The following is a 288358-nucleotide window of genomic DNA, read 5'->3' on the forward strand; positions in this document are numbered from 1 at the left end:
CCTCATCACATACTGCATGTGTACTAATTTTGAGTTGTTCCAGTTCTGTAAGCTCAAACTGACTTTTTTATGCTTAATACTTTTGACAAAATGTCTTTTTGGCTCAAATCTCCACATTCAAAATTAAGAGCCTAAAGCTGTTCTATACACTACAAAAATATCAGACACTTAAAAGCTTCAGAGCATCCTCAGGTACTCTGGCTGCTTAACTGTGACAACAGGAGAAAAGCTCAGCAACCACTGTGAGATCAAAAATCCACCATGCTAAATTTAACTGGCTGATATGAGTGCCCCTCGCAATGCCTGATGCAACGGTGTGCATCGGCTCACCTTACTCCGACTGGCTCATTAGCATGCTGCTGGGCACATGCTGTCTGTGATCTCTCTTTGTGTTATAACACAGAGGCAGCTGAGCTGGATAAAGGCTGGGCTGATCAGTGGGTATGTCTGACGCCAACCCCTACCCACCACTCTGCTTATCGTCAGGATATCAAGGCTCAGGATGTCAGGTGCTTCACTTCTACAGTACATAAAATGATTCTGGGAACCTGAAGATACTCGAAATTGACTCAGTATATTGTAAATCTTCATCATTTGTTCAGTCGGTGATCTCATTTGCTTTTCAGTACAGGCTTTTAATGTATTTTTGGCAGCAATACAGTAGGCACTGAAAAAGTACTCATCAAACAGCTGAGACACTCATTTCGCCTCATCTTAATGGTCTTATTCTGTCTCTGGATATTTGTGTCTCATCTGTGGTTATTGTCACTTCGGAAAGCTCCTGCGAGTGTGACTGTAGCAAAAAGTGTTCTCATGCTACAGCGACACTATGAAAAACAACTGTCATTGATTTTGAAATGGTTGCTAAAAAAGATGCAGAAGACGTCTGTGACCATTAGGTTGTTGCAGTTTTCAAAGTCACTTCGAGTCAAGGCAGCAAATGTGACAACAAAATGATTAGTCTGCTACCAGTCTGCTGTCAGTTTGTGACTTCAAGCTGGCAACTACCAGTTTTTTTTATAATCAGATGGTGATAAAATGTGACAAATAAGCAAAAATCGTCATCTGTGGCAAATTTGGCATTCACATAAAACATTGAAAGTCCAGCCAAAATGTCACTGTCACGGTCTGCGGGTTAGGGTGGGTTAGGGTTAGCAAAACTCAATACATTGACAAAGGACATTGACAAAGGACATGGACTTTCAAAGTAAAACAGGAAACAATGACGCAGACTTAACGCAAGACTTAAGCTATACTAAAAACACGAGTGTACAAGAACAAAACCCTTAACTGAAACATAGACTAAGAATAATAATAATCAACAAGACACAACCAGAGATTAAGAATAGCCCATAATACAAAATCAAACCAAAAGATAAGAACTCAAAATGCTGGGTCGATATGACCCAGAACCTTGACAGTCATAGAAACTCAGGAAAGGAAATCCTGAAATTCCTCCATAAATAGTGAACTAGTTGCTTCAGGATGATGATTTAACTGCAAAATGACATGGCTTGGCAACCATGCTTTTATAGAAAGTAGGAATATAACCATATTACAACCAGTTGGCAAGCAGCTGTGTCACGGTCCTGGGGCAGTGACCCAGTGTTTTGAGTTTCTTGTGTCTGAGTTTTTGTATTATGATCTTAGTTCTCTTTGTTGCCCCAGTTTATTCTTTAGTCTAGTGTCTTAGTTTGGCTTTCTTGTATTCGAGTATTTCGTAGCTGCCCTCTGTGTTTCTTCGTTGCTCTGTCTCCCCTAGTCAAGTCTGCGTCTATGTTACATTTCCTGTTTTACTTTGAAGGTCTGTGTCCTACGTGAATGTATTGAGCTTCGCTTCCCTTGGGTCTCGTTATGTCTGATTTCTCCCAGCTGTGCTCCCCGTCTGTGTCTCATTCCTCTCGTTATTTCCCGGTGTATTTGAGCCCTGTGTTTCTGTGTCAGTGTTGTGATCTCCCTCATGCTGTGTGTGAGTCTCCCTGTGGTTCCTGGTGAGCTTTATGTTTAGTTTTCCCAGTTTAGTTTTTTATAACTTGTGATGTTTTTCCAGCAATAAAGCTGTGCTTTTTAGTTTATCACCCGTGTCCCCGTGAGTTTGCGTTTGGGTCCAATTCCTGCCTGCCACACAGCCGAATCATGAAAGCTGAGTTGAGTCATCTGTTGCAAAGAAACTGGGATGGACCGCAACCAATCTGTCTGAGAAAGATTCCAGTTCGCCCAATGCAGGACTCTGATTTTTTGCCACCAGGTGACCTACGCTATCACCTCACAGAGTGGTTGCAACAGCTAATAGCAATACTAATGTTTCTTGGACAGCTTTTCTAGTGTGCCTGACCCATGACACCGACAAACCACACACTACATTGTCTTTAAAGACTGTAACTTTAAACATCTGCATTTCTATTTACACTAAGAAGTATAAAAAAACACATCAAAATAAGGCAGCCTCAACAATGTAGAGCTTGATAGGAACATTTCAAAAGCTTTGAAAGGTGAGAGAACCAAACAACAGCTTATTTCACAAAGTCAAACGCTTTGTTTTTCTTCCATCAGACATAGTGGTCAGCTCTGGTCAGTTTAACCCTCAGGGCCCAGAGGGGATAGTTCGTTTTAGAAGTGGTATGCTGAGACAGTGGCTCTCATTGTCTGTGTCACAAACAAGGCCTCAAAAACCTCTTTCAGTTCCCATAAGTGTTGATGAAAATGTTAATGGGAACAGAACAAGAATCAGGAGGACAGGTGTTTCGCAGTGTGCAGTTCCTGCTAGAACGTCCCGTGTTTCGAACACCTGTTTCACATTCAAACATTGATTTCCTCTAGATGTTCCCATTGTATTCAGACAGACACGTGAGACGTTGCTGTGACGCTTTACACTATTTAGTAATACAGATGAAGAAGCAGGATGGCATTAACGTCAACGTAAATCTATCTAGTATCCATCCCTCTCTGGGGATCATTTACCTGCCACAGGGTGACCTCTGACCTCTCTGTGAAAAGAGAGACAATTCTATGTAGGAAATTAATAAAATTAATAACAGCAAAACAACCACAACAATGATGATGATAATAACATACTAATTATTATTATTATTATTATTATTATTATTATTATTATTATTATTAACAACAACAACAACAACAACAACAATAATAATAATAATAATAATAATAATAATAATAATAATAAAGCCTTGAAGTGATGAGAAATACTTTCTTTGTTATTTTGTATCTACACCATTCTCCTGGTGTGCTCAGGGATCATTAAAGTCCTGCAAACCTTCACAAAGCAGTACATAAACAAATATTATGAAACCGATTTAATGTAGCTGAAGAGAACATTTGCACTGCCATGACTCCCTCTTCCTGCAGCTAAATAAAGGATGAAAACTCTAAACTATGGAGGAGTACACATTGGTAACCCACATACTTACAGTCATGAAGTGGTGCGCAGGATCGCTCAAGGGCCGCTTCCCTGCGAAGCTGATGTGTGGACTCATTTCCTGCTGCAGCTGGAGTGTCTTTGCAGTTTGAAGTTCCTCTCATTTCTGCGGTGTATTTCTTTCTATCTTAATTGTTAACTTTCTGTCATCTCCCAAAACTGATGCTGGTATTTAGAGCCCTAGCAGGTCCTAACACTTAGCGCAGGCCACTACATGCTGCCCTTCTGGTTTTCAGTGAGGGTCTCCATGTCAGTATGTGAGTCATTTACAGTGTCCCTGTGGCTTTTTGAGTATTTACCTATAACAAAGCCTGTAAACGGAGCCCCTACTCTACTCCCTGACTCACTCTGCCCTGGACGACTACGCCAGTCTCAGTACATGGTACTTATCAGGATTTAAATGCCACACTGCCGCTGTGTAGCAGCTCCAGGACCTAGCATCTTGCTTGCATTTCAGCAGTGTGTATAAATATACAAAGGGTCATGATTACAACAGTCATTGTCAGGTACCTTTTATCATGACACTTACCAGGGGAATCCTTTCTTAGCAATTAACCTTATTTCTTACCTTTCTTTTCCCCAGTCAAGTCTGCCCCGTATTTAGCAAGTCAAAATAAAATAAAATAAACAATAAAAGGTGAATCAAATAGACCATTAAGGTAAGGCTGGGATGGTCAGTTTGGTAAAGTAAATCCGTTGGGCATCTTTCTTCGCCTTTAGACAACAATTCTGATGGCAAAAGAGCCAAACGGGACAGGCAAAAAAAAGAAAGAAATTAACCTTATTTATTTTTGTCAGTTTATTTTAATGCAACCGCTGCAGTTCTATGGATTGTAAATGCTTGGGGCTGATTGGTTGTTATGTGATATTTTCTGTTGATTTTAATGACACTTCGTGGATGAACTTCAGCTATTCTAGTTCCATTCCTCATCATGTAAAGTATACCATGTGAAGTCTTTAAGAAGAGATGTAGATTTGAAGGGTGGCAATCAATGATTGAGGCAGTGCAGGACGATAGTGTTGCTGCCCCTACAACGCTGAAGTGGACGAGCAGGAGAACATGGATGGCGTGTCATTTTTGTGTACTGGACATCTTTCTTTCTTACCTGAAATATATTTACTATATTATGTGTTGTCATCCATGTATAATCTATGCAGTGAGGGAGGGTCCTCTACACTCCTGTGTGAATCCAATGTATTCATATGTGTTATTCTCTAAGACTTCCTGATGCTTTTATTAATCATCTATCATGACCATGGTATTAAACTCCTGCTTGTTAGAGAGAAGCTCCCACAGGTGTTTCCGGGTAGTCATTACTATTCTTTAAGTGTGTTTGAAAAGGTTATTAACTGGTTAGTAATGTGTTGATTAATAGAAACAAGCACTTATTACACAGAAACTACCCGAGGTAATTGAGTGTTACCCTACTATTACCCCTTTATTACCGGGTTGTAACTAACATACAAAATGCGCATAAACATGCCTACTTATTCCCAATATTGTCACAGTTACCTGTTTGCAGGAGAGTAGACGTGCAGTCTCTCGTCTCTGAACAGCTGGCAAGAGCTGGCTAAACAACAGCAGCTGGTTTATGACGTGACATTGTGCCAGCTAATGTTAGGCTTGAGTGTCCTAAAAAATTACACTTTCACTCTGATAAACAATTACTTTCTCATACCATATGAGTTTATTCACTAAGACTCCAGCAATGTTACATCCACTTCAAAGAAAGTTTCACTTCTGGCAAACGACAGCTAACAGATGCTAACAGTAGCTAACAGTGCCAGAAATGCTTAACGACAGTTGAGGATGTCCTCAACAACTCACAGTTTTATGTCTGTTATCAGTCAGAAGTGACGAACTCTGACTCATAGACCGATCTCAATTGGGATCCAGTCCGAACTGTAGTAGAAACAGGCGAGACATTTAATTTTAATGTGCAACACATCTTGCTTACAAGAAATACAAAAGGGATCAGTGGTTCAAGTGGCCAATGGAAAGGCTTGTTGCAGTAGTAGTCATCAGTACTAAGCATATCATACAATTAAAATTAAAGTAATCGTACAATGCAATGACAGTAGACCAGTAAAAATGTAGAGGTTACTTTGGTAAAATAAGAATTTTCAGGGTGCCGGTTTAGCTCAGAGTGCAATGAGCGGGCGCCTACATGCATTATGGCTGAGAGCAGCCGTCCCGGGTTCGAGTCCAACCTGCCGCATGTCTTCCACCTTCTCTCTCTGCCACTGATCTATCTAATAAAGTTGCCCCCCCCCTTCCAAAGATGTTTAAAACAGCCCATGATGCAATATTCCTGCCACGAATTTGGTATTTTGGATTTCAGCAGCGTCCCCCACCCCCACCGTGCCAAGGTTGAGGCAGGGTTGGTGGGTGGAGGAGAAGAAGGGAAACGCAGAGTTCCTGTCCTGAAAAACACACTCCCAGCTTTGGGTGTTTACATCTCCTTGGCATGTCTGTGGCTGTTTCCATAGCGACTGGAGTAAAGGAAGTTGGGATGTCTCAGAGATATGGTGTGCCGAGTGCTGTTGACTGTTGAACCCGAAGTGGGAAATGATCAGGGAAAACAGGAAGTGGGAGAGGAAGGTGCTGACTCACCATTATCTCAGCCTGAACCTGTGGGAGTAATCAGAGCTGGTCTCCATACAAAGACCAGCTGCTTTGTTTGTCTGTTACTCTCATTCACAGCTGCACTGGCTTGGCTTTAAACACACCTGTGTTATAAGAGTAAATGGGAAAGTGCAGCTACAACAATCAGCTTCCCATCAAACTGGAGTACTGCACATTTTACTGAATGACAGTTTGACCTGAGGCAATACATTAGACATATTTTGCTTGAACCACATCAGTGAAATATGATCACATACATAACGTTTTTAAAGATATGAGTAAATTTTCTCTCCAAAAAATCTCCCAAAAGCTTTATCCCAATAAACTTTTACATTTTTGGGGATCTAGTTTCCATTCTTTCTGCAGTATATACTTGCCATATAATAATTACTGGACTTGATTTTTTTATTTTTTTTATTTGCAGAATGCAAAAAAACTCAAAAAACAAAATGTGATGAAGCTCTGCACAGCTGGATAAAGACCCCTCTGCTGAGAGAGGAGAGACTCATTTTGGAGGAACGTCTTCAGGTCTTCTTTCAAGAAGATGTCCAATTGTTTTCTACATAAAGATCTTTCCTGACAGTTATCGCTGAAGTCCATGACTGAATCTGTTTGGTAAATGTGTGTTCTGCTCATCTTGGCAACCTTTCTGACGTTTTTCAAACATTATGAGCAAAACTCTGGAAACCAGACTAAGTGCAGTCTGTGGTTCTAAATGTTTAGACAACAGAACTATTTTTAGATGCTAATTCCAAGTTCATCTCTGATGCATCCATCAGATTGCTGTGGAGCACTCAGAGTAGAGCACTATATAGCAATATCAGAACCAGTCTATACCATTAATCTAAAGGAATAAAGTGATGGAACACAAACTTGCCTCCTGGCTTTAATTCAAGGTTAGAGTATACACCAGTACACCTCCAGCGTTGGTCACACGTGTAGTCAGTGACGTCATTACATTGCCACCTCTATTTATGCTTCATGTATGCAGAAATGGGACTAGCGATGTTACAATTTTACATCATCTTTGTCGGCCAGCGCTGTTGGTGTGTTCACGGCAAGTGTCAAATGACCCTTACACCCCCGCCATCGCTCAAATGTCCTCATAAGGAATGTCACACTAAGGACAACAGCAGTCAGCATGGTCACCACGACACAACCGAAATTACGGGGGGACCAGGTGTGTGACCACTCACAGCCAGCTGCCATCTTCACATCCACTTTGTGTTGAGGCGTCAATAAATGAGCGATTAGATGGATCAGTCTGGTTTCAGTAGTTAACTGAATAGGAGCAAGTTGGCTACTAACTGTAATAAACTTGCAGAAATATCAAATCTATAAATGATGAAAATCATATATCATGGCAAAAAAATGCAGTCAGTTTAAGTCGGGCAGGTTGGCTCAGGTTGGACGGCTGATTCAATGTTGGGGGTGTTTCACACAAACTCCCTGAGCGGACACTTGGACCACTGTGAGCAACAGCAGATGTGTGCACTGTGGTCACGCCAGCATCCAATCCATCCAAGTCACATGTTTATTAAAATAATCAAATTACAGTATTTACATTTATGTTAGACGACTTTTAATTAACTGCTTTATCCCACTTACAATGAAAATCAAAAAAAACCTTGTTCATGTGCAGCATGTTAACGCTATTGGAAGTAAAAATAACTTCAACTCCAATTTTGAAAACACAACTTTCTTTTTTTTTTTTTTTCTTTTTTTTTATAAAGCTCTGACTGCATTATGAGTCTGTGGTTTTTTGCAGCTGTTTACCTGAAAATGCAGCCAAGGCGTTTTTTTAAATAAACATTTCAAAGTATTTACAGAACAATCAGCTGTTCTGCATCAAATCTGATGCCACACAAATTATTTGTGCTGCTCCAAAAAATAATTTCTGTCCACTATGAGATGAAGGAGAACAACAGCCTGATACCTGCAGGCCTGACAGCAGCAGATGTGTCACTGCTGTAACACCTGTAACACTCAGCAGGCGCCTCATTGTTGTGACACACAACACTATTGACTACACTACACACTGACTACACACTAACTACACACTGACTACACACTAACTACACACTAACTGCACACTGACTGCACACTGACTACACACTGACTACACACTGACTACACACTGACTGCACACTGACTACACACTGACTACACACTGACTACACACTAACTACACACTGACTACACACTGACTACACACTAACTACACACTAACTACACACTAACTACACACTGACTACACACTAACTGCACACTGACTACACACTAACTGCACACTGACTACACACTGACTACACACTGACTACACACTAACTACACACTAACTGCACACTGACTACACACTAACTACACACTAACTACACACTAACTACACACTGACTACACACTAACTACACACTAACTACACACTAACTACACACTGACTACACACTAACTACACACTAACTACACACTAACTACACACTGACTACACACTGACTACACACTAACTACACACTAACTACACACTAACTACACACTGACTACACACTAACTGCACACTGACTACACACTAACTGCACACTGACTACACACTGACTACACACTGACTACACACTAACTACACACTAACTGCACACTGACTACACACTAACTACACACTAACTGCACACTGACTACACACTGACTACACACTGACTACACACTAACTACACACTAACTGCACACTGACTACACACTAACTACACACTAACTACACACTAACTACACACTGACTACACACTAACTACACACTGACTACACACTAACTACACACTAACTACACACTAACTGCACACTAACTACACACTAACTACACACTGACTGCACACTAACTGCACACTGACTACACACTGACTACACACTAACTACACACTAACTGCACACTAACTACACACTGACTACACACTAACTACACACTAACTACACACTGACTACACACTAACTGCACACTGACTACACACTGACTACACACTAACTACACACTGACTACACACTAACTACACACTAACTACACACTGACTACACACTAACTACACACTAACTACACACTAACTGCACACTGACTACACACTGACTACACACTGACTACACACTGACTACACACTGACTACACACTGACTACACACTAACTACACACTAACTACACACTAACTACACACTGACTACACACTAACTGCACACTAACTACACACTGACTACACACTAACTACACACTGACTACACACTAACTACACACTAACTACACACTGACTACACACTGACTGCACACTGACTACACACTGACTACACACTAACTGCACACTAACTACACACTAACTACACACTAACTACACACTGACTACACACTAACTACACACTGACTACACACTGACTACACACTGACTACACACTAACTACACACTAACTACACACTAACTACACACTGACTACACACTGACTGCACACTGACTACACACTGACTACACACTGACTACACACTAACTGCACACTAACTACACACTGACTACACACTGACTACACACTGACTGCACACTGACTACACACTGACTACACACTAACTGCACACTAACTACACACTGACTACACACTGACTACACACTAACTACACACTAACTACACACTGACTACACACTGACTACACACTAACTGCACACTGACTACACACTGACTACACACTGACTACACACTAACTACACACTAACTACACACTGACTACACACTAACTACACACTAACTACACACTAACTACACACTGACTACACACTAACTGCACACTGACTACACACTAACTACACACTAACTGCACACTGACTACACACTAACTACACACTGACTACACACTGACTACACACTAACTACACACTAACTACACACTGACTACACACTAACTACACACTAACTACACACTGACTACACACTGACTACACACTAACTGCACACTGACTACACACTGACTACACACTAACTACACACTAACTGCACACTAACTACACACTAACTACACACTGACTACACACTAACTGCACACTAACTGCACACTAACTACACACTAACTACACACTAACTACACACTGACTACACACTAACTGCACACTAACTACACAAGACAACACACTATGTTCAGACTCCAAACACGCTAAATGTCGCAAATCTCCGCCGTCACTCCTAAAACTCCCCCCTTCCTAAACAACTAAATGCCATGTTGCCATATCATTTTTTGATTGGTCGACCAGGTTTCATTTTTCCACCAATAGGAAAGGCTGGGGGTTTTTTTTTGGCGTTGTTTTTGCTCACAGGCTTTCGAGCGTTTTCCTTATAAAACGCCGTTTTTACCGTTTCTTCCTGCAGTAAATATAAACAACGACAGTATTCAGGAAGAAAAACAAACATTGCAGATATTTTATCATAACTCTGGTTTTACGTGGCCGATCAACACAATTTAAAATCTGGTATAAAGTCCACACTTTGTCCGTCAGTTGTTCCGTCTGTCCTGCTCACATCTCCAATGGTTGTACACGTTGTCATTAACCTGGCTTCACTCCACATCAGCCGCTTTGCTCGCTAAAACTCCGGCACATGAGGACGCTGTCAGAGCCTGTCAACCACGTTGATTAGCTGCGTATATACGAATGTGAATCGCATCATTGGCTGGACTGTGGGATAAGGTGGCATCGTTCTGATCCCATACAGGAGCAGCCAGTCACTGACTCACACTGTGGAACAGGATTGTTAAAGTTTTAATTTTAATTTCAATTCAGGTTAGATTTTTTTTTTTTTTCTGTGCGCAGAGACCTGAGTCACTAATGTAAAGGGGAAAGTTTGAAGGTGGTTTAATAGGTGAAGTTAAGCATTATCAAAAGAAATAAGTCGATTTTCTATTTAGAAAAGTGGAGACGATTGACTCCTATATGAAAAGTGAGGGTTTGTGTGGTGTGCGTGAAGGTTAAACACACATTTGTGTTTTTCTGACAACCAAGAAGAAAATAGGTGAAATTAAGCAAAGACAGAGACCATCTGTTAAAAGATAAATAGTTTATGTGAGTCTCTCACATAGTATTTACCTTTACTCTATACACATTGTTTTGAACGTGATATACAATATGTCATCTTATTTTATTTTTTTTTACAATTTGACATAATGATTTTTCTTTTCAGCATGCACTTGCCAACAAAAGGCTCCACAAATACAGAATTACAAAAACTAGAATTATGCTCACAGTAAAACATACGAAACATGAACTTGGATCAAAAGCCTGACAGTTGGAGGACACGATGTAGAAGCACAGCATCAGACTACCAGGACTTTACAGGAAAGAGCAAAGTACTCCACAGTAAGACACAAAAATACATGTTCTGGTTTCAAAAAAATAAACACCTTTTTTTTCAAGTTATAACATCATCCTAGAAATACACGAAGAACGGTACCCCTTTGTCAATTCAAAGAGTGAAGCAGCGTGTGTACTACATGAGGAGGATGGTGGGTTCAGGGCGACACTGGAACAGCTAGCCTACAACTGTGCCGGTTGTGCCACTTTCAGATCTCGCCTGGCAGCTTCTCCAGCTGCTTTTTCACTCGTTTTCCTTCACCTTCCTGTTTTAACAGGCTCCTGAAATCACAGTGTGGATCGGTGCTTTTGTTTTTCGGGTGCTTATTGCGAATCCAATCTGATTGTGTGGGTATGTGGGATTGCTACGGTGCAGATGTAGCCATTCTAGAAGTCCCGCTGTATAACTTGGCAAACTTCTGCTACACGTTTGCTTCACCCCCACAAGGGGAAAGATCTGGAAGAATCAAGTTATTTTTGTTAGCCACCAGGAGTCATGAGGAATAGTCTGGTCAGAACAATTTGGTTTGTATAGAGATGAACGTCTGCAGCACTAACGCAGGGTAGAGAGGGGACTTCTACAACGGCACTGCATCACAGGGGAGCTCTGTCTCATTTCTGTTTGTGCTAAATGTACAAGAGTGACAGCATCGAGTCCACTCGCTGGTCTTCTCTGACCGGGCCTTTCAAGCTATAGACCTTACCCTGGATTGTTAGGACACGCACACACGCACGCACACACACAGTTACACACAGCAGCAATTAACCTACTGAAATTACAGAGAGAATCAAAAGCAGAGATGATCGTAATGTCACATTTGTTCAACGTTGCCTCTCTACACTGTATATACTCGGTGTGGAATTTCATATATGAACACACTCCTTGTTTTGAACACAAAGTGCCTCGACTGATGCGTCTCAATACATTTATTGCAAGGAGGGATATCACAGCAAGAAATATGATCGACTCAGAGTGTCAACGGCGCAACGTAGCAGCGAGCCGCCTCGTACCTGACTCGCTATATCAAAAGACAGATGTGTGGACAGAGCCACATGGCCCAGATGTGCTGTGTTGTTTTGTATTTACAGGAGCAGAATCTACACACTAGATAGTCTCTTTTAAGGACGAGCCCAGTTTGCTTTCCTCTCCTTTTCAAAATAAGAATTTTTTGTGAGTCGTCCAGTCTGCTCACCGACAGCCTGTCAGTCAGTGGCTCTCGGGTGCGTCCTCATCCTTATTGTCCTGTAGGCGTGGCCTTATGGCTCCAAATGAGGTCTTCCCACTGCAATAGGTCCTCATACTGATGACAATTTATCCCACTGTTATTCAAATAGGAAATGAATTGTCTAAATAAAATATAAACACATGTCTGGATGAAAGAAATGCATCAGATCTCACCATGCACACGCTGTCTGTTTAAAAATATATGCACAAAAATCAAAACAGTACAAAATTTTATTTCTAAAGGCTCGTCTGTGTGCTGGGGTCGTTCATGTAAGGCGTGAATCAATAACTAGGTGCAAAGACAAAGACAAGCTCCTCTTTCTGATAGTTTGACTTTTTGCCGAGCTACGTGGAAGATGCATCTAGTTGTGAGCCAGTTGCTTAGCAACCTCCTGCTACTTCTATAGACACACTGTAGTGATGGGCGAGGCACACTGCTGCATGGTTACGTCTGCTTCCCCACACCTGTTGGTACGCAGAGGCAGTTTATGCCTGTCATTGTCAAAAAGACTGATTAGCTTCAATTTCAACTGTGTAGTCTGGGGACGTACATCTATTTATTTTTTGTGGACATTGTCTCATGAATAAAATGCTACCTGTCTATGCCCCCCCCCCCCCCACACACACACACACACACTGAAAAATAGCCAAGAAAAGGGTGAGATGGCACCGCACCCTCATTCCTTTACCTTTCCACTATGGCGGTGCCTTTCTTCAAGCCATTAAGATAGAACGCTGCTCTCTGCTTGTGTAAAACCAGTAAAGACAACCTCTTTGCAGTTATCTGTGAGTAAACAACCAGAAACACAACAGATTTGGTGGCACTACGTCAGAGGAAAAAGAAAATTAGACACAGAGGAGGAGAAAGTTATTCAGAAATAGCAGCAAATGAGCAGAAAGCAACGCCCAGCTGGGCTTCTGTGTTTTCAGTCTCCTCGTGGATTGTTGCTGAAGCCAATGGCAAAATGAGACATGGTACGAGTCGGGTACGCCCTCCCTCGCCTAAATCCCAACATAACAACATTTTCTAGAAACAACTCCAAGTCTGTTCTACAGATCCTCGAGCTCTCCTCCCCTCCTCTGTGCACGCTGCTTGAAGACGATGGTTACAGGATGATCCATGCAAAAACATGAGCAGGCCCAACAGCGGGTGAAAAGCGACTTGCCCCTCCTCTCCAACTCCAACCCAATTATAACACAGTTTACCATCAACAAAGTCACAGTTTGTGTGAGGTTAAAACAAAGTGACATCTCTCTTTCTTTTTCTGGAAGCACATCTATTTCAAGGTATCTAAATATAACAACATCTAATATCCCTGATTATTTAATGTCCTTTATTACATGTTATGGCTGCTACCTCTGAAGCCACCAGTAACAGTTTTTTTATTGCAAGACTCACATTATGATAATATCGAGCTAAAAGGTACATCAGGAGATGAATGTGAGCTAAGCAGATGTACCTCGAAGGAAAAGCGCAGAACTTGCTCAGGTTACTCGAGACATTTACACGATTCTTGGCTACGATGGTGGAGTACTTCTCCACTAGTCACAAGAACTAAACAGAGTTCGGATTTGATGCCAGAGGGATGTGGTTTGTTAGTGGAACGGATATGGGTTGGTTGGGGCCAAAGCGGTCCAGAGGTGGACATCTCACAGGATGGAAGGGATAGGGGAGCGAGAGCGGCGTAGCGGGCAGGGCGATCCATAGGGCGAGGTCACAGGAGACAGCCTCAGAGTGTTACCAGCCATGCCAGTCATGCCCGCTATGTTGTTTAAGCTCCGGGATTTCTCATAGCCTTCAGATGAGGGGGGCGACAAAGGTGGTGGTGGTGGTGGTGGAGGTGGTTGTGCAGGAACAGGACATGAACACACACAGGCAGGCAGGCAGGCAGGCAGGCAGGCAACGATCCAAATCCGAGCCAGCCGAGTGAACCGAGACAAGACAGGAGACAGGAGTGAGACATAGCAACAGTAGCATACTGTATGGTGAGTGCATGTACAGCACATTTCATGACACTGGCCATAAAGCATATTGAAATTCTTAGGCCTGGAGCTGCTTGAGAGGAAGAAACAACCTGACTGGCTCAAAAGTGCTTCTTAAGATTGCTTTAAGTGCAAACTATCTATATTGTTGCTGAAGTAACTGAAATATGAAATCCATTACATCTACAACAAATACAAACAACACTGGATACACCGATAGCTGTTCACATCTTTAGTTCCTGCAGTAAATCGATGCATAATTAAATTAAATTCTCTTTATTTAAATCTTTGCCTACTCTGAAACAAAATAAGTTTGTGTGGCGACATTTTAAACCCGAGCTGTTCTTTATGCTGCATTCATGCTATGCTAGCAGGGAGTTACTGGTAGCCTTGTCGTCACAGCAGATGTTGAAAAAAAGGCTACTTTTATTGTTGAACAATGCACTACTATATCAATTTATTGCCCAATAATATTATATTTTCAGATGGCAAGAGAATCTCTATGCCACATCAAATCGTCTAAATGTTTTAAAATTGAGCGATGAAAAAGTGGAAGACTTTAAAGCCCCACCATGCACAGTATTCATGTTTTTCTCTTTAGGGTCCAAAAATGTAACAATGCCAGCAGTTTAGCATGTCAGAGTTGAATCTCACTTGTGTTTGCTGTTTGGCCAGCTGTGCTATTTATTTAAAACTTTTAAGATGAAATATTGAATTTCAACAGTACGAAATGCTGTCATTTAAAAAGATCAATATTCCTTTAAGTAGATTCTTAAGAAAACATTCTGCTTTAATGAACTTGTTCCTGCTTTGACCCACATCTGCAGATCTTGATACAGAAAAGAAAGCTCTGTGATTTGTTCTGCAGCATCTTGGACCACAGGTTTGCTAACTCGTGGATGGTCAGTGAACAAGTGAATTAGTCATGGTAAAGGTTATCTGTTTCTACTGGCGTGTGGCTGCTCCTCTCTATCAGCGGCAGCGACATGTCCATAATTTCATCAGAGATGCCCCTCATAGCTGCACGACGTCACAGATGGCAGCTTTGGTGAAATTAAGTTGAAGAAAGAAGCTGCACAGCTATCTTTGGTTAGGGAGTCTGAGGTCAGTGATCAGGCCAGTGTTGGACGCACAACAGGAACATTCGTGGGATTTGTAGTCAGTCCTCTGATGCTGGGAATCTACTTCATTTCTCTTTCACTTTACTGACAATCTTTCCTCTGAAAAAGTGGTGCTTAGTTACTTAATGAAAAGTTGATATGGGACGGAAGAGTCAGCTTTTGATTTTGTTTATATTGTAGACAGTGTTTCTGTTTCTTGGTGCTTGTAATGAAAACTTAAACTAATAATAGAGCAGTCGTGCTACCCTGTAGTTAGCTAGGTAATTAGTAAGTAGCATATCTATTATATGTGTTGCCATTTGAAGCTGTATGTATCTTGAAGTTCTTTGAACTTTGCAAGCCAGCGGAGCTCCTTCGTAATTGTATTTCTGTAACTTGCACAGCAAGCTCCACCCCTGAGAAATACCTCTGTGAACTCTGTCAGAGTTTTAGCTAAATGAGAGATATTATAATTCTTTAACTTTAGGGCTGAAGAAAAAAAAAAGTCGTTCATGTTGTGGCACCAGTGACAGCATCATTAGTATTTTCTCCCATTAGAAATGGATAAAATTTCCAAGGAACGGTTAAAGTTAACAAGTGCACATATAAACCACCAATTCATATATTGAGCCACAATATGTAGCTTAAAATGAACAACATGCATGTGTCTTAGATTATGTATCAAATGTTACTGTGTGTGTATGAATCCAGACACATACTGATGATGATGATAATCGACACACCGTAATTCAATCATCTTAACAACAACAGCTCAAACTTCTGAAAATGCTGCATGTGATGCACATCAGTAAATCTGCATTGGGTTCAAAATAACCAAACAAGCCACAGCAGCCAGCGCAGTGATGGAGCATGCCAATCGGCTGATGAGGAACAGCAAATGGAAATGTTGCCTCATTACCACTCTGCATACACCACCATTTGATTCACTGAGAGCATGGGTGCAAATTAAACTGGGGCTCTTTCAGAATGAGCCAAGCGAGCAGAACAAAAGAGAGCCTGGGTCTGAGCCAACAGGTAGCGGGAACAAGAAAGGAACCCATGTTTTATGCATTACCGTCAGTGTGGCGGCAACTGCAACCATGATGGATAAAAGGGACAGCTGCTCACCTGACTTCACTGAAAATCATGATGCGCTGTCGCTGAAGATGTGGACAGGTTAACCTGTTAGACTACTCCAGTAATCACCTCAAAGCCATCAGCAGTTGTTTTTTGTTGTTGTTGTTGTTTCTTTTGCTTAATGCAATGAAAAATAAGGCTCTGTTAGCAAGCCTAATGAATGATTTGCATTCATTAGAATTCTTGTATAATGGGTGCTTTAGCAAAATAATCAGTGGAACAGAAGCACTGATTTGCCTGCCATCCAATGAGTGCTAGGTGGCTTTACAGCAATAACATTAGGAGCCGGATATTCAGCTAGGCTCCTGGAGATGCAGCTACCTTCCCATACAAGGCAGTTAGCCAAGGCTTAACACTTCCACTTTACTTTGCAGATTAACACAAGATTCATGTCTCTGCAGGTAAATAGAAGAAGCAATCTGAATGACATATGTTTCACATAGCATCCAAATGACATTTTGGTATGTTCTCTATTTAGCAGAGATAATCTGCATCTATCAAAAAAACTGCAGTCTGAACTAATCTCTGCTCTGCGAGCTGCTTGATTTATGTGCTTTGTTTCCTGTAGTGATGTGTCGGTCGCGAATGAAATGGCTCTTAGAGCCAGATCTTTGACGTGAACGACGCGAGCCGGCTCCTTATCGCGAGCCGTGGTTTTTTTTTTTCTTTCTCTCACTCTCTCTCTCGCACTTTTTTCGCTTCACTCCGCACGCGAGCCTTGTGCTTTGCTGGGCAGAGGAGGGAGGGGCGATAGTTAAACTCGCAGTAGCACAGGAACAGAGCGGGAGGGAGAGAGAGAGAAAGAGAGCCAGGGACAACAACCTCCCATCAGAAAGGTATTGTATCCACAACTATTTTCAGCTGTGGATGATAAAGGATTCAGAAAGTTTATTCATGCAGGTCCATATGACAGAGAATATGCATCTTCTTTTTGTTTTCATATTTTAATTTATATTTAATTGTGTTGTGGTTTGCAGTGTTTTGTGTTGTTTCACTTGAAATTTGTTTAGAAGGAAAAAGCTGAAAATTTAAATAGTTAAAAGTTGAACTGTGACTAGTTGGTTTTTGTATTATATGATTTATTTATTACATTTTATGTGGAGTGAATAAATAAAAGTATATTTACGGTGGCCCCTACAGACAAAGCACATAAAAACTCAAAACACGTACAAAACACAACAGAGGTGCTCCAGGATGCTAGGGGGCAGTGTTGAGCTTTTGTTACCTAGTGGCTACACAAGCCAGCAAGTACCAACGACCGGATTTGGTGTGTGGTAGTAACAGGTAAATGAACATTTTTTTGACTTATTTGAATATATATGAGTGCCTGTGTATAAATACACAAACACATTGCGTTCAATTGTGTAATTTAAGTGATGTAGGCAGCTCTGTTTTGGAAGTTCAGTTAACGCTAGAAATGTGTTTTGGAGTTTGTACGTGCTTTGTCTCTAGGGGCCACCGCATATGTTTATATGTAAACATGTATAAATAAAACCACTCTTTTTTTTACATTAGTAATTACTTTTGTGCATAATTTCATATTATTGTTAATAATAAATTAATTAAAGCAACAAAACAACCTGAAGAGCCGGTTCAGGGGGCGAAAGAGCTGGCTCTTTTTAGTGAGCCGAGCCGAAAGAGCCGGTTCTCTAAAAAGAGCCGGAAATCCCATCACTAGTTTCCTGACCTTTTCTGCCTTTGATATCATATAGAACAGCAACAACACTTTTAGGAAATTCAGCAGGTGCAAACTTAACAATAACCTTTAGGCTGGGTCAAAGTGTTAGCAAGCCCTTTCTGAGTCTGACCTTTTCACAATGTACTGGCACAAGGTGAAATGTGCTATGCAATTCAGGAGGGCAAGTCTGACAGCAAATAAAGATGAATTTTATTCCTGTAGTTTTATGAAAAACATTATTTCAGTCATGCAATCAGAGCTATTTCCAACTCATAATATTTGGGAAAGTGACTTCTTCATTTTTCTGCAAACTCAAATTTAAAGAACTGCTTTATTGGAACTGATGGTTTGCTAAATAATGTAAAAACCAAAGGTACAAGGGAAAAAGTTTAAGAAACTGATAAATAGTGTATTTATCAATTCTAACAGGAGCTGATAATGTAAGCTTCTCTTCCTAGCTAGCTTCAGTCTTTAGAAATAAATATTAGCTTTATGGCCAAGAGTTACAAACAGAAACTAAAACCTCGTCTCTTTCCTGCAGATCCTCTGATGATGATGTTTGGTAGGGCTCAGCCAGTACAGGATTTGTAAGAACGGTAGCCAGAGCTATAAGACTGATATCCATTGGTGATTTATACCCTACCCTATAAATATGTTTATGAGTTGACTAAAGACACTGGGTCAGAAATGTATTCAACTGTTTCCAGGCAACCAGAAAACAGGAATAAATTGTGAAGAAAGCAACAGTTCTGAGTCAGCTGCCGGGATGCGTTTGCCCCTTAGAAAGGCCAAAAATGTTATGCAGTGTGTCTGTGGAGAGTCGCGACAGCACGTCAACAGGTTACGTTACCTGAGCTGACTAGGGCTGAACATAAAGCCTCCTCCCTTCCTGGGATGTTGGTGTGCCACTCACTAAGGACATGGATCAGCTGATGAGCATTTGGACAAGTATCTGTGATTTTAATAGTACCTTCTAAAATGATAGGCGGTTTATTCAGACCGGTGGTTCCAGGAAACTGAACTTTACTAATGATGACTGATGATTCAAGCAACTAATCAGTAGCAGTGCACAACAGCAAGCGTGGATTTGACAATGATTTCCCAATAAACAACAGATCTGCATGCTTTTTAGAATACTTTATAAAATCACATCACAATGTTCTAATTCGATGTTGAATTAAATGACATTAAAAAAGTGAAATTTTACATATCAGTTAAACTACCTGTCTTTCGTATCCCTCCGTCTGCAGGGCAGGTGTAATCACTGGCAGCAAGCAGGAAACAGGTCCCCCCACTCCGGCGGTCCTGTTCTCGGGTGCTGGACCTACGCATGGGAACCCTCTCCTCAGGAGACATGGTGAGGTCGCTGCCCCCGCTGCAGTCTACAGACAGAACTGAGAGAAAAATCCATTTGCACATCCATATTTGCTTTTGTTCATTCATGCAATTTACACCAAGCTGATGATTTTGTGGTACTTTTCCCTCATAGACATGACAACAGAAGAAGTTACCAAGCAATGAAACTACAATCCTCACGTCTGCCTTCAACAGAAAGAAACTACGATCTGAATCCATGGAATAACGACACTCTGTGGATTTCAAAGATTTCAAGAAATCTGTTTTTACTTTAACCTTGTGAAAAGATACAGGTGAGACTGATGTTTCCATTCTTACCCAAAAAGGAAAACCCTGCCAAACAGCATAATTCATAGAGCCAAAACCTGATGTCGTTTTTGCCTTGTCTATATAAAAGAGCTATGACTGTGTATTTGAGTGACATTTTCCATCCATTATTAGGAAGGAGATCAGGCTAATACATTCTTCTTAACGTGTAACTACATGCTCTGGCAGTCATAGAGCTCCTCTTTGGGGACTAAAGACACGTACTGACAGTTTCACAATTGGCCATGTCAATTTTTATGATTAAATATGTAATAAAATTGAAGGGCTGGTACATTTACGTGGTTCTAATAGTTTGTGGATGACAGTGGAGGTCCTTGGTATAGCAGTGTTTCCCTTTGCAGGAGAATCATATCAATTTTTGGGGGGGATGGTGAAGATGAAAAAGTATCAAGATTAAATAACACCAGTGTGGAGCATTAGCAATTACCATAGCTACACAGATTTATACATCTGTGCCCTCAAACGTATTAGATTTTAAATCAAACAGTGAAGACGTGATTGGTGCAGACTTTAACTGAACGGGTGCAAAAACTGTATTATCTGTTCAGGAATTAGAGTCAATTGTTTGACATAGTCTTAATTTCAGATGCACCTTCATGGCTCCAATGAATTAACTCGCATATATGTTACCTGGACAGGTGAATTCTCTATATTTGATCCAAAGAGACATCAGTGCAAGGAGCCCCTCCCCCAAAAAAGCAAAACCAAAAACTGAAGGCACAACTTACAAACGAGTGGCAATTAAATAAAGACCTAGCAGAGCATCTCAGTGGCGGAAATATACATGTAATGAGATCCATGGGCTCCAGACTTGAAAGGACTGTTTTGAATCCTTTCATTTAAAATTATGTTAGTTTGTCCAATTACTTTGAGCCTCTGACAATGGGAACTATGGCTGTGATTCATAAACAGTAAATGCAAACATTATTGTAAAACTCTTTGAATTAAAAGCTACAATTCTGTACTTTGATTACACTGTGATTGTTTGATTTAAAAACTGCAAAAATATGTAATTGTTCAGAACAAGTTGTATGATTTGGAAAAGAAATATGTGTGCCATTACCAACAACAGTTAAAACAACAACATATTCTGATGTCATAGGGTTGGGGGTTGTATGAACTATCAGACTCAGTACAAAGCTGGTATCTATATGTCCTATCTAAAGGACACATGAGAGGAAAGTATCTTTGCAGCCTTAAATTCTAAATGACCTTTGAGAAAATCCGAGAGGTGACTACGGCAGAATGATTCTGTTTGTGCATCCAGTCAATGAATCATGAAATATTCTGCGGTTATTAAATGTAAGTTTCAGGGACTTAATAAACAGATAGTAGGGAGCACCAACCCTGAGGAATGTCTGTATTAGAATTGAAAGAAAGCGAGTATACAGAGGTCAACATTAATTTCCATCAATATAAGATGTGTCAGAGTCAATTACTGATATGGTACTGGAGGGAAAAACAGCCACCTACGGTCTGAGCACCAAATGAGCAATCCTTACAGGAAGAAACACTTGGAAACAAGGAGTCTGAATGCTTATCTCTCACTCTCTGTACCTTTGGCATTGGTGCTGTAAAAACAGCTCAGTCATCTGTAGGGAAACTGCTTTGGAGCTTATGGGTCACATGGGGAAATCAGTAGAATCTGTCAGATGGCCACGGCTTTCTAACTGAAAGGAAGTCCCTCATGAATTCTCTTCATTGTCACTACATAAACAACCCCCTTCAGTGTAATCTGAATTAACTGTTAAACAAAGCGTCTTAGTTCTGTTTTCCATATGACCTTTGTCTAAACATATGGTCTTACCTGAACGGTTGCGTTCTAGTACCCTGCTCCCTTTGACGTGGCACAGGTCACCTTGAGTACTGTTGCAGGTGGTGTTGAGATCAGCTTTGCAGTAGGTGGGGGACCCTCCCTGCACTGCTTGAGGGATATGTTTCTTCCTCTTTTTGGGTAACTTCTGCTTGGCCATAGCCAGAGAATAGTACATCCCAAAGTTATTGACGATAACGGGCACAGGCATGGCTATCGTCAGCACACCAGCTAAAGCACATAATGCGCCCACGACCATACCTGACCAGGTCTCTGGATACATATCACCATATCCCAGTGTTGTCATGGTTACCACGGCCCACCAGAAGCCGATGGGGATGTTCTTGAACTTAGTGTGGAGGGTAGCCGTGGGATCATTGGGCTTGGCGCCGATTCTTTCGGCATAGTATATCATTGTGGCAAAAATTAACACTCCCAATGCCAGGAAGATGATGAGCAGCAGGAATTCATTGGTGCTAGCCCGTAACGTGTGGCCCAGTACTCTAAGTCCCACAAAGTGTCGTGTTAACTTGAAGATACGCAGAATACGAACAAAACGAACCACCCTGAGGAAACCCAACACATCCTTGGCAGCCTTTGAAGAAAGGCCGCTCAGCCCAACCTCCAAGTAGAAAGGCAAGATAGCCACGAAGTCGATGATGTTAAGAAGACTCTTAAAAAACTCCAACTTGACTGGGCAGAAGGTCACACGCACCAGGAACTCAATGGTGAACCAGAAGACACAAACACCTTCCACATACGTAAGAGCAGGATCCGTTTCGATCTCATACTGTGGACCTGAGTCGGTCACGTTGCTGTCTCGCGCCACATCAGTCTTGTTGATGATTTTGTTGAAAGCCTCATGAGTCTCCAAACAGAAGGTGGTAATGGAAACCAGGATGAAGAACAAAGACACGAAGGCAATAAACTAAGAGAAAGAAGACAAAATAGAGAAAAACACATTATCGCCATTACATTTCATTTCAACCATGGCTTCCTATACTATTTAGGATAGATTTGACACCAAAATCCTTCATTAAGTGTTCTCATGAGAAAGGGACAAACTACAACAGGTTTATTACATTTGCATCATTTTGAAGAGCGGAGACTCAATCTGGGAATGCAGATCCAGTCTAGTAAAGCAAGAAAGGCCCAGTAGACTTCAAACCCAGTGGAGAAAGGTGACGGGGAATCTCTTCATTTGGTTTTGCATATTGAGTTACACACCCGCTCTCAAAAACATACTTCATTCTGACCTCATAGTTTAGCTGCTGTTACTATATTAGTCTAGAGCCAATAGCTCAAAGCTTACAGGGCAAATTAAAAAGGCTATTCTGCTGTAGGATGTTCAAACCCTGATCTCTAATACATCTGGGCATGTCTATTAGCAACACGTTATAAAAAATGATCATCTTAATTATAGATCGACTGACTTTGGCCTTATTTCTGTCACTTATGTTAGTGCTAAGCAATCGTCTTTGGAGTAAGATGTGACGTATGGCAACTGGGAAAATGCCATACCTTATCAAACCCTGTAAGATGCAGTATTATTTGAAAGGTCAATAGTAAATTGCTATGCTATAATAGGTTAACTGGCACCCAGTTGCAGACTTGTTCTTAACTCATTCACTGGTAGCGTACCTTACTGGACATCCTTGAGCAGATAGAAATTTGTTGCACAGTGGTAAAGTCTAAATCTATAGATCTACGATAAAAATATCATTGACATCAGTTTGGGATTAGCAATCTATTCATTTTCCCAGAGGGAGTCTGCATGTTATTAAAGTAACATCGATAATTTCCCAAGCTATTTTACTTCATGTTTTTGACATATTTTGCAAATCCTTAATGGAAACAGCTTCCTGAGCTCAAATCCAGACATTGAGCTGCTGTGGAAGAAGACATGCTCAACCCTCTCTAAGAGCTAGATGGAGCAGATTTACAGCCTGGTATGCTGCTTCTCCACCATCCTCCCACAGTCCCTCCACTGGTGTGCTCTACCTACTGTGCTCTAAAGAAGTCGTTTCACACTCTGCCTTGTTTTGGATTGCATGACTCACACGCTCTCATAAATATCATTGCCACTATTTGGGTTACTGTGATCCTGAACTGTGTGTGTGCATTCACTCAAGTGCCTCTCTTTATGTAAAAGAGTCCCCAAAAAAGGTTGGGGACCGCTGGTTTACAGGGTTTACAAGTGTGCTTATCAGCCACAACCACAACAGGCAACATGACAAATACTGATCACGTTATTAGAATGCAATGTATTGCTAGAAATCTAAGACTACTGCTGTACGTGTAGATATTATTTTTACATTTAACCCTACCAAAGACAGGCACCAACCCATGGTAGCAGCCTGTGCCTGCAAGACACTGCACCCCGCCAAGGTGTTGACCCAGCTTTGAAACTGCAGATTTGAATCTGATGGAGCATATGTGGCATGCACTGTAACATGCTAACCAGCAGGACCAAACAATCCTTTGCCAGCACCACAGGATGCCACCATAGCTCCAGTTTGCATGCCCCGATAGGTCAGAGCTCCTGTGGAAGCTCTTTTAAATTTTCACAGTGTTTGTTTGTTTTGTTTGTTTTGTAGTCGCTTCTTTGTGTACATTAAACAGAAAAATGGAAAAATTCACTACTTCAAAATTCATTCTTTTTTCCTGTGTTTCTTTTATGATGTCTTTATTTCACCATCTCTGTCTTATCATGACATTGGCTGAAACGAGCAGCCTGAGCTGTTTCCTGTAGCTGTGTGGATGCTGCGCCAACTAATGACTAGTTCTGTCTCATGCTGGGATGTAATTCTGATGTGTTCACGTCTGTAGAGAAAGGATGTAGCATACAGCAGCCTTTAAAAGCTGGATCACGTCACAGTACAGCAGCTGGACCTGAACTCACACTCACATGCTGGTGTAGCACTGATGCCCCTGTTTACACACAGCCTCACAAGGTTATTTATGGTAGGTGTTAAAAATGCAAAAGTGCTAACTTATCATGTGATTGCAGCACATGCACTCTGCATGATGAAGAAGTCCTGTGCTTCTATGAGTCGCTGTTTAAAGCCAGCACAGGGAGCATCACACACACACACACACACACACACACACACACACTGTTCAGTCGATTTCTGAACAATGCAGATCTAATTTAGCCAGAGGACGAGCTCCCTTTGTGTGGCATGCTTCTTCAGAGAGTTTTTCAGACACAGTGATAACGGCTGCTGAGGAGCTACGACCTGTGACCTTCATGTACGGCTGCCACGTCACGTGCACATGGGGTAGAGACTGTAGATTTGACAGTAGAAAAAGTATGTCCACCAATACTGCTGACAAAAACTATTTGCTTATTTGTCACTATAACAAGGCAGCCCTTAGCAGCTGGATTTACAGTGAGAAACGGGACAATTTTAGTGGAACAAACTTATATTTATTTGCCATACAGCTCTCCTTAAAAACAATTCACTCTTGAGCTTCTTCACAGCACAATCAACCCTCTCTAATGAGAGCTGGCAGCCTTAAATACCTTCAGCTGTCACAGACTAAACCATTATTCCACTCACAGGTGAATTCTTAAATCCCAACCTTCCACCACAGTATACAATATACCAATTTGAATAAATAAATAAATACATACATTTCACATTTAATAAATATTATAGACTTTAATCCTACACCAAACCCAATATTATAAAACCCCAAAAACCCAAGCACAAAGGATTCCCCACACTCCCTTAACCCATGGTCTCTCCCGGAACCTTTAAATGGTGTCTGGACCCCGGGGAAACATTTGCCCAAACACCTTGGAGAGAACACAGGTTTCCTTACTGGTAAAAGCTTATGTTCTCTCAATCACCATTCCTTTCTCCTCACAGACACCACCACGTTCCTAGATGAAGAGCAGCTGTGCAGGATCTGAAACAAGGCTAGCAACTGATTTTGAAATTCCCAGTAAATATTCAATTAAACTTCTTGTGTGCAAATGTTTAACTGTGCAAATCCATGCTGAAAGTGCGATGCTAAATGAAGTGCTTGATAAGGTGCCTTTAATAAAGTGCAAGGTGTTCTCTAAAGTGCTATACAGATTATAATATAAATAATAGTAAGGCAGTCCTCTTCCTTACAGTCACACGTCGATGTTTCAGTTCATTAAACACATTATAAAATTAGACAAAGTAAAAAAAGAACCCAAGTAAATACAACATGCAGTTTTTCAAAGCTGTTCCCTTAATAAAGTAGTTTGAATAACTTTTCACTTAAGCTGGATTTTGATTTTCCTCGGGTTATCTTTGTCTAATTATATTTTTTGTCTAATTCTTGTGCTGATCAATTAAAAAACATTAAGTATGAAACATTCTTCATTATGTGTGAAGAGAGAATGGGGGGACAGTGGCTCCTTTTCTGCCATCATGTTGGATAAGTGTGAGAAAATGGATCGATAGATTATTTAGATTTTATTTTACCAGTTTACCAGTCCAGTTAATCAGGAGGGCTCTACTACAGAACACTGTATGAAAAACAAATTAGGAATATGGCCTTTTTTTAATCTCCTGCATTGAAAAATTCCCCTCAAAAAGGAAACATCCATCAGTTCTACTAAAGGACCAGAGCTGTTGTATCAGTGAACTCTAACATGGTCTCTATGATTGAATGCACTCTTGGTCTAAACACGATGAATCTCAAAGGTGCCTCTGAAGCTGATTTGGTGTTTTTAACACACTAACAAAAAAAACAAAACATCATCACTGTGTTGTTTGCTCTGTTTGTCCAGTGGATTTATTCTGCAGACTGAATTGAGCATCTTGGTCTCCAAGGGCAACTAGCACAGCAATAACCTTTGGCATTGCTTTAAGCATGACTGAAATCTCAAGCATATCTTTCTCTCCCCTTACAATATATATGCAGCCGTTTGTTCTTACTGAATATCAACAAGTGGCTTGGAAAAAGATGAGACCTTCATGTTGCTCAGGCGCTGATTTTGTGTTATTTTATTGTGTCTGAGCTGAATGCTTTCATATCACTGCTGCATCACGTTAGGCTTGGTTCCCTATCTGCCACTCAGAGGAAGAACTGTCTCCTTCAGGAAAGACTTTATTTTATTATTTTATGATGTAGTGTTAACTAGGGATGGGTACCGGTGTCCGGTGCCATGATGGCACCGGTTCTGACATAAACGGTAGTAACCAGACCGAAAAGCAGCGCACATTTCGGTGCTTTATTTCGGTGCTTTTTTTTCCTGAGCTGTGATACACTTCTAGCCAATCACTTTACGTTTCCGAGGATAGTAGGCGGGGCCAGGTACGTACGTTCTGTTAGAGCAGAGCTACAGATTAAAAATGTCCAAGGCGAAGCGGTCAAAGTCTGGCTGTACTTCACAGCAAAAGATGCAAACTCAGCAGCAACAAGTGCTTTAAGCTGATACTGTGATACTGTCAAAGGAGGTAACACCTCAAATCCGATGAAACACCTGGCGACGCATAGTGTTTTTTTTAAAAGCCCAGAAATGCGCCGTATTTGATAGCTTGCTGCGAGACCTCACACCGAGCACATCTACTGCAGGTGGGTTGCCTGTTATGCAACATCCCCCAAAAACCCGAAGAGGAGAGTCCTGGCCCCTAGCCCTGCCAGTGTAGCAGAATGATGAGGATGATGATGCAGCAGCAGCCGTTCTTCTCTGCGTGAGTAGCTTCATGTTGTTCGTGTGTAATTTACTTTGAGTAGGCTAACCACGTTATTACATTAATGCATGTAAGGTGAACTAGCAAACACCATCATAGCTACATGCGGCTGTCTTCTTGTTTGATGGCAGATACTCCCTTCACCCTGGCCACAAAGGCTAAAATGACCAAAGAAAAAGTGGAAAACAGTTAAACATGAGAGGTTTTTGGACAAAGTTTGTGTTTTTTCCATTGTTTAAGCACTGCTTCCAGCCAAGAGTGATACCATATATGCCCCATAGATGCAGAAAAGGCTAACATTGTTATCTTTTTACAAAAAACAGCTGAACATGAGAGGTTTTTGGACCAATTTTGTGTTCTCCATTCTTTAAGCACCGGTTTGAGCACCGTTTAAGCACCGGCACCGTTTCAAAAGTACCGATTTGGCACCGGTATCGGATGAAACCTAAACGATACCCATCCCTAGTGTTAACTCTGATTATTCAGAAAAACCATAAGCAGCATCATGAAACCAGGATTTCATAATGACTGAGAAATGAAAAGCAGGAGATGTCAAGTCATCCATGTAGTACCTCTGTTAGACGCACTGTACAAACAGAGTGATTCATTAGGAGTTTCTGTCAGCAGCCCCATCACCTCCCCAAACCCTGATGGGGTCTGATAGTTGTCAGACTTGAACCGTGGAAGCCATCCACATAATCACACAATTTTTCACCTGACATTTCTGCCTCGTGTCTCTTCTCGCTGTCCACAGCCAGGAGAAGAGACACGAGGAAAATGCCAGATCAAACTGCTGCAAACACACCAGCTTCCAGTGCATCACAACTGCCTTTGGCCTAGTAGCACAACAGATGTCACATTCAACACCAGTGTGTGTGGACTCCACAGCTTTCTGCAGTCAGGGTTGATACATGAAAGAAAGCCTTGTCCTGATTTAAACATGAAGTCAAGGCTTCGTCTACTCTGCACATCACATCTGCTGTGTTCTCGCTCGAGTACATGGTTTTAAAAAACAGAAACACTTTGGACTGTGTTTGATTCACCACCTCCATCTATGCATACTGGGTCAGGTGCTTCCATTTGTAATAGTGATCAGACAGCAGTTGGATTTATTATAGCGGAAATGTAGTAAATACCACAGAGACAAAACTACATCCTCTACAGTGCAAGAGCTCAACGTGTGTCAGAGGTTGCAGTACTGCTGAACTGTCATGGAGAGATCCATGATTATTAGCTGCCAGTCTGGAAAGACATTTACAGTCCGTTGTGACGATAAATGTCTTAAACCCCACGATTTGAGATATTCTCTGTAAATCCCGGTAGCTTTGGGTCTCAGTCATAGAGCTAAAAACAGAACGACTCTAATGGACAATACATTTGTTTGTATACTGGCACAGCAACACGTAGGATGGACAAATCTTGGCAGTCTCCCAGTGAAAAATCCCCCACATTCACATGCACAGACACAACCAGCTCACCGCGCTGCTCAGGCTCTGTTTCAGAAACTGCCCTGCTGGCTTGGCCAATCAGCACGCTTGCTGTCCTCACGTCCACCATCTGTTTGACACTATGAGTGGAAGCTCTGTGTTCGGTCCTTGGACCCGAGACCACCATCCACCACTGTGATGGTGAAGGCCCCTGTAAAGCTGTTATGACATGATGAAGCTAAGGGGACCCTGGAGGTGCTAACACAGTCTGAGAGGAAGTCAGACACATGCACACACGCGTGTGCACACTAACATGATGAAACCTGTGGGGTTTGAGCCTGTATGTGAGCTGTCTTGTGTTTCTCTTCTGATTGTCTGGTTATAATTTCAGTTTCAGGGCTTTTCCATGTCTCAGCTTAAACTGCACATCCACATAGTCGCAGCCCTAACTCCCAGTATGCAAAGATAGCATGTACTGGGAGGGTGCATTCACCTCGAGACACCTGATCCCTCTGGCTCTGCTGCTACTCCACTAGCTCTTTAGTCCAATCCAACATTACATGAGGTTTATGACATTGTAACACAAAATGGGCAGTTACCAAGTCAATGAACTTTATCCCAGTGGTGAACAGCTGTGCTGGTGTAGTTCTTCTTCCCACCAGCAAGAGTCACTACAGTTCTTTCATGCCAAGATTTGTTTGTTATTAGCTGTAGAGTTAGTAATGCAGCATACTTTGAGAAAAGACTGACTCAGCATGTTGTTCTGATAAACATCTACATCCATCCTCTTCGTTGTTTTACAGAAAGCATCGCTTATGAGTATTTAAGTTGAACAAGAGTTAATGCAACTATATTTGCTATTATTTATGCACTCTTATGGTTAAAGGTGTACTGTATTCAGATTTACTTTCTTTCCAATGTTAGCTAGTTCAGTCAACTGATTTGCATTATCGTGTGAATATATAGACTGAATATTGCTTATTTCTTCTGTTTGTAGTTTCACTCTGTTGATAATTGAAGGCAGCGTCAATAAAAGGGACGATACACCTGTCAGTGTTCGGGGAGTTTATCTATCTGCATAACTGTATGGAGTGTAGCAGTGAGGGCAGAATAACAGCTACCACTGGGAGTGAGCACCACAGTCCTCTGGTGACCAACTGTAATGAAGAAAAAGGGATAAATATGCAGTTCGTCTAATGGCCACTTGGCTTCAGGTGAGTCAGTCGCCTGCTGCATAAATGGTTTCAGACTTCAGACCAGCTGTAGGGTTGGTCTTTTTTAAAATTCATGATTCATCCATTTCACACCAGCAGCTGTAACTAATGTCTGCCAGGCTCCGCCCCCACCAACTGGAGTAACTGAACTGGACCTATCAGCATTTGGAGAACGTTTGAATGAATGCTACGACTATCATATGGCTGTCTGTGTGATGCAGACTGTGCAAGAAGTCTGTTCTTCAGTTTGGGTGAAAGTCACACGGAAACACGGATCTATGTGCTGCACCTGCTTGCACTGACCTGCTGCAGTCATTAGATTCATTTAGAGTCAGATTTCAAAAGCTCTGATGAACTCAATTTATACTTCATTTATAATACTCATAACAACACAGCATCCAGAAGTAGATGCTGAGCACACTGAAGGTTTCGCAGCTGAAAGAGCCAGACATTTCTCAAAGAGAGCCAAAAACACGACTCCAAAATAAATACTAGAACTGCTCCGTGTGTTCGAGCTCGGTGAGCTGGTGATGGTTAAATATTTTGTTATTTCTGAAGTGAGCAAAACAACAACAACAACAACATTTTCATTTCAGTGTTGAAAAAAATGTAAAAATAAAAGCATTTTTCCATTAAACACAAATTTAATTGATCAAAGTTCAAACAGATCCTCTCAGTGTAAATATGTTGCTACCTTGCATTACTCTAGCTGGATCAGGCAGAGATCAGCGTGCAGACATCCAAAGCTTTCTGCTCCTTCAGTCGCTGAGCTTAGCTCCAGCTGGAAGCAGAGACCCCCGGGCAGAGACATCCCTCCGTCTGTCACTCAGTAGTGTTGTGTCTCTTCAAAGCAACTCCCCCTCCTTGCTTTCACATCACTACAACCCACTTTTCTGACAACACACCAGGGAGCGACACTGATCACCTACATAATGACGAGAGCGTCTAGCGCTGTATCTAACCCTGTCTTCTTCCTCTCTTTGCGCTGCCTAGTAACCAATGAAGTGAGTCTCGTAAACATAAATCAAACCGATTCCACAGCTGCTTGTTTTCTGACTTTTGGAAGTCTGTAATCCGAGCAGATTAGGGATTTTTGCAGCTAGCGAGAGAGACGGACAAAACAGATGGACCACATATTCCAGATGAACCGTTAGCTGTCTCCATATCTAGAAAACCTCCATGTATCTATGCCACAAATCACTTTTAAGTGTCTTTTATGGACAGAGAATTAAATTATAAAGAGTTGTTCACATTTGACATTTTAACTGTCATTGTTTTTTTTGTTTTTTTTATTCATTTGTTTATTTAACAAAAACATATTTGGATAAAAGTTTGGTTAGCTTGATCAGCGAGACACATTGATGCTCTGCATGTGTGGACAGGTCTACACTGATGCCTGCAAAGAGGTGCAAACAAGTGAACAATTAACACTAGGATTTTATTCGTAGGACTAGCAGACCGCTAGCAGCTACTGTCAGTAGCCTTACTGAAACTTAAACTAGTGAGCTATAAACACTTTTCATAAAGTTTGGAAGAAGCTTGTAAACGTGTTTGCAATGAGCTTCCAGTTACATGATCCCATTAGAGTCAGATTTGCGTCACTTCTTGTGTCCACACACATTTAAAAAAACAAAAAACAGAAATTCTGTTTCATCCCAAATGTATTTGGGTCAAATCTTGATAATAAACTAATGTTTTAGTGTTGACATCAGACAATCAGACGAGGAAAAACAACCCTTGCAAATCACAAACAGGCTCTATTTCAGCTTTTTCTGCTTTCATGTGAAAATTCCCACATGGAAAAGATATTTATAAATCGTATAAAGTTTGTATCTGTCTTGTGTGAAACTTGTATGAAAAGCATATAAGAGTGAAAACAGATATAAGATCCCTTGAAAAATTATATAATGAAACTTGTATGTTTTGGATACTTACTGGAACGATGTATGAAAGTAATGAGAAAGTGGCCACTTTCATGAGTAATCACCTAAGTTTTTACTATTTCTTTTCCATATGGGTTGATTTGAATTGAAACATCAAGTTTGATGGCAGCCCTTTCTTTAAGGACAGGCTCAGTCTACATGAAGATATTCTTCACTTGTTTGACCTTTCAAGTGTGAATAAGAGGCCAAGTGACTGACACAATCCTCCAATGATGCTGTTTTCAAACGCTGAACATGCTGCTGTCCACTCTGTGTAGTCAGTCTGCTGAATACTAACACTGAAAGCTAAGTGAACTGAGTAGACAAGGAGAGAGTATAGAAAACTGGCACCGATATAGAAGATTTTGAAATCTTGAAGTAGTTTAAAGCTAAAGTTCTGTAAAGCTCACTCGCCCTGTGGGGATCGAGAACCTTTGGATGACTGCATCCGGAGAGTCCAGCCCGTTAGCTGTATACACAGTTCGTGTATGTTCTTAGGCTTGCTGTTTGCTAGCTGGGCCACCCTGTAGGAGCACTGTGCATGCTGTCGCATTCAGCTCCCAATCTAAAATCAAACAGCAGCTAAATCAACTTTAATCAGTGTAGTTAACTGAATGGACCATTTAAAGATCATCGTACCACATACATAATTAAACCGCCAAGTAACTGATTTCCATCTCAGCCTTTATTTAATAAAAGAAAGCCCTGTGTCTATAAAATAAGCAGGGGAAAAATAGAGCAAGGGGCTGCGAGGACAGTGATGAGTCCTGGGGAATATCAGAGATGGCAAAAATAGAGTCTATTAATCTTACATTACAGTAAAGTCCTCCCCAAACGCATGTTTTTGTCAGACACAGGACTGCACTTTTCTTCATCCATGTCAGCTGCCACCATGGAAACAGCACCGTTCCTTTTTTCCTTTTTGTGATCGCTCACGATGGTGAATCGCAAATGAGGAGAGAGAAAGGGAAGAAGAATGGGAGGCGGAGGAGGCAGCAGAGGGGTAAATGAATGCTCATGTTCTTTAGCAGGGAGAGGGTTTCACCTCACTGTCACTTCCTGCCTCGGTCTCCCTGAACTAAAAACATGTTTTTGTTGTTGTTAGCACAGACTAATGACAATGCAACATTAGCTGCTGTCTCTCAGCCTAAGAGACTGGTTTCAGCGCTTACTGAGAACCAACAGATGATGCAGGACAGATGTTAGCAAGCAACATCCAACCCCACACTGCAAACCGAAAACCACAGAATGTTCTCTCTGGCATTAGCTCCCTCATTATACTGCTCGCTGTGACATGACAGCCAGCTCACAGAGGGAACCCTTCTAAATCCACAGATTTTGGCAACCAGCCACTTGTTGGGGCTAAAAATAGCCTATCAACATTTTTTCCAGGCATGCTAATTTGAATAATTCGTTGTCACTTTAAGTGGATGAAGTCAGCGTTGGAGGAAATGTTGGGGAGCTGAGGTAGAGACAAATGAATCCTTGCCAGCCCCTGCTGTTGACTCAAAGGGTCAAGACAAATGTAGAGAGATTCAGCTTTAATGAGCACAAGGCCTAATTTATGCTCATATGATTTCTTTGGTATTGTGCAATACATCCATTCACTTCCGCTCATCCTTTTCAGGGTTGTGGGGGGCGCTGGAGCCTATCTCAGCTGTCATAGGGCGAGAGGCGGGGTACACCGTGGACAGGTCGCCAGTCTGTCGCAGGGCCAACACACAGGGACAGACAACCATTCACACTCACATTCACACCTAGTGACAATTTGGATTAAACAATTGACCTATCCCCACAAGCTGCATGTCTTTGGACGGTGGGAGGAAGCCGGAGTACCGGAGGGAACGCACGCAAACACGGGGAGAACATGCAAACTCCACACAGAAAGACCTGATGTTGGAATTGAACTCAGGAACTTCTTGCTGTGCGGCAACAGTGCTAACCACCGTGCCACCGTGCTGCCAATTGTGCAATAAAAAGTACGATGTGACAAAGCTAGGTTCATGGAGCATTTAAGATAGATTATGTTGATAGGATTCAGCCTGTGTTTGCCATTAAACCACATCTAGTTCAAACCAGGCAGCATCTCGAGAGAACTGCTGATCAACAGGGTCACAACAGTGGCTGTATTTTTGGAAAATCACAGCCTGTTAGAGCCTTTACATGGACATTTTTATTTTAATACAAACAGAATAGCTTGCTACTTCCAGTCACCTGCCTGCATTTTGTAGGGCTTGCCCTGTTTCCAAGCCTTTTCATTGCACTGTGTGACAAACCATCTGATGTGAAAAGTTAAAATAACAAAAGCTGAAGTAATAGTTCCATTTAAGGAATCAGAACAGCTAAAACCAAAGAAACTGGCCGGTGTTACATACAGAAAGGGTTTTTTTTGCATATTTTTGTATACGTGGATCACCACAGTGGATCACAAATAATCAAGATATAACTGAAGTGCAGACTTAATTCAACTTATTGAGCATAACACTATATTAATCTGTTTATTTAGATACAAAGTATTTATATAAGTAACTGGAAAAACTAATATAATTTTATACATAAGGACTGTTTGAAGTCTTGGATCCGTCACAGTCAAAATCAATGGCTGAAGTCTAGAACCAAAAGAAATCACCAAATAATGCGTACCTTCATTTACTGCAACAGCTTTTACTTGTTGCGTGTTTGTGAGTCTCTGCCTAGAGATGGACCGATCCGATATTACGTATCGGTATCGGTCTGATACTGACCTAAATTACTGGATCAGATATCGGAGAGAAATAAAAAATGTAATCTGATCCATTCAATATCACAAAACCTGCAACGTAGTGTAACCCAGCTCATAACCTTAGCGCGCCAGAGGAGTATGCGTCTCGTGATAGAGCAGTTGTGGCATGCGAGACCTGTCGGCGGTCTGGTTGAGCATTTGGAGCCTCACTACTTGCTTCCAAACCGGCATTTCATCTCCGAGACAGTTATCCCAGAGAAGTAAAGCAAGTGTGTAAGTTCATCTCTGAATGTTTGTAAAGCATTCCCAGCGACTGCCTCTCTCCCTCCCTCTCCTGTTGCTACTTCAATCATGAAACTGATCAATGATCAGCTGATTGGCTTTTCTCTCTTGTTTATTTATCGCCCACTTTGCACCAGAAAGAGGAAACCAGGCGCTAAACAACAGCAGCACGTTTAAGCTTGATCAGCTGTTGGTAGAATTTATTTAATGTTACTTTCTACACCGGCTGGTAACTGTGCAGGGGCGGGTCTAGCAAAGTTTTGCCAGGGGGGCCGATAGGGCATTAACAGGGAAAGGGGGGCACAAAGAAATACTTTTCTTTCTTATTGTCATTTAAAATATCTAGCTTTTAATAAATAATTATCTGAATCTTTCACCCAAAGTTTTAATCTGATGTAAAATATATAGAAGTCCATTACTGTATATGAACTATTAAGTCAAATTTATACCCTAGTAAGCTATAGTACTTTTTCCTTTGGGAAGGTACCATCTGTGCAGTCTGCAATTCTGTTGAAGAAGATTTTGAATCTATTTAATATTGTAGAAAAACAATTGATTTCTGTGCATTTTTATTTATTTATTTATTTTTTTACACATGCATTAAATTAAAGTTGATTACGTCAATTAAGCATCACGAGGCGGAGAGTGGGGGTGGTTCCCTTTTTTTTTTTTTTTTGCTGGGAGTTTGTAACCCTATTCAGGGCTCTAGACTAACTTTTTGCCATGGGCGTACCAGTACGCCTAACTTTAAAAAGTTGTGTTTACGTCTTTGTGTAGAATCCGTGTACCTGCTCTCATTTGCTGTTTGGTTGTTGTTGAAATGGTTTTGTGAGCTTTAATCTGAGAATCTGGCGTTTCTGGCAAAACACAGTTATGTTTAAAAGTCGATTCAGGATTTAATGAATTGATATCGCTTTATTCAAGCTACTCACCTCCCACTTCCACCTGCACTTTCAACTGGACCACGGCCAATCAGAGAGGTCCCGCCCCTGACTATCTCTGATTGGTTTAGTCCACGATAGGGGCACAATGTGTGTCTGTTGTTGACCACAGGGAAGGTTGCAGATTTTTTATTTTTTTTGTTACCTGAACAGTTGGTCGCACAGGTGCAACCAAATATTTTTTTTAGTCGCACCACTGAAAAATTTGGTCGCATTTGCGACCAAATTGGTCGCACTCTAGAGCCCTGCTATTAGTTAGGTTGTTTAACCCTTTACAGCCGATCGGAGCGGGCACGCTCTGTTTTGCGTAACTATTTTTAAATCCCAGTAGCACTGCAACCACGTAAGCTAGCGCAAAAAAATTTTTTGCATATGAAACCGGAGGAGTTGTACTCACATCTTATGCCATCAGCTTGTCCTAGGTCACGGTTTCCTTCCACATAAAGCTTTGCAAAAACTGCATAAAAAGCGCTTGCAGGAACAAAAACATAACATTCCAGAAACACGCTGTGCCGGTCCGATCAGCTGTTCATAACACTTCCTACGTTGGAATAGACGTCAGCGCGAACTTTTGCATTTCCGCCATTACCTGCCCAAAACCGGAAGTGACGTCATTTTCGCGGAAATGTAGTCTTTTTTACTATCAGGCCCTCAGAGCCTATACTCGTCTTTTTAAAAGTTATCTTTGACTTTATGACTTTCTGTGTCGTTTCTGGGATGCTTAGGACTCATATTGCACTGCTGGAAATAGTTTATTTTGATGCATATGCTGCTTTTTTGCAAATTTGCAGTATAATATTTATTTTCGTTTTTCCTGCAGTGTATAAAAATTGGTGTATTTCAAAAATAAAACTATGAAGACACTCAAAATAAATTTCCTGTGGTGGGAAACTATTTTGTGCAACTTTTTTGTATTTACAGTTTTGAGGGATAAGCCTCTTAAATTTCTCTAACTAGAAATATATGTTAAAAAAACAAAAACGATTTTCAATTTTTTTTGTAGTTTATTGCACTTTTTTGCAATTTATGTAATTACTATGCACTTAATGAACACATATTATTAAAATCTGGGCTATAATGGTTGTATTGATGTATAGCAACTTGAAATGCTCCCAAAAATGGCTCCACAGCAGGTAAAAATATGATATAAGCTCTGGCGGACTTGGTTCTATGGTAGGTCTTAAAGGGTTAATATTTCCACTAAGTACTCTTTAAAATACCAGAATAGGAAGGATGGAGCAGGTTTAAGTTTATTAGATTTTGCTGATCTATGAAATATTTTGGGTGCAGTGTATTTTTTGCATACAGGTATAACAGAATAGCTTTAGTTTTGTTTTGTTTTTTAAACTTGAGTATGAACTTATACAAAATGCAGCAAGATATTAAAAAAAACATTTTACTGATTATAAAATTCGCTATATCGGATTTATATCAGTATCGGCAGATATCCAAATTTATGATATTGGTGTCGGTATCGGACATATAAAAAAAAGTGGTAACGTGCCATCTCTTCACTGTACCCGGACAAATATCTAAACAGTCCAAGTTGCATCCTTTTAACTCATTTCTTTAAAGCCTATAGGCTCCATAGGTTGTGCAGTATGGATTAGGGAGGTGTGTAACCTGTTAAGAATGAAGCACTGGTGCTGAAATGCCCGTATACATCCCTTACATGAACAATGAGCAAACCAGCTAATAAAACTGTGTGTCACCACAATGTTCCTTGTATCTTAAACTAAGCACATTTCTCAGCTGTTGTTTCCTGTCAAAGCTGGCCCAAATAATGCCTGGTAAAAAAAAAAGAAAAACAAAGAATTGAAGACAAAGATTAAAGTGAACAGCAGGCAGACAGCATGTGAACGCTTATCGTAACATCACTCAAAAACCTACAACAAAAGCTGTATTCAACCTCTCCAGTCAGACAAAAATACTCCTGCTTGAAGATCCCAGTGAGAATGTGCTTCTAAATATAACCAACAAGCCTCTCTTACTGCTTTGCTCTTTCATCTGTTCATCTAACCATCAATATTTCAGCTCTTTGCCTCAGACAAATCACTGACTCATGAATGTTGATACTTATTTGAGCACGTTTACAGTACAGTGGCATGAACAGTAGACATAATGGTGCTGATGTATTTAAGAACCCGTATGTCACAAAAAAAGGTTCAGCTGGGGAAAACATGATTTGAATCCCTGCTGGTTTTATACGTTTGCTCGCTAACAAAGAAACGATCAGTCCATGATTTCAATGGTTGAACAGTGAGAGGCAGAACAAGCACCAATAATGCATTTCAAGAAAGTGATAAATTTAGTTATAAGTTATACAAAGTTATACATTTTCATGAATGAAATAAGTATTTGATCCCTTTGCAAACTGTGCTTTAATACTTGGTGGCAAAACCTTTGTTGGCAATCACAGAGGTCTGGCGTGGATCGTAGTCGGCTATAAATTTTGCCCACACCTCAGGGGGGATGCTGTCCCACTGCTCTTTGCAGAGGATGTCATTAATGTTTCGTGGCTGATGTTTGGCAGCTCGAACCTTCACCTCCCTCCACAGATTTTCTTTGGGATTAAGGAGACTGACTCAGCCACTCCAAGACCTTAATATTCTTCTTCAGCCAATCCTTTATTGCCTTAACGATGTGTTTTGGATCACTGTCATGCTGGAATACCCATCCACGACCCATTTTCAATACCCTGGCCTAGGGAAGGAGGTTCTCACCCAAGATTTGATGGTACATGGCCCCATCCACCCTCCTTTGATGCGGTGCAGTTGTCCCATCCTCTTGGCAGAAAAACTACCCCAAAACTTAATGTTTCCACCTCCATGTTTGACGGTGGGGGCAGCATTCTTAGGCAGGTCTTATCTGACCACAACACTTTCACCTCTGAATCGTTGAGATGTTCAGGGGCAAACTTGTGCTTTCTTCAGCAGGGGGACATTGCGGGCACTGCAGAGTTTCAGTCCTTCACGACATGGTGTGTTACCAGTGGTTTTCTTGGTGACTGTGATCCCAGCTGCCTTGACATCACCTCCCGAGTAGTGCTGGGCTGGTTCCACAGCGTTCTCATTTTCATTGAAACTCCACCAGGTGAGATCTTGCGTGGAATTCCAGACTGAGGGGGATATTTTATGGTTCCTCCATTTGCAAATCACACCAGCTGTTGACACCATCCCACTGCTTGACGATGGTCTTGTAGCCCATTCCAGCCTTGTGTAGGTGCAAAATCCTGTGGATTCAAATGATTCTCTTACTGTGCTGTGTTTGGAATCTTGACAAAATAAATAAATAACAGTTAAAAAAATAGAAACTTACAAAAAGTAAAAATGTATACTTTTCCTTTAACTTAAAAGCAGCAGTAACAACATTTCATTGCTTGGACAAGTCCTACACGATCATGTGAAACAGACCAGGATCAGAGACGAGGCTCCAGTGGAAGACGAATAGCCTCATTTGACTTAACATCCTTGATGTTTCGTGGTCCACAACACATCTGATTCAGGATGGCACAGAGCGCTCTGGGCCTGGCTGTCTGGTAAGTTGAGGAGCCTCAATTTGACAACAGGATTGTCGTGTGAGCCACAGTGGAAAAAGGCAGACATACAAGCCAGTGTTTCTTTTGTTTTGTTTTTGCCTTTCCCGTTTGGATCTTTAGCCATCAGAATTGTTGTCTGAAAGCCAAGAAAGATGCCAAGCGGATTTACTTTACCAATTGGATCATTGTGCAGCAAGCTAGATCGACAACGCACAATGTGCTTTGAGCAGCAGCCAAGAAAGGTGTAGTTTGTGTCTGTGTACACCTGTGTGGATCAGCACGCTTGGATTCCAAAGGTTTCTCCATGTAACAATCTGCTAGGGAGTGTGGGGAGCCATAGTCTCGTCCCCCAGGGCATGAAGCAGGTATGGAGGAGATCCAGGCCCCAGACATCCAGAGGCCTCAGAATACGAAGACCCGAGGAGGACCACCAGGGGGGCAACCATGCCACCCTCCTGGGAAGAGCTGAGTAGAGCCCCAAACGAGAGGTCACCCAGCAGACACGGAGCAGAGGCCAGAGGGGGTTGCAGTGGCGTGCCCGCGGGCTCTGCCGGCAGCCAGCTGTGCCAAAGAGGACCGGGCCTCATGCCCAGAGGCCAGAGGCCTGAGGACACCCCACCCCCCGGAAGGGGCCCAGCCAGGCCCCAGGCCCCGCCAATTGGCCACCAGAAATGAGCCGGTACATGCATGAGCGCCCAGCCCCAGACACCAAGGACCACCAACACACCAACGTCTGAGGGCGTCAGCCACCGGCATGGAGTGTGGTGAGGGGAGTTAGGCCTCCGTACTTTGGAGGGCCTGAGATGTTCCCAGAGAGGTCGAGTCTAAGACCCAACCTGACATATAGACACAGACGAACAGGCGCACGCGGACACAAACGTGCATTCCCACCCCCATATACACAAAAAAATACTCGGCACTCACCCGACGTGGAGACAGACACAAATAGACACTGTGCACACATTCACACTCCCCAAACATACTCTATATCCCAGGTCCAGGTACCCCCGTCCCCAGAGGGGCAAACCGTACCCAGACCCAGGAGATGTAACCCTTCTCTCTGGGGTAGAAAGCAGGCCGCCTCCTTATCTGCAGTAGCAGGGAGGCCCCGCATCTCAGACCCCAATCCAACGGCCAGCACCTCCTCCCAGCCCCCCAGCTGGAACTCACCCCCGTTCTGGTTAACAGAAAGGGGGTGAGTGAAGACCACAAGACCCCAAACCTCCTTCCGCCCGCTGATATGTAGTGTTGCTGTGTGCTGTTCTAAAGTGCATTTAAAACACAGGAGGGCATGGTACTAGCTTCCTCTCAGAGAGCAGCACGGCTCCTCCCGAAAACCCTCAGTGTCTATATGCATTTAAAATTGAGGGTAGGGCACCAGCGCCAGAGGTGGGTTTGAATACACAGAACATCCTCTGGATGCTGTAGAACGTGCCCACCCCCAAGGCCCTATATGTATGTGTTATGTGAGAGTGTGAGTAATGTGGATGTCTAGGTTGCAGAATAAAATTGAGGCACAGGCGGCCAGAAGGGGACAGAGGGGGAGTGCCTCGCCTGCACCCTGGTGACACACCTGCACCCCAAGCCCTGCGTGTGTGTAGGTGTGGTGGAGAGGGAGGCAGCTGAGGGTGGGGAGGGAAGAAAGGGAGGGGGAAGCGGCCCCTCCCTGGGGCCAGCTCCCCCGCTGACCCCAGGAAGCACCCCCACACTCTGGAATCCACCAGGGCAAGAGGGCCCAGGCCCATCCGGATCGGGGCCCACAGCAGCAGCACCACCCCACCCCACAGAGTCCGGGGCAGCCCACCCGACCCCACCGCAAAGAAAACTGCACCCACCCCATCATCCAATCTTCTCCCAGACTACACAAGACAATAGACACCCAGGTTGGGTCATTCTCCACCTCTCCTATATCTCTCCCCCACCCACAGAGTGAACTCCTGTTTTTGCTGAAAAGGAAGCAGATTTTTTTGATGTGTGTTATTCCAGGTTTATTCAACACTACCTGCTTCTGTCAGGAGAAATACTGACAAGTTGGCAAAGTCAGAGCTGGAAAAGTCAGAGCTGGAAGGGAATCGTTTTTGGCAGAAAAACTAATTTCACACTCCTTTGACTACCTTGGAACAGCAAGACAAATAAAAATACCACTGACAGACTTTAAGAAATGCTTCCAAAATCATAGGAAGCAAGAAATAGGTCAGACAGCAAAAGTAGTGTCCGTCTATCCTGGATATTCAAATGGGGCTTTTATGAATTAACTAATGGAGCTGTTATTGACACAACGTGTTTACTCTAAAGTCTAGCGGGGTGTTGCAGTACTCATTATTTAAACGTGTTCTGATTCCCTTAAGATCTGACCCAAGTGTAGAGATGTCCAGTAGCAACAAATTTGATTCTTAAAGGAAAACTTGTCTTCACTGATTTGAGACTCTATATTTCTTGGACTTGCCAGACTTGAAAATTAACTTGGAGTCTGCTCACCTGACTTAAGACATGAGACCATCATCCTGATGAATCTGTCACTTGACTTTAACTGGAGAAAAACCCCAGCAAACAGTGAAGCACATTTCCTTACACACCACTGTGAGAGCTCATGGTATTCATTCAATAAGCAGCGCTGGAAGTGGGCTGCATTTAAACTTGACTAAATCTTCATATTTTGGGACTAATTTGCTTGCACTGACTGAGGACTTGCAATGACCAAGGTTAGACTTTGTTTCCTTCACACTGTGAGACTGTGTTGTTCAGTGTAATAGGATTTTCAAACACATTGAATAGCAATGTAATAAATATGGATTATGTGCCTTTTTCCTGTTGTCAGTTTATAGATGAGCGAAAAGGAACATATGATTTGTGTGTTTGTCTTTGTGATAGAATGTTAAAAATTCATGTCAGTATCTGCCCTCTTTTCTGTTGTGATTAAAAGCCTAGCTGGCATTTACTCGTCCCTCCCAAGATTTCATGAATACATTATTGTCTTTTAAAAGAAACAAACATGCAATTATGTGGAGGATAAGAATAAAGAAGAGAAACAGGCCTATTCAAATGGCTCTACATACCCTCTTTGAGTGTGACTGAACACACACACACATACAGACAGTACCCACTGCTGACTTCTGCACCACTTCCTGTCAATCTCATTTTGCTAAAAACAGCCTTTACGTCACATACATACTTTTATCTGTCACTTTGCTATTATTTATGCTGTGACAAGTTTCCTGCTCCAGATTTCATCAGCTTAATTTAGACAAAAACTACACTGAAGTGGATCACAAACACACAAATAGCCCAGCTGGCAGTGTCCAAAACAGAGCAGCCTGAGTACAGATTTCTGTCACTCCATCATGGAACAGCTAATACCACACTATGGAAAATTCATAACCCCAAGCATCCTAACTGTGGCCTCCCAAAACTAGAATATTCTTCATTTTCAGGCTTTGATAAAATCCTAAAATGTGAGACAACTGCAGCCTGAAATTATGATATACTGCACACGTAGGGCACCATGAAGGACAGGGAGGAAGACTGGGAGGGGGCGATTCATCCAGTGAATACCAAAACTGCAGGTTAGTTAAGACTTTAGAGGTGCACTAACAGAAAAACTGCAGAAAGAGGTGCTGTTTGTCACTCATCATATTTTGTTCCCTTCTGTGTTAACTCTGACATCATGGCTTCTAGTGATCATTTATTCACTAACAAGGTACTCAGGAGTTTCTATAGTACACGTTCACATACTTGTATACATGCAAAGGACACCAGTGTTGTGAGGAATGCTCCTAATGAGACCATGAATGATGTCCTGGGTGATCTCCTCCCAGACCTGAACCAGGGCGTCTTTGAGTTCCTGGACAATCTGAGGTCCAAGATGGAACGACCATCTTTGAACAGAGGGTGGGGCTTACGACACCAACTGTCTGCCATCTATAATCCAGTGATGAGATCCCTTCCCAGACGCCTTAACGCCCACTCACATCCTGGGCCTTTTGACCTCAGGAAATCACATGATAGGGTGGGGCCAGGTTTCACAATGAGTTCACCTGAAACCCTGGCTGATTGTGACCCTCAGTCGGGAGGAGTGTGAAGTCAGTCAACGGTATCGATTCCGTCATCCTCCAGGAACTGCCTGCATACTTGTGTCACATGAAGTCCAGGCCTTGTGTTGCACCAGAAGGAATCCAGGATCCACGTGGATCCAGGCAATGAATCCAAGGAATGCACACTTAGGGTGTCAAGGAATATTAAAAGTCTTAAATATGAAGGTCCAGATAAAATAGACGGACAAATCCTTAAGAACGGTGTTGAGCAGTTGGCTGGGATTTTTCTTTCGTCTTTTCTCAAAGTCTCTTGACGGTTGACGCTAAATGATTTTCAGCCTGTTGCTTTGACTTCCCTTGTGATGAAAACTTGAAACTAGCAAAAACGTAACTTTTGCATGGCACTCAGGAAAACCTAGACGTCCTCCAATTTGCTAGAGAACAGAACAGGTAGAACAGGTAGAGGGGTAGACGATGCTGTGTGCACCTTGCTCTAGATGGTTCTGAAGCACCTGGATGGCATGCAAAACTTTTCCTGCTTACTTTTTTGGATTTTCCATGTACTTTTAATGACACCCAGATCTATCTGTCCATGAAGCCAGATAACACACACCAATTAGTTAAACTGCAGGAATGTCTTAGGCCCTGAAAATCTTAGAAATATGGTATCTAACCAGATTCTTACTGTCATGATCCTGGGTCCTTTTGACCCAGCGTTTTGTGTTTTCTCTTCGCGATTTTGGTTCTGTTCTCTAATTGGTGTTTACCCTGTTCCCCCCGTGTGTTCCTGTTTTATTGTGAAGGTCTGCGTCTTATGTGAGTGTTTTCAGTTTGCCTCCCTGGTCTCGTCATGTTCATCACTCCCAGCTGTGTCTCCCACCTGTGTGTAATCTCCCTGTGTTCTCTGAGTGTATTTAAGTTGTATTTTCTGTCTTGGTAATCGCTGGTTCGTCTGTGTTGTTTCCCCTTGGTCTCCCTGCGTCTTCCTGTATGTATTTCTCCGGACCTCCCTGCATCCTCATTCTGGTTTGTCTTCTTAGTTTACCCAGTTTAGGTCTCCAGTTTCATGTTTTGTCGCCACCGCTGATTGTACTTACCCACCACTGTAAATAAACACTCACCTGCACCAGAGCTGCTGCCTTTTTGGTCCTTTCCTACAATCCCACACGGCTTGCCTCGGCAATCCGTGACAGTACGAACCAGCCACCATGGACCCTGCAGCAGTAAATCCGTCCGAGGAGCTCCGGGACGACGTTACATATAACGTGGAGATTCTCCTCGGGCTGTGGCTTGAAAACCCTCCAGAGGAGCTTCGCCGCGCCGTGGAAAGTCGGCTACAACGGCTCTTTTCCGGCCTGCCATGGCTTCTAACTTCGCTTCCTCCGACCATGCAGGCTTTTCTCCGGCTCACACCCCACCTTCTCTCAGCCACTCCTGCCTCGCTGCCCGACTCGCCGGATGTGGTCTTGCCCGGCCCGTCGGAGCCATCTGCGGGGAAGAAACACCGATCGCGCCGCGGGCGCGCCACCCCACAGCCGGACGTTCGGACTTCTAATTCGCTGGCTGTGGTGAGTGAGGACTCTGTGTCGGTTCCAGACTTTGTGACTGTTCATTCAGGGTCTGTGTTTTGTGTGGCGGATGTCAACGCGAGCTGCTTATCGCCTGTGCAGCTACCGGCAGCTCAGTTAGCTCAGTTAGCTCCCCCGCAGCCTCTCTCAGCTCAGTTAGCTCCCCCGCAGCCTCTTTCAGCTCAGTTAGCTCCCCCGCAGCCTCTTTCAGCTCAGTTAGCTCCCCCGCAGCCACCCTCAGCTCAGTTAGCTCCCCCACAGCCTCCCTCAGTTCAGTTTCCAGAGCCTCCCTCAGTTCAGTTTCCAGAGCCTCCCTCAGTTCAGTTTCCAGAGCCTCCCCCAGTAGCTCCAGTGCCGCCTGTAGCGCAGGCCCCAGTAGCTCCAGTGCCGCCTGTAGCGCAGGCCCCAGTAGCTCCAGTGCCGCCTGTAGCGCAGGCCCCAGTAGCTCCAGTGCCGCCTGTAGCGCAGGCCCCAGTAGCTCCAGTGCCCCCGCTACCCGTAGCTCTGGCTCCAGTATCATCGGCTTCACTCATTCACTCCGTGCAGGGAGAAAGTTTAATTTCACCTCAAGGTGCTTTTCATGGTTCAGCCGCCATTGGCACAGTTTGCCGCTCCAGGGCCTCCCCAGAGGCTAGGTCTCAGTCCCCAGCTGATTCTGGACCCCTGAAGTCTAAGCAGCTACATGAGAACTGCGCCATATCAGCATTGCCTGTGCAGAGCCCGTGCTCAGTGCATTGCCAGTTGCCTTCGTGTTTGCCAGAGGACTCCATGACTGCTGGCTTAGTGATGACTTCTGCTGGAGGGTCCGAGGGGCCGCTCCGGCCTTCGTCTCGTGTCTCCGCTGGAGGGTCCGATGGACTGCTCCGGCCTTTGTTTCCTGTTTCCGCTGGAGGGTCCAAGGGACCGCTCCGGCCTTTGTCTCTCCTGCTTCAGCTGGGGGGCCCGAGGTGCCCGTCCAGCAGCCTTCCTCGTCAGCTGGTGGTTCCGGAGAACCACACCAGCCTCATGCCACGTCAGCTGGAGGGCCCGAGGAGTGGCCGCCGTTGCCTTCCGCACGGCCGGCCCCCGGACCGCCGTCGCCTGAGTGGCCGCCGTTGCCTTCCGCACGGCCGGCCCCCCGAACTGTTTTGGACTCCTGTGCTGTCGGCCCCCTGAGCTCTTCTGTTTTGAACTCTGTTTTTTCCTGTGTTCTGGTGTGCTTCGTTTCTTTTGGTTTTGGACTCGTTTTTTGTTTTTGTCTTTTTGCCTTCTGGTGCTCCGGTTTTGTTTTGCTTCGAGCCCTCCTTCCTGGGCCCCCGCCGCCCGCCCTGGTCGGGTTGTTTTCTGTTTTTTCTGGCTGTTTTTTTTCTTGTTGGGCTGTCTGGGGCCAGCCTTTGAGGGGGGGGGGGGGGGGTACTGTCATGATCCTGGGTCCTTTTGACCCAGCGTTTTGTGTTTTCTCTTCGCGATTTTGGTTCTGTTCTCTAATTGGTGTTTACCCTGTTCCCCCCGTGTGTTCCTGTTTTATTGTGAAGGTCTGCGTCTTATGTGAGTGTTTTCAGTTTGCCTCCCTGGTCTCGTCATGTTCATCACTCCCAGCTGTGTCTCCCACCTGTGTGTAATCTCCCTGTGTTCTCTGAGTGTATTTAAGTTGTATTTTCTGTCTTGGTAATCGCTGGTTCGTCTGTGTTGTTTCCCCTTGGTCTCCCTGCGTCTTCCCGTATATATTTCTCCGGACCTCCCTGCATCCTCATTCTGGTTTGTCTTCTTAGTTTACCCAGTTTAGGTCTCCAGTTTCATGTTTTGTCGCCACCGCTGTTTGTACTTACCCACCACTGTAAATAAACACTCACCTGCACCAGAGCTGCTGCCTTTTTGGTCCTTTCCTACAATCCCACACGGCTTGCCTCGGCAATCCGTGACACTTACTCTGGATGGCATTACCTTGGCCTCCAGTAACGCTGTGAGGAACCTTGGAGTCATTTTTGACCAGGACATGTCCTTCAACGCACATATTAAACAAATATGTAAGACTGCTTTCTTCCATTTGTACAACATCTCTAAAGTTAGAAATATCCTGTCTCAGAGTGACGCTGAAAAACTAGTTCATGCATTTATTACTTCCAGGCTGGACGACTGCAATTCATTATTATCAGAAAGTCCTAAAAACTCACTGAAAAGCCTTCAGCTGATCCAAAATGCTGCAGCAAGAGTCCTGACAGGGACTAGAAAGAGAGAGCAGATTTCTCCTGTTTTGGCTTCCCTTCATTGGCTTCCTGTTAAATCCAGAATTGAATTCAAAATCCTGCTCCTCACATACAAGGTCTTAAATAATCAGGCCCCATCTTATCTTAATGACCTCGTAGGACCATATCACCCTATTAGAGCACTTCGCTCTCGCTCTGCAGGCCTACTTGTTGTTCCTAGAGTATTTAAAAGTAGAATGGGAGGCAGAGCCTTCAGTTTTCAGGCCCCTCTTCTGTGGAACCAGCTTCCAGTTTGGATTCAGGAGACAGACACTATCTCTACTTTCAAGATTAGGCTTCAAACTTTCCTTTTTGCTAAAGCATATAGTTAGGGCTGGACCAGGTGACCCTGAATCCTCCCTTAGTTATGCTGCAATAGACGTAGGCTGCCGGGGGATTCCCATGATGCATTGAGTTTTTCCTTTCCAGTCACCTTTCTCACTCACTATGTATTAATAGACCTCTCTGCATTGAATCATATCTGTTATTAACCTCTGTCTCTCTTCCACAGCATGTCTTTATCCTGTCTTCCTTCTCTCACCCCAACCAATCACAGCAGATGGTCCCGCCCCTCCCTGAGCCCGAATTGAATAAAGTGTTTATGAAAATGTTTTAAACTTTCCTTTAATCTGCTGGTTTGGGTTTCTTAGTTTGAGGAATAGAAAGACGTTGGAGCATATTGTTAAATTTTGTTTCAAAGTGTGAGGCATAACGCTAAATGATCTTGCCTTCTGTATAGAGGGAGGGTGACCCTGAAGGCAGAAAGGAGTTGGGGTGAGAGCAAACATCCTGTGTGAGTATGAGCAGTTGCCTTCAGGGAGGAGTTATTCTTTGTCTTGTTGTAAAACAAATAGATTTAAATTCACATTTGTTCCTACCACTATTAATGTTTTAAATTCTATAATGTGATTTGTGGGTTTTTGGGTGTATGTGTTATGTGTGATATTTATGCTGCTGGCTACAAATCAGATTGCCCCTCGTGGATAATCTTGATCTTGATCTTTCCTATCTCCTGGAATTTCCTCCATGCTCTTGAGACCGTGCTGGGAGACAGGAAACATGCTGGCAATGGCATGTATTGATCTGGCATCCTGGAGGAGTTGCAGTGCCTGTGCAAACTCTATAATATCCATGTATTACAGTAGCAGTCAATGTGATTGCAGCCAAATGCAAAACCAGTGAAAAAACATAAGAAGGGAAAAGTGTCCTCCACCCATAAACCATTCTTGTTTTGGGGGCTGTATCATTGTTGCCCCTCTAGTGTCCCTGTTGAAGCAGTTGAAACTGATTAACAAGTGACCAGATCAACACCCCTGAAGTGTAAAACCCCTTTTCCATTAGGACCTACTCGGATCGACGGTTCACTATGGTTTTCAGGGTTTTCCGTTAGTTAATAGTACCAGGTACTAAAATAGTACCTGCTCAGCCTGCTCAGCTGAGGTTCCCAGCGATATGAGCAGGTAGTAAAATGTGACATTGTCAGACTGCATGTCTCAGATAGGCTGGTCAGTAGCGTCACTCGATGAGAGCATCTCATTTCTGGAAATAAAAACAAGACAATGAGGGAAATGGCTAAAAGAAACCCGACGCTGTGGTCCCCGAGTCTGACGAAAAGACACAAACCAAGCAGCAGGTATTTTCTTGCCTCGGTGTCCACCTTTGTTATAGTGTTCATGTTACATATTAATTACGTCACCATGCACGTTTGGAGGTATTGTAATGGGAAACCAGTCCATCCAAGTTGAGTCGTGGTGAACCGTGGCAAGACGATCCAAGTAGTACTAATGGAAACGGAAACTGACTTTATGCTACAGCTGATTAAAAAGTGTTCCTTTCCTTTTTTTCACTAGTGTATAAAACCTTAAGATTGAAAGAGCGTGTGCACACAGCTAATGGAAGGAATGTTTAAACAATGTTTTGTGCAATTCTGTCATATTTGAAGCTCGTCTGATTTAACTTGTGATGCCATACATGCAGTTTTATGTCTCAGAACGACTATTGAAACTTGGTTCTGACTTGTTGATTTGTTTTGTGTTTTCCACTGACACACAAAGGTAATGTGCAATTCTGAATACCAGGAGTAATGATGACTTTATGACATCATCGTCTGAGTCACATCCTACCAGTCATGAAGGAAGTCTGAATTGTTGGATATGTAAGACAAAGTCATCACATCTGCCCCATTCACTGATTCCCACAGCAGATCAGCAACATTCAACATCTTTAGGGTCATGGCTCTAACTGAGAGATGAGGTAGGGAAAGGCACTGTTGCTATGGCGATGAGGAATGTGAACACGGTGGCTCAGGAGCACTCTGACAAAAGACGAGGCGAAATCCAACAACGACTGCACTGAATGCTAATGTGTTTTTACACGTCACCGTGTTGAACTAACATCCAACTGGAGTGCCATACCTCGGGTTCTTTACTCTCATGGCATATGCTCTAAATCAGCAGATATTTAGACATTTACACACTGATTGCATGTCATTATGTCAGACTGCAGTAAAATAATCTCAGAAAAAATACCTAAACCACAGTGTACACCGACTGACATCATACGGTGTAGACTGCTGTATTGCCATAGCTCGTTTTGTTGTCAGGCTGCAGATGTTGCTTAACAATGTTTAATTCAATAATAACACAATAGAGACTTATCACAAACACAGTGAAGCTGGCATTGCTCGATTTGCTGTTATAAAAGAAAACACAACAAGAGTTTATTTTAATAAAAAAAATTCAAATCACTCATCAGAAAAGCAAATGTTGACATTTTGCTTATGAACGACAAACTCAGACTTGGTTCCTTTGAAGGCCGGCCGTGTGATCTGATCTGTGCTGAGGTTTCTGCAAAGACTTCAGAAATAACTATCAGCACAAATCTGTTGCTGAGCATCAGCAGCTTATTTCACATCAAAATCTACTTTACCAGGACACAAACACACTCACACAATTCAGAATCACACTTTAACCCCACTAACCGCACGTCTTTGGACTTTGGAGGAAGCCAGAATACAGAATACCAGTTTAGGACAGGAGTTCCAGTCAGGCTGTACAGGTATAATTCTACCAATGGACAGAGGCTTAATTACAAAACACAATGGCCTGTATGAAACTTATTTAGATTTAATAACTCATTTGGCAGTGATGTCACAAATCCTTTGTCATAAGATGATTTTATGACTGAAGTGTGTCTGCATACACTTAACTCATTCACTGCCATTGACGTCTATAGCCGTCAATTGCAGTGAATGAGTCAATGGGTTTAACTCATTCACTGCCAATGGCTGGCAGTGAATGAGTTAAAAATGATCCTTCGGCAGTCACATAGAGGGAACCACCCTGCAGCTTATCATTTCTTATCTGTCTACAGCTGGAGAGCAGGGAGGCCCCTGATCGAGTCTGGTTGCTGCCTCACGTGTTACCTCTCTCCCCCACCCCAGGAAAGTTGAAATTGCAGGTCCCACATTGCCATCGTGCTGTGCAGGATGAATGCCCACATACTAACAGTCAGTGACTATAGCTACTTGCCATATACAGGGAGTGCAGAATTATTAGGCAAATGAGTATTTTGTCCACATCATCCTCTTCATGCATGTTGTCTTACTCCAAGCTGTATAGGCTCGAAAGCCTACTACCAATTAAGCATATTAGGTGATGTGCATCTCTGTAATGAGAAGGGGTGTGGTCTAATGACATCAACACCCTATATCAGGTGTGCATAATTATTAGGCAACGTCCTTTCCTTTGGCAAAATGGGTCAAAAGAAGGACTTGACAGGCTCAGAAAAGTCAAAAATAGTGAGATATCTTGCAGAGGGATGCAGCAGTCTCAAAATTGCAAAGCTTCTGAAGCGTGATCATCGAACAATCAAGCGTTTCATTCAAAATAGTCAACAGGGTCGCAAGAAGCGTGTGGAAAAACCAAGGCGCAAAATAACTGCCCATGAACTGAGAAAAGTCAAGCGTGCAGCTGCCAACATGCCACTTGCCACCAGTTTGGCCATATTTCAGAGCTGCAACATCACTGGAGTGCCCAAAAGCACAAGGTGTGCAATACTCAGAGACATGGCCAAGGTAAGAAAGGCTGAAAGACGACCACCACTGAACAAGACACACAAGCTGAAACGTCAAGACTGGGCCAAGAAATATCTCAAGACTGGTTTTTCTAAGGTTTTATGGACTGATGAAATGAGAGTGAGTCTTGATGGGCCAGATGGATGGGCCCGTGGCTGGATTGGTAAAGGGCAGAGAGCTCCAGTCCCACTCAGACGCCAGCAAGGTGGAGGTGGAGTACTGGTTTGGGCTGGTATCATCAAAGATGAGCTTGTGGGGCCTTTTCGGGTTGAGGATGGAGTCAAGCTCAACTCCCAGTCCTACTGCCAGTTTCTGGAAGACACCTTCTTCAAGCAGTGGTACAGGAAGAAGTCTGCATCCTTCAAGAAAAACATGATTTTCATGCAGGACAATGCTCCATCACACGCGTCCAAGTACTCCACAGCGTGGCTGCAAGAAAGGGTATAAAAGAAGAAAAACTAATGACATGGCCTCCTTGTTCACCTGATCTGAACCCCATTGAGAACCTGTGGTCCATCATCAAATGTGAGATTTACAAGGAGGGAAAACAGTACACCTCTCTGAACAGTGTCTGGGAGGCTGTGGTTGCTGCTGCACGCAATGTTGATGGTGAACAGATCAAAACACTGACAGAATCCATGGATGGCAGGCTTTTGAGTGTCCTTGCAAAGAAAGGTGGCTATATTGGTCACTGATTTGTTTTTGTTTTGTTTTTGAATGTCAGAGATGTATATTTGTGAATGTGGAGATGTTATATTGGTTTCACTGGTAAAAATAAATAATTGAAATGGGTATATATTTGTTTTTTGTTAAGTTGCCTAATAATTATGCACAGTAATAGTCACCTGCACACACAGATATCCCCCTAAAATAGCTAAAACTAAAAACAAACTAAAAACTACTTCCAAAAACATTCAGCTTTGATATTAATGAGTTTTTTTGGGTTCATTGAGAACATGGTTGTTGTTCAATAATTAAATTATTCCTCAAAAATACAACTTGCCTAATAATTCTGCACTCCCTGTAGAGTATCCAGCCAGTGATCCAGTCCCCTGTGGGACTGCTGAGGGTCACACAGAATGTAATACAGGTGAGGTATAGAGTTTCTCTGCAGCCTCCAGTTTCAATATGTATTCCTGGATGACAAAAACAGTCTTAACAAGTTCCAACATCCATCATTTGACAGTTCTTTGGCAGATCCATGCATAATAAACAGGATAAAATTAGAACAGTGTTTACTGGCAAAAATAGCAAATGTTCAAAAAGGAAACTGCTTTACATTCTGCTTGGATTCATCAGAGGTGAGCAGCTGCTTTTATACAACTTTCACATTTTGGAGGGGACTTAAGTAAATACGGTATTTACTTAAGTCCGAAGTCTTGCCAAACATCTGCAGCTTGGCAGTGTATACAGCACTATAATGACCAGACCTGATTCTTTTGAAAACCTTACATCTTTCCACAGGTCTCCACTTCATCAGACATCACATAGACACAGAGCTGGATGAGACCAGCACAAACAGCAGCCTAACCGACGAAGATGATGGATCCATGGGGTCAGGAAAGCCAGAAGCAGGGCTGGAGAGGTACCTTTCATGTCCATTCACTGGAGGTGTGGCTCTATTGCATGGCGTTCCTCACATCAAGAAGCTGTCGATCAAAGTCAGTACAGCTCTTCCTGCATCTGGAGCTTGTGAAGGAATCTCAGTCATGCAGGACTCCTGTTCACTGCTGAACAGTTACAGCTTCACAGAAAGAACCTTGAGAGCAAACTGCTGCTGAAGCTTAACCATCACCTCACTGAGTGAAGAAATGGCACATTTTTGCTGAATATGCAGAAATAGATGCACACCCATACAACTTATGGTAAACTGAGCTGCCTTGTATGAACATACGTTGAAGCTGCCTCGTTCTGTTTTCTCTGAGGCTGCTGTGCCATTTGGAGCAAAGATGAATATAAAGTTTACAGCATATCTTGTCACTGGAAATTGTTTGCACTGTTTATATATTTATATTATTTACTGCAGGTATTGGTGAAAAAAGCTTTATGTTGTGAAAAACTGAAACCTGGAAATTAGAATTGTTGTGCCTTATTTTGTTGTTTTTACATATATTCCTGTTGAAAATACTAAAATTTGTATATTTATTTATTTTTGTTTGATAGCAGTTATTTAAAAAATAAATTGGACATTTCAAACAGTTACTCACTACTTAAGTAGTCTTTTCACCAAGTACTTTTTTACTCTTACTTGAGTAACTTTTTTGACAACTACTTTTCACTTTTACTTGAGTAATAATGTTTTAAAGTAATGCTACCCTTACTTGAGTACAACTTTTGGATACTCGACCCACCTCTGTAAATACCAGACATTTATTGAAGAACTAATCAGATAAGAACAGTTTCATTTAGTACCAAAAGTATTTTTCCCCATAGGATTTATATTATGGTATCTCCATTCATAGTATCAGACAACTTTTCTATCACAGTACTAATACACTTCTTTCTTTCTTTCTTTCTTTCTTTCTTTCTTTCTTTCTTTCTTTCTTTCTTTCTTTCTTTCTTTCTTTTGCAGGAGTATAAACTTCTCTCTCCTTGTCAATTTGAGCTGCTTATATCGAAGTCCAAGCCTCCCCCATAGTTCAGTAAACACTGCCAGAGAAAGAGCATCACCCTGGGATACATCACAACTAAAATGTGGTTTTTGCCACTGATTTCTCCCTTAAATGCATGAATGATTCAAAGGTCAGTGCAAGTTGGTAACAAAGAAACAAAGCAAAATTCCTCTGAAAATAGCCAACTGCAAGGACTGGAGTGAAAATTCAGCTAATATCCAACAAAAAATAATTTGAAAGGCGTTGAAAGCCTGGGGAGCTCCTGGCTCCTTGGGACAAAAATGCAGATAATGAGCGCTGGCTGAAGACTATTGCACAGTACTGCCTGCACTCTACTTTCTTCTGTGAGTTGAAAATCTACAGCGTGGGTCATTTATATGAATACATCGTAATAACATGGGAATGGTTGGTGATATTAAAGTCCTGTTTGTGGCACATTAGTATATGTGAGGGGGCAAACTCCTCAAGATGGGTGGTGACCATGGTGGCCATTTAGAAGTCGGCCATCTTGAATACAACTTTTGTTTTTCCAATAGGAAGAGGGCCATGTGACACATCAAACTTATTGGTAATGTCACAAGAAAAACAATGGTGTGCTTGGTTTCAACGTAACTTCTTTCATGAGTTATTTACAAGTTTCTCTTTGTTCACAGCCATTGACATGTCGAAGAGGTTAACACGTGAGGATCGAAATTGTGTTGATATCTGGTGAACGCAGTAACCGGGTCATTGCAGCAGATTTCAATGCAAGACACCCTACGAGACCACCCATCTCCCATGCTACAGTTAGCAAACTGCTTGCTAAGTTTCGTGAAACTGGTTCAGTGTTGGATTTGCCAAAATGTGGACGCAAGAAAACTGTCACTAATGAAGAAACATCAGTGGCTGTCCTAGCTTCATTCAGCAAGAGCCCACAGCGTAGCACTCGCCGCATGTCACTGGAGAGTGGCACTAGTCGAACATCCCTTCAGCGGATATTAGCTACTCACAAATGGCACCCTTACAAACTCCAGCTACTGCAGCATCTCAGCGAGGATGACCCAGATCGGCCACAGAATTTGCAGAATGGGCAAAACAAAAATTGTAACAGGACCCTCAGTTCACGCAGAAGATTTTGTTCAGTGATGAGGCAAACTTTTATGTGAATGGTAAAGTTAACAAACAAAACAAACGCTATTGGTCTGACACTAACCCACATTGGATGGATCCCTCCAAGACTGTTGGAACAACAAAAGTGACGGTTTGGTGTGTTTTTTGTTTTTTTTTAAGAACAGGCTCAAGACCCACCTTTTTAATTTAGCTTTTACTTAGCGTTTATTTATTTTATGCTTATTTATTCTATCCTGTTATTCTATTATTAATTTAGGCTTTACCTAATATTTATTGATTTTATTCTTATCCATTTTTTAATCTTCTTACTCTATATTTATATTTATATTGTATCCTGTTCTTATTTATTTTATCATTTTACCCTGTATATATCTTATTGTGTCATATCTCCAGTGTTTCCTCAGAGGGGGTCTCTGCACCGGGGCTGTGATCGACCGTGGCAGCTGGGGCTCTGGGGGTCCTCTCAGCCTGGCTGGGGGGCTCCTTTGCCTCCCTCCTGCTGTGTGCCCAGCCTGGAGGCTGCGGTCTGTGACCGGCTCCCGGTGCAAACGGCTCCCTGTGATAGTGTTTCCTCACTTGGCTCATGCGAACCCAGCCCAATTTTTACTCTTTAAGTGTGCGTGTGTGTGTGTGTGTGTGGGGGGGGGGGGGGGGATATGTGTATATTCACATCATTTATGTTAATGACAGTGTGGGGAGTGAGTTGGAGGGTGGGGTGGGCTGCTTTTAACTATGTAAAGCACTTTGTGCTACATTTTTTGTATGAAAAGTGCTTTATACCGGTAAATAAAGACTGATTGATTGATTGATTGATTGATTGATTGATTGATTGATTGATATGGGGTACAACGATAGTGGGTCCATTCTTCATCAATGGAAACCTCAAGGCCACTGGATATTTGAAATTGCTACATGATGATGTGTTTCCCTCTTTATGCACTGAAGCTGGCACGTTCCCTGAGTTTTTCCAGCAAGATGGTGCACCACCACATTATGGGTGCAGGTCCGAGCATTCCTAGATGAACCGTTTCCTGGAAAGCGGATTGGTCGTCGTGGGCCAGTTGAATGGCGCACAAGGTCTCCCGATCTGACCCCCTTAGACTTTTATCTTTGGGGTCACCTGAAGGCAATTGTCTATGGTGTGAAGATACGAGATGTGCAGCACCTGAAACTACGGATACTGGATGCCTGTGCTGGCATTTCTCCTGCGGTGTTGCTATCAGTGTGTGAAGAGGGTTGCATTGACAATCCAACACAATGGGCAGCACATTGAACACATTTTATAAGTGGTCAGAAACTTGTAAATAACTCATGAAAGAATAAAGTTACGTTGAAACCAAGCACACCATTGTTTTTCTTGTGACATTACCAATAAGTGTGATGTGTCACATGGCCCTCTTCCTGTTGGAAAAACAAAAGTTGTATCCAAGATGGCCGACTTCTAAATGGCCACCATGGTCACCACCCATCGTGAGGAGTTTGCCCCCTCACATATACTAATGTGCCACAAACAGGACTTTAATATCACCAACAAATCCTAAGTTATTACGGTGTATCCATATAAATGACCCACGCTGTATATTACTCTTTTAAAATAATTTATTTTTTATCATTTACTGTCCCCCCTTTTTTTCCCGCTTATTTTAATCTCATCTATTTTTCTTTTTTGGCTTTTGCACAAAATAACTAGACTTTCCTCTGGCGCTTCACTGTCCCATCCTCCATGCAACATTGCAAAAAAACAACGACATGCATGTTGGTATTCAATCATCTCACTTTACTGTAATTGCGCATGACCACTTCGTTTCTGTCCTGTCTTTGTTTATTATACATTGATATAGTTAATAATAGCACATTTTTATCTCTTAATTCTCACCCAAATTTAGCAAGTTATTATTTATTTGTAATTCTTAGTTTTATAGCTCTTGGAGATATATCATTTACATTATTATAAATGCACCATGGGGGGCTTGGGGTGTGTTATGGAAGTTTTCCATTAAATAAAGCCTGCAGACAAGCAATGAGCGATAGCCAACATTCTTTAATCATAACGAATGTTATGGGGCGACCGTGGCTCAGGGGGTTGGGAATCGCATCTGTAACCGGAAGGTCGCCGGTTCGATCCCTGGGCTCTCTGTCCTGATCGTTGTGTCCTTGGGCAAGACACTTTACCCTACCGCCTACTGGTGTTGGCCAGAGGGGCGCAATATGGCACTGTAGCCACAGCCACCCTGGGGCGCACTGACAGAGGCGAAGCTGCCGGACACTGGCGCCACCGGGCCCTCTGACCACAACCAGTAGGCAACAGGTGAAGTGTCTTGCTCAAGGACACAACGACCGAGACTGTCCAAGCCGGGGCTCGAACTGGCAACCTTCCGATTACAAGGCGAACGCCCAAACTCTTGAGCCATGATCGCCCCAGTGAATGAATAGTGGTATTGTAAAGCGCTTTGGGTGCCTTGAAAAGCGCTATATAAATCCAATCCATTATTATTATTATTATAACAAAGAGCAGAAAACCAAGCTTGGGGGAGAGCATGCATGATTGCGGGGCAGACGGTCAGCAGAGTCTCGCTGAGCCTAACATGGCTCTCAGTTAAATACCTTCTCCAGGAACAAAAGGCAGTACACGTCTAAGGCCACGTCCACAAAATGATGCGTTTTCAAATGAAAACGCATCATTTTCTCTCCATTTTGGCCTCCCGTCCACACTGAGATGGCGTTTTCCTCAAGGAAAAACGCAACATTTTGAATTTCAATTCAATTCAATTTTATTTATATAGCACCAAATCACAACAAAAGTCGCCTCAAGGCGATTCATATACGCTCTTGAAAACGCATACAACGGAGCTGCCCCGTCGCAGTGTGGACACTCGAAAATGCAGACTTTCTAAAACGATGACGCATTTTAGTCATGTGATGCAGTCATGTGACCAATTAAACAAAGATAGCGGAGTGCATTATACAGCAGTTGTTTTGTTTGCTCTCAATTTTGACAGCTCTTTGACAGTTCTCACTCACTTTTGCGCAGGACTGGAACGTCAGCGTTTTGGGCCGTTTCAATGTGGATGCTCAACTCTGTGAAAACAACTGAAAATGCGAGTGTGGACGCGGAGCGTTTTCAGACAAAAACACCATTTTGGTATCTATCCAGGCCAGTGTGGACGTAGCCTAAGAGACAAAAGACTCAACAAGAGACATGTTAAAATCCAGTGGCACCAAGGCATTATACAATAAAATAATGTGAATAATACATAAATAAAAGAACTTATACAGGTGAAACAGCATTTCAGTACGCTGTATAATGTGTATATTGTTGTATTGACAATAAATTTCTTGAATTTTGAATGTATGAGTAGCTAATATTAGCAAGTTAGCTAAGAAGAGACAACTTGTAGCATAAACAAGACAACTGCAGAGGACAGCCTATGTGCTCCCTCTGAACTTATAATACAAATATATGACACTAACATTAAGTTAGTTTTGAAAATAAAATTAAAACAGAACAAGGTCTTTTATCAGAGTTCCCAAGGGTCACATCTGCTTAGATTTAGGCACAGCAATTAATACGACCCAAATGTTGATTGTTAACAATCATTGTTCCCCTGAAGTGGAATTTGATGTCGCTGCCAAATGGAGTAGATCTGGGCTCATTCTGCAGGTCCCCCTGGGCTTAACAACCTCAGCAATGAATAAATTCATGCTTGATGTAGCTGCAATCACATCCCCCTTTTACCTCTACACACACACACACACACACACACAAAACCTGAATGTTAATGCAGATGAAGGTCACGGCAGTGTGTTTTGCTCTGGGGATCTAGGCCTTTTGACTGATGACTGTCCCCCGGCTAAATGTGAACACCTCCTTTTCAATCTGATGTACTCCATTTGCCATGTCACAGGGAGATATAGCATTCGGTTTATTTCTACTCGTGGGAGCTACGTGCAAAATAATTGGAAAGGAGATCAATTATTTATCCATGTAATGTTTAAAGTCCTTGTGCTGACACGGTATGACAGAAAGCATTCTTGTTTTCCACCTTCTGTCCATCTGCTTTTATGTCTCAGTGATAAACCATGGACGACACTCAGTGAGCAATAATTTAAATATATTCCTGCCATTTGTAACTAAATGTTGACAAACCCAAATTAAGCTACTGTATTCTAGTGTCACCTCCACTCACAGTGTGTCTAAACTGTAACACTTTTTTTGCCAGTTAGTCTTAAATAAGTAACAAATTTGTAAATGTAAACAAACAGAATTATTAATATCAGATGATATCTGATACCTTTAAACAGGGTCACGTTAAAACAGTTATGTCTAGAGGTGTAGATGATTTTCAGAAGTAATTTTGGAATTAAAGTGTTTGGCTAAGATCAAAGTATTACTAACACTTTATTTCATGAAGTCATTTTTAACAGTTTACTTGTGTAGATTTTGCAATTTTTTAATAGTTCACAGTCTTCATCCCTCACCTCTAACCGGTCGCAGCAGATGGCCCCGCCCCTCCCTGAGCCTGGTTCTGCCGGAGGTTTCTTCCTGTTAAAAGGGAGTTTTTCCTTCCCACTGTCGCCAACTGTTTGCTCATAGGGCTGATTGTTGCAGATGTCTCTCTGTAATGGTAGAGTCTTTACAATAATAAAGCACCTTGAAGAGATTGTTGTTGTGATTTGGTTGTTGATTTGTTGTGATATAAATAAAATTGAATTGAACCAAATAATCAAATCAAATTTATATTTATATATATTTATTTATATTTAGATTTCTTCATACATTCTTATATAGTTCTATATTGTGTATTGTGTATTTTGTTGTACAGTTATTTTATTTTCAACTTTAATTTATATATTTATCTTTATCTTATTCTTCCCAGTTAAATTTACCCTTCATTCTAATTTGTGTTGTACAGTTATTTCATTTTTAACCTTAATTTATATTTTATTCCTTCCTAGTTAAATTTACCCTTTTTAATTTTTCATATTTATTTCCTATCTTATTCATAGCCTTTTCCTTTTTTGTTCTCTTTAGGTCACGAGCAGTTGTCCAAGCATTTCACTACATATCGTACTGTGTATGACTGTGTACGTGACAAATAAAATTTGAATTTGAATTTGAATTTGAAATCAAATCAAATCAAATCACTTTTATTGTCACATCACATGTGCAGGCACACTGGCACAGCACATGCGAGTGAAATTCTTGTGTGCGAGCCCCACAAGCAAGAAGTTCCATCCATCCATCCATCTTCATCCGCTTTATCCGGGGCCGGGTCGCGGGGGCAGCAGCCTAAGCAAAGAGGCCCAGACCTCCCTCTCCCCAGCCACCTCCTCCAGCTTATCCGGGGGAATACCAAGGCGTTCCCAGGCCAGCCGAGAGATATAATCTCTCCAGCGTGTCCTGGGTCTGCCCCGGGGCCTCCTCCCGGTGGGACATGCCTGGAACACCTCACCCAGGAGGCGCCCAGGGGGCATCCTTGTCAGATGCCCGAACCACCTCAGCTGGCTCCTTTCGATGTGAAGGAGCAGCAGCTGCTCTACTCTGAGCCCCTCCCGGATGGCTGAACTTCTCACCCTATCTCTAAGGGAGAGGCCAGCCACCCTTCGGAGGAAGCTCATTTCTGCCGCTTGTATCCGCGATCTCGTTCTTTCGGTCACTACCCACAGCTCGTGGCCATAGGTGAGGGTAGGGACGTAGATCGACCGGTAAATTGAGAGCTTCGCTTTTACACTCAGCTCCCTCTTCACCACGACGGACCGGTGCAGCGTCCGCATTACTGCAGCTGCAGCCCCAATCCGTCTGTCGATCTCCGGCTCCCTTCTCCCATCACTCGCGAACAAGACCCCGAGATACTTGAACTCCTCCACTTGGGGCAGGAACTCATCCCCGACCCAGAGTGGGCACTCCACCCTTTTCCGGCTGAGAACCATGGCCTCAGATTTGGAGGTGCTGATCCTCATTCCCGCTGCTTCACACTCGGCTGCGAACCGTTCCAGTGCGAGCTGGAGGCCCTCACCCGATGAAGCCAACAGAACCACATCATCTGCAAAAATCAGAGATGAGATTCTGAGGCCACCAAAGCGAAAGCCCTCCGCCACTTGGCTGCGCCTAGAAATCCTGTCCATAAAAATTATGAACAGAACCGGAGACAAAGGGCAGCCCTGGCGGAGCCCATCACCCACCGGGAACGAGTCCGACTTATTGCCGGCAATGCGAACCAAGCTCTTGCAACGGTTGTATAGGGATCGAATGGCCCGTAGCAATGGGCCAGACACCCCATATTCCCGCAACACCTCCCACAGGACACCCCGAGGGACACGGTCAAATGCCTTCTCCAAGTCCACAAAACACATGTAGACTGGTTGGGCAAACTCCCATGCACCCTCAAGTATCCTGGAGAGGATAAAGAGCTGTTCCGCGACCAGGACGAAAACCGCATTGTTCCTCCTGTATCCGAGGTTCGACTAACGGACGAACTCTCCTTTCCAGCACCCTGGCATAGACTTTCCCAGGGAGGCTGAGGAGTGTGATCCCCCTGTAGTTGGAACACACCCTCTGGTCCCCCTTCTTAAAGATGGGGACCACCACCCCGGTCTGCCAGTCCACAGGTACTGCCCCTGATCTCCACGCAACATTGCAGAGGCGTGTCAACCAGGACAGCCCTACAACGTCCAGAGCCTTCAGGAACTCGGGGCGGACCTCATCAACACCAGGGGCTCTGCCACCAAGGAGTTGTTTAACTGCCTCAGTGACCTCGCCCCCGGAAATTGGCGGGTCATTCCCCTCATCCCCAGACTCTGCTTCCTCCTCGGAAGACGTGTCAGTGGGATTAAGGAGGTGCTCGAAGTATTCCTTCCACTGCCTGACAATTTTCACAGTCGACGTCAGCAGCGCTCCGCCAGCACTATACACAGTGCAGGTAGAGCACCGCTTTCCCCTCCTGAGATGCCTGACGGTTTGCCAGAATCTCTTCTGAAAGGCAGTCTGAAAGTCTTTTTCCATGGCCTCTCCGAACTCCTCCCACACCCGAGTTTTTGTTTCAGCCACTGCCCGAGCCGCATTCCGCTTGGCCTGTCGATACCTGTCGGCTGCCTCAGGAGTCCCACAGGCTAACCAAGCCCGATAGGACTCCTTCTTCAGCCTGGTGGCTCCCTTCACCTCTGGTGTCCACCATTTGGTTCAGGGATTACCACCACGGCAGGCACCAACCACCTTGCGGCCGCAGCTCAATGCAGCAGCTTCGGCATGAACATGGTCCATTCGGACTCAATGTCCCCAGTCTCCTGTTGAAGCTCTGCCGGAGGTGTGCGTTGAAGATCTCGCGGACTGGGGCCTCTGCTAGACGTTCCCAGCACACCCTCACTACGCGTTTAGGTGCACCAGGTCTGTCCAGCGTCCTCCCCCGCCACCTGATCCAACTCACCACCAGGTGGTGATCAGTTGACAGCTCAGCCCCTCTCTTTACCCGAGTGTCCAGAACATATGGTCGCAGGTCTGCTGATACGATTACAAAATCGATCATCGACCTACGGCCTAGAGCGTCCTGGTGCCACGTGCACTTATGGACACTCTTATGTTCGAACAGGGTGTTCGTTATGGCCAAACTGTGATTAGCACAGAAGTCCAATAACAAAGCACCGCTCGGGTTCAGATCAGATAATCAGAAGTTGACTTATTAAATATTAACTACAAACAATAGCTACGTCCCAATTCAGAGGCTGCATCCTCTACGTAGGCCGAGAAGGCCACAAGTGCGAGGCAGTGAAATGGGACGGTCTAGCCTTCAAGATTAGCGTCACCGCTGTCTCGATGGAGTTTAATAAACTCATCCGTCTGCTCCCTGCTATCTAAAGTATAACAGGACACTGGAGTAAATTCTCGACCATCTCACACTCACACTTTACTCAGGAACAAATAAGACCCTGAAAAAAGCTAAACAATAATATTTTAACTTATCTGAGTGACTTGTATATCATGTTTAACCTGAGTACACTGAAAAAAATAATCAGTGGGATAAACATAAAAAAATTATTGTAATCGGTTGCACGAAATTAAGTTATGTTTGGTTAACCTTAGTTTTTTATGTTATACCTGCACACATTTTTCTGGTAACACGAACATGACTTTTTTATGTTGTTGTTATGTTTTTCATTCCGGTCAAATATTTATAGAAACCACTTGTTTATCAGACATGAACTTTTTGTGTTAATTGTATTGGACTACTATGTGTTATATTGACAAGATTATTTTATGGTAAGCTTATTTTATTTTATAACAAATTTCTAATATATAATATATAATCTAATATATAATTGAGTGTTCAATAAATGAAACTAAATTAAGGCTGATCTTACTGTATGTACTGTACACTTTCTCTTCAATCAAAGAAATAAGCACAACATTTTTGAACAATGACCTGTATTTTTGAAAATACTACACAGTTGTAACAATGGACTTTCAATTCAGGCTTCCAAAATATACATGAGTCATATTTGTACAATGCATCTCTTGAAAAACATTCCACAACATTCCTCAAAGTTATCTGCTGTAACCTGAATTCAACATTGTGGGGCCTTATGACATCGCGCTTATGTAAAAAATAGTTTTATAAATGTAAGAGCCATGAGGTAATATGGCAACAGGGGTGTAATTATTAAAATGACACAAAGAAGAGACTTAAAATAACATCATAACCCACAGGCACACAACCAAGAGACCTAAACTGATTAGTATTGGCTTGCTTCTATCACTAAACATCACAATCACTAATACTAGACGATGCAATCTGTTTGTAGTGGTGCACCTTGGGAAAAAAATTGCAAACTGGTGAAACTGGTGCAAGGCACCATTTCCATTGAGAAAAATGGACATTCAACGTTTGAATTTTAAAAAAAAAAAAAAACCCATGGCTTGAAAAGTGAAAACTGCAGGAATAAAGGCCCCAAGTTGAAAAGTGCCAGAAAAATAAGTTTCACTATGTACTGCAACTTTACCAGTGCTGGCTTAAAAGAAAGGATGGTATATATTCGAAGAGGTAAACATGTTGTTCCCACATCATAACTGGAAAACTGTTCAATCGTACAGTCTGGTCCTGAAAACCTGGGCCTTCTTTGAAAGGCTGTTCCTTTTGAGCTCCATAACCAGTTTCAATAATACCTCGAAGGTATACTTTTCCAGTGGGTAGGTGAGGTTCAAAGTGTACATTAGTCCAAACAGCATTGCAGCTGCTAGGGTATAGTTATCCAAATCCTGCCAGACTCTCTGGCCTTCAAGGACTATCCCGATGTCCTCAGGGCTGCCATTGGCATCTCTTGACTTTATGATGTAAATTCCCATGGTTGTTTCCTTATTAGATCGTTGGATAATGGCTTCATCTTTGGCCTAGAAAATGCAGAATTCCAAAATTTAATTAAACAGAACACTGGTCAAAGAACATTATACCAAATCTTATTTTAATCTGTGTCACTATTCCAAAAAATGTTAACATTAACACATTAGGTGAACAAAAATGGATTCATTACAGCATGTGATTTGAGTCCTCAGAATGCTTAAAAAGGTAATGCGAAATCTCCACGCAAAGAAGCAGAATACTGTCAGAGCACAGAGAGGTGTTCAACTATGAACTCCACACATAGTTCTAATGCAGGTAAAAGAAAAAAAAACAAAAAAAAAAAACGCACCCATGGTAAATTGTGAAAATCCCAGGTGATTTTCAACATACTCCTGGCATAGAGTGACAAGCAGCATTTTGTTAAAATTATTATTTTCCCTAAAGTGTATATACAAATGAATTTTTTTCTTACCTGGGCTGTGGGCTCCAGAATGTTCTGAAGTCTTCTTCCTATTTGTCCTCCTCACCTTTTGAAGACCTTTATTAGTTTGTCAGATAGCACATCTATCTGCGAGAGTAATATGGACTGCAGTGGCATGGTGGTAATGCGCTTAAACTCTGCATTTATCTAAAAAGAGAAGTTGTCACATAAAAATGCTGTCAAAATCTCAAATCTCACAAGGTTACATCCACACAAAGTTGTTATTTTTTGTCATATTACTATTTATTAGCTATGGGTCCCATGTTGCTGAGCAGTTCCATAGTTGCCCTTACTTCCATACCACCCAAAGCCTGTTTGCAACCACAGCAGTTGCCTCCTTCTGGCCATTTTGCAGTTCTGCCAAATGACCCAGAAACTACATCTAATATTGTCATATACACATCAAGGTCTTTCATTAATACTTAGTTAAATTAGTTAATTTGACCTTTCCAGAAAATTTACCTTACAGAATGTGAGATAACATATGCAAATCTTCACTAGTAAATAAAATAATGTTATTAAAACCTTAACTGTAACACCTCTACATAACAGTGCTAGACAATTGTTCTGAAGCAACACCAATCTGCCCTTCAGCAGGGATAAGCACCATATATCGATACAGAAAAAATAAATTTAACATATTTATATTGTCATTATTTTTATCTCTTTAAGCCCTCCTCTCAGTCTCTCTATAAATCAGTTAAACAATTTGTTGGGTTTTTGTGTGTCTTTAACATGTTATCAGTACATTACATTCACTGTCCCAGAACATGAAATAAAGCCCCACGTCATGCACTTCCTCTCCTAATGAGTACTGCATAGGTGTCATGCCCTAAATCAGGGGTGCCCAATCCCGGTCCTCGAGAGCTACCGTCCTGCAGCTTTTAGATGCATCCTTGTTCCCACACACCCGAATCAAATGAATGGCTTGTTATCAGGCCTTTGCCAAACACGATGGCATGCTGAAGAGGTAATCAAACCATTTGATTCAGCTGTGTTGGAGTAGGGATGCATCTAAAAGCTGCAGGATAGTAGCTCTCGAGGACTGGGATTGGGCAGCCCTGCCCTAAATAAACCGACTTTAGTGAAGACACCCCCCCCCCCCCCCCCCCCAACACACACAGAGCCCACCCCATGGCAAACTAGCTTATTTAACTGTTTAACTAAAACATTTTAGGTACAACCAGTTAACTAAATGGACACAAGTTTGTTAGTCTGTATTCACTGAGAAAAAACAAGCGAATGTGACTGGGCACACACTGAAAAAAAAGCTAATGCACATAATATTGTCTCGCAGCTTAAGCTAGCATTATCGTTAGTTAACTTAAGGAATGACTTGTTTTTTCCATTATGTTGCTCAACAGCAATTCATGAGAAAAACTTCCCCATCTAATGGATGTTCTCTTCGTTTCCTCTCAAACATGTAGTTTTCAGTTTACCTTGACAAAGTAAAGCTCAGCACCAAACGTAAACGAAGCGAAGACAAAAAATGGCAGACCGCCACAGTGAATTTTCCCTCGTAGAACACACCCTGGGGGGTGGAGTTTCAACAGAAAACATAACTATTTTCTGTTATTTTGATATGACTGGTTTTAAAAGACTGAACATCCTTCTAAAACAAGTGAAAGGCGTGAGACTTAATTATGTTTAGACCAAAAATATAAATGATTCATGTTGGATATATTTACTGTATTTTTACTAACTTAACAACGTCATCATTGCATTAGTCGCTTTATGCTATAGCATTACGCTTACATTAGCTTGAAGCTCAAGGTCGTCATTTTATTTAATTTCTTTTTCTGGGCTTACAAACAGGACACACAACATTTAGATAACCGTTACACTGAATCTTGGGTCTGTGTTGAGTCTTCCAGCTGCTGACTACAGAAGCTAGATTGACCTTTCAGCATGTTTATAGCGGCTGTGGCTATGTGCTGGTAATGTTACCGTGTGTGAGCAGTCACATTGGCAGCAGACATGTTTCAACAAACTAGTCATATCCCAGCCCTACATTAGCTTGTTTAATGGTTAAGACACTGCAGGTACCACCACTTACTACAGACACCGATGCAAGTTTGTAATAGTCTGTTAATTTAGACTGAAAGAATATAGAAACAATATTAACTCACATTATATATGTTAATTACTAATTTGCTTATCGCATAATTTCGGTTACCATTAGCTAACTGGAGCCTAACATTAGCCTTTCATGGTTTTCGATAAACAGCCCACATACCTGTAAAATAACAACACCCCAGTAAAAGTCCACATATATAAAGGATCTACACTCTTTCTCACTGGTGTGTTAGCTTTAAAATCTTATTTACCTTCAAGTGTAAAACTCCAGATGGTAGTAGATTTTCCAAAGCGAGAGACAAAAATGGCGGACAGTGCAGCCGATTTTTCCTTTCCAGGGGGCGGAGCTTGAGGATAAAACACGACTAACTTGTTTCTTTTCAACATGATTTGTTCTAAAAGAATGAATATTCTTAAAGAATATGTGAAAATTAAAAGACAAAAATATGTTTAGATGTGAAATTTAAATTAGTCATGCTGGATATATGAAGTAATTCTATGCAAATTCAACAACCACCCTATTGCATTTTTTTCAGTGTAGGGAAAGACCGCGAGGGTCTGAAACTTTGTGCCAGGAGCTCGATGTTAAATGGACTGGACTGGTGCTTATAAAGCGCTTTTCTACTCTCCCAGAGTACCCAAAGGACTCTATACAACATGCCACATTCACAGTCTTCTAAGGTTCTTAGTGCTTCCTAACTACATACACATCACACTCCGATGGACACATATCCTTGGACTGCCCAAGGATACTTGGCATGCAGACTGGAGGAGTCAGGGATTGAACCACCAACCTTCCAAACAGTAGCGGACCTGCTCTACCACCTGAGATACAGCCACAGATGTTCTCGCCGGCTCATCGAGCTCCCGGCTAGCTATGGAGCTGGTGGGTAACAGACGTCTCTGAAAACGTCGGAGCACTTTTGCAAATATGTGGTGTCTTGATAAACCGAGCAGATATTTGAAGTTTACACAGCTACATTCTCGCCTGAAAATATGTTAAAAGTGTATTTTGTTACCTAGAAAGAGTAATAAGAGCAATATTAAAACAAGTAGCTGCCGCCATTGTTGAAAACTGGAATTGGCTGAGCCGCGCTATGAATTCTGGGATATGGTGGGCGATGAAGGATACACCTGACCCATCCTTCAAATCTGGGGGAATGGATGTCGGCCGCATTTGGACAGCCTTCGCGTCGCTGTGACCTCAGGAGGATCAAGCCCATGAATTTGGACACCCCCTTTGTTGCATCTGGCCATTTGTCTTCCTGTTTCTATAATTTTCTGGGGTTAGTCGATAGGGGTGGCTGTAGCTCAGGAAGGTTGGTGTTCAGTTCCTGGCCATTCCAGTCTGCATGCCAAATACTTTGGGCAAGATACTAACCTCTGATGCATCCATCAGAGTGTGAATGCTAGATAGAAAGCACTTAAGCATAAAAAGTACTTGCATAAATAGGTATATTATTTTTTAGAAAGTGATTTGAGGTTTCAGGTAGAGCAGGAAAGTGCTGTAAAAGAACCAGTCCATTTCTCAAATAGGGAAATTTGATTTTCATATTTTCCTAAGAAGTGACCAGGCTGGACGACAAGAAACAGGAGTATCACCCCAGTTCGAGCAGTTGTAAATAAAAATTTGGTGAAGGATTTTAAAGATGGAGCTGCAAGGCAAAAGGATTTAATGGTTTTATCAGGAGTTGAAGCTGTATTACAACCACTTTTGTAGATATTTCAGTTAGTGGGGCAGTTTGAGCTCTTGTTAGCAGAGTAGGGACAATCTGTGAAATCATTTCAGAGAGCCAACTGACCTGGAGCTGCATCAGCTGTATGTCTGAGATAAAGTAGTATTATTTTACTATTTCCATGCTCGGTACCGGTGTGAGATTTGGGTTACGAGAGCACATGTTGTCAAATTTAATCATTTGATTGGTTAGATACTCAGACATACAATATTGTTTATATGCAGAAACATAATTTAACCTTCAGAACTGTTTTGTTTTACTTTAAACGTCAGTTAGTCTCGAACAATGGCCTCAAATTATTGCGTTATGTATTGTTATGCTACAAAGGTAGCCATACTGCTTAAAAATGTAAAAAAAAGCTTTATACTTGTTTTAAAAAGAGGTAAACATGTTCTAAATTTAAATTACTACACCATGGTTACAACTTCTTCCTGCCTAGTTGTAATAGCAGTGTGCCAGAAAGCTCTCAGGGATAAAATTTACAGTTAATTCAATAATTACATTTCTGTAATTAGATTAAAACCCTCAGAGAAAAAGACACAGATCGAGTCAGTGATAAAAAGGCTGTGAGTACAGGAAGTAACAGTGAGTGATGCTAAAAGGAAGGCACGAAGACTGAGGGAAAAATAAGATATCAGAAGTAACAAAGGAGGAAAACAAAGAAAGGCAGAGGGTGATGATAATAATGAACGGGGTTGATGGCTGTGCTCACACAGAACAATCCTAACCCTCCATGGTCCAACTGCTCCGTGTTAAATAATATAGATAAGAGAGGAAAGCAGCTTGTTGTCCACATCAATTTAGTGAAATCGCCCTGTATTGCTGGGAAAAAAGTGCTTAATGATTCATGAGCTCCCATTACAATCACACCAACTTCCTAAGAAAGCCTCAGTAAAGGACGTGTGAGGAGCTGAACTATAGCAATATGAAGCTTGACTTTCATTAACAGAAAGAACAGGGTTGGTGAGCAGGTGGAAAAGTATGCACACTATGTATGTGGCAGATGATGGATCGAACATTTGACCTTCAGTCCTCACTTTCTTCTCGCTGCCCAGCAAAGCTAAAGCAATGACTGCTGGTGGTGTATGTTATAGGGTGTATGTTAGTATTACACCACCAATGTAATAATAATATTTACACTTCTGTCCAGCAAGGCGGCAGCTTTTCAGCCCTTTTTGAGATGTGACTGTGATTGCTGGGAGTTTGGCCATTAAAAACCAGCATATTAACAATGCAAAACTGAAGTATTTATAGATGGTGCTATACAGCAGAAGGTTTATCAAGGAGAGAGCACTAAATCACAGACAATGGGACCTGAGAACAGAAAGTCAAAAGTTGTATGAGAAGAAAGCCAGATGCAGAATGAAAGGCAGATTTTGGATTTGCTGTTAATGTGACTGCGATAATGAATAAACTGAACTGCAGTGCAGTTGGTATTTAGGTAGAGAGCTCAGAAACAGCACTGCACAAAATCTGCTTTTAGATACATAACTGAGCGACCAAATGACCGGCTTTACCCCAAACCTTTCAACAAGAATTCAGTTACTTTCAGCACTTGATAAAAAATGAACAAAATAATCTTCTACAGGAGTCATAACAAAGAAAGACTTTAACTGACATCTCAGCTTATTTCAGTGCTTCAGAAGCTACTGTCACTTTAAGTGCAGAAGCTTTCACTCCCATACTTTATTTAGCTTGCAAAGAATAAATAAAGAATGGCACCCTTTCAAATCTAACACCCATGCTTGCTATTTTATGATCTTTAACAAATTTCACATGGAGGTTTGTTATTTTTTCACTAAGACTCTCACAGCCCCCAGACTACAGCAATTACAATGATGAGTTATTATTTCCAGTATTAGGCTTAAATAATGAGGTTTGGAATTATGATAATCTGGCTAAAGAGTGAGTAAATACGCAGCGATTTCACTACAGCTTCTCCAATTAACGTGCTCAGTCAACCTGAACATTCTGCCAGGCAACATGCACAACACAAACTGACATTTCAGAGCAGCCATTCGATATGTTAGCGCTGTACCATGGAGATATCTGGCACACACTTGCAGACAGACACACAATATTGCAACCACACACACAGTCTGGTGCACAAGCAGACACGCAAGCCACCACTACCTCACTCCCCCCCTCTCCACTGTCTGTGTCTCACGCTGAGGCAGTGAGGTGCTTTTGCTGAAACAGAAAAGAGCAGCCTCCCTGCCCAGCAGAAAGATCAACACAGGCATCACTGATGGACCTTTCTGGTGTAGGAAGGCAGAGGAGCCGGCAGTGATTAGAATGAACTGTTTCCCACCATGAAGTCCAAGCTTAATCTTCTATGTTGAACAGATAGATAGATAAAAAGCTTGTAGAAGCTAATATACATAACCTCCTGTTGTGCTCACAAAAATCAATGTTTGACTGAAGGTGCTACTGTGGATAACCTCCAGGCCATGGATTGGGTGTGCAGGTGCTACATGCAGATTGTAACTCATTTCAGCTTCTAGAATGTTCTTCTTTTCAAAAACTTAGTTGTGGAATGCCGTTGGTGTTTCTGGATGTGGTGGAGATGAAAATTCAAAGTATTCACACCCCGAAACTCAAGCACCCTTAAGGAAAGTGACTGGAAAACACACCAGCAAGTCCACTTCTGAATGGCCCAAAAACCAAAACATAAAAACGTCTTTGGTGAGACTGAGTCAAAGTCTCTACTCTACTCCTCCTCATCTAAAGAAGCCAGCTGTGGTGGTTGACGAGGATGCCTCCTTAGACCACATCGTTGGATGTCATATGTTGAAAATGCACTCAACATGTCAGGCCGAAAATTTTGTTCTTCATAAATAAACTTAGAGTTGAAATATTTTAAAAAATGGTAAATGATCCACTCTGAGACAACAATTGTCCGTATGTTGCCCATGAACTGAAGTTTGTCACGCCTGTTATAAATATGCTCCGCAGGTAAGTCAGATTATAAGATTATACTCTCTCCATGAACCTTTGTGTCACAGCACCAGCCAATGGACCGCCTATACTGCAGCCACAAACAGACAAATGCATTTATCACCCCAGGAGTGTGTCAAACGTGTCAGGATCAACAGGATTTGATTATGATACATTATAATAATAATGGCAATAATCAATATTTAAGAAACAGGCCTCAGAATTACAACTCTAATAAAAAACCAGGATACAACAATATTCTTGTCCTGTATGTTTACCACAAGTACAGTATGTCTGCTGTTCCCATCTCCCCTTGCAGATTTCAAACAGCACTTCACAGACAGACAACTACAGCACCTGTGTGTAGCATGAGCGAACCAGACTGCTTTCAGTGTGCAGGGATTTCACAAGCACTGCGAGGTGGAGGTGATCTAAGCGCTGAGGCAGGATGGATATAAACATCATTTGTTTTCCCTGAAGGTGACTGAGATAAGCAGCCCAGCGATGGATGTGTGGAGCGAGAGGGCAGCCCTGCAGATTGATGTTGTGTTAACATGAAATGAATTGCCAGAGGGAGGGAAGCTGTATAGTGTTTGGAGATATGATAAGAGATCAAGCAGAGATGGAGGTTGTGGGCATGTGCGTCACCATTCGTACGCGTGTGTGGGAACATGAATTGTTTGTGAATGAGCAGCTCTGAGAGCAAACGGCAAACCATCGTGTGAGATTCAACGGCAGTATCCAAATGCACCTCCGCTGCATTTATGGGAAAGTAGAGAGAGCAAAAAGAGTGCGAGAGAAAAGAAAGTTGAAGACAAGAAAATGTGAAAGACAGTCAGAAAGAGAACACCAAAAATGGACACGTACTCTCATCTGGGATCCTGTGCCCCTTTCCCCTCCTTTGACTGTCTGTAGCTCCAGTCTGTCTCCCTCTCACCGGTGGGTCCGAGTATCAGCTTCTCGTAATGAAAGCACACACTTCCCCTGCTCACACTACCCAGCTTCCAAATGAGGCCTGGGATCTGCCATCGACATCCATCCCTCCCTTGACTGTCTAACGGGTTTGTGATTTCCAAATTCTCCAATGTCTCAAGGTCGTTGCCATCCAGGAGGAGGGAAGGGGCTGTGACTGTGAGCTTTGTAAGCTCCTGTTTATGTAGAGGAACTTACAAACAGCTAATTTATAGAGCTTAAAAATGCAGCTGCAAAACCTGCAGTTCCTCCAGATGCTGCTGGTTTCCCAAAGAATCCCAAATTTAGAGCATTAAGAAGTATGTCTAGGGTCTAGTACAAAGTGCAGATTGACCCCGTTGATTGTTTCTGCCCATCTTTCTTCTTTCCAACAAACCAATCACAAGGTAGTTACTGGTGCACCTTACCCATTTTTGCACCTGAACACATGCATGCCCGAGCCAGTTCAGTTAGGTGAAACCATAAATATACATCTTTAGAAATCCAGCATTACTTTGGTTTACCCACTGATGTAACTGCCATAGTGTAGAAGCCTTAGATGTAGAGGCAGCAGATGTGGTGTCAGTGGGTTCTTTGTTATACAAAGTGATTTTGCCACCAACTCTATATCACTTCATAACAACATAAATGTCTGGAGTAAATGGTGACCAATGAGGCTTTGTGCTGGAGGGCAGTTCATGCAACGATTCACTGCACATGGAGTTAAAAACACCTCACACACCATCCTTTATCATTCCTATCCCCGCCCCAAAACCAACCCCAGTAACAGCAAAGGTTCACATTTGTGTTCACAGTGGCAGAGAGAGCGTACACAGAGACACGTGCTGTTTTAAGCCAGATCTTTACTGTGCTGACATTTAACCCACAGCAATCTGAGGCAGACAATTGGTCTGTGACTATCCAGTTACTCATGGCAACCAGGAGCTATGTAAAGCAGCTAGCATGCCTCACAAACATTTTATTGCTAATTAATGAACACTCCAGTGTTAATGAGCAGAGCTGTATTTCACTCCGGTGAGAAGTGTTGCTGTATTTTTGTAACCAGTGATATCAGAGCTGCCGCTGCACAAACTCTCCTCCACTTGCACTTCGGCTGATAATCATCACAAAGCTACATCATTTTAGGACAAACCGCTGTCTGCCCTGAGACACTGACGTCTTTAACACAAGTATGGAAGCATTAATAAAGAGTTGCACCGCTGCCTGCCTTCTCATATAACTTATAGAGAATTGTCTTTCTACACTGGGTGAAACCACACTCAGTGTCCAAGTCAGCCTATTGGCAGCTACAATAAAAAAAACTGCAGTGAGCCAACATGCTGTTCTACCCTCGGGGGTAGTCTGAGGTCCTGGACCGATCTGGTAATGTACATTGCAAGTATACCTGCATAATACATTTTGCTTGTTGTTTTGTTGTTTTGTTTGCTGGCATATTCTGAACGTTGCATTTTGACTCCATAGGCATCAGAGCAGCTGTAGTCCTCAGGACAAGTTTCACATTTTAGGAAATATTCTCCATCCAGCCAGGCTTTCTGCTACACTGTGCCTGATCACTTGATTGATTGGTACAGATAATGGGGTGTCACCTTTACTTTCTCTCTATTATACTGTTGTGTGAGTACGCCTGAGCCTGCTCCAGCTCATGTTGAAAACCATGAACAAAACTTCTGCTTTAGAAATAAGTTTTCCTGCCCAGCATTAACCTCCTAGCACCTGCCGTACACATATGTGGACATCACATTTTGGCTTGTCTAGACCACAATACTAAATTTTCCTCTACAAGGCCCTGATGTCATCTTCTCAGAAACTACATCAGGTAAAAATATCATTCTTTGTTTTTACATTCATCAGGTCCCAATCAGCCCAAAGAGCAAAGAGAAAATAAAAATGCAGTTCAGGTCTTTGGAGATTAGGATTATCTCCTGAACTTTGTTTGTTTCATTAAGCAGCATTAGCATTAGCAGGTTAGTACCCTGAATTTAAGGATGTGGCCTTTCAGTTTTTTGTTTCTATCTACTGATGAAGATGTCAGTGGTCTTCCACTCCCACACAGTCTGAGGAGCAAACAGGGAAAAGAACTGTTTGGTTTTTAATAGTTATGAATACTAATATACACTCAACCTGGATGCCATACACAGTTAATATTTCAAACCAAGAAGCATCTTGTTTGGCCTTGTCTTGTTTTTCATGCACAGAGAAAGTGACCTCCTCCTGCTAATCTCAGCTGCTTGCAGCTTCAACATTCATGCACTGCTTTGCAGGTGATAACAGAGTTCAGAGCGAATGTCTTATTATTACCGATCTGGGTGAATCTGCCTTATAATGGAACCCAGTTTTTGGGAAATTGAAGTTTATGGTTAGAGCATGAAAAATAGAGAATACCTGCAAACTGTGGGACAAAAAGGAAAACATGTTTTGCCAGCGGCCTGTTTTACACCTTGGGGACTGGATTCAACTTACATCCACAGCATTCACAGGCACTTTTGCACAGTTGGGGAAGATGTGAGCTCATGGTGGAGATATTGATGCCTTTGCATTTGGTGGAAAATGCCTGAATGCCATGTGAGACAGGAAAGTTGAAGGAGAGCCTCAAAGAACTGGCTCCCCAAACTGGCCTACTGGTTCCAGTAGATTGGCTTGAGATGACGTGGCACTCCAAACAAAGCTATTTCTGTCTTTCAAGCTTGCTTACTTCATTCTGATGACAAATGGCCAAAGTCTGACCTCCCATAGAGGCCATTTTACACTTTAACTCAATTCATTAATGCTCTAAAAATACCAACATTCAAACAGCAGCACAGCTCCAGATGTCTGAAGGTTGGAAAACAAAGAAACCATGTAAAACCGTGTTTTCCTGAGCAACAAACACTTGGAAAAAAAGGGGGGATTAGTGGATATGCATCGAGAACTTTGGCTATGCGTAGCTGGAAAACACACTTTGGTGTTTCTACGATGTGTCTGCGTGGCCACAGAGGTAAGCAGAGCTATGCTGTCTTCTTATGCAAAAACCTTTTCCTTCAGAATAAAACTGAAGATACAAAACAAGCACACATCAAGTTAGGGCTGGGGAATGAGTCAAAGCTGTGTCCCGTGTCAGTTATTTTGGGTCTTTGTTTTTAAATGCTATTAATTCTTCAGCACTTTAAACACTACGTGACCCTGACCTGTCCAGAAACATCGTGGAGGAAAAGTCAAACGCTGGCTGACTGCAGGGCTGGAGCCATTTGTACCAAATGAAAACGCTGAGTCGGCTGTTTGTAAATAACAAAAGATGAAATTAGAAAACTGTGTGAGGAATGGCTTTGACAGTAATGCCATTAAAACCATACCTGAAACAATATAAAATAAAATAATGACTGAGATCAAATGGGAGGTCAGATCAGCCAACATCAGTCTTACTGCTGGTGTCGTGGGGTGCATGCTGTGCACAAACACATCCACCAGATAAAGTGCAGCAGGAGTTTAGATGTGTTTAGAGTCTGATGCTCAGTGATAAGAGACAGCATTCAGACAGCTACAGGAAATCTCTGAAAGTCATCTAATGATAGTGATTCCATATATTCTGCCCGTGAGTGTAGTCAGGGATGGGAGGCTTTTAGCAGGTCACATGGTCCTGTGGGCTTTGTGAGAACATAACCAGAGAGCATGCAGCTGAGGTAAACACTTCCAGGTCATAGGTCACCTTGGTTGGGGGAAAGCTACTCTCTAAGCAAAGTGATGTGGAATGTATGTAAGGATGTGTTCATGAATGTTGGGGAGGTGAAGGCTAAAGAACCCGACTTAAACTCAGAAGGAACGAATGCAATGGATTCTGTATAATGACGTATGTTTGCATGAATGAACGTCTGACGTCCAGTTTTGACACAGACACGGAAAAAGATCAAAGATCAGGCCTGGTCCAAGCAAACACAGGACAGGGATCATTTCATTTTACACAAAATTAGCTCCTAAACATGGGAACTCTACAGATGGAGCACATCTAAGAACACTGTGAATGTGGGCCAAAGTCAGAGACAGAGCGTAGAGAGAACAGAGGTTCAAACTGGTCCCTGGTGTGTCTGTGTTCTTCCTGTTCCTGACTGATCACCCTGCTTCCTCTACAGGTGAGGCTTCCTGCTCCGCTGCTCGCTGCTACCTGAGCTGGGAATAGATGCTGCCTGCAGAGCCGAGGGAGTTCTGAGAATCTGAACCCAAGAGGACGTTTGGCAACAGCTCGGTGTTAGAGAGCAATTCTGCGCTCAGTCAACTGAGATACCTGTGAAACTTTCTACAGCCAGTCACCGCGCAAACCTGCTTCATTGTTTATACAAATCAAAATGGCCGACTGGAAGTTTTAGTTTCACTGAAGCCTGGAAGATTGTCCATATTCCCGACAGGCAGGCAACAGGAGGGGACAGTGGGAGATGTGATGACTGAAAACAGAATCAAAGACACAGGACGTTAGCACAATATTATGTCATGTGACTGGTTGGGTACATACAGACTGAAGAGTGCACAGCTTGTAAAATCAGGTTATCATACTTTAGGGTAAAATACTACTGTCTTTGATAACTTCTGTTCTTTTTTTGTTCTTGTGTTAAAAGCTACAAGAAATCAAATTAAAGTTTAATAAAAACTAAAAACTAAGAGCACTCGTGCAGCATCCTTTGTTATATCAGGGCTGCATGAGGTTTGTCCTGTCTGTCAGTGCTGAGATTGTTGTGCATGGTGCCGTACGACAAAGCCGCCATTGCTGCCAGTCGTGTACGTCTTACTGTGCCGCTTTGGTGACATCAGAAGCGCAGACATTCACAGATTGGACAGAGCGAGATGTTGCAGCAGTTTGAATTTCTTCTCCTCTGCTACTACCTGTACTAACAAGGAGAAGTGAATGAATGGTGACACCTGTCTTTCAGGAGAATGCTGCATGTGCCATAACGGCATGCATAATGCAGGTGGCAAAGCAAATAATGCAGCAGGTGCATGTGGCCCTAACTCTGTTTGTCTCCGAGTCTGTAGTGGCAGTGAGTCGTGTGACAGACATCGAAGGTGTTGAGCTGGTCATGAACTCACTACAGAAAATCATTCTCCAAATGATCGCATGTTTTGGGGAAGAACTGGAGGAATGGATATTTGGGGGTCCTCTTCCTGACCGGGGAAGCCGGACAGCCATCTGTGGGATTCTGTGTATTTTGTGCCACGACGTCTGTAAGGCTTCATATTTTCTGAAGAGTAATCGAGGTGATCATTGACAGACGAGCGGCGTCAAGCTTGTAGCTATGATTATTCCTTAAAAAAATAAAAATGTATTTTAAAAAATCAATGTCACGAAAAATGTTTTATTTAAAGTTTCAATAAAAATGTTACATTATACATTTTTTATTGAAAAACGGGTGATACGTACTGATCGAACCGTGATGTGTGAGAGGTACAGAACAGTATTCACTAAATATTGATTGACATGATTGGTAATAATGAGCTATAAACCCACTTGTGTGTAGCTGCCCTGGGTCAGATTAACCCAGGAACATCATTGCTGTGCCTGACAAACACATAATGCAGAGCGGTTATTAACATCGTCTCCATGACAAACTTCATGCATGAAATCCTGCCAATAACGTTCTGTTGTTATCAAGGTTTGGACTCGGGATGCTGTTGAGCGATGTTCTCGTGGCATTCCCACAAAGTGATTTATTCCACAGACACGTTTGAGGAGAGGACACACCAAAATGACTGGGAATGCATCCAGCCTTCTCAATCCAAGGAAAAGTCATCTTTCTTGTCACAGCAGTGTACATTATTCTGTCATTATGGCTGCCTGTCCCATGGTAATCATCTTAGGCCTGTGGGTTTCTCTTTGTGACCATTAAACCTGTCAGCTGATTTACGGAGGCCAGCGCTTCCCCGGAAACCGTTGAGCTGTAATGATAGACACGTCTTCCTTTTGTTTTCCCCCAGCAGCTTAGACTGTGAGCTCTACTGCCATTTAAAGCACTTAAACATTAGACTTTGCTCTCTAACACCTATTGATTTAGACCGCTTTCCACACAGCTTTGATCATCTATGAACTGTGGCTGCTTCCAAGTATCATCAACGACTGTTCTGCTCTTAACATTCAGTAGAAGTCACCGGTGTTTGGCTCAACTGATGCTTTTGGCACTTCTTACAGGCCAGTAAATTACTCATTGATTACCTAACATCACTTTCATAGGGTTCCATCATTGTAGGAAAAAAACGTCTGTAGTCCAGCATGTGATTAAACACAAAATGACCCTGAATTAAATGGAAAGAGGGCAAGTTTAGAAGGTGCAGACAGATGATGATTCCAGGAATAGGATTTAAGTGAGGAGTGTTATTCTGTGGTAGCACTTTGGCACAGGTACACGGTGGCTCAGACGTGATTCACATCCAATCCTTGTGGCTATCTTTGTCTGTCCCAGTGACAGGAACTCTGCCTACCCTATTCTTTTTCAGGCTTAAATGCCAAACTGATCCTTTGTGCCCTTCTTGAAATAGAAAATCGAACTGAACTGAACTGACCTGTGAGATAAGGCTCAGTCTTAAGTTTCAAAGTGAAATTATCTGCTTCTTGAAAGAAATGATGCCACTGTACAGGAAACTCTATCCAAACAAAGTGGATACTGTTGGTATTCAAAGCAACGTCGTTCTGTGTTTAAGAAAATGATTCATTTTAGCTGATAAAAAAGTCCAACAAGAAGTAGCTGCAAAGCTGAACCAAAGACTAGAGTTCACACAATTCTTTAAATAATCAGAAATCAGAAAGGAATCAAAACTCAACCCAACAGCCAGAAAATAAAGACACTAAATCGTGAACACTGCGACAGCGACAGTTAGTAATATCATCACAGATATCATAAATGTTTGTTTACAAATATTTATCCGTTTGTGTTCAAATTTCCTTTTATGGAGCAGAATCTCTGCTCGCCATCTGAGGCCGAGGCGTGTGCGCAGTGGCACCATAATGGAAGCCTATCAGGTTACTGCATGCAGCAGGTTGGTCTTTGAGTGCCATTCAAGACTCGGGACATTATACTGTCGATTTTAGAGCCATGACTGTTGAGGCATTAATAGGCCCCTGTGATTGTTGTTATGTGAGCATAAGGTTAGAGGGAACACATGACAGCAGGCCGCTGGCTATGTGCTCTCCTCCATAATCACCTCTATTTGGAGGGGTTAAAGGAAGGGCCATAAAACATGACCTTTCCAAAGGCTCTAATCTCTGTCCTTGGGGCTATTCCGAATGTGACGCTTTTACAAGTCCCTTCTGACACCATTGACTGTGTTCATGGTCACTAAACATGGATAACTACGGATTAACACAGTCAGGGATGACAGGAGGGGAGGGGTGAAGGGCAATAGAAGGACTTCCTGACATATGGTCTAAGGCACTATGACAAACATCAAGAAGGCAGAGAGATTAAGATGCTGATTAGCAACAAGCATCTGGTTCAGTTTCCCTCCATTACATAAACAGTCATCTTTCATTTACACACTAAACTTTAGTGTGTAAATGACTAGAGGAACAGCCTGTACTAACATAAAGGCCAGCATATGTACAGTGTACTTAAAAGCAGTCATCAACCACCATCTACAGAAGTTTTTTGTTGTGTTGGCTCAGTGTTTGCTTCTTTTACTTACAGAATAAAAGCAGTGTTAGTTCATGTCTTAAATATGGTGGCCAACTTAAGAAAACACCAGCTGATAGAAAATGCTGCAAAAATACGCCAAACATGATGACGCACTGAAACACTTCCTTTATCCAGCACGTTTTCTGTATGTATTCTGCTGTGTTTTGGGAGTTTTTGTTATTTTTCTAAAGTTGCAGTGCATTTGACCTCTCAGGGCCACCATACTTCAACCCTTTCAAAAACATTTGTGAATTTGGTCCAGCTAATTTATTTTTAACACTGTCATTTTTAGCCAATATCTCCTCCTATCAGCTCACCGTAACCATCTTTGTCTTTGAGCAGATTTCAGCAAACCTTGTATATATCATTCATTCAATGCTGCTATGACTGCATTCATGTGAAAGTGAAAGCCTACAGTGTAAAAGCAAAGGTAACACTTGTAAGTGAAACACATGAAGTGATGATAATTTTTTGGTCGTCTCTGTATATGCCGAGACATTTCTCACATTGAAAACAGATGTGTGACATGTGAGACGGTAAAAGGCCGATAAAGTCAGAGCACTTCAGTGAACAAGAGAAAACGATGAAGCATGTTGCTTCAACCACCAGTGCTGACAATAAAACACTGCAGTTCCTCTTATGGCTGCTTTACATTGCCTCCAAAGTGAGACAGTTCCCACAAACACCCATGTTTGCATCCAGGCTGTATGGATACTCCCCCCCATATGATGGCTGGTACATCCTGTCCAGGACACTTGTGCTTGAGTTTCAGACAATAAAGTTTAGTGTGTTATTATTAGCAATAATTTCTAATTAGTGCATTGCAGCTTTAATATGGGTGGATTATGGCTGTAGCCTGTTTTCTCCTAGTATTACCTGCAAACTTCTCTGGCCTGCTATCCAAGTGAGGAAATGTCGGCTCCAAAAACAACACTGCAAAATGTTACCATTAAGGCTTCAAAATGCAAAGTCCATAACCAATGGGTGAGTTATGGTCATGTGTTATACAAGCCGCACTCTTATATTCCATATTAACATGAATCCAGTGCGACTCATCGTGACTGACAGTTTCAACAGTGACAGGAGTGGCTGGCTTCCTCTGGAGTGAACGGGTTAGGGTGCTAATTCAGATGTACTTTGTAACAAATGGAGACCTCCTTAACATGAACTTCTCTGAGATTGTAGCTCGGAGATGAGCCATGATAGGAAATCTGTTCTTTTTAGTTCAGGGAGCACAGTTGGGAACTGGTCAATGTCCAGAAGAAAGCATAGTAACAAACTGCATTAATTTAACAGTACGCAGTCCAGCATCAAGAGTCTCACCATACACTTTAACTTGAGGAGATCTTTAGTGAGAAACTAGAAGCTTGCAGTGACATAAGTGTGTACTCAAGAGTTCATCTGTCACGATCCTGGGTCTTATGACCCAGTGTTTTGAGTTTTAGTTCATTTTGATGTTTTAGTTTATGTAAGCCCTTCAGGTTCCTAAGTTCATTTGTTATCATGCTTAAGTGTTTCTAGTTCTTATTATTTCCCCCCTCGTGTTTCCAACTATGGTAAATCTCCCCTGCTCTTCATGTGTTTCATGTCTGTGTCTTACATTGTGAAGTTCGGGTTGTCATGTCTACGTCTCATTATGTTTCCTGTTTTATTGTGAAGAGGTCTGGTGTTTCTGTGTTCATCGTGTTCAGTTTTACTCTTCCCCTGTGGCGTTGTTATGTTCATGTTGATCTACTGTGCCTTTCTGTTCCATGTTTCAGATCCCTATGTTCTGTCTCCCCCAGTCTGTTAAGTTCACATGTCTTGAGTTCCGTCAGTGTGTTTCCTGTTTTACTTTCACAGTCTGTTCTATGTTAATGTTTCTAGTTTTGCTTCCCTTGCCTCGTCCTGCTTACTCTCAGCTGTGCTCTCCTCCTGTGGCTCATTCCCCCTCGTTATCCCTCAGTGTATTTAAGCCCCATGTTTCTCTTTGTCAGTGTTGCGTCCTCCATCATAGCTGTGTGATTTTTCCCTGTGGCTCCTTGTGCTTTAGTTTTTCCCAGTTTAGTTTACTTTGTATTGTTTTTTCGTGTCCCACTCCACGCCAGCAATAAAGCTGTGTTTTTTGAGTTTACCTTTTGTCTCTGTGAGTTTGCGTTTGGGTCCTACTTTTGCCTGCACACAGCCGTATTGTGACATCATCTGCAGTGTTTCTGCATGGCAAGCTTTCTAAATGTTGAAGGGGGAAATCTTTTTTCAAAGACCTAAAGAACAAGGACTGACAAGGCACTGAATAACGGCACAAAATACCTATGTTGTTTAGCAGGTTGGTTTCAGTTTGAGAGGATACCAACGCCACTGACCAGGAAAGTATATAAATAATAATTAAGTGATCCTCTAAATATAGAGGAACTAAGCAGTTGTATAGGTAGATAAAGGACTATTTATTTGGAGTGTAAGAATTGGAAAAACAAAAGTCTGACATGTGTGCCTGTCATGGCTGTCATACCGCAGGCTTTGAGCTCTTTAAGCAGTTGTTGGGAAACCCATCAGCACTTTGTGGCCTTGGTCGTGAGGTTGCTGAGTGTGTGAGCGTTGGGGTGGCAAGAACACCCGTATGTGAGTGACTTTACATGCCAACACCTATAAACAACACAATAACCAACAATTCTGAAAAAGCTTTGGACACTCTGACCTGAGGAAACCTTTGGGTGAAGTGGCTTACATAAGCACATGACCTGCTCTAGGACATAAATATCATAAAAGGGACAATGTGGCAGCCAATCAAATATCTGACTTTCTATGTGTCTAAGCACAAATTCTTATAACAAAAAAATCTATAAACTGCTAAGAGATGCTTGTAAAAGTGTCATTTGTCATCCAAATATTAATTCCCATTCATCAACAATGTCGACACACAATGTCTACACCCGATAGGTTCGTAGCTTGAACCCATCCGCTGGAACGTTGAAGACAATATAATTACACTGCAAAGCAAGACACAAGTAGGCAAAGTTCTTCATGTTTACTCATGCATGATGGGAGATCTGGCTGGAGCCAAGCGTCGTCCCACCACCTGACCTCCATCAGACTCTCAGCCAGGCTCCCCATAGCACTCCTTTTATTGTGGTTACATGAATATGCATAGGGTCATTAACATATGACATCTTACATAGGTATACATGTGAACAAAGAATACTGTGTGTGTGTGTGTGTGTGTGTGTGTGTGTGTGTGTGTGTGTGTGTGTGTGTTACTGCTTTTCAAAGGGTCATATAACATGAAAGCACGAAGGCAAACATCCTTGGTCAGGAAGAGGCTAGACCCCCCCTCACCCTAGATAACACGGTGAGGAAGTCAAGCAGTTAAAGCACTTAGACTAGAACAGACGCAACTACGTTAATCCTACCATAAAACAATAAGACACGGTACGACCTCTCATGCTCCCAAAGTGCTGTCTAATACACACAAGGTTTGCAGACTATCAAGGATCAAAACCTCTACCAATCTACAACTAATTACAAAACTCTAAGCACGTATAAGTAAATATTTCTAAGCATAAATGACAATCAACAATACAAATCTAACAACACCCTCAGTACCCTAAGAATTATTATGGTAGTTAAACACAGTGATAGTCACATATCATATCACTTCAAACACAGGTGATCCAGTAATGCTGCACTAATGAATTAGACCAACTATTCACTTTAGCTAAAGTTATTAAGTTAGCTAAAGAGTTGGGATGCTGTGTAAGACATAAATAAAGCTAAAACACAAAGGTTTGGACACCGTTTTGCATGTTTCCCTACTGTAGGGGTCTCTGCAAGCATACAGAGGGGCACTCTGAGAGGGTATAAGATGACAACTTTGGAATTCTACTAGAAACAGTCGATCATATTTGTTTGTCGAAGCTGAATCCAGGGCAAACTAGGCTAAATTAGCGTTTTTAGCTAACAGCTACAATAAGCATAAAAGTTACTGTACAGCCAGGGGCGATTTTAGCCCATTTTTGGTGCTTCAGCACCCCCAAAATGAATCAAAGCACCCCCAAAGATTTCTTACTTTTTTGACAATATTTGCTGTTTGTGTGACACACTACTAAAAATATAAAAAACATACAGTACTTGGTTGAGACGTAACATTTTAACAACAAAAGTATAGATACCCCCCCTAATGGTTTGTTCCAGCTCTCCCCTGCTCTGGCTCTAGCGCCGTTGCTGCCAGAGCGATGGTGGCTGAGACGCAGCGGAGTGGAGGTGTAAGTGCCTGGCTTAAAACAGGACATATTAGCTGCATTTAACCTTCAGTTACTCTTTATATAGTTGGGTAGGAGTCAGGCCATGAAAACATTACACCAGGTAACCTGCAGTGTTGGAAACATGTTTTCCAACGATGTTTGCTACCCTACAATCCGTCCTGCTCTGTAGTAAAATCATCAACATTTCACCGTCCTGTTGCTCCCATTGAAATGTATACAGCCTGTTTAAAATCTAAAACTTAAAATTGTCCGTAGCCTGCTGTTGTTACCACTGTCCTGTTTGAAATGGATACTAACTAGCTAACTGACTGGATGTCCATTAACCTTATAACTCCTGTTGTGTGTGTATGTGTGGTTGTGCACAGAGAGAGCCAGGTTCATAGGTTGAAAGTACACTGAGAGGACTTTTTGTTAGCGATCTTAATAGTATTTTTTTCATGTTAATGTAATTTTTCATCTAATTGAATACAATCTATTTGTGTATGATTGTCAGTCCAAAGAGGGAGAGAGGAAAGAGGGAACGTGAGGAGAAAGTACGAGGTCAGGAAGAACCAGGTAAGCAAACAGACAGGGACCAGTGACAGGCAGAAACTGTTAAACTGACAAAGACAAAAAACCTGATTTTACTCACAGTCTGGAAGTTGTGTCCTCCCTATATTAAAGCTGCTGTACAGAATCTGCAAAACAAACTGGGTTGAAGCATTTTGACCCTCTTTAACAACATTCCAACATAACATTATCATTGATTGGGGAGATTCAAATTAACCCAGGCACAGAGAGACTTGATGAATTTAAGAATCTTATGATTTAATAAAGAAATTTGCAGACTTGCACAGAGATGGTAAAGCTCAGCACCCCCAAAGCTCTGATCCTAGAATCGCCCCTGTGTACGGCTATCATTTGTTAACATGATGCTTGTTCTTATACATGTAATACATTTATTACCAACCTGAGAGTTTATCCGCTGGTGATTCGAATGACTTCTGAAGTCTTAATTCAGCTCAAGACGCTGTAGATTCCCGTCAGTAACACTTTCTGTCCGCTAGTAAAACGTAGTTCTATTAATCTGAGCTCGATTTTCTCTTGAACCGGAACTGGATGTTAGAAGTGAATCTGAAATTATTCGAGAGCTAAACTTTTAAAGGATAAAATACAGTTTCAAAGCAAAAAATTCATTTTAAAAATATAAAATTCTATTTCAATTTAGTGATGATCATTTTCAAACCAATAAATTGAATTTGAAATTAGGATAATTCATATTCAGTTTTTAAAAGCATTTATTCAAGTTACAATTCAGATTCAATCCGAGCGATTCAAATTCAAATTTAACTTATTCAGATTCAGTTTCTGATGGCACAGATTTCTGCCCATACAGAACGTTTGACTTAAAAGAGCACTGCAGATATTTTTAGATTAAAAGCATTTAGTGCTTTCTGCAGATTTTTACTCTTCTTAGTGTGGAAGCACCTCTGAGACAGCATTTTGACTATAACGGGATGCTAAACCTGAGTCATATTTTAAGAGTTGGTAAGGCACAGAAGATGACTCACCGGATATACTCAGTGAGAGGAAAACACTAGGGTATATTTCACTTCAATAAAGAAATATCAGACAAACAACAAAGGGACTCTGCTGCTTTAGCTTGTTCCTTTTTTACATTTTGATCGGAGAAGAATGACCCATATCGTGTTAGCACAGTACTGAATAGGTGAGATCCACTGAAAGTTGCCTCTAATGTTTTCATTTCCCCATCGGGGCTTAGAAAAGGTTTTTTTTCCAGCTTGTTTCATGCAAGCCAGTAAATGTAAGGCTTCTGTATACACGGATTACAAAAACCAGCCACCCAAGCCATTTTAAACTTTAATGGCATCTGAAAGTAACACGGACATAGACCTCACCTGTTTATATGTGAGCGGTAAAACTCAAACCCAAACTCAATGCACACTTTGACTTCTTGCCATATTTCTGCCGAGGCAGAAATATGCATAATGCATAAATGCATAATTCCTAAGTCTTTGGATACAGAAGGATATCTGAATATTAAACAAATATGTAAGACTGCTTTCTTCCATTTGTGCAACATCTCTAAAATTAGAAATATCCTGTCTCAGAGTGACGCTGAAAAACTAGTTCATGCATTTATTACTTCCAGGCTGGACTACTGTAATTCATTATTATCAGGATGTCCAAAAAACTCACTGAAAAGCCTTCAGCTAATCCAAAATGCTGCAGCAAGAGTCCTGACAGGGACTAGAAAGAGAGAGCATATTTCTCCTGTTTTGGCTTCCCTTCATTGGCTTCCTGTTAAATCCAGAATTGAATTCAAAATCCTGCTCCTCACATACAAGGTCTTAAATAATCAGGCCCCATCTTATCTTAATGACCTTGTAGTACCATATCACCCTATTAGAGCGCTCCGCTCTCGCTCTGCAGGCCTACTTGTTGTTCCTAGAGTATTTAAAAGTAGAATGGGAGGGAGAGCCTTCAGTTTTCAGGCCCCTCTTCTGTGGAACCAGCTTCCAGTTTGGATTCGGGAGACAGACACTATCTCTACTTTTAAGATTAGGCTTAAAACTTTCCTTTTTTCTAAAGCATATAGTTAGGGCTGGACCAGGTGACCCTGAATCCTCCCTTTGTTATGCTGCAATAGATGTAGGCTGCCGGGGGATTCCCATGATGCATTGAGTTGTTCCTTTCCAGTCACCTTTCTCACTCACTATGTATTAATAGACCTCTCTGCATTGAATCATATCTGTTATTAACCTCTGTCTCTCTTCCACAGCATGTCTTTATCCTGTCTTCCTTCTCTCACCCCAACCGGTCGCAGCAGATGGCCGCCCCTCCCTGAGCCTGGTTCTGCCGGAGGTTTCTTCCTGTTAAAAGGGAGTTTTTCCTTCCCACTGTCGCCAAAGTGCTTGCTCATAGGGGGTCATATGATTGTTGGGTTTTTCTCTGTATCCATGAAGCGCCTTGAGGCGACTTTTGTTGTGATTTGGCGCTATATAAATAAAATTGAATTGAATTGAATTGAATTGAATCTGGTTTTGTTTGGGATTTTTTCTTAACAATATAAGGCATAATGACTCAGTGTTTTCTTATTTCAGTTGATATTTGTGTATTTGTGAGGTTATTGGGATACAGGTTGGAGGAACTGAACCGAGTTCTTACTGCAGTTAAATAAACAAAGCAGAATCTTGGGACTCAGATCAGGTATTTTAATAAAGCTTGGTCCAACTGCACGAGGGCAACGGTCACCAACAGTCGACAAAGAAACAGGACAGGTTTACAGAGTTGTGTCAAAATTGCTGCATAATACACATAGAAAAGAATAAGGGGTTGTTTTTGCATGACTGCATACAGCTGCTCTAACTCTATAACAACTAAAGCTTTGCAGGAACTGGATCATGCAACAGGATAGTTCAACAGAGTGACCCAATCAAAGCCAAGAACTCAACTGAGAAGCTGTGATGGGAACTTAAGAGAGCTGTGCATAAACAAATGTCCACCATCTTCAGTGAACTGAAGCAATGGTTTAAAGATGTGTGAGCTGAGGCTGCTCCACAGCAAAGCAAGAGACAGAGAAAGTGTGATGTCTCCTTAATGAGACAACTCCATGGACGCAGTGTGATGAAATGGCTTACCCATGACATTTAGAGAATATGCCTTTGAAACACATACCCAGCTGGACCCAGTTAGATATCACGCATGTTTCTGAATCACATAGCAACATATGACAGCAAAGTAAAGATATACACTGGGAGTCCACGAGGGCAGATTTCATGTGAAGGATAACAAGACAGACATGTAGACAACCAGACTACATCCTGTCAGATAGGAAGTTCTGACAGCAGCCTTATACTTACATGCTGGGCATGAATTTCATTGCTGTGCTGGGAGCTGGTTAGATTGAGAGCATGTATGCCGTTAATGTGTATGAATGCATGTGTGTTGCAGCAGGTGGTGCAGTGACGTTAGTGTCATCATGTGATGTTGATCGTGGAGAGCCAGAGCTGCACAGATGGTGTCGAGGCAGGGCTCCTCCAGTGTTGTGGCCCCGCTGCCGTCTGTGCTCACAGACGGTGAGCAAGAGATCAAAAGGGATGGCAGAGATACGTCACATGACTGAAACTGCTAACCGTGTTCACATTCTTGGGTCTTTAAAACAAGGCTCCATCCACTGATTTTAGACTGGTCTCCCCGATGAAAGCTAAGGCGAAGCGGTAATCAGGGTTTGGGAGAACCCTGGTTGGCAAATAAACATTAATAGAAGTAATTTCACTATTTGGTAGGACAGAGCATTCCCATTCCCGCAACATACCGACGATTTGTCCCGAGGCGTCTCATAGTAACGCGAAAGGTGCCCTTCGGCATCCTTGTGATACGCTCCAGACTCTCAACTGAATCCAATAGAATGCTGCTCGCAGCGGTAACACACGCTCCAGCCATCTTAACCATAACCATCAGATAGAGTTTTCCAAAGTGATCAGATTACATGTATAGATTCATTCCAAACGGCTCTCGTGCCTCCGAACGCTTAACATAGCGGCGATTTGTCACATAGTGTCGGGATGAGAACGTGTTGCCTTTTGTGATAACTTTCATCCTTTATGAGTGTGCAAAAGCTTGAGTAGTACAAAAAGCACAAAACTGTTAGACTTGACAAGAAGAAAGTTCATGTAGTGATGAACTTAAACCAGTTCAATCTTTCAGGATGTAAACATCCTTAACAGCGCCTATTAGATCCTTTAATTTATTTTGCATTGCCTCTAATGATTCTCTTCTATGATCATAATTCAACAGTTGCTTGGTGATTCTGTTCAGCCTGCTTCACTCTGAGGGTCTCTGTACTCGGGCTAGACCAGTCTATCAAAAATCTACCCGCTGTTTCTGATCCAGTCCAGAAGATTGGTGATTTTGGACATTTGTGAAGCTAGTGGCTGAATTTGAATTTGAGAATATAATATTTAATGTAACATAAGTCACATTTCATGATCTTTCATTGTGTTTTTTGCTAAGGGGTGCTGTAGCTCAGGAGGTAGAGCAGGTCACCTACTGATTGGAAGGCTGGTGGTTCAATCCCTGGCTCCTCCACTCTGCATGCCAAATATCCTTGGGCAAGACACTAACCCCAAACTCCAGTGCATCCATCGGAGTATGGATGTGTGTGTGAATGTTAGTTAGAAAGCACTAAGAAAATATGCTTGTGCGAATGGGTGTGATTGGGTGAATGCACAACTTGTGTGATGCTTTGAGTGCTCAGAAGAGTAGAAACGTGCTATATAAGAACCAGTCCATTTACCAAAACGAGGCTAAGCACAAATAATTATGGAAGCTGTAAAGGCATGGACATGGCCAGCAGAAGTACTCAGGTAGTCTGTGACATTTGCTGAGGGGCCCAAAGTAGGTACAGAAAACGTCCCCCACACCACTGCACCATCAGCAGCAGTTTAAACTGGTGATACGAGGTAGGGTGCTTCGTGGCTACCATCCACCATCTACCATCCAAATGTTGCTGCAAAAATCGAGACTCACCTGACCAGGAAACTCTTTCCCAATCTTCTGCTGTTCAATACTATTGATCCTGTGTTAATTGTAGCTTCCTGTTCTTAGCTCACAGGAGTTGCGCACGGTGCAACTTTAAGCATAGCCCCAAACTAAATGAGAACGGAGGAAATTAAAAGTTGGATGTCTAAAACTTTCCTGAGCGCAATTTAACCAAGTGCTGAAAGCTGAAGTGGGCAGGAGATGAAGCTGGAGCTTTATTGGCTGTCACCCTCATTAGGATGTCTTAGTGTTTGGAAAGCTACTTATACACACACTCTAAGTGTAGGTCTAAGTGAAAAAGAGACCCTCTCCACAAACGCACTAGCCTCCTTCAACATGCTGCTTAAGTGACTTCTAACGTGAAGAGAGTCATGGATGGAGGTAGAGCTTGGCAGAGAATGAATAGCATAATTGCCTGTGTCTGAGGAGGGTGGGGATATGAGGGTGCTACAGAGGAGAGGGTTATATTTACATGCTGGGTGGTGCGCAGACACACCATTTAAATCTGACACTGCACGTCACACAGACCTGTAGATCTCACACAGCACCTCGTTGTGTTTTACTCCCATGACTGCTCGGTGCATAAACAGTGGGATGGCTTTAGTGCAAACATGCTGCGGTAGAACACGTGGGAACTCGCGCTGCTCATTGATGACATCACTGACTTCAGAAAATGATTAAGGGGTGAAGGTTTAGCTCCAGTTTGTGCTCCACAGCCTCCCAGTACATTGACCCCAACAAGTCAAAGAAAGACTTGAGGAGCTGCTTAGATTGCTGTCACCTGGAGGACTGAGAACATACACAGAAAGATTTTATTGTGCTTCTAAATCACAAAAGCCTGGGATGAACAAAATCTAGAAAGATCTATTTATCAGAACCCTGGAGGGTAAATGAATAAACAAACCTTGGAGTAGTGAAGGGATGGTACTATTCAAGGAAAGAACAATGCAATTCTTAAGCTTTCAGATTAAAGAGATTATATTTTTATTTCTCCTGCTTATCCAACACTGGAGGTCCTGGACGGGTTGTCAGCCTATTGCAGGGCTAACATAGAAACATACACCAGTTTGCATCCACAGTCTTCCCTACAGTGAACTTCGATTAACCACTGAACCTAACATGTTTGGATTGTGGGAGAGGAAAGCCACATGTGCACATGCAAACTCCACACAGAACGGCTGGAACCAAGAACCTTGTTGCTAACCGCTCACTGCTTATGTCTGATGAATTTGAAAACATAATCCCAAATATTTACAGTCTTAAAGCTTATTCTCTTTCTCAGTATTCTTAATAGTATGCACTTGTAAAGCGTGGCTGCATATACCGCTGGCCTTTTATTGACTTGAGTCAACGTTTTTATGAAGATCAGACCATTAAATGTGCAGTGGGACGAACTCAGCATGTTGACTGTTATTCTGAGCAGCAGATTTCTAAATAGTCTGCTGTCCTTCAGTGACCCACACCTGAGTAAGGCTTATCCTAGCAAGGCTTCTGACTTTCTGCTACCTCAACTTAAAAGTGTAATCCCGTCAAAGTCAAGCCATTTACCTGAACAGCAGACCCATTTCAGCATCTGGGTGAATGTGATACCGGAGGTCATTTAAATAAAACACCAGACATGCAGTGACTTAGCTCTTTCTCTTTTTTACAGCAACCATCCTGCCTGCTGTCCTCTCTTTCTCATCTAGTGCTCATAAAAGGCCAACAGGCTGCAGGTATTTTAGGTTGGTGCTTTAGTAAAATAACCCATTTCTTTTTTTATTATATCTTCCAAATGAAGATGGTAGCGCTGGCTGATGGATCCACATTTTTCTCTCATGTCTCTGACTGACCTGGGCTCTCACAAACATGGTCATTTTACATATTAATATTGTCAGTTGCACTACGAAAGTTCTTATCTTCTTGCTAAATGATAAAATAAGATTTTTAAGTAGTGTATGCTGATTCTTACTGCATGCATACATAAATGTGTTCATTAAACCCGTGACTATGTGTGACATACAAACCTCACATCACTAAACAAACAGATACACACAGTCCAGCCGGACTACAGGCTACACACAGGCTCTTCTGCTTTCAACAGTATTTTCAGTTGGACACATTTCATCACAGCTATATTCACAAGACTGTGTTGCTGTGCACATGATGCTCTATACCCTGATAAAACTATGGAGTAGCTGTTGTAATTGGCCAAGGGATTTTCAACATAGTATTTCTAACACGCTAGTTTTCCTTAGAAAGCATCCATTATTTATATTTGCACACAATAACAAAATGATTTCAGAAACTTTTCCAGAGTTAAAATCAAAACCATTCACCTCCTGAAAAGCTGACAAACCACTGCTGTGCTTGCTTTGCTTCTAAAATTAAGTTTAAGCTGAGAATTATCTCCCCAATTTATACACACTATAAAAACTTCAGCAAATAATAAAGTTTATTTGTTTGTTTGTTTGCTTGTTTGTTGAAGCTGTCATTTATGTAAACAGAAAGACATCAGTTGAGAAAAACAAATGATTTATGTTCACAAAGTAGGAAACACATATATGAAGTTTTCATAGCTTTTCCAAGTGTCGAGAACTGGCGTGAGAAGAAAGAGAACCACACAGCACAGAGCAAGCATGGTTTCAAAGACTTAGGAAGGAAATCTAATGAGAGATGTGTCCAAAGACACAAGTGAAGACACATTCAAGCCAGACTGAAGTATGTTGGGGACAACCTGGACAGAGACAGTGCGTCATTGAAACTAGAGCTGATTGGAGAAAGAAGGGAGAGGAAGCGAGGAAAACGCTGAGAGGAGAAGATTCGCTGCTTATTGTCAAGGTGGAAAGAATTATGAATGATGTGCGAAGATTTTGAAAGAAAGCCTCACGCAGTCATCAGTGTGTGCACCAGCACAATAACAACATGCCTCGCTCCAGGTGAAGACCACATGAAATGTTGCTGACTGGCCTTCACAAAGCTGTGACATCATTTTAAACAAAATATTCTTGTTCTCCCAGGATAGGGTTATCGGGGTCCTGCCCTGGAGCCAGGCCCAGGGAGGGTGCCCGAAGGCGAGCGTCTGCTGGCCGGGCCTTAGTCCATGGGGCCCAGCCGGGCAGAGCCCGAAAAGGGGACATGGGCCACATCCTCCCACAGGCCCACCACCCGCAGGAGGCGCCGTAGGGGTTGGGCGGCGGCCAGGAGCGGAGACCCTGGCAGACTGATCCCCGGCAACCAAGACTGGAAATTGGGACATGGAATGTCACCTCTCTGGTGGGGAAGGAGCCTGAGTTAGTGCGTGAGGTTGAGAGGTACCGGCTAGATATAGTCGGGCTCACCTCTACACATGGCTTGGGCTCTGGAACCAGTCTCCTGGAGAGTGGCTGGACTCTGTCTCAGTCTGGAGTTGCCCCTGGTGAGAGGCGGTGGGCTGGGGTGGGTATTCTAATATCCCCTCGGCTTGCTGCCGGTACGTTGGGGTTCTTCCCGGTGGATGAGAGGGTTTGTTCCCTGCACCTTAGTCCTGACTGTCATGCACTGAGTGCATTCTTTTCTATTTCTATTTCTTCGATGTATCTTTTTGAACATATGGGAACCCGCACTTACACAATAAACATGGTTTTAAAAGAAAATAACAGTTGAACATTACGACTGTAAATCGTATTAAACAAGTGGTTAAATAAAGTTTCAGTGGAAATGAAACAGACTTTTTTGGGCATCAAGCAAAGCTAATTCCTGGTTCTTAGCGGGGGATGATCACATCATCTTTTCCATGGCAGAGAAAAACCCTGTGAAACATCGACCCAAGTTAAGAAAACAAGCAGAGGTTCGAGTCGACGTGCTAACTTGTGACCAGTTCATAGAACAGAATCACCCGGAGTCAGACTAAACCAAGCAGCTTTAGAAGAGTATTTTCTGGACAAAAGAAACTTGGATAAAACGATGTCAAAATAATTTCATTTTTTCACATATGGAGAAGGATAGTGAGGACATATTACACCTGTAAAACAAGCCAAAGGCAGAGTGATGGATGGTTTCTAATTTCCAAAGTCACTTTTATTTACTGGTGACAAAAGAAAAAAGCAGAGACATAAAGACAGCCTGCTCATACTGAGCCATAGCAGTTGTGCTGACTGACACTCCTATTGTATTGGCATGCACACATAATACTGTCTGCATGCATTCTGTTGCTGCCTGAAACATTACAGCTCTTCTGGCAGCAAACAACAGTGGCAATTTAAGATATATGACACAGCAGGAGGCACTAGCGTCTGTGAAACAGTGTCATGCACCTGGTCAGGTGAGGATTACCACACACTGGGAGCCTGGCACCGATGCAGTTGTCCTTGGATAACAGTAGGCATAATGCCGAGAGGCTGCATTTGGTGCACTTGAGTGGTTTTGAAGTCAAACTCTTTAATGGCTCCTCGGCCTGCAGGAACAGACGCCCGGTGACCCTCTACACCGAGCCATATGTGGGAAAATAATCCCACAACATTCAGTTTACTGTTCCAGAGGAGCATTCAAGGAACAGGTGGGAGCGCTCAGGCTGGAAGTGAGTTTCATAGAGACGTGCGCATCAAGCAATCTGCTGAAATTCATTTTTAGACTAACTCAAAAGTGAAAAGTGCCTCATCGTATTCAAACTCCAATACATACAGTGTGCAGCTCCAGAGTCACAGAAAACCTCTGAAATATACAGAATACCAGGAAGCATCCTTCACTCCTATTAGCACAGAGGTGTCCAACTCCAGGCCTCGAGGGCCGGTGTCCTGCAGGTTTTAGATCTCACCCTGGATCAACACACCCGAATCACATGATCAGTTCATTCCCAGGCCTCTGGAGAACTTCAAGACATGTTGATGAGGTCATTTAGCCGTTTGAATCAGCTGTGATGGATCAAGGACACATCTAAAACCTGCAGGACACCGGCCCTCGAGGCCTGGAGTTGGACACCCCTGCATTAGCAGTTCTTTCAGTCATTCACTACAAAGTCAAAGAAATGCTTAAATGTGTGACTGCATCACCAATGGTTTCATCTGTTGTTTCTTCACAGTCTGTGTGAAGGCTTTCCATAAAACCAGAAAAATCAAAAGCTCTGCTAACTGCAACCTTAATTATGCACTTTTCCCTGTATCTTTTATTTATAGAGATCTGATATTCTCCAAAAACATCAAAGATGGAGAGTTAAAAATAATTTTTCAATCGTTAACACAGGTATTAGAAGCTCTGAAGTACACTGCTGTCCAACATGGACACGGCCACTATCATGCAACACAAAGTAAGACACAGCAGCAGTTAGGTCCTCTGCTTGTTCCACCATCAAACGTTTCCTCGGAGGACGGGCTGATTATGAAACCGTCTGCCAGGTGCAATCAATCAGTGAGCTGACCTGCAGCAGCGGCGTGCTTCTCTCTGTGCCACATGGTTACGCGTCACTGACACAGGCATTTGCACCATAAATGACTTTCAGAGTGTTATCATTAAACAGCTGAATTTTGGAGTCATTTATAGAAATGGCCGGGGGCAGTGATGTCATGCCAGCCTCACACCTGCAACACTGACGTGGGAGTGAATCAGCGATGTCCTTTGAGAAAAAAGCTCCTCTTTTGGAACATTTACACAGAAATTATGCAGAATATTTTTTCCAAATGGATCGACTCCACCTCACTCACACTCAGTTTTTCTCCGGCTGAGATAATATCAAGGCTCCCATCCATATCATCTCTGCATAAACAGGTGCTGTTTGGACTGTATGTAAGAAGACTACAAACATGGTGCCCCGTGTGCTGCCTATCAACACAATAAGTTCATCTTTAACCGAACACCAAGATAACAGTGGGACAGTCGCACACTGGAGCATTATAACACTTGTATTAGACTGCTTAAACTGCTGCTAAACCTTTAATTTAATACATTTTCATTCCAGGTGTGTTCAAAATGTGATCATAACTAATGGGCCATAGTGTATTCAGAGCAAATGATTTTTTATCATGATGCTGGAAACATACTGGGAAGGACTCTGTGGTGGATAGTGACAAAACAACAACAGATGACCGCATCAATATTTCCAATCCTAAACAAAATAAGTTAAAGAGCAGAAATATAAATAATGTCTTTGCTTATAAATCAAATCTCTGCTAATAAACTAATTAAGTTATATTATTAAGTTGACTTCATTAATGTAACTTGATTTCAGTAAATGTTTTTAAAACACTGAGTTTCACATTGTTGATGATGAAATAAATAACAGTTAGTCACAAACACCGTGTTCTTTGGCCCATTTAGTCCCATATCAACCATTTATAAATCGTACTTGCCCTTCCTTCATAAGTCATATGAACTATTTACCTGGATTTATAATAATAATACTGTCATACTAGTTGGTCTACTTGATGCTGTGTTGTGTTCAGATTCATGTAGACGGTCGTTTGCAGTGTCAGGAACTTTATAACGTTTTAACATTACGAGCTCATCATCAGGGCAAATAATTAGAATTTACACACAGAGACAAAATGTTGTCATGTTGCAGTCAGTTTGTATTAATGTGTGCACATCTGCAGTGTGTGTGTGTGTGTGTGTGTGTGTGCGTGTGTGTGTGTGTGTGTGTGTGTGTGCGTGTGTGTGTGCGTGTGAGTGTGTGTGTGTGTGTGTGTGTGTGCATGCAGCAGCTGGCTGTACTCTTTTTGTCATCCTGGACAGAAGGATGTTTGCAGATCTTTATTATTATTATCAACGATCCTCTGGATGAACTGTAACATTTATTTTTATTACATATTTCTATATATGCAGGTTAGCATGCTGATCAACATTATCACAAAAATGCAAATAATTCCCATTATATGCATTTAGTTTATATCCATGAAGTCACAAACTATTTCAACATCTATTTCATGTCATCTCGATGCACCAAAGTAGCTCTGACGAGGATCACAGACCTGCAAAGCAACCAGATCACCAACTCACTGCACACAGCTGCAGTCAATCTGTGTGGTTGTGCTTTTAATCAGGAGATGATTCCAGTCAAAACTAAAACTGAGATTTCCAAAAGTTGATTCTGTTCATCTGGACGTAGCGTTTTGTGGGAGAGCGCTTCGTCACTTGGATCTCACACACCTGAATCAGTTCATTAGTTCCAGGCCTCTGGAGAACTTCGAGACATTTAAATGAGCTGTGTTGGATCGAGGACACGTCTAAAACCTACAGGACACCGGCCCGCGAGGCCTGGACTCGGACACCTCTGATCTAGAGCTCTTTTACTTTGGTATGAAAGTACCAAAGTAAATGTGAGTTCTATGTTCTCAAAATACACAGAATAACTCTTAATTGAAAAACATTTAGTGGTCATTGTTACATTTATATGGCTTTTATAAATTGTACTTCAGGTTATGGATCATATTTTTAAAAGTGTGACTTTTGCTCCAGGGCTTATGACTCTTATGAAGTCGTTCATGTGTAAATGCTGCTCGTTATTGCTGTTACTTTGTATTCTTTGCCTCATGCAGACTTTTCCATTGGTTGGTCTTTATCTATAAATCTGTAGTTGGGCTGGTTCCCTCTTATTATGTGTTGATGTGGGTAAAAACCACAACCAACAAAGCCTTCGTTCGCACAATATCATACAACTGATGGTCCCAAAAATCAGAACAGAATTAGGAAAAAAGGCTTTAAATACACTGCCCCTGTTTCCTGGAATGAAATGATCAGAACTGGTTACCTTGGAGGAGTTTAAGTCCATCTTAAAGGAACGAGAGAACGACTCTTTTACTCAGTGTGATTGTTTTTAATGTCGCTCTTAATGATTTGTTATTGTATATTTTTCACGTTTGTACAGGATATTGTATTTGTTTTAAATGTTATATTCTTATGTAGTACGTGTACTTTGACTGCTGTTGCCATGACGCCAGGTCTCTTGGAAATGAGATTTTTAATCTCAGTGAGATTTTTACCTGGATAAATGAAGGAACCGACTGTTAGTGCTGAATTTCAGGTTTTATCGCTGATAACTGAGGAATGAGTGTGTCAGAGTGAGCGGCCTGCTGATATCATAACTCAAATTCAACATTGTCACAAAGTATTGCATTTTGGTGACACTTACGTCCAACTGACAAGTAGTGAGCGGAGTCAGCTGAGAAGCCCCGGGGCAGCTGCCCAAAATGAACTCTGAAAGGTAGAAGCCTATAAACGCTGCCATGGTTGTTTTTTTAAAGCATTTAAGCATTTATTAGAGCGCTGGAGTCTGGGCGGATGCTGAAATCTAAATTTGATGACATACTGATCTACAGACATGTAAACTGTATGTCCACAGCTTCTGTCTTTGTTTCAAGGCTAATGTTAGTCTCTCCTTCAGGAGCAGAATTCAAATAATATTTCTTTCTTCTTTTACATCTTTTACATGTTTATTGGTGCCAAACGATCAAGGATAATTAGTACTAAATGTCTCATTGGAAACTCCCTGCTTTGCATTAATTAGTATGAATTTCTGTAGCAGGCCGTGACACTGATCTCTGGGTTGAATTGGGAAAGTGAGGTTTGTGATTGAGGCTCAGATTTCACCAAAGGCGTCATAAAAATCATTAAATATTTACCATCCTGCCATCCACCTGCCCGAAGCTCGGTCTGATCTTTCCCAAACACTGCACCATCAGTTCGAAACAAAGAAGACTGCTGCTGTATTTTTTGCTACCAAATCACAACTGTGTCACGTAGATGTGTAGTGTAGTTAACACATTGACTAACAAGTGACAGATCTGTGGTTTGAAGAGAAATCCCCGTCAGGTGGAAAGAGTCCATCTACTGTGGCAGCCCGTTCTCACTCCCGAGGCGTAACATGTCGACGTTTTGTCACGTCCCGCGGCGTTCCTGAGGAACACGAAAGGAGACCTTCGGCGTTCTTATGGTACGCGGCGGGTTATGGCTGGAATCCAGTGCAATGACGCTCCCGTGGTAATAGACGTTCCAGCCCTAAACCTAACCTTATTCCTGATCTTATCCAGGACTATAATGATGTTAAATTGCGTGTTTCTAAGCGATTTGAAGAAAAAGAGCGAACATGTGTAGATGGAGTCCAGACGGTTCTCATATTTCCTCTTTTTTCCGAGGTCGTCATTTAGGAACGTGGTGGGTAGCCGAAAACGTAATATGGTGACGATTTGTCACCTAGCGTAAAATGTTACGCTTTGGGAGTGAGAACGTGTTGACTGTGGTGATGCACCAAACATTCAATTGATCACCGGTATCATTTACAAAGGCATTGTTAGATAGCATGATAGCAATCTTTACAAACATGCCGAGGCTTCAAATAACCTGCAGACATCTGACATATTTAAAGAGCATGAGGGAAATATATGTTCAACTCCTCTTAGTCCTGTTTTATCTTGATTTTTTCCTTAATAAACGCAGTGATGATGCATCTTCCAACAAAAGTCTTATCAACAAGAGGATGCAGGAGCAATTCAGCTGGCCACCAGCTGCCATGAATGAGGATAAAAGACGTTTAAAGGATGTTGCAAACACAATGAGAGAACTAGAGCGTCCCCGGCAGCGGCCTCTTAAAGTCCTTCTTCACAAACAGGACTCCAACTTTGTACCGGCAAAGCTTGTGTGGTTGTTACTGAACAGCACTCAGGCATGAATATCCTCTGTCCTGGTGCCCGTCAGAGAGAAGAGGATTGTGTGAGTAGAGGGCTCCTCTGAGACCACAGGAACCTGAATCCGGTAGAGAATTACTAATGGGATGGATTGTGTCAGGTCTGTGTCAGTGAACCACAGAATGCAAACTGAGAAGCTAGGGTCAGCTCGCCTTCACTTCAGCCACGAAGCTGATTCAACAACAGAAATGTTCTTTTTTCTGTCACTGAAGCTTAAGTCATCATTTTCCAACATCACTCAAGCATCACATGTGAGCTTCAACAATGAGGAATTTTTAAATGTACCTAAAAATATTCAAACGTTTGGATGTCTGCTGCATGAATGCTTCTACTCTCAGAGCTGCAGATCCACCCAACATCACTGCTAGGTTTGTTGGGTTAGGGTTGCATTAAAATAAATCTGAGGCATATTGTTTATTTAATATGTTCAGCACACTTTGTCCTCAGACTGATCCCAACATGCACAGTTCAGCTTTTCTCTGGTAACCTTTAATTTCACCACTTTGTGTCCGTACATGTGCTGCATCCTCTTCCTTTATAATGCAGGCAAGATGCATCAAATATGTTCTTGGTTGAAGACGTTGAAACCTGTTAACTTGTTATGATGAATAACTGACTAATCAAGCTGATCGCTGGATTCGAGCGTTTCGATCTAAATGTATACGTCTACTGTAGAAGGCTAAACTTAAAGCAGTATTGTTATTTCAGCAACAGGCTGGTCAGACAGTACAGACATGCTATTCCAGTGTTAAATAGTGTTTGTTTGAGTGGGTGTGAATGAGGCCTGTTGTATAAAGTGCTCTGAGGGTAGAAAAGCTCTATGTCAGAATCAGCCCATTTACCTTTGAGATCAATTGATCACATGATCTCCACCGTCGTGTGGAAAGAATGTGCTGCTGATCAGCAGCCGAGTGCTCAGAGATGTTCACAATGACACCGGGCTGCCCCTGTGCAGAAATAACTGTTCAGCAGAAACATAAATAGAATATAGAAATATTGACCATCAGTGAGCACAAAATAAATGGTTGATAATAACTGACAAACCAAAGGATTTGTAGATTTGGGTTTAACATCCATCCTTTTCCAATCAGGTTTTTTCCTAATTAGAGAACATCTAAATGTGAAAGCTTGTAAAAAAAAAACCAAAAAACCAAAACCTTACAATAACAAAAATAATCTGTACTCTTAATTCTAACCCAAGGACAGCTGACCACTGAACAGATCGAGTACCGTAAAATTTAATTTTGCCTTTGCCTTCCATAAAGCTTTTTCTGTATGGATACATACAGTAATTACACTCTCAGCAGGGTTTATACCACGAGAGACGTCCTATCACTGTGTGCAGTGAGTAAGAAGAGAGTGGATTGTTCAGCCGAGCGTAACATCTACCCAACAACATTTTCCGCTTCAAATCAAACAAGCTGCAGATCCCAGGAGGGAAACAGACTTAAGTGGTAGAGGTCTGCAGTCTGGTGAAGGTTCATCAGCAGAGGCAGAAGAGAACGTCTTCGCTCTGATTCATACAGCGATTGAAGCCTCAGCTATACATCTGAGTCATTATTTACATTATTGTGAAAATGTGTTTTTATCCAATTCCTTCTTACGTACTCAACAATATCCATTTCACATCTTATGCAGATTTCCTCCTGGAGGAAGCTATGAAATAAAAAACCTTTCTGCAGCTCCACCTCAGGCCTGACTGTGATGTTGTCAGAGGGCAGAGGCTCTGCACAGACGCCTCGTGTAGTCGACTTTCAGAGAAACAACCCACTGGGAGGACTCTTTCACTGGCTGCAGTCACACCCTGTATTATTACTACCAGCCAGAGAGACTCCTGATGATGATGACAGAAGTTTCATTAAAAGTATTTACAGTAACTGGTTACAGTTCTTGAGTCTGCCCAAGAGAAAAGACATGGAATAAATGGTAACAGGAAAACAGACAAGATGTAAACACATTTTTACTTTTGCTTTTATGAAACAAACATGACTGATGGAGTCGATGCAAAATGAATCTATTTCTTTTCCATACTGGTACCTTCCACGGTACCTTAGAGCGCTTTGAATGTTTACTGTTGTTTCTCTCTTTGACTTTTGGTAGAAAGAACAATTCACACTTTGAGTGGACACCGAGCCGGCACACTCATGTCACCTTACACCTTAGAATTAATTCTACAAGGTCCGTAGTTTAAGATAAAGATATTTGATCCCTTTAATAAACTGTTGCCAAATTACCAAAAAAAGAAAAAAGGTGTTTGTGTCTGACTTTACTGTTTGATAACTCACTGTGAACTCAGACGATCAAAGTAACTCCCAGGTGGATGCAGGACCCAAGGTTTCCCAGCAGGACGTTACCCAAAGCTTGCCTTTATTCCGTTGTGTATCCTTGTGCCAGGTGTTCCCAAGGATAAGCAATGCACACACACCTGAGCAGGCCACCTTCTTCCATTGCTCTGTGGTCCCACAGGCCCATTGTTGGTGCTTTCAGTGGTAGACAGGTGTCAGCATGGGCACCCAGAGTGCTTTGTGGCTTTGCAGCTTCATAAGCCACAAACTGTGATGCACCGTCCTATCAGAACCAGCTTTACATTTTTGACAACTTGGACAAAGCTACAGTAGCTCGTCTGTTGGATTGGACCACATGGGGCAGCTTTTGCTCCCCACGTGCATCGAGAAGTCTTGAGTTCACTTCACCTGTCAGTGGTGTGAATCTTATGCCCAATCAGTGGATGCTTTGCAGTCTTTGTCCTTGTGTTGTCTTGTGATGGATTCTGTGACACTATCGGCGAGACAGTCCCAGCAATAGCTCAGTTTACATTTGACTCATTTGGAGCATTAAGCTTGCTGCTGACCAAGTGAATCGTTGATTTTGTCCAAGGACACAAAATGATGAAATATTTTCTCTGCATTGTCTGAAACCACAGGCTGGAAAACAAGCGAAAACCTTCAAATCAACACTGAAGCTACATATGTGTGATTCACAAGATCAACTTCTTTCCACACACTTGTTACAGGACTGTTTTGTCCTCAGTTGTCTGGCGGTCTGTCACTTTGGTCTTTTTGAGGTGTGGATTTGTCTCGCCATGTAACTGAACACCTGCTCGCTCACATGTGGCTGCATTTGACAGTGGACCCCCTTTAAGCCAGCATAGACAGACAGAGAGATCCAGGGGCTGATGCTGCCGAGTAACCAGGCACTCAGTTAGCATCAGATAAAATGACCAAGCAAACGTCACCAACGTTACTGCGCTTCACTTTGTAGGGACAGAAATAAACACCAACAACACCTTCAGCTGTTACGGGGTCAGCTTGCTCCATTATTAGGAGATGGCAGCTCGTTTCATACACGTCTGTCTTTTCCTTGTTTGTATGATATTTTTGAAGCCTGACCCTTGTGTGTCTGACAGTGTACAGTCTGTACAATGGATATTTGGCCTTTTTTCAAAGCTGTGAGGATAGCTGAGCAGTGTGCTGTCAGCCAAAAGCCTGTGTGCAACAACTGTGACTCTTGGCAGATAAATAAGATGCCACTGAGCATAAACACGTCTTTAGAAATGCAGCCTGACCTTTGCCTAAAGTCAGAGGCTCTGATGGTGCGCTCCTACAAGATGTGAGTTAATCTAAGCAGCAGGAAAGCATTTCTTCAACACTTACTTTGGCTTAAAGAAAAAAAGGTCTGAAGGATGTGCAGCTTATTAGATTTCATCAGCCTTCAGTTGCTAAGTGACTGGATTTCAAACCCTGGGTAGGAGAAGCAGACAGACAGAAATATTCTTTTACATGACTGAAAGCATTTCACTATTGGGTCAAAACATTAGCTTCACCAGGATGTCCAGCTTTTTATTGAGCTACATTTTATTTGATGATGTTTTAACTTGATGATAAAACATTGATGTATTATAATGCTTTTTAAAAAGGCCTCGTTGTCTCACACAGTTACACTTTAACCAAACCCACAGATGACATGCTCACACCAAAGTCTGGGGGATCATCATCACAGCTTAATAGATTAGAAAGAACAGTTCTGCATATAATTTTTTATCTGAGTACTGGAAATAAACAGCGTCCATTTATCTGAAATACCTCATGTTACCATATCACCCTATTAGAGCACTTCGCTCTCGCTCTGCAGGCCTACTTGTTGTTCCTAGAGTATTTAAAAGTAGAATGGGAGGCAGAGCCTTCAGTTTTCAGGCCCCTCTTCTGTGGAACCAGCTTCCAGTTTGGATTCAGGAGACAGACACTATCTCTACTTTCAAGATTAGGCTTCAAACTTTCCTTTTTTAAAATATTATAGTTGTGGTTGGATCAGAGGATCCTAAATCCTCCCTTAGTTATGCTGCAATAGGTGTAGGCTGCCTGGGGATTCCCATGATGCACTGGGTGTTTCTTCTTTACTCGCTTACCCTGTGTTTATACACCACTCTGCATTTAAGCCTTAGTTATTATTCATCTCCGGTTCTCTTCCACAGAATGGTCTTTGTCCTGTCTTCCTCCCCACACCCCTGGTTGAGGCAGATGGCCCCGCCCCTCCCTCAGCCTGGTTCTGCTAGAGGTTACTTCCTGTTAAAAGGTGTCATGGTCCTGAGTCTGCCGACTCAGTGTTTTGTGTTTCTTCATGCTTTTGTTTATCCTGAGCATGTATTCTGTTATGATTTGCCATTTGTTAGGTTTCTGTTCTGTGCCTGTCCTGGTGCCACTTCTGTCTATGGTGTCACACTGTGTGTGAATCTGTCTGTTCAGTTCAGCGTCTTGTCCAGTTCTGTGTCTGTGAGTTTCCTGTTTTATTCTGAAGGTCTCTGTCTCATGTGAGTGTGTTTAGATTACGCTTCCTCTGTCCCGTCGGCTCTGATTTCTCCCAGGCAGGGGCGTCACTATGTTTTAAGGACAGGGGGGGCTTAGCCCCCAAGAGATGCACACGATATGAACGAACGTAGTGAATGAGCACAAAATTTCACAAACAGAAAACAAGACTGAGAAATTGTTTTCGTACTTTTTTGGATAAATTAAACATCCTAGGCCACCAATAGATCTATTGTTTTATTTCAGTCTGTTTTATAATACAGTGCAACAAGAAAACAGAGGAAATGTGTTTGCTGCATCAATAACAAGAAAAAAACTGCACCATCATATGTTTGTGCTACACATTTAAGCTCTGCAAGACCATAGTTTTGGATCTGCTGCTGAATCTCATTTGCAATGGACTGGGCATCAAACGATTTTATCTCTGCTAGTGCAAGGAAACCTTCACTGCCCCCTCTGACACGTACCTGACACAAACAGCTAACTGCTCTGCCTTTTCATCCCTTGCCTCATCTGCCATGATGGCATAGACTTTAGACTTTGTCATTTCAGATACAATGACACCAGTAACCAGTAACTTCCTGGGCACAACAGTCAATCATGTCATTCTGGGATGTTGGCGAGATATACTGTGCATTTGATGGGGGATTATGTTTTTGAAGAAAAGGATCAAACTCCTTCAAAAGCTCCATGCACGCAAGAAAATTCCCTCTGTTGGTGCTGTCTTCACCTTCATCATGGCCACGAAAAGGGAGTCCCTGTCTCCCTAACATGGAGGTGAGTAGTAATATACCTATACTCCCCCCACACCCCCCACCCCGAGGGCATTTTCCCCCCTCCCTATCCCCCGCCGCGTCCATGTGCGTGTGCACGTGCGCGAGAACGGACTTTTTGCATGTGCGTGTGTGTCCAGGGGTCATATGAGTTCACATGTGTTTAATAGAGTATTATTTAATGAAACCATTATGTGTTTTAATTAAACTCTTTTTAAAGGATTGTATAGGTCTCAGAGTTCTGTTATTTAGACATAGGTGATTTAATTTAACTACTTTAGGGGTATTTTAACTAGTTAGGAGTCTTTTGCATTTTCTTCAGTGCTATTTAGGAGCAAATAACATGTATCCCTTTAGAAATAAACAGTGATACTTTTAAAAACCGTGTATTCCCACACAGCATTTAATTTAGCTAGTTTAGGAAGATTTCACTTTTCTAATAGTTTCACAGGCTAGTAGTTTTTTTTTTTTTAAATAGAGCACCACAAACAACATGTATCCCTTTAGAAATAAACTGTGATACTTCTAAAAGTACATATTCACACTAGCGCTGTATCAACCTCAATGTGGCTTTAATGCAGCTAGTCTTATAATTATCTACTAGTCTGCAACAGTTAGACTCGCTGATTACACATAGATGATTTAACTACTTTAGGGGCATTTCACTTTTCTAAAAGTTTCACAGGCCAATAGTTTTAAATAGAGCACCGCAAACAACATGTATTCTTTTAGAAATAAACTGTGATACTTCTAAAAAACACATATTCCCACACTCTGTAACAGTTAGACAGAGGGGGGTACAGTTAGGCTCCCAACAGTCTGTAAAAAAGGTATGAAGCAACAAAAGAGGAGACCTTATCAAGAGCATCCCAGCCCAAAGGTGTTTCTTCACAAATAGTTAATTCCCACACTCTGCAACAGTTAGACCCGATGATTACACATAGCTGATCAGAGGGGGTGCAGTTAGGGGCCCAACAGTCTGCAAAAGAAGTCATGAAGCAAACAAAAGATGCTCCTTATCAAGAGCATCTCAGCCCAAAGGTGTTTCTTCACAAACAGTTAATGGCTTTAATGCAACTAGTCTTATCATGTCAGAGGCCAGCAGAAACCATGTCCAACAGAGTCTCCAAAGGCCTGCCACCTTTCTTCCTTACATCATGCTCTTTTATCTCTACATCTCAGAGGTCAACAGAAAGTAGCCCCACCTATATAAAAACACCCCATCAGACACACAGTATTTTCCTCAGCACTTCCCAACTGCCGCAAGGTATAGCGTTTTAACTTGTTATTTTTTCACCTGAATGTGCGTTGGAGCCGACTTTGCTACCCGCACAGAGCGTTTCTGGCAGTCGGGCGCTGCTTATACAATAGAGAAAAGCAACAATACAGAGTGTTTCTCTGCTCCAAGAAATCCGAGGGCCTTTCACAAGGTAAGCATGTCTGTTATACCCAGGGCATAAATGTCTGTATGTCAGTGCTGATTATTCAAACATTGTTTAAAATGTGACACATATGTTGTCCGAAAACATTTCCTCTAAATTTGCAAAGTTACTGATTTAAAAAATATATATTTTGAATTTTTAGTTCCATGTCAAACATATGATAGACTCTTGAGCATATTCGTATAGCTAAATTCACAATGGTATAACCGTGCTAAATAAAAGAGGCCCAAGCACCAATGCACTCTAATCCACTCCGCTAAACTGTATGTTGATAAGTACATGAAGCGTACCTCTACCTCTACAGCTGAAAACAGTTTGTATCCGCACTCTGAGGGGCTGCTGAATTGTTTTTAATACGGCACTTTTTGACGAACAGCAGATGATGAAATCCTCTTTATTGTAGAAACTGTCCCTAAGCTATTGTTGCTCATACTTACTGAGGTCCCTAGCTACTTCCTTACTATGTCAGTAAACTTTTTTGAAAAGGAAGCTGTTGTAGATTTAAAGAAACATCTTAATTGAAGCAAAGGCAAAAAAAAAATGGAATGAATTTTATGTGACTGTTTATATTAAAGCCAACAACAAGTGAAAATCCAAAAACGGCTCCAATCCTTTGTATTAATGATCTCCCCCCCTCTCTCTCTCTCTCTGTGTGTGTGTGTGTGTGTGTGTGTGTGTGTGTGTGTGTGTGTGAGTGTGAGTGTGTGTGTGTGTGTGTGTGTGTGTGTGTGAGTGTGTGTGTGTGTGTGTGTGTGTGTGTGTGTGTGTGTGTGCGTGAGTGTGTGTGTGTGTGTGTGTGTGCGTGAGTGTGAGTGTGTGTGTGTGTGTGTGTGTGTGTGTGTGTGTGTGTGCGTGAGTGTGTGTGTGTGTGTGTGTGTGTGTGTGTGTGTGAGTGTGCGTGAGTGTGTGTGTGTGTGTGTGTGTGTGTGTGTGTGTGTGTGTGTGTGTGCCCTCACAGAAGGAAGGTCACAGCAGGAGCTTTTCTCAAACGCATTACCAATCAGTTTTTTACAAGAAGTGTAGCTCATACAATGGTATAAATGTATTCTTTGCGATACTTTATAAATATGAAGCTAAAGATTTTGAGTTTGTGCACATTATGAAGCAAGAATCTAAATATCTGTGTCACAATGATTTCTATAAAAGCGTGTTGTTTATGGGGATAATGTAACAAATCTTTTGTGACCCTATTAATGATCAATGGTAATTGAAGAGGAACCCTGGCTCAGGACATTTTCATGACAAGTGACAGCGCAGACAACTACTAATGAGAGAACATGTTTTATCATCATAAACACGATGATATGAAGCATCGTTAAAGTGTCACTTCAGTAATGTTGACTCATGTTTTTAATAATGACTTTAAAACACTAAACTCTAATTTCTGTGGTTTATTTTAAGTTTACAGAATATAACATGTGGTAAGACGACGAGTTTTACTTCTCACTGTATGTGTTATGTGTATCTATTTATCATGTGTGCTACTTTGCTCTGTGGACTGTAAAATGTTTCATTGTGGTCATGAAATAAACCAGACTTTCACCGTCTGCATCTTTTACTGTTTTTCTGCTTTTGTTCACTCCAAGTTTGACAAAACCTACAGATATCCAGAGTTAACTCACTAACAATGTGGAGCAGTCTCAGTGTATTTAGCTGCTTTTTCCCTGAACACAACCAACCGAGAGAAACGCCTGTAGGCCTCACTTTGGTCATTTGAACGCTGAAGGAGATTTGTTCCATAGACACATACTAGTGTTTCCTGCACTACTGTGTTCTATTTAAATCCAGATTCCTTTTATAGTTTGCAGTGAAATTTGTTAAACCGTTGCTTAATGGGACAGAAGTACAAGTCGCTCTTTACTAACACATTTGTAGATGAGTTTAATGCTGAACAACACAGCTAGCAGTCTCACACACTCTTTAGGTTATTCACGTTATGTGTGTAAGGGTTTAGTCTATCAAACCTTACCCTTTTTCCCCAGTATCACAACAGTATGACTCCCAAAGTACGGCTCAGTAAACAACCAATGATTCTAAAGCCAGAACAGAAAGATACAGTTGGAAGATGAATGATTGCGTTTTTATGATGCGTAGTAAAACGACCCCCTCTTCTTCTTCTCTGTGTTGTTCTTGTGTGTGTGTGTGTGTGTGTGTGTGTGTGTGTGTGTGTGTGTGTGTGTGTGTGTGTGTGTGTGTGTGTGTGTGCCTTAGAAGTCAATTAATACATTAGCCATACTTAAAAAAAACATCTGAATTTCATTTAGAACTGAGATTCTAAGTTGTAAGCAGAAATCTTATGCACAGCCAGAAACATGTTTCCCCACTTTCACAATGCTGAGGTGACAAATCCACAACCCCCAACAAATGGTTTATTACACGTGGGTGTGAAGGGCAAGCTTTACTTACACAGCCTCACACACAGTAGATTTTTAAAGTTTTTGGGTACAGTGGTTTAGCCACAGATGCAACATCCACTTTTGATAAAGATCACTCCACCTGTTTATTTCTTAAGAAATTAAGCATCTTTATTAAGCTCTTATTTATAAAAGTCTACACAATAATAGACACCGTGTGCTCTGTGACATTATAGTCTTCTACTTCTGCTTCCATCGGTTTGCATTTTAAACTCCCGGCCTTTCAGTTTGTTATGAACGACTTATATTTCTAACATTTTGTGATATAAAAGTGAACCATGCGACTTTTTTTATTTTCTGTTTGATGGAAGGACTTAAGACACGAGTTATTTAAACAATTCTAAATGACAGTGTGATGGCCATAGTACTTTATGTGGGCCAAATGTGTTAAGGATAATGTTTATCAATGTAAAATTGCAAAGAACCTTTGAATAGATTATAACATTTTGTAAACAGTTACCTCAGAAGCTGTACTGTCAGCCTTATGTATGTAAGGTAAAACTATCCACAGTACTTCCACTAAGTAACTAAACACATAAAGTCACCCTTAACCAATAATCCACTGCTCCTTGAAAAAGTAGCACAAACAGACAACTGACTGAGCAATGATAAGTAGAGCTACCCGAGGCCGAGACTCAAGCAGAAGAAAATTAAAAGTTGTTGTTTTTGTGGCTCGAAAAATTAAAGAAAGTATGTTTAATAATTCAACAAGACCCGCACCTTCAACACATGTACATTCAAATTTTGGAACAGGCTCAACATTGCTGCTGTTCAATAGTTTTTATCCGTTTGAAAAAGTCATTTTACGGCTTTAATGTTTCCAGCTGATAAGGAGAATGAGTGCGTTTCAAATGTGCGTCCAAAGGCTTTAAACATCTGCTTTGTCTGTAACGACAGTATCAAACTACAGAGCATTGTTTTTACTAAAATTCAACATTTTCAGATGAAAATTTGGCTGCTTTTTGTTTTTTCACTGTAACACACACCTCAACGCCGTTTTTAGGATATTCTTGGTGATCCCACCTTTTTCATATTCATGCTTTTGGCACTGAGGGTATCTAATACGCATGTTGTCACTGTGTTTGTACTACCAGCTGCGAGGGCTCTGCTTTGAGCAGTCTGTTTTTATTTTGTCTCGTGACTGTGTGGTTTTTTTTTTCAAACGAGATCCTCGTCAGTTTGATTTTGTTACCACAAACTTTGTGTGAAGTTCACAACAGAGGTAAAGAGATTTAAACACCCCAGTTTAAGGAGGCAGGCAGGGGTTGGACCAGCTGCACAGGACAGGTGAAGCAGAGAGTGTCCGGGGAGATGTGCGACAGAAGCAGAGGGAACATTTTACAAGATGATAAATGGCAGATTTAGGTGATTAAGGATTTGTTGACAAGATTAAAAGACACGTCCGTCAGAGTTCAACAACATTACAGTTTGATTAAATAAAAAAGTTTTTAGACTACACAAGGTTCATTTTCTCCTCTGATAGTAATCATATTAAACATGTCAAGAAAGAAAGAGTATAAAGAAAAATAGTAAATGTGTGTCTAATTAAACTCTTCCTGTGAGCCTTACATCATCCTTTAATATGTTTGGTGTTACAAACTTGAAGAAGCACAGAAAAGATCATCAGACATTAATCTAATCAGTTTTCAGCCTTCATTCATATTGAAAAGTTGAAATCTTCCCTGCTAGACCCAAGTGCAGCGTTTAACACCGTTGGCCAGAACATTTTATTACAGCTATTATTAAATGGAGAGTCCTCTTCACACACTGAGGTTAATTATGAAGCTCCACAGGCTTCTGTGCAAAGACCAGTTTTGTTTACATTATACGCGCTTTAGAAGGCATAGCATAGCATACATTTTCACTGCTATGCATATGATACCCGCTTTTATTGGTTAAACCGCCAGGATGTCTTAGACGCATAATGAGCTTTAATTTTCTGCTTCTAAGTTCAGATAGAACTGAGGTTATTGTAACGGGGCGTAAAAATCTTAGAAACACTGCGGCTAACAAGATCCTTACTCTGGATGGCATCGCCTTGAGCCGCCTGTTGTAGTGATTTGGTACATTATAAGTAAAATTGAAACCTACAATCCCATAGCACAACATCAACATTTATTTATATACAAAAATAAAAATGCTTTTTCAGAAAAGAATTGTAACTTCACAATTCATCACCGGTTACGTGGGTACATTTTTTTTTAAATGCACTAAATGTAGAATACATGGTTTGGTAAAATGCTGGTTACACGTTCTAAGAATGAAAAAATCAGTCTTTCAGAGAAAACATTAGCAGCCACCTTTGTAACACTCTGCGACCAACCGTCGCTGTCTGATGTTTTCTCTGAAAGACTGATTTTTTCATTCTTAGAACGTGTAACCAGCATTTTACCAAACAATGTATTCTACATTTAGTGCATTTAAAAAGAAAATGTACCCACGTAATCGGTGATGAATTGTGAAGTTACAATTCTTTTATATCACAAAATGTTAGAAATATAAGTCGTTCATAACAAACTGAAAGGCCGGGAGTTTAAAATGCAAACCGATGGAAGCAGAAGTAGAAGACTATAATGTCACAGAGCACACGGTGTCTATTATTGTGTAGACTTTTATAAATAAGAGCTTAATAAAGATGCTTAATTTCTTAAGAAATAAACAGGTGGAGTGATCTTTATCAAAAGTGGATGTTGCATCTGTGGCTAAACCCCTGTACCCAAAAACTTTAAAAATCTACTGTGTGTGAGGCTGTGTAAGTAAAGCTTGCCCTTCACACCCACGTGTAATAAACCATTTGTTGGGGGTTGTGGATTTGTCACCTCAGCATTGTGAAAGTGGGGAAACATGTTTCTGGCTGTGCATAAGATTTCTGCTTACAACTTAGAATCTCAGTTCTAAATGAAATTCAGATGTTTTTTTTAAGTATGGCTAATGTATTAATTGACTTCTAAGGCACACACACACACACACACACACACACATACACGAACAACAACAACAACAACACAGAGAAGAAGAAGAGGGGGTCGTTTTACTACGCATCATAAAAACGCAATCATTCATCTTCCAACTGTATCTTTCTGTTCTGGCTTTAGAATCATTGGTTGTTTACTGAGCCGTACTTTGGGAGTCATACTGTTGTGATACTGAGGAGAAAAGGGTAAGGTTTGATAGACTAAACCCTTACACACATAACGTGAAAAACCTAAAGAGTGTGTGAGACTGCTAGCTGTGTTGTTCAGCATTAAACTCATCTACAAATGTGTTAGTAAAGAGCGACTTGTACTTCTGTCCCATTAAGCAATGGTTTAACAAATTTCACTGCAAACTATAAAAGGAATCTGGATTTAAATAGAACACAGTAGTGCAGGAAACACTAGTATGTGTCTATGGAACAAATCTCCTTCAGCGTTCAAATGACCAAAGTGAGGCCTACAGGCGTTTCTCTCAGTTGGTTGTGTTCAGGGAAAAAGCAGCTAAATACACTGAGACTGCTCCACATTGTTAGTGAGTTAACTCTGGATATCTGTAGGTTTTGTCAAACTTGGAGTGAACAAAAGCAGAAAAACAGTAAAAGATGCAGACGGTGAAAGTCTGGTTTATTTCATGAACACAATGAAACATTTTACAGTCCACAGAGCAAAGTAGCACACATGATAAATAGATACACATAACACATACAGTGAGAAGTAAAACTCGTCGTCTTACCACATGTTATATTCTGTAAACTTAAAATAAACCACAGAAATTAGAGTTTAGTGTTTTAAAGTCATTATTAAAAACATGAGTCAACATTACTGAAGTGACACTTTAACGATGCTTCATATCATCGTGTTTATGAGGTGACTGCAACAATTCGTCTGAGATACTCTCTTCTTTCGACTATCTCTCTCACATTTGCAGTTGCTATCATCTGTGCAACGTTTCCCTGTTTGCTAGTTCCCTGGTAGCTTTTCCATGTAACAACACTGTCCTTGTGTGTTTGAGCCATCTCATGCTTGCCAAAGATGACTAAAGCTTTCTTCCAGTTCTTGCAACCGTTACTGACCAAACTATCATGTTTGATGTTTTTGCCAAACACTCTACATGGGAAGCAGAAAGCTGCATTCTGGTTGACTGAATATTCAAACCAGCTGTGCTTTTCAAACCAGCTGTGGTTAAATGCTCGCTTCTGTGTACCAAAAGTATCATGTGGATAGCTCTTCAGCTTCACCTGTCTGGGCCCTGTGTCTTTGTCACCTAAATCAAACCCTGTAGTAGAATGAGTTGCTGCAGCTGCTTCATCATTTTCCCTCTCTTGGCCTGTTTGCTCTCCTCTCTCTGTAATAACTTGATCTTCCTCTGCCTCTCGATCCATTTGCTGCAGCTCCTCTGTCTCTCCTTGCTCTCTCTGACTTGAACTTGCCTGTTGACCTTTTTCTCCCTCAGCCACTCCTTCTGCCTCACCCTTCAAGATACATTAAAACATACTGAATTGTAATGTAAATTGCTAATATCATGAGTTCTGCTCACGCCCCACAGTAATTTGTTGCTCTCAAATATTTTGAAGTTACAAACATTACATTTTGAGCACGCATGTGACTAAAATGGTTGCAATTTAAAGCCCTGAAAAATATTACTAAATTACTTGAATTGAAGTAATATTAAAATAGAACCCTCAAAATATGTGAGTCAGGCTAATTTGACTTATATATATATATCTCTCTTTGTTCTCTCCACTTTCTAACCTTGACTCTCCTAAATAAAAGCTCAAGTTAAACAGGTCTTATATGTTGTACCGTGACTGAAATGTTTCACATTTCATATCCATATTGAGTCCCATAAAATTCTAATCAGACTGTCTGCATCACAAATGACTCCATCCTGTGAAATCTTAGGGATGATCTGATATCCTCGTGTTGGTGTTGTTCCCACATCATCATGAAAATGTTGTTCCAGGTTCAACATTGCAAGTGACCAATCACATTGTTGTGACGTTATTCTTTTGCGCGCCAAGCCATTCGTGCATTTATGAAATTCCAATGTTGCAAGGACAATATCAATTCTGCTTACTGTTTATTAAAGGGTTACGGTTAGGGTTAGGGTCAGGGTCCGTTGATCGGCGGACAGAGGCGGTTTCATGCAGCTTTAGTACAGTTTTTTGTTTTACGCCGGTTTTTTACGCAAAAGTATGACGTCACAACATTCTGATTGGTCACTTGCAATGTTGATCCTGGAACAACATTTAGTATGATGATCTGGGAACAACACCGACACGAGGATATCAGATCAACCGAAATCTTAGACCCACCTCTCCAGCAGAGGTCTCTCCCTTCTCCCTCTCTGTGATCCTCTGCCCTGACTCCTACAGGTTAATGGGGATGGAGGAGTGATTATTATTATTTCCACTGATGATAACCATACCTGAATGAGCTCAGCTCGATTTTTCAGAGCTACAACGAGTGACAGAAATTAACATTATGCTAACAATTTAACTTAATGCGCTAGCCAGGTTTTTATTTATCAGAATGGGGAGCACCTGGTTCATTATTTACATGGGACTCGCTGCTGTTAGCTGGAGCTAACTAATTGTTACTACCAGCCAGTGATGAAGACTTACTTTCTTGAAAAACTTGCATATATCCATGATTTCTTGCTGTTTGGCGCATGCACGCTAGTGTGTCTGCAGGTGTATACGAGCGGAGTGTAAAGTAGCAGTGAAAACGAGGACTGGATTTTCAGTAATGTGGATGTCCCCTGTGAACAACTGGAACGGATTGCATAACGAAGCACTGACGCTACCTTAACAGTGTAAAGTGAAAGGGACCAACCGAGTTATGATCATATTTATGTGAATAGCGACAGGTTTATATTATTATTTCTTTAAACTCATATTCCTGCATCTTTATATTGAATTTGTCTGCAAGTTCTGTAAAAAAAAAAAAAGTTGAATTAAAAAAAAAAACTAAAAAAAAACAAACAAATTATTTAGGGGGGCTTAAGAATATTTTAGGGAGGTTTAAGCACCCCTAAAATAGCCTAATGACGCCACTGCTTCCAGCTGTGTTTCCCTCCTGTCTCTCATCCCCTGATTGCTGCTGTGTGTATTTAAGCCCTGTGTTCTCCTGCCTGTTGCCGGTTCGTTTGTGGTCCACGGTGTCCTGGCCCTCGTCCGTGGCGCCCTGCCGCTCCCCCCTGCTGCCCCCTGCTGCCCCCTGCTGCCCCCTGCTGCCCCCTGCTGGTACCCTCTCAGGTTTGTTATTTAGTTTTCCCAGTTTCTTTAGTTTTGTCATCCCTCACTGCCTGTTTTGCCACTACACCACTTTGTAAACATCACTAGCATTATCATCTACTGCCTGCATTTTGAGTCCTTTCTCCCTCCAACACCACACGGCTCGCCTCGGCAGCTGTGACAAAAGGGAGTTTTTCCTTCCCACTGTCGCCAAAGTGCTTGCTCAAAGGGGGTCGTCTGATTGTTGGGGTTTGACTGTCTTTACCTTACAGTATAAAGCACCTTGGGGTGATTGTTGTTGTGATATATATACATGTGTTAGAACATCATCAAAAAGTTGATTTATTTCACTAATTCCATTCAAAAAGTGAAATGTGTATAATGTGATTCATTCCACACAGACTGATGTATTTCAAGTGTGTTTCTTTTAATTTTGATGATTATAACTGACAACTAATAAAAACCCCAAATTCAGTATCTCAGAGAATCATTGTGAAAAGATTCAATATTGCTGCTGCTGAGCAGTGAAGTGATGTTCTCTGGTGAAGGAAAATTCTGCATTCCTTTGGAAATCAGGGTCCCAGAGTTCCAGAGGTGAAATGTTTCCACAGTCAGTGATGGTTTCATGTTGCTCCACTGTGTTTTCTGAGGTCCAAGGTCAACACAGCCATGTACCAGGAAGTTTTAGAGCAATTCATGCCTTCTGCTGCTGACCAACTTTATGGAGATGCAGATTTAATTTTCCAACAGGACTTGGCACCTGCACACATTGGCAAAGCTACCAGTACCTGATTGAAGGATCATGGTATCCCTGTGCTTAATTGGCCAGAAAACTCGCCTGACCCTAACCGCGTTGAAAATCTATGGGATATTGTGAAGATGCGATATATGCCAGACCTAACAGCTGAAGACTCCTATCAGAGAGTCTGTCATAACACCGGAGCAGTGCCACAGACTGATCGAATCCATGCCCCCCCCCCTTTAGAACTGTTGTATTATAATACCACCATTATCATGGGCAGTGTCACATTGTTCTCACTCAGCTATCCCACCATTAATGAAGTTATTATTCATGGTTGCAGATTAAATTGTGATCTGTAGTGAGAGCAGGTGGAAGAGAGCCTGGAGAGGTGGTGGTACGCTCTGGAGAGAAGAGGAATGGAAGTCAGCAGAAGCAAGACAAAGTACATGTCTGAGAGGGAGACTGGTGCAGAGGTAGCAAACATGGATGGAGGGTGGACTGAGTAGAGATGAGTGCAAGCGATGATGCGTGACAGAGCGATGGCAGCAAAAGTGAAAGGGAAGATTTATATAATGGTAGTGAGATGTGCTATGAGGTCTTGTTTGGAGACAGGATTAGAGGTAGAGCTCAGGTGGAGTAGTTTGGAGACAAAGAGCAGTGAGTCTGAGATGATTTGGACATCTGCAAAGGAGGAACTGTGGATATACTGGACAAATCATGTAGAACACGGGAAAAGAGGGACCACAGTGAAGATTCATGGATGTAATGTAAGAGGACATGGAGGATGAATAGGTTGTTCCCTTAAGGGAGCAGCTGAAGGAGGAAGAAGTAAAGGTCTAATTTTTTGACCACTTTATGTCTCTTTTATAATAGAAATCCAATATTCAGTGTTGTGGCCTTTTGTCCCTGGGGCATCAGCTACAGTACAAAGGTTACACATTCCACTGTCGTGGCAACAAATACAAAATCATACTCGTCTTTTCCTCTGCGTGCTGGATGTTTGCATGGAGAGGATTTCTTGTTGTGGCGCCCACACATGGTCAAAACAATGAATACCCCTTTTGTTACAGAAGCTCAGGTTCTCAGACACTGTTTAGATTCATAAATGTTCAGTATCATCTGCATCAGCTGATGAATGACTCGATTTACTAACAACAAATATGTGATGTGTTTGGCTAAATTAACGAGTCAAGGGTTTATGACCCACAATTTACACACAAAATTAGTAACTGCTGAGATTTAAGGGACAAAACAGGATCATCAAACCAAGCTTAAGCTGGTCCCAGTGAACTCGTGCTATGCTATGTAAGGAGCACCTGAGCTACAGTCAGCCAACTGGAGTACAGACTTGAACACAAATCAGACTAAAAGCCTGATTTATTAATTACCTTTTAATGCATGAGCCTTGAGGTTGTGCAAATGGTGCCAGAGGAAAGAAGTTTCAGTAAATCCATTGTCCTTGGGAAGCGCTCAGTCTCTTAGAGTGAATGGATAAGCATTAATTATTCAGCAGTAAGCCCAAACAAATGGCACATCTAGTGTCTCGGTGCCTGCGTCAGGGCCCCTCCTGGCAGTCGATGGGTAGAGCACACGCAGACAGGAGGAGCACACCTTTAGCATGCATCGCATTACATTCATAAATGCATGATACATAGCTTGTATCTCACCCACTCCTAAGTGCACTTCTGAAGCATGTCTTTCTACTGTATAACTGAGTATCTTTCAAGGTGTCCTCCTGCTGATACAGACATCAAAGAACAAGACCTATCTCCTTCGCTTTGATCCGTTCCAGTTCCAGCAGCACTCCTCGCAGTCTCCACCCATGGTCGCATCATTTTTGTTTGCAAATTGAACATTAAAGCTCTTCCAGTTTGGGCGACATCGAGCCATACGCTTTCTGTGAAAACCACCACATTTTTGTGGTGACTGTCACACAAACTGGCTGTGTGCAGCAACCCATCCCACCCACCTGAGGTGTGTGCTTAAATCCAAGTCTGGTTTTTAATGGAAGACTCTAACTACCATCAGGACACAGAGGAGTGTGGCAATCATGGAAGTCAAACATGCAGTAATTGTGTCATGCTGCAAAATGCTTCTACGTTCACAATCAAATGCACATCATGCCGACTGCCTTCCACATACTGTATGTATTTTACATGAAATGCAGGAACCTTGTGGTCTTTTTTCCCAGCTGCTCCATTGAGGGCGAACACATTCAGATCAAACTGAGGTTATTGTACTCAGCCCTGAAAAGCTTAGAAATATGGTATCTAAGCAGATTCTTACTCTGGATGGCATTACCTTGGCCTCCAGTAACACTGTGAGGAACCTTGGAGTCATTTTTGACCAGGACATGTCCTTCAACGCACATATTAAACAAATATGTAAGACTGCGTTCTTCCATTTGTGCAACATCTCTAAAATTAGAAATATCCTGTCTCAGAGTGACGCTGAAAAACTAGTTCATGCATTTATTACTTCCAGGCTGGACGACTGTAATTCATTATTATCAGGATGTCCAAAAAACTCCCTGAAAAGCCTTCAGCTGATCCAAAATGCTGCAGCAAGAGTCCTGACAGGGACTAGAAAGAGAGAGCAGATTTCTCCTGTTTTGGCTTCCTGTTAAATCCAGAATTCAAAATCCTGCTCCTCACATACAAGGTCTTAAATAATCAGGCCCCATCTTATCTTAATGACCTTGTAGTACCATATCACCCTATTAGAGCACTTCGCTCTCGCTCTGCAGGCCTACTTGTTGTTCCTAGAGTATTTAAAAGTAGAATGGGAGGGAGAGCCTTCAGTTTTCAGGCCCCTCTTCTGTGGAACCAGCTTCCAGTTTGGATTCAGGAGACAGACACTATCTCTACTTTCAAGATTAGGCTTCAAACTTTCCTTTTTGCTAAAGCATATAGTTAGGGCTGGACCAGGTGACCCTGAATCCTCCCTTAGTTATGCTGTAATAGACGTACGCTGCCGGGGGATTCCCATGATGCACTGGTGTTTCTGCTTCACTCACTATGTGTTAACAGACTCTCTGCATTGAATCATATCTGTTATTAATCTCTGTCTCTCTTCCACAGCATGTCTTTATCCTGTCTTCCTTCTCTTACCCCAACCAATCACAGCAGATGGCCCCGCCCCTCCCTGAGCCTGGTTCTGCTGGAGGTTTCTTCCTGTTAAAAGGGAGTTTTTCCTTCCCACTGTCGCCAAAGTGCTTGTTCATAGGGGGTCATGTGATTGTTGGGTTTTTCTCTGTATCTATGAAGCACCTTGAGGCGACTTTTGTTGTGATTTGGCGCTATATAAATAAAATTGAATTGAATCTCCACCGAAGTTATTACGCACAGTCCACTACTTCTCTTTCATTCAAACTGCCGTTGCATCAACTGGGATTTTTTTTAAACAACTGACTGCAAAGCGTGAAGATTAAAGACAAATATGTCAGAACTAACAGTTACTAAAAATAATTCCAAGCAAAATGTGATAAAAAAATTCATGAAGAACATTATTTTTAAAAGTGATTTCAAATCGCCCCGTGAATATTCAACAGTTCTTACAAAGAGAGAGAATGACGGAAACCCACATTAGCGTCTTAGAGTGACAGTCATCATGTATGCCACAGCTGGCACTTTCATCTGCGAGGTAATAATTTAAAAGTCTCTGTGTTCTTCAGTGAAATGCTTGTGACTGTGAATATGTGAGAAAGGGTGAGTCTGTCAGAAAGACCGAGAGTGCAAGACCTGCATATAGCAAACAGCGAGACCTGTGAGGAAAGGGATCCAACCATGCATGCTGAACACTCTCTGTCATAAACTATCCAAAAGGCTCTGTCTTACCTCTGCTTTTGATTGTGCACAACAGCACAATCCTCCAAATCATCTTTTTGGTGGTGAATGCTCACTGCATTCTCACAAAGGATAAATACTCGCTTTGCTAATCTATTTGCCAATTCATAAAACACAAAAGTAATGAAGCCACTTTATTATCCAAGCACAAAAAGGTGTTTATTTATCAAATGCTTGATATTCTGATTGGTCTGGTGGGTTTGGATACAAAATGTTCTGTTTGACTGTGATAAAGCAAACAATAGATGGGTCTTCAGCTCCTGGCAGTATCTCATGTGCTTATATACAGTTATGTGGCATTTTATAATATAACATGTTAGAAGTGTTTTTATTTATAATCTTCAAACAAATTAGTAAACAATGATTTAAAGTGAATGTTATGAAATGTAAAAGAAGCAGCACATATCATAAGTAGAAATACTAGAATATAGTCAAACTGCATTTCAGTAAAGTACTTGAGTACTTTCTATCACTGATGCATCGTAAGACTAAACGACTCTAGCCCAAAGCCATTTGAGATGGGCTAGTGAGGGTCCAGACATAGTTTGGAGGGCGGTACCATCACATGACCTCCCTGTGGACACGCCCCCATTGATCAGGACAAAAGCCAAAACTTTTCAGGGGTGACTGTGTAACACCTGTGACTTATAACATAATTCCTTAGATGGGATCATGGGATACTGAATAAAAATGCGGAAAAATCTAATATTCCTCAATGATTTTAGGATAGTTTCCTTTATATGCCTAATCTTACTCATACTAAACTAATTACCACAGCTGCAGCCCCCCACGCTTCCCCCTGCACACAAGCTATTATAGTCCACCAAAGCAGCGCAGGATGATGATTGGCGGGGCAGATTAACGTGACTGGCAGCGGCTACAAACATGCCCAGCGGCGTGCCGTCACCACCCACACTCGGGCAGCCATTCGCCCTGTTCTCCTACCCAGTGTCAGGTCTGCTACTGTTTACATGTCAGACTCTATTTACTCAGCGTGGCCTTGCAGTCTGTTTGCAGTGGATCAGGAAAATTTCCTGTCTTACAGCCTCAAACTCTGCATAACAGGATTCAACAAGTGTTTCTGATGAGGCACAAGGGCCTGTACACCTGTAGCTCAGACAGAGAGTGACAAAAAGTTAAGAAGCTACATCACAATCAACATGTGTCACCTCTCACAGTGATAAGAAAACAGTTAAAGAGACATGCAAATGCAGATCTGTTGTGCAAGTGACTCTCAAACACCCTTTTTTTTGGCATCACAGAACTAACAAGCCAGCACGCAAGGGGTTACTGAACATTAAGGGTTCACGGTCGAGCAGGTTTCTGAAATCAATCAGTTTCACGGACCGGACACATCTCAATGAAAACAGGCCGTGGTGATGAGCAATGATGTTGCCATGACAACAGGAAGGCTGAGCGTGCAGCCTGGCTTCGGTATCTTCAGGCGTGCGGCAGGCGGCACCCAGACGGTTTGGGTTTTTAACCTTTTAAGTGGCAGAAAGCAAGCTGCGGTTTCAGATGGGATCATGGAAAAATGGGGGCTGTGGGCGTGGGTGGATGGGTGAGGCGTTTGTGAAGAATTGGGGGTGTGGGGTGTCGGTGGGGGGCACAACAAAGTCAGGCATCATTTAAAACTGTGCCTCAAAGCATACACAGGGGAAATGGAAAAGCTAGTGGGTGGGCTGTTTTGTTCTGTTTTGTTCTTTTTTTTTGTTACCCTCCTAATCCAGCCATGGCCAACTACAGAGACATGAGAGGGACAAACAAACAGGTTAACACAAATACACACAGAGACACACAACCAAAATACATTCACTTTTCCTTTTCAGAATCATAATCAACCAGAAATGTTCAGACTTCCTACTATTAGAGACACACACACACACCAGTGGACATGCTGACAGTCACTCTTAAAACACACTGCATGCAGATTAAAGAGACAGCACTGAGAGTGAGAAGAGAACAGGATGGCTACAACAATAGAAACAGTGTGGGGAGCTCAGAGAAACACGCCTGCTACCACTGACTGCTGGCACACGAACACTCGCATACGAGCTGGTTAAAGGAACAGCTCAGACTTTGGGATTTGAGCTTACCTGCAGAGACAAACACATGAAAGGCTTTCTGACAGCTATAGACGGCTGATCTGACACAGAGCTATGCCCTGGTGCCACTCATTCTGCTGTTAATGAAGCTGTCATGTGGAGAATTGCCACACTCGTTGTGATATCATTGTAAACAAATGATCTTGTGCAAGACAAAACTATAGCATCTGAAAATGTACCTCTTTACCTTACAATATAAAACACCTTGAGGGAACTATTGTGTATGAATGTGAGAGTGAATGAATAGTGGCATTATAAAGCGCTTTGGGTGCCTTGAAAAGCGCTATATAAATCCAATCCATTATTATTATTATTATTATTGTTGGGATTTGGCGCTATATAAATAAAACTGAATAGAACTGAATCTATCAGCTAAACATCGAGCAATTTACCCTTAAATTTGTAGCACTGTTTGCAAGGTGGATGTTTTGGTCGGTCCATTTGTGAAATAGTGCATTTATTATGGGGCATGCTTTTACAGCATTTGCCATCTGCGAGCATTAAAGACTTTGAATGATCGGAAAGAACTTTTGCTCGGTGAGCAATCACAAATTTTTTCCAAAATATCTCCCCAGTGGCTTATCCAGTCTTTAAGTGTGACATCATTAGCCGTGCCTGAGCCCAAACTCTGCTTCAGGTCCCAAAGTCAAACAAACACTGCGGCATCACTGAAAGTCGTCTAAATTCTTTCATCTGTAATAGAATGATCAGCGTTCTGCTCTACCAGGTGTAACAATTAAGTTTAACATCCAGGCATCCATGAAAACAGAATTTAGTAAATTTAACGGAGTTAGAAGTTAGCAGGAAGTTAGCTCGCTAGTTTCCACCTAAGCATGATATTGCATGTTCTGACTGAGAGATTTCTGAAAAAATTCAAATGTACAGCTCTGCTATCACTTCCAACATAAATGAAAAATGGCCTGTATTTGTAAAGCATGGAGACATAAAACTAAACAGCAGTGACGTTTGTAGGGTCACTGAAGTTGAGCTAGCTGGTATATAATGATGTGCTACGTGATCGCTAGCTATGCTAACAGAGGGATGTTAGCATAACATTAACTGTGAAGCTGGAGGATGAACGCTAACTTTTTTCCACTCGATAAAAGTTAACGTGAAGGTTCCTGATGGTTAGAGACAAATGCAATCGCATGGCAGGATGCTGTAAACGGACCAGACTTCAGTCAGGAGAACAACTGAGATAATCCATCCACAATTGACTATGTGCACGTTAGCATATGCTACTTCCGGTGCAGAAACTCCTGTGGGGAGCTTTGTTTCCGGTGTCCTATTCGCGCCTGGTTTACGGTCCAAAACAAGTTAAGCAAATGAATGAATCAAGCGGCGATTTACATTTCTATAGATGTCTTGGGCATTTACCCAATATATCTGTAAATGATGTTCATCGACTTGTCGATATTTTTCCCCCGCGCCTCAGAGCAAAAGAGAAAAGGGATTCAAATGTTATATTTCTCAGCTGTCCCTCATTTATCGCGGGTGTTATGTTCTAAAAATAACCAGCGAGAGGTGAAATCAAGTAGGTCACACTGCTAACGATCGATGCAGCGATTCTGTACTGTACAGGAGAGACGTCACGGAGGAGATCGTCTGCAGCGATCAGGACACAATGTGACGTAAAAAAAAAGCATGCAAACTTGCACTAAAAAATCCGTGAAACAGCGAGGTGAAAGGTGAACGTTATAGCGAGGGACCGCTGTAATTTTGAAGGTAAGTCACAACATACCCTTCGTACATACTAATGTATAGAAACCGTTACCAGCAATCATTCATTTTTTGTGTGGCTTTTTTCACGGTTTGTTAACATGCTGTGTAGGTGTGTACCTGACTAGCTGATCTCGACATAACGGGGAAACATCTGGTTTGACTGTTCTTCACCTGTAGTTTGAATGCTGAACATTTGCCTGTTTAAATCATAAGACCAGTCACTATACAGAGATGTGCTTCTGAGTGTGGACGAGGTGTCTTCTGCTGCAGTGATGCAGTTCTGCTTGTGCTGAGTGATGTAAACAACTGATCGATCTAAACGCTTTAAACGTCAAAATTGATCATTAGATTTTTTATGACACAACAGCGGTGAGTTTTCCCACCTCTGCTCTTTGTAACTTAACGCCATCTTTCCGTTTTCGAGTTTTGGACATGATTGTGGAGGATATCTTCGCAGTAGCGATTGACCGCAAAGTAAAGCTACCGGAAATGCACAACCCCACATCCGGTCTCAAACCAGGAAGTTAGCATTGTCTCGTGCACAGGGTCAATACGAGGTTAGTCATTCATATACTGCTGCATGGGCTGGGCTGTAGTTGCATCGTAAGGGCTTACAAACTGAGCTTTAAAAACGGAGAGAGGCCGACAGTGATCACCGACTGTTTTTAGGGGCTTTTTGAGATTAAATAGAACAAGATACAAAGCACTAAAACATGTTAAAAACACAACAGCCTTAATAAACTCTGAGTAGTTTGGACCCAGAAGCAGGGTTCATACGTCATCACTTAAAGCCCAGATAGTTCTTTTATCACTCTTTCACAGATCCAGTATTACCTTTAGTTACTTTCAGTACTGAATATATAATAGGTCACCCTAGCGGACTCGGGGTTTAGGGAACATCTCTAAGTTTGTGTCTGTAGAGGGACAATCAGAAATTAAAACGTATTTGTTCAATAAAAAAAAAAGGACTGAGATTTTTTGAGATTATTAAGGAAAGCACAACAGTTTTGAAGGTCATATCATATGAACACACAGTTCAACATAATTGAATATAATTTGCATTTTCTATCAGTTTTCCTGTTTTTGTCACAAGACGATGATACTGCACACTAGAGAGGTCAGTTACTTCCAAGAGCACAAAACTCAGTAACATCTACAAATGTAAGGGCATAAAATTAGGTAAAGCAGATATGCTCCTGTGACAGGGTTCACCTCTGTGGTTTCAGTGACTGTGATCAGAAACAATCCCAGTTCACATCCAGCTGTTGCTTCTTCATCCAGCTTGCTCATTGAAATGCAGTGTAGAGGTCTGAGGTCAGTGTTATAACTAGAGATGGACCGATCCGATATTACGTATCGGTATCGGTCCGATACTGACGTAAATTACTGGATCGGATATCGGAGAGAAATAAAAAATGTAATCGATCCATTAAATATCAAAAAAGCATCTCACAAAAGTTGCGACACGGCGTAACTCGGCTCATAACCGTAGCATGTCGGAGCAGTGTGCTCACCTGATAGAGCAGCTGTGAGTATTTGTAGCCTCGCTACCAAACCAGCATTTCATCTCCGATGAAGTTACCCCAGAGAGAAGTAAAGCAAGTGTGTAAGTTCATCTCTGAATGTTTGTAAAGCATTCCAGCGTTAAGCTTAACAAGCGATATATGGAGCGACTGCGTCTTCTTGCTGCTACTTCAATCATGAAACTGCTTAATGATCAGCTGATCAGCTTTTCCGTCGTGAGTCCGTCTCTCTTGTTTGTTTATTGCTCACTTCGCGCCAGAAAGAGGAAACCAGCAGCTGAACAACAGCAGAACGTTTAAGCTTGATAAGCTGTTGTTAGAATTTATTTTATATTACTTTCTACACCAGGATCTTTTTCTACGCAGCTGACGTAACTGTGCAGGGGCGATCTAGCAAAGCTTAGCCAATGGTCAATGGTAACTTTATCGTCCCTAACGGGAAATTGATTTGCAGTATGTCCGTACAAACAAACAAACAGACAACCAACACGTCACCTCACCAAGAGCCCTGTGTACAGGAGCTGCATGCAAAAAGATATTTTGTTAAAAGGGTTGGCGTAATAAGCAAATGCTTCAGCCAATACCTTTTGATTAGCCTTGTCTCATGCTTTCTTGCTTGGTGGTAGATCTTTGTTCTGTTTTCACTGAGATATTTGAATGCTAATCAATAAAAATCAAATCAAATAATATAATATAAGCCTGATAAAACAACCTAGATTTTTCATCAAAAAAGCACAATGTGCAATGGCAACAACACTCATGGTTTAGTGTTATTAACCATGATAATAGCACTAGGTACAAAAGACAGTCTATGTCTCTTTGTCTTCACTGCAGGCACTTTATAACGACGACCTGATGGAAGCAGTTGAAAATCATTAAAGAGAGGGTGATCTGAACACAACAGGACAGAGGCTGCCTTGCTCAGCACCGGCCTGTTATAAAAGTCCACAAGCTGGACCTGAGACCTCCCTGAAATCTTGACAGACACTTTAACCAGGTTGTTAAGTCTGGTCTTATTATTCAGGGACATATTACCGTACCAAGCAATGATGTGTAATTGTTTGAGAGTAGCACTGACTCCAAACAACCGTCAGGATTGCCAATAATAAAACCATGCGAAATAAAAAACCCATCTTCATTAAAAGAAGTTCCACAAAGCACAAGCCGATGCTATAGGATTTCCTCAGGCAAAAAAAAAAAAAAAAGATAAAATAAAATAAAGGAATAAAAGAATGAAATAAAAAAAGTAAAAACACTGACAGACAAAGACAACCTGCTGGTCGCCGCAAGAGCAGCGCCCTCTCCTCCTGACTGAGGCCTGGGACGACTGCCACCGGGAGCCGGGGGGGCCGATAGGGCATTAACAGGGAAAAGGGGGCACAAAGACATACTTTTCTTTCTTATTCTCATTTAAAATATCTAGCTTTTAATAAATAATTATCTGAATCTTACACCCAAAGTTTTAATCTGATGTAAAATGTATAGAAGTCAATTACTGTATATAGTAACTGTTAAGTCTAATATACCCTAGTAAGCTATAGTACTTTTTCCTTTGGGAAGGTACCATCTGTGCAGTCTGCAGTTCTGTTGAAGAAAGATGTTGAATCTATTTAGTTATTCTTGAAAAATTATTTATTTCTGTGCATTTTTTTTCACACTGCATCAAATTAAAGTTGATTACGTTGATTAAGCATCATGGGGTGGAGGGTGGTTCCCTATTTCTTTTTGCTGGGAGTTGGAACCCTATTAGTTAGGTTGCTTAATATTTAAAATACCAGAATAGGGAGAATGGTGCAGGTTTAAGTTCATTTGATTGATCAGTTTTGCTGAACTATGAAATATTTTGGGTGCAGTGTATTTTTTGCATACAGGTATAACAGAATAGCTTTAGTGTTGTTGTTTATTTAAACTTGAGCATGAACTTATACAAAATGCAGCAAGATATTAAAAAAACTGTTTTATTGATTAAAAAACACTATATCAGATTCATATCGGTATCAGCAGATATCCAAATTTATGATATCGGTATCGGACATAAAAAAGTGGTATCGTGCCATCTCTAGTTATAACTCACATTATTGACATGTTCCCTGGATATAAAGAAAGTGTTCGGTTGTTAGCTGTGCACTTCGTTTGGCCAAAGCTACCCCCTGAAAATCCTTACAACATCACGCCGTGCATGGCACCCTGCACAGAGGTGAACCCTGTCGCAGGATGGATTTCAGCTTGTCTTTGATTTATGGGTCCCTGAACACAGTGAGTTAGAAAGAAAACTGGGACTGCAGCAGATCACAACCCTGAGACGTTTTACAACTTCCTCAGCAGGTAATATTTATCACATACAACTACAAAAGGAAAAATATGTGGAAATCATCTACTGCTGTATATGTCTGTGAAGGTTCTCAGTCATCCAGGTCATCGTAGTCAAAGGAGCTTGCAAAGAAAAGCGTCTGGACTTCTTTAAGTTGCTTGAAGACGTTTCACCTCTCATCCGAGAAGCTTCTTCAGTTCTAAGGTCAAATGGTGGAGAGTCCCAGATATAAACCTAGTGGGAGTGACCCCCCACAGAGGGACAAAAGGACCCCTGATGATCCTCTAATCGCCTGAGCCAAGGTGTGAAACTGGGTGTGGGTCCCAATCAGCCAGAGTTTCAGGCATAGCTGGACTGGCCATCGGGCATACCGGGCATTTGCCCGGTGGGCCGCTGGCGATTTTTTGTTTTTATGGGCCGATCGATTTTTTTTTTTTTTTTGGAAGGGTATAAATAATGAAAGGTGTTGGATTGGCCAATTGGTCATGATCGACTCTGGGCTGGACCAATTACAGCCGAGGAGGTCGGATGCACCCTCCCCCTTGTTTAGCAATCTTATAGACGAACTAAAGAAAATGGAGAACAAAAAAAGGAAAGGAGGTGCAGAAAAAATTAGGGCCAAAAAGAAACAAGCCCTTCAGGCAGATGCTGCCAAATGTGTAAAAATAACTGAATTGTTTGGCGGTAGCTATGGCAGAGCTTCCACAGATTTAGCAACATCAGCAAGTGGTGGAGGCCAGCAGGTGGATAAGGGAAAGGGGAGGCAAGAGGAGGAGAGACCCGAGGCGGCCGCCGGTCATAGTGGCAGAGGAACTGAACTTCAGGTAAGAAGTTATGACCTGCTGTCTGTCTGTGTCAGATATAAACCAAGTTTAGTTGTAGTTTGTTTTCGTTGTGCTGACTTTTTACAGTCGCTTAGAATAACTGGTACTGCGTACTAGCTAGCATGACGGAGTTTAAATACTGCTGGGCGGGTGCTATGAAGTTACTGATAGTACATTTTATTTTATGCTTAAGGTTAGTTTCTCAAACTCCTCAAAATCTTAACAAATTGTGCCAATCCTTACATGTTGCACCAGGCTGATTTATCATCTAAAGTGGAGAAGTCTGTGACAGGAGACAGAAGAGCAGCAGAGAGAGAGATGGAGATGGAGAGATGACTTTATGTCATCCGTGAGGGATGCATTTGACATATGTTTCACATATTATAGCCCAACAAGTTACTTATAGCAATTTAAATACGAGCAATCAGTTTTTGGCAAATACCGGAAATCAGTTTTTGGCAGACAATCACTTTTTGGCACAACACCGGCTATTGCAGTTAATAATACAACAGCTTCTTGCCATTTTTTGTGTTTCTTTTTATCGCTGTGTAACTGAGTTCAATTGAAAGCCTGCATGTGCTAGTACCTCTTGCCACAAGTTCCCAGAATCCTTTGCGGTTTTACCCCTGAATGACGTCACATTTTTGGTGGGCCGGTCTCTAGTCAAAATGCCCGGGCCGATTTTTTGTCCCAGTCCAGCCCTGGTTTCAGGTGAGCTCATTGTGAAACCTGGCCCCACCTTATCATGCAAATTCCTGAGATCAGATGGCCCAGGATGTGAGTGGGCGTCTGGACTTCTTGAAGTCCAGACGCTTTTCTTTCCAAGCTCCTTAGACTACTGCTGTATATGCTTACAGAGTCAGAACTTTGGTTCTTAAACCCTGTTCACTGCAGTGTAGTTGCATTAGAAGATCTTTATGTTCAAAGGAACAAGTGACTTTTAACTGTAGTTTTTTGAGAAATAACCACCTGCAGGTGAAAACAACTCGTTCCTCTGCTGTCTAAACTCGTTTTAGCGCAGCACAGCCAAAATGCTGGATGGCTGTTGAGTCAAATGCACTCATTCTTTCTGTGTTTACTCAGTTTGTAACAATTGCTAGCAAAGGGACTATACTTCTTGTTAACCCTGCGATACAGATGCATTAGCCATATGTAACCAATGCTGTACAGCAGGCTGGGTTCTTAGTGGTGGATCACTGAAAATTACACTGGAAATGAGCTTTGATTAGATTTATGTCATAATAGATTGTGATTACCTGACCTGAATATTACGATCCTTATACACAGACTAATGCCCCACACTGCTGATTACAGTGAGCCTGAAGCTCAGGGCTGATGCTAGCTGGCTGTACCTGACAACACTGCTTTGACGATGGGGAGCTCTGCATATGTAAGGACACAGTGTAGAGTAATAGTAATGTGGCGGGACTTGAAGTTACGTTTACAGGTTTCCTAACTAAAAACTGTAACAGCTGTAACATAAATAATCTCCAAATGAATGTAAGAAGAGCTGAAATTTTGCGTTAGGTTAATGCACACGTGTAATGTGACAGTGAGTCTGACAGACACCACCGGGACTTTCAGTCCAACGAGAGGAACTTCACCGTTAGCAGTAAATCTCACAAAATTAAGGAAAAGTTGTTTTTCATATATATAATTAAATTCCTGTTGGTCTGTGGTGGATCGTCGTACACGAGGCTGACATCTGATGTTTTTCATGCGCTATGAGATAATCATCAAAATGAAAACAGAAAACAGAACATTTAAAGTTTTCTTGTTTCTATTAAATGACATAAACCAAATCAAACAGGATCCAGTCGCGTCTCATCTTCCTGCTGTTAAAGAGCACTTCACTGTTAACGCTGTCCCCGCTGTGGTGTCAGGGCTGGAGGTGAACTCAAACGACATGCTTCCTTTCCTTGGAGGATCATTTCCCTTCCTTCTCTCCTTAACACCTTGTCAGGGAGTAGATTAATGCCCTGAGGGGGTTCTTTCAGGCACACACCGAACACTTGTGTAAGAGTTGAATTATCAGGTTAATCATACGCCAGCTGGTCTTTAATGCTACAGGAGTGCTTTAAAAAAGAAGAAAAAGGCTGCAATTATCACATCACAGTGAGGGAATGTGATTCTCATGGAGACAATAAAGGTTTGAAGGCGCTCGTAGAAGCAGATGTTTCTCTATTGTACTGGTGGCAGGAAAATACGGTTGGTTAGTGTTGCTACAGGAAGACAGACGTATGTGTGTTGTAAACACGCGCATTCATCTCCATCTACTCCGTCCTGCTACTAAAGCGACGCGGAGACTAACTCAATATTTACCTCTTACACGTCTGCTCCTTCCTCTGTCAGCCGGGTAATCGCCAAGAAACACTTCCAAGAAATTAGCAGCCACGTCTGGAGGAACAAAAGGCTGGAAAGATTGAATTTTGTCCCCATCAGTTAGAGTTTCCATTTACAGATTAATGATGTGAAATAAATCCAAGCTCAAATTTGTGTGGGAACGTCAGCCTTTTCACACACAGGAAAAATTCCCTGCCGTCATCCTCGCTCAAAGTCTGTTGATGGACTGAAAGAGGAGGACAAGCGATCTGGGGCGAGGTCACCTGCCCACCCACACACTCTCATCCTGCCCAGCACCTCCACTTTGGTAAAATTATAGAGTCAGACTCTGAAATGACGAGTGAAAGGACATTTACATTTCCTGCTGATCTTTGAGGACTCCTCTGACCTGAAAACATGGGCTCGTAGCAATTCCACGAGTGAACAAATTTACACTGATATTCTGGCTTTTCTGCAATTTTTCACAGTTTTCAGAACTGGAACAATTCTTATCTCACCACAGAATTATGATAGAATTAGCGTATCAGTACAACATAATTAAGAAATGTATGTTTGCCTTATCACCTGCTGTTACGGCAAACTTTGTCTGATGAGTTGTTGTGCGAGGCAACAACTCTGCTTTCTTTATTTAAACATCAGCCTCATGGTGGTCCTGCAGACGCTGAAGAGGAGGAATGATATAATGGTGAAAACGGACTCTGCTGTTCTCTTTTTAGATGGATGAGCTGCTGCGTGAAGAAGGCAGAGCCTGATTCAGCTTACTGACGAAAGGAAAAGCAAACGCTCAAACATACTGAGGGGAAATTTATCAATGAGCAGGATGTGTGGTGAATATATAACAGCAGCTCTTATTGTTCTGTACAGACGCGGTACGATAAATGCTCGAAGCACAGAAATCTACTTTGTGCTTACATGTTTTCACCAAAAAAGATAAAAGCATATTTTCCCTCAGCTGTAGGTTATATCTAGCCTAATATCAGCCTGTGGGCGGAGCATTTGTGCCTGACTTACGGACGCCTTCAGAGCCTCCGAGGATTATGGGTGAAAACGCTAAAGAGCTGTACTGGATGCAACAATCGTGCCGTGGTGAGGATATTCAGTTTCCAAGTGGCACTGCAGGAGCCTTCACCACCTTTCTATTGGCCGATCTTCTCTGAGATGATTTTGTCCCCGGTTTAAAGACCAGTGGTTGTTGACATTTTGGATATTATATATGCTGTAAAAACTTACAAATGTGGGAAAACCAACTTCAGAAAGAAATAAAAACAATATCAGCTAACAGATATTCAAGTCCATCCAACCTCTCCAGGGTGGCGGGTGCTGGAGCCTATCCCGGCTAGCTCAGGGCGCGAGGCGACAGGTGGCCAGCCTGTCACAAGGCTGAGACACAACCACTCACAGCTGTGGGGATTCAAACCCAGGACGTTCTTGTTGCTGTGCTTACTGCGCTGCCTGTATTTTTTCAAAATGTATTTATTTTAAATAATGCTAAGAGAAATATTAATCTTGTACTAACATCAAGCTCACAGTGTGTTGAAACAAATAGTTTTATTAAATCCACAGATGGATGATCAAGTAGTGCCGCTGGTGTCGCAGAGAGAAACAAGCTGGCATCAGAGCTTTGACACAGCAGCTGCAGCAACAATGGACACCAAGACAAAATGCTCTTTTTGAAAGGCTGATGAAGGAGGTGTGAGGAGTGGCGCTGGCATTGCAAAATATCACAATACTGTCAAGCAGAACTCTGATTCACGTCCACAGTGGGAGCCTCGTTTTAGCACTGCGTTTTTTTATTTATGTTTCTTTTTCATTCACTGTGGTTACAACAAACAGCTCCATTACAACAAAGTGGACCTAATTTATCATGCCTTTTTCTATACATAATATATGCATGTAACAGTAACAATATACTGTTACTGTAAAAGCTTCGTTTCAGACAGTTTTCTTCTCTATCTGTGGCTCTCTGATGTCAAACACATCCGATATGATTGATGTAGTCTTCTCATGATAGTACTATCTGCCTTACATTTATGAGACAGCGAATCAGAAGACAGTTAGTTAAAAATGTCAGACAGTGCATGAGCAGAGAGACTGCACAGAGTCCCAGCACGACATAAACAAGGTTTCATTTGAACTGTAAATTATGCCAGGTCACTCAGGTACGAGTGGAGGAAGAATAATGTGATACTGGCACGTTCCTTTAACCACGCACAGTGAAACATGATGCCGTTCATTTCTATGTGACAGATTTGAGCCCTGGTTTGTATATATATCATAAATGTGGCCTCAGCTATGAGCACTTCAGGAGCTCTTCCAGCCCCCCTGACCTCTAACCACACCCTGAACAGTGATGTCAGGTCAGATGTTCGTTGCCCTGACACTTAGATCAAACCTCGCCAGAGCGCTTTGTTCCTGCGTCGCTGTCTTTGTGTTTAATTACCCTTCAAATCACCTACATCACTCAAACCTGTGCAGCAGCAGCATGCTGTCTGAGACATCCTGAAGACTGTGAGGCATCATTTCCATTTACACAACATGACATCACAACTTGCTCATATTCCCTCTTACAGCACATCAATCAGCCAATGAGGGAACAATTTGCCCCAGAATATACCAGCAGCCTGAGGCGAGCTTACCACAGCTCCTGCTCTGAAAGCAGACAGGCAGCTGTTCCAGATGTGGACTTCTGCAGAGAGACTGAATGAACTATTCCCAAACTTTTGCTGATTGATTTATAACACCTGAGGGCAGCGTGTGCTTGTCTGGGTTGGTTCTAACATCTTGGTGTTGCACATTCAGTAAACAACAAGCCTCGTGAGCCGGGTGGTTAAATCCTTTGATTTCACATTGTGCTCGAGTCTAAAATAACTAAAAGATGAGCAGAAAGGAAAGATGAAGATGCCACATGTGGCCTATAAGTTGACATCACTATTATTCCCAGCACGAGGCACTGCTCTAATTTTAGAAAAGATGAAAGTCCCACACATTTCTTTGGAGCAGTGCTGAGATGCAGTTTATTAGAAAAGGCTGGCTGTGATCTAAATAGTGTCAGTGATGGAGTGATATTTCCCAAGCTGGGGCCGATAAACAGGAAGCACTGAGAGACAGATACAGGATACAACACTGCTGCTATGAATATCCACCCTGACGGTGTTGGCACCTTGTTTGATCATGACTGGAAAAATCTGCTTATTTTTAAAGTGGCATAATTAAATCTGGAAATCAGCAGGACTCGCTATAAAGCAATGGGTTCTTCCTATTCACAGTAAAGCTTTGGTTGCAAAGAAAACACTTCAGGAGCGCAACGCTCACATTTTGGGGAGGTGGACAAGTTTCGAGACAACTTGCCAACTTGTGAATTTGACTCATGCAGTGAAACTGTGGAGCTACCCTTAACAGCGTGAGCTGCTGTTTGTTTCTGTGAATGAAAGGCAAAGAGTTAGCAGAGTGGAGCTCATTGTGTGTTTTGGAGAGCCTCAGACGCAGCGGTGCGCTCTTACCCTCGCCGCCCTGGATGAGTAGGGGTCCTCGAACAGATTCCAGATTACCGGCTGCCACTTCCTCCACAGGCTGACATTCCCGTCGGCAGCCACGTCCTCGATGCCGAGTCTCTTCCCTATCTCGTCGTCCTCGTCTCCGTTGTCCACGTTGAGCTCGAACACGTCCAGAGCCTCCTCCGCGTCCCGGTGCTGTCGGTATGTCATCCAACAGCAGGGCTCCACGTCCGTCTCATCGATGCCCCAAAAGGAGAGCTCCTCCTCGAACAGCGGTCCGCACACATCCGCCGGGCAGTGAAGCTTGCCGGTGCGGTAGTAGTTGAGCACGTAGGCGAAGACGCCCGGGTGACGGTCGAAGAAGTACTCGTTGGTCCGCGCGTTGTACTCGATGAAGCCGGGGACTTGTTGCAGCTGATCCAGCACGGAGTCGATGTCCGAATCGGAGGCGAGCAGGGCCAGTCGCGTCCCCGGCAGCGTCTTTAAGGTGGTTTTGTAGGTCTCGTGCCTCGTCCCCCCGACGTTGAGGATTATCCTCTCGTTGTCGTCAAACTTGCCCATCGCTCTGTATCAGACATGACTTGATGAAAGCGGGGGAAGTTGGCGAGTGCAGTCTGAAGGTTTAACAGCGAGCCTGACGCGCACACACCCACAGCCCTGTTCACAAAAGCTCCGGGATTTTGGCCGCCGTGCGCAGCATCTCCGATTTCACTCACCCGTCGCTGTCGTATCTTTTGGGGGGGCGAGGAGGACATCCATCTTTTGTTGACGGATATTTCACAGAGACGTAATGAGTCTGTTTGTATCCCGCTATCTGTTCAGTCGGCCGGTCGGTCAGTGCTGGGAGTGATGAATGATCTCAGCCGGTGGCTCCAAACAGACTGAGCTCCTCATGCCGTTGCGCGTCTCCGGCGTCCAAGACGCACAGCCGCTCGTCATCGTCGGGCTCGTTACTTAAAATGTGTAACGTGTCGACACCTTACATATTATCACATGATTAAAGTCACCCATTGTGGCACCGCCTCACTCTTTGCTTCAGAAAATCAGGACGTTGATCTGCGCCCGTCTTCCGTGCCGTCACGGTTTGGACTCGATCAAAGAATCTGAAGAGGAAATTTCCACCCAGGAAAGAAAAAGAGCCTCCAGGAGGCTCCAGTTTCAGCACAGATCGCACAGCTCGCTGTGAGTGATGGTTTAAATACTCCCATCTACGAGGACTTCATGTGTGTTCATGCAGAGGCAACACCACAGAGACACCTGTTGTAAAGGTTTGCCCATAAATGTGTGCAGATGAATGAAATACTGACCTTAAAGAAGACATCTGTCCTCCTGACAGCACATCACACGCACAGTAGCGAAAACACGTGACAATGAAGTAAGTATTAGTTTAGTCATGACGCTCAACTAAACAGGAGAATAACAGGGGCCGACACACAGACAGTAATCATGTAACCAGGGCACCGATTAAAGCTTTAGTGCGTAAAGGGCAGGCTGGGACGGAGGAGCTGATCCGTCCTCTGCCACCACAAAACCAAAACTGTGTTAACAGTGGCAGAAGAAGCAACAACAGCTGTCTCTGCATTGTACAGGTGGTGCATTACAAAATCTAGCTGGACAGAGACAATTATGGCTCAGATACTGAATAAAACCTGCATAGAAAGTGTTTGTTTACAGCAGCACTTAGTATGTTTGTAAATGAAAAGCCAAAGTAAAGACTTCACATTTATATCACACAAAGGAGCATTTTTATGTTTTTTTTACAAAGGACAAGAAAATCTTTGCACAATCCCGACGAAGAAACAAAGTGACCAGCGAGAAAACTGAAGGCAGTAACTTCCTTTCACAATCAGCTTAATAGGTGTCATAAAAATTGGGTTCTGTTTTTTTAATATACATTTTAAAGTGCAAATCATACTTGACAACATTCAGTGACATACAGTTATAATATAAAATTCATATTCTATAATCGTCTGGGATAACTGTGGTTGCAGATGAGCCAGTATCGTGCAACTCTGCATGTAGTTTTCTTTACTCTGATATAAAACTCTGTGTAGCATTTTCCTTTACTACTGTTATGTTTTTGATGTATTCTTTATTTATTGATGAAAGCAAACGAGGCCCTGCAGAGCTGTCTCAGACTCACCAGTCTGAGCATCCTTCCATGTCAAAACCAACACACAGAACTGGTTACCACTGCAGCTGTGTATCTGTGTGACCGATGCATCCGTTCCCATCTTCAACCTTTGAAAAAAGGAACCTCAAAGGCCTGAGACCTAACCACAGCAGCCCACTTTACTCAGGCTGCCATCGAGTCTCAGATGCGTGGAGTGGTAACATCAGTAGTACAACTTGTAACAAAAGTACCATAAAGTACTTCATGGTGTGAACAGAAGTCATAGCAGCAGTTCAAATATAAGCTGTATATGTACTTTAGTGTCAAGGTAAAGTGTTGCTTATTCACAAATTATTTGTGATGTTTTTGCATCAGGTGGCAAACGTCAGTGACAAAACCAAGAACTTTCCTTTTCCTCAGTGAAACTCATTTAACAGCATTTGCGTGGTTTTCAGCCAGCAGGTTTTACAGCTGAGACGCTGCCAACCAGAAGGCCCGTCGCCGTCTCCCCAGAGTGCACGAGCAGGAAACAGTGACATCTCTCAGCAATCCAAGCACAGCTCAATCAACAAGTAGACACAGCAGCTGATCTGTCTGTAATTACATGCATCATTATTCCCTGACGTACGGCTGTTCAGTGAAACTCTGAGTAACCGAGTTACTCTCCCTCTTCATCACATCTATAAAATCTGGGATCAGAATGAAACACAGAGTATTTTAGTGGGGCTGATGTTGGTCTCTCATTTGGTCTTGGTTAGCTTCTAACTGCACTGGCAGATAGAGAGGGAGGAAGTGGAGCGAACAGAGCTCCAACAGAGCTCTTTACGAACCCCTGTGAATGATCCCCACAGCAGCAAAACATTCAGCACACTGTAGCACATCAGTCAGACACAAACACCACAGGACAATCAGACACGTTTCACCCTTCATTTCTTTATATTGTTCTGGGAAAATTGAAATAGGCCCCACTCATCGTATAATTACTACTAATTATTTACTACTTCTACTTCTACATAGTACAGGATATTCCATAGTATACTATCAAATGTTTGCAAACCTCATTTCAGGATTATGTTACCTTCAAAATCAACTTAAATAGCTGGATGACCTAAGAATAATGAATTATGACAGATTTTAATGTAATGCACCAGTTTTAAGGTGGACTTGAATTTTCAATCCTAATCAAAGGGTTAATCATGTTGAACAACTTGTGAGGAGAGAATCACACTGCTTCTAGTCAAGGTGTTTGGAGGAGCGAAGTAGTAACTGTGTTTACTGTAAAGTGTTTTAATTCATGCAAACGATCATTTCTCAGCTCAAGGGGCTTTGCAAGATTTTCTCCCTTCTTTAGGCCTGACACTTATTTTTGTCCTCTACATTCCTCAACTTTCTTTAGGACACATTGCAGCAGTTTGGGAAACACTTTGCTACTTCTGTTTTTTGCCTGTCAGATTATGTAGTCTTTGATATTTTGCATAGATTAAAAAAAAAGGGAGCAAATTATATTTTTGCAACAGGCTGCTAAAAACTAAGGTGCCCAATTTAAAATAGGTTCTTTTTATGTTGTAAACACAACTCTGGTTCATCTCTTGAGTTAGCTGTCTTTTTATATTTCAGTTATTCGGAGGTCAGTTTTAAGTAGTTCAACTACCAAAAACCAAACAAAGAATAATCCTCTGAAATGTTCAGGCACAAGGACTCAAAATGGGTGAAAAAGCAGCCAATGTCCAAAGGAAAACTTTGAAAGATTTGAGAACTACGGCTCAAGAAGACTGGCAAACAAAAAGAAATGCGGGGCACAGTACCGTACACCATATAGTGAATGTGGTTTTAGGACAGTGGGCGTCGGCTTTGCCTGGAATTCTTGTTGATCACCACCAGAGGTCGGATCAGGTCACGAACTCTTTCTGTCATAACGTTTCTCATTTTCCACAATGTGCCTTATCCCATTTCAATTAAACACAGGCGACTGAGTTCTGAATGTGGGGAGTTGAGACCCTTTAATGTTTTGCTAATGAGGCCGATCATCATATAATTTGAAGCGTTGGGCACAGCAGTGGGGTTCAGACAGTGCTTGCTGATGAACAGCCATCCCTGATGATGCAGGAAGCAAGCAGCATACAAAGCTGGAGTCTCCATCCCCTCCTTGCCAGTAATATCTTTACTAAAAATAGAGCAGCCAGATTGCTGATCTTTATCAGGAACTGGACAGTTAAAAAAACACAGGGTCCCTGGAAGGCCAGCGTCCTTCAGCTGCAGAATCCGACCTGCTCGGGGCTCGCCCCCCAGCCTCGGGGTATGGTTACAGTTTCTGTTTTCTAGCAAAGAAAATTAAAGAATTTGTTTTAATGTCTCATTTTTTCACCTGCTTTGAAAATAATCCCAGAGAGACATTTTTAAGGCAACAGCAGCAGGAAGTCTCGTCTCTGAAAACACAACACTGGAATATAAAAAGGACAGTAGCAACAGAAATGTAAAGCTGAACAGTTCATAGAATACAAAATAGCACAATGTGAGTTTCAAAGAAACGACGAGGGTCGCTGTGTCGTTGAACTGGCGCCACAAAGGCAGCGGTCCAGTCAGACAGAGAGCTTTCTGCCCTTTCACTCTGAACTTTCAGTGCTGTCTGCTGCGATCATATCTGATTAAGCGCAGCACCTCTGCCTCCATCCCAAAGCTCCGACAGCACCATCCTGCTGCCTTTGAACACATCCTGGGACCAAAAGAAAACGTCTCTGTCTGAAGCCTAAAATAGAAACACTGCCATTTCAAGTGGCGCTTCAAATGATGACAACAAAATGAAGCTTGCAAGCTTGTGTTATTTCTGATGTGACACGGTGACCTGCACCGCAGGAGTGCAAAATGATCTCAGCCAAAACACCGCATGCCGTTGTCATATATCTGCTTTAACTGGTACTCGTCTTTGAGCTTTTTTAAGGCTGAGAGACTCAGGAGAGACAGAAAGGAGGAAAAAGAAGCTGACAGTTAGTTTCTAGCATGAACACATTTCCTATAATCACCTTCAGTGCACTCTTTATGCAGATCCTCACTGCTTGCTGAACATCTGTACTGTGAGTCAGGCTCAGGTTGATGAAGTGTGTAAGTCTCTAATGTTTCTGTGACAAAAGGCAGAAATTTTCATTTGAAGCAGCGTGTCTCACAAACAACGTTATCTTTACCTTCAAAACAGCTTTTATCCTGGAGGCCAAAGAACAAATATACTAAATTCATTTTTTTATTTATACATATTAATTTATGGTAATGGTAGCCAGCTTACAATTAACAGCAACTTGGGAGTCTGTATGGGAAACAGTCAGAGGTCAGTCATGCTGGAGTATTTCCTCTGTATTGTAGGAAACAGAGATGTGATCACAGGATGTAAATATGGTGAACCTAACGCTATCAGTAAGCGTGCGCGCTGCATGAAAACATAAACATCTGTCTTTACTACCAAGCAGTCACACATTCAATTATTCCCAGGTGCATTTAACTAGCAGTTAAAGGAACAGCATTAAATTATGTGGAAAAAATGAGGATGGGAGAAAAAAGCCAGAGACGCACAGCCGTCAGCTCAGGCGGTACAGAAGCACCAAAAACGAACACAGCAAGAGCGACGAGGACACAAAAACTTGAATGTTTTGGAGGCTAAATGGTAAATGGATGATTCATCTTTATATTTTCTAAACTCCCAAAGAGCTCACAGTGCATTTTATGATGTTTTATGACAACATGCTGGCGTCAGCTTGTTATGGTGTCACTGGGATGTAAGACACCGTATTGAAAAGATAAGACGTGGTTGTTCAGCTCTCTCCATGCCCTTTTATACCACATACTCAATACGGTTTAGTCAGTGTCCAGATGAAATACTTAGCCAACCTAGGTACTCATGTCCCCCAAGACCCAGAATATTGCTGTGAAGTTTGAAGATGATCCATAAAAGCGTGTGTGGTCTTAAATAATCAGGCCCCATCTTATCTTAATGACCTTGTAGTACCATATCACCCTATTAGAGCACTTCACTCTCACACTGCAGGCCTACTTGTTGTTCCTGGTGTATTTTAAACCCCCAACTGGTCGCAGCAGATGGCCCCGCCCCTCTCTGAGCCTGGTTCTGCTGGAGGTTTCTTCCTGTTAAAAGGACATCAGAGCTGAAATCGATTTCTTGAAATCTGTGGACACTAGACCGCTAACAAACGGATAAACCAAGAACAAAAATGACTGAAAGCAGAACCAACAGCCTCTAAGACAGCTGGAATAATAATAATAATATAATAAGCTGGAATAGTGGAACGCTGTAACATTATCGAAGGTGGAATTCGTTCCAGGTCAGATGTCGACACGTACAGTCAATTTTTCAAAGTTTGCAGTTTGGTGCAGTGTTGGGAAATAATGAAGCAAGACTACATCCACATGTACACAGGTAGTTTTTATAACAGGTGGTGATATGACCCTAATCGCTGGCCACTCAGAAGCCTCCGGACAATAACACAGTCTGATGTCAAAAAGGGGAAACAGGCGCACGGCTGGTTCCTTTGTCTGCATGTAAATGTAGAGACAGAGTTTCTGAAAAGCTTCAAAATTCTGTTTTCAGTGACCTAAAACACACTTAGCATGTGAACAAAAGGCTAGATAAAAAATCTGAATAGCTTCAGGTTACTTTGTGTTACATTTCATTATTCATTATGTAAAAGTAACAGGTTTTTAGTTGTTGTGTTTGATGTGATAACGGAACAATCAGAATTCACACGAGGCTGGAATATTGACTCGTCAGTTAGCTAAATTTTAATGCATTGCATATTAACTCAGTACTTTTTTTTCTTTCATGTTTTTGCTAACATGTAATATATAAGCTTGCATTACATCAGAACCACTAGCTGATCTCTGCACAGGGACCTAAACAGCCAGCTAAGCAAGAATTATTCATTACACTCCTTCACACAGCACAAAAGCAAAAATCCACTGTGTTAAAAACACACTTAACAAAAGTTCAACAAATGATGTCGATTATATCTTCAAATGAAGATAAGAAGACCTGACTGAAACATTTCAGTTCCACATACATCCACTTTATAAATGCTCTAACTGCTTTGAGAATGCTTTCAGTGTGATTAGAAGTCCAGCCCTGAAGGAAGCTGTGAGGGAATTAGTTCTGTGTACAGGTCGTGCTGTACTTTCAGCTTCTGTCTCACAACTGTGGAATGCAGTCATTAAAACACACACACACACACACACACACACACACACACACACACACACACACACACACATTATCCTGCTAACCACGGGCTCTTGGATGGAATTAGGCAGAAATCCCAGTGGAAGAAAACTGAGCTGATTAAATGTTGCTTTCCTAATTGAGAGAGCTAGGCTAATTTGCAATGAATCCCAGACCTTTTTTTCTGTGTTTCATGGGAGGAAGCTATTAATAAACTTTGTTATGTTTAATTATAAGTTTGGATTAGAAGAGCAGGTTCGTATCACCAGGATGCTTCTGAGAAGGGTCCTAAAGAGGTCTGTTGTACTGGAACATTTATTGTTCCCCATGTAACTGTTTTCTGTTTGACTATCCATAAATAAATAGATCCTTTTTTAATGCATTAAATAAATAGAAACCTATGCACACCCAGTAAACAGTGCTGAGCCCTTTTGCTTTTGCTGTAATTATGTTCCTGTGGCGCCATCTGCAGGTAGTGCTTTGACATTTCGTCTGGAATGAACTCATTGATACTTGCTGACTGTGCGTCTGCATCTTTTACTATAATGGCTGAAACAATAACGTTTCATATTTCACTATGTAAGGTCTTTTCACCTGTTATTCCTCAAACCTGTGTGTCTGTGGTTGCAGCCATGTCCTCTCACTTCTGATCCACTTACCGTGTGTTCATAATCCTCTGTCACAGAGAGCTTAAACGATCCAGTGACTAAAATGGCAATGGGGTGGTTCTGATGTAACTCCACTCTTACCCACAAACACATTTAGTCTGATACAGTTTCCCTTATTTGGGAAGACGGGAGACGTACAGGAGTCTGTTCTTCCACGATGGTTCCTCCTCTTTCTTGGGTTTCTGCCCCCTGAGGTACCAGAGCAGAGTCACAAATTCTTTGGCACTCTTTGGTAATATTGTAGAAAATGTTAAACTTAATCATCATCTTGGCCTCCTCTGACAACCTGTTTGCTGCTGTCTGCTGCTGAAAGGCAGTGGGGAGAGGGGAGACTTGGGCAGTGCATTTATAGCAGCATATAATGTGTTTCTGGATACACTGCTGCTTTTTCAGCATTCAAATATTGATGGCTCCGTGTCAGAGCTGGCTATGAATTTAAGACGGATCAGGCCTTAACAAAAAAGTTATCAATAGTTCTTTTCAGGCTGCTCACTGGGGCTCACTGATCATCACTGATTTCTACAATCTATTCGATTCCGGTTCACAAGGTCCCGGTTCGATTCAATTCAACTTAGCCTCAGACAGTCAGAAATATTATAATTCTGAACATTTATCAGTACTGATACATGTGAGACTTCATCAGCATTGTGAACATCACAGCAGAGACCTTTGTGTGAAAGTAACTGAGAATAAAACACAGAAAAACATGAAGGAGATTTTCCTGGTCTGGCTCTTTGTGGCAGATAACCATAAAAATATTCTGCAGTTTTGCATCATTTTAAAATGTTTAAATTTCTTCAGTATTGAACAGCAGAAATGAGGCTTTCTTGTCCGAGGTCATTTAAATGAAAAAAAGCAGACAGCGCTGTGAACAACAGTAGACTGATGGGTAATAAGCGAATGAATAATGCTGAAAAGAGAAATTTGAGATGGGAAACTGTTCTTGAAGTACACACAGAGCTGTGCAGGAAGTGTGATTTTTATCGCGGTGGAAGCAAAATAGTAAAAGTCAGAGGGAATTCATGACGGTATTTATCAAATGTGAAGCGTAGTTTGCTGCTTCTTTTGCTGCTGGTTCAGTGAATTTTGGTCGGAGAGAGACAAAACCTGCAGCTTCAGAATCGAGCGCAAAAAAGATGTAAACACAAAGCGCAGACCCAACGCATCAGAATCAGTGAGCTGTCGGCTTTCAGCCCCGATGGCGCGTCCGTGTACGGGTGGTCGGGTGAGACAGCTGAGAAAGACAAAGCTAATTCTGATGCGTCAGGTCCGCTTTGTGTTCACGTCTCTGTGCAGAATCCGTGTACCTGCTCTCAATATGAACATCTGCATGGAGCCATTCGGTACATGAAGAGAGGTAGGAAGTCCTCTTCCTTTTTTTGGGTGGAACAGCTAGGCCCCTCCAGTTCTCAACTGCATCCCCATCAGCCGGAAGAATGTTTGTGGCAGCATCAGATCCCACAAACGGGTGAGCATCCATTTTTATTTTGTCTTCTGCATTGTGAGTCGACATGGATCCAGAATTGGCATCTGTGACTTTCAGTGATCCCACTGTTGCCTCATCTTTGACCTTTTCTTTTGCAGAACAAATACGCATATTTCCCTCGATGAAGGAAAGATGACGAGCAATGAAGCGATCGACTCGAAGAGGCAAGTTGTCATGTTTGAAAAGGCCGTGTTTTGTTTTTGAACTCAGCTTCAACAGTGTCTGAAAGGTACCATCTGTGCAGTCTGCAGTTCTGTTGAAGAAAGATGTTGAATCTATTTAATTATTCTTGAAAAATAATTTATTTCTGTGCATTTTTTTCCCACATTGCATCAAATTAAAGTTGATTACGTTGATTAAGCATCATGTGTCAGTGCGCTACAACGTAGCTGCCATCACCAGTGTGTGAATGGGTGGATGACTGGATATGTAAAGCGCTTTGGGGTCCTGAGGGACTAGTAAAGCGCTATATAAATACAGGCCATTTACCATTTATCATGGGGTGGGGGTGGTTCCCTATTTTTTTTCCTGAGAGTTTGCAACCCTATTGGTTAGGTTGCTTAATATTTCTGCTAAGTACTCTTTAAAATACTAGAAATATTTTGGGTGCAGTGTATTTTTTGCATACAGGTATAACAGAATAGCTTTAGTATTGTTGTTGTTGTTGTTTTTTTAACTTGAGTATTAACTTGTACAAAAAGCAGCAAGATATTAAAAAACAGTTTTATTGATTACAGTTTTTGCCCGTTGCTTGAACACTATAAACCCATGCTTAGACTAAAGTAACACAACTTGAAGCTTTTGTTACCATACCTCAAACACATGTACCCATACCTTAAACAAAAGCGCTGCTTTGCACCCTAGTTGCAATTATGCAACACACCTACTCCTTTATGCAACACACATGGTCCTGCATACTACACTCTATTTCATACATAAGACACTTCGCTCACAAAATGAAATCTCAGGGTGCCATTTGGAAAACACATGTATCCAAAATACAAAACACATCGGGTAATTGCAACCACTCAAATACACGCCTGAAGGACCTTACTTGCAAAACTGAACACCAATTAGCCAACTACAAAAAGCCCTCAGTTTAGCCAATTCAAGAACTTTGCAAGCATGGATGGAGGGAGAGCAAGAGGAAGAGGAGGAGGAGGAGGAGGTCGAAGAGGCCATGCACGGACCCATATTTCTGATGATATAAGAGCAACTTTGGTGGACCATGTCATCAACCACGGCCTGACTATGAGGGAAGCTGGGCAGAGAGTCCACCCACATCTAAGCCGCTTCACAGTGGCATCTGTAATACGAACATTCCGACTAGAAAACAGGTATGTCTTCACCTCCATACCTTCTGCTCTACTCAGATGGTTTTATAGCACTGTTCTACAGTATATCACATTACCATATCAAGTGTACGGGGTGCTAATGCTCCTTTTGCAGCCAAAGTGGCTGATTCCTTATATTGAAGTACAGTGTTGTACAGTGGATGACACAGTACATACAGTAAAGTACTGTAAGAAAAATAAGCAAACCGATGACAATATGTGGTTGTATTTCTCCAGAATGACTCGAAGACCTTCTGGGGGAGGACGGCAACGCCTGTTCACACAACAGCAGGAACTTCCCGTTGTGGACCTAGTGAGGGCAGACAATGCCATCCGTCTCCACCAGCTACGACGGAAAATACTTGCAGACAGGCGAGTGTTCAGCAACATAGACCATGTGAGCATCACCACCATCAGACGCATCTTGGGTAAACACAGCATCACCATGAAGCAGCTCTACAGAGTCCCATTCGAGAGGAACAGTGACAGGGTCAAAGGACTTCGAGCTGAATATGTACGGGTACGTGTAACTGTCCCTTACATTTACAATAGAGTATTGGTGAAGTCCAGCAGCAGCTGAATATGTACCATATCAGTACCACATGGATCCATTCTGAGAGCTACACAGGTACCTGTGTGATGGGGTGAGGGTGCTGTATGTGTAGCACTGTAGTACAGTGACATGTTCCCCTTTTTTTCAGAGAATCTTGGCCATGGATGGAGCTGCACAGCCTCATGAATACATTTTCATTGATGAAGCTGGATTCGACCTGAGCAAAACAAGATGACGGGGTCGTAATGTAATTGGCCAAAGGGCAATTGGGGCAGCGCGGGGGAAATATCACATTATGTGCCGCCATATGCCTTCGAGGGCTTCTGCACCATCATGCAATACTAGGTCCATACAATAGCCAACACATACTCACATTTCTAGATGCTCTCCATGATATAGTTGTACAGAACAGACCAGATCAGCCCAGGTTTGTGGTGATATGGGATAATGTCAGTTTCCATCGGGCTGCTCTGGTCCAGGCCTGGTTCTCCAACCACAATCAATTTGAAGTGGTATACTTGCCCCCTTACTCACCATTTTTGAACCCTATAGAGAATTTTTTTCGGCTTGGAGATGGCGTGTATATGACCGCCAACCACATGCCCGCATGCCTCTTCTGCAGGCAATGGAACAGGCCTGCGGCGACATTCAGGTGACAGCAATCCATGGATGGTTTCGACATGCAAGAGGATATTTTCCCCGGTGCCTAGCAGGAGAGGACATTGCTTGCGATGTTGATGAGGTCCTGTGGCCAGACCCCAACAGACGGCGGGATCCATGAGCCCACTTATGCACAATTGTCATGGTTTTTTGTGTTTACAGTATAGTGTTTTTTCTATTGCAGTATTATTGTGTTGTTGTTGTTTTTTGCTTTATCTGAATTCATGGTACTGCAATGTACAATATTGAGTAGGTCTATTTGCGTTTTTGGTTGTTTGAAAATGTGTCTCCTGTAAATGTGCCTTCTGAATAAACAATGGAAATCAAGGACTGCAGTGTTTTATGTAAAGGAGACTAGTGTGTTCCCCCTGATCTGTCAGTGTTTGCATATGATGCAAGTATGTGTCATTTTGTCAACAGAGTTACATTTTGACAAAGGAATGTCAGGTTTTGACAGCAGAGTTTAGGTTTTGGGAGTAGAGTTTCAATTTGGCACAGATGTGAATGGTATACAGTGGGGCAAAAAAGTATTTAGTCAGCCACCGATTGTGCAAGTTCCCCCACCTAAAATGATGACAGAGGTCAGTAATTTGCACCAGAGGTACACTTCAACTGTGAGAGACAGAATGTGAAAAAAAAAATCCATGAATTCACATGGTAGGATTTGTAAAGAATTTATTCGTAAATCAGGGTGGAAAATAAGTATTTGGTCACCTCAAACAAGGAAAATCTCTGGCTCTCACAGACCTGTAACGTCTTCTGTAAGAAGCTTTTCTGTCCCCCACTCGTTACCTGTATGAATGGCACCTGTTTGAACTCATCATCTGTATAAAAGACACCTGTCCACAGCCTCAAACAGTCAGACTCCAAACTCCGCCATGGCCAAGACCAAAGAGCTTTCGAAGGACACCAGGAAAAGTATTGTAGACCTGCACCAGACTGGGAAGAGTGAATCTACAATAGGCAAGCAGCTTGGTGTGAAAAAATCAACTGTGGGAGCAATCATCAGAAAATGGAAGACATACAAGACCACTGATAATCTCCCTCGATCTGGGGCTCCACGCAAGATCTCATCCCGTGGGGTCAAAATGATCATGAGAACGGTGAGCAAAGATCCCAGAACCACACGGGGGGACCTGGTGAATGACCTGCAGAGAGCTGGGACCAAAGTAACAAAGGTCACCATCAGTAACACACTACAACGGCAGGGAATCAAATCCCGCAGTGCCAGACGTGTTCCGCTGCTGAAGCCAGTGCATGTCCAGGCCCGTCTGAAGTTTGCCAGAGAGCACATGGATGATACAGCAGAGGATTGGGAGAATGTCATGTGGTCAGATGAAACCAAAGTAGAACTTTTTGGTATAAACTCAACTCGTCGTGTTTGGAGGAAGAAGAATACTGAGTTGCATCCCAAGAACACCATACCTACTGTGAAGCATGGGGGTGGAAACATCATGCTATGGGGCTGTTTTTCTGCCAAGGGGACAGGACGACTGATCCGTGTTAATGACAGAATGAATGGGGCCATGTATCGTGAGATTTTGAGCCAAAACCTCCTTCCATCAGTGAGAACTTTGAAGATGAAACGAGGCTGGGTCTTCCAACATGACAATGATCCAAAACCTGCCAGCTCCATAGCAGACCAGGAGGTCGAGGGTCACCAGAGCTGCCGAGAACAGCGGACTCCTGACAGGGGCGGATCTAGAAGGGTGGCATGGGGTGGCAAGTGCCACCCTAAAATGATCCCTTGCCACCCCAAGTGCCACCCCAGTTTTGCATATGACAGTGTTGGTTATTAAAATAAGATAGCATTAATAGTAGGTATGGTGTTCTTGGGATGCAACTCAGTATTCTTCTTCCTCCAAACACGACGAGTTGAGTTTATACCAAAAAGTTCTACTTTGGTTTCATCTGACCACATGACATTCTCCCAATCCTCTGCTGTATCATCCATGTGCTCTCTGGCAAACTTCAGACGGGCCTGGACATGCACTGGCTTCAGCAGCGGAACACGTCTGGCACTGCGGGATTTGATTCCCTGCCGTTGTAGTGTGTTACTGATGGTGACCTTTGTTACTTTGGTCCCAGCTCTCTGCAGGTCATTCACCAGGTCCCCCCGTGTGGTTCTGGGATCTTTGCTCACCGTTCTCATGATCATTTTGACCCCACGGGATGAGATCTTGCGTGGAGCCCCAGATCGAGGGAGATTATCAGTGGTCTTGTATGTCTTCCATTTTCTGATGATTGCTCCCACAGTTGATTTTTTCACACCAAGCTGCTTGCCTATTGTAGATTCACTCTTCCCAGTCTGGTGCAGGTCTACAATACTTTTCCTGGTGTCCTTCGAAAGCTCTTTGGTCTTGGCCATGGCGGAGTTTGGAGTCTGACTGTTTGAGGCTGTGGACAGGTGTCTTTTATACAGATGATGAGTTCAAACAGGTGCCATTCATACAGGTAACGAGTGGGGGACAGAAAAGCTTCTTACAGAAGACGTTACAGGTCTGTGAGAGCCAGAGATTTTCCTTGTTTGAGGTGACCAAATACTTATTTTCCACCCTGATTTACGAATAAATTCTTTACAAATCCTACCATGTGGATTCATGGATTTTTTTTTTCACATTCTGTCTCTCACAGTTGAAGTGTACCTCTGGTGCAAATTACTGACCTCTGTCATCATTTTAAGTGGGGGAACTTGCACAATCGGTGGCTGACTAAATACTTTTTTGCCCCACTGTATACAGCCAGGAGCAACCCCTCCCCCAAGTTCTCCACCAATCTACACTTTCATATTTTGTGGAATTTTTGTTTTTAAGATGGAGCTGTTGAATTTGTGAGTTTATTAAATTGAGTCTGAGTATTTAACCCATGTACTGTACAGCACTTTAGTCCAGTGTGCTACATGTTTTAAAGTGCTTTAGGCTACGTTCACTCTGCAGGTCTTAATGCTCAATTCCGATTTTTTGATCAAATCCGATTTTTTTGTCTGCGTGTTCACACTACAAATAAAATGCGACAGCAAACGCGCTCTAGTGTGAACGCTCAAAGGGGCCGCATGCGCAAAAGAAGACGTCACACACAACGCACTCTGTTTAGACCCAGAGCAACAGTATTGTTTGATAGATGGCCCTTAATATAAAGACTTTACGTTTCCCAATTTTTGCTTTAAGTTATTTTGTTATTTACATAATAATGTAACTAACCTAATAATGATCCTTATTGCTGTTTTAGAGGAGCGGTGCTTCAAAGGATAGTTGCAGATTTCTGTCAGAATCTGCAGATTATACAGTACAAATAAAATGTTCACGTTTCTCCAACATTGTCTTCCCAACAGTTTCACTGATATCTACACGGGAAGCGTTCGCGATGTCTTCTCTGGCGCTGATAATTGGTGTCTGTCTTGTGTCGGTGACGTAAAAGACGGATTTAATGCGACATGACCATCAAACAGCAGTCGCTTTCTAAAACATCGGATATGTATCGGATTCAGTACCACATACGAAAGTGACCCAGATCGGATTTGAAAATATCGGATTTGTGCCGTTCACGCTGTCATACCATGATCGGATATGGGTCGCATAGGGTCAGAAAAGTCGGATTTGATGCGCTTTCGCCTGCAGTGTGAACGTAGCCTTAGAAACTTTTTTCTTGGGCATTTTTGAAAATGTTTAACATTGAAAAAAAATCCTTTTGATCCAGTTAGCTATATCATGTATTAACTCAGTAACTAAAACCTCAGTATTTTAAATGTAAGCTTACCTTGTTCAGAAATCAGATGAACGCTGTTCTAAGAATCCTTCAGACACAGTAATGCCAAATAATATTTTTTCTGCCAGAAAATGTGTATTTGATGCAAAAGACTGCTAGCTTGTTCGTTTCTCAAAAAGTGTTCATGGGAGTGTAAAAAGTTTTTTTAATCCACTCTGAAAAAAATAAATACTCAAGCATTTGCATCGTGGTTTTATGAACAAAAAGTGAGTAAAGAAATTGAAGTTAAAAAAAAATACACTCATTACAAATTTAGCTGATTAAATACAACAAGAGGGTTTTTTTAACAAAACTTTATTGAACAAGTGAACACACAAAGTGAAAGGTCATATGAAAAAGACATTTTTCAGCAGTAAACCATAACAGGATATCTCAAATCATAGCAGCATAAACGCTAATTTTACCTGCACAAATCAGCACAAACGTAGTGTAACACTGATGTAGCGCTAATGAGTTAATACAGGCTAGGGATTGAGTGTGATTTTGTGGTTATTATTAATCAGAAGATTTAGGAATGCTACCGGAGCTGATGGGCAGTAATTAAATACACACAACACAAAATGCTTTTGCAGGTACCATGTATTTAACCGAAAGCAAAGAAAATTAAGAAAAGAAAATGAAAGCTTAAATAATCATTCCTGCTGTAGCTATTTAATTAATAGAAAAACCCAGTGGGGGTGCACAAAAACAACTAAGCAAATTCTTCCGGCTTATACCAAGCAATATAGATTCTCAAAAAAAAGTTCCCCATAAATAACACATGTTAACATCGAAAACACTGATCCACACTGAAGTCCATGAGTTTTATCTGAATATCCATGAGCAATGTCCAAGCGCTATTGTCCATAAACGGGGGAACTGGTGTGTATGATTGTGGAAATCAGTGTATTCGGAAATTACGGGACAGAGCGTCGCCTTTGATAGCTTCCTACCAGTCCAGTGGAAGCTTCAATGCAGAATGAGTCCTGCTCCTAGCCGTTCATTGGCTCGCCATCCTTTTCCATACCCAAAAAAGGTTCACCTGGCCTGCATTAAATAAACAAGGCCAATAAGAAATCACAAGAATAACATACAAAAATGTCAGCCAATTAAGCTAAATACATTAAGTTATTCTTGTTCCTGTGTACACAATTTATAAAAATAAACAAACAATATATTGGTTAAATATAATATTTCTAACCAATAAGGATTTAACTGAAAACATTTCAACTGCTACATACATACATACTATGTAGCTCCACAACATTTGTTATTCAACAACTATCAGTCAAATCAAAATCAAATTGTTTGGACCGGCAGCAGCCGATTAGGGTCAGCTGGTAGCAATACAAACAGTCAATTAAAAGTTCAAACTCACCAATTCCATTCTGTTCAGTGCACAACAACATTATGGCTCTGGCTCACAGTAATCAGCATCTAAGTTGCATAAGTTAGTTGGTGTTAAGAAAATGCATTAAAACGGGAAAAGCAAATGTTTGCCAATACACACCTGCAACAGCTCTGTCACCTGGCTTGCCTCCACGCATCTGACGGGAGGAAGCCGGGACAGGCTTACTATGACCTACATGCCATTCGATTGGCTGAGCAAAGTCATGTGGTTGGAGTCATGCATTTGTGATGCGTTCAATGGCAGGAAATAAGTGCAGGAAATCACTCTGGGTTACACCCTCCCCCCTTGAATACATGCACGTCCCGTTGCATGACAACACTACACAATATGTACGACTGAAGGGTTAGAATTGGTGGTTGCGGTGGTTAAAGCATCTGACAGACTATGAAACAGAGACTGAACAACTGATATCAATGGATTGCCTAAGCGGGCATACTGAAGTCGCCTAGGTGGTGATCTGTGACGCGTTGACCGCCTCAGAGGGGGGTCAACAACCGAATCTGAGCAATTAAGAGTTGGTAATGTCACAGGACTAGGCTCGGCCGCTAAGTTGTCAGAGACTCCAGGATCGGACAAGTCTGTAGACATGGTTTCAAGAATGGGTTCGGGTAAGATTTCAAGCAAATCTTCCCCTGATGTTTCATCAGCATCAAACTCCAATGGGTCTTCCCTCTGGGATCCTGACAGAGCTTCTCCAGCTGATTCCATTTCAGGTGTAGATGTTGGAGGAAGTCTTTCCTCCTCACCACTGGGAAAAGACTGTAGGGGGTTGAGAGACTTCTCCACTCTAAACTCCATTGGGAGCGGGGCAAGGTGGACAAAGGTCGGTTCAAATACATTCTCTTCAACATAGTACTCAGGAGATTCCTGTTGTTTCTTGGCCTGTTGACGAGTTAAAGAGGGTGTGATTGGAATAGTCTCATCTGATGGTCCTGACTCTGTTGCAGGAAGAAACCCACACGGAAGAAGGAGATCTCTGTGCAATGTGCGAATTGGGCCGTCTTTGCATTCTGGTTTTACAGTGTAGACGGGGAGATCTTTGGCACATTTCAGCACTACAAAGACATCTGGTTCCCATTTGTCAGCAAGTTTATGTTTGCCCCTCAGCCTCATGTTCCGTACCAAAACTCTGCTTCCAACTTCTAGCTTGGACGGTATAATACGTTGGTCAAATCGAGTCTTGTTCCTCTCAGCGTTCTTTGCAGCATTCTTTGAAGATAGCAGATAACTTTCTTTCAACCTAGCTTTTAAGTCGTGTACATACTGTGAATGTGTCTGTTGTTCTTTCTCACGTACAGGAAGATTAAAAGCGAGGTCAATGGGGAGACGAGGACAACGTCCAAACATTAGTTCGTATGGGGTGTAGCCAGTGACTTCATTTTTAGTACAGTTGTAGGCATGGACAAGTGGTTTCACAAACTGTTTCCATTTGGATTTCTGTTTGGATTCAAGAGTTCCCAACATGGCCAGTAGAGTGCGATTAAACCTCTCTACTGGGTTTCCTCTTGGATGGTACGGTGTTGTGTGACACTTTTGGACTCCCAACAGGGCGCATAACTCCTTTATCAATTTCGACTCAAAGTCTGGCCCTTGATCTGTATGGAGTCTTTCTGGAATTCCATAATAAACAATGAAGTTTTCCCAAAGACAGTTAGCCACAGTTTTTGCCTTTTGGTTTGGTGTTGGAATGGCAAGGGCATATTTGGTAAAATGATCTGTCAGTACCAGGATGTCTTTGGTGTTGCTGGTATCGGGCTCGAGACTGAGGAAATCCATACAAATGAGTTCAAGCGGACGTGATGTCCGAATGTTAACCAGAGGAGCAGCTCTCTCCGGCAAGCTTTTCCGGCGAATACACCGGCCACAGGTTTTTATTTTATTTTCCACATCCACTGCCATTCTTGGCCAATAGAACCGAGTCCTGGCAAGGTCAAGGGTCCGTTCCACTCCCAGGTGGCCCATATCATTGTGGAGGCTGTGGAGAACAGTTTGCCGCAGTTCTGTCGGAAGGACCAGTTGGTATGATGGTTGTTCATTTTCATATCTTATCCTATAGAGGATACCATCAATCAGCTCCAATTTGTTCAGTTCGCGAAGGAGAAGAGGAATTTCAGGAAGCTCTTTCCTAGCTGTCAGAGGAACTCTTTCTCCTGACTCCAACTGGTGAATAACCTCCTGAAGAGTTGGATCAGTTCTCTGTTTTTCATAAAGCTCAGAATGGGATATGGTGGAAATAACAGGAAGTCCATGTGAATCTTCTGAGTAATTCTCAGGAAGCACTGCTGTGTTGATGGACAGGGATTCAACCAAACTATTCTCAGCTTGGGTCCTGACAACACCACTTTGGCAAATCGCATCGACAACTTCAGCTGATATTTCACCATCACTGCTGCTTGAGAGATGTTGTTGAGTAAACTGATTAATTAGCTCCTCATCTTTTTGAGCAGGTTCCCCAGAGGAAGTACCATTATGGGGCAGACGGGAAAGTGCATCTGCATCCAGGTTTTGCTTGCCTGCTCGATACTGTATCTTGAACGAGAATGTAGAAAGAGCAGCCAGCCAACGATGGCCGGTAGCATCCAACTTTGCTGATGTCAAGATATAGGTAAGTGGGTTGTTATCCGTGACTACTGTAAAGCTTGCTCCGTACAAGTAATCATGAAATTTTTCTGTCACGCTCCACTTCAGTGCCAAGAATTCAAGCTTGTGAGCTGGGTAACGACTTTCACTGGATGACAACCCCCTACTAGCATAGGCTATCACCCTAAGTCTCCCCTCTTGCTCTTGGTAAAGGGCAGCGCCCAATCCGTTGGTGCTGGCATCTGTGTGGAGAATGTAAGGCAGTGCCGGATCAGCAAAACCTAGAACTGGTGCAGTGGTAAGTTTGTCAATGAGGGTATCAAAAGCCAACTGACATTCAGGACTCCACCTGGAACCAAAGGAGTGCTTGGGATCGAACTGTGAGCTCTTAGAAGTCTCATTTTTGGAGCTTTTGTGTGTGGATGGATATCCACGTGTGAGGTTGTTGAGTGGCTTGGCAATCATGGCATATCCCTTAATAAAACGCCTATAGTAGCCAGCGAATCCCAGAAAAGATTTCAAGGTCTTCAGGTTGGTTGGAATTGGCCAGGATTTCAAGGTGGCAACCTTTTCTGGGTCTGTCTCAACACCATTTTCTGAAACAATGTGGCCCAAGTATCGGACGGATGTCTGAAAGAATTTGCATTTTTCTGGAGAAAGTTTTAACCCAAATTCTCTCAAGCGATTCAACACCCTCAGCAAACGGTCTTCGTGCTCCTCAAGAGTGTTGGAGAATATGATCAAATCATCCAAAAACACGAGGACCTCTTTCAAGTGCAAGTCTCCCATGCACTTCTCCATGAGTCTTTGGAACGTTGAAGGTGCATTAGTAACTCCTTGAGGCATTCGGTTGAACTCCCAAAACCCAATTGGCGTCACAAAAGCGGTTTTGGCTTTATCAGCTTCATCCATCTCTATCTGATAATAACCAGATTTGAGATCAAGCACAGAGAACCATTTCGATCCAGTGAGTGCTGTAAACGATTCCTCCAAGTTGGGCAATGCGTACACATCCTTGATCGTTTGCAGGTTGAGTTTGCGGTAGTCAATACATAGTCGAATGTCTCCATTTTTCTTCTTGACAACCACTATTGGTGATGAAAATGATGACTCCGACTCCCTGATAACACCAGTATCTAGAAGCTCTCGAAGATGTTTACGAACAGCTTCTATGTCCTGGGGATGAATAGGTCTTGCTTTGTGTTTAAAAGGGGTATTGTCATGGAGCTTGATGTGATGCTTCACTTCCTTAGTGCAACCAAAATCCAAGTCATGATGTGAAAAAACTTCAGACATGGCATTTAGTTTTGTTGTGATCCGTTCTCTCCATTCTGCTGGTATTGGTGACTCGCCAAATTTGAAAGTGAGTGGTGTTGACACCATCTCCCGATCTGGGGGGTTGGTCACACTGTGCTCAGAGACTATGCAGTCATAGGCTCCCAGCTCTGCAATGACACTCAAAGCTGGTATATAGATGTCTTGCTCTGTTCTGTTTGACACAACAACTGGAACCTGAGTATGTGTACCACCTTTAAGAGCGACTAGACAATTACTGACACACAAACCACCCGGCAGGCCTGAACCCGGGTGCTGAATGACAACACATTGACTAGCTGGGCTGAGAAGCTTGGCAGAACCCTCGACCACAACTGTGCAGCCAGCTGGAATTAGCACAGGAGATTTACTAAGGGTCGTCACAACACCGAGATGATCAATCCAATTCTGTTGGTATGTCACTTGGAGAGTTTGCAGAACTGCTCTGTACCCGTAAGAGGTAGGCTGGAATGATGAACAGTTACTAGAAGAGAATTGTTCATAAAGAATTTCAAGTGTATTCATGCCAACAAGTACTGAGGTTGGATAATCAGGTCTCACATCAGGAACAACAAGTGCAAGCGTTTGAACTGGGAAGTCACTCCCAAGAAAGTCTTTTGGAAATGTCATGGCAACCTCAACATACCCAAGGTATGGAACACATTGACCAGCAGCCCCCTCCACATGAAGAAGCTCATTCAATGGGTGGACTGGCTGATCGGAGAGATGCTCATTATAGAATGAAACTGGAATTGTGGTAACCTGGGAACCAGTATCCAGTAGACACGGGCAGTTGCAACCTGCAATGTTGACTTCTGCTGTACATCTGGATCCAACTAATCCTGGTGGTAATCTAGTGTGGATCTTTGTCTGCGACTTTGCACACTTGGCATGCTTTTTGTTCTCAGCGGGACAAGGTTGGTCCAGCTCAGCTCCTGTTTGCCCCTCAACAGGAACTGGAACTAGTTTAAATCCTCAGAAGCAGAGGACTTTTGCTTCTGCCACTTTTGTTTGCTGTCAAATTGCTTCCGCTTGGCACTTACCAATGCTGAATTGGGTGCATTTTCACATTGTGGCTTAATGTGACCATCTTCTCCACAGCGGAAGCAAAACCCTGGTTTAGGGCTGGAGACGCTAGGTTTTGGATTCTTACCAACCTTCTTTGGCCCATAGAGCTTTGGAGCTGGGCAGGCAGCAACCGATGGTTTGACATTACACTGCTGTGCTGTCAAAGCTGAAAGCTGCTGTTGTATAGCTGCCATCTGCTGTGAGAGCCGTTTAGTCAGAGTGGTTAGCGCAGCACAGAGGTTAGTTTCTTCTCCAGTATTGGCAAACTGGGCATTAGTGGTGGCTTTCTGTTTTGTTGGTCCCAAATGCTGTTTCATCCTTAATGTCTTTGCTGCCTCTCTGTCCTCTTCAGTTCGAAGGAGTAATAGAAGCTCAGTAAATTTGGGGGGGTTGTGCTTCTTTTGCTTAAGTTGGAGTTCCGATATTAAATTGTTATCCCAACATCCCCTGCAGAATTGATTCAACAGTCGGTTGTCTATGTCTTTCTCTAAAACACCCCCTCTTTTTGCTGCATGCTGTAATACCACCTGCAGACGTTGCAAATAGGCCGAAGGCTTTTCTCCGCTGTCCTGGAAGGTGTCCATGAACTTGGCGTATAACTCATCTCCATCTTGCACAGTGCCATAGGCTGAGTCAAGTTGTTTCATATAGACTTCTGGTGGTGTGTCAAGGCTGAGATGTTTTACCATATTACAGGCAGGAGGCAGTAAACTGTCACGAATCAGTCTGGTGCGCTGCAGATCAGATATAGATGGATCTTTCAGGGCTAATTCGACCCCTGACCGCCATATATCATAATCTGTCTCTTGAATTGGCCTGGGCACTTTACCAGAAAACGCTCTCAGTCGATGGAATGCATGCAGCGAGCTGTCCCCACTCCGAACAACGTGTTCCACAACATAGCGTTGTACTTCAGGAGGGTTGAGATCAGCCGCTGGAATGGAGGCAGAATGCCTCTCTCCGCCGTGCGCTTCAGCACTACTGGCAACAGAAGGGGACTTAGATGGAAGAGGGGCTGGTGGTGAAGAAGGAAAGACTGAATCGGGAGGGTTTGAATCTTCTAGTTCTGGTTTTGCAACCACTGGAGTCTCTGGGTTGAGCTCTGCAAGGGACCGGCGTATCTGGGTCATCCCCTCACTGAGGACTTCTGCATAATCCCTCCCAGATAATTTGGCTATTCTTTTTAAGTCTGCCAAGTAAGTATTTGTCTTGGAACCACTAACTCTTGATGCATAAACTTCAGATAGACTTTCAATATGGAGTTTGTCACCTGAATCTGACATAGATGTGTGCGGTAGCAACTGAGACAACCGCGTTAAAGATAAACCCGAAGCGTACTCAGCGACAAGCATGTCATTAAATTCAGATTCTGGTGAATCTATAGTAACCTTGCGAGCTATGTCACCATACTGTTCAAGGAAATGTACAACTTCATTAACTGAGTGCTCAGTTACTCCGTCAACTAAAACCGCATTTGGGATCTTAATGGCAAGTGTCTCAAAAACTTCCATTATGGGGAAAAATGAATTGGTGAGTTTGAATATATATTAATTACTAACCAAATCAGCTCCTGGCTGGCTCGCCAAGTAATGTAACACTGATGTAGCGCTAATGAGTTAATACAGGCTAGGGATTGAGTGTGATTTTGTGGTTATTATTAATCAGAAGATTTAGGAATGCTACCGGAGCTGATGGGCAGTAATTAAATACACACAACACAAAATGCTTTTGCAGGTACCATGTATTTAACCGAAAGCAAAGAAAATTAAGAAAAGAAAATGAAAGCTTAAATAATCATTCCTGCTGTAGCTATTTAATTAATAGAAAAACCCAGTGGGGGTGCACAAAAACAACTAAGCAAATTCTTCCGGCTTATACCAAGCAATATAGATTCTCAAAAAAAAGTTCCCCATAAATAACACATGTTAACATCGAAAACACTGATCCACACTGAAGTCCATGAGTTTTATCTGAATATCCATGAGCAATGTCCAAGCGCTATTGTCCATAAACGGGGGAACTGGTGTGTATGATTGTGGAAATCAGTGTATTCGGAAATTACGGGACAGAGCGTCGCCTTTGATAGCTTCCTACCAGTCCAGTGGAAGCTTCAATGCAGAATGAGTCCTGCTCCTAGCCGTTCATTGGCTCGCCATCCTTTTCCATACCCAAAAAAGGTTCACCTGGCCTGCATTAAATAAACAAGGCCAATAAGAAATCACAAGAATAACATACAAAAATGTCAGCCAATTAAGCTAAATACATTAAGTTATTCTTGTTCCTGTGTACACAATTTATAAAAATAAACAAACAATATATTGGTTAAATATAATATTTCTAACCAATAAGGATTTAACTGAAAACATTTCAACTGCTACATACATACATACTATGTAGCTCCACAACATTTGTTATTCAACAACTATCAGTCAAATCAAAATCAAATTGTTTGGACCGGCAGCAGCCGATTAGGGTCAGCTGGTAGCAATACAAACAGTCAATTAAAAGTTCAAACTCACCAATTCCATTCTGTTCAGTGCACAACAACATTATGGCTCTGGCTCACAGTAATCAGCATCTAAGTTGCATAAGTTAGTTGGTGTTAAGAAAATGCATTAAAACGGGAAAAGCAAATGTTTGCCAATACACACCTGCAACAGCTCTGTCACCTGGCTTGCCTCCACGCATCTGACGGGAGGAAGCCGGGACAGGCTTACTATGACCTACATGCCATTCGATTGGCTGAGCAAAGTCATGTGGTTGGAGTCATGCATTTGTGATGCGTTCAATGGCAGGAAATAAGTGCAGGAAATCACTCTGGGTTACAGTAGCACTAAAAAAGTAGACCATTTTGGCCCGTTTTGGAGCAGTCTGGGGGGATGGTGACCTTTGAATGACCTATAAAATAATGTTTAATATCTCAAAAACCGTAGCAGCACAAACGCTAATTTTACCTGCACAAATCTGCACAAACGTAGCACTAACTGCTCCGGCTATTTGCCTTTACGTTTCAAGTGGGTGGGGGGTCAGCTTCACTCTGCTGGAGGGAGAGAGAGCCAGGGACAACAACGTCACATTAGAAAGGTATAGTAATCATCCACAACTATTTTCAGTTGCAGATGATAAAGGATTCAGAAAGTTTATTCATGCAGGCCCATCTGACAAAATATGCATCTTCTTTTTGTTTTCATATTTTAATTTATATTTAATTGTGTTGTGGTTTGCAGTGTTTTGTGTTGTTTAAGTTGAACTGTGACTAGTTGGTTTTTGTATTATATGATTTATTTATTACATTTTATGTGGAGTGAATAAATAAAAGTATATTTACGGTAGCCCCTAGAGACAAAGCATGTACAAACCCAGAAGCACGTACAAACTCCAAAACACGTAAAAACTCCAAAACACGTAAAAACTCCAAAACACGTACAAACTCCAAAACACGTAAAAACTCTAAAACACGTAAAAACTCCGAAACACGTACAAAACACAACAGAAGTGCTCCAGGATGCTAGGGCGCAGTGTTGAGCTTTTGTTACCTAGTGGCTACACAAGCCAGCAAGTACCAACGATCGGATTTAGTGTGTGGTAGTAACAGGTAAATGAAAATGTTTTTGAATTATTTGAATATATATGAGTGCTTGTGTATAAATACACAAACACATATGCTTTCAATTGTGTAATTTAAGTGTCTAGGTAGCTCTGTTTTGGAAGTTCAGTTAACGCTAGAAATGTGTTTTGGAATTTTTACGTCCTTTTTGGAGTTTGTACGTGCTTTGTCTGTAGGGGCCACCGCATATATTATATATAAACATATATAAATAAAAAGGCCCTGGGGACTTTTTGTGGCTTTCTTTTTCCGGTTACAAGCCATTTGCACTGTGTTGAATGGAATATAGCCAAATTTTACAAAAAAAAGTTTGGTATAATTTTATTTCAAAATTTAAGTCTGACTTCCTTAAATTAGCTTCAGTGGCTAAGCTAATAATGCACATCCTCTTAAGGCCCTAGTGGCCCATTTGTGCCCCATTGAAACCCATTATAAACGCTATTTTTCACTGCCCAATCATTACCATCAAGTTAAATGTCATCTTTTCACTTTCACTGTGACTTTGAAGCAGGGGTCTTAGAATTGTAATTCTTTTTTATTTGTCCACCAGGTGGCGCCCTTGTTTCACATTTGACACCTGCTGGAAAATACAACATTTACAGCTGGAAAATCCCACATTTACCACAGTGTCTTTATGCTCAAATGATGAGTTTGGGTCACTATCAATGTGGGTGTGTCTTAAAAAAAAATAAAGGAGTGTGTGTCTAACCTCAGAATCAAAGAGTGTGTGTCTAATTTCAAACGTTTTTTCTCCTTTTGAAGTCCACACTGCAATGCAAACAAATCAAATATAAAACTAATACCAAAGCCAAATTAGACTTGTTTTGTCTGCAAGCTCAGGTTGTTTATGTAGCTGCACTAAAGCCGTGGTTATAAGAATGAGCAGTAGCGCGGGAGTAGTCTTTTTCACAATGGCAAGACGGTACAACACGGAGGAAGCGTTGCAAATGATCCTGGACCCCGAGTGCGAGGATAGCGCCTCATCATCCACCGAGAATTCGGGGGATGACGCGGAGATTTCTTCGGAGGAGGAAACGGAGGAGCTGGAGTCCGGTTCCGACTCATATGGATCAGAGTCTGAAAATGAGAGCGGAGAGATGGAGGAAGAATCAGCAGGGTGGATTTCCAAAAATGGAATAAAGTGTTCTCCGACAAACGCTGAGACGCTCCGCTACGTTCCAGCGGCCACGGGACACACCGGACCTACTTTTCATGCCACCGCCGGGATCAGTGACCCACAATCCAGTTTTTCTCTTTTTGTCACCGATGAAATTATCCTGCATATCGTCTCAATGACCAATATCCAGGGGAGACGTACTATCGCTGACTGGAAAGATGTGGACAGCGATGAACTGCGTGCGTATGTGGGGCTACTAATTCTGGCCGGTGTTTACCGTTCCCGAAACGAATCAACACTCAGTCTCTGGAGTGAGAAATCCGGCCGGGTGGGTTTCGGGCTACCATGTCCGAGAAAAGGTTTCGCTACATCAGCAGCGCTCTCCGATTCGATGACAAACTTCCGAGACCAAGACACCGTGATGACAAACTGGGTCCATTTCGCAAAATCTGGGATATGTGGACCCATCGCCTCCAGATGATGTTCTGCCCAAACAGGGAAATTTGTGTGGAAGAAAAACTTATTCCTTTCAAAGGGAGGTGTGCCTTCAGGCAGTATATGCCCAAAAAGCCAGCAAAGTATGGTCTGAAGGTATGGGCGGTCTGCGACGTAGAGACGTCTTATGCCTGGAGACTGCAGCTCTACACGGGCAAAGCAGTCGGTGGGAGCGAGATCAACCAGGGGATGCGAGTGGTTCTGGAGCTGACAGAGGGGCTCCAGGGACACAGCGTCACGTGTGACATTTTTTTTACTTCCTTCCCTCTGTCAGAGGAGCTGCTCAGGCGAAAAAATACCCTGGTTGGCACCATTAGGAAGAACAAGCCCGAGCTTCCGCCACAACTGCTGCAGACAAGGGGGAGAGGAGTGTTTTCCGTCTTTGCTTTCACTACAACGCACACGGCCGTGTCATACGTCCCCCGCTGCGGCAGAAATGTCCTCCTGTTGAGCTCCAAACACCGCACTCCAGGAGTCTGCGACGACCCGAAGAGAAAGCCCCACATAATAAAGGATTATAACAAATCTAAGGGAGGTGTGGACAAACTCGATCAGGTAGGTGTCATTACGCATCAGTTGCGCACGAATTTATTCATTCTTGCTCATATATTCTTGTGTAAAATATACGTAGGTTTAATGTTTTTTATGTGTGTGTGTGTTTTGTTTTTTTATTAGGCTGTTGCCACCTACACCTGTAGAAGGCGAACGAGGCGGTGGCCGTTAGCCCTTTTCCACCACCTGATCGACATTTCGCTCTATAATGGTTACGTCCTGTGGACCGCGGTTGACCCAGCCTGGCAGCAAAGCAAAGCTTACAGAAGGAGGCTCTACATCGAGGAGATTGGAGAAACCTTAGTTCAACCGCATATTGCCAAGAGAGAGCGACTTCCCCGCTCTTCCCATTTGTGAAAAATGCGCAGGGTGCTGCTGCTGCTGCTGCAGGTCCCTCTCCAGGCCCCTCTGCAGCCATCAAATCTAAGGTGAGGAAGCGATGTGACCTTTGCGCAGGAAAAAGGAGGGTCGTTACCACCTGCTGCAAATGTGGGAAGGCCACATGCAAGGACCACAGCCTGACCATCTGCAGCAACTGCTCCACCTGAGCAGGACTGCCCCCCCCCAGCCCCCATCTCTCACTCTTTATCTCTTTCTCATATCTCTCATACCTTTCCCCATTCCAAACAGTATATGTTCATTGTTCTAAAGTTCTAAAAATAAATGTTTTGTGGTTCAAAGTGATCTTGTATTTTTATTTTCATATATATTTTTTTTATTTTAGAACACAACAAGGTAATAGTATTTAGTGGTAATAAGCAATAAGTAAATAATAAGTGCTAATAAGCAGTTAACATAATCAAAAAGTGAAAACATGATCACCATTATATTACATTTACTGTGCTCCTAGAAAAAATAGTAATTGATCAGAATGAATGTTGGTGCCAATCTTTGGTCCATCTAAAGGCCTAATTATAATAACAAACGAATATTACTTCAAATGTTTTTTATGGAAAATATTTAGTTTCTTTGTTTTTTGGGGCTAAAAAAACAGTGCGCTCATGTAATAAAACTGCGATTTAGAGGGTTAAAACAACGAAAATATAATTAAAAATTTATATGAATATTTCAGGGAGAAGTAGTTTTAAAAGACTGACCAATTTAAAGTGGAAAAAAATATGAATATATAATATTTTTATTGCACTTTTTGGGGCGTGGCCGTTTTGGTCCCTTAGAGCCTTTAAAGGGTGCATTTTTTTAGGGCCTAACAACCGAAAGAGCCGGAAATTCTATCACTAGTAAACTGCCATTAAACAAAACAGAAGAAGAAGAAAACCCCTGCACATGCACGGTACGGATCGGGTAGACCCGATTTGTACGGTCCGACTTTGCACATGCGCAGTAAGGATCGGGAGTCCTGATCCGTAACTATCTTTTTATTTTTCGTTTTTGTCTACATTATATTGAAATGTTTCATTATTGGAAACATTTTAAGACATATTTATTATTCTTAAAATCTTAACAGATACTCTGACCTGTAACTATTGTAAAATGCTTCGAGTGGAAGCAGTGGCCTTTTGGCAGAGGTGGGACCAAGTCATTGTTTTGCAAGTCTCAAGTAAGTCTCAAGTCTTTATCCTCAAGTCTCAAGTCAAGTCTCAAGTAATGTCAGGCAAGTCAGAGTCGAGTCTCAAGTCACTGGTGTAAAAGTCCAAGTCAAGTCACAAGTCTGAAACTTTGAATTTCAAGTCCTTTCGAGTCTTTAAAAAAAAAAAACGAAAAAAGCATGTTGCAGTTATGCTAAATGTAAATATTAGACCATGTAATTTTAAAATCTGTGTTTTTCTCAACACATGACAAAATAGTGAACTTAGAAAATATACACAAATTGTGAAATTGCACCTCTTTAAAATGCAGCTCAATTAAACCTAGCTCCAAGAATAATTTTCACCAGCTGCATGTTATTCTTGGATGCGGTTGTAGGACCAGCTTTAAAATCGCATGACAAAAATATCATACACATTAAAAAAAACTGCATCACCAACGTAGCCTGGACAACATTTGCTAGTTAGATGAAGTCAGCTATCTCATCTTAGCATATTTATATGCATATTTATAATCATACGGTTCTTGGAGTGAGTGCATACACTCATGAAGTTTAGTAACTTCAGGTCACTGCAACAAGCCCAGGTACAGTTTACCGACGGATGGGTGCAGGACCTTGAAATGCACCGTGTAGAAAGTAAAGACCATCGTACGTATCATAAGTTTACCAGTCTCACAAATCGTCGTCATAAATACACATTCGTTAACCGTTTATTAATAGGACCTTTGAGCTCAACGGTAATTAATTAGTAGTGGAAATAATTTCTTGTTCATCACAGAAATGTAGCAGTGACAATAATACTGTATGCTGTAATCGTACTGGGCAATTAGTGATACAAAAAACCTGTTTTACCCTGTGAATAAAAGTATATGTTTTTGTCAATGTACCATAATAACAGAAGCGAAACACAATATTGTGTCAGGACAATTCACTATTTATGCACAATAAATAAAGGAGCATAGCGCGACCATTTCTGTTCAGCGCCAGACTTGCTTGTAACCTATATCACCAATTATGTTATGAAAATGACGTATTAACTACTAAAAAACACTGACCTTCATGTAAATGCTTGGAGCAGACTAACCTGTGAGCTGGAGTGTTCGGGGACGTTATATTTTGTCTTTGAATGGCTGCAATCCAGGCCACCCGTCGCGTCTTTGTTACTTCGGAAACATGGCTCGAACAATTTCTCTTCAACGACGTAATCCGATAACAACCGATCTCTTTACCCGTCGGCTTCCCGTGGCTGTCATGCGACCGGCTATTGCAGTTAATAATACAACAGCTTCTTGACATTTTTGTGTTTCTTTTTATCGCTGTATAACTGAGTTCAATTGAAAGCCTGCGTGCGCTAGTACCTCTTGCCACGAGTTCCCAGAATCCTTTGCGGTTTTACCCATGAATGACGTCACATTTTCAATCTCTATATAATATGTATGTTAAATTTTATATTTGGGGTAAAATATCAAGTCTTTTCAAGTAAACCGGTTCAAGTCCAATTCAAGTCCCAAGTCATTGGTGTAAAAGTCCAAGTCAAGTCACAAGTCTTAGAACATTATTTCAAGTCAAGTCTAAAGTCATAAAATTAATGACTCGAGTCTGACTCGAGTCCAAGTCATGTGACTCGAGTCCACACCTCTGCCTTTTGGACATGCGGGGTACGGATCGGGTTTCTGATAGGTTTGTAGCTTGAACCTATCCGCTGGAACGTTGAAGACAATATAATTACACGGCAAGCAAGACACGAAGTAGGCAAAGTTCTTCATGTTTCTCGTGCACGGGAGAGAACCGGACAAACGCCGTTCCTTCGCTTGACCCCAGTTGCTCTCGTCCGTTCTCCCGTAACACTGCTCTTTTATTGAGGTTACATGAATATGCATAAGTTCATTAACATATGATGTCTACATACACACAAAGAGTACCTTGCCTTTGTGTGTGTGTGTGTGATTTGTGTGAGGTCAAGATGTGACCCTGTGAAGACTCCCCAAAGCTGGTGCCAGGAGTCTAGCGGGTCCATCTGAACAAAAGGCTCTCATACTCAAAGAGATATACGTGTGTTTGCTATACCATATAACAAGAGAAGATAGGACCTCTCTTATACTCCCAGAGTGCTCTCTAATGCACACAAAGTTTGCAGACTATCAAGGATCAAACCTCTACCAATCTACAACTAATTATAAAACTCTAAGCATATATAAGTAGATATTTCTAAGCATAAATGACAATCAACAATACAAAAACTAACAGTTTCCGTTACGGATCGGGTAGCGACAGTGACAGACCGCATTTGGAGTACACTTCGGATTGGGACAGCCGTCGTCGCGTCGCTGTGACGTAATAGGTCTTTCAATGCGTACTCCGAAGCGTGCGGTCGCTGGATTGGGACACGGCCTCTGTCTCGAGCCTTGCTGTTCTCATATTGTTCCCTGCCACTGAGAGTACACCTTGGATGGTTCTGTAGAGAACAGCTGGTTTATTCTCCTGCCTTCTCTCTCTCTGGCGTATCTCTTCAAGCAGCTGGCCAAGGCTGTGAGTCTTGGCAGTTTTATATGTGTGTGTCGCACCATTGATGAAAACTTCTTTATAAGTGACATGAAGGCGAAAATATCGAATGATCCAGCATCGTTTCATATTCACTGAAACTCCGAAAACAAGCAGAACCAAAGAATGACATTGAATTATTTTTATTTCATTCTAAGCCGAGCCAAGTTTAACGACTCAGCAGACACACAAAACACACAACCTTCCTTACACAAATGTTAATATGCATAATAGGAACATAACAATATGAAACATGTAAGTAGGTTAAGGCAGACATTAGTGCTTTCCAAAACGTGTTGATGAGTAGTTGGTGTCAGAACTGTGACGTCTTGTTTTTTTATTTCTTCACATATAAGGCAAAGTCGTGCTTTGGTCTGACAACAGACAGTAAAGACCATCGCTCAGGGCAGCCTCTATTATTTTAAAGTCATTCGATTCATTTTACTACATCGGCATTAGTCCCACATGGAGCAAATTTAGATGCAAACCACACACACATGCTTAATATAACCATAGCTTCATTTGTGGAAGTACTACTTGCCATTAGCTCATATCAGCAAAAAGACAGAAGAGAAGCTGCCTTCAAACTACTGAGAACCCAAAAGCAGTCTGAGGTGCACAGGAGTCTCGTCACAGTAAGCTCTGACTGTTAAAATGTCATCAGATAAATATTTAAATAAATAACAGCAAGAAGAGGTAAAGTGATGACTCGTGCTGACAGAAATGAAACATAAGGTCAAATGTTTCTATCATACCAGGTGAGGGTCATTGTGGCGTGCATTCACCGCGTACACACAAGGAAGTCACACATGCAATGTTTTCATGTATAAACAACTTTCCACACGTTGGACATATTTTTAGTTCCAAAAGGATCCAGCAGCAGCACTTGGTCATTTCCATTAGCACAGAGGGGATTTAGATCAACATGTTCTTTATGGGGAAGAAATCCTGAAACTATCAGACTCCGCACGAGCGCAGCTAAACCCAGCTGTCAAATCACAACTAGGCCGAAAGCAATCTGAGGGTGGCAGCACAGCCCTGCACTAGAGTCCGGTCGTCCTGCTTCATGGTGAGAACAACAAGCGCACAAGCAGACACGGTGCTTTGTCTCTGCAGGCTGAGCAAACAGCCGGCACAAGCTGCCCCACTGGTAGGTAAACACAACGTGTTTGCATTTAAATATTCAAGTAAGAGCAAAATTAAAATGAATGTCAGGAGTAGATCCGATCAGTGTATAAAAAGCTTAAACAACCTGTTGTCTCTAATTTTCGCTACAGCACAAAGAAGAGAAGCCAAATGTGCGGTGGCTGAGTCTGTACAGGCGACAGGACGCAGACAAAGTTAGACTGCGTAGCATCGCTGACAGACTCTGTTAGGATGCAACAGGATGAATTTAAAAAAACATTTTAGGAACATGGAAACTCCTTAATGGGAATCTTTGAGCCTCGTTGAACCTTTTACCTTGTGTAACTGCAAACTGGCATCATTGACTTCATAGGCCGAACTGACTACAAGCTGAATCTTGAGTGTCTTTGTTGCTAAGATTCTTTAAATTCATGGTGGAGCTGAGGAGAAAACAAGATCAGACCAAAGTGCCATCTCCATCTTCGGGAACATGTTACCAGGCTTTCTTTTCCTAAAGACTCTATCATACGTCTTGATGAATATGCAGACAGGCTTTTGGGAAACATCTGAAGCATTTTTAAAGAATAAATATTTGTAATAATGTCACAGTCCAGGTTCATTCAGGCCTGTTGCGTCGCCTGAGGCCGGACACGAGCTGCTCCGCCCCAATCTCCTCCGTCTCACGTGAGGCTTCTAAAGAGGGCATGAGCTCCGAGTGTTCCCACCCTCCTTCCTCCTCTTCTTCCTCTCTGTCACATTCTTCCACTGTTTCGTCTCCATCATATTCCTCTGGTCTCACTTCCTTCGTCTCTTCACCTTCTGCTTCATGCTTAATGTCTGAATGCTCTTCAGAAACTCTTGCAGTAGGCTCTGCTTTCTCGCTGGACGGCTGCTTGTCTGAAGTATCACTTGCCCCAAGGGACTCAATCAGGTCGTCCAGATTACGCTCGCCACCTGGAACAAAGAAGCTGATTAAAGAACAACATTTCTTCTTGTGCACGTAACGGAGAGCCAGCAATAAGCTTTATGAGTCAGGACTACACATGACATTGCATGTTCCACTCAAAGATATTTTTGTGACCAGTTCAACACCTCGACTTACTCAAGTTTGCCAAACATTTACAGCAAAGTTGTAGCAAATTTACTGAACAGTATTTCTTATTTTGCACCTAATGTGTGTGATAGGAGGAGCGCCTAGAGTTTCAAATCTCTGCCCTCTCTACTCCGCGTGCTTAGAGCCACATGTTTTCATTACTAACATTATTGAAACACAGCAGAACTGAAGTGAACTTGATGACAGGAGGACCAAAATCTGCAGATATCTTGTTTTTACAGCGAGCGGTGGATTTCAGTGTTACATCTCTCCGTGCCTTTTCTCAGCAGTGTGCACACAGAGCAACTTCCTGTGAAAGGTGGTGTCAGTCAAAATGCAGCTATAGCAGGGCTGTATTAGTGCGTTCGATTGTGTGGCTGCTGGTTAAATTCATATGCACAACATTCTCAAACCAAGCTGTCCTCTTTGCATTTGACAAGACAAAGACAAACAATTTTATAAGCCAGAAGTGAATCGAGTGCTGTCACTCCGTTTCACTCTTTAATTTGTAGTAATAATAATGTTACAGCGTCGCGGCACAGAATTCAGTTTCAGGCTAAGAAAGAAAAGGAGACGAGATCAGATTCCTTAAAGAGTATCTGCTGTGATGGCGTTTTGTTGCTCCGACAGTCTAAATGTCCATGCTGCGATGATGCAGGGAATGACAGGTTAGTGCGGCTGCTCCTCTCCGTCAGCTCTGACGCCAACACTGAGCGTAGTATTTCTGCTTCGACACATCACACGTGTCAGCTGATTATCTGCAGAAATGGTTTTTAATAACGAATCCTGTGGTGAGCAGAGTCTCTACCAAAGCTCAGCCACAGGTTTTTAGTTGCTTTGTTTTAAAACAACTAAAAACATCTTTTTAAAATTGCATTTCGTTAACTTTTGTCTGTTTTTGTTTTATACTGTGTCATCTCTGAAGCACTTTGTGATCTTTTATCTATGAAGGTGCTATATGAATAACATTAATGACTTTTATTCAGCCTCCTTTCATGTATCTACACTTGTGTAAACACACTGATTTCAGAGTAAAGGTGCATTTTTACTCTACTCGCTCCCTCATTTGCTCCCCAGGTTGCTCGTGGCAGATTGCTGTTCGTTAACGAAGTAAACGAGTTACCTTTGTTTGTTTCTAAATGTGTGAATGAGAGACTGGCCCCACTCTGTAGCTGAGACACGCCTGCCTCTGGCACAGCATAACTATTCATCGCTGTTGAAAGATGATCGCAGACTGATGTACCAAAGTGGGTTTGAAGATCACATAAACTCAGTTTTGATTTTGTGGAAGTAGAAGCAATGGACAGGATCCAGAGGAACAAATGTCAATTAAAAAGGGAGAGTACGCTCCACCAACACGTGAGACTGTGGAGCCTTCAACTGGAAACTGCTTGGCTGAAATTGGACACCCAGCTGCCATCCACAGAGATGATGCATGTAAAGCGTGAGGTTTGTGGTCAAACAGCAGAGTGCACACTATAAGGGCTTACAGCGAGATCTCCAGGATGTGGCTAAAAATGGTGCAAGAAAAGGCACACAGGCCAAACTGAATCAGACGTGCTTTTTGATTCTCACGGGTGGAGTGGTGGAATATTTGGGTCACACCTTCAGTTTTAGGAAGAGAAACCTGAGGAGAGAGCGACACCAACCAACCCTGCAGCCCACTCTGCTCTGCTGTCAGGTGTGACTGTGGTTGTCAGCTTCAACCACCTGATTTTAAAACACAGCCCACAGTCTACACGCCACACGCAGGATGGATATCGAACAGTGCTGAATGCTGAGTTACTGCAAACCCAACGCTGACCATAAATGCAAAACAGAGAGAAACGAGTCGGCATCCCGGTCCTGACCTGCCTCGCATCAGCCACACACGCCTCTCCTTTCACAGGAGACCTAGAGTTAGACACTGATACACTGCACTGATACACTACACTGTACAGTGTAGTGTATCAGTGTAGTGTACAGTGTAGTGTATCAGTGTACACTACACGATACACTACGGTGCACTGCATCAAGATTTCCTCTCATGGACTGATCTGTGCAGGCGCTGATGTAGAAACATTTCTTTAAGCAATCAGTGATTTATTCAGACTTTTGCACCTGAATTTATTGAGTCTGTGAACAAACTTAGAAGTGCCTCTCACCATGCGTACGAACAAATGTCACCATCACTACAGTAACATCAGCTTTGAGTGATCCTGTATTTCAGCCACAGCCTCTCTTTTAAAAGATGTCCTCGCTGCAGCGTGGACCCTTTTACAAAGCCTGTCTGGGTCACTTTCCCCACTCACTCTTTCTCCTCTGGTGGGTCAGCTCTGCTTATACAGAGACATGTGGGCGTGCCACGTGCAGACAATATGCAGATTCCACAGGCTGGTCGAATTCACTAACATGACACGACAGCAAGAACAAAACAGGCTTTGTTAATGAGGACCATTGTTCTCAACTATCAAACATATCACGCTCCTTCAAACATCGACGATGTGCAGTAACAGTGTAAATCAAACACTGAGAGCGTTCTCCTCATTCGTCAGTAAGAACAATAGAAACTGGGATGTGTTTCTATTTTGCACACAATCTGAAAACAGCAACCACACAGTCTAGAGTCAGGTCTGCAACACCTGACAAATTCACTCTGATCACCACAAAGTGACTGAATTATGCTGCACGGTTAAAAACAAACAACCCACTGGTGGCATGGAGGGGTGGACAGTCCATTCCTCTCTTCTTCATCAGGTACCGAATGGTCTGCAGCTGAGACATGATCTCATTCTTCTGTTCCTGGGCCACCGACTTCACGCTGGAGGAACAAAAGAGAAGAGACGATTCTCACAGGGTCTGTGTTTGTCATAACGGCCGTTTTATTACATGAAACTAAAGTCAGGTGATCAGCTCCACGCCGTCCTGCAGGCGGGTTAGAGTCATGTTTGAGAGCTGTGTGGGGAACACCTGGAGAAACCTGACTGGGAAGGTCACTCACCAGTTGGTCAGCGGGTCCAGCTGGGTGAGGATGGAATTGAGCATCCTCTCTGTCTGTGCAAGCCTTTGTTCCAGCTCGTTCAACTGGTTCTCTGCATGAAAGCAAACACACACGATGGGGAAACCACGACTGAAACCAAATAAAACGTGCAAACACAAATCCTGACACACACCTGCCTCCATGGATTTTTTGGCCCCTTTTGCAAACTTGTCCTTTTGGGCCTTGTCGTCTGTAGACCTGATCTGGAACAAAAACAAACATGACGGCTCAAACTGTAGATGCTATCCGAGACCTGAGGTGCTGCAGTGTACGTAGTTACCTTCAAAAACTTGTATGCTGCAAACACTCCCACTCCAATGGCGTAGAGCGGCATCAGCGTGAACACGTAGCCCTTATTGCTGCTCGATTTGTATTTGTCACTCTTCAGCTCTTGCTCCACCCGTTTCTTCATCTGCTGCAAGTTCTCCGGGGACTGGCCGGCGCCGTTCATATTGATGGGCTGACCTCGCGCTGGGCCTGCTGACACAACATCGTGACGGACGTCAGAAACACGCTAAGAAATCGCATTCATGGCACATGAGCACCGTTCCAAATCGTTTGTCTTAAAGCAGATAGTGAGGTGAGGGTCAGGGGTGTTACCAACAAGCTACGGTAGGGGTTTAAGTCACATGTTTACGTAGTGCTGTATGACAGTAGGAGTTTTATAGTGCAATCATCTGCTGTTAAAGGCCGTTCATGCACCACCCTGCTTTTACAGCCTTTCATAGTTTACTTAGTGATAGTTCATCTCGAAACAGCTACTTTCAGGCTGTTTCCTGACAGGTGACGATGACAGACAAATGTCAGCATCACATTTTATGGACTGGATTGGAACAGGCACCCATGATCACCATAAGAAGTGTGATTACTGTGTGAAGGAGTCCAATGAGACTGTGTGTGCGTGTGTGTGTGTGTAAGATTCAAGCTTCAATAATCATATTTGCTAAAGACCTCCTGCAAACAGAAAAGGTCTCCGAGTCATGATGTCATCTAGGGCTGCTCGATTATGGCAAAAATGATAATCACAATTATTTTCACTGAAATTGAGATCTCGATTATTTGACGATATTTATTTAACCCTTACGACCTACTATAGAACCAAGTCCACCAGAGCTTATATTATATTTTTACATGTTGTAGTGCCATTTGTGGGAGCATTTCAATTTGCTATGCAACTGTTATAGCCCATATTTTAATAATATGTCTGCATTAAGTCCATAGTAACTACATTAATTGCAAAAAAGTGCAATAAACTACAAAAAATTAGAAAATCGTTTTTGGGTTTTTTTACATATATTTCTACTTGGAGAAATTTAAGAGGTTTATCCCTCAAAACTTTAAATACAAAACAGTTGCAAAAAATAGTTTACAACAACAGGAAATTTATTTTGAGTGTCTTCATAGTTTTATTTTGGAGATACAGCAATTTTTATATACTGCAGGAAAAACGAAAAACAATCCTATGATGCAAATTTGCAAAGAAAACAGCAGGTGCATCAAAATAAACTATTTCCAGCAGTGAAGTTTGAGTTCTAAGCATCCCAGCAACTATTCAGAAAAGTCAAACATGACCAGTACAGGCTTTTAAGGCCTACAAGTACAAAACTACAATTTCCGCGAAAATGACGTCACTTCCGGTTTCGGGCAGGAAATGGCGGACATGCGACAGTTCGCGCTGACGTCTGTTTAACTGTGGGAAGTGTTACGAACAGCTGATCAGATCGGCAAAGCGTGTTTCTGGAATATTATGTTTTTGTTCCTGCAAGAGCTTTTTATGCAGTTTTTGCAAAGATTTATGTGGAAGGAAACCGTGACCGAGGACAAGCTGATGGCATCAGATGTAAGTACAACTCCTCCGGTTTCATATGCAAAACAAATTATTGCGCTAGCTTACACGGTTCAGGTTCTACAGGGATTTAAAAATAGTTACACAACACGGAGCGTGCTGCTCTGACCGGCTTTAAAGGGTTAACAATGACTTTAAAAAATAATATAACATAGTGTGCAACACCACTGAAGTTTTTTTACCTCTCTTTTCAACCAACAGCAGTCACTCTCCAAATAACTCCTGCTTAGCTTTCCGAGCTTCCCTCGGGTCCTCTTAATCAGCGGTCTCCAACCTTTTTTGCGCCATGGACGGTTTATGCCCGACAATATTTTCACGGACCGGCCTTTAAGGTGTCGCGGATAAACGAGGGAGGGGCTAATAATCGGCTCAGTCATTTTTAATGATCGTTGAAAGCCCAGATCGTAATCGTGATTAAAATTCGATTAATTGAGCAGCCCTAATGTCATCACCAGCCGACCCGTCACACGTCGTGCAGCATCCTCACACTCTGCTTCCACAGGTCCTTTCTTGGCACCCTCTCATATGTTTTCTCTACACAGTACACAACAAGTGCACAAACATACACATAAGGAACACGTAGACGACGATGTGTAGACGATCAGTGTCAAACACTGTGTGCGGCAGTACTCTGCAACTAGACACCGGTGCTGGGAATCTTGACACTCCATTTGGCCACAGATTTGAACTGACCTCAGTCCTAATGCCACTTAATGGGGGCAACACATATAATCATCATCATCATCGTTTAAGCCACATCTAATGTGCTGCTACATCACCACATCCGTCACCTCTTCCTCTAGCATGTGGAAGGCTTTTCAGAGCAGGTTGCTCCGTTTGCACAAAGCTGTATGAAACCCGGGAGGACGTCATTTCACACGGGAAGCTTTGCCCTGCAGGGCCTTTCAAAGGTTTACTGCTGTTTTTGACAGTTTCTGGGAGGCTGAGAACTTACACTGCACTGTTGGAAACAGTTTTGATGCTGTTTTGTTGCAAATTGTGCACAATAATGTTTATTTTCATTTTTCTTGCAGTTTATCAAAATGAGTGCATCTCAAAAATGAAACTATGAAGATGCTCAGAATAAATTTTCTATGCTTTGAAACTATTTTATGCAGCTTGTTTTGTATTTACAGATCTGGGAGATCAAACTCTGAAATTTCTAGAAATATGTGTAAACAAACAAAAACTATTTTTGGAGTTTATTGTTTTTGCAATTTCCTGTAGACTAATTACACATCATTACAATTTGGGATATACTGCTTGTATTGATGTATAGCAACTTGAAAAGTCCAAAATGGCACTACAGCATGTAAAAATGTAAAAATGCAAAGCTCTGGTGGACTTGAATAGAATAGAATAGAATAGAATAGAATAGAATAATCCTTTAATTGTCCCACAAGGGGAAATTTGGATGTAACAGCAGCAATAAAGACAAATACAAACAAACAGTACACAGGACACAGAACAGAAACATACACAATTTTTACATATTTACATCAAGGACAATGGTTACTATAAACAGTGAGTACTGTACAGTTATTAAATTAAATAAAATTAACTACAGATAAGAGGCAAAGCAGGTTGTAGTGCGAATCGGTTAATAAAATAAAATAGTGCAGTTACAGATGTAAACATCTATGTTTGTTAGGAGCAGTTCTGATTGTGCAGTCTGACAGCTGCAGGGAGGAAGGACCTGTGGAAACGCTCCTTCATGCATCGAGGATGCAGCAGTCTGTCACTCTCTCTGCAGCAACATCTGCATGCATGGGAGGGGGAGACTCTGTCCATCAGAGATGTTATTTTGGCCAGAGTCCTTCTGTCTCCACCACCTGCACTGGGTCCAGGGTGCATCCCAGAACAGAGCTGGCCTTCCTCATGAGTTTATCCAGCCTCTTCCTCTCAGCTGCAGATAAACCGCTGCTCCAACATACAACACTAAAAAATGACAGATGCCACCACAGAGTCATAGAAGGTCTTTAAAAGCGCTCCCTGGACTCCAAATGACCTCAGCAGGTAGAGTCTGCTCTGACCCTTCCTGTACAGAGCATCAGTGTTGTGGCTCCAGTTTATTATTCAGGTGAACACCCAGGTACCTATAAGAGTCCACTATCTCAATGTCCACTCCCTGGATGTTCACTGGTGTCAGTGTGGTGGGTCTGCGTCTCCGGAAGTCCACCACCAACTCCTTGGTTTTCCCGGCGTTGATCAGCAGGTGGTTCTGCTGACACCAGTCCACAAAGTCCAGAGTCCAGTGTCTGTACTCTGAGTCGTCCTCACCTGTGATGAGGCGACTATGGCAGAGTCGTCAGAGAACTTCTGTAGGTGGCAGCGTGGGGAGTTGATGGAGACGTCTGCGGTGTAGAGGGTGAAGAGGAACGGTGCCAGCACAGTGTGGGGCCCCCGTACTGCAGACCAGCCTGTCAGAGACACAGCCCTGTGTCCTCACATACTGTGGACGTTCTGTGAGGTAGTCCAGCATCCACTGGGACATGTCCACTCGTCCACAAGGGTTAAAGGGTTAACCAATGAACCCTACGACACCACACACACCCAGTCCACACAGACAGCCTGATGGTGGAGTTGATCTCAGGACCTTCATGCTGTGAGGCAACAGTGCTAACCACCACAGACAGATGAAGGCTGGGGGTTTGAGCACAGTGGAGAAGCAGGCAGGTTTGTGGCTGTGCAGAGCAGCCACAAACCTGCCTGCTGACCCTGAGCACAGGAGTGTGGAGAACTCACCATCCAGGCAAATAAAGAGTGGGCAGAGCAGCCAAAGGTTTGAGGGCTGTGAGCAGGTGAAGCTGCAGACTGAGGCGGAGCGCTGGATGAGAGACTGCAGGTTCTGGTCAGACGTGGCTGAGATGATGAACTCTACTTTTACAATCATTATTTCAAACGTGTTTCTTACATTTTTGTAGCTAGCTGTGAAGTCAGTATTAAAATGTAGGCAGTGCTCTGGTTTTTATCTTTAATCCCACACACTAGAGCTGCTCGATATAACGATATATATCGGATGATGATATAAAAACATCTATTGTTTCATTTTACGCTATCGTTTGTTTCGTGGTGTCGTAAAATAAACTGTTTGCAGTAGAGCTGGGCGATATAAGATTTTTTCATATCACGATATGTTTTTTTCATTTCAGGCGATAACGATATCTATCACGATATCAGCCAAATAACTATATTTGTAAGATTTAAATGTGCCGTTGCTCACAAGTAAAATGTGAAATAATCAGCAGCTTGTTTTTATTTAAATATTTATTTCCCATAATAAGTTCAACAGGGTAGATGTACTTAAGGAACATGAGACTTTTTCAGATAAATAAAGGCAAATATTGCAAACTACACAAAAGGCAGCCGCTAAAGTGTTTAAGTTTCAAAATAGAACAAACGAAACAGACTAAACTGTCAATTCCACTTAGAAACAAAATATTAATTCTAAAAATAAATCTTAGTTTGTTTTACAGAAGAACAGACAAAACTAACTTTTGTCAATATCAAATAAACTGAGAACTAAAAGGAAATTCTCAATCTCTCCTTGTTGTATAGCTGAGCTTTTCAAACAGTTGTAACAGTTACTTTAGTCTGACAAAAGCCGAATGATGAATTAGCGCTTCCAGTCAGAGACTGAGGCTACGTCCACACGTACACGGGTATTTTTGAAAACGGAGATTTTCCGTTTTCGTTTTAAAAAATAATCCCGTCCACACATAAAGGAAGAAATGAAGGAAAACGCTGCTATGAACATGCCAAAGCAGCAGGTGGTGCTAGATTCCTAACCGTGCAGAAATGTTGGCCAATCAGAAGTCTAGAAGCCTCGGTGGGAAAAGTAAACAAAGCTGGGGCATAGAAGCAGAACCGAGTCGTATGTGTGGAGGGACAGTAACTGTGTGTATATGTAAGCATTTAAACACTGCAGAGAGTAGAATTAACAGTATTGTAGAAATTCATTTCACCGAAACAATAACGTGGCGCACAGTGTGACGTCAAAAAATGCGCACACCTTTGACGCTGCGTTTTCTCCATTTTTCTAGTCCACGCGTAAATGCAAAAACTGAGTTTTCAAAAATCTTCGTTTTCAGTGACCAAAGACGCCGTTTACGTGTGGACGAAAGGTGCAAACGCATAGAAAAATCTGCGTTTTCAAAAATACCCGTGGACGTGTGGACGTAGCGCATGCACCAGTTTATTGTATTTCCAGACTTGCTTTCGGCACAATTTACAGTGAACGCTACTCTGTTTTTTGTCAGACTTGAAATTAGGGCTGCTCAATTAATCGAATTTTAATCACGATTACGATCTGGGCTTTCAACGATCATTAGAAATGACTGAGCCGATTATTAGCCCCTCCCTCATTTATCCGCGACACCTTAAAGGCCGGTCCGTGAAAATATTGTCGGGCATAAACCGGTCCGTGGCGCAAAAAAGGGTGGAGACCGCTGATTAAGAGGACCCGAGGGAAGCTTGGAAAGCTAAGCAGGAGTTATTTGGAGAGGAGAGTGACTGCTGTTGGTTGAAAAGAGAGGTAAAAAAACTTCAGTGGTGTTGCACACTATTTTATATTATTATAGTCATTGTTAACCCTTTAAAGCCGGTCAGAGCAGCACGCTCTGTTTTGTGTAACTATTTTTAAATCCCTGTAGAACCTGAACCGTTTAAGCTAGCGCAATAATTTTTTTTTTTTTGCATATGAAACCGGAGGAGTTGTACTTACATCTGATGCCATCAGCTTGTCCTCGGTCACGGTTTCCTTCCACATAAAGCTTTGCAAAAACTGCATAAAAAGCTCTTGCAGGAACAAAAGCATAATATTCCAGAAACACGCTTTGCCGATCCGATCAGCTGTTCGTAACACTTCCCACAGTGAAACAGACATCAGTGCGCCATTTCCTGCCCGAAACCGGAAGTGACGTCATTTTCGCGGAAATGTAGTTTTTTGTACTTGTAGGCCTTAAAAGCCTATACTGATCATGTTTGACTTTTCTGAATAGTTGCTGGGATGCTTAGAACTCAAACTTCACTGCTGTAAATAGTTTATTTTGATGCACCTGCTGTTTTCTTTGCAAATTTGCATCATAGGATTGTTTTTTCGTTTTTCCTGCAGTATATAAAAATTGCTGTATCTCCAAAATAAAACTATGAAGACACTCAAAATAAATTTCCTGTTGTTGTAAACTATTTTTTGCAACTTTTTTGTATTTAAAGTTTTGAGGGATAAACCTCTTAAATTTCTCCAAGTAGAAATATATGTAAAAAAACAAAAACGATTTTCTAATTTTTTGTAGTTTATTGCACTTTTTTGCAATTAATGTCGTTACTATGGACTTAATGCAGACATATTATTAAAATATGGGCTATAACAGTTGTATAGCAACTTTAAATGCTCCCACAAATGGCACTACAACATGTAAAAAAATAATATAAGCTCTGGTGGACTTGGTTCTATAGTAGGTCTTAAAGGGTTAAATAAATATCGTCAAATAATCGAGATCTCAATTTCAGTGAAAATAATTGTGATTATCATTTTTGACATAATCGAGCAGCCCTACTTGAAATAGCCGAAATACCTCCACACTACGGAGCTTCTGTGGCTCTTCCGTTCGACAATCTCTCCGGCGTTGGAACCATCATCTGTTTTCTCCTCTGTAACCTTCGGTCACGCTCGGTTGATTTTTCTAGTCGGCACACTCATTTCCTCCGTTACCCGGGCGGTACGGTGGCTGGCTGCTTCCCAAACAAATACACATGTGCGGCTTGGCACTTGTGCTGTACGTAACAAGTCACGTGACGCTGCGGCTGTGATTGGTTCGGCTCTGCGCTACGTAATTTGGATTGGCTGTTCTTTTTTTTTTTTTTTTTTAAGAGGACAAGAGCGGTGAGGTCTATCGCGATAGTTTAATTTTTCTATCGAGAAAAAGTTATATCGCGATACATATCGTTATATCGCCCAGCTCTAGTTTACAGCTATATTTTTTCATGGTTTTGATGTCACTGTAGTGGCTGTATTCATTTCTTAAAGTTCTCTCTTTCTCTTATATTTAATATAACCACACTACAGACGGACAAGCGCCTGTTTTTATGAGTTGTCGTTAGCAACAACGACGGTAAAACCATCACGTGTCCGCTTGTTTATGTTCCACATAAACCTTTCACAATAAAGCTCAAGATCCTGTTGAGACTTTTCAAAATAAATGGAATCACGTGAAAGATGCAGATTATTTACGGATGAGAAGTAAAAAAGAGACGCCAAGTGCTAAAAAATAACCCTTAGACTCAAACGTTAGAACAGGCTTCTCCCCGCAGCACGCCGTGTAATAAATACTCACAAAGAAAACGGCGCCATTACAACTTATGTCTAAAAATGCATCGTTTCATGCATCGGTTAGTCCAGCGGTCCCCAACCTGATTCGTCATTCGGCTTTTGTCAGACTAAAGTAACTGTTACAACTGTTTGAAAAGCTCAGCTATACAACAAGGAGAGATTGAGAATTTCCTTTTAGTTCTCAGTTTATTTGATATTGACAAAAGTTAGTTTTGTCTGTTCTTCTGTAAAACAAACTAAGATTTATTTTTAGAATTAATATTTTGTTTCTAAGTGGAATTGACAGTTTAGTCTGTTTCGTTTGTTCTATTTTGAAACTTAAACGCTTTAGCGGCTGCCTTTTGTGTAGTTTGCAATATTTGCCTTTATTTATCTGAAAAAGTCTCATGTTCCTTAAGTACATCTACCCTGTTGAACTTATTATGGGAAATAAATATTTAAAAACAAGCTGCTGATTATTTCACATTTTACTTGTGAGCAACGGCACATTTAAATCTTACAAATATAGTTATTTGGCTGATATCGTGATAGATATCGTTATCGCCTCAAATGAAAAAAACATATCGTGATATGAAAAAATCTTATATCGCCCAGCTCTACTTTTAACTCTTCATCATGGTCGTCTTCTTTAACAAAGACATGCTTTGCATCTGTTAGCTGTTGTGTTACTTGTTATACCCTTTGTTTATTAGGCTTCTGTCATATTTTAACTTTAAAATCTGTAATGACAAGGATTCAATGAAAATGAACAACTGAGCTTCATCAAGAAGACGATGTATGTGCCATTACTGCTGTTGTGGTAGTTCTAGTGTGTAAAGTAGCTGCCTTTTTGGAGGCTTTGACCTGCCAGGGTGTCTTGTTGTTCGGGCTTTATTACCCTTAATTGATAGTGGGTGAACTGGTAATTCTAAATGAATGTGAGTGGGAATGGTTGTATGTGCCTGTGTGTTAGCCCTGCGACGGACTGGCGACCCGTCCAGGCCGTACCCTGCCTCTTTCCGTGTGGTAGCTGGGAGTTGACACTTTATGTTACACGCTATCACTTGTATGTAAGCAAATGTTATCAGTTACGAAGACAGCCCTGCATCAAAGACCTCGCTTTAGTAGCTAGGAGACTGTTGCAGTTGCCCACAGTTTACATGGAAGATGCCAACTTGTCTGCAAACTCTTGCTAACGACCAACGAGCAGATGTAAAATTAGAAAAAGAGCGGCACAAACCAGAAATGGGGAATCTTGGATTTCAAAGTAAAAGCTGAGGCCAACACATTTTAAAAGGTGTAACTTTTACTCTGAAGGTAAATGGTCTCACCGCTGCTAGCCAACTTTGCAGTCGCCATGTTCCCCCTTCACCAACCTGCCAGCGATCAAAGCAATCCTAACTGGGTTTCTGAGACCGCTCCACATGCTTCTTTGCAACCAATGTCACTTTCTCACTGCCACCAAACATTCACCAGCTGGTGGAGGAATGCACATTTTTACCCACTGACTGGTGGGCTCTGGGTCTAGGTGACAGGCCTTCTTCACCTGACCCTCCAGCATGACACGTCCACACAATGCACTGACATCATTAGCAGTTACAGGACTGCAAACCCTGTAACTCTTTTGTCCTCCTCCTACAAATGAGGGCTTCAGCCATTTTCCAGCTGGATTTCTCAGGACACACTTTTTGCCCCATTCTGATGTTTCAAGTGAACGTTAACTAAAGTTCTGCAGTCCTGTAGAAACACATCAATGATGATGAATAACTGCATGAATACGCAGGTGTGCGGCTAATAAAGGCACGTGTATTTTGGGATGGAAGGACATAATTCATTAATGGCCTCCACGGCGTCACGGATGAAGGATGTCACAGACATAAATACACAAACTCACATGTGTGTACAGATCTCCACCAATCTGTCATTTCATTAGGAATAATGTGTGTAAGCTGAACCGACCGAGGGTGGATCTGATCGCACTTAAACATAAATAAGGTAGAAACACACAGAGAATGTGTAATAACTAAGTTTCTCTGGAAAATTTAATATACTCGCTTTTTCCCCTCACGATAACTAGTACAACGTGAACCTCAAAGCAAATGTGGAAATCAAGCCAAATCTCGCGATAACTAGAGCAAAGTGAACCTCAGAGTGCCCAAGAACCAGTTGTATATTGCTACCTTTTCTGCTGTGACGAGCGTCCAGTTTGGCGTCCTTCGCCGCGGTCCCGCTGCCAAAGCCGTACAACCGCGGCAGCACGACAAACATGAAGAGCACGCCCGTGAAAGCCAGAGCGACTTGTTGTGATGTTGACAAAACCATCTTTCCGTAAAGCCGCGGAAGGAAGGAGCAGCGTAGCAGGCAACTAACGCTGCTAAGTGCTAAGAGAGACGCGAAACAGTAACCTCACACAGTCAGGCCAACGAGAAAACTCTCGGTAACTTGCATGAGTCCAAAACTCAGCCCGCTGCTCTGCAAAACAAGCCTCCCGGAAGCGGACGTTTTCTTCTTCTTTTTCCTGGTTTGGGTGGAGGCTGAAGAATGCACCGTAGTGCATTACTGCCCCCTACAGGAAGACAGATGAGCAGCAAACGTGAACAATGGCTCTTGTCTTAATTCAGACATGAAATGAAGCGATATTAACAGCCATGATAGTCACAGAGTAATACTTGGCCGAGGTGTTGTATTTTATTTTTGTAGTAGACTTGTTTTTATCCTGATGTTGCTGTCATTCGCTACATCGATCACTACGGCCGTCTTCTTCTGTTTGTCTACCACCACTATGTCCGGTTGGTTAGCCACCACCATTTTGTCCGTCTGTATCTGGAAGTCCCACAGGATCTTAGCTCGGTCATTCTCCACCACCCTTGGGGGCATCTCCCATTTAGACCTCGGGACTTCCTGGTCATATTCAGCACAGATGTTTCTGTATACTATGCAGGCTTATATACAGTTTATGTTATGGTTATGGCTTCCTTCCGCTTAGCGTACAGGTGCTGGAATTGGGGTGAAACCCTTCATGTATGGTCAGGAGCTTCCTTGTCTTGATGTCAGTGGCTTCTATCTCCTCCTTTGGCCAGCTTATTATCCCAGCAGGGTACCTGATCACGGGCAGGGCGTAGCCTGGATCTTGTTCTCAACATTCAGCTGACTTCTCAGGACTTGCCTGACCCTCTGCAGGTACTTGTAACTGTCCTCTATGTCTGCAATGTTGCCTTCTGGTAGCTCGATCCCCTCAGTTCTGACTACCTTCCCTCTCTTTGTTATTATCCGACTGCACTTCTCCAGTCTGATGACATTCCAATGACGAAAAAGAATCAGCTTAGAAGGAAACATATCTGGGAAATCATTTTGTTTTGTCGAACATAATAAGAACATGCTGACCTTCTGCTGAGTTTTCTTTTTACGGCTCGTTCCACCAAAGGATTGGAAAAAAGCAGTTTGAAAGAAGTTTCTGTTGCTATTGGTCAGTTTTTCCTGGGTCCCATCACTGCTGCAAAATTCTTTACAACAGTGACAAAAGAGACGATACATTTTCCCACAACCTTTTACTTTGTACAGTAAAATACTGTAAAAACATTTGACAGCATCTTATGATACAAATCCTCATAAAGTACTCTTAAACTTACTGAAACTCTTTACACTGAAGCCTCTTCAGGGAGTTTTTAGGACTTCCTGATAATAATGAATCACAGTCGTCCAGCCTGGAAGTAATAAATGCATGAACTAGTTTTTCAGCGTCACTCTGAGACAGGATATTTCTAACTTTAGAGATGTTGCACAAATCACAACTAAGCTGTTACATCACTGAAAGTAGCCTCTGATAAAGCGCACGTCTCACATTCTTGTGGTTTCTGACCTGTAACAACAAAGGATCAGTTGTCTCTACCTTACATTTTTATGTTGTTTTCAACCAGTGAAACACATTTCAGCTATACTCGTGTCTTTGAACACACTCGACTTAAAAACCAGTGTAAGGGCAGATAAACACATCATGATATAATGCATGTTTCTTGTCATGAAGTGTGAGGCAAGTTTATGTTTATGCATGAGATTATTTAAGGCCACTCATTTGTTTGTTTGTTTGTTTGTCAGAATCAGAAAGACTTTATTTATCCTCGAGGGGCAATTAAGATTCAACAGAGAGTTAATCCCATACAGCTTATGACAAAATTTGATCCGAAGTGATTGATGGCCCTAATCACGACCTTTTGACCTCCCGCCCCTCCCCCCCGGAAGCGTGTAATGAGCGTGACGAATCGTATCCGGAGAAGGGGGGGTGGGAAACCCCCCGCGTGACGAATTATATCCTGAGAAAGGGGGGCGAACCCCGGAAGCGCGCCATCTGTTGCTAACCGTGTCGAATTGCACCCTGAAAAAGGAGGGGTGAACCCCCGGAAGCGCGTCATCTGTTGTTGGGGAAAAAAAAAAGTTTTTAGAGGGAGGGGGGAAACCTCCGGAAGCGCGTCATCTGTTGTTGGGAAAAAAAGTTTTTAGAGGGAGGGGGAAACCTCCGGAAGCGCGCCATCTGTTGGAGGGGAATAAAAATCAGAGAGAGGAGTCCGTCACAATTTCTAAGGCACAGACACAAGATGGATTCTTTCCTTCTGCAGCGTTCCTGTGTCCGATGAGATCTGCTCTCCCAAAGAAGAAGGTTTTGAATATGACATATTCAATCTCGATCCGGACCTTATAACCCTACCGGAAATACTCCGGAAGTGTCTAGTCATTTTCAGACCTGTTGCGTCATGTTCCCTAAGCACAGCGGTGATGCAGCAGCTGATTCTGTGATGTATAGAGAGACAGAGCGGATGTAATTTTACTTTCTTAAGCTGCACCGGCGTTTGTAATGGAAATAAAGAGTGACTTCCTGTAGAGATTTCAATAGTAATTTTATTTTCCTATAATACAGACGCTGTAAAAAACCTTTAAGATACACCATAGCTTGTGATGAAAAGAAGAACTTTCTATCCGCTTGTAACCTACAGGCTGCCTATGTGTAAAAAATTGAATACTACTTTTCCTTTTGAGAGTCCTTTTTACAAGAGACTGAAAAAACAAACCATAATCGCCGCGACAGGCGATCTTGTTTCACACACACACACACACACACACACACACCCCGCGGGCCAAGGAGGAGTTTTTTTCTTCAATACTTTAACAATAAGTTTTCTCAATAGATAGAAAATGATGACGCTGAGGAGTCAACATCCGATATTATCATTGCTTGTAACCCGGTTTCGTACATCTCCCCATAAAACAAGTCTTAGCGGGGAAAAAAGCTCATATTCGAATAAGTTTATTAAAGCACCCCCCTCTGTGGGAAAGAGTCAACCATGAGGCGAGTTTTGTCAACAGCAATTGTCCGTTTGGTAAAACAAATACCCGTCTCAAAGTCATATTTTACCGTTGCAGAATGTGGAAAACAGACGGCGTTCGCAAGAAGGCAATCAAAAAAAACAAAAAAAAACAACCCTCTCTAACTATTGGTATTGTCAAGAGAAAGATGCGAAAAACAGATGCTTCGCTAGACTAGGATAAAATGAGAGAAGAAACGGGAGGGGAGTCGATATCTGCTCAGCCCCCTACTGTGACAGTTCTACCAATCGCGAGGAAGAATCCGTGAATATTATGTCAGCATTCCGTTCAAACAACGCCGCCGATCACACACACACACACACACACACACACACACACACACACACACCCCGCGGGTCAAGGAGGAGTGAGACGGCAGAATAGTTTTTTTCTTCATTACTTTTACAATGGGATTTCTCAATAGATAGAAAATGATGACGCTGAGGAGTCAACAGTCGATATTATCGTTGCTTGTAACCCGGTAAATAATTTCGTACATCTCCCCATAAAACAAGTCTTAGTGGAAAAAAGCTCATATTCGAATAAGTTTATTCCCCTCTGTGGGAAAGAGTTTTTTTCTCAGAGTCAAGTTTTGTCAACAGCAATTGTCCATTTGGTAAAACAAATATCCGCCTCTAAGTCGTATTTTACCGTTGCAGAATGTGGAAAACAGACAGCCCTCACAGGAGGCACCATAGTTAAAATATTTAAATTTCAACTAAATTTGTAGTAATGATCGGATTTCCTCACTTATCTACACCACACTCCTTGTCCTTGATTTCTTATCGTTCCTCTGTCCCTTAATAGAAACCACATATATAGAAACTATCCTCCCTTTCAGTTGTCTTTTGCACTTCCATATCGCAAAGCAGTTACTGTAGGTTATTTTCTGCTTATGCATTAATGTAATTAATTAACTTATTTATCCTTAAGTAAGGTAATGACTTGAGTTCTAATGCTTTTTGTCTCTTGAGTTAGCTGTCAATGTGGGATTTTTTTCCCCCTTTTGTCCAGTTAAAGCTGCCTTTCATTCTTCAACACAGCTTAAACTCTAATAGGTAAGCTTTCTTGTAATTTCTTAGTTCTGCAGGCTTCTTGAAAGACATCCGAGACTCTTCTTTGGATGCTGGCTGCCTTTTGTTTTGTTTTCTGTCAAGATGTTCCCACACTGCTTCGATTATCTTGAGGTTCGAACCCTGGAGAGATCAATCCATGACTGATGCGTTGTTTCATCCAGGCATACTTTGACTACATTGGCAGTATGTTTGCGATCATTGTCGCACTGAAAAATGAAGTTGAAGCCAATCAGACACTACATGGTATTACATGGTCGATCAAAATCTGGTGGAACTTTTCTACATTCATAATTTGATTAATTTGGATAAGAGCTCCAACAACACTGGCTGAAATCCAGCCTCAAAGCACGGTAGAGTATCCACGCTGTGTTAAAGACGGCTATAGACATTCACTGTTGTATCTCTCTTCGGACCTCTTCCGTGCATATTTCAAATTTGGATTCATTACTCCATAAGACATATTACAGCTGATTTCTTTTTCCAGTCAATTTCTTGTGTAATTTGGCACACCTCAGCCTTATTTTTCTCTGTTCTCCTTCCTTAAGAATGGCTTATTAACAGCCACCCTTCCAACTCAGATAACTTTTGATGAAATGTTTACAGCACTCGAGTTACTCGCCACGGCCATCCTAAATGCTAAAAACACTAAACTTTAATTCTAAATTACGTAATTAACGTTAACCAGAAAAAACAAGCCAAAGTCGAAATGTTGCTGAGCTGACCTGTGGTATGCTATGTCTTCTAAAGCGCGTATAATGTAAACAGAACTGGTCTTTGCACAGAAGCCTGTGGAGCTTCATAATTAACCTCAGTGTGTGAAGAGGACTCTCCATTTAATAATAGCTGTAATAAAATGTTATGGCCGACGGTGTTAAACGCTGCACTTGGGTCTAGCAGGGAAGATTTCAACTTTTCAATACGAATGAAGGCTGCAAACTGATTAGATTAATGTCTGATGATCTTTTCCGTGCTTCTTCAAGTTTGTAACACCGAACATATTAAAGGATGATGTAAGGCTCACAGGAAGAGTTTAATTAGACACACACATTTACTATTTTTCTTTATACTCTTTCTTTCTTGACATGTTTAATATGATTACTATCAGAGGAGAAAATGAACCTTGTGTAGTCTAAAAACTTTTTTATTTAATCAAACTGTAATGTTGTTGAACTCTGACGGACGTGTCTTTTAATCTTGTCAACAAATCCTTAATCATCTAAATCTGCCATTTATCATCTTGTAAAATGTTCCCTCTGCTTCTGTTGCACATCTCCCCCCGACACTCTCTGCTTCACCTGTCCTGTGCAGGTGGTCCAACCCCTGCCTGCCTCCTTAAACTGGGGTGTTTAAATCTCTTTACCTCTGTTGTGAACTTCACACAAAGTTTGTGGTAACAAAATCAAACTGACGAGGATCTCGTTTGAAAAACACACACACACTCACGAGACAAAATAAAAACAGACTGCTCAAAGCAAAAGCAGAGCCCTCACAGCTGGTAGTACAAACACAGTGACAACATGCGTATTAGATACCCTCAGTGCCAAAAGCATAAATATGAAAAAATGTGATCACCAAGAATATCCTAAAAATGGCATTGAGGTGCGTGTTACAGTAAAGAAAAAAAAAGTAGCCAAATTTTCATCGGAAAATGTTGAATTTTAGTAAAAACAATGCTCTGTAGTTTGATACTGTCGTTACAGACAAAGCAGATGTTTAAAGCCTTTGGACGCACATTTGAAACGCACTCATTCTCCTTATCAGCTGGAAACATTAAAGCCGTAAAATGACTTTTTCAAACGGATAAAAACTATTGAACAGCAGCAATGTTGAGCCTGTTCCAAAATTTGAATGTACATGTGTTGAAGGTGCGGGTCTTGTTGAATTATTAAACATACTTTCTTTAATTTTTCGAGCCACAAAAACAACAACTTTTAATTTTCTTCTGCTTGAGTCTCGGCCTCGGGTAGCTCTACTTATCATTGCTCAGTCAGTTGTCTGTTTGTGCTACTTTTTTTCAAGGAGCAGTGGATTATTGGTAAGGGTGACTTTATGTGTTTAGTTACTTAAGTGGAAGTACTGTGGATAGTTTTACCTTACATACATAGATCTACCAGTACAGCTTCTGAGGTAACTGTTTACAAAATGTTATAATCTATTCAAAGGTTCTTTGCAATTTTACATTGATAAACATTATCCTTAACACATTTGGCCCACATAAAGTACTATGGCCATCACACGGTCATTTAGAATTGTTTAAATAACTCGTGTCTTAAGTCCTTCCATCAAACAGAAAATTAAAAAAAAAAAAAACATGGTTCACTTTTACATCACAAAATGTTAGAAATATAAGCCGTTCATAACAAACTGAAAGGCCGGGAGTTTAAAATGCAAACCGATGGAAGCAGAAGTAGAAGACTATAATGTCACAGAGCACACGGTGTCTATTAATGTGTAGACATGTATAAATAAGAGCTTAATAAAGATGCTTAATTTCTTAAGAAATAAACAGGTGGAGTGATCTTTATCAAAAGTGGATGTTGCATCTGTGGCTAAACCCCTGTACCCAAAAAAACTTTAAAAATCTACTGTGTGTGAGGCTGTGTAAGTAAAGCTTGCCCTTCACACCTGCGTGTAATAAACCATTTGTTGGGGGTTGTGGATTTGTCACCTCAGCATTGTGAAAGTGGGGAAACATGTTTCTGGCTGTGCATAAGATTCCTCCTTACAACTTAGAATCTCAGTTCTAAATGAAATTCAGATGTTTTTTTAAGTATGGCTAATGTATTATTTGACTTCTAAGGCACACACACACACACACACACACACACACACACACACACACACACATCATAAAAACGCAATCATTCATCTTCCAACTGTATCTTTCTGTTCTGGCTTTCGAATCATAGGTTGTTTACTGAGCCGTACTTTGGGAGTCATACTGTTGTGATACTGAGGAGAAAAGGGTAAGGTTTGATAGACTAAACCCTTACACACACACAAAACTTGAATAACCTAAAGAGTGTGTGAGACTGCTAGCTGTGTTGTTCAGCATTAAACTCATCTACAAATGTGTTAGTAAAGAGCGACTTGTACTTCTGTCCCATTAAGCAACGGTTTAACAAATTTCACTGCAAACTATAAAAGGAATCTGGATTTATATAGAACATAGTAGTGATGGATTAAGTGCAGGAAACACTAGTATAAGGTGTCTATGGAACAAATCTCCTTCAGCGTTCAAAATGACCAAAGTGAGGCCTACAGGCGTTTCTCTCAGTTGGTTGTGTTCAGGGAAAAAGCAGCTAAATACACTGAGACTGCTCCACATTGTTAGTGAGTTAACTCTGGATATCTGTAGGTTTTGTCAAACTTGGAGTAAACAAAAGCAGAAAAACAGTAAAAGATGCAGACGGTGAAAGTCTGGTTTATTTCATGAACACAATGAAACATTTTACAGTCCACAGAGCAAAGTAGCATACATGATAAATAGATACACATAACATGAGAAGTAAAACTCGTCGTCTTACCACATGTTATATTCTGTAAACTTAAAATAACCACAGAAATTAGAGTTTAGTGTTTTAAGTCATCTATTAAAAAACATGAGTCAACATTACTGAAGTGACGCTTTAACGATGCTTCATATCATCGTGTTTATGATGATAAAACAGGTTCTCTCATTAGTAGTTGTCAGCGCTGTCACTTGTCATGAAAATGTCCTGAGCCAGGGTTCCTCTTTAATTACCATTGATCATTAATAGGGTCACAAAAGATTTGTCACATTATCCCCATAAACAAAATGCTTTTATAGAAATCATTGTGACACAGATATTTAGATTCTTGATTCACAATGTGCACGAACTCAAAATCTTTAGAGGTTCATATTTATAAAGTATCGCAAATAATACATTTATACCATTGTATGAGCTACACTTCTTGTAAAAACCTGATTGAAAAAAGCTCCTGTCGTGACCTTCCTTCTGTGAGGACACACACACAGAGAGAGAGAGAGAGAGAGAGAGAGAGAGAGAGAGGGGGGAGATCATTAGGATTGGAGGCGTTTTTGGATTTTCACTTATTGTTGGCTTTACAGTCACATAAAATTCATTCCAATTTTTTTGCCTTTGCTTCAATTAAGGTGTTTCTTTAAATCTACAGCAGCTTCCTTTTCAAAAAGTTTACTGACATAGTAAGGAAGTAGCTAGGGAACTCAGTAAGTATGAGCAACAACAGCTTAGGGACTGTTTCTACAATAAAGAGGAATTCATCATCATCCGCAGTTCATCAAAAAAAAAAAAAGTGCCATTAAAAACAATTCAGCAGATCCTCAAAGTATGGATACAATCTGTTTTCAGCTGTAGAGGTACGCTTCACGTACTTATCAACATGCAGTTTAGAGGCTTGCATTAGAGTGCTTTGGTACTTGGGCCTCTTTTATTTAGCACGGTTATACCATTGTGTATTTAGCTATATAAATATGCTCAAGAGTCTATTGTATGTTTGTCATGCAATTAAAAATTCAAAAATATAATTTTTAAATCAGTAACTTTGCAAATTTAGCGCGGACCCTCACCCCTCCCTCCGGCTCCCACGGCCCCGCTGTCACCGTAAGACTCATACTCTTCCCCCACGTATGCTGCTATTTCCCCGCGCCCCAATAATTCTTGTCCTTTTTCTGTTGCAGCCTCCCACAGTCCCGTTTTCGGCGTTCCTGCGCGACTCATCTCCCGGTCCCTTGGTTTCTCGAGTTTCACGCGTTTTCCTTCTACCCTCCCGGGACACCTTCAGTTAAAATAAAGTTTATTTTCTCGTACTCCTGTGTGTGTTGGCTCTGCTTCTGGGTCCAGCTTGTGCGCTGAACTTCGGTTCATGACACTAATAGTTTTAAATAGAGCACCACAAACAACAGGTATTCCTTTAGAAATAAACTTTTCTTGTGTTACTTCTAAAAACTACAGATTCTTAACTCTGCAACAGTTAGACAGAGTTGGTTACAGTTAGACCCCCAACAGTCAGCAAAACAAGTCATAAAACAATAAAAGAGGCTCCCTTTATCAAGAGCATCCCAGCACTGTAGTTCCATTACAAACAGTTTCCTTTATTTTATCTTATCATGTCAGAGGCCAACTGAAACCAAGTCCATCTATATAAAAACACCCCATCAGACACACAGTAGTTTCCTCAGCACTTCACAACTGCCGCAAGGTATAGCGTTTTAACTTTTTATTTTTTCGGATCCCAGACACAGCGGTGTGAGGTAGTTAGCACACAGTTTGGACGTGTAGAAAACATCGTTTGTTTGGAACACATCAGCAGAGAGGTAGAGTTCATAGCTGTTCATAAGAGTTTAATTTAATCAAACCTCATTTTACGGATCTAAGTGGCTCCTCATCACTAGCCAATTCACCATTTTATTTAAATATCTGAATTTTCGGAATGAGGATCCAAGCGGGACACAGAGGCTGCTTTAACGCACCAGAATGCAAATATAAATAAAAGCCTGACTATCCTGAGAGCCTAGCTGCAGCGAGACCTTTCTTTCACACGGATTCCTGGATGTGCGTTGGATCCGACTTTGCTACCCGCACAGAGCGTTTCTGACAGTCGGGCGCTGCTATACAATAGAGAAAAGCAACAATACACCGTGTTTCTCTGCTCCAAGGTAAGGATGTCTGTTATACCCAGCGCATAAATGTCTCTGTGTTAACGCTGATTATTCAAACCCTGTTTGAAAATGTGACACATTTGTTATCCAAAAACATTTCCTCTAAATTTGCAAAGTTACTGATTTAAAAATTATATTTTTGAATTTTTAATTGCATGACAAACATACAATAGACTCTTGAGCATATTTATATAGCTAAATACACAATGGTATAACCGTGCTAAATAAAAGAGGCCCAAGTACCAAAGCACTCTAATGCAAGCCTCTAAACTGCATGTTGATAAGTACGTGAAGCGTACCTCTACAGCTGAAAACAGATTGTATCCATACTTTGAGGATCTGCTGAATTGTTTTTAATGGCACTTTTTTTTTTTTTTGATGAACTGCGGATGATGATGAATTCCTCTTTATTGTAGAAACAGTCCCTAAGCTGTTGTTGCTCATACTTACTGAGGTCCCTAGCTACTTCCTTACTATGTCAGTAAACTTTTTGAAAAGGAAGCTGCTGTAGATTTAAAGAAACACCTTAATTGAAGCAAAGGCAAAAAAATTGGAATGAATTTTATGTGACTGTAAAGCCAACAATAAGTGAAAATCCAAAAACGCCTCCAACCCTAATGATCTTCCCCCTCTCTCTCTCTCTCTGTGTGTGTGTGTGTCCTCACAGAAGGAAGGTCACGACAGGAGCTTTTTTCAATCAGTTTTTTACAAGAAGTGTAGCTCATACAATGGTATAAATGTATTATTTGCGATACTTTATAAATATGAACCTCTAAAGATTTTGAGTTCGTGCACATTGTGAATCAAGAATCTAAATATTTGTATCACAATGATTTCTATAAAAGCATTTTGTTTATAGGGATAATGTGACAAATCTTTTGTGACCCTATTAATGATCAATGGTAATTAAAGAGGAACCCTGGCTCTGGACATTTTCATGACAAGTGACAGCGCTGACAACTACTAACGAGAGAACATGTTTTATCATCATAAACACGGTGATAAGACGCATCGTTAAAGTGTCACTTCAGTAATGTTGACTCATGTTTTTTAATAGATGACTTAAAACACTAAACTCTAATTTCTGTGGTTATTTTAAGTTTACAGAATATAACATGTGGTAAGACGACGAGTTTTACTTCTCATGTTATGTGTATCTATTTATCATGTATGCTACTTTGCTCTGTGGACTGTAAAATGTTTCATTGTGTTCATGAAATAAACCAGACTTTCACCGTCTGCATCTTTTACTGTTTTTCTGCTTTTGTTCACTCCAAGTTTGACAAAACCTACAGATATCCAGAGTTAACTCACTAACAATGTGGAGCAGTCTCAGTGTATTTAGCTGCTTTTTCCCTGAACACAACCAACTGAGAGAAACGCCTGTAGGCCTCACTTTGGTCATTTTGAACGCTGAAGGAGATTTGTTCCATAGACACCTTATACTAGTGTTTCCTGCACTTAATCCATCACTACTATGTTCTATATAAATCCAGATTCCTTTTATAGTTTGCAGTGAAATTTGTTAAACCGTTGCTTAATGGGACAGAAGTACAAGTCGCTCTTTACTAACACATTTGTAGATGAGTTTAATGCTGAACAACACAGCTAGCAGTCTCACACACTCTTTAGGTTATTCAAGTTTGGTGTGTGTAATGGTTTAGTCTATCAAACCTTACCCTTTTCTCCTCAGTATCACAACAGTATGACTCCCAAAGTACGGCTCAGTAAACAACCTATGATTCGAAAGCCAGAACAGAAAGATACAGTTGGAAGATGAATGATTGCGTTTTTATGATGTGTGTGTGTGTGTGTGTGTGTGTGTGTGTGTGTGTGTGTGTGTGTGCCTTAGAAGTCAAATAATACATTAGCCATACTTAAAAAAACATCTGAATTTCATTTAGAACTGAGATTCTAAGTTGTAAGGAGGAATCTTATGCACAGCCAGAAACATGTTTCCCCACTTTCACAATGCTGAGGTGACAAATCCACAACCCCCAACAAATGGTTTATTACACGCAGGTGTGAAGGGCAAGCTTTACTTACACAGCCTCACACACAGTAGATTTTTAAAGTTTTTTTGGGTACAGGGGTTTAGCCACAGATGCAACATCCACTTTTGATAAAGATCACTCCACCTGTTTATTTCTTAAGAAATTAAGCATCTTTATTAAGCTCTTATATATACATGTCTACACATTAATAGACACCGTGTGCTCTGTGACATTATAGTCTTCTACTTCTGCTTCCATCGGTTTGCATTTTAAACTCCCGGCCTTTCAGTTTGTTATGAACGGCTTATATTTCTAACATTTTGTGATGTAAAAGTGAACCATGTTTTTTTTTTTTTTAATTTTCTGTTTGATGGAAGGACTTAAGACACGAGTTATTTAAACAATTCTAAATGACCGTGTGATGGCCATAGTACTTTATGTGGGCCAAATGTGTTAAGGATAATGTTTATCAATGTAAAATTGCAAAGAACCTTTGAATAGATTATAACATTTTGTAAACAGATACCTCAGAAGCTGTACTGGTAGATCTATGTATGTAAGGTAAAACTATCCACAGTACTTCCACTTAAGTAACTAAACACATAAAGTCACCCTTACCAATAATCCACTGCTCCTTGAAAAAAAGTAGCACAAACAGACAACTGACTGAGCAATGATAAGTAGAGCTACCCGAGGCCGAGACTCAAGCAGAAGAAAATTAAAAGTTGTTGTTTTTGTGGCTCGAAAAATTAAAGAAAGTATGTTTAATAATTCAACAAGACCCGCACCTTCAACACATGTACATTCAAATTTTGGAACAGGCTCAACATTGCTGCTGTTCAATAGTTTTTATCCGTTTGAAAAAGTCATTTTACGGCTTTAATGTTTCCAGCTGATAAGGAGAATGAGTGCGTTTCAAATGTGCGTCCAAAGGCTTTAAACATCTGCTTTGTCTGTAACGACAGTATCAAACTACAGAGCATTGTTTTTACTAAAATTCAACATTTTCCGATGAAAATTTGGCTACTTTTTTTTTCTTTACTGTAACACGCACCTCAATGCCATTTTTAGGATATTCTTGGTGATCACATTTTTTCATATTTATGCTTTTGGCACTGAGGGTATCTAATACGCATGTTGTCACTGTGTTTGTACTACCAGCTGTGAGGGCTCTGCTTTTGCTTTGAGCAGTCTGTTTTTATTTTGTCTCGTGAGTGTGTGTGTGTTTTTCAAACGAGATCCTCGTCAGTTTGATTTTGTTACCACAAACTTTGTGTGAAGTTCACAACAGAGGTGAAGAGATTTAAACACCCCAGTTTAAGGAGGCAGGCAGGGGTTGAACCACCTGCACAGGACAGGTGAAGCAGAGAGTGTCGGGGGGAGATGTGCAACAGAAGCAGAGGGAACATTTTACAAGATGATAAATGACAGATTTAGGTGATTAAGGATTTGTTGACAAGATTAAAAGACACGTCCGTCAGAGTTCAACAACATTACAGTTTGATTAAATAAAAAAGTTTTTAGACTACACAAGGTTCATTTTCTCCTCTGATAGTAATCATATTAAACATGTCAAGAAAGAAAGAGTATAAAGAAAAATAGTAAATGTGTGTGTCTAATTAAACTCTTCCTGTGAGCCTTACATCATCCTTTAATATGTTTGGTGTTACAAACTTGAAGAAGCACGGAAAAGATCATCAGACATTAATCTAATCAGTTTGCAGCCTTCATTCGTATTGAAAAGTTGAAATCTTCCCTGCTAGACCCAAGTGCAGCGTTTAACACCGTCGGCCATAACATTTTATTACAGCTATTATTAAATGGAGAGTCCTCTTCACACACTGAGGTTAATTATGAAGCTCCACAGGCTTCTGTGCAAAGACCAGTTCTGTTTACATTATACGCGCTTTAGAAGACATAGCATACCACAGGTCAGCTCAGCAACATTTCGACTTTGGCTTGTTTTTTCTGGTTAACGTTAATTACGTAATTTAGAATTAAAGTTTAGTGTTTTTAGCATTTAGGATGGCCGTGGCGAGTAACTCGAGTGCTGTAAACATTTCATCAAAAGTTATCTGAGTTGGAAGGGTGGCTGTTAATAAGCCATTCTTAAGGAAGGAGAACAGAGAAAAATAAGGCTGAGGTGTGCCAAATTACACAAGAAATTGACTGGAAAAAGAAATCAGCTGTAATATGTCTTATGGAGTAATGAATCCAAATTTGAAATATGCACGGAAGAGGTCCGAAGAGAGATACAACAGTGAATGTCTATAGCCGTCTTTAACACAGCGTGGATACTCTACCGTGCTTTGAGGCTGGATTTCAGCCAGTGTTGTTGGAGCTCTTATCCAAATTAATCAAATTATGAATGTAGAAAAGTTCCACCAGATTTTGATCGACCATGTAATACCATGTAGTGTCTGATTGGCTTCAACTTCATTTTTCAGTGCGACAATGATCGCAAACATACTGCCAATGTAGTCAAAGTATGCCTGGATGAAACAACGCATCAGTCATGGATTGATCTCTCCAGGGTTCGAACCTCAAGATAATCGAAGCAGTGTGGGAACATCTTGACAGAAAACAAAACAAAAGGCAGCCAGCATCCAAAGAAGAGTCTCGGATGTCTTTCAAGAAGCCTGCAGAACTAAGAAATTACAAGAAAGCTTACCTATTAGAGTTTAAGCTGTGTTGAAGAATGAAAGGCAGCTTTAACTGGACAAAGGGGGAAAAAAATCCCACATTGACAGCTAACTCAAGAGACAAAAAGCATTAGAACTCAAGTCATTACCTTACTTAAGGATAAATAAGTTAATTAATTACATTAATGCATAAGCAGAAAATAACCTACAGTAACTGCTTTGCGATATGGAAGTGCAAAAGACAACTGAAAGGGAGGATAGTTTCTATATATGTGGTTTCTATTAAGGGACAGAGGAACGATAAGAAATCAAGGACAAGGAGTGTGGTGTAGATAAGTGAGGAAATCCGATCATTACTACAAATTTAGTTGAAATTTAAATATTTTAACTATGGTGCCTCCTGTGAGGGCTGTCTGTTTTCCACATTCTGCAACGGTAAAATACGACTTAGAGGCGGATATTTGTTTTACCAAATGGACAATTGCTGTTGACAAAACTTGACTCTGAGAAAAAAACTCTTTCCCACAGAGGGGAATAAACTTATTCGAATATGAGCTTTTTTCCACTAAGACTTGTTTTATGGGGAGATGTACGAAATTATTTACCGGGTTACAAGCAACGATAATATCGACTGTTGACTCCTCAGCGTCATCATTTTCTATCTATTGAGAAATCCCATTGTAAAAGTAATGAAGAAAAAAACTATTCTGCCGTCTCACTCCTCCTTGACCCGCGGGGTGTGTGTGTGTGTGTGTGTGTGTGTGTGTGTGTTATGTGTGATCGGCGGCGTTGTTTGAACGGAATGCTGACATAATATTCACGGATTCTTCCTCGCGATTGGTAGAACTGTCACAGTAGGGGGCTGAGCAGATATCGACTCCCCTCCCGTTTCTTCTCTCATTTTATCCTAGTCTAGCGAAGCATCTGTTTTTCGCATCTTTCTCTTGACAATACCAATAGTTAGAGAGGGTTGTTTTTTTTTGTTTTTTTTGATTGCCTTCTTGCGAACGCCGTCTGTTTTCCACATTCTGCAACGGTAAAATATGACTTTGAGACGGGTATTTGTTTTACCAAACGGACAATTGCTGTTGACAAAACTCGCCTCATGGTTGACTCTTTCCCACAGAGGGGGGTGCTTTAATAAACTTATTCGAATATGAGCTTTTTTCCCCGCTAAGACTTGTTTTATGGGGAGATGTACGAAACCGGGTTACAAGCAATGATAATATCGGATGTTGACTCCTCAGCGTCATCATTTTCTATCTATTGAGAAAACTTATTGTTAAAGTATTGAAGAAAAAAACTCCTCCTTGGCCCGCGGGGTGTGTGTGTGTGTGTGTGTGTGTGTGTGTGTGTGTGTGAAACAAGATCGCCTGTCGCGGCGATTATGGTTTGTTTTTTCAGTCTCTTGTAAAAAGGACTCTCAAAAGGAAAAGTAGTATTCAATTTTTTACACATAGGCAGCCTGTAGGTTACAAGCGGATAGAAAGTTCTTCTTTTCATCACAAGCTATGGTGTATCTTAAAGGTTTTTTACAGCGTCTGTATTATAGGAAAATAAAATTACTATTGAAATCTCTACAGGAAGTCACTCTTTATTTCCATTACAAACGCCGGTGCAGCTTAAGAAAGTAAAATTACATCCGCTCTGTCTCTCTATACATCACAGAATCAGCTGCTGCATCACCGCTGTGCTTAGGGAACATGACGCAACAGGTCTGAAAATGACTAGACACTTCCGGAGTATTTCCGGTAGGGTTATAAGGTCCGGATCGAGATTGAATATGTCATATTCAAAACCTTCTTCTTTGGGAGAGCAGATCTCATCGGACACAGGAACGCTGCAGAAGGAAAGAATCCATCTTGTGTCTGTGCCTTAGAAATTGTGACGGACTCCTCCTCTCTGGTTTTTATTCTCCTCCCTCGCTGCAGTCCCTCCCACTAAAAACTTTTTTTCCCAACAACAGATGGCGCTCTTCCGGGGGTTCACCCCTCCTTTTTCAGGATGCGATTCGACACGGTTAGCAACAGATGGCGCGCTTCCGGGGTTCACCCCCCTTTCTCAGGATATAATTCGTCACGCGGGGGGTTTCCCACCCCCCCTTCTCCGGATGCGATTCGTCACGCTCATTACACGCTTCCGGGGGGGAGGGGCGGGAGGTCAAAAGGTCGTGATTAGGGCCATCAATCACTTCGGATCAAATTTTGTCATAAGCTGTATGGGATTAACTCTCTTTCAACAGAGCAGCAAGACGTTGAAGATAAGGACAGGGCATAACAGGCAGTAAGAGTGAGATAATAAATACACAGAATATACAGTATATACACAGTTTTAACATTAAAGTGACCGAATAGGTGAATAAATAACTGTAAGTAACTAAAAGTGAATAAAGTGTCGGCAGTATAATAGAGTAGCTGACGGGCAGCGACCCGGAACCAGATCTCAGCAGCACTTTGTCTTGTAACTTGCTTATAAAGATTGAAACAAGAAGGTAATAATATGAAAATAACCAAGTAATAACCTGCAAACACAATATAAGCTCTGTAATATTACACTGAAATGTATGCAACTGCTAACAATATGATAAGCTGCTAATGTTAAAGTAGTAACATGTGTCAGGTTGGGTATCAGACGCCACCTCTCTGGGGACATCTCAGGCCCTCCAAGGTTTGGAGGCCTATCTCCACCCACCACCACTTCCCCTGCCGGTGGCGGACTCCCTCAGGTGTCGGTGTGTTGGTGGTTCTTTGTGTCTGGGGGTGGGCGTCCGGGTACACACCGGCTCACTCCTTGACGGCCGCTTGTCGGGGCCTGGGGCCTGGGGCTCGCTCGGGCCCCTTTGGAGGTGGGGTGCCCCCGGCCTCTCGGCCTGGGGCTCGGTCACTCAGGCGCAGCTGGGTGCCGGCGGAGCTCACGGGCGCGTCACTGCAACTCCCCCTGACTTCTGCTCCGCGGCTGCTGGGCGAGCCCTCATCTGGGACTCTCCTCAGCTCTTACTGGAACAGTGGCGCGGCTGCCCCTCTGTTGGTCTTCCTTGGTCTCTTGTGTTCTGGGGGCCTCTGGATGTCTGGAGTTTTGATCTCCTCCATACCCGCTTCACACCCTGGAGGACGGGGCTGTGGCCCCCCCACACTCCCTAGCAGATCATTACATGGAGAAACCTTTGGAATGCAAGCATGCTGATCCACACAGGTATGCACACATGGGTATTCACAGACGCGGACTAAAGCTTTCTTGGCTGCTGCCTCAAAGCACACTGTGCGCTGTCTATCTTGCGTGCTGCACAATATCGTTTATTATTATTTAGTAAATATTGATATCTATGACTAGCTAGTTTATTGTGATGGTGCTTTGTTTTCTCTATTATTATGTTGCTCTTTGTTGTTTGCTGTCTCCTCTGTTTGTTTGTTTGTTTGTTTTTTTTTTGTTTTTTTTCTCCATACAGGTGACCCAGGAGTTCTTTTTTTTTTTTCTCTCTCTTCCCCCCCTTCTCACCGTCTCTTCTCCTCTTTGGTTTTCTTTCTTTCTCTCCCCCTCTCTCTCTCATTCATTCCCCCTGTCCTATTTATTAAAAAAAAAAAAAAAAATGACAAAGGATGAACTGAAGCTCTGCCATCACGTAATGTCGCATACTGCTGTTTCTGATGTCATTTAGAAAAAAAAAAAAAAAAAAAAAAGTAGTAACATGTGTACATTAGAATTTTAATGTATAGATTTCAAAGTGGTAATAACCTCATAATAATACTGTTTGATACTATAACAATAATAGGCTAGTATTATTGTAACAGAATGCACAGATGGACTCTGTGGGTTGGGACACAACATCATTTGTGCTGTGATAATCAAACATGTGCATTGTTATGGAAATCTGAAGCAGATCGATGACACAAACAGCTACCTGTCATGGTCCTGAGTCTGCCGACTCAGTGGTTTGTGTTTCTTCACGCTTTTGTTTATCCTGAGCATGTATTCTGTTATGATTTGCCATTTGTTAGGTTTCTGTTCTGTGCCTGTCCTGGTGCCACTTCTGTCTATGGTGTCACACTGTGTGTGAATCTGTCTGTTCAGTTCAGCGTCTTGTCCAGTTCTGTGTCTGTGAGTTTCCTGTTTTATTCTGAAGGTCTCTGTCTCATGTGAGTGTGTTCAGATTACGCTTCCTCTGTCCCGTCAGCTTTGATTTCTCCCAGGTGTGTTGCCCTCCTGTTGCTCATCCCCTGATTGCTGCTGTGTGTATTTAAGCCCTGTGTGTTCGCCTGCCTGTTGTTGGTTTGTCTGTGTTCCACGGTGTCCAGTCCCTCGTCCGTGGCGCGCTGCCTTGCCCCCATTCTGGTACCCTCTCAGGTTTGTCATTTAGTTTTGTCTTCCCTCTTTACCTGTTTTGTAGTGATGGGACGTTCTGTATCGAGGCTTCGGAGCGTGTGTCGAGTAATGGAGGGGGCGTTTCCGCGAAGCGCGTATCGAGGCTTGCTTCATTTATGGGAGGAGCTGAAAATGATGACGTCCGAAGCCTCGCTGCCCGGCTGTACCACGTGACTGGTTCATGAAGCGGTTCGAACTTTGCCGCAAATAATCATTTTCCATACTGCCAGCATAAATATACACAGTATACTGCCATCACTACACTATAGGTGTTTTACACACTCCTTTTGTTGTTGACATTTACAGGCTGTATGCAAAATGCCACACTCTTCAAATTCATGCCAGCTATTATTTTTACGTCCAGTAGGTGTCCTGCTAGAGCAAATGAAGCTTCATGAAGCTTCGCGTTGGGGTGAACCAATTGGATGAAAAGCTTCAGTGCTTCATGGGGCTTCATCTGCCCATCACTACTGTTTTGCCATCTCACCACTGTGTAAATAAAACATCACTAGCATTATCATCTACTGCCTGCGTTTTGGGTCCTTTCTCCTAGTGATGGGCAGATGAAGCTTCATGAAGCACTGAAGCTTTTCATCCAATTGGTTCCGCCCAGTGCAAAGCATCTTGAAGCTTCATTTGCTCTAGTAGGACACCTACTGGACGTAAAAATATTAGTTGGCATGAATTTGAAGAGTGTGGCCTTTCGCACACAGCCTGTAAATGTCAACAACAAAAGGAGTGTGTAAAACATGTATATTGTAGTGATGGCAGTATACTGTGTATATTTATACTGGCAGTATCGAAAATGATTATTTGGAAATGCTTAAAATGGAAATGATCATTTACTGTGAGGTGAGGTGTGGTTGGGGTGTGGACAGGCCCAGCCCTAACCAATCTGGCGCCCTAGGCAACATTTTAGGTGGCGCCCCCCTACATCGGCAGTGTAGTGTATGTACTCACAAGAAACCGAATAGCTTTGTCTTTGACCTTTTTTTTTTTTACTTAAAGAAAGCAAATTCACAATCAGAATAATTAACAAGATAAAAAAATATATGAATAAATAAATGAATACAAAAAATAAAAAAAATGAATATATGAAATACAATAACACTGCTTGATGCTGCTGCAAAACTGGTGGGTTGTGCTGCTGAGGTGGAGGCAACAGGAAGACCGCTTGATGCTGCTGCATCATGGCTGGGTTGTGCTGCTGAAGTGGAGGCAGCAGCGGTAGATGTGGTAGATGGCCCAGGGGTGGGATTTAGAAACTTCAACAGTGCATCTGAAGAGAGGAGTATGTGACACCACTGAGTATTAAAGTCTAATAATAAAAACATATGATTCCAGGAATAAAATGAAATGATATAATATAAATGAAAAACCAAAGAGATATATATATGATGTTAACTGATATGCAAATTAGATTAGATTCAATTTATTGTCATCATTACAGTGAAATGCTGAATAGCAGAATGCAAAGTAACAGTATAATATCATATGAGAATGTTATGTTATGATTATCTTTGACCGAATCACAGCAGTGCTCATATTAAAAAACAGCATTCCCTCTCATGTGATATTGCTTAATTAACATTAATGATGTGCGCTTTAACAACTAGGCTTACAACTATAATATATACAGGGGTGGAAAAGTGACTATTACCTGCAGGGTAAACGTTACCTAACCAGAAGGCAATAACAATGTAAACAAAAAACACCTGCTTAAAAGATGAATACAAATGAGGAAAGGTGGGAGTACTGTAATTACCTAACGTTACATTATTATTTTCCATAACAATTTAGCCCCCTCCACAATATTAACTGACGTTAAAACAGTTAACTAGCTATTTATTGATTAGCAATTAGCGAATCATGTAACATTAGCTTAATGCTAAAAATTTAGGTTACTATCACATTCAGACAAATAATTTCATGTAGGCTAACGTTACCTACCTCTGTCTTTTTCTCGTTTCTCCTCCTCTTCTTCTCTCTTTTTTCTTCCCTGGCCACCTGACAGTTTTGGCCGTTTTGACATCTTGTGTTGATTTTTTTTGATGTGGTGACGTCCAAAAGCAACCATGATACGGGAAGGGAGGGGGCGCACCGTGCGGGGAGGGGGGGCGTAATGTTGTAACAAATAATATTTCTATTAAATAAGCTTTACTTTGCATTTTAATTAACGTGGGATTATTTTTTGTATTTAGAAATAATAGTACCAACTTTTTTTTTTTTTTTTTTCAACATTTGTGGCACTGGCGTGGCGCCCCCTGATGGACGGCGCCCTTAGCATTTGCCTATACGGCCTATGCCACGGGCCGGCCCTGGGTGTGGACAGTAGTTGTGCTTTTGTAACGTTGAGGTATGGACAGCTACACACTGCCTGTTCACATTTTATTCTGTAAAAACTAAATTTTCACTGCTTTTATGACCTTTTTAGTGGGGAGAACATAGCTGGGATTTAATGATTTAACAAATCTTTTGAATCCTTTGTCCTCCACAATGCTAAATGGCTGGGAGTCCTCAATCACCATGCTGACCAGGTCTTCATCTATTTGAGATTGTTCTCCTGAGGAAAGACAATAAAGACAAAGCACAAATATAAATATCACACACGTAACTTATAACAGTTGTATAATATTGTTATATCATTTAGTAACATTACTGCATCCTATATTATCATTGCATTTGATGGCTCACCTGGTCTTGCTCCACAATCGGTGTTCCCCTTATTCTCATGCAAAGCTCTGTAGTGCCTAAGCATGGATGAGGTGTTGTTGTTATATCCCAGCTCCCTGGCACATAGCAAACACTTCACCTTGTACAAAAGTCAAGACAGCTCAACATAAATTGTATTGCACCATCAGTATCATGAAAATACATCTTCTGTAGAAATTTACATACCTTGTTGGGAGGAATAAGATCAAAATGTTCCCACACAGGGGAGGACATCCTCCTCTTCTTAGCTGGCTCCATTCTCTCCTGACTTTCTCTCCTCACTCTCATAAACCTCCAAACTGTCTCCAAACTCTCACTAACCGCAACTCTCCATCAAACACCCACATTTTGAATGAAGTCTGAGGGGTTTGTATCGCTGTCATATCTCGCGGCAAAGTTCGAACCACTTCATGAACCAGTCACGTGGTACAGCCGGGCAGCGAGGCTTCGCACGTCATCATTTTGAGCTCCTCCCATAAATGAAACAAGCCTCGATACGTGCATCGCGGAAACGCCCCCTCCATTACTCGACACACGCTTCGAAGCCTCGATACAGAACGTCACATCACTACTTTCTCCCTTCTACGCCACACGGCTCGCCTCGGCAGCCGTGACAGTACCTTTGTCAGGTTTCAGTTTGATTGCATCAAAGAAACAACAATCCAGTGCAGCAGTCTGCACGGCTTCTAACAGAGAACAGAAACAAGCAGAGTCATTTATAGATTGTGTATGTGCATCAACCCTGTCCCTGTCATGGAAAGATGTGACTGATTAAAGCAACAGAGCGATGATGCATTTTTTTAATGCATGGATAACCCAGAGCCTTATGCACCTGCCATGGTCACAGAACTAAAACAGAACCTGTACACAGGTAACGTGTGCTGTCAATGACATTTGTATTCACAGATTATACTGAGCCAAAACAAGATGCTATCATGATCCTCCATTCAGACAGGACAGCCAATCACAGCATAAGCAGTGTGTGTGTTATTAGAACAAATGAGGAAACTGAAAACAGTTTCCTCATTTCCTCACCACCGTGTGTGGTGGAGTTTGACCGAAGCAACTTCGTTCTAAGGTTCGTGAGAAGCATCTCTTTGAAAACAGCGTCTTTGACGGTGAGTTGAATAAAAGTCTGACTGATGTTAAAATGCTCTGAGAGGGACTTTAACAAGCTGCAGCACCTCATGGAGCTGATGTGTTCATGTGCCGTCATGCAGGGGGATGTATGTACAGCATTCATTTCTAGCCTACCACTTACTCTAAAATTAAGTAGCAGAAAAAAACTCAGGTATTCAGTCTGCTGCTAGTGTTAACATCTACACTCCACAAAGTGTTATTTGTGCAGTTTTACAAATGTTTTGAAACATCCTTAAGGTGTGAATAAACAGATTCATCAAAAAAAGTGATTCATTAAGAGCCGAGAATATTCTGCTGTTAATTATAATTTAGCTTTAGCTTGATTGGCGGCTTGAATTTGTGGCTCTGGCTCTCCTGACTGTGGTGAACACGGATAGTTTATAGTGCAGAACTTCGATCGGCCCTCTGCAACACTTCTCTTCTCTGCAGCCATGTTATGTAGATGTTCTTATGTGCTTGGCATCATTGGTGGGGATAGGTTAATCGGATAATCCAAATTGCCACTAGGTGTAAATGTGCGATTGAATGTGAGTGCGAATGGTTGTCTGTCCCTGTGTGTTGGCCCTGCGACAGACTGGCGACCTGTCCAGGGTGTACCCCCCCCCCTCCTATGACAGCTGGGATAGGCTCCAGCGCCCCCCGCGACCCTGAAAAGGAGAAGCAGAAGCGAATGGATGGATGGTATCATTGGTCTTCATTTAGTAACAGTGTGCTATTTGAGTTATTTGTTGATTGTGCCGTTGGGTTTTGAAATTTATTTGAGTTTTGGTCATTTTTTTGTTTAATAATTTTAGAGCCTCTTTTCAGTTGCATTCATAAGTTTTGGTTAGCTTGTGTTTTGCACGGATTCCTTTTGGTCTCGACGTTCATGTTAATCACTCTGTCTGTCTATGGGTACATATTTCTTTAGCTTTTACAAACATGAGATTGTCATATATTTTATGGGAGTGTGTCATTAAGATAACGGTGTAATAAGACCCAGTGTTTGTCTGCACATTAATGCAGTCATCCACACATGTATGAGAGACAGAGCTCACACTGTATCAATAAACTGTTTACCACAAGTGACCTTTGACATCCGCTCCATATTGACACTTGTTCAGGAACCGTTGATACCACATTTTAATACCTTAAGCATAATTTATTAATATCCAGTAATTTGGGGGAAGAATGTTATGGATATCTGAAATAACACAGATGTAGTTCCAACACAAATCTCTATCCTAATAAAGAAACACAAACAGTCTTTTTGCTAGTTTTTATGTATGAACATAAAGCTGACAACATGTCGCAAAGATAACAAGCAGCACAAAGACATTTCAACGTTATCACCACAGTGGTTCCAGGCAGAAACGTGAAGAATTAGTCTGACTCATCTCTGAATTTTCTTCTGACTGTTCTGACTGCCGGTGCTGTGGTCAGCATGCACTCAGCGTCATCTTCACGCAGGGTTTCTGTGTAGCTTTGCCTTAGTACACTGTGCAGCTGAAGCACATCAGTATAACTGACAAAACACGATCCTTGTGTTCAGTCATATCAACTCAACAGAGAAGGTCAGAATCCTGAAACTTTCCATCACACGGTGCAGTTCAGGATTAAAACTATACCAGAGTTCAGGTGAGGTAACCTTATGGATGTCGTTGTGCAGTGTGGGGAAAAGCAGGGCTTAGAGTTAAGGAACATAATCGTTTGTTTGTTAAGCCAACGATCAGCTGATGCACGCTGCTTTTTCAATATTCACTGTTATTTGTGGATCTAGCCAAAATGAATTCAGAGCTGTATAACAGATTTAGATCTACTACAGAATATGAAGCTAGTAAAACAAAGCTGGGGTCTAACCTTGCAATATAAAGTTCCTCGAGGCCTCTGTTTCTGTGACTTGGTGGTACATAAATGAAACTGAACTAGAGCTGGGCGATATGAGATTTTTTCATATCACGATATGTTTTTTTCATTTCAGGCGATAACGATATCTATCACGATATCAGCCAAATAACTATATTTGTAAGATTTAAATGTGCCGTTGCTCACAAGTAAAATGTGAAATAATCAGCAGCTTGTTTTTATTTAAATATTTATTTCCCATAATAAGTTCAACAGGGTAGATGTACTTAAGGAACATGAGACTTTTTCAGATAAATAAAGGCAAATATTGCAAACTACACAAAAGGCAGCCGCTAAAGCGTTTAAGTTTCAAAATAGAACAAACAAAACAGACTAAATTGTCAATTCCACTTAGAAACAAAATATTAATTCTAAAAATAAATCTTAGTTTGTTTTACAGAAGAACAGACAAAACTAACTTTTGTCAATATCAAATAAACTGAGAACTAAAAGGAAATTCTCGATCTCTCCTTGTTGTATAGCTGAGCTTTTCAAACAGTTTTAACAGTTACTTTAGTCTGACAAAAGCCGAATGACGAATTAGCGCTTCCAGTCAGAGACTGAGGCTACGTCCACACGTACACGGGTATTTTTGAAAACGGAGATTTTCCGTTTTCGTTTTAAAAAATAATCCCGTCCACACATAAAGGAAGAAATGAAGGAAAACGCTGCTATGAACATGCCAAAGCAGCAGGTGGCGCTAGATTCCTAACCGTGCAGAAATGTTGGCCAATCAGAAGTCTAGAAGCCTCGGTGGGAAAAAGTAAACAAAGCTGGGGCATAGAAGCAGAACCGAGTCGTATGTGTGGAGGGACAGTAACTGTGTGTATATGTAAGCATTTAAACACTGCAGAGAGTAGAATTAACAGTATTGTAGAAATTCATTTCACCGAAACAATAACGTGGCGCACAGTGTGACGCATGCACCAGTTTATTGTATTTCCAGACTTGCTTTCGGCACATTTACAGTGCACGCTACTCTGTTTTTGTCAGACTTGAAATAGCAGAAATACCTTCACACTACGGAACTTCTATGGCTCTTCCGTTCGACAATCTCTCCGGCGTTGGAACCGTCATCTGTTTTCTCTTCGGTCACGCTCGGTTGATTTTTCTAGTCGGCACACTCATTTCCTCCATTACCCGCTGGCTGCTTCCCAAACAAACACACGTGCGGCTTGGCACTTGTGCTGTACGTAACAAGTCACGCGACGTGACGCTGCGGCTGTGATTGGTTCGGCTCTGCGCTACTTAATTTGGATTGGCTGACCTTTTTTTTTTTTTTTTTTTTTTTTGAGGACAAGAGCGGCGAGGTCTATCGCGATAGCTTAATTTCTCTATCGAGTAAAAGTTATATCGCGATACATATCGTTATCGTTCTATCGCCCAGCTCTAAACTGAACTAAAAACTGATAAAGATGAGTGAATCAGCATCGTCACTTTCAGCCTGCCCTGCAACAGTCCAACACTGTGCATCACTGTAAACTAAACAGCAATACTGCAAACTAGCTGGTTTAGCACTAAACTGCTTAGCACACATTTTCATGCAACCTTTTAATAGCATGATTTTGACGGTGTTAACTACGAGAAGACTAGAGGAAATATTAGTTATATTAATGGAAACAAAAACACACTCCCTACACGCCTTTTTTTCCTTTGTATTTTTTTTATTTTTCTGCTTTGCTTATTTCTATTTTCTTTCCTTTTTTTTCTTCTTTCATCCTTTTGTATGGATATTTTAGTTGGTTAAATACAGAAAAAAGAAAAATACATGTAGTGACAAATTGTTGAAGTTGGTGGTATTGTACAGTGATTCCTAATGTCAATTAAAAATAAATAAATAATAGCACAAAACCAGCTGAAGTATACTTCAGTTTTGTAGTTTTGCTCCACAAAAGCTTAATCCAGCAACAGATCATGTGTATATGAAATACCTGATTTAAAAACAGATTATTAGGATGTGACAAATAAGATTTAATGTTCACAAAATGTGACTTGCTGAGCAGTCTTATCTTTGAAAATAATATCTTCCTCTTCTGTCCTTTATTTCTTTCAGCCTCTGTCAGTGCGCCCCAGGGCGGCTGTGGCTACAACGTAGCTGCCGTCACCAGTGTGTGAATGTGTGTGTGGATGGGTGAATGACTGAATGTAGTGTAAAGCGCTTTGGGGTCCATAGTGACTGAGTAAAGCGCTATACAAATACAGGCTATTTACCATTCTTATATCGTTCTTCATCTCTAGGTTGCCTGTGGAACTGTAGATGGTACTGTACTGCTAGCAGGCCTCGGTGTAACTGCAGGAGCAAATAGTTTTCACAAAACAGCATTACAGGAAAAGGTGCAGCAGCATTATGGTAGAGTGCAAAACGTAGCACTGTCTGCCGTCTAACACATTTTGGTAATTATAGACAAAAAGCAGAACTAGGTGATGAACTTGTTGTACGTCACGACTCTGTATATAACCACTCACGCCATACAGGGATAAAGACAAGTGTAGCAAAGGAGACAGAATCAAAGTGTAGCACCATAAAGGAAGGATTGATTGTTAAAGATAGACGGAGATGTTTTGATCAAAAGTGTGTATGAAGGGTACAGGAACACAGAGTACCAAATAACAGGAAAAGTAGGCACTGAATTAGAAATTATAAAAAGTATAAATGTAAGAGATCAAGGGACTGTCCCCCGAATATGCAGGCTTTTAAATGTTTTTAAATTTTATTTAATCACAACAAAAGTTGCCTCAAGGTGCTTTATATTGTAAAGTAGACCCTAAAATAACACATACAGAGAAAACTCGACAATCATATGACCCCCTATGAGCAAGCAGTTTGGCAACAGTAGGAAGGAAAAACTCCCCCAAGCTCTTAAATAATCAGGCCCCATCTTATCTTAATGACCTTGTAGTACCATATCACCCTATTAGAGCACTTCGCTCTCGCTCTGCAGGTCTTCAAACTTTCCTTTTTGCTAAAGCATATAGTTAGGGCTGGACCAGGTGACCCTGAATATCATTGCTGGGTTTTTCTCTGTATGTATTATTGTAGGGTCTGCCTTACAATATAAAGCGCCCTGAACTGACTGTTGTTGTGATTTGCTGTATAAATTGAACCGAATTATTTCTGTTGACATTCCTTGAACAACCATACTGTATACAAAACCAAATGAATCATATATTAAAGTGTTTTTCAGCTTCGCTCCCAAATTGGTTGAAATATGGGTTCATTCTTTCTTTCTTTTTAACTGTGTTAAAGTTTTATTCCTATTGATAAGGAGAAATTTGAGTGTCCGTAGAAAAAGAAAGGGACTAATGTTGGTGATAGAGAAAATTCTCAATGCAGATAACTGAACTGAAGTAGAGTATGAGATGTATTTGTTGAGCAATGTGCATAAAGGGATTTATAAATGTTTACATTCATTTGAAGAATTTCGACCTGAGCTCATATTGTAAACCAGACTTTTGTCCTCCATGTGTACATTGTTCTTTACCTCCTGAAGTTATGCCAGTGCCATTAGCTATCTCATATAGTTTATGGGAGTGTGTCATAAAGATGTAGTTGCCATAAAGAAGCAGCTGAAGGTCAGGTAAAGGTTAACATTGCCAGAAACCAGGTCAGTTTGGACGACACCTTTGAAACTGTGAAAACTCACAAACAAATAACTAGTCAGTTAATACGAGCAACCAGAGTAATACGAGCAACCAGAGTAATACGAGCAACCCATTTTCATTGATTTGACCCTCACGGGTGGATTAAAAATCCATCTCAATAGAAATGTAGGTTAACTTGGTCCTCCAACAGCCTCACTGTACAAAACTTGCAGACTACTCCACACTACTGCTACACATGAGTACAGCTTTTGAGTCACTTTAGGAAAAGTAATCAAATCTGGGCTGAATAATGACATTTGGGCTTTTTTACTTGTACTTAATTATCAAGTTTGACCCCAACAGCATGTAAGGATTAATGCAACGTCCTTTTCAGTGTCTGAAGTCTGTCATTTGAATCAAAGCTATTGTAAGATCCTTTGTGCTTGCATCAAATACTGTGAGTTAAAACTCTTCTTTTTGATTTTTAACATTTAGGTGCAATGGCCTCTCAAATAGCAAAGGTGTTGTTGTCATTGGATGCTGAAGCAGTCGGCTCGCTCAAAGAAGGAGTCAATTTCAAGAAAAGCCCAGAGGACGGCAAATGTTACATCATATTTAAGAGCAACAATGACTTGAAAGCATGCAAAAACCAGTGCAAGCATCAAGGTGGGCTGTTCGTCAAAGACGTTGAAGACCTGGATGCAATGTAAGAACAGGAACAGATTTCAGAGATTATCTGTGGTCGACGTTTGATTATAGCTGACAGAACTCTCTGTTCCCTCAGGACTGTAAAATGCACCAAACACAACTGGAAATTAAACGTGTCAACAATGAAATATGTGAACCCGCCCGACAGCTTCTTGCAGGATGAGCTCGGTAAGTTCTGTCTGCACAGTGCCTTTTCCTGTATATTGATATGCCACTTCCTGCAATGTGGATCTGAAATCTAAATATGCAAACTACAAAGCTGCATTATGGGATGTGTGGTTAGCTTGTAACTATAGCTCTTGCCACAGTCGGCGCTAACAGTCAGAATAGCAACTACTTTCTGTGCTTTTTTTAATTTTAATGCTAAATTGGCAGAGGGCCCCTTCTAATGAATAATTTGACAATTTGTGCCAATAACTGTGAAGCAATGTCAAACTAATTCTTTCCAACAGACATTTTTCCATGCTTCACATGAGTGGAGTGTAAACTTGATAATCTAATTTTCTTCTCTGCAGGGTCATTTTTCCCCTCAAAGAATAGTAAATATAACCAGTTGTTAAAAGGGACAGCTCTCTTAGCCCAGCACTATGCATCTCAGCACTCAGCAACATCGCTGTGTGACTGCACTTGTTCTGATTAATCTGTGTAAAAAGGTATCTCTCTTCCATTTACTTGCATTATCTAAGAGTGTGGCGGTTGAGTAAACAATATATATATATCTTTTAAATCCCAGTTAAACATTAGCCAGCAGCGCAGTTATCGTTTCTGTGCAGGTTTCCAGGAATTCAACAGTCGGCATAAATTGCTGTAAAGTACAGGGTGGGCCATTTATATGGATACATCGTAATAACATGGGAATGGTTGGTGATATTAAAGTCCTGTTTGTGGCACATTAGTATATGTGAGGGGGCAAACTCCCCCAGATGGGCGGTGACCATGGTGGCCATTTAGAAGTCGGCCATCTTGGATACAACTTTTGTTTTTCCAATAGGAAGAGGGCCATGTGACACATCAGACTTATTGGTAATGTCACAAGAAAAACAATGGTGTGCTTTGGTCACCCACTGCTGTACTTGGCCCTGGAGTGTCCTCAGGGAGAGAGGAAATAAGGACAGGCGGCCTAATGGAAGGCCTCTGTCCCATCACCTCATCCATGAGGCCAAACCAGGGCCAAGCAGCAGCAGTGGGCTTCGCACTGACTCCCTCACCTGACCCTGGACACTTGCAATCCTAAAGGCAGAGGAAATCAGAAATGACAGACAAATATAAACAATACAACTTTTAGTAAATGTGCATTTATTAAATTTCATTCTTAAATTATCTTCTTGACAGCACACATTCTTTGTATCTTTTCTTTAAGTTGTCCCACTTCTTTTTGGCCTGCAAGGGGGTGACTTTCCCTTGCAGCCCCATCTTCTCGAGAATAGTCCTGATCGCACACAAAAAAATAAGAGAAGAGAGAAAACCATGACAACTGATAATCCCTAAATCCAAAAGTTTTCACAGCAGAACACAAGAGGAATATCGTCTGGACATCACAGGTTCTGTACAGAATGAGGGTTGTTGAAACCGTACTCAGATGAATATGATGTGTAAATTGATTTATTCGTGTGCCTCCATCCCACAGTCGCTGAATTTTTTACCCCAGTGAAGAGGTGATCGTTTTCTCCTCTAGTTTTAATGAAGTCTGCCGTTAGCTCTTTGGTGCCTATAAACATATCACAAAAAAGTGGATTGGGAAAAATGTAAGCGGCAATGAAAAACCGCGGGACCCACCATACAAGCTAGTTTACGGACACTTTTATGAAGATTGTTTAAATAAATATTACAAGTCTATGCAAATTCACAACCCTAACAACATAACCGCTATAAAAATGTAACTTTTGTACCACCAGATTTTCATATACTTACTTTTAAAAGTGTATTCGTCTCCCGGTTTTTCTTTTTGTGCCGCCATCATTACGTGAATGAAGTTCTGTGCAATGAATTCTGGGCCGGTCAGCTATCGAGCTGGTGGGTGACAGACGTCACCGAAAACGTCAAAGCACTTTTGCAAATATGCGATATCTTGATAAACCGAGCAGATATTTGATGTTTACACAGCTACTTTCTCACCTGAAAATATGCTAAAAGTTTATTTTGTGACCCAGAAAGATTAGTATGAGTAATTTTAAAACTTAGTAGCGGCCGCCATTGTTGGAAACTGGAGTTTGGCTGGGCCGCGCTATGAATTCTGGGATATGGTGGGCCACGAAGGACACACCCGACCCATCCTTCAAATTCGGGGAAAAGGAGGACGCATTTGTCGGCTGCATTCGGAGGAGTCTACGAATTTGGACAGCCTTCGGCGCGTCGCTGTGACGTAATCGGTCTACAAATGCGGCCTCAGGAGGAAGCAGCCCATGAATTTGGACACGACCATGGGTTCACCCACACTCCTGCTCTCTCACACAAACCTGCTTATGAATGTTTAATATAATCAAAGTTTGGTTTGCTCTCACCTTTCTCAAACTTGGTAAAAAATGAATCAAACAGTTCAGTTTCATCATTTATTGATAACAGAAATCTTCCTCTCAGGTTTGGAGTCTCTGAGTCAGCAGTGCTCTCTTCCTCACAGCACATACACTATCATCCAATCTGCCCATCGTCATCATCACAGTGTTAACCACCTGCAGTGCAGCTCTCTTCTCTGCAGTCGATCTCATAAATCTCTCACAGAGGACCTGTTCTTAAACAGCTCCTAACGTCATGTGCACACGGTACAGCACAGATTTGTCTGCTTCACTTATTTGTAGCACAGTGGTGCAGTGAACACACTGTCAAGACAAACGATCCAGTTTGAAGATGAAGCAGAATATAATTAATAATAATATTAATAGTAAAAGGGCAGCACGGTGGCACGGTGGTTAGCACTGTTGCCGCACAGCAAGAAATTCCTGAGTTCAATTCCACCATCAGGCCGGGGTCTTTCTGTGTGGAGTTTGCATGTTCTCCCCGTGTTTGCGTGGGTTCTCTCCGGGTACTCCGGCTTCCTCCCACCGTCCAAAGACATGCAGCTTGTGGGGATAGGTTAATTGATTAATCCAAATTGTCACTAGGTGTGAATGTGAGTGTGAATGGTTGTCTGTCCCTGTGTGTTGGCCCTGCGACAGACTGGCGACCTGTCCAGGGTGTACCTCCGCCTCTTGCCCTATGACAGCTGGGACAGGCTCCAGCGCCCCCCGCGACCCTGAAAAGGATAAGCGGAAGCGAATGGATGGATGGATTAATAGTAAAACCTCGTGTTGTTTAATTGAATCATATAAAATAGTAACTTACATAAATGATGTAACTCTGTAATAAGAAACATGGAAAAGGTGCTACAGTGAAGCTTGTATTAAATACTACTATGGGTAGTAGTGTGAATAGCTCTATTTAAAGCATCGAGAATAACAGAATGATAATAATATAAATGCCATGTGAGGTCAACACCTGAGCTTGTTGTTGCACTCGCAGAGGTCGAAGTGTTGGATGATGGGGGGCTGCAGTTGGTGGAGCTGAGCCCTGTTGACCCCTGGATGGCTGATCCTCGAGAGCCTCTGGAGCTCCAGGAGGGAGAAGTCAAAGTACGTTGATGTTACGCTTTAGATAACAAATATTTAACCCCAGTTTTTCAGACAACACCGTGCATACTACTGTGCTACTCTTATGAAACTGTTTGGCAAAATGATATAAAACTTGAATGATCTAAGTAGTAATAATAATAATCATCTCAAATGTTGTCAATCGTGAATGAACGAAGAGTGAAAAGTGCATCAGCTGTCTCCAAAGATGACATTTTCTTTGACCTTCCTCTCAGGTGACTTACCTAACCCACGCCTGCATGGAGCTACAGCTTGGTGAGAGAAGGTTCATGTTCGACCCCTGGTTAAAGGGTCCCGCGTTTGCCAGAGGGTGGTGGCTTCTCCATGAGCCTCCAGCAGATGCTCTGGACAGGCTTTGTGGTGCAGATCTCATCTACATCAGCCATATGCACTCAGACCACCTCAGGCAAGCTCTGCCAATGCTGCTAAATATACATACAAATAAATATTGCTGCTGATTTTATTTGAAGCAACTAAACAATTCAGAGAAAACATAGTATGGTATCTACAAACTGCTCCAGCTGTTCGGTTCATCTGGACAGGAGCACACACTGTATACCATCATGGCAAAGGGAGGGGAAATGTTCTTAGAGTAAAGGCTGTAAAAGGACTCCACATATACAGGACTGTAATAACGACTCAGGATGGAGAAATATATAATAAAACCAAGACCAGATTACTTCCTTTATGATGTTGTGATATGTAAAACCTTAGAAGTGACTGTGCACGTAACAGAATATTATTAGCAAAGACAAATAAAATCATGCAAATAGTTCTATTGAAAAGTATAGAATATAATTACAACTGTCACTGAGATTCAAAAATACATTTCCAGTTTGTTCCACTTTGTAGGATAACAAACCTTTAACATTACAGGATTTGTATTCCTGTAATTGTTTGTAATTAACAACAAGCTCATTCTGTGAAGAGCCATATGAAGAAAGAGGAGTGGCTCACGACTCCACACAGTCACTGTAAATGTCACTTCTGACTAGAAAAGAAACAAAAGCAGTTTTTGGAATATTAAATAAAAGTTTCTTTCTGGTTAGAAACTTCAGAATCTACAAAGAGTTTAACTTTTAGCCTTGGATACTGTTCATGTTGACACGGTGGCGTGCTGACGTGTTGTTTGCTTTGTAGCTATCCCACACTGAAGGTCTTGGCAGAAAGAAGGCCCGATGTCCCCATATATGTTGGTGACACATCCAGGCCTGTGTTTTGGTCAGTAATGACGTGGAGCTCAATCTTCCCCATAAATTACAGAGGAAATAAATCCGGTACAAAGTGAGTTTGTTCTTCTGCTGTGACAGGTATTTGAAGCAAAGCCAAGTGAAGCTGACCAACATTAAAGTCATTCCCTTTGGTGTTTGGCAAAATGTAAGTCACACCTCCATCATGTGGTCAAGAGTATTTACAATAAGCATGTTTGGAAAATGTTGAATTGTAAAATGATTCAATTCATTTTGGGGGAAATATGATTATGAAGTAAAATGGCTCTTCCTGTCTCACTCAGATTGATGAACACCTGAGGTTCATGATCCTGATGGATGGTGTACATCCTGAAATGGACACCTGCATCATTGTTGACTACAAAGGTGTCATTTCAAATAATATTATTACTGATGCTGTGAAAATCAGTCTGATTAGGATATAAAACGCAGTTTTGATTGCAGGTCACATGATCCTCAACACTGTGGACTGCACCAGACCAAACGGCGGCAGGCTGCCACAGCATGTGGATGTGATGATGACCGACTTCGCTGGAGGAGCTTCTGGATTCCCGATGACCTTCTATGGAGGGAAATACAGCGGTGAGCCTGAGCTAGGTTAGCTTAGTTAGCGTTTAGCTCCACACGCACACAGCAGTGTCTCAGTTACAGTCTTTTGACAGACACATGTAGCTCTTTTAGCCACGTAGGAACTGACTTGTTTAACTCACATGTTGTGATCAACAGTGTCAAAGTGCACCAAACTGCTGAGATGAAGCAAATGTTGATTTGTTTCCAGATTCCTGGAAGGCAGAGTTTATCAAGAATGAGAGGAAGAAGCTGCTGAATTACAAAGCTACACTGGCGAAGTCCCTGCAGCCCAGGATCTACTGCCCATTCGCTGGATACTTTGTGGAGGCTCATCCGTCAGACAGGTAGAGTTAGTAACGAGGTTTGCACAGCACCAGAGATGCATCGATAAAGCACACAAGGGTTGGAATGACTTTTATGTTCCCTGACAGGAAGAATCCTCACAACAAAGGTAGCTGATCTGATGCAGATAGATCCCAAGGTCAAAGCTGATGTGTAGTTCATCTGGGCAACTCCATCCAATAACTGATCAAACAGAGTCTATATCTGGGATCCTCTTTGTATTTAGTGCCTATTTATCTGTATGAGCTACAGTCTATCTCTGCAACCACGACTCCACCTTCATGAGCTGCTCCTATTGTACTGAATTGTGTTTCTAACTGACAGTAGTTCAGTTCATCATTCGTTTAAAATGTTTTAGCAGGTGTTTTATTGTTTTAGCATTCTTCCAGTCTCCTGTTGCCACTGCGCCAACATTTTTGAAACGTGTTGTTAGCATAAAACATTTAAACTAAAGTTTTATTCTCTGTTTGATGCAATACATTTGTGATGTTAATAAATAAGGATAAGATTAACATGATTTTGAGATTGTAGTATTATTTACATCGTACACAGCATCCCAACTCTTCTGCAAACAGGGTTGTACGACACAGTCGTGGCCCAAACTTTGGACAGTGACGGGACTGCTAATGACTGTTAAGTTACAGATGTAGCATTTAAACAAACATGAGATCTAATTTATTCTTTATGTGTCCTTTTACTTCTGTCTGTTTGTACTGTGTGTTGGGTGTAGATACATAAAGGATACTAATATCAAAAACAGTGCAGAGGACCTCAATGCAGTCATTAATAAGCTGGCACCAGCAATCAAGACTTGGACACCGCAGCCAGGTGCTGTGCTGGACCTGGGCCTCGCTCTGAGAGACCCCACCAGCAGGTTGGAACAGCTCACATGTTTGTCTGTGTTTTCCATTCTTTGCCACTGTAGGAAAGAAAAAGACTCTTATTCCATCTGTGTAATACAACTACATAAACCACAGACACTTAAACAGTAATGTCAGTAGCTGAAAGGCCAGTGAATAAACAGATTAGTCTGATGGGAAAAAATCCTCACCGTCTGCACTGCCAATGTAAAATTCAAAAGCTTTGGACAGTAGCTTCAGCCTGTCTTTTTCATCTTTATATAGTTTGTATGTGTGCAGTAACTGTATAAAATGACTTTTATTCTTACTGAGTTACAACAAGCTACAGCTGCTCAATTAGCTCATGTCAATCAGAACATCTGATCTGACTGCATGTCCATGTTATCTGCTGACATCATGTCATTACTTTGTTTCAACTGTTATCACTACAAACAGCACAAGACAACTTGTAAAAAACTAAAATGATCATGTAAATAACACCCAGGTGCTAAATGAAATACTTTCTTTACATAGTGAGGCCATCATCAATCCACCAGCCAGTGCAAAACTCTACAAGGACAGCTGGGAGTTCGACTTGTATGTGAACGAGCTGAACGGTGCCATCAAGTCGGACATATTTAAACATCAGAGCTGGATCCAGTTTTATTACACGTGGGCTGGCTTTCAAAACTACAACCTTGTTGTGCGGGTAAATGTTCTCCTGCAGAGCTGTTTGACTCTTTTTTTTTTGTCAAGAACTGTTCTGCACTCAACATCTGACCTTTGTCTGCATTTACTGTGTTCTCGTGATTTTTCCTACCTAAAAGCATTTCTCTGCTTACTGCTTCCAGAAACCAAATAAAACACACGAGCCTGCAAAAAAGGACTGTAAAAATATTTACTTTGTCCATTTTTTAATATGGTTGGGGGAAAGCATTAAGAAAAAACAAAATAAAAACTATTGTGCGTCTTGAGATTGGACCGACAACCCGCTCAGAATGTGCCCTGCCTCCTGGCCCGTGAAAGCCAACAAGAGCTGGACAATAAGATGGATGTTCAATAAGGAGAGATCATTAGAAAGAACTGAGCATGATTCATCAATGTACAGAATTCAATTAAGATATTTTGCCATCATAGTCTGAGGGCCCATCGCAGCAGAACGTAATCCCAGCAGTGACGGGGATTAGGGCAGGACCACCCCGGGAGTCTGGGTGGAGGTTTGGATGGAGCTTGAGTAATATGGGAGAGGCTGAGATGGGGAGGAGGTGGGTTGCATGAAGGCGACTGCAAGGGAAAAGAACAGATGAGATTTAAAGTACGCGGATTGGAGGATGATTGGCCTTAAAAAAGACGATTGGACTAGACCAGTGATGTCACAATCAGGCTGTGACAGTGACGTGAAGCTGAGATTAGCCCCAAAAACCTGGGAAGCAGACAGATGTATGACTAAAGATCTTCTGTACTGAACTTGTCCACCAAGCAGTGAGCAGTGTGATTATGAATGAAATCTTTTTTTTTCATGCACATAGTAGTGATGTGTGCATCGTTTTACTTTCCGTTAACCTTGTAAACCATAAAACCCAATGAAAAATGTAGAAGTTCAACAAAAAACTGAGACGTTTTCAGGCTAAGCTTCCTTGTAACTATGCTATGATAGAGACGGGCTTCCAGTGTTTTAAAGCAATAAATACGTGTTTTTTTACACCTGAGCAGAAATTTTATTTTATATGTTTTTTGATAATCCCTTTCCCTCATGCTACAGCAGCCTCTGTAGTACCTGAGCAGAAGCTGATAATACGCGTGCAGGTAACATCCTGCAATGATGAAATCTAAAAACAAACAACTCGCTCTCTGCTCTGATCCCTCATCACCACCTCGCTTCCTTCTAGCTGTTAACGATCTCCTTCTCTCACTCGTTTTTCTTTTGCATTGCTGTCTCACTCAGAGTGTGTCTCCGTGTAGGTCATTGAAACAGACGACGAGTTTGAATGCATCACTGACGGTTATGACTATCTGGTGGACTTTCTGGATCTATCGTTCCCCACAAAGAGACCTGACAGAGAGCACGCCTACTTGGAGGTGAGTCCCTAAACAAACAGATAACAGGATGTGAATAATAGTGATTTCCTCCTGACTCCCAGCGAATCGTGAGGAAATGATCACGTCTGCCATCTAACATCTGAAAAACTCCTGTTCTGCCTGGATACTTTATTTACATGCTGTTATGCTCATGCTGCTTCGTTTCATCTAAGATTAAAAACAGGATTGGAGTGATGAGGTACGTGGTGCTGCACGGCTGTCTGTGGGACGACCTGTACATCGGCTTTCAGAACCGCGTCAGCCGAGACCCAGACATCTACCACCACAAGTACAGACATTTAATCTCACAGATTCTTTGTCATGCTGTAAATTGTTCGAATAACTATGCTGCACTTTCAGTGTTTTTGAGCTAAACATGAAGAATTGATAAATATCTATACACACAGATTTATTTACACACATACATACACATGTCTGATTATACACACAGATCAAAATACACAATACTATTTAGTAAAATATAATTTTGATGTATTTTACTTTATGTAGGAGGAGCACTCAGACACATGTTGTTACAGCATGTTTATTTTGTTAAGAATATTCATTGCCATTTTCAAGCCTAATAACTCTTAGCTTAGCTATCACAACCATGTAATGTTGTAAATGGGAAATCCTTGATGCTGCTCTTTTTTGACTGACTTCATAATTACCTGCATGTGATGTATTTAGGGTCCGTGTCAGTTACAGCTAAAGAACAGTAACTTAGGCTGCATCCACAGGGACACTGTGCTACTGTGACTGTATGAACTTTAATCACCTCGTCTTGGCCTCTAGGTTCTGGAAGCACTTCCAAGCAGAGCTGCCACTTTGCAGGCCAGACTGGGAACAGTTCCGAAAACAGGTCTTCACCATCGATGAGTCGACCATACCTCTCAGTGATACAACGATGGGAAATAACTGTGCCCTGTCGTGAATTGATTCTGGTTTGATTCTGGATTTGTAAAGATCCAGTTACTGATTTGATGTAATGCATATTAACTATGCAGTTCCAATTGGGCCTAGGTCACCGCTTTACATTAATGAGATAGCAAAGTAATCAATCAGGTGGCTGTCAGGTAAGGAACTCAGCTCAGGGTCATCAGTCTTTAATAGACAAAACACTGATTTTGCACATTTAATCATCTTTCAGATCAGGAAAACTGTTTACAATCAATTTCTGTGAAGTATAAATCTATGTTTTTACCTTAACAATGCTATGTAATTGATGGTAATAAAAATGACATCTATTTTGCTATTAATGTGCGTACTCACCTGAACCACAGAACATGCTGATTCAATAACTTCTGAAAAATAGGAAGCACATGAGTTGCATGAATACAAGAAACAAGGATGGCTACTAAGCTATGGCGTTATTTTTGTGCCACTATTCTGAGCGCACGTAAAAAAAATTTGCAAGTGCAAGTGTTGCATTTTGAGGAGAAATTTATTAAGCTTGATCAGCTGTTGTTGGAATTTATTTAATATTAATTTCTAGTATCAGCTGATGTTTGCTGGAGCCACAGCTGTAAAGCTGCTGGTCATGATATCGGTTTGGATATGTGGTGAGAGGGAAACATGAAGGTGATACAGATCATACATATACCAACAAGACAGCGTACATCACTGTCACAGCAGTGTTTGTTTTCATTCAAAGGCTTTATGGTTTTTCCTATAATACCTGGTGGGCCGGTCTCAATGCCCGGGCCAATTTTTTGTCCCAGTCCGGCCCTGGCTGACCAGTAGACTTGTAGTCAACACCGCCTAAACCAAGACCAAGACCAGAGGATACTGAGACCAAGACCAAGACAAAGTCGAGACGAGACCAAGACAAAAAAGTCTTTAAACTGCAGCCAGATGCTCCTTCGTATGATATTGATAATGATATTATCCTATATCCTCGCATGTGATTGGCCACAATACGGAGGGATTGGAGCACAGCTGAGCCACTGTGTGAGAGCTGAGCAGCAAAAGGAAATTAAGTGAGGAGCGGCTCTCACTCACTACAAAGCGCTCTGTAAGCACGGCTCTTAGAATCAGAATCAGAATACTTTATTAATCCCAAAGGAAAAAGGAAAATATAATAGAGCTGATGCTTTTGCGCACGACACATTATCGCACGTTACGTTGTGTGTCATGGATGCTGTTGACTCCAAATCTCCCGACCACTATGCTATGGCGTTATTTTTGTGCCACTATTCTGAGCGCACGTAAAAAAAAGTTTGCAGGTGCAAGTGTTGCATTTTGAGGAGAAATTTATTTTGAGCGAAGAAAAGCTAAATTTGAGATGATGAGATGAGTCTTTATTTGTCAGTTGCAGGTCTTTTGCCCACAACCGAGATGACAGACCTTACCGACCGTACATACAACACAAACATCACATTGGGGAGACAGGTCAGGCCAGGTAGCGAGGAAAAAAAAACCATTGAAATGTGTAACACAGAAGGATAATACAGGAATGCACAGATATCAACACACCATAGCACAATAAACACAGACAGCAACATGGGAAAGAGTTCCAGTGTGTACATCTGATCTGGGACCGCTGCAATCTTCGACTGCGCCTCCAGCTGACCCGATGTCCACATCAGAGGGGAGGTAAGCGTTGGAGGTGGCGTTGGATCCGGGGTAGGGCGGGTGATGCGTCAGTGAGTGCTTATCAGTATCAGTATGTGTATGCGTGTCCATAGTTCAGCTGAGACAGTGTCCTTCGCTTCAAATTTGAGTGAACAAACTTCACTGCTGCATGCAAAAATGTATTTCAGTGTTTGCTATTATCCACACACACACACACACACACACACACACACACACACACACACACACACACACACACACACACACACCAGCAGCCCCTCTCGCTCAGTTTTTGCATTTGCGCTCACTTGCAATGTGTTGCTCGTGCTCTCAACATTTCTGCCCGTGCGCGCTCAACTCTTTCTCTACACCATTATATTTGTGCCACAAAACCAGCCAATCACAGACTTGGATACAAAAAAAATCTGATTTTTGCCAGGGCTCTAGACTAACTTTTTGCCAGTTAGGCGTACCGGTACAAAAGTTAGGCGCACTCACATTTTTCAACCGCATCGCTTAACATCGCAGTTTTACATGTGCACTTTTTTGGGGGGAAGTTGCAGTCCATACAGACAATATTCATTTCTAAATTATTAAGTAACAATCTTGTGCTTAAAGTGCTTTGTCAATATTGTAGAAAATGTTAAACTTAATCATCACATCGGCTCCTCTGACGACCTGTTTGCTGCTTCCTGCCGCTGAAAGGCCGTGGGGAGAGGGGACACTTGGGCATTTATCGCTGCATATAATGTGTTTCTGGATACACTGCTGCTTTTTCAGCGTTCAGAGATTGATGGCACCGTGCCAGAGCTGGCTATGAATTTCAGACAGATCAGGCCTTAACTTTACAAAAAAGTTATCAATCATTCTTTTCATCTTTTCTTATTACCCACAGCTACATCCACTTCTGTCAGGCCTAGGCTGCTCACTAAGGCTGAGTATAATCACTGATTTCTATAATCCATTCGATTCCGGTTCTCAAAGTCCTGATTCGATTCAATTTCGCCTCAGACAGTCAGAAATATTATAATTCTGATCATTTATCAGTACTGATACACATGAGACTTCATCAGAATTGTGAACATCACAGCAGAAAAACATGAAGGAGATTTTCCTGTCCTGCCTTTTTGTAGCAGATAACCATATGATATTCTGCAATTTTAAAACGTTTAAATTTCTTCAGTATTGAACAACAGAAAAAAATATGCTTTCTTGTCCGAGGTCATTTAAATGAAAAAAAGCCGACAGCGCTGTGAACAACAGTAGACTGGTGGGTAATAAGCAAATGAATAATGCAGAAAACAGATTTGAGACGGGAAACTGTTCCTGAAGTACAGAGAGAGATAGAGCTGTGCATGAAGTGTGATTTTTAAGACGTAAACACAGCGCGGACCGGACGCATCAGGATCGCTGAGCTCCGACAGCGTGTCCGTCTACGGGCCGTCGGGTGAGAAAGCCGAGAAAGACGAAGCTGATTCTGATGCGTCGGGTCTGTGTTTACGTCTTTGTGTGGAGTCCGTGTACCTGCTCTCATCTGCTGTTTGGTTGTTGTTGAAATGGTTTTGTGAGCTTTAATCTGAGAATCTGGCGTTTCTGGCAAAACACGGTTATATTTAAAAGTCAGGATTTAATGAATTGATATCGCTTTATTCAAGCTGCTCACCTCCCACTTCCACCTGCACTTTCAACTGGACCACGGCCAATCAGAGAGGTCCCGCCCCTGACTATCTCTGATTGGTTTAGTCCACGATAGGGGCAAAATGTGTGTCTGTTGTTGACCATACAGAGTTGCAGAGATTTTTTTTTTTTTTTTGTTACCAAATATTTATTTTAGTCGCACCACTGAAAAATATGGTCGCATAGACCAAATTGGTCGCACTCTAGAGCCCTGCTTGCACCTGCAATAATTTTTTTTTGCATGCGCTCAGAATAGTGGAACAAAAATAACGCCAATCAAATATTTTGTTTTAATCTGTAAAAAAATAATCAAAAAAAACTAGTGTAAACTGTATCTACTTCGATGGATGAAATGAGTCTCTCATATATTTGACCTTATCATTATTATTGTGAAATGAACATGAATGCAAACGTGATTAAATTATTCATTTTGGCTTTGTTTGTTAAACATGCTAAGTACAACTGTCAAGCTGTAAAACTGAAACAAATCTTTTCATTAAGTTTACATCAACTGTGGATTTGTCATTCGAACCTCTGGGGAAAAAACCTGATGTGAACAAACCAGTAAAACTGTTGATTTTTTGAGGAATCACTGATTAATCTTGAATCGAGGATTATGAAATGATTGTCTCACATATTGATAGTATGAAAACAATAAATTTGGACTGTTACCCCAGCAAAGAACCATACTGTACTATAGATGGATGCATTTAGATGCATACTGTGCTTTGGATACACTGTAAAAAATGGCAGTGAAATTGACATAAAAACCATGTAAAATTCCTACAGAAATGAATAGTAAACCCCAAAACACAATTTTTCTGTTTCAATCACAGTGGACTTTTGTAAACTATTAAACAGAATGTTTTTGTTATATTTACAACATCAATGTGTAATTATTAGTGATGTGCGGATCGATCCTGAAATATCGATTCCTCCGATACCAATCATTTATGTTCTAGAATCGATTCTCACATTAAAATATCGATATTTTAGTAATTTAGGGTAAATTTGTAGTTTGTCATTAACAGGAACACAGTGGAAAGAAACTATATCATTCTGATTGTCTACATTCAAAGGAACTACTTCCTCTTCCGCCTTTCATAGTCATGTGCGAAATACGGCTGTATAAATGTCTCGCAGCCCCTTGGCGCGCACTCACAACAATGGCTGAGCGTAATTGTGCAGACGTATTTTACCTCCACAAACAGCTGAGACATGGTTTGCGATACATGTGGCAAAAAAGTGCTCCAAGAGTGAGGTGTTGTGGCCATACTTGCCAACCTTGAGACCTCAGAATTAGGGAGACGTTCAAAAGGGCTGTTTTGGGGTGATAAATACATTTTACAGGGTTTATTTATCGGATAAAATCCGTTAAATGTCACCGTTATTGTCACGGTTCTGGGTCCGTTGGACCCAGCAATTGAGTTTATTATGTTTTGGTACTTTTGCATCATGGATTATCCTTTATGTTTCTCTGGTACTTTGTGTTTCAGTTATCTTGGTGTTTTGGATTGTTTTCTCATTCTCTTGTTGTGGTGATGTTTATTATTAGAGTTTCCTGTTTTATTGTGAAAGTCTTTGTCTTAGGTCAGTGTGTGCAGCTTTGTTCCCCCGGTCTCGTTAGCCCTGATCTCCCCCAGCTGTGTCTCCCTCCTGTTGCCCATTCCCTCATTACTGCCCTGTGTATATAAGCCCTGTGTTTTCCCATGCTCTGTGTCGCGTTGTACCATCAGATTATGCCTGTGTGTTTTTTGGTCTCAGTGTTCAGTCCTCACTTCATGTTTTGTTTTCTTGCCTTGCCAGCAATAAAGCTGAGGTTTTTGAGTTGCATTCCGTTTTCCGAGTCCTGCATTTGGATCCTCATCTCTGCCTGCCCGCACACAGAGCCCTGACAGTTATTATTGGCCAGCCCGGAAACAGCGGGGGTGTCCAAATTCAGAGGCTGCTTCCACCTGAGGACCCGGCCTTCAATCTGGGTTAGATCTGGGATTTGGATCTCCACCATAGGTGCATCTACTAAAAACCTCAGAGGAATCGGAGTGACCTCAACCTGAAGGTCAGAGGTCAGGTTTACTGAGCGTCTTGTGAACTCGATACCATGGGTGTTTCTACAAGGAGGCTGAGGGACAGCACTGGAGGACATCCATATTTACTTTAGCTAAGATGACTTAAAGTAAAATGATTACCTTACAGCGGGGATGTCAGAGTCATTTACCAAATACAGCCCATTTTTACCGAATGTGAGTCTGGTGAAATTCAACAGTATTTGCTGTCGTAAATGAAAACAAATGTGTCAGCATGATTTAAACTGTAAAAAATAAATATGTTAAATTACAGAAAAAAGGTTTGGTAATTCAAAGAAAATGCCCGGTTTTTTAACTGTAACCATTGTGAAAAACAAATTTACATCAAGTCCAGCTGTGTGCCAAGCAGCGTAGGACCCAGATGCAGGACTGGGAGATGAGAGATGCAGTAGTGATGCCCAAAGGCCTGTGCCCAGGAAAGTGGGCGTGCCCAAACGAATCCTGTGTCGAGACCCTTATCGGTTTAAGAATATCACATGGCCACAGATAAATGACATAACTGCCTTGTTATGTTACTCAAGCTGTAGAAAAAACGCGGGAATTCAAATTTTGAACTGGATCTGAGGTTCTGAGGATCACCACGAGCACATTAGGAAGCCACCCCCAAAAAATATCAGCTGTCAGGGAGCATTTTGACATGTTATCGCCCAATAATAACCAGTGTTGGTCAAGTTACTTGAAAAAAGTAATCAGTAACTAATTACTGATTACTTCCCCAAAAAAGTAATCCCGTTACTTTACTGATTACTTATTTTCAAAAGTAATTAATTACTTAGTTACTTTTTAAAAACACGATTTACAACCTGAAGAGGTGATAAAGCGATAGATCTTTCAGCCCAATTCTACTTTTCCTGCATAATCCATCATACAAAATGTAATCAAATGGAAAAGTCTCTTTTTTAACTTGTTTATTAGTTTTAATCTTTTAACTTTATGCATCAAGCAAACATTAAATTATATGCAACATTCTCTGACTTGAAGAAATTAGTTTAACATTTAAACCTATTTTCTGCACATTCCAGCACATAAAATAAAATATTTTTTGTGTTTACACTCAGTCTTTCAAATAGATGCAAGTAAAACACAGCAGAAAATAAATAAAGTCAAAGACTCAGCGGTCCTGTTGCTCTATTTTCACCTGTAAAGCAGGAGTGGGGTAGGCGGAGGTTTACCCTGGTGCAGGTGTGCCGCGGTCAGTGGAAGAATCCGCGAGTTTCTCTGTGAGTTTCCCATTACGTCGTAGCTACTCGGTGCTTGTTGGAAGTTTAGGGGTTTTTTCGCTGTAAAAAGTTTTCTTCCCACGCACAGCGGACACTAATGTTTTTGTCACTTTTTATGGAATCAAACTCAAAGTAAGGTCAGTACTTCCACACTTTAAACGCTGCACGCTCATACTCTCTCCCACAATCGATATGTGATCCATTGTTGATCTGCACACAGCTGTTGCCACGAACGTCGCACTCGCTTACGTCACTGTCATGAGACATTCTTGCAAAAAAATCACAGTTTTAGTAACGCAGTAACGCAGCGTTCCTACGGGAAAGTAACGGTAATCTAATTACCGATTTTGCAATAGTAATCCCTTACTTTACTCGTTACTTGAAAAAAGTAATCAGATTACAGTAACGCGTTACTGCCCATCTCTGGCGGTTACACATGAAATGCAAACTATTTACATGGCAACGCACAGCTGGCACCAATGGTGAATCGTTCATCTAGAGCAATTTTTGGGGCAGCTGCTGAGGAGAAGTCAATGTTATGTGCAACCTGTGGCTGTATCTTGGTCATATGGTGAACGTACTCACAACGTGGAGGCTTAAAAACGGCCAAATCTTGTACCCAACTGTTTGGGTATTAGGTGTGCGCCTCCAGCGATTTATAATTCCGAAAATGATTCACCGTGTATGCGCTGACTCCACAGACAAGGTACGCGAAAATATCGGGATAGGACAACGGCGGTAGGCTGTCTGGGTTTCCGCTCCGCTGCCTTATTTCAGACGGGTCCACATCACCAATGCACGCTACCATCTCTTGGCGTCTGGGCGCAATCGGTCGCGATACAGCCCTTTGTCTTTTGTGCTGATTTTAAGCATGGTTCTGGCAGTCCTGCTTCCAACACTTACTGTGTTTTGATTTGTGGCCTTCTGTCATGGCGCCGCGATCCCACAATGCACTGCGGCGTGACGTCAACTCCAAAGCCCAATACCGTCCTTTTTCTTTTGAGCTACTTTTCAGAATGCTTCGTAACAATCTTGTTTTGATTCGTGGCCTGCCAAGATGGTGCTGCGCTCCCACAATGCATTGCGCCGTTACGTCAACTCCAAAGCCCTTTGCGTGCAGGAGGATATGCGCATGCGCATTACCATGGTGATTTTAAAAATAAAGATAAAATGAAAAGTAATTAATAAAAAGTACAGATTTAAATATTCCCACAAATGTGCAATGAACGTGCAAAAACTCTGTTTATTAGTTGTTGCTGTTTCTTTCTTTCTTTTTTTTTTTGAAAAATAACTTCGTCTCTGAGGCGCGAATTCCGACAGCGAGAGGAACGGCCGGATACAGGAGACGGGAAGAAACAAGCCGATAGACTATGCACCTTACCATATGCTACTTCCGGTGGGGAAACTCCTGTAGGCGCTTCGTTTCCGGTGTGATATTCGCGTCTTGTTTACGGTCGGGTTTTCCAAAAAAAGGCCACCAAATGGACAAATCAAGCAGCGAGTTACATTTCTCAAGATGTCTTGGGCATTTACCAAATATATCTGTAGATGATGTTCATCGACTTGTCGATATTTTTCCCTTGCCCCTCAGAGCAAAAGAGAAAAGGGATTGAAAATTCTCAGTATTTGTATATAGCGTTCCCTCGTTTATCGCGGGTGTTATGTTCTACAAATAACCAGCGAGAGGTGAAATCTGCGAAGTAGCCAGCTTTATTTTTTACAATACTTTTAGATGTTTTAAGGCTGTAAAACCCGTCACTACACACTTTATGCACTTTTCTCAGACAGGCATGAACAGTTTCACACTTTTCTCTCTTGTTTTGAAACCAAAGATCAAAACCTGTTTTCAGTCCCAAACATTTATTTGAGAAATAAACATACAGTATATTTGTTTATCTATAAATAATAATGACAGATTTTTGAACTAATGAATTTAACTTTAAGCTTAATTGTTTAATTTAAGCTAGTGATGTGTGGATCGATCCTGAAATATCGATTCCTCCGATACCAATCATTTATGTTCTAGAATAAATTCTCACATCAAAATATCGATATTTTAGTAATTTAGGGTAAATTTGTAGTTTATCATTAACAGGAACACAGTGGAAAGAAACTATAACATTCGGATTGTCTACATTCAAAGGAACTACTTCCTCTTCTGCCTTTCATAGTCATGTGCGAAATACGGCTGTATAAATGTCTCGCAGCCCCTTGGCGTGCGCACTCACAACAATGGCTGAGTGTAATTGGAGTCATGTGCGGACTTATTTTACCTCCACAAACAGCTGAGACGTGGTTTGCAATACATGTGGAAAAAAGGTGAGGTGTTGTGGCCATACTAGGGAGACATTCAAAAAGGCTGTTGGGGGCGGTGTTAAATACATTTTACAGTGTTGATTTATCAGATAAAATACGTTAAATGTCCGGAAATAGCGGTGGTGTCCAAATTCAGAGGCTGCTTCCACCTGAGGACCCGGCCTTCACAGTCTAAAGAAAGCCGGGTAGTACGTCATGCGCTTCCTCGGTGGAGTGAAACTCTGCTGTCTGCTCCTTGCTATCTAAAATATAACCGGGCGCTGACGTAAACTCTCCACCGTCTCACACTTTGTTTAATTAGTTTTCTGTTTAACGTTTATTCAGCTGTGTGAAAACCCCGGAGGAATCCTCCCGAGGGATTAATAAAGTTTAATTTAATTTAATTTAATCTAATAACTTTAATCTCAGCCAAACCGATTTACTCAAGAACAAATAAAACACTGAAAGAGCCAAACAATAACAAGTGACTTATATATCATGTTTAACCCAAGTAGTGAAAGACCGCGGGGGTTTGAAAACGATGTGTCGGTCGGCTCAGATGTTTGAAGTTCACACAGCTACATTCTCACCTGAACATATGTCAAAAGTTTTTTTGTGACCCAGAAAGAGAAATAAGAGTGATATTAAAACTAAGTCGCTGCCGTCATTGTTGGAAACTGGAACTGGCTGGGCCGCGCTATGAATTCTGCGATATGGTTTTCATTTTTGTTGCCCGGGTGGAAAATCAGGAGAGTTTCGGGAGGGGTTGGCATGTATGGTTGTGGCAACATCACTAACCTTGTCAAACACCTCAGAGTAAATCATATCACAGGATATGACGAGCGTATGTTGAGGCGAACTGAAGAGGAGGACAGGGACAGGTGCTGCTAGGGCAAGACAGACGTCTCTCACGGAGTCCTTTAGTCCTGCAGGCAGGCAACGTGTTCAAATAGCCACAACTTCAGTTTTTTATTTCTATATGATGAACTCTGCATTATTAAGTGATAAGAACAAGTAATCTGATGTCCTGTAATCATTATGACGCTATAATTTGAGATACAATAAATAAAACAAGCTTTTGTACAAAGTATCGGTATCGGATCAGTATCATCGATACCAAGCCTGAATATTACTTGGTATCGGATCGGAAAGGAAATCAGTGGTATCGCACATCACTAGTGATTATAATCAAATTTAGGAGATGAGCTCCTAGTTCAGTACAGTGAACGACCCAGCAGCAGCACACACTATCTGCAGAGTGGAGAGAACACGGAGCAGAAGACGAACTTTTACCAACGACGTGTTTAGGTCAAATCACAAATATACAATTTTAAGTGTATCTTTGACGATTTGTGGTTGTTCATCTGAAGGTTTGCATGGTAAGTTTAACATCTATGCTACTTTTTTTTCTAAACCAAAACATCACTAGCACCAGTTGATATTTAGACTAATACTTGATAACTAGGTGCTAGCAGCTAGTTCAGCTGAAAAGCACAGGCAAACTTTTGAAATACTAAAAATGATCACCTGCATCTTTTGTAAAAAGATATTGGTCACATTAAGAGGCTGTGTACTAGACTGCAGAGTGCATACGAATGAGCCTTGTTGTCTTTTCAAATGCGTTGTAATTGTAGTCAAACATTCACCACTTTTCTTTCAAGGGGCATTTTTTTATCATGTGTCCAATGCACCTGCACTTCAAGCTGCTCCTAAAGCTCTTATTGCAGATTTAAAATGTGCGGTTTCATTATGTGCCCGCCATTTTCACACAGTGAAAGAGCTAGTGTCTCACTTAACTGATCATATTGCAGAGGGCCGGGCTGTGTCATGTTCACTAAGTGGTTGTACGCATGTGTTTACAAAAAAGTCATCATTTACTTCTCACATGTGTAGGAAGCATGATGCATGTTCCCCAGATGGTATTAATGACATGTACAAGGAATTTCGCCCTCAGCCCCCAAATGACAGTACAGATTATTAAGAAAACACACATGAAACTAGTGCTGGGCCATATCATACCGTTCACGGTAATACTGGTATAATTTTGGGCAACAATAGGAAAATGAAATATGGCGATAGAATATGGGTAAAACGCCCATGCGCGGTGCCTTTGTTTACAGAAGCACATGGCGGATAAAGCATGGCGGTGATAGTGGATCGTTGAATGAAACGATGAACCAGAACTGGTTTGTAAAAATGCTGCAGCTTCAGTGGTGTGGAACTGGTTTGGCTTTCGTCCGTCAGATACACAACAAAGCACTATTTTTGGTAGCGCATGCTAGCGGGCCGTCGTTGTTACCGTGTTGTTTGGAAAATACGGCGCACTTAAAATCAATCCTTTGATTTTTCTGAAAATCGACAGAGCCCCTTATAATCCCGTGTCCTTATGTACGAACTCTGGTTGTGTTTACTGACCTGGAAACGATTTTATGTGGTACACGAAAATCTGTCAGATGTTTCAGTACAACTTTGCTGAGCTACGAAGCCGCACCGCTTGATGGATTGTTGGAGCATTACGGCTATCGTAGGCGGAGCCTCGCGGAGTGATACGTACTGTGCTTCAACATAATATTACCGTATTTTAAGTGTTGTGGATGTTATACATGGTTATGCTGAGGATGTGTCGGCCAGTTTCCACTGGAAACGCCTTTTGGTTAAACTGTCAGCGAGGAGTTTGCATTTGCACTGTTACATTTTTATATAACTTTAATGCACATAAAAAACAGCTGCTTGTTTCAGTGAAAATACATTGATGGGGATCTTTGCACTAATAAAGTTGAGGTGTTGTAAAGTATTTTGTCTGGTGTCAATTATATTGTCAGTTATATCGTTATCGCAAATGTTCAAATGTATATCGTGATAAATATTTTTAAGTCATATCGCCCTGCTCCAGTTTGCAGTACGTGTTTGAAATAAACTTGACCTTTCACCAGCAGGCTGGCTGTGATATTTTTTTTGCCTCTAAAGGGACTTAAAGGGAACATGATACTGCTGTAAGCCACATCATACTACTTATTATAAAGAGTATAATCAGTATGTAGTTTTAGTTTGCATTATACTTCTGAATTAAAGTGTGAAAATCATTAGATTTATTAGATAGGTTTGTATTATCCTATACTGCTGATTTACTGTTTCATGACATTTCATACTGCTGAGGTAAGAAGAGAATATTGTGTGCAGAGAGCACAGAGCACATTCAGCTTCACCCCCACCTTTGTTGGAAGCAGAAAAACAGGGAGCCAAGGTCATAACTCAGGCTCACTGAGAGTTAGAAAGTATGTGATGTTTAGGTTTTTACGACTAGGTGGGGGCCACTAGAGGCTATAAGAGCTTGAGTAACCCTCCACCATTTTGAGATTTGCTGTGACCCTCTTCATGCATGTCTCCCCATCCGGATGGTTTGTGCTCATAAAGTGTTGAATTGTATGGAATAAAAGATTGTTGATTGAGCATTTATACACCGAGTATTGTCCTTCCTTCAGCCCAGAGATTAAAAGAATTGGGAGGATTTAACAATAGTATATGTCCTAATAAGGTTGCAAAAAAAAACGGTTCTTATATCTCTAGTTGTGTTGCGTGTATGGGAACTTTGAAGTGAGACCTGTGCTCTGTGGTATTCAGCATCTCTCAGGGGCAAGCGGAAAGTGGTGTCCCCATAGTCCACCACCTGGACTGGTTTGGAAAAAGTGTCCTTACAATACATAGAAACCCGTATAGGTGTTTGTGTGTGTGTTTGTATATTTATATGTGTGTATATGTATCGCCAAAATCCAACAACAGTTGCCTCAAGGCACTTTCCCTTTTGTACATTTGAATTGACGCCTTTTTCTAGATTTCAGTGCTGCTCTGCCTGCCCCGACAGAATGCCACTGCAGTGTGTTTTTCTCTTTATTGCTTCTAGTCTCTGCCTGATCGTCTACACCTGTGTATTGTTCATTTTATGTATTAAAAGGTTGTGGTCATTATATGCATTTCAGTGAGAACATGTTGCAAAACTCTTCTCTCTCCTACCGGGTGACACTAGTTCACCCCAGTGAACAGCTGCAGAGACTAACCAGAGAAGAGGATTCACTTTATGACCCGTCTGTTTGGAACTGACTCAGCAGCCTGTAAGCAGCTACACTGACCTCCACAGAGGTGTTTTTATGTGATTCTACGAGCCACAAGAACCTAATTGAGATACTTGGATTAAATACTCGATGTGAGGATTTCAACAAATCATCACAGCCACATTGATGAAAAATATCTGAAAAGTAAAACCCTGACACTGGTCTGAATCACAATAAATGACTTAAAGTAAAAATAGGGCTTCGGGTTTTTAAGGTGCTTTTCAAAGTTAGCAGACTCAGAGCAGCTCTTCATTTGTACTTGCGTTAGTTACCACCCACCAACTCCACTTTTCACTCTGTGTTCTGCTCTCCAGCTATGAAACAAAGAAATATATTCCTCTTAAGCTGAAAATGATCCACTATGCTCACCACCTTGTCTAATAGATGTTTCTTCAGTGGTTATTAGGGCCATTTTGCTAAAACAGCTACCTGCTGTGTCAGGTACAATCTGTCAAGGAGTGACTGAACTGAAGCTGTAAAGTCATAAAACCAAACCAAGATAATACTGCAATGCTCAGCTGTTTCTCAGTTATCAGCTCTTAAATTGTTTTATTAAGGCATTTTATTACATGAACATAAAGGTCTCCATTCTGGCTTCAGGATCTGTGGTACCAAAATAACAAAAACAAAGCCTTAATGCCAATATCCATAACTAAACTAAACAGAGAGCTGGCAGAAAGGAAATATTTGCAGATCATTTCCCAGACAGTTATAGAGTGTATGTCTATAAAGAGATGTGTTTAGACGATAGACTGCATAAAACAACTGGCCGCACCTTCTGAGTTGAAAAATGAAGAAATAAGAATGTGCCTTAAACTTAGATTGTCTCTATGGGATACTGCTGTCATTATAAATGTATAAGTTCATGGAGAAATTCATGTCACCTGTTGTCCATGCTGCAATGTTAAATTTCTGTATATATGATTATGGTATGAAATACATTTCTCTAAATTCTAGTTTCAAATCCTATTAGTTCAGATTTTTATCCCGTAGACTTGAGTTTCCCTTAGTATCTCTAAGGATGCTGAAACAGGATGTGCTTAGCAGTGAACCTACCTTGTGATTGACAGTTAGGTACCACATAAATATGAGTGTCCCTTGGTTTCACACTTGCGATGTCTAGTTCACAAACCAATGGCCAAGTCTGTCTTTTATATGCACTCAGTGTCTTTTTTATAATCTTAGCTAAAACAACTTTGACACATAGAGGAGCTGGTTCTCAAAGAAACCAAAAAGCACCCAGAAGTAGTTTGAAACAAAATAACACTCACACTCACGTGATGCTGCCGAAAGTATTTGCTCGCCTGCCTTCACACATATATGAACTTAAGTGACATCCCATTCTTTTGATGTCGGCTCTGCAGCTGTAACAATTTCAAGTCTTCTGGGAAGGCTTTCCACAAAGTTTAGGACAGTGTTTATGGGAAATTTTGACCATTCCTACAGAAGCGCATTTGTGAGGTCAGAAACTGAAGTTGGATAAGAAGTCCTGGCTCACAGCCGCTGCTCTAATTCATCCCAAAGGTGGTCTGTCGGGTTGATGTCAGGACTCTATGTGGGCCAGTCAGGTTCTTCTGTACCAGACTCACTCATCGATGGGCCTGGCTTTGTGCAGTGGTTTACAGTCATGTTGGAACAGAAAGGGGCCATCCCCAAACACTCCCCTGCACCCAACTTGACATTTGGTACAACCTAGTCAGACGAGTACTGTTCTCCTAGCTCATCCATTGGATTGTCAGATTCAGAAGTTTGAATCGCCACTCCAAAGAGCACGTTTCCACTGCTCACGAGTCTTGTGGCAGTGTGCCTTACACCATTTCATCTAAGGCTTTGCATTGTAGTTGATGCTGTAGGATTTGGATCGAGCTGCGCAGCCATGGAAACCTATTTCATCTAGTTTGCTATGCACTGTTCTAGAGCTTATCTGAAGCCCACATGAAGTTTGGAAGTCTGTAGATATCATGATGAACCAAAACGTGATGGATTGTCAGTTCTTGCAGGTGCCTGGAGGAGAGGTAAACTGAACTACAGCAGTCTGATAATAATTTCACAACTAACCTGAACGATATCTCTCTCAGTCATCTGCCTGGTTTGTTGACATAATAAAAGAACACCCTCTGTGCAAAGATTAGTATCCAAAGACCTTTCTCTCCACCCACTTCCTGACAATGATGCCAAAAATTAAATGAGCAAGATATGTTGGTTTCACTCAAAGGCAATAATTACCTGGAAGCCAACAAGATTGAAGCAAAGACAGGAAAAAAGGACTGAACTGCAAGTCAGCATCAGAACTGGATCCTCGGTAAAATCATTTCCTCCACTAAAGTAAGAAATGTCAGATTCTGATTTACTGAGTATTACTGACATTGTTCAAACATTAAGAAGACTATTTAACACAAATTCCTTGGATAAACTCTGTGGGTAACTTTACACTGTTTATCCACATTTTCCTGCAGAAAATATTCCAGTTATTACATATTCATTACTTCTGTGTCTCATACTTTGCTCTTACTTGTTTATTGAACTGTATATTTCTATACCTTTGACGTTCCTCTTTCCTGATTGAAATTTTAAATTTATTTACAAAGTATTTTATGTTTATTAGATTATGTAGCACATGACATTAGACAGTTTTCCTGATATCTTATAAAGAAAGTAAGTTGTTAGAATGATGAAAGCATTGGAAATTCTGTTTTGTCCACATGTGCACTCCCTGTACACTACAGCATTTGCTATTTCAATTCACATAACTTTTCTTTCACTACAAATATTTCTTAGAGATTCTTCCAAACATTTACAGTGGGGCAAAAAAGTATTTAGTCAGCCACCGATTGTGCAAGTTCCCCCACTTAAAATGATGACAGAGGTCAGTAATTTGCACCAGAGGTACACTTCAACTGTGAGAGACAGAATGTGAAAAAAAAATCCATGAATCCACATGGTAGGATTTGTAAAGAATTTATTTGTAAATCAGGGTGGAAAATAAGTATTTGGTCACCTCAAACAAGGAAAATCTCTGGCTCTCACAGACCTGTAACGTCTTCTGTAAGAAGCTTTTCTGTCCCCCACTCGTTACCTGTATGAATGGCACCTGTTTGAACTCATCATCTGTATAAAAGACACCTGTCCACAGCCTCAAACAGTCAGACTCCAAACTCCGCCATGGCCAAGACCAAAGAGCTTTCGAAGGACACCAGGAAAAGTATTGTAGACCTGCACCAGACTGGGAAGAGTGAATCTACAATAGGCAAGCAGCTTGGTGTGAAAAAATCAACTGTGGGAGCAATCATCAGAAAATGGAAGACATACAAGACCACTGATAATCTCCCTCGATCTGGGGCTCCACGCAAGATCTCATCCCGTGGGGTCAAAATGATCATGAGAACGGTGAGCAAAGATCCCAGAACCACACGGGGGGACCTGGTGAATGACCTGCAGAGAGCTGGGACCAAAGTAACAAAGGTCACCATCAGTAACACACTACAACGGCAGGGAATCAAATCCCGCAGTGCCAGACGTGTTCCGCTGCTGAAGCCAGTGCATGTCCAGGCCCGTCTGAAGTTTGCCAGAGAGCACATGGATGATACAGCAGAGGATTGGGAGAATGTCATGTGGTCAGATGAAACCAAAGTAGAACTTTTTGGTATAAACTCAACTCGTCGTGTTTGGAGGAAGAAGAATACTGAGTTGCATCCCAAGAACACCATACCTACTGTGAAGCATGGGGGTGGAAACATCATGCTATGGGGCTGTTTTTCTGCCAAGGGGACAGGACGACTGATCCGTGTTAAGGACAGAATGAATGGGGCCATGTATCGTGAGATTTTGAGCCAAAACCTCCTTCCATCAGTGAGAACTTTGAAGATGAAACGAGGCTGGGTCTTCCAACATGACAATGATCCAAAACACACCGCCCGGGCAACAAAGGAGTGGCTCCGTAAGAAGCATTTGAAAGTCCTGGAGTGGCCTAGCCAGTCTCCAGACCTCAACCCCATAGAAAATCTGTGGCGGGAGATGAAAGTCCGTGTTGCTCTGCGACAGCCCCAAAACATCACTGCTCTCGAGAAGATCTGCATGGAGGAATGGGCCAAAATACCAGCTACTGTGTGTGCAAACCTGGTAAAGACCTATAGTAAACGTTTGACCTCTGTTATTGCCAACAAAGGTTATGTTACAAAGTATTGAGTTGTATTTTTGTTATTGACCAAATACTTATTTTCCACCCTGATTTACCAATAAATTCTTTACAAATCCTACCATGTGGATTCATGGATTTTTTTTTCACATTCTGTCTCTCACAGTTGAAGTGTACCTCTGGTGCAAATTACTGACCCCTGTCATCATTTTAGGTGGGGGAACTTGCACAATCGGTGGCTGACTAAATACTTTTTTGCCCCACTGTATAGTTGGAAACAACTAATCACTAGACTCTATGTATTTGTTTGTCTCTTTACCTCTCAGGAATCTTTATAAATTAACTGTAACTTATGTCAGGATCTTCCTACTATTCAACAAACATTGGAAAAAAAAATGATAATGAATATCTTCTCATTTGTTTAATGGTGATGTCAGAAGAAATGTGAAAATACTGGAAAAAGTCTTACTCTGTTTCAGAGAATGGTCACTCATTAAGCAAAGAAAACATCTAGGAGTCTGCTGAAACTGATATAAAAATCCGATCCATTATTAAAACCTGGAAGGATCCACATAACTCTCCGCTTAACCATTGCTATGTTTAACTGTGAAAGTAAGACAGTTTCCACATACATAATGCAGAGCACAGTCAAGAAACTGGGATATATTATTTTTCTCACTTCTACATTCACTCCAGGTGAACTGGTCACACAGCACAACGCTGCAACAAGACATGAGGACTGTTTTCCAATCATGATGTTCCTACTTTATAAACACTCCACCTGCCTTCCGAAGCCTGGTTACATCTTCGTATTCCTCATTGTGTTTGTCCTGATTCTGATTATATACATCGTGGACATTCTGGATGTGAGTTTTTTTTTTTAATTATTTGTTTTTGTAATTAATTTACTAGTTAATTTTCTTAATTTTATTTACTTTCTCAAAATCAGAAATGAGAAAAGAAAGAGCAACTAGCACAATTTTAAAAAAAGGGGGGGTTGGGTGCATAATTTATTTTACAAAGACTCCTTTTGTAGCTTTGCTTCATTAGTTAATATAACTGAAGTAGAAACTTTAAGCTTTAAAGACTTCAACCCTGAAGTTATGGAGGACCTCGAGTACCAAAATGAATTAACTTAATACATAATTAAATATTTGTGTTAATTAAATAAATATACAAATTATTCATTAGATGTTAATACAAAAAGTACTTAAAATTCAATAATAATAATAATAATAATACATTTTATTTATAGGCACCTTTAAGACCCTCAAGGTTACCTTACAATAGTACAGAACAGTAGCAGCAATACAATACAATAAAACGTGGCAAAATAAAATTTAGGCATAATGTGAATAACAAAAAACTAAAAAGCATGAAAGTATAAAAGCTGAGCAAGGTAAAAATGGACTAAGACAGAATCAGCTGTATGAAATTTTGAATAGATACAATACAATACAATACAATACAACTTTATTTGTATAGCACATTTAAAACCAGAGGTAGCCAAAGTGCTTCACATAATCCAATAAAATAGTAGTAAAGTACAAAGGTAGATAAGCTAGCAGGTGGGAGGCATTGATTAACGATTAAGTACGTAGATAAGCAAGCAAGACTTAATGATTAAAACAATAAAACAATATAAGCAAAAGAGAGGAAAGGGGAGAAGGGACACTTAAAAGGCCTGCTCGAGCCAGACACGTGAATGGTATGAGGGAGGTTATTCCAGAGGTTAGGTGCAAATGAAGCAAAGGCACAGTCACCTCTGGTTTTCAGCCGTGACCTAGGTTGCACCAAGAGCAATTGGTCAGACGATCTCAGCGTTCTACTGGGGGTATACACGCTAAGGAGATCAATAAGGTAGCTAGGTGTGATGTTATTTATGATTTTATAATTAAGCAGTAGGATTTTGAAATCAATGCGGTATTTAATTGGAAGCCAGTGGAGGCCAGTGAGAATTGGGGTGATAGACTCAAACCCTACGAGTACCAGTTAGAAGGCGAGCCGCGGCGTTTTGGACGAGTTGCAATCTATGAAGAAGGGCAGAATGAAGCCCAGTGTATAGGGAGTTGCAGTAGTCTAACCTGGATGTGACAGGCATTGATAAGCTTTTCTACATCCTCATGTGGTAAGTATGTCTTGGCCTTAGAAATTAAACGAAGTTGATAGAAAGAAGATTTAATAACAGAGGACACATGTTTCTCAAACTTAAAGGAGCCGTCCAGGTAAACACCCAAATTACTTGCGGAATCGGAAATCAGCAAAGGGCCCGAGGACACCAGTTAGATGGGCTCCAGGGGTGTGACTGTCAAAGATTACAATTTCCGCTTTCTTGTTATTAAGGATAAGGGAATTGCTCAGCAGCCAGTCTTTAACTTCATTTATACAATCGAAGAAGCGAAGCATCGATGAAGTATCATCCTCAGTCAATTCAAAATAAATATGAATGTCATCCACGTAGCAATGATCAGAGAGTTTGTACTTGTCAATAATACGACCAACGGGTAACATATATAGAGAAAACAGCACAGACCCCTGAGGGACACCACAGGTAACGGGGGCAGTGGAAGAGGAGTAGGTACCCATCGTGACAGAGAAGGACCTCTCCGATAAGTAGAATTTAAGCCAACTAAGGGCCATACCCGTAATGCCAACCAGATGTTCAAGCCTCATTAAGTGGATATTATGGTCCACCACATCAAAACCAGAGGACAGGTCCAACAAAATGAAGACCGCGGGGCACCCAGAGTCAGTAATTACAAGATCATTGAAGACCCTCAAGAGTGCCGTTTCCGTAGTTTAAACCCAGACTGGAATTTATCCCAGATGTTATTCACATTCAGATAGGTCTGAAGTTGTGATAGGACTATCTTCTTGAGGATTTTTGACAGGAACGGAAGTTGCGAGATAGGTCTGTAATTAGCGAGGTTTGAGTGATCTAGGGAACGATTTTTAAGACCAGGTTTCACTACGGCATGTTTAAAGGCAGCCGGAACACAACCCAGTGACAAAGAAAGATTGATTAGTGATAATATACAAGGCCCAATTACATTAAATCCCTCCTTAATAATGTGAGATGGGAGAATGTCGTGAACGGCCAATAATTCCCTTAAGGGTAGGAAGTGACACTGGTTCGAACTGAGCAAGTGTCATAGAGCAGCGTAAATCAGGGGCTTGGCACATCACCGGAGCTTTTAAGGTAGAAATTTTATCAGTGAAGTGATTTAAAAACTGCTCACAAAGATGAACAGTGGGTTTTAAGATGTGATTTAAAAGTGATGAGAGAGTTTGTGGTCCAGAGATCTGGTGGAAGTGCATCCAAAGTCTCGGGGCAGAACGGCTAAAGGCTCTGAGTCCCATGGCAGTCAGGCAACCAGGTGGAACAGACAGAAGGGAAGCTGAAGCAGAGCGGAGTGTACGAGGAGGCGAGTATGTGTGGAGAAGATCAGATAAATATGGAGGAGAGAAATTGACACGGAGGTGAACTGGAAGCCAGTAGAGCTGTTTATGAACAGGTGTTATACGTTCAGTGGATCTCATTCTGGAAACAACAAGTGCAGCTGTGTTTTGAACTGGCTGCAATTTATGGAGCGATTTATCAGGTAGACCATAGAGAAGAGAATTACTGTACCTTCCGTTTCTATTGCTCACCAATTTTTTTAATAAATGGCTCATGTTTTGTTTCCATGTGTCTGTTTTTGGTCCACAATCCAACCTCCACACAGTCTGCAAACACAGACTCTGACACAGGATTTGTGGTCCGAGACTTGAAAAAATACTTGTAAACAATTTAAAGCACAGCACCCAAATTTTTCCACAGACTTACAAGCAAATAATGTGTTTGTTATAAGCTTTAACCTTCTGCCCAAGGTTCAAATTCTGAGGTTGATTCAAGTTTCTGTAATAATGCACTGTAAGTAATGATGTACTGTATGTGCAGCCATACTATGATTCATATCAAATCAAGGGAGGTTGAAACACATCTGTTGATCACTTTTTGAAGTATATTTGTAGTGAGCAGCCACCTATAATTCTATATACTTAAACATTACTGTTATGGCTGTGCTGTGTGGCAGGCAGGCAGGAGAAAGGACCCAAAATGCAGGACTCTCAAAACGGGACTGGAACTCAAAATGCAGCTTTATTGCTGGCAAAACGTCCTCGTAAAATAAACTCACAAAAGCAACACAAAACAAAACTCAGAACAGAGGCGCTGGAAGCCTCGACATAACAAACACACAGCATGTTGAGGGTACGACACGACAGAGAACAAAGGAAAACACAGGGCTTATATGCACTGTACTCCTGTTTCCCATTCTCTGATTACTATCAGAGAATGGGAAACAGGAGTACAGCTGGGAGAGATTAGGGCTAACAAGACAGGGGCAGGTAAAACTGAATACACAGACATAGGACTTGGACTAGCAAAATAAAACAGGAAATACGAAACAAATCACAAAAACGCAAACTTGACACCGAGAGACAGACTGAAAGAATATAACACATGAAACAGAGAAGACAGTGACTTAAACTAGAGGCCAGAACAACAAATAACGTCAAAAGAACACAACCATGAATAACCCTTAATACAAAATCAGACCAGCACAACTCAAAAATCCGATCAAATCATCATTTAGAAAAAACCCAAAACAGAAACAGAAAATGCTTTTGACCCAGAAACGTGACAATTAGATTGTTTACTTTTAATTGATAACTACTTTGTAAGTGTACAGCATGCTTGCCTTACTGATAAAAAATATCTGCTGAAAAAAGTTATTAATCAAATATATAGAATAGAATTGAATAGAATTCAACTTTATTGTCATTGCACATGCACAGGTACAGGGCAACGAAATGCAGTTTGCATCCATCCAGAAGTGCTTTAGTGATATAGATATATTACAATATATATTAGCAATAATATAGATATGTGAGTATATTACAGAAATGGGTCTATTATGGTATGTTATAATGTACACGGTATGAAGTATGTTGTGAATATTCTATAACTATAACAGGCTGTAGTGAGTACAAGCTATGAACAGGATATAAATTCTCTCTTCTGTAGCTCGGCATTAGCTGTGCTGTTGTTTGGTTTTAGGCAGCTGGTTAAGAGGAAAACTCAAAGTGATAGATTAAGGCAGCAGTCTTTACTCTTTTTGAAATTGGACAATGGATCAAGCAAGGCTAAAAATACACAGAACAGTATTATATGTATTCATTCCATGATTATTCTATTGAAAAACAAGGTGGCAGACAAACTGCATTAACCTATGAAAAACAATGAAAGAAGGTATACCTGCACAAAAATAATCTTTCATCATATTATGTTAAAAACTAAAGCTGAATTATGAATGAGTATATTTGCTATTTTTTGTATTTGCCACACAAATTTTTCAGTTTTGGGATAAACTGGACATCACCATCATCATCCCAGGAGCTGCCACTGTCACCCAACCTGCTGACATGTATTCTAACTTCTGCAAGTTAAAACCACTGTCCCCTGAGGAAGCTCTTGAAGAACACCTTGTACTAGAGTCCATCGCTTGGCCTAAAACTCCACCATTACCATCTCCTCTTTCTCTGAACAACACCAGTGATCCAGCCCATAGCACCTTCACCATTCTCCCAAGGAAGAGGGGAGAACAGTGGTACATAGGTGATAAACTGGAGGTTATGATAAAAATGTATGACTTTCAAGGCTATCCAAAGAAGTCCGGCGGAGATGTCTTACTAGCCCGGCTGCACAACTTGACTCTTGGTGCAGGTGCTGCAGGGCATATAACAGATTATCTCAATGGCACCTACTCTGCTGTATTCTCTCTACTCTGGGAAGGAAGTGCACAGGTTCAGGTAATGCTAACACTCATCTTGAATGTGATTGTAGGGACCAAATATGTCTGTGAAGGTTCTCAGTCATCCAGGTCATCGTAGTCTAAGGAGCTTGGAAAGACAAGCGTCTGGACTTCTTTAAGTTGCTTGAAGACGTTTCACCTCTCATCCAAGAAGCTTCTTCAGTTCCAGGGTCAAATGGTGGAGAGTCCCAGATTTAAACCTTGAGGGAGTATCCGCCCAAAGAGGGACAAAAGGACCCCCTGATGATCCTCTATCTAATCACATGAGCCAAGGTGTGAAAATGGGTGTGGGTCACAATCAGCCAGAGTTTCGGGTGAGCCCATTGTGAAACCTGGCCCCAACTTATCATGTGATTTCCTGAGGTCAGATGGCCCAGGATGTGAGTGGGCGTTAAGGCGTCTGGGAAGGATCTCAAAACTGGATTATAGATGGCAGAGAGTTGGTGTCGTAAACCCCGCCTCTGTTCAAAGATGGTCGCTCACAGTGGACATAGATGCTTCTTTCACTCCTCTTTCAAACCATCTGAAGGTTCTCAGTCACAGACATATTGCCTGTTTATTGGTCATAATATTGACATATTGGTCATCCATCCTTTTGTCCCGCTTTGGGCAGATACTCCCACAGGGTTTAAATCTGGGACTCCCCACCATTTGACCCTGGAACAGAAGAAGCTTCTTGGATGAGAGGTGAAACGTCTTCAAGCAACTTAAAGAAGTCCAGACGCTTTTCTTTCCAAGCTCCTTAGAGTAGGGACCTCTTTCTTTCACTGTCTGTCCTTTTTTCAATCACTGGAAAATTTATCAAGGTTAAATTCAAGGTCAAGCTTATAACCGCAAAAAATGCGCGTGCTCTTTGTGAGCTCGTTCCCGGCTCGTAACCAGCGCGTTCTGCCGTCAAGGGCGATCATTGGTTAAATGTGATCATGTGACTGATGCAAGCCAGATCCTTTTATTTAGCAAAACTGTGATTAATAGTTAAATATTATTGTTGAGGGGCACAGACAGGACTCCGCACACACACACACATAAAAAAAAATAATTTTTTTTTTTTAAAAAGTTGTCTCAACAAAAGGGCACTGTGGGCACCCATCAGGAAAGGGACGGGTGCTCAAGCCCCTCTATCCCCCCCTCTGCACTTCACTTTGTGTTAAATACATCACTGAGCTCAGCTGTGGTACCTGCATGCCTCAAAACCACGAAAATCATCCCGGTGCCAAAGAAGTGCACTCAATGACTACCGGCCGGTGCCACTTACGCCCATCTTCACAAAGTGCTTTAAGAGGCTGGTATTGAGGCACATTAATACACAACTTCCACCAAATCTGGACCCACTACAGTTTGCATACAGCCCAAACCCCTCCACAGACGGTGCCATTTTGTCTGCTCTTCACCTTTCTCTCTCCCATCTTGACAAAAAGGACACTTATGTCAGAATACCGTTTTCTGACTTCAGCTCAGCATTCAACACAGTCGTTCCCCAGGAGCTGGTAAAGAAGTTGGACTGACAAGGATAAACACCCCCCTCTGCAATTGGATCTTGGACTTTCTAACTAGGAGATAAAACCTCAGACTGAGTACAGGATCGCCGCAGGGCTGTGTGCTTGGTCCACTGCTGTTCACCCTGCTAACACATGAGAATACTACACAGTACAGCTCAAATCACATCATCAAGTTTGCAGATGACACAACAGTGGTGGGTCTCATCACCAACAACGATGAGTCTGAATACATAGAGGAGGTACAACACCTGGTGGACTGGTGTCAGAATAACAACCTGTCTCTAAATGTTCAGACGACTAAAGAGATGGTTGTTAACGTCAGGAAGAGCTCAATGACCAACACCCACTGCACATCATCTGCTGTTAAGATGGTCAACAGTGTGAAGTTCCTGGGTGTGCACATATCAGATGACCTCTCTTGGAACCTGAACACCACCAGCATCATGAAGAAAGCCCAACAGTGTCTTTCTTAGGAAACTGAAGAAGGCCAGTCTCCCTCCTCCCATCCTCACATCAGTCCTCTGCTGCTACATCACTATCTAGTAAGGAAACTGCACCCTCGCTGAAAAGAAGTCTCTGTAGCGGATGGTGAGGACAGCAGAGAGGGTCATTGGAGGCCCTCTCCCACCCATCTCCCAACTCTATGACAGACACATCATCCGACGTGCGAACAGCATAGTGAAGGACACTTTCCACCCCTCACATGCACCGTTCTCCTTCTTTCCATCTAGCAGACGGTTTTGAAGGATCAAAACTGTAACAGGAGACACTGCAAGAGCTTCTTCCCCCAAGCAGTCAGAGCCCTCAACTTGATACCACCAAAGGACTGATAAACACATACACCTTTACAAACACCTTACAATACTCGTGAAAAAACTCAAAAACAACAAAAACTTACACAGTCCACCTGGGAACAATATGCTTATTTGCACACTCAGTCACGTAGGGACTAAACACATATCTAAACTAAACTACATTTGCACATCTTGCACATGTCTTTGTCGTGTCTCGTCTGTAATATCCTGACAATGACTCAACCTGGTATTCAATATCACTGCACAATCCACTTTGTATTGTCTCTGTCCTGTCTTTGTTTGTCGTACAGTTAGTATTGTATAGTTAGTAATTAGTACCTTTGTATCCCTTAATTTTACCAAGATTTAGCACGTTATTTATTTGTTGTTTCTAGTTTTATATCTCTTGGAGACATATCTTTCATATACTTACAAAGGCGCCGTGGGGGGAACAGGATGAAACAGAATTTTGGCACACTGTATACTGTGTATACTGCTGTATTGACAATAAAGCTCTTGAATCTTGAAGGTTGTGACTTTTGGTAACACACGTGTGGCCAGAGCTTCTTCAGATCTTTGGTTGAAGAGACAGGGTGACAGGGAAAACCCTTGTTGCAGTTCGGTGCGACTTGAAACCCACAAGATGTATTCTGAATATGGTCCCATCTCGTTTACTGAAAGATGTTTTTGACACTGTGGGTATGAGTTTACTGTCTACTGTCAATAGCAGTCTTCAGTCTGAGTGTGTCCCTACCGACTTTAAACATGCAGTGGTGGAACCTATTAAAAGACCTAACCTGGATCCAGCAGTTTTATCCAACTACAGACCAATTTCTAAATTGCCTTTTCTTTCTAAAGTCCTAGAGAAACTTGTCTTTCTTCAGCTCCAGACCTTTCAAGATAAAAATGGTGTTGGGTCTGTGTTTCCACAAGCCCCGCTGGTTTTAGAGACTTATTCATCATGAAAGAAAACAAGACAGTCAGCGATCGATCGATTACTTGCAAGGGAGGCCTCGTCTGTGTCCGCCACGAGAATGACCCCAAATCCGGCCTCCGATTGCTGCCTTTTATTGGGAACACAGTTCACACAAAACAATAGTACCTCCCCTCATAACCCCCCTTGGTTACAAAGACAAGGCAATGTGTGTGTGTGTGTGTGTGTGTGTGTGTGTGTGTGTGTGTGTGTGTGTGTGTGTGTGTGCGCAAAATGTCTTGTGCTTAAGACTCTACGTGAAAGTTAAAATATATATATGCTCAGTGCACAATGATAAATAGTGTATACAGTTACATAGTTATACATATCATACAAAAGTCCCCCAGGGGTCCATTCTTGGTCCAGTTCTCTTTTCTATTTATATGCTCCCTATGGGTTCAATTTTTAAAAAACAATTCCATTGTTATGCAGACGACTCACAGATTTACCACTGAAATGTAAATCTGTGAGTGCTCTGAAGGTTTTGCTAGATTGTTTGGAGGATGTTAAGGCATGGATGGCTTTAAACTTCCTAAAGCCAACCCAACAGAAAACAGAGGTGATTGTGTTTGGTCCACTGCGACTTTGGCCCTTTAAATATAAAAAAAAACCTTTGCTAGGAACCTATGAGTGTTTTTCGACTCTAATGTTTGACAAACAGATTAATGTTGTAATCAAGTCCAGTTTCTTTCATCTTTGACTACTTGCCAAAGTGAGGCCATTTTTCTGTTTTGGAGACTTTGAGAGAGCTATCCATGCCTTCATTTCATCTTGCCTCGACTACTGTAATAGTCTTTACTCTGGTGTTAGTCTGTCATCAGTTAGCCACCTGCAGCTGGCCCAAAATGCTGCAGCACGGTTACTAACTGGCACACGCAAGCGAGACCACATATCTCCCATACTGGCTGTGGTGGGGCGTGGCCTGTGGTGCTGTGCAGGGAGGGCGGACGCACCTGCACGGCATCCCTATTCACGCCCGCCCAGTTAAAAACACGGGGAGTCAGGGGTTTGGAGTGTGGTGTGTTGTGATGTTAAATAAAATGGCTCAAAACCTATGATCCCTGGACCCGCCATGTCTCATTCCCACCACACTGGTGCCCAAACCCAGGACGCGGGAGAGGCTGCTCGAGCCAGGAGTGGCGGAGGAACCGCGCGAGAGGCTGCTCGTGCCGGGAGTGGCGGCGACGAAGGAGCCGCGCGAGGGGCTTCTCGAGGCAGCAGCAGCAGCAGCAGCGGCGGCGGTGCGTGAGCTGCGCCAGCTGGGAGAGGCAGCGGCGGAGAGGCCGGTGTGTGGTGTGGTCCGGCGTGCTGGACGCCTGCCCAGCTGTCCATGAGCCCCGGCTCAATGCCACGCCGGCTGTGTCGCTGCTTGCCACTGTCATGGTTCTCAAGATCTGGAGAGGTCGTGGTGTGTGTGTTTTTTGTCTTCGCCTCTCCCACCAGGGCGGAACTGGACCTTGAGTCCCCGCCTCTGAACCTGCCCTGAACACACACCTGTGGCTCATTCACACTGATCCTGGCAGACTACTTAAGATGGCAAGAGAGGCTGCTTCCTCGCTGGAGCGTAACACTACCTAGCGTCAGTGTGGCCTAGCCTTTGGAAGTATTTCTTGTGATCACCTAGAGGTTCCTCCTCACGTTGTTTTTCTCTGTGTACAGGCCTTCTAGATTCCCTGCCCGTCTTCCCTGCTGTCTGGATTTCTGTGGATGTGTGTGAGTGAGCGTTTTGGAGTGGACATTCAGAGTGAGTTGTGGATTAAGTTGAAGAGGAGCATATGTACCCCGCCTTGGACCTTCCCCTCAGACCCCCCTCCACCCCCCGGAGCCCGGTGTTATCTGTCTCACTGTATATATGTAGATATCCTCACTTGGTGCCGCACTGAAAATAAACCCTCACCTTCTCTCTAAACTTCAGAGTCCTGCAAGTGAGTGCTCTGCCTAATAATCTGTGACAACCACATGGGTGGCCTCCGGTCCAGCTCCGTGGGCGACCCTTGGACCCACTTCATCACCGGCGCCGCTGGATGCATGGGCGGCCACCAGAACAGACACCTCCCTGTCGCTTGGCCAGGGCCCGGGGGCGCCGCCGGTCCAGGCTGATCCCCTCTCCCGCTCGCGGTGGGTGGAGTAGGTTTGGCTGGATGGCTCCCCGGCCTCAGTCGAGCGATGGGGGTATGTGGTGGGGCGTGGCCTGCGGTGCCGTGCAGGGAGGGCGGACGCAGCTGCACGGCATCCTTAATCACTCCCGCCCAGTTATAAACACGGGAACTCAGGGGTTTGGAGTGTGGTGTGTTGTGATGTAAATAAAATGTCTCAAAACACTGATCACTGGACCCGCCGTGCCTTATTCACACCACACTGGCATCATTGCACAGGCTGCCAGTTAGTTTTAGAATTAATTTTCAGATTTTATTATTTGTTTTTAAGGCTTTGCACAGATTAGCACCCTCATAGCTTTCTGATCGCTTAAATTGGTACAATTTCATGATTCTTTTTCTTAACTCTTATCATGTCTCCCTATGTTTTTATTTTTTAATTATCTTAATTGTACAGCAATTGTGATATAATTGTGATATATAAATACATTTGACTTTGTCATTGTCTTCATGCTTGCATGCATGTAATCTGAATGAATTACTTACCATCAAAAAGAAAGTCTGTTCTAAAAGGTTGTCGTCATTATACATATTTATGTGATACTGTTTCAACACTCTGATTCTTTGTCCTACCAGGTGATATTGGTTCATCCCAGTGAGGCAGTCACAGAGCTGCGCAGGATGAACAAAGAGGAACCTGACAGGATCTTCTTCAAGAGCCAGTTCCGCTCAAGCTTGTTCACTAGAACGACCACGTGTAACGTATGTTTACGTCCAACTGAGCAGCCTGTGTGTAACTACACTGACCTCCATACAGGTGAGCCATGGTTCTGCTACAAGCCAACAAATCTGAGTTGTAATGCCAGGATCAGCAACTACAATGGAGGATATAAAAAAAACCTGACAACTATGGAGAAGCTTTTTCAGAGGTGAGCGTTATCTGTGGTGTTAAATTTCTGGAGTGACTAAAAATGTATATACTGTGCATAATACATTTAATTTTCTAGTTCAAAAAGATGTTCTTTCCAAATTTTGTGAAGATGTTAATTGTGTATGCTTTCCTTCAGAGGTGTAAATATGAAAGTCTCCATTCCGGCTTCAGGACCAGCCAGCGTCACCATTTTGCCAAAACAGAAAGGTACGCTAACATCTATATCTCCATAATGAAATATTTAAAAAAGGTTGTGATATATATTATAAGCAGTTGGCAGGTCAAACATTAATAAATAAATAAATTAAAACTCCCACAACATTTACTAGCATCTTCTTGATATTGGACACCTATAGGATGTGTCAAGGTTATTTTAAGAGTAAGTGATCAGGAGATCTGGAGAACTTTATTGATGCGTTATTGATAACACTAACAGCTGGGGGTGTTCTTATGAAAGCATAGTTCAAGATGTGGATGAAATTAACTTACCGTAGGGGTCTCTTATAAAATTACAAAGAAACTTCTGGGAATTGGGCAGTGCAGTGAGGTTTACCTCATTAAAATTAGATTGATCTCTCATGTAGAAGGGCAGATCGTTGGAAGCCAATCAATGACTAGTAATGGGAATTGAAAATAGCACAGTGATTCTGCTATAGAAACATGGACAGGGAGAAACAGAGGTGGCAACCTGACTGCTCATTAGTTTCTTACAAGTTGAAGTTCAGGTTCTGGCTGCTGGGCTGGGGTCAGCTTTAACATCATTCTAGAACACGCCATCGACCAGATGTTTCATGAAATCAAAATTAGAAAAATACAGCAATACATTTGTAAGAATTTGACTTGGGTTTGAATGCTACAGACAGGTTAAAGAAAGGCTTTGTTTTGGTCTTTTCATTTTAAGTTAAAAACACACACAATTATTTGTTTTCCTGCTTACCAGGTCAGTCAGAGGTGAGCAGCAGCAGTGGGGGGTCTAAACCCTCTGGCTATTACTACCAGGGTGTGTGGCGAGCACTAGATGGTTCCACAGTTCAACAGTTCAACACTTCCTCAGCCATCACTCAGTGTCTGAAAGGAAAGGTGGTCCATATGTATGGAGACTCCACAATGAGGCAGTGGTTTGAGTACCTTAATGCATCACTACCAGGTAGCTTCTCTGCAAACCCTTCTGTAAACCAACATTATGATGTTCACCCCATTTTATTCATGTAGCTTAACTTATTCCCTTTGGAATTCTTTTAGATCTAAAGGAGTTTAACCTGCATAGCCCCAAGTCTATCGGACCTTTAATGGCGCTGGACTATGCAAACAATATCTTTGTGACGCACCGCGCCCACGGTCCTCCTCTGCGTACTGTCAATGTCCCATCCATGGAGCTGCATTATATTGCCAATGAGCTGGACAATGTGGTTGGAGGTAGTAACACTGTAGTAGTTTTTGGCATCTGGGCACACTTTGACAATTTCCCTATTGAGTTCTACATCCGTCGACTGATGTCCATTCGCAGGGCAGTGGTAAGGCTACTGTCCAGGGCTCCAGGCACTGTGGTTGTCATTCGGACTGGAAATCCCAAATCTTTTACACCCTCTGGTGCATTTGTCAACAGCGACTGGTACACTTTTCAGCGGCTAAAGGCACTCAGGGCTGTGTTCAAAGGCTTCAATGTCCATCTGGTCGATGCCTGGGAGATGGTTCTGGCGCACCACCTGCCACACAACATGCACCCACAACCTCCAATTATCAAGAACATGATTAATGTTCTTTTATCCTACATATGTCCTCAAAAGGTTGGATAGATGTGTTTCAGCAGCCTATGCAGACACATCTTATCTATAATATGTATGCTTCAAATTCATAGGAGCAGACTATGGTGGCACATAATCTTAATAACTTTTTTGTTATGACAACAATAATTCATTTGAAACATGAGGGGGGGGATGCAAAGCTGACATATTCCAATGTCTTCCTAAGAGAGGAAGCACCTGACAAATTATGCTGTCTCTAAGTTTGATTTTATGTAATTATATTTGAGCAGGTCGACTAATTACATCAGTCAGTCTTTCCCAGGCTGTGAGCAATCAACATAACTCTAGTACTGTCCATCTAGCTGGTTATTACAGTTGACTGCCAGCCTTCAATTTGTTTCTTCATTTTGCAAAATTTTGTAATTCCTTGTTTGAAAATACCGTGCACACTTTCTTGTTTTGTTTTTACATTGCAGATTGCTTGGAAAACCAAAGTGAAGTTTTTTCCCATTCACTGAACTAGCTAATTTGTATCTGAGAAGGGTCTTGTGACTGTGGTGCATGAATAATTTGTGGGGTTTGATTTGAGCTAATGAATTAAAAAGTATACATATACACACTGATTATTGTTTCACTATGTTGTCACTTATTGGCAGACCTGAAGTTAAATAAATAAAAATGCTTTTGAAATTGTTGCATCTTTAAAAAATAAAAAATTATCACAGCAGTGACCTCATGGCATGTGTAGCAAACAGGAAGTGGTAAAGGGGTCCTCAGAGTGTAAGCTGCCCACAATAATTCCTGATTTTTTTTGTACTTTTAAAAAAATCTGATGGTGTTCACAAAAACTCTGGACACGATTTTAATCACTTAAATTAATAAATTTTCAATTGCATATTTTGATATTATATAAGGTATTGACTTAAATACTTAGTGACGAGAGCCATGATTTTTAATTTTACATTTAATTTTTTTTCTGTATTTTAATATTATCACACCTGCTTGTGGACAGCGGATTTTTAAGGTACTGGTAATGTATTGTACCATTTAAAATAAATATATATGTATAAAAAATGCTAAATCATACTTTTGTTGTATAAACATTGCCTTGGTTTGTCTTTTAGGCAGTTGGGTAACACTTGTATGCATATTTTTAACCACAAAATTGGGTTTTATCTGCCGGACATGTTTTGTTCCTTATCTCAAGAATCACTGATTTTTGTGTGTTGCATTCTAGTGATGGGATTTCCAGCTCTTTTTAGAGAGCCGGCTCTTTCAACTCCCAACCGGCTCTTCAGGTTGTTTCGTTGCTTTAATTAATTTATTATTAACAACAATATAAAATTATGCACAAAATTAGTAATGTAAAAAAAACAAAAACCTGTGGTTTTATTTATGTATGTTTATATAAATATATGCGGTGGCCCCTAGAGACAAAACACGTACAAATTCCAAAATACATTTCTAGCGTTAACTGAACTTCCAAAACGGAGCTGCCTAGATCACTTAAATTACACAATTGAAAGCATGTGTGTTTGTGTATTTATACACAAGCATTATTATTACAAATAATGTTGTAAGAATGTTCATTTACCTGTTACGACCACACACTAAATCCGGTCGTTGGTACTTCCTAGCTTGTGTAGCCACAAGGTAACAAAAGCTCAACACTGCCCCGAGCATCCTGAAGCACTTCTGTTGTGTTTTTACGTATTTTGGAGTTTGTACGTGATTCAGAGGGTTTTTTTACGTGTTCTGGAGTTTTCAATTCAGTCTGTAACAGGATTACTAATATTCACTGTATTTCAGAATGACAAAACACAGATACTCACTACTTTCTTGTGGCTGAGACTGGTAAGTACTCACTAAATGTAACATTTATAACAGGAATAACCATGGACACTGTAAAAAGCTGCTCACATATTTAAATGTTACACTGGAGATTTACTTTTGTGGCAGTACTGGCACAATTAGTTCCTGGTCTGGGACCCCAAGGAGTGTGATGGTGTCACTAAGACTTCTCTACCTGTGAGGGAGCTCTGGTCTCCAGACATCATTGTTTATGAGTTGTAAGCACTTCAAATATAACATCCACCCAACTTCTCCCGCTTGTCCAGGACCATGGGGGCAGCAGCTCAAGCAGAGAAGCCCAGACTTCCCTCTCCCCTGCCACCTCCTCCAGCTTGTCTGGGGGAACACCAAGGCGTTCCCAGGCCAGCTAAGAGATATAATCTCTCCAGTGTGTCCTGGGTCTGCCCCGGGACCTCAGAATCTGATCTCTGCTTGTTGCAGATGACGTGGTTCTGTTGGCTCAAAAACAAAAGCGAGGGGAGATGTGTGATTTAAGTAGTGATGAGAATGATCAAAATGTCTAAGTGTGTCAGTTGCAGGTGGGAAGCAGACCTGGATCAATCTCCACAGGCGGCGGTCGGAGTAAAATAATAGGTTAACATCATTAGAAACACCCAGGACGAGTTTTGGCTGAATTGTTTTACAGCTTCACTTCCATGTGTTCCTCATCCCGAAAAGCAAGCTCCAAGGATGTTAACGTCTCCCTGAAAACAAGAAATGCAGATCCAAAAGCAACAACATGGCAGGTCAAGAGACAACAGCAGTATCCTGAGCAGCGAGGGGTCCAGCAGCAACAGCAGTATGTGCAAAAGGCATCAGCAAGGAGAAAACACCATCATCATGACTGGATGGATGGAGATGCAATGGACTGCTGCAAGGGGGGAGACGAGAGTACAGTGGAAGGAGGGGGAGGAGACATGGAAGAACGCTGTTGTTTAGTGTGGGAGATCAAATTGGGCTAAGGAACCTGGGGAGGAAAACCGACTGCCTTTGAGTGGAGAATTGAAAAGTGTCTGAAACACTGCAAGGAGGAGAGACACACAAAAATCACACACACAAACAGAAAATGCATTAATCCTATTAAGACATATACACATGCAATGAAGACCAGATAACATCTTAAGCATGCGTTTCTGTTTTATCATCTTGTCCAGTTCACTTAGTGGGATGAGAGGTGATATGTAAACTAGTGGACTAGTATTATGTTAGGAAAGATGATTGAATGATAGCAGGTGCAAACAGAATGCTGTAGAGAGGGTTTAAAATGGGTGGCACTAATAGATTCTGGGTTCTGATGTGTGGGGGAGGCTTTACCTCGACACACACCTGGCTACATGGGAAGAAACTCATTATCTAATAGAACAGCAGTGTTATGTGGTGTGTGTGGCTGATGGATGAATGTTTTGGGGATTTATCTGGCTGAGGCATTTTCTTTTGTTACCAAGTTGAACCTGCCAATTAGTTTTGGTTTGAATTACCCTTCCAAGGTGAAGAGCATGCTTAGATATGTCCTAACTAGGCCTTCCTGTCTGTTTGTTTTTTTACTTTCACAGTGCACTGAAAGTTTTGTTTGGTCATGCAACACGCAGCACCTGTACATAAAAGGCCAAAGCCGACTGTACTTCCTCAGAAGGCTGAGGTCCTTCAACATCTGCAGAAGCTCCTGAGGATGTTTTATCAGTCGGTGGTTGCAGGAGTACTGTTCTATGCTGTGGTGTGCTGGGGGAGCAGCACAGCAAAGGACTCATCCAGGCTGGAAAAACGAATCAGGAAGGCTGGCTCTGTGGTCGGCATGAAGCTGGACACTTTGGTGACAGTGGCAGAGAAAAGGACATTAAAGAAACTGATGGACATTATGGACAATGCTGGGCATCCTCTGCACGTGCTCGTAAATAATCAGAGGAGCCTATTCTCCGCCTCTCTCCTTCACTGAACACAACTCCACCTCCCCCATCGCTTCACCTGCAGGCAACGACAAGATGGACACGGCAGCTATCAAAGAGGAGCTGGTCGGTAAAAAGAAAACATTTGAAGATTACTATTTTAGTGCTGTCAGCGTAAAGTTAATGCCATAACTGCATTAATGGGGCAAATCTCCGTTAACTAGTTACCGCGGATCACCCAGTGCGTGGAGCTGGGCGGCTCTAACGAGCTAACCGGGCTAACCGTTGACGCACGGCCTAAAATCCTTTCATCTCAAAAATCGACAGTCTGCCTTATGTATGAATTCTGGTTGTGCTTACTGACCTCGAACCAATTTTATGTGGTACACAGCTTAAAAAATATGTCAAAAAATGTTTTGGTACGACTTTGGTAAGCTATGAAGCAGCACTGCTTGATGGATTGTTGGAGCATTACGGCTACCGAGGAGCCTCGCAGAGTGATACGTACTCTGCTTCAACGTAATATTACCATATTATGCGTGTAAGGACCATAAATGGCATCTGTAAGAGACACGGTTACTGTGGTATATTGTAATAAGCAGCAGCTATTACTACCTCCCACCAGTAGGTGGTACTGTGTTATTGTATGTGTTCTGAGCTTATGGAGTAAAAGTCTGGACCTCCACCATAGCCTCGTCTCAGTCCTCTGTGCTTGGTCTAAAGTTATTGTTGACCACAACCCACGCTACACGGGCAGTTGGAGCAACACTGCATAAAGTTACAACATGGTGTCAGAAGTCGGCAAGACCGTGTGAACAGGGACCGCGACGTGAGTAAGCTAGCCGTAGATTAGCTAACAGTAGCCATTGCTAACGGCATGGAGCAATTCAAGCCACCATCACCGCTACTGCTCACAGGCAATTTATCTGAGACCTGGCACAGATGGGAACAAAGATTCGGACTGTATATGACTGCTACGGGTGCGTTGGAGAAGGATGAAAAGGTTAAAATAGCCATTCTTCTCCACACTATCGGCGAAGAAGCGCTTGAAGTGTACAACACGCTCACAGTGACCCCGACCGGAGACGCACTGACAATGGCGGACATTTTGAAAACGTTTAAGGAATACTGTAGTCCACGAAAGAACGTTGTTTTTGAACGCCACAAGTTCTGGTCATACCCAATGTCGGCGGATATAACAGTGGACAGATATGTCACGGAACTCCGTCAGAGAAGTAAAAGTTGTGAATTTGGGATCAATGAGGACGACATGATCAGGGATAAATTGGTGTTCAGCATAAGTGATGCAAGACTAAAAGAGAGATTGCTTCGTGACAACGACCTCACACTGCGCAAGACGATAGAAATATGCAGATCAGCAGAAGTGGCCAAGTCACAGATTCAGGCCATGCAGTCAATAACTGCAGCCCAAGACACGTCAGTGGACGCATTAAGAAAAATGCCAGGATACATTAAATCAGGACACAGTAAAAACAAACTGAGCAACGACAAACAAACAGTTTGTCACAAATGCGGCAACAAACACGCATTCCGACAGTGTCCAGCCTATGGGGCAACATGTCACAAGTGTGGGAAAAATAACCACTTCTCAAAAGTGTGCAGAGCTAGCGCAGAGAAGAGTAGACACTTCAAGAAAACAAAAACTATTAACAACATTGAAACTGATGGCGATTCACTATACATCGGCATGGTATCCAGCGACAAGCACAAGACTGGCAAATGGCATGAAAGTGTGACAATCGGAGACGTACCACTCACCTTCAAGCTAGACACAGGTGCGGACGCAAATGTGCTCCCCAGATCAGTTTATGACGAGTTACCAGATATGCCTCGGTTACAGCCCACAAAGACTGTACTCATAGCTTTTGGTGGAGCCCGCATACGTGCAGATGGTGTGGTGTCTCTCGAGTGTGAAGCACGGCAGCACAAGGCTGTGTTTGACTTTCTTGTATCAAGCCATGCAGATAAACCGATCCTAGGTGGACAAGCTTGTGAAGAGCTCCATCTGGTGCAACGAGTTGAGACCCTTGCCATGACATCCTCTGTACCGAAATCAGCTAAACCACCTTCTACCTCGGAAGAACTTGTGGAGATGTACGCTGATGTGTTCACAGGCTTAGGTGAGTTCCCTGGACTTCACCACATACATATTGACCCAAATGCAACACCTGTGATTCACGCATGCAGGAACGTGCCACTCTCCATAATGGATGCGCTGAAGAAGACGCTACAGGACTTACAAAACATAATGCCTGTCAATGAGCCTACAGATTGGGTCAACAGTCTTGTCGCCACACAGAAGAAGAACGGAACACTAAGGGTGTGCTTGGACCCTTGTGATCTGAACCAAGCAGTTAAACGCCAGCACTACTCCATTCCCACACACGAGGACGTTCGCAGCAAGCTAGCAGGAAAATCCATCTTCACCATATTGGATGAAAAAGATGGATACTGGCAGATCAAGCTGGACGAGCCGTCATCAAAGCTCTGTACCTTCAATACACCTTGGGGCCGATATCGCTTCCTCCGACTCCCATTCGGGATCAAATCAGCCAGCGAGGTCTTTCAACAAAAGAATTGTGAGACTTTCGGCAACATTCCTGGTGTATTTATCATTGCAGATGATATGATAATTGCAGCTACATCAGAGCACGAACACGATGAAATCCTGCAGAAGGTCATGGAGAAAGCAAGAGCAGCTAACGTGAAGTTTAACAAGGACAAAATTCAGTTCAAAGTTGACACAGTGAAATACATGGGCCATATCATCACGGCAGCAGGGCAGAAAGCAGATGTTTCAAAGATCAAAGCTATTGTCGACATGCCGACTCCAGAAGACAAACAAAGCCTTCAGCGTCTGCTGGGAATGACGAAGTTTTTGGCACAGTACATCCAAAATGAAGCATCGCTCACAGCACCTTTGAGACAGCTACTCAAGAAGGACACAGTGTGGCAGTGGCAGCCACATCACACAGTAGCGTTACAGACGCTCAAGTCGACGCTCACACAAGCTCCAGTGTTGAGATTTTATGACCACAAGAAACCACTAACACTGCAGGCCGATTCTTCAAAAGATGGGCTGGGCACATGCCTATTACAAGACGGACAACCTGTGTGTTACGCGTCACGAGCACTCACAGACACAGAAAAAAGGTATGCACAAATAGAAAAAGAGTTGCTAGCCATTGTGTTTGCCGCTAAACGATTCCACCAGTATGTCTATGGAAGACCAGTGACAGTGCAATCTGATCATAAACCCCTGGAGGCGATAGTGCGCAAACCGCTATGCAAGGCACCAGCGAGGCTACAAGGAATGCTGCTGCAACTACAGAGATATAATCTCACCGTCACATACACCCCCGGCAAAGACATGTTCATAGCCGACGCACTCTCACGTGCCACAACTACCAGTGACGACGGAAACGTGAGTGAAAACGCAAATGATGAAAGAGTTGTGTATGCTCTGGAGGCCACAGCAGCATTGAGCGAGAAAACATTGTGTGACCTGAAAAAAGCAGTGGCAGCAGACAGCGTACTACAAGCCGTGCGCGAAAGACACTTCAACGGATGGCCGCCCAGAAGGAAGAGTTTAGACAAAACACTCCACAGCTACTGGCCTATGAGACACGATATCAGTTTCCACGATGACATTATTATGATCGGGGACAAGATCGTAATACCCCAAAGCTTCAGGCGTGTGATCCTGGAGAAGCTGCACCTTGCCCACCAAGGCGTGCAGCACACAAAAGCCAAAGCAAGAAGAGTGCTGTACTGGCCTGGCATGTCACGCGACATAGAGACCATGCTTGAAAAGTGTGAACAATGCCAGCAAATGCAGCCAAAGAACCAGGCTGAACCGCTTATTCCACACCAGATTCCAGAGCTGCCATGGATGAAAATCGGAGCAGACATCTTCGAACTGAACGATCATCCATATCTTTTGTTAGTGGATTATTTATCAAAATATCCAGAAGTTCTTAACTTACCTGACAAAACGGCACACTCTGTGATTCAGAAGATGAAATCAGTCTTCGCAAGACACGGAATTCCCAAAGAGATAGTGAGCGATCATGTTCCATTCGCCAGCCACGAGATGAGATCGTTTGCAGCATCCTGGGAGATAAAGCTAACTTTCTCCAGTCCCGGCTTTCCTTCTTCGAATGGCATGGCGGAGCGAGCCATAAAGACTGTCAAACATGCACTTAAGAAAGCCGCACGGACTGGAACAGACCCACATCTAGTGCTGTTGTCTTTGAGGAACACTCCAGTCACAGGACTTAGTGTGTCACCTGCACAAATGTTGATGGGACGGGTTCTCCGCAGCACCCTGCCATGCACCAGTGCTGTGTTGAGGCAGTCAACCCCACAGAACATTCACGACAAAGTGCGCAGGTTGCAATCAAAGCGGAAACGCCACTATGATCAGCACGCAAGACCATTGCCTGTTCTGACCCCAGGCGAGACTGTGCACATGCAAACAAGGCGCGGTTGGGAGCCAGCTGTTGTAACTCATCGGCGAGAGGAACCACGCTCCTACACTGTGCAAACACCAGATGGTAAAGTGCTCAGGAGGAACAGGAGACATCTGAGGAAAATACACCCAAGTCTGTTCAAGGACACACCCATGGACCCAGATGAACTGTCCGTTCACACCCAAGAGCCAGTGGAGCCACCAGCAAATGACACCCCACAAAACTCTAGTCCTGCAAGTATGGACAACACACCCACATGTTACACACGCAGTGGCCGAGCAATAATACGCCCTGCCAGGTATAGAGACTAAGTGATTGGGAAACTTAAAGTCACTCTATCCTGTACCTGCGTTGTTCTGTACAAGCTAGATAACTGTCTTGTTGGAAAAGAGAGAAAATATGTCATGTTTCATATGTTCATTTTGACATGTCTTATCTAATCTGTCATGTGTTCATCTGTTTCAAAACACTACACTGATGTGTATTTGCATTGCTCAAGTGACAAGCAATCTGAGGTGTGCTCTACTTAATGTCTCAAGAATATAATATTGTTAATGTTCCTACGATTTAAAAGGTGCATTTATGTTACAAAATATTGGAGTTAAGAGGTAGTATCTTTATCTCGGAAAAGAGGGATGTGGTATATTGTAATAAGCAGCAGCTATTACTACCTCCCACCAGTAGGTGGTACTGTGTTATTGTATGTGTTCTGAGCTTATGGAGTAAAAGTCTGGACCTCCACCATAGCCTCGTCTCAGTCCTCTGTGCTTGGTCTAAAGTTATTGTTGACCACAACCCACGCTACACGGGCAGTTGGAGCAACACTGCATAAAGTTACAACAGTTACAAAGAGGATTTCAAACTCCAGGCTGTCAGTCACGCAGTAGAACTTGGAAACAGAGCAGCTGCAAAATCTGTCTTTGTTATTATGCTCAGCATCTTTTATTTTACATTTTGACTGCACAATTGTGAGCTTTTTGTTATGCACAAAAACAACATTGTTTTGGTTTATTTATGGAGCACCATTAATAAATGCACTGATAATTTAAACAGATGCTTCAGGAGTTTTATCCCACTCATACTCTCAATCCAATGTTTGTCATTCTAAGTTGTAAAACCAATCACACAAAATTATCCTTGGCTTACATAATACATCCCAGTATACTGTTGGTGCATTCCATGTAGAATACAATTTGTTAATAATAAATTAAATAAATTAAACATTTGATGTAATGTATGTTTTGTAAATTATTTGTTTTACTGTGTTTCACATGGCATTTTACAAGGCAGAATCAGCTCACTTTAGTGAGCCAAAAAAATTAGGACAGGAGAAAAAAATTCTTAAGTAATGTCAGGAAGCTGGTATTTTATTTTAAAACTAATTGCTATTTTTATTTATTTAGAGAATTAAAAGCCAACTCCAGACCACTGCTTGTCCTGATTTATGAGGGACTGATGAGGAGTTGGTAAGGAGAGGAATCAGAACAGGAGTGCCTGCCCCCCGCCCCAAACACATTATCAGGTAATGTAACTTTGGTAATTTGAGATTAATTCAGGTTTCTTTTGAATTGTTGACACTGTCCTCTCCTCTCTTCTCATTATAGCTTTTGTATGCAGTGCCAGTTCTGCTCTTTTGTCTGTTCAAGCCAAGAAGTACTCTTAAGACATCACCAGCTACGACATAGAAGAGGATTTCATTTGCCCTGTGTTTACAGTGACTGCGTCTGTTCGTTTAGGACACGAGGGGCATTGAAGTCTCACCTCAGCAGATCACACAACAGGGCTAAGAAAAGGCAGGAGATCTCAACATTTTTTTTGTGAATTTAAGGAAAACTGCTCACAGCATACATTTATTTCACATATTTTAAGGCACTTAAAAAAAAATCAGACTGTATCCTGTCCGTTCCAAAAATGTGACTATGCTACCAACAATTTAACAACCTTTACGTCACACACAAGCAGAAAGCACAAAAACTCAAAAGATATAAAAAACTGTATTAGACTGATTTCTCATGCAAATGCATGTCCTAGTGAAAGTAGCTCCCCTGATAAATCCTTAAATACCTCTCAGGAGCCAGAGACATTATCAAGTGGTTCAGGTGTAGCATCAAGTGATAAAGAGGACAATGAGTTTGTAGATTACCAATGTCTTGAACATAAAATAGCTAGACTTTTTCTATGCATGCAAACTTTGTTACATGTTTCTAACAGTGCTTTGCAGAGAATTATTGAGGAAATTAGTGACATTTTAAAATTTTCTCAGGTTCAATCATTTCAAAGAATCAAACAGGTGCTTGCTGAACAGAACATTGAGGCAGATGATGATGTAATTAAAAATATAAATGATGCACTTTTCAAAACCAACCCATTAATTATCTCAACAGAACCAAAAGGTGCATTATCTACTGATTACAAGAGAAATATTTATTTCAAGAATAATTTTCATGTAATTGAGCCTACAGAGTACATCTACAAAGCGAGAACTAGAAATACATTTGTTTACGTCTCAGTAAACCAGGTCTTGGAGAACTTATTGAAAGGGAAAAGTTTCTTTGAAAAGTTAGCATTTGATAAAGAAATTAGTGAAGGTTACAGATCATTTAGAGATGGGCAGTATTTCAAAAACAACAAGCTTTTAGGATTGCAAGATACTTGCATTAGTTTAGCTTTGTATATTGACGACTTTGAAATATGCAACCCTTTAGGAACATCTCTAAAAATTCATAAAATAACTGCTGTCTATTGTACTCAACTTATCTGCAAGGTTTCGTTCTACATTACACTCAATACAGCTTGCTCTTCTTGGTAAAAGTGTAGACGTTAAACAGTTTGGGTATGATGCTTTTCTTTATCCACTCATTGAGGATTTAAAATGTCTTGAAAGCACAGGGGTGTATGTTGAATCTTTAAATAGTTTTTTAAAGGGAACTGTATTTTGTGTCTGTGCAGATAACCTTGGGGCTCACAGCCTTGCAGGCTTTTTGGAGTCCTTTAATGTTGACAAATTTTGTCAATTTTGTAGTATTGATAAACATCAGATTGCAGCTCTTGATCCTAGAGAATTTCTGTTAGGGTCCCTGGGTCGTTGACCCAGTGTTTTGTGTTTTGGTTCTTTGATTTTGTTATTTCATTATTTTCTAGCTTTTCTTGACGGGTTTTAGGATCATTCTTAGTTTGGGTCCTCTGGGTGGGGTTTGGTTAGAGTTTTAGTGTTCTGGTTTTCTGTCTGTGTTCCGTAGTTGCTGTCTCCCCTGTCTGCTGTATCCCCACATCCAGTCAGTGTCTGTGTCTGCCCTGGTCCCACGTCTCTGTTCCCTTTGTTATAGTGCCTGCCTGTGAGTCTGTGTTATGTTTCCTGTTTTACTTTGAAAGTCCATGTCTGATGTTAATGTGTCTGGTTTTGCTTCCCCTTGTCTCGTTAGGCCTGATTTGCCCCAGCTGTGTTTCCCTCCTGTTATTCATTCCCTGATTGCTCCCACTGTGTATTTAAGCCCTGTGTTTCTCTGTGTCCGTGTCGTTTATTTTGCTGTGTGTTTTGTCAGTCCACCGGTGTTAGTTTATTTTGAGTTTTTCCAGTTATGTTATGTTTGAGTTCAGCATTAAAGCTAGTGATGGTGAGATGAAGCCTCATGATGAACTGAAGCTTTCCATCCAATTGGTCGACTCATGGTTCGAAGCATTGTGATGATTCATTTGCTCTACTGCGCCATCAAGTGGACAATTCAAGTGAAGCGGGCTCTTTGATTATAATGATGTGTAAACCTTATGTACATCTGGATAATGACACAAACTAGTGTTTGGTGCTTCACTTTTTAATAAACTAAAAGACAGAAATCAGATTATAGGATGTGTAGTGTTGTTTATTTATATTTTGGTGTTTATCATTTGTGATATTTATTACTGTGTGCATACTTTATTAGGAGAGACAAAATTTAAAAAAAAAAAACATCTCTTCCTTGCTGGTTCCATCGAAGAAGAAATGCACAAGTAACTATGTAGCACGTACGTAATCCAATTCCACAACACGGTGTGATGGGGAATCAGCTGTTTTCCTGCCCATGTTATTTCGAATCTGGCGCGAACCGATGAACCAGTCCCTGAATCAGTCACGTGGTACGGACTGCCCGCGAGGCCTCGAACGTCACTGCATACGTAATCAAAGCAAACCTCGATACGCGCTTCAGAAAAACGCCCCCGCGATTACCCGACGCACGATTCGAAGCTTCGACACACAGGACACATCACTAATTAAAGCTGTTTCGGTTTAAGTTTGTCTCTGGAGTCTGCACCTTGGGTCCTATTCCTGTCCGCACACAGCCACCTCATAACAATTTCCATTAAGAACTGTGGAACAGCATAACATTTTTCTAGAAGAGCTTGAGGATGGTCAAAGACAAAGTGTGTGTGGTGTCAAAGGTTCCTGTGCCTTAAGTGCGTTGTCCTATTTTCATCCAGTCACTGGATTTCCTCCAGATATATTACATGATTTCTTTGAAGGTGTTGTCCCTGTGGAATTGTGTTTGTGTCTTCAAGATTTAATCAGAAAGGGTTTTATTACATTTGAAGGACTAAACAAACGTATAAAATCATTTCCATATAAAGAAGATGAGGGGAAGAAGATGACAGTGGCTCAAATAGATTTTCCTTAAAGAAACCAAAGCGAGGTGAAGTCAACTTTATCCCTGATGGCCCAGAAAACTACAATGATGAGTCTCTTGAAAATGAAAGATGCATTTTGGAAGATGAAATGAAGAAGAGGGATAAGAACATGGCACTCATCACCCAAAAGATGGACATCACATTCTCTCTCAGGAGGAAAGAAGTTGTGGAGATGCAGCCCTTGGTCAAGGAAATGCAGCTCAGATGGCCAGCTCTCTTCTTGAAAGAACAGGTAAGATAATCTCTTAAATATTTAAAGGAAAACTTCTGGGTTTTTTTCTTCCCTTTTTCCCCAGTGTGGTCTTATTTCTAGAATGGAAAACGTTCATTTATTCACCCAGAAAAATTTCAAGGCATTTGGAGTTGTTAGAAAGAAATTTTAATCCCAATGTTACGAGTCAGTCGTTTTGCAAGAGAGAGCTGAGCCACGGTTATGGGGAAAGGATTCACTGAGACAACTAAGAAATGCCTGAATTAAGCCAAAAACCACTCTGGAGGGTTTTTAATCTAAGGAAATAACATTAAAATGTGTTTAAAAGCTCCAAAAAGTTGATTTTACATGATATAGGACCTTTACAATTTCTTCTGAACAACTCCAAATGCCTCGAAACTTGTCTGGGTGAGTAAATTAACGTGAGCTCCATTTCTTGTGCCCTTGAGAAGCATCTGTTTGTATCACTCCAATATCTTGTAGAAAAGGTTGAAGGCTACCGTTGAGCTAACAATGTTAGTGGTAAAATATAAAAAAATACTTGGCTCTAAAAATATGAAGCTAATTTTGGTATTACCAACAACTCTATTGAAGTGAAATCTATTTATTTGTCAACTTACTGTGTATAATAACGGATTGCTTTTATTTCGCTCTTCTCTGGGCACCCAAAGCGCTTTACAATTCCACTACTCACTCACTCACTCTCACATTCACACATCGGTGCAGGGAAACCACAGTTGTAGCCACAGCTGCCCTGGGGTAGACTGACAGAAGTGACGCTGCCATATCGCGCCACTGGCCCCTCTGGCCAGCACCAGTAAGCGGTAGGGTAAAGTGTCTTGCCCAAGGACACAACGACCAGGACAGAGAGAGCTGGGGATAGAACCAGCATCCTTCCGGTTACAGATGAGCTTCCCAACCCCCTGAACCACAGTCGCCGCAATGACTTGTCTTCACTGGGCATCTAGAATCTTTTGGTGCTGACCCTTAGCAGGCAACAGCCATGAAACTCACAGAACAGGATTGAGAAAGTCACTTACGTGTTATGAAAGTATACAAATTTGACCACAGGATGTTATTCTTACTTCATTTCTACATAACTATAAAATTAATGGAATTTTTTCAATGAATTTAAAATACAATTTATTGATTTATTTCTTTTCTGCAATGCATCCTGTAACAATTGAAACCATTATTTTGTCTTATCAACATTTGATTAGGTATTCTATAGACTTACTGTAAAATCTGCCGATCAGATTTTTCTTGGGTTTTTTTTTTTTAATACGTCAGTTATAATTTGTACCACCACTACCACTAAAAGAAAAAAAAATCCAATCAAGGCCTGACCAATAGATCAACCGAGACTAACTAAATGTTTTGAAATTAAGCTCTTTTAACCAAATTTGAAAACAATGTGATTTTTATATAATGTACCTTTAAAAGTTTTCTTCTATATTTTTTTTGTTGCTTTGTAGATTTGTGCGGAATTCTCACGCATTACCACCAAGGATCTCATGGGGACCTTCATGACTGCCCTCGACACTTACTCACTTCGGCTGATTAAGCTGTATCGAATTAGAAAAGCTGCTTTCCGCAATGACATGGATTCCCTGTTGCAGAAGTTTGATGAACAGGTAATATATAAAAATTTATTTGTGTGTGGTTTATGAGGAACCTGAAGTTCCCACTGTAACGAAAGATACTTTATTAAATATTTACTAAATTGATGTAAAAATTGTTAGTTTTCAAAAAGTGTGTCCTGAATGGGATTATAAGCTAACAAGCAGCGCTGTGTTTGGCAGATTGCAGGTCATGACAGACAGTTCAACTCTCATCCCACTCATGGCACTTTTTGTTATAAATGCTGTAATAAGTGTGCTACATTTGTTGCACATCAAAATTACTTAAAAAATAAATAAATAAAAAAAGCTGACAAAAACATGACCAATTATCTGTAATAACTCATTTCAACATCTTATTTCTTAAGGCTGTATTTTTAGCAACAACACTTAATGTGCTTTAAAAACAAAATGGTAGGTTTATAAATGAGACTGAGTCTTGATTTCCTTGTTTTAGGTCTCAAACATAGTCCAGCATCGACGAACCATCAGTTTGGAAGGGTTACCGATATTTGTTCGCGACGACGAGACCAAACTCTTCTTAACATGTCTGGTGAGTATGCAAATCTACTCAATCTTCAGTTTTGGTTTTCAGAGACTTATATGTACTGTTGTTTTTTATTTTGCATAGGATACAGATCCAGTTGAGAGGGCAACCCGAGGTGTTACGGTGGGCATCCTCACTGTTCTGGAGGACTACGTGGGACCCAACTCGCAGTCCACAGTGGTCAACACTGCCATTGTTTTGGAAGAGGACATTATTCTTGATGATCTGCCAGACCTTCCCACTGCCTTTGCCTACCTGTTTGGCCTACTTTATGGGCTCAACATGGAGTTTCCCAAAGAACTCAAGTACACATTTGAAGCTGTGCAACACATTTTTATGGAGTTGACATCTACCTGTTCCCAGAGGATAAGAAGCTTCAAAACCAAGCTCTTAACCAAAGTCTAACCTATTTGACAACATGTTCAACTCAAATGCAACTTGTGTAAAACAGAATGCAGCAATTTGTTTTGATTTACAGTTTTTGGGTTTCGTGGCAAGTTGTTCTGAAAAAAGTTAATTTCTGGCTTTAAGAAAACGGTAAGGTGCAGAAAGTTCTGAATCAATCTCTTCTGTTCTAACTTTACTTAATGTAGCTTTAATGGCTGATTGCAGATTTCATGTATAACAAGTTTTTATAAAATGTTGAAAGGGTTTATTCTAACTTGAGCTGTTTTAAACAATTTTTATAATCTGGTTTTAGGTACATTTGTACTAGTTTTATAACAAATGTGGCGCGATACTGAACTTCACAGGAAATTGGAGTGTTGATACCATTACTATTAAAAGACAAGTGGTGGAAAAATTTGTTTGAAAGTTGTTTGCTGTATGGAAACAAGATAGAAGTTGTTCACATCCTGCCATCTGATGTTTTGAATCTGTTTGTTAGTCACTATCTATCAAGATAGGTTTGATATTCTGTCTGACAACACCACCTTTAAAATTTAAAGATCTCAAAAGTCAACATTGTCAGTGGTGCGGTTGTGTTTGAACACAAAGTTATTTGAAAATCAACTGTGTAAACATTCATTGGTACAACAGGGAGCACCTCATGAAAACTATGAAAGATACTTTTTCTAAACTTTAGGAAATTGATTGGCAAAAAAAAAAAAAATGTTGTGTAAACTTTAGGAAATACGTTGCAGAAACAATAAAATATGAGTTAAGAAAAAGGACAATTATTAATTTTGTAAACACAAAAACATTAGCTAAAGCAACTTTTCTCCTAAACTTGAAATTATAAGCTATCCCTCAGAACCTAAAAACATAAATGCAGTGGGTTGCCTTGAGTTTTTAAGTTTTCGCAACGTTTTTTTTTTTTTTTACAGTGTGTGTCTGTGGATGTAAAACAGTACCACACTTTCTTCCTTTCAAATTTTATACAAAACATCCAATCCTGGATCATATCCACTTAGAATTGAGTGATCCAAATACACCACATTGTGACAATAACCACGGCATAGCAGCTGATAAGCAGCAGATAGATACTGCTCATGGCACCACTGGTGCAACTAGACTTGCAGTCAAGACCGCCTAAACCAAGACCAGAGGGTATCGAGACCAGGACGAGACTAAGAACAAGTCGAGACCAAGTCGAGACGAGACCAAGACCAAGACGAGACTAAGACCAAGTCGAGACGAGACAAAGTCGAGACGAGACAAAGTCGAGACGAGGACGAGACCAAGACAGACAAAAAAGTCTTTAAACTGCAGCCAGATGCTGCTTCGTTTACGGGTGTCAGGCATATTTATGTGTTTTTGCTTTCGCGCAGCCCTCCTCACCACTGTCTACTGTCTCACTCACTTACTGAGAGGACAGACGCACGCTCCACTTGACTGTCGCGAAATGCAGATCCAAAAGCAACAACATGGCAGGTCAAGAGACAACAGCAGTGTCCTGAGCAGCGAGGGGTCCAGCAGCAACAGCAGTATGTGCAAAAGGCATCAGCAAGGAGAAAACACCATCATCATGACTGGATGGATGGAGATGCGTTTCCAACAAGCTGCAACTTCACTGTGTGTGAATGCAAACTGAGAACACTGTGTGAGTTGGACATTTGTTACGTTTGGAGTGAAACGGCAATGGAAGAGACAGTGGGCGTAGATTTCGTTCTGGCATTGGTGGGGACCAGTGACCAATGATTCAGTTTTTTTCCCTTTTTGTCTGTGCTTCTTGATAACAAAAGGAGAAATGTACTTGCCTAAATATGCTCTTCTACATGCTTGTAAACCATTTAAAATTACAATTGATAGTTTTATATGTGAGTTATATAATGCTAAATTACAATTAAACAAATGACTAAGTATTTTAGACTTTCAGTCAGCAAGCCGGCCTAAAAACACATCAACGTAAACACACTGGCGACAAACTGAAATACTGCAAAGAATGTGGGAGAAGCTTCCCCACATCAGGTGACTTAAAACGACACAAACTCTTTCACAGTGGGGTCAAAAAGCACCTCTGTGATCAGTGTGGGTCATCCTTCACCACTGCAGGTGACCTTAAAACACACAAACGAGTCCACACAGGAGAGAAACCATACAAGTGCAGACACTGTGACAAAAGCTTCTCACATTCAAGTAATCGTAACGAGCATGAACGTGCACACATGGAAGGAAACTACAGCTGTGAGCAGTGTGACAAGAGCTTCAGTAATCTCAGTTCATACTCTGCACACAAACGATTCCACGTTACTAATAAACTGTTTCACTGTTACCAATGTGCCAAAACATTCACTTCATTATCTGCTCTGTGCAAACATCAGCGCGATCACGCAGCGCTGAAATCGTTCCCATCACAGGACGACAGCGAATCTGAAGAGAGAGAAACATCCTCTTCTGGCGTCAGAGTCCAACTTAAAACCCTGGAGATCAGGCTCCACAGAGATGGGCTCTCCTTAACGTTCTAATGAGGCAATGAATCAAAATGTTCCTGTAGTTCCATGTTAATCTTTATAAATTGTTCTTCTGCAGTGTTTGTGTTCAGTGGTTACCTTTTTTTTCAGTGGTTGGATGAAAAATCAGTTTCCTGTTGTTCAAGTTTTTATTGAATGTATTTTATTAAAGTTCTTAAATAAAGTTAAAAAAAATGTTAAATAAAGAATTGTTTGAACGACAAAGATTTTGAGCCATGATGTCATTTCCTGTATTTCAGAGTAAAGACTGAAGTGACAAATGGAAACGTGTTTACAGTCATGGAATAAACACCGATGGGTCGTCTGCAGGAATATGGAATCAGAACGATGCCACCTTGAAATGAAACTGAAAAAAAATATTGTAACTGAAATAAATGTAAGTTGTACACTCAATGGCTGCTTCAATTTCAGCTTGAACCTCCAAACCGCAAGTAAGTAATCATTTTTTGTCATCTTTTCTTGCTGTCCCACTGGACTGGACATTAGTTTAGTTTTTTTAGCTACATCTGGTGAAGTTGTGGTAAAATGCTGGTATTAGCCTATTCGTCGTAGCAAGCTAGCCTGAAGCTAATATTTGCTAAATTTAGGGACACCCATGTCTCTTCAAGAGTTGGAGGCCGGTGTTCTAGGAGCGGATCTCAGGATCTCAACAGGCAGTGTTGGGCAGTAACATAATACATGCACCGGCGTTACGTATTTAAAATACAAAATATGAGTAAATGTATCCGTTACAGTTACCGTTCAATAGGTGATATTGAGAATACAGTTACTTTGTTGAAATAAATGGATTACATGGTGGTCAAAGGAGCTTGCAAAGAAAAGCGTCTGGACTTCTTTAAGTTGCTTGAAGACGTTTCACCTCTCATCCGAGAAGCTTCTTCAGTTCTAAGGTCAAATGGTGGAGAGTCCCAGATATAAACCTAGTGGGAGAATCCCCCCACAGAGGGACAAAAGGACCCCCTGATGATCCTCTAATCGCCTGAGCCAAGGTGTGTAACTGGGTGTGGGTCCCAATCAGCCAGAGTTTCGGGTGTGTTCATTGTGAAACCTGGCCCCACCTTATCATGCGATTTCCTGAGGTCAGATGGGCAGAATTCGCAGTAACGCATAATTTTATTATTTACTATTGTGACGGCCAGTGGGCTGGCCTTGTGTTTTTCTTTTTCCTTTTCCTGTTTCTTGCAGGTAGGTGGAGCTGACCCAATTATTGATGCAGCACACCTGAGAGGCCAGTCCCAGTGTATATAAAGACACCTTGACTGAACCAGGGTGGCTGGCTTTTGGCTCCCTCTGGCACGTGTTATGTTTATTTGGAAGGTTCAGTTATGGCTGTTATGTCCTTTAACTTGTGTTTAAGTTGCTTTACCTTATTTTCATTAAATGTGTCTTACAGTCTTTAAAAGCCTGTGTGTGGTCTCCCATTTCTTTGTCACTTCCTATGAGCCGGGTTGTGACAAATGGGGGCTCGTTTGGGATCGTCCTGGTTTGGTAAGCTTTCTAACATTTGATTGAGAGCTGGTCTGTTTGCAGCTGCTTGTCTTGGCTAGGTCTTGCCTTGTAGGCAATTGTTGAGTTGATTGCTGATCAGTTTGGTTATTTGTGGTGCTTTGATATTTTGGGTCTGCTGTGTATTGTGTTTGGGAGGCCATTTGGGTTAGGCAGATTGAGTGGAGGCAGTCATGTTAATACTGTTTACTGTAGACTTGAGCTAGTGTTGATGTGCTGTCTTGTGTCAACTTTGGAGCGTATGAGCTGTGTTGATTATTGAATATGCAAAGTTAAAATCAGTGCTTTCCCTGTTAGGTTGAAGGAGTGTTTCTCCCTCGAGAAACATTCATTGAAATTTCTGTTGCGGTGAACACGGTTAGAGCAGTTGTCTCGGGAGCACGTCCCCAGGATTGAGGGGGTCGCTGTTTGTGCAGTTGCCTTTCTCTTCCTGGCGGTTTTTAGTGCATAAGTACCCACCGTAAGTAACTGCATGAAGACTAGGCTTTAGTTAAGTAGATTTTGGTTAGGCAGTTAGTGGGAAAGTGCTGTTTTAAATTGCATGTCGAGAATCAATACTTTGCTGTTATGGCTACTGTTGATGCTTTTGTTCAGTCTCCATCGGAGGAACTCTTGAATAGTTGTACTAAAGAACAACTCCTGAAACTTGCTGAACATTACGATGTCGACATTGGAGATAAACGGTTGAAAGATGAGATTAAAGGAGTGTTGAAGGCTGCATTAGTAAAGAAAGGCGTGTTGTCACGTAAAATGCAGACCTTAGTGGCTGAGGTTGATCAGTCTGTGGTCTCAACTGCCGTTGCTTTGTCTTTTGAGCAGCAAAAGGAGTTGTTACTCTTACAAATGGAGAAAGACTGTGTAAGGTATTCTTTAGAAAAGGAAAAGTTGGAGTTAGAGCAGTATCGGTTAGACCTAATCAAAGCGGGCAAGTTATCAGGTGGTGTTGAGGCTAAAGAGTCTTCTCCACAAGGAGTTGAAACTTTTGATGTCGTGCGTAATTTGCGCTTGGTGCCGAAATTTGATGAAAGAGAGCCAGATGCCTTTTTCTCCCTTTTTGAACGCATTGCTGAATTGAGAGGATGGCCAGCAGCTGACTGTGTGATTATGTTACAGTCTGTGTTGACTGGAAAGGCTCAGGAAGCTTATTCAGCACTCAGTGCAGTTGATTGTCAGAGTTTTGCTACTGTTAAAGATGCAGTTCTGAAGGCATATGAGTTGGTACCAGAAGCTTACCGTCAACGTTTCAAATCATGGAGGAAGTCTGATAAGCAGTCGCATATAGAGTTTGCGAGGGATTTAACTAAACACTTCAACAGATGGTGTTCGGCACTGGGAGTGACAACTTTCCAGGATTTATGTGAGTTGATGGTATTGGAGCAGTTTAAAGAGTGTGTTCCTCCTGTGGTTGCCACTTACTTTGCCGAACGGGAAGTGACAACCGTTTCTGACGCTGCTAAATTGGCAGATGAATATATCTTGGCACATAAGGGGCAGGTTGGTAGAAACTGTTTTTCAGTTGGTGCTCCCGCTAGAGCTTTTGGTCAAACTAAGTTTATGTCATCGGACCCTGCGAAGGCCATTGGTGGTGTGAAGCCCAGTAAGTTTGGTCAAGCATGCAACTACTGCCATGGCGATGGACACTGGAAAGCAGAATGTCCCTTGTTGAAAAGCAAGTTGGCACGTACAGGTAAACGGGTTAAGCCTGCGGCTCTTACCATTCCTGCTCGGGAAATTTCAGTAGTCTCTCGGGAGACGCCAGTTTCGACTAAGTCTGACTCAGAGAGCTATTCGGGGTTTGAGGATTTTGTGTCAGATGGGTTTGTATCACTCCCGGGTGATGATCATAAAGTTCCTGTAAAGATTTTGCGTGACACAGGCGCGAAGGATTCTTTTATCTTAGCCTCCGTGTTGCCATTTTCACAGGTTACTGATACTGGTGAGTGTGTGCTTGTTCAAGGCATGGGTTTAACCACTATCTGTGCCCCATTGCATAAGGTCAGGCTGTCATGCAGTTTTGTGGATGATTATATCTGCCTTGGTGTTCGTCCTGCTTTGCCACTTGAGGGCGTACATGTGATTTTGGGGAATGATTTGGCTGGAAATCGAGTCTGGGCTGACAATTCTTTACCTGTTAAATCTAGAGTTCGGAATGAGTCCCATGAGTGTGAACAGGGTTTTTCTGACTTTGCAGCTTGTGCTGTTACGAGGGCTGCAGCTAAAAGGGATGCAGAGCCTGTAACTCAAGCAGAAGAGTGTCAGGTTGAACCAGATTTGATTGTTCCTGAACATTTGTCAGTTTCCCAGCAAGAGTTAATTCAGGCACAGCGTGCTGATGCTTCACTGACTGAGCTGTTTCACAAAGTGCAACCTAGTGATGACGCTAGAAGTGCGGCCTCTGGTTATTTTCTGCAGAAGGAGGTACTAGTCCGTAGGTGGATTCCGCAAGGGTTGGACTGTGTTGGGAGTCCAGTTGTCCAGATTGTGGTTCCAACTAAATACCGTGACGAGGTGTTGAAGTGTTCTCATGACAAATCTGGGCATTTGGGAGTGACGAAGACTTATAATTACATCTTGCGCTACTTCTTTTGGCCACGTCTTAAGCGTGATGTTTCAGCTTACATTAAGACCTGCCATACTTGCCAAATTGTAGGTAAGCCAAATCAGTCTATTAAACCTGTTCCACTTTGTCCCATCCCTGCTGTGAGTAACCCATTTGAACATTTGATCATTGACTGTGTGGGCCCTCTTCCTCGATCAAAATCTGGTTCGGAGTATCTGTTAACTGTAATGTGCCATGTTACGCGTTATCCTGCTGCATATCCGTTGCGTACCATCACAGCTAAGTCTGTGGTGAAGGCTTTGACACAGTTTATTTCTGTATTTGGCATACCGAAGATTATTCAGAGTGACCAGAGATCAAACTTTTCGTCACATCTTTTTGCACAAGTTCTTAAGCTGTTGAATATTGTGCATAATAAAGCCTCTCCTTATCATCCACAGAGCCAAGGTGCTTTAGAGCGCTTCCACCAAACACTGAAGTCCTTGTTACGTGCCTATTGCACCGAAATGAGGAGTGACTGGGAGGAAGGTTTACCGTGGCTTCTGTTGGCAGCGCGTGAAGTGTGCCAGGAGAGTACTGGGTTTAGCCCAAATGACTTGGTCTTTGGCCACAAAGTTCGGGGACCGTTGACAGCGCTGTGCGATAAGTGGTTGTCAGGTGAACCACCAGTGAACTTGATAGATTATGTTAATGGTTTTCGGCACAGACTGTATGTGGCAGGTCAGTTGGCCAAACAAAACCTTGAAAAGGCTCAGGTCAAGATGAAATATTTTTATGACCGGCGTTCTGAAGAGCAGCAGTTTAGTACAGGTGACCAGGTTTTGGCTTTACTGCCGATTGCAGGGTCACCGTTCCAGGCACGGTTTGCTGGGCCTTACACTGTGGTACAAAAACTGTCTGAACAGAATTATCTGATTGATACCCCGGATCGCCGGAAAAGAAATCAACTTTGCCATATTAATTTGTTGAAACCCTATCATGTTCGTCCCTTATCTGTCGGGCTCTTTCGTTTCTCCTTCTACATCGAGTCCAGGGTTGTCGGCTTGTACAGTGGCGAAGTCAGTTTGTGGGGGGGAGGATGTGGCAGCACCTGATGATCCCTTATTGCTTATTGCTGACAAATGTGCAGAATTGTCTGCATTAATTACAAGGTATCCAACCTTGTTTGGAGACACACCTTCTAAAACAACTTTGATAGAGCATGATATTGATGTGGGTGATACAAAACCAATTCGGCAGAGGTTCTACAGGGTCTCTGAGGAAAAGAGGAAAATAATCGATAAGGAAGTTCATTACATGTTGGAAAACAACATTGCAGTGCCGTCGTCATCAAGCTGGGCTTCCCCATGCTTGTTGGTTGAAAAAGCTGATAAATCACCACGTTGTTGCACAGACTTTCGTAAGGTAAATGCAGTGACCAAACCCGATTCCTACCCCTTGCCTCATATTGACGACTGTATTGACCAAGTTGGTGCAGCAGAATATGTGAGCAAGTTTGATCTGTTGAAGGGATATTGGCAGGTGCCGCTGACTCCCAGAGCTCAGGAAATATCTGCTTTCATCACGCCATCTGGTCTTTATTCATATACAGTCATGGGTTTTGGTTTACGCAATACTCCAGCTACATTTCAGCGACTCATGAATATGGTTGTTAATGGGCTGGAAGGCTGTGCTGTTTACCTAGATGACGTGGTGGTATATAGTAACACCTGGGAGGATCATCTGGATCGCATTCGCACTCTGTTTGAACGATTAGTTCTGGGAAATCTGACTATCAACCTGGCAAAATGTGAATTTGCAAAAGCAACTGTGACCTATCTTGGTAAGGTTGTGGGCCAAGGTTATGTGAGGCCAGTTGATGCAAAGGTGTTGGCCATCAAAGAGTTCCCTGTTCCGGTAACAAAAAAAGAACTCATGAGATTTTTGGGTCCGGTCGGGTATTATCGCTGTTTTTGTCAAAACTTCTCAACAGTGGTTGCTCCTCTGACTGATTTGTTGAGGGCCAAGGTAAAGTTTATTTGGTCTGCAGCATGCCAGCAAGCTTTTTGGGATGTAAAAGCTTTACTGTGCTCTGAACCTGTGCTTTTAGCCCCTCGTCTGGATCAGCCCTTCAAGCTGTATGTGGATGCAAGCCACATTGGTGCAGGTGCTGTTCTAGTCCAAGCTGACAAGCAAGGTACGGAACATCCAGTTAGTTTCTATTCCAAGAAGTTCAACTCCCATCAGCTGAATTATTCGGTCATTGAGAAGGAAGCTTTGGCATTAGTCTTGGCCTTGCAGCATTTTAGGGTATATTTAGATTCTGCTCGGCCAATTGAGGTATTTTCTGACCATAACCCTCTCACTTTCTTGAACACATTGCAGAACCCAAATCAGAGGCTCATGCAGTGGGCTCTTTCTGCAGCCTTACAATTTGGATATCCAGCACATTAAGGGCAAAGATAATGTCTTGGCAGATGCTTTGTCCCGTGCCCCTTTGTAACCAGCAGCTTCACTCCTCATATGCTTGAAGTATGTCCTCTCCAGTATCGTTTTCCTTCCTCTTAAATTGCTCCTAGGTACCAAGGTTGCTGAGGTTGGAGTTGAGCTGAAGATGATTTTTGAGCATACAAAAGGTGTTGAAAGTGAGGGTGCGTGTGTGTGTGTGTGTGTATATGTTATGAATTTAAAATATGTTAGTTCTTCTAGCTGCAAATTCATAATGTAAATGTGTTTGCCAATTCAGGGTGAGACGCTGTTCTTTGGGGGGAAGTGTGACGGCCAGTGGGCTGGCCTTGTGTTTTTCTTTTTCCTTTTCCTGTTTCTTGCAGGTAGGTGGAGCTGACCCAATTATTGATGCAGCACACCTGAGAGGCCAGTCCCAGTGTATATAAAGACACCTTGACTGAACCAGGGTGGCTGGCTTTTGGCTCCCTCTGGCACGTGTTATGTTTATTTGGAAGTTTCAGTTATGGCTGTTATGTCCTTTAACTTGTGTTTAAGTTGCTTTACCTTATTTTCATTAAATGTGTCTTACAGTCTTTAAAAGCCTGTGTGTGGTCTCCCATTTGTTTGTCACTTCCTATGAGCCGGGTTGTGACAAAATCTATACTTGATAAAAAGCTATGTATTGCAAGTGTATATGGTCCAAATGTTGATGATCCCTCATTCTTTCACGGTTTTTTCAGTGCACTCTCTGAACACTTAGATGGCACACTTGTTCTTGGAGGTGACCTCAACCTTGGACTAAATGAAGACACGGATAGGCTCAATACAGCGGGAACTCAGCGTAATTGGCAGTCCACAAATATAATCAAACAGTATATGAGCGACTTTGGTCTTTGCGATGCATGGCGCTCCCTTCACCCCACCAGTAAGGAATATACTTTTTTTTCTCACATGTCCATCACTCCTACTCTCGTCTGGATTATTTTCTGGTCAGCAGCTCACTGCTGAACGACATTTCAGACACTGAGATTCATCCTATAGCTGTCAGCGATCATGCTCCTGTATCTTTAACACTAATGCACAAGAATAATACTACGCCAAGTAAAAACTGGAGATTTAATACATCACTGCTTAAAGATGAAGACTTTATTAAATATTTTTAAAAGGAATGGACTTCATATTTAGACTTTAATGTCCTTCCACATGTGGAAAGCGACAGAAAACATGCTGCTGTTTGCACATATTTAATAATCAGCTCTGCACAGGAGCAGAAGCAGAGTCCAGCCTGTTGCTCTTACAGTATAATACTCATAATAAAAGTACAGTAACCGTGGTTAGTCACTGAGCAGCCCGGTGCGTTTCTCTTGATTTCTTTAGTCAGGGTAAATTCATTCACCTGCACGGGTTAGCTAAACAAACTTTACAAAACAAGTTTCCCCGACAGCCGAGTGCTCATTTTAGCTAGCTAGGTCCTTAGGAAGCTAGCTAAGGACCTAAATTACGGATTAGCTTACAAACACATTTAACTTACCAAAAATAATGCGGTGGGGCCTCAGGTCCTCCTGTCCGGTAGTCCAGTTTACTGAAGAACACCTCAGGCTGTCACTTTGAAATAGTCGGTAATGTAAACGCTGGACCTCTCGGCATCTGCCATTCCCGAACAGACACGTGCGAGTTTGTCCGTGACCGCAGCCGCGTCGTCAGTGTTTTCTCCAGTCATTGGTCAGCATTATAATATATGCAAATACATGCGGGTCGGAATCCCCGCCCCCCAGCGCGCCCCCGTACGCCAAAACAATGCCAGCAGAGTGAAACTGAAAAATGGTTTGAAACCGAAAACAAAAAAATTACAGTTTCAATTAATTGTTTTTCACTATCAATTTTTTTTTCCGGTTTCAATACAAGATTTTTCAGTACATTTATTTCAGTTACAATATTTTTTTTCGGTTTCAATATTTTTTTCGGTTTCGTTTCAAGGTGGCATCGTTCTGATTCCATACAGGAAGAACTATTGCTGACCTGACAGACTCGACCTTGTTCACAAAGAAAGAAAGGAACTGATTACATGTGTCAGCAGAGGCTTTCAGGGTTGTTTAGAGTAGAGCTGATAGTCTTAAAGAACACGGAGATTATGACAATCTAACACAATGATCTGAGAAAAATATCTGTTTCTCTCATTTTCACTGTATTCTGATCAAATTTCCAACAAAGAAACCTGCAATTTGTCTTTCTTCCACTTCCACTCTGCTCTCCTACACTGACGCCTGACTGCTCGGCTCATTTAACCAGGGCAACCCTAACCCTAACATATGAACACGGCATTATTTCAATCCTTATGCAAAATGCAAACACACTATTGAACTAATAAAACAGTGCAAGTCTGCATTGAAAAACACATAACAGAGGAATGTTGTTGTTGGAATTTTCTTTTCCAAAATGAAAATGAAAGAATTCATTAAGTTTTAACCATTGCTTATGAAGTCTGATCATCTTTGACCAGATAATGATCAAGTTTTTCTGAAACAACTTGAACTCACCTTACAATAAGTGTTAATCAGCAATTATCATTAGAATAATGTTTTTCATGTATAAAACTATATTTTTATCTCTTTTTAGTCAACCTCTGAAACAATGGTAACAATTTGCATAACACTCTTTATTCTGCTACTGGACTCTAATCACATATTACACACTGCTGCTGCAGCAGTTACTGTACCTTTGCAGGTGCATAAAGAGGAATAAAAGTCGAATGAAGAGCATTGGCTGAAGCAGGTCTATCACACGGTTAACTTGAACATAAAACAAACAATATTAATAAAAACAACTGAATACTAAAAAATGCTGTTTTAAAAACGTCATTGGTGCCTGCCCGACACCCACACACCAATGTATATATATGTATGTATTTTTAACAAAACTTTATTGAACAATCAGTGAGTATACAACATACAAACAGATGAGGTATACAAGTGGAACATAAATATGAACAACCAGCGGTTAAAGAAAAAAAGAAAAACCCCACACCGATAGAGTTGGGAAGCAGGTACCATGCTTGTTACATCAGCTAACAATACTAACTTCCACAACACTCACCAAGACAGTCGGAGGTTAGGTAAAACAGAGCAAATAAATTATTGAGAAATTATAAGAAAATATTATTTGAAATCCAAGTATCTGTTTCAAACAATATTTGACTGTGAGGCTTGGTTACCGGTTGTTGCTGGTTCTCACTGGTTGTCACTAGTTGTTACCGCTTGCTGCTGGTGCAGCAGCACTGACAGCTAACATGGCGGTTAAATCGACACATTTTGCTGCACCCATTTTTAGTTTTAATTGTTTTATGTCAGCTTTTCAGCTCCACCTTCTCCACTTCTTCCACACTAAACTTTTTCTACAAGCTGCGTGAGCGCACACCAAAGGTAGGGGAGGTGCTCAGGTTCACTGTCATTGATCATAATCGATCGATAGTGAAAAGTCCCCGCTCAATGCTCAGCTCAAATGCACAAATATATACAATTATGAGATATTCATGAAGTATTTTTATTTTATTTTGCCATTTATATATGTTGGCACTAACAGTGCTCAAGACAATACTTATATACTGTCAATATGTGACATATTGAAATCGCGTTTGAATTTGCGCTTGTTTTTTGCTTTCACTTTGCAATCGCACGAACTGTGTATAGAGAGCGACAGCACTGATTGGTGAGTGATGATAATTTGTGCACCAATTCCTCTGACATCGTCTTATCAATCGTTAGCTTACTACGCAAACATGACAAGTGAAATCTCCTGCAGCTTAAACATGTGAGAGGTTGATCGCGCAGAGAATCGCTGAGCTTATGTGAGTGCGTGTGTAAAAGCAGCAGGATATATATTTTAGTTCTGCTGAGCCAAATAAGACCGGTCAGGGTGAAGAAGTGACAGCCAAAGAAAAGCTTACCACAAAACGGAGAAGTTATGACAAATCAGACTATAAGGCAAAAAGAAAGTGCAGCTTTATGGTTTCATGGACAAAAGAATTTCTGTGGCTGCGATATGATGAGCTAAATAACCAGGGCTGCACATAAGTGGTCCACAGGTGCGCATTCGCTGTCAAAATAAAAAACACGCACAAGGGTTAGGGTTAAATTTAAAAACTGTACTTTTGAGTTAAAATATATATTTATAATTTTAATAAATGACAAATTAAAAAGGCATGAACATTTTTTTTGTATCGAAAAAATATCGAACCGTGACACCAAAGTATCGAACCGAACCGTGAATTTTGTGTATTGTTGCACCCCTAATATATATATATATGTGTGTAATTTTAACAAGAACTTTATTGAACAATCAGTGAGTATACAACATACAAACAGATGAGGTATACAAGTGGAACATAAATATGAACAACCAGCGGTTAAAGAAAAAAAGAAAAAAAAAACCACACCGATAGAGTTGGGAAGCAGGTACCATGCTTGTTACATCAGCTAACAATACTAACTTCCACAACACTCACCAAGACAGTCGGAGGTTAGGTAAAACAGAGCAAATAAATTATTGAGAAATTATAAGAAAATACATTAGGCAGGAAAGGAAAAAGAATAACTGTGGAAGTTCAAATTCACTGGGCTACACGTGCTTTCTTTCTATAGCCTTTGAACCTTGAAAAATATAACCTCATCACAGTAACGCATAATTTTATTATGCATTACATCCAATACTGCTCATACATTTAGTGAGTAACTAGTCACAATAATGCGCACAGATACGATTTATAGATCAGTCAACACATTCCAGCACCTTTAGGCAACTGTTTTTGTGATTTGGTGCTGTAAATAAAACTGAAATCAAGTGAATTTTGACTTAACCTGTGCTGCTAGCTTTTAGCCTGCAAAGCTATCCATTAGCCTTCACTACTGCCTTACAAGTAAATGCTGCCCAAAGAGAGTCCTTCTTGTTGGTATAATAGCTACAATATTATCTATAATATCCATTGCTTGTTCCTAACTAGTTTTATGGCCTTTGTTGTAGAAGCACAGTTCCCACCTTGAAGCAGCCCTCTATAAACATGCATTTATGCAGCTGCGCTACAGTTTTTGCAATATTGCACCCCTAAATAAATCTTTACAGAACTTTGCCTTCACCAGAAACTACTGCCTAGCCCAGGCTGATGTTCTGTAGCTATGGAAACCAAGAATTCCAAAATCTTGTGATGTCATCACCTCGTTGTTATAAGACATTGTTATAAGACACTAAAGATCATAGTTCTCACACACAGCTCATTGCATCTTTGCAGAGTGAAGAGTGAAATCCTGAAACTAAATTAACCTAAATGAATCACACAATGTCAAAGTCTTGGCCAACTTATACTGCACCACGTCCTGTGGATCTGAATAACCCTCTAGGTAAGTCAAATGGGATTCATATGGTAATTATGCATGCTTCTGGGTTTTTATTTGAGGCAACTGAATTTGACTTAAACAAAATCATCTTTTGTTGATTTCAGGACACCAAACAGAGCCTTGCATCTCCACACTGGTGAAGATGACTCCAGATGGAAGAATAGAGGGAAGAAAGAGAAGGGACTTACCTGAAAGACTGGACAAATCCCCCAAAAAAAGCAAAAGCAGTGGAGGTCCAAAACCGGGTCCCAGCCACTTTGTTTCTGGGGAATCCAGTTTGAAATGTAAGTGATAAGACCTGTTTTAGCTGTGACATTATCTTGGCTATGTAGTTTATTTTGTGACTTTAACTGTGTACTTAACGGTCTTTAACTTTGTAGTTGGTTCATTTAGCCTTCTTTGTGTTGATTTTCAGTGTGCAGTTATTGCTTTAATGCACGATTGCCAGACCTTAGAAAGTCAGTAGAAAGCAGTTGACACACAGAGTTGGACTGAAAATGCTTAAAGTCAAACTACTTTTTCCATTTTAGTTGGCCTTCTCATAGTGCCTTCAAGCGACTCTAGTATAATTAAGAGGAGCAACAAACGGAAGAGCACTAGTGACGAATCTGAGGGACCATCCAGCAAAAAAAGCAGGACAACGAGCCCAGAGGAGAGTCCCACCCAGGAACCCTCTGAAACATGTGACTCACCGAGGATATCCGGCACTGACAGAAAAGGTAAGATAATGGCAATATTTCTGAGCTGGATCACAAGATCCTTTAGAATTTGTCCTGGGGTTTGAGATTGGGTTTGATTCCTGTGGGACCAATCGACAATAAGAGACACTCTGGGCAGTAGTGACGTTACCTACCTACTAATCTGCTAAAATGTAGCTGCTATTTACCAATTAATAGAAATGTTATAGCAAAGCTCTATAGGACTGTGCCAGCTGTTTTCTGTGTAACAAGTCATAACCTGTATGTTTTTCCTGTGTGTCTGCAGAAGACTTCCTGGAAAAATATCAAGAGCTGGAGGTGCTGGGTCATGGAGGCTTTGCCACCGTGTTTTCTGGAATACGCATAAAAGACAGTTTTCCAGTATGGCTTCTTACATTTGCATTTCACAGATCTTCAGTTTATTCCTGTTTGTACTTCTCTAACCCAGAAAATGTCTTTAATGCAGGTGGCAATCAAACATGTTCAACAGCGCAGACTTGCGCGCACAACAATGGTAAGCGTCTTTTCTTATTCCAGCAGGTATTTATTAGGGCTGCCACGATTTGTCGACTAGTCACGATTACGTCGACTATCAAAATCGTCGACGACTGATTTAATAGTCGACGCGTCGTTTGAAGCTTTGTAAGATCACAAAAGACGCAGGAGTAAGTGGCAGGATTTAAGAGTGTAATAACGGACTGAAACAGAAGATGGCAGCATTGCATGTACAAGGATGTCAGCTACCGTTAAACCCCGAAGAAGAAGAAGAAGCAGCTGTGTCCCAGAATTCATAGCGCGGCCCAGCGCAGTTTCCAACAATGGCGGCAGCTAGTTAGTTTTAACTTTACTCTTATTATTCTTTCTGGGTCACAAAATAAACGTTTAACATATTTTCAGGCGAGAATGTAGCTGTGTAAACCTCAAATATCTGCTCAGTTTATCAGGACACCGCATATTTTCAAAAGCGCTCCGACGTTTTCGGAGACGTCTGTTACCCACTAGCTCGATAGCTAGCCGGGGGCTAGGCTCACTAGCGCCGTGAGAACACCGGACTCCCCGCAAATCGTTTTCAAACCCACCGCCGTCTTTCGCTACTCAGGTTAAATATATATAAGTCACTTAGATAACTTAAAATGTTATTGTTTGGCTTTTTTTTTAGTATTTTATTTGTTCCTGAGTAAATCGGTTTGTCTGAGATTAAAGTTATAGTTTTTACACAGCTGAATAAACATCAAGCAGACAACTGATTATCAGAAGTGTGAGATGCTCCAGAATATACTCCAGTGTCCTGTTATATTTTAGATAGCAAGGAGTTTATTAAACTTCACCGAAACAATCTGCAAATTTCATTAAAATTTAATAAACTATCATCTTGTCTTTATTTTTAGTTAGCACAGACCTTAAACACTTAAAGCTGTAAGCTAATGATAGTTATATAAGAGCAGATACTGCTGGTGCAATAAGCTGTAGTTTTACGTCCAATGGATGATGATCTGATTAGTCGACTAATCGCAAAAATAATCGGTGACTAGTCGACTATCAAAATGATCGTTTGTGGCAGCCCTAGTATTGATATTATTTCAGGCCTTCTCAGGCATCAAGCATAAGGCACGTATTTCCTCCGTGCATGAACCAGACTGGTCTCACAGTTGTGTGTGAAATCGTCAGGAAATATGGTCGAATTCTATGAACAGTGGGTCACCTTATTGTTTAAACTGACATGTTTCAGTGGAAAGAATGCTTTTTAAAGATCAGGTCATTTTGTGACTATTTCAAAACTGTCTGTACGCTGATAGCTACTTTTGTTGAAATTCTGAATACTGACCTGAAGTAACTTTCCTTCTGAAGGATTGGAATGGGAAAAGTACTGATGTTCCCCTGGAGGTGGCGCTACTGATACAAGTTGGGGCTGGACCACACGATACGGAAAGCAGTATAACCCCACTTCTACTTGACTGGTTTGATCTGGAAGATGAGCTTATTATGGTTTTTGAGAAACCAGAAAATTGCATGGACTTAGACAATTACCTCAAAACTACAGATAAACCTCTGTCAGAGACACATGTTAAGGTAAGTGACGAGCATTTGGAGCTTACAGCAGTTTTTCATAGAGAATGTCCTGTGCTCCAAATATGGCTTCCTTTCTTTTAGGTCATAATGAAGCAACTAGTTGACGCAGCCATTACGATGGATAACAAGGGGGTTTTCCACCGAGATATTAAACCACACAACATTCTAATTGAAACATCTTCGGAGGAACCCCGAGTGCGATACATCGATTTTGGCTGTGGAGTCACATTTACTCCGGGACAAAGGTTCAGGAGGAATGCAGGTATGTTTTCAGCCACAGCGTTGTGCTGTCATGAACTGTCTCCACATCATGTTCCCTCCCCATTAATTCTTCTTATCTTTGTGTTTTAGGAACCAGGATCTACAATAGTCCAGAGTGGTTCATGTACGGCTTCTGCTCTGCAGAATATACTACAGCCTGGCAGCTGGGTGTTGTGATGTACCAGCTGTTAGACAACAAGTTACCATTTGACTGCGACTACAAGATCATCAACCAAAACCCACCGATTTTAGCTGACATTTCAAACAGTAAGATTTCTGCCAAAAGGGCTGTTGATATAAGAAAGGTGAAATAACTTTGTGGATAACTTTAACAAGAGTATTTCATTTCTGTAAAGAATGCAGGGATTTTTTGACGGGGTGTCTGAGGAAGCACTACAAGGACCGCTTCACCCTGGAGGATCTTCGGAATCACATGTGGCTCAAATGATTTCTGCGCACCATGAACTAAAAGGTTATGGAGCAAAAGCTCCAACACATCACAAGTCATCAACAAGTCACTTTTCAAATTTAGTAGCAATGTTGCAGTTGCTGTCACGTGGCTCTTTTTTGGTGTTTTCTTTTCCAATCCAGCAGCAAGCAGTCTGAGACCTCCATCTGACCTTCATCTAAATATAGTGTCAAGCGGCGGCTGTGTGAAGGCAAGAGAGGACCCAAATGCACAGCTCTAGACACACGGTGATGACCTCAAAGGCAGGTCTTTATTAACAGGAACATAAGAAGCCATACAATAACTAACCTGGGAGCAACTAAAGCTGAGGCGCTGGGAAGACACGGTAAATGCACACAACCTAGAGGGACGACGCAACACAGAACAAAGGGACACTCTGACATAAATACACAGAAGGTAATGAGAGAAGTGGGAACACACGGGGAACACAGCTGAAGACAATTAGCGAGCAGGGAGGACACGAAACTGAAAATACTGACACCAAGATGTGGACCTTAAACACAACACAGTACACAGAGATGAGCACAGAGAGAGAGAGGCAGAGAAGAAGGATGAATATGGGGGGATGAGGAGAACACAGAACACAAAGGATGGGAACACGGTACCAGAACAAACACCACAATAAAAACATGGACACAGGGGGAATCCAAATACCAAACCAACCAATCCAATGGACATAAGGAACAAAATACAAAACTACAGGAAAACTAAGAACACTGGGTCAAAATGACCCAGGACCATGACATATAGGCTTTTGTAGGCTTGCTTTATGAAAAATGTCATTGATGAAAATGTAGTGTATATCTGTTATTAACCTCTGTCTCTCTTCCACAGCATGTCTTTATCCTGTCTTCCTTCTCTCACCCCAACCGGTCGCAGCAGATGGCCGCCCCTCCCTGAGCCTGGTTCTGCCGGAGGTTTCTTCCTGTTAAAAGGGAGTTTTTCCTTCCCACTGTCGCCAAAGTGCTTGCTCAAAGGGGGTCATATGATTGTTGGGTTTTTCTCTGTATCTATGAAGCGCCTTGAGGCGACTTTTGTTGTGATTTGGCGCTATATAAACAAAATTGAATTGAATTGAATTGAGGCCATGATGCATTTTATTGTAGCTCATCATCATCCGACCCTGCCCTGAAAATAGCTGAAGAAATGTTGGCATACCGAAAGGTTTGCTTTGGGGGTACTATTTGGTGCCATTTTAAGTTAAAAACTATTAAAAAAAAAAAAAAAAGAGTCATATTTTGTGTGATTTTTTCATTACTGTTGTTGTCCCAAGAAGCAAGATGGCGCCTGTGTTTGGCTGTGCCGCTGCCTCCGTCCGTGTGTTTGTTTACTTCATATGTTATGCAAGTGTTCTTGCTACAGCTTTGTCCGATGTCATCTCCCTTCGGATTTATGATCGCCATGCGTTACTGCCGATCAAATCTGCTATGGATAACTTTCAGAGTCAACGATACGACGTTGTTTTCCCACCGCCGCTTGAGCGCGACGCAGCACCCGGTTCACCTCCACTCTTGCCGGTCAGCTCAATTTTGCTTCAGAGGCCTCGTCGGAGAAAGCGGGGGAAGAGAGCCGGCTTTGTTGTCCTGCTCCGTCGTCTTCGGAAAGAGGCAGATCTTCGGGGGCTTTATTCCTGGGCTGCTAGCGGTAAGATCCGCCTGAGACTTGTCGGAGCTGGATTAATCCCCACAACCCACTGTGTTTGAACTGAGCCCTTAGCCCTATATGTGCCTTTAAATGAGCACATTGCCCCAGAAACCTTTGTTTCTCCAAGTACTTGTGTATAAAAAACTATATATTAATGTTTGACCACATTTGGGAATCAGAGCAGAGAGAAGATGACAACAGGTGGCGCCATATTGCCAACTGATTAGTCTTCTTCATAAAATATGATACAAAAGCATGATTACAAATACAATAAATGCTTCTGGATGGCAAATGCTCTGTTCAGTACACACGTTTTACTTTGAACACATAGGTATGCAGCATGCACACAACATGCATTCATCCTTTTTGGTTGAGTCCATGGTGATGGCCTGTGTCTTTCCGAGTTCTCCTCAAACACTTTGGCTTCCCTCTACAATGTTAGGCCTCTTATTAACCTTTGTCATGTCATGCACACATTGCTCAAGAGCTGTTGCCATATTGGATGTGATAACCTGTAGCGATCACATCCAATAACTCATGTGTTGTTTACATACAAATGATCACTGCTTTTTTTTTCACTGCTGTGCTGCTGGTTGCAGCAATCACCAGGGATAGAGAATCTTTTTTGTTGCCTTTCAGGTGATTTGGATAGAAGAGGAGCATCACATAAATGGTACTATCAGTTCTAAATTATTTGAAATCCAAGTATCTGTTTCAAACAATATTAGACTGTGAGGCTTGGTTACCGGTTGTTGCTGGTTCTCACTGGTTGTCACTAGTTGTTACCGCTTGCTGCTGGTGCAGCAGCACTGACAGCTAACATGGCGGTTAAATCGACACATTTTGCTGCACCCATTTTTAGTTTTAATTGTTTTATGTCAGCTTTTCAGCTCCACCTTCTCCACTTTGTTATGGTTCAAAATATTGGGGATGGAGACAAGAGAAACACCACAATAACAACACTGGTCCGGCCGGGTCAAGTCAAACGATGATTTTAATGGTCACACACGTGGGAGATGGACACCGTATGCAGACAGCCTCAGATCTCATCACAAAAAACACATCTCCATAGTTTTGTAAAAATCAGGGTATTAGAATGCCCCTTCATGCGTAATGACAGGTGTTATACAATCAATGTTGACAGTTTTATTTAACACAGAAAAATAACATTGTCTCCTTCCCGAGGGCAGACGCTAACTGCCCCCCGTCTCCTGGAGCCATCCGTCCCCTGCAGAGACACAACATTGCAGCTACAAGGACTTCCACATTGATTAAGATGATCAGTGTGTATTGCTCTAAAACAAGTGTATAATACTAAATGAATAATGCTTGGTCAGCTACCACTACTTAAAACATAACAAAAAATAACTGAGCACAAGATCACCAAGAATAACATCGTATAAGTGCTTTGTAAGCATGTTTGCATTTAGCCCTCTGCACTCAAAGTCAAAACCTG

At 41.8% G+C, this 288358-nt stretch overlaps 8 protein-coding genes and 4 long non-coding RNA genes across 22 annotated transcripts; 7 read left to right on the plus strand and 5 right to left on the minus strand.

The window, feature by feature from the left end:
* Nucleotides 1-11117: 11117 nt before the first annotated feature.
* kcnc2 (potassium voltage-gated channel, Shaw-related subfamily, member 2) lies at nt 11118-135759 on the minus strand. 3 transcript variants are annotated; one of them, XM_082511307.1, is made up of 5 exons: nt 134523-135759; nt 22039-22972; nt 19772-19942; nt 13340-13434; nt 11118-12745 (listed from the first exon to the last, which is right to left on the minus strand). In XM_082511307.1, the coding sequence occupies exons 1-4, from the start codon at nt 135075-135077 to the stop codon at nt 13373-13375; spliced, it is 1722 nt and encodes a 573-aa protein (XP_082367433.1). In that variant the 5' UTR covers nt 135078-135759; the 3' UTR covers nt 11118-12745; nt 13340-13372. The 3 variants fall into 3 exon arrangements, with proteins under 3 accessions (XP_082367433.1, XP_082367432.1, XP_082367434.1); XM_082511306.1 differs by having other exon boundaries at nt 13340-14446; XM_082511308.1 differs by lacking the exon at nt 11118-12745 and adding an exon at nt 19399-19460 and having other exon boundaries at nt 13397-13434.
* Nucleotides 63792-67972, minus strand: LOC309692638. Its single transcript, XR_014272383.1, has 3 exons — nt 67530-67972; nt 65194-65349; nt 63792-64771 (listed from the first exon to the last, which is right to left on the minus strand). It is a non-coding gene; the product is annotated as an uncharacterized lncRNA (long non-coding RNA).
* Nucleotides 135760-145189: 9430 nt separating the features above from the next.
* Nucleotides 145190-146421, plus strand: LOC309692952 (uncharacterized protein). Its single transcript, XM_082511876.1, has 3 exons — nt 145190-145335; nt 145570-145852; nt 146034-146421. The coding sequence occupies exons 1-3, from the start codon at nt 145250-145252 to the stop codon at nt 146118-146120; spliced, it is 456 nt and encodes a 151-aa protein (XP_082368002.1). The 5' UTR covers nt 145190-145249; the 3' UTR covers nt 146121-146421.
* A 4336-nt stretch (nt 146422-150757) lies between these two features.
* LOC309692586 lies at nt 150758-153808 on the minus strand. The gene is made up of 3 exons (XR_014272374.1): nt 151800-153808; nt 151668-151726; nt 150758-151336 (listed from the first exon to the last, which is right to left on the minus strand). It is a non-coding gene; the product is annotated as an uncharacterized lncRNA (long non-coding RNA).
* Nucleotides 153809-158253: 4445 nt separating this feature from the next.
* LOC309692585 lies at nt 158254-159464 on the minus strand. The gene is made up of 3 exons (XR_014272373.1): nt 159314-159464; nt 159182-159240; nt 158254-158850 (listed from the first exon to the last, which is right to left on the minus strand). It is a non-coding gene; the product is annotated as an uncharacterized lncRNA (long non-coding RNA).
* A 1875-nt stretch (nt 159465-161339) lies between these two features.
* Nucleotides 161340-163075, plus strand: LOC309691965 (piggyBac transposable element-derived protein 4-like). Its single transcript, XM_082510045.1, has 2 exons — nt 161340-162436; nt 162557-163075. The coding sequence occupies exons 1-2, from the start codon at nt 161732-161734 to the stop codon at nt 162788-162790; spliced, it is 939 nt and encodes a 312-aa protein (XP_082366171.1). The 5' UTR covers nt 161340-161731; the 3' UTR covers nt 162791-163075.
* Nucleotides 163076-166647: 3572 nt separating this feature from the next.
* LOC309692635 (uncharacterized protein) lies at nt 166648-182434 on the minus strand. Of its 2 annotated transcripts, none has more exons than XM_082511319.1 (6): nt 182094-182434; nt 172038-172234; nt 171891-171960; nt 171719-171809; nt 171429-171538; nt 166648-168599 (listed from the first exon to the last, which is right to left on the minus strand). In XM_082511319.1, exons 1-6 carry the CDS (start codon nt 182233-182235, stop codon nt 168262-168264), a joined length of 948 nt encoding a protein of 315 aa, XP_082367445.1. In that variant the 5' UTR covers nt 182236-182434; the 3' UTR covers nt 166648-168261. The 2 variants fall into 2 exon arrangements, with proteins under 2 accessions (XP_082367445.1, XP_082367444.1); XM_082511318.1 differs by having other exon boundaries at nt 172038-172237.
* An 18391-nt stretch (nt 182435-200825) lies between these two features.
* LOC309692630 (cytidine monophosphate-N-acetylneuraminic acid hydroxylase-like) lies at nt 200826-220974 on the plus strand. 2 transcript variants are annotated; one of them, XM_082511309.1, is made up of 15 exons: nt 200826-200989; nt 210821-211031; nt 211110-211201; nt 214529-214638; nt 214872-215062; nt 215797-215877; nt 215967-216033; nt 216170-216251; nt 216330-216467; nt 216664-216799; nt 217528-217671; nt 218171-218345; nt 219599-219715; nt 219889-220004; nt 220511-220974. In XM_082511309.1, exons 2-15 carry the CDS (start codon nt 210826-210828, stop codon nt 220647-220649), a joined length of 1794 nt encoding a protein of 597 aa, XP_082367435.1. In that variant the 5' UTR covers nt 200826-200989; nt 210821-210825; the 3' UTR covers nt 220650-220974. The 2 variants fall into 2 exon arrangements, with proteins under 2 accessions (XP_082367435.1, XP_082367436.1); XM_082511310.1 differs by lacking the exon at nt 200826-200989 and adding an exon at nt 204745-204837.
* Nucleotides 220975-243231: 22257 nt separating this feature from the next.
* LOC309692632 (NXPE family member 3-like) lies at nt 243232-252137 on the plus strand. The gene is made up of 5 exons (XM_082511312.1): nt 243232-243665; nt 249666-249958; nt 250097-250167; nt 250901-251107; nt 251203-252137. The coding sequence occupies exons 1-5, from the start codon at nt 243279-243281 to the stop codon at nt 251754-251756; spliced, it is 1512 nt and encodes a 503-aa protein (XP_082367438.1). The 5' UTR covers nt 243232-243278; the 3' UTR covers nt 251757-252137.
* Nucleotides 252138-255482: 3345 nt separating this feature from the next.
* On the plus strand, nt 255483-261724 carry LOC309692636. Of its 2 annotated transcripts, none has more exons than XR_014272380.1 (3): nt 255483-255565; nt 261336-261454; nt 261537-261719. It is a non-coding gene; the product is annotated as an uncharacterized lncRNA (long non-coding RNA). The 2 variants fall into 2 exon arrangements; XR_014272381.1 differs by having other exon boundaries at nt 255509-255569; nt 261537-261724.
* A 2545-nt stretch (nt 261725-264269) lies between these two features.
* LOC309692967 (uncharacterized protein) lies at nt 264270-267447 on the plus strand. The gene is made up of 4 exons (XM_082511885.1): nt 264270-264823; nt 266278-266436; nt 266879-266974; nt 267053-267447. The coding sequence occupies exons 1-4, from the start codon at nt 264680-264682 to the stop codon at nt 267371-267373; spliced, it is 720 nt and encodes a 239-aa protein (XP_082368011.1). The 5' UTR covers nt 264270-264679; the 3' UTR covers nt 267374-267447.
* A 12128-nt stretch (nt 267448-279575) lies between these two features.
* LOC309692634 (serine/threonine-protein kinase pim-2-like) lies at nt 279576-286981 on the plus strand. Of its 6 annotated transcripts, none has more exons than XM_082511316.1 (10): nt 279576-280078; nt 281655-281763; nt 281865-282044; nt 282291-282479; nt 282745-282839; nt 282925-282972; nt 284307-284528; nt 284610-284790; nt 284880-285056; nt 285146-285929. In XM_082511316.1, the coding sequence occupies exons 2-10, from the start codon at nt 281691-281693 to the stop codon at nt 285235-285237; spliced, it is 1257 nt and encodes a 418-aa protein (XP_082367442.1). In that variant the 5' UTR covers nt 279576-280078; nt 281655-281690; the 3' UTR covers nt 285238-285929. The 6 variants fall into 6 exon arrangements, 4 of the variants coding, with proteins under 4 accessions (XP_082367442.1, XP_082367443.1, XP_082367441.1 ...); XM_082511317.1 differs by having other exon boundaries at nt 279576-279792; XR_014272378.1 differs by lacking the exon at nt 279576-280078 and adding an exon at nt 286701-286981 and having other exon boundaries at nt 280210-281763; nt 285146-285583.
* Nucleotides 286982-288358: the final 1377 nt, after the last annotated feature.

The sequence above is a fragment of the Aulonocara stuartgranti genome (assembly GCF_965226115.1).
Source record: "Aulonocara stuartgranti genome assembly, chromosome: 17".
Classification (NCBI taxonomy): domain Eukaryota; kingdom Metazoa; phylum Chordata; class Actinopteri; order Cichliformes; family Cichlidae; genus Aulonocara; species Aulonocara stuartgranti.

Coding starts and splice junctions, on each gene's coding strand:
- kcnc2 (XM_082511306.1), bottom strand. CDS start 135,077: ATGGGCAAGTTTGACGACAACGAGAGGATAATCCTCAACGTCGGGGGG. Junction 22,973..134,522: donor ACTCATCCAGGGCGGCGAGG/GTAAGAGCGCAC, acceptor TCTTTCTCTTAG/TTTATTGCCTTCGTGTCTTT. Junction 14,447..19,771: donor CGGAGGGATACGAAAGACAG/GTAGTTTAACTG, acceptor CCTCATCTGAAG/GCTATGAGAAATCCCGGAGC.
- LOC309691965 (XM_082510045.1), top strand. CDS start 161,732: ATGTCCGAGAAAAGGTTTCGCTACATCAGCAGCGCTCTCCGATTCGAT. Junction 162,437..162,556: donor GTGTGGACAAACTCGATCAG/GTAGGTGTCATT, acceptor TTTTTTTATTAG/GCTGTTGCCACCTACACCTG.
- LOC309692967 (XM_082511885.1), top strand. CDS start 264,680: ATGAAGAAGAGGGATAAGAACATGGCACTCATCACCCAAAAGATGGAC. Junction 264,824..266,277: donor CTCTCTTCTTGAAAGAACAG/GTAAGATAATCT, acceptor GTTGCTTTGTAG/ATTTGTGCGGAATTCTCACG. Junction 266,437..266,878: donor TGCAGAAGTTTGATGAACAG/GTAATATATAAA, acceptor TCCTTGTTTTAG/GTCTCAAACATAGTCCAGCA.
- LOC309692952 (XM_082511876.1), top strand. CDS start 145,250: ATGAGGGAAGCTGGGCAGAGAGTCCACCCACATCTAAGCCGCTTCACA. Junction 145,336..145,569: donor ACATTCCGACTAGAAAACAG/GTATGTCTTCAC, acceptor GTATTTCTCCAG/AATGACTCGAAGACCTTCTG. Junction 145,853..146,033: donor TTCGAGCTGAATATGTACGG/GTACGTGTAACT, acceptor CCTTTTTTTCAG/AGAATCTTGGCCATGGATGG.
- LOC309692632 (XM_082511312.1), top strand. CDS start 243,279: ATGTATTCTAACTTCTGCAAGTTAAAACCACTGTCCCCTGAGGAAGCT. Junction 249,959..250,096: donor ATGGAGAAGCTTTTTCAGAG/GTGAGCGTTATC, acceptor GCTTTCCTTCAG/AGGTGTAAATATGAAAGTCT. Junction 250,168..250,900: donor CATTTTGCCAAAACAGAAAG/GTACGCTAACAT, acceptor CCTGCTTACCAG/GTCAGTCAGAGGTGAGCAGC.
- LOC309692635 (XM_082511318.1), bottom strand. CDS start 182,235: ATGGTTTTGTCAACATCACAACAAGTCGCTCTGGCTTTCACGGGCGTG. Junction 171,810..171,890: donor CAAAAAATCCATGGAGGCAG/GTGTGTGTCAGG, acceptor GCTTTCATGCAG/AGAACCAGTTGAACGAGCTG. Junction 171,539..171,718: donor CTGGACCCGCTGACCAACTG/GTGAGTGACCTT, acceptor TTGTTCCTCCAG/CGTGAAGTCGGTGGCCCAGG.
- LOC309692634 (XM_082511316.1), top strand. CDS start 281,691: ATGAATCACACAATGTCAAAGTCTTGGCCAACTTATACTGCACCACGT. Junction 282,840..282,924: donor GCATAAAAGACAGTTTTCCA/GTATGGCTTCTT, acceptor TCTTTAATGCAG/GTGGCAATCAAACATGTTCA. Junction 284,529..284,609: donor TGTCAGAGACACATGTTAAG/GTAAGTGACGAG, acceptor CCTTTCTTTTAG/GTCATAATGAAGCAACTAGT.
- LOC309692630 (XM_082511309.1), top strand. CDS start 210,826: ATGGCCTCTCAAATAGCAAAGGTGTTGTTGTCATTGGATGCTGAAGCA. Junction 215,878..215,966: donor ACATCCAGGCCTGTGTTTTG/GTCAGTAATGAC, acceptor CTGCTGTGACAG/GTATTTGAAGCAAAGCCAAG. Junction 218,346..219,598: donor ACTACAACCTTGTTGTGCGG/GTAAATGTTCTC, acceptor GTCTCCGTGTAG/GTCATTGAAACAGACGACGA.